At 40.8% G+C, this 273,786-nt stretch overlaps 2 protein-coding genes across 5 annotated transcripts; one reads left to right on the top strand and one right to left on the bottom strand.

Moving 5' to 3' along the window:
• Positions 1 to 30,837: 30,837 nt before the first annotated feature.
• On the top strand, positions 30,838 to 102,499 carry AP4E1 (adaptor related protein complex 4 subunit epsilon 1). 4 transcript variants are annotated; one of them, XM_082616888.1, is made up of 21 exons: positions 30,838 to 32,131; positions 33,900 to 33,971; positions 36,971 to 37,094; positions 40,788 to 40,861; positions 43,277 to 43,398; positions 46,000 to 46,159; positions 47,720 to 47,886; positions 49,510 to 49,583; positions 56,192 to 56,314; positions 56,417 to 56,526; positions 60,057 to 60,185; positions 61,228 to 61,351; positions 61,459 to 61,577; positions 67,745 to 68,047; positions 70,212 to 70,326; positions 79,819 to 79,942; positions 84,055 to 84,313; positions 94,556 to 95,113; positions 96,240 to 96,430; positions 98,187 to 98,344; positions 99,375 to 102,499. In XM_082616888.1, the coding sequence occupies exons 1-21, from the start codon at positions 31,982 to 31,984 to the stop codon at positions 99,533 to 99,535; spliced, it is 3,417 nt and encodes a 1,138-aa protein (XP_082473014.1). In that variant the 5' UTR covers positions 30,838 to 31,981; the 3' UTR covers positions 99,536 to 102,499. The 4 variants fall into 4 exon arrangements, with proteins under 4 accessions (XP_082473014.1, XP_082473012.1, XP_082473013.1 ...); XM_082616885.1 differs by lacking the exons at positions 60,057 to 60,185; positions 61,228 to 61,351; positions 61,459 to 61,577 and having other exon boundaries at positions 30,841 to 32,131; XM_082616886.1 differs by lacking the exons at positions 40,788 to 40,861; positions 60,057 to 60,185; positions 61,228 to 61,351; positions 61,459 to 61,577 and having other exon boundaries at positions 30,840 to 32,131; positions 36,971 to 37,090.
• Positions 102,500 to 132,387: 29,888 nt separating this feature from the next.
• Positions 132,388 to 172,921, bottom strand: TNFAIP8L3 (TNF alpha induced protein 8 like 3). Its single transcript, XM_082618291.1, has 2 exons — positions 172,671 to 172,921; positions 132,388 to 133,898 (listed from the first exon to the last, which is right to left on the bottom strand). Exons 1-2 carry the CDS (start codon positions 172,720 to 172,722, stop codon positions 133,336 to 133,338), a joined length of 615 nt encoding a protein of 204 aa, XP_082474417.1. The 5' UTR covers positions 172,723 to 172,921; the 3' UTR covers positions 132,388 to 133,335.
• Positions 172,922 to 273,786: the final 100,865 nt, after the last annotated feature.

Below are 273,786 nucleotides of genomic sequence, written 5' to 3'. Positions count from 1 at the left end.
AACAATATTCCAATGTGTGTGTGTGTGTGTGTGTGTGTATCACAACTTCTTTATTCATTCATCTGTTGATGGACACAGGTTGTTTCTATGTCTTGGCTATTGTGAATAATAACGCAATAAACATGGTAGTGCAGGTATCATTTGAGATAGTGACATTGTCTTTTGCAGAGCAGATGTTTTTAATTTTAATGAAACCTAGCTTATCAATTGTTTCTTTCCTGAATCATGCCTGTGGTATTGTATCTAAAAGGTCATTGCCATAGTGCTCCAGCTATTCATCCCTCCTGCCATGCATCTCTTTTTATATGTATTTTTCTACTTAAGGTTCTTACAACTTGCAGGTAGATCTTACACTCATGAATGGCACAGGTCTGGGTTTCTGATTTCTTTTGATTCATGGCATAGGCTCATAGCAGGATTCCTTGATACTTCCACTGAAGTCCACAGTACTTTAAATTTACTTCATGGGCAGCCCTTTTTGGCTCCTGGCATTATGTAGGGACTTAAGTTTCAGCTCCTTTTCTTGTATTAATATTATGACCTTATTTTAAAAGTTTGTATTTATTTATTTTAAAATAATTTTTATTTAAAAATTGTGGTAAAAATACACAAAATTTTACTATATTAACCATTTTTTTAACATTTAAAATTTATTTATATTTTTGGCTGTGTTGGGTCTTCATTGCTGCGTGCGGGTTTTCTCTAGTGCGGCGAGCGGGGGCTACTCTTTGTTGTGTGCGTGGGTTTCTCATTGCGGTGGCTTCTCTTGTTGTGGAGCATGGGCTCTAGGTGCGCGGGCTTCAGTAGCTGTGGCATGTGGTCTCAGCAGTTGTGGCTCGCAGGCTCTAGAGCACAGGCTCAGTAGTTGTGGCACACAGGCTCGGCTGCTCTGCGGCAGGTGGGATCTTCCTGGACTAGGGCTCGAACCCATGTCCCCTGCATTGGCAGGCGGATTCTTAACCACTGCACCACCAGGGAAGACCTGCCTTAACCATTTTTAAGTGTACAGTTCAGTGGCATTAACTATGTTCACATTGTTGTGCTACCACCACCACCATCCATCTCTAAAACTTTTATCTTCCCAAAGTGAAATTCCATCCCATTAAACAATAACTCCCCATTTTCCTCTCCCCTAAGCCCCTGGAAGTGACCATTTTACTTTCTGTCTCCATGAATTTGACTATTTTAAGTACCTCAAATAAGGGATCATACTGTATTATGTTCTGGTGACTGGCTTATTTCACTTAGCATAATGTCCTCAAGGTTCGTCCATGTTGCAGCATATGTCAGAATTTCCTTTCTTTTCAAGGCTGAATTACATTCTATGTATGTATATATCACATTTTGTTTGTCCATTCATCCCTCAATGGACACTTGGGTTGCTTCCACCTTTTGGCTATTGTGAATAATGCTGCTATGAGCATTGGTTTACAATTAGCTCCCTGATCTCTATGACTTAAGACTTACTGTGCTTTCCTCATAGACGAATTTAAACTCTATCTCTCAGCCCCAAAGGCATATTTCCAACTTCAAAACCCCTCTAAGTGATGTAGCTTCTGTTCCCACTTGTCAGGGCCACTGGGTTCAGTTGTATGGATTATATCCTACACAAGAGTACCTGGGCAAGGTGGTGCATCGGGGTGAAATCAAGCTTGAACTCCACTCACCAAGTCCTGCAGCCATGAGGGTGAAACTACTCAGAGGGTGGTCCATTATCTGATTTATGAAAAGACACCTAAAGGGTTAGCTGCCTTGGCTCTCACTTGCCTCTTCTTATGGCTTTTAGTTTCTGCATCAGTTTTAGCATCCAGAGATTTCCCTCTCTTGCTTTTGAACTTATTTATGTATTGCATTTAATTTTTTGTGTTGTTATGTGTGTTTTATTTCTATACTTTTGGAATGGGAGGAAAGGTCTTTTCATTGACTGGAAGTTATGACCTTTACTGTTATTTTGAAATAATGCATTTCTTCTGTATACTCCTTATTCTTCCAAATTTAAATGGGGAGAGGATTACAATAAAAGAAACATGAACAGTTAAATTCTAACCTATTAAGAGCTAAAAGATAAAGTGTCAAGTAATGAAGTGTGGATGTAATGCTAGGAACATATTTGTGCTAAGGGGAGATACTGAAAATAAAACCTAGCTGCCTATTTCAAATATCAAGGGAAGTATGATGGGCTGTATTTAGGGCATATTATTGGTAATTGATACGTACACAAAATATTTGTTATTCTTTAATTTTCCCATACAAACAAAAGGATAAACCCCTCTTATCCCCATAACATAGAAGTTCACTGTATACTAGTTATTCTGAATTTGAGTGTTTATAAGTGTAAGATTGGCTCTCCTATGTTTGCTTTCCCATCTCAAGAAACCAAACATTCCTGATTTATACAAAGTAACTGTCCCTGCCTTCCCTTGTTATAACACCTAGCAGGTAGCAATGGAAGATGTTCTCTGTTCAGTCTCACTGGCTCTATTCACAGTGGAAGTTGAAGGGTTTGCACTCTAGGCAATAATTCTCCCTCTGTGCTTTCCTTTACACAATGACCTGGAAAAATGAAGACTTGAATGTTGCTTAACTTGTTTGAATGGGATGTGAATGTAGAAGCCACAGCTTTAGGATTCTGAACCTGCAAGTGAGGTCAGACCTCGGAAGTCATCAAATCCTAGTTTTGAAGCCAATGGAAGTAGCCTAGAATTTTTTGTGTGTTTTCTCTTCTTGTTGGCCACAGAGCATAAGCAGATAACTTATGGCTGTGAAAGCTCTCTAGAGACCTGGTGGCAGAGGTATATACCTGAATCATATGAGAAAAAAAGTCTAGTCTCCCCAGCCAACAAAAGATGGCCTCACTTTTCAATGGCGCCTTATTCAACCTTTAGATAAGGCACCTACATTCAATTTTGCTTAAGGTGGGTAATTTCAGAGCAGCCAAAGCAGGAGTGAAGTTAACTTGATGAATCTTAAAAAAACACTCTATGAGAAACCCATATTCGTGCTCACAGTGGGGTAACAGAAGTTCGATTTGCCTGAGATGGATGTAATCAGAAAGAGAAGGACTAATCAAGAAAGAAGAATGGGGGACTTCCCTGGTGGTGCAATGGTTAAGAATCTGCCTGCCAATGCAGGGGACATGGGTTCGATCCCTGGTCCAGGAAGATCCCACATGCTGCGGAGCAACTAAGCCCATGCACCACAAGTACTGAGCCTGCGTGCCACAATTACTGAAGCCCGAGCGCCTAGAGCCCATGTTCTGCAACAAGAGAATCCACTGCCATGAGAAGCCTGTGCACCACAACGAAGAGTAGCCCCCGCTTGCCACAACTAGATAAAGCCCGCACGCAGCAAAGAAGACCCAACGCAGCAAAAAAGAAAAAAAAAAAAAGAAGAATGGGATGAGTCATGGGATACTTTTGGAATGTGAAACAGAAATAGTTTACCTCTGTAGTTTTTTGTTCCCTGGGGAGTTTGAAGATGCAGAATATAATTCTCCCAACCTCAGCTCACTAACCTGTTGCTACCCCTCATGTTAGTTTCTGAAATAGTCTTGGTGGGGATAGGAGACCAGGGCATAATATGGTCTGCTACTGTCTTTGCCCAGGCTCAGAGAAAGACATCTTATATATATGTCAGAAGAGATGGAGTATTGGGTGGTGATATTTCCATAGGAACCTAGGTCTGCAAATGGACTTGTGTAGCTCCCTTAAATTACAGGTAGACTAGGTATTAGCAGTTTGCCTGCTCAAGAAATTCCACTAGAAAGAGTCTAGTCCCTAATAGGATTGCTGATCCATCTAGGCCGCTATACTTCTGTGAATCCCAGCCCACACCTTAGTCGTGATTCCTCCTCCAATTCCTTCATTCTTCCAACTCCCACACCTGGTGTCCATCAAAAACCTGTCTTCCTGCTTCCAAGTGATTGCAGAGTGCCACTTGATTCTTTAGAGGAGGGAAGCAGGCAGATGGGAATGTGTGTTGCTCCAAGTTCAGCTCCCACATTCTCTCTACCATGTGGATAGAGTGTAAAAGCATGAGTCCTAACCAAATTTAAAAAAAAATTTTATTGGAGTATAGTTGATTTACAATGTTGTGTTAGTTTCAGGTGTACAGCAGTGATTCAGTTATACATATATTCATTTTTTTATATTATTTTTTATATAGGTTATCTAAGAATATTGAGTAGAGTTCCCTATACAGTAGGTCCTTGTTGTTATCTATCCTATATACAGTAGTGTGTGTATGTTCATCCCAAGCTCCTGATTTATCCCCGCCCCCCCCCCACCATATTTCCTCTTTGGTAACCATAAGTTGTTTTTTTTTTTGAATTTTACTTATTTTTTTAAATACAGCAGGTTCTTATTAGTTATCTATTTTATACATATTAGTGTATATATGTCAATCCCAATCACCAAATTCATCTCACCACCCCCTCGCCCCACTTTCCCCACCTTGGTGTCCATACATTTGTTCTCTACATCTGTGTCTCTATTTCTGCCTTGCAAACTGGTTCATCTGTACCATCTCTCTAGATTCCACATATATGCATTAATATACAATATTTGTTTTTCTCTTTCTGACTTACTTCACTCTGTAAGACAGTCTCTAGGTCCATCCACGTCTCTACAAATGACCCAGTTTCATTATGGCTGAGTAGTATTCCATTGTATATACGTACCACATCTTCTTTATCCATTCATCTGTCGATGGGCCTTTAGGTTGCTTCCATGACCTGGCTATTGTAAATAGTGCTGCAATGAACATTGGGGTGCATGTGTCTTTTTGATTTATGGTTTTCTCTGGGTATATGCCCAGTAGTGGGATTGCTGGGTCATATGGTAATATAAGTTTGTTTTCGATATCTGTAACTGTTTCTGTTTTGTGAATAATTTCATTTGTATCATTTTTAAAAATCAGATTCCACATATGAGTGATATCCTATGATATTTGGCTTTCTCTGCCTGACTTACTTCACTTAGTATGATAATCTCCAGGCCCATCCATGTTGCTGCAAATGACATTATTTCATTCTTTTTTATGGCTGAGTAATATTCCATTGTATATATGTACCACATCACCTTTATCCATTCCTCTGTCGATGGACATTTAGGTTGCTTCTATGTCTTGGCTATTGTAAACAGTGCTACAATGAACACTGGGGTGTATGTATCTTTTCAAACCATGTTTTTCTCCAGATATATGCCCAGGAGTGGGATTGCTGGATCATATGGTAGCTCTATTTTTATTTTTTTAAGGAATCTCCATACTGTTCTCCATAGCGGCTGTACCAATTTACATTCCCACCAACAGTGTAGGAGGGTTCCCTTTTCTCCACACCCTCTCTAGCCTTTATTGTTTGTAGGCGTTTTGATGATGGCCATTCTGACTGATGTGACGTGATATCTCATTGTAGCTTTGATGTGCTTTTTGACCATTTGTATGTCTTCTTTGGAAGAATGTCTATTGAGATCTTCGGCCCATTTTTTGACTGGGTTGTTTTTTGGTTTTGTTTTTGTTTTTGACATAGAGCTGCATGAGCTGTTTGCATATTTTGGAGATTAATCCCTTGTTGGTTGCTTCGTCTGCAAATATATTTTCCTATTCTGTGGGTTGTCTTTTCATTTTGTTTATGGTTTCCTTTGCTGTGCAGAAGTCAACCACATTTTAAGCAAATATGTTTTCTATATTCCACTGTATGCTTTTACTTGCAATACAAAATATGATAGCGATTTATATTACCTTTCAGTAATTGGTAGGAATCACATACTCTTACTACACTATTCTCAGCAATTTATACTCTATCATAACTTCAGTTTATCACAGTACCTACCTGCTGTGCTACCTGATACTCTCCTCTCTGAAAAGAATTTCCTTCTCTTGTGCTGACTTTGCTCTTTTCTGTATAAACTCCCTTTTATAGAGTTTCACAGTTTGTTGGAATAATGGTGTCCTTCTCCCTTCCTTTCCAAGGTGGGTTCAGGGGCTTGGGGGGATGTTGAGTTCTATGCTCCTCCATTTCTAGTGGATTCTTTCCTGCTTCCTTTACTCTTCTTCTCTCCTCTGCTACTCTCATCACCAGTGTCTCCAGTCTGCTTTTTCCTCTCTTTCCTCCTTTGCCAGTCTTATAGTGCCCTCTAAGAAATGTGATTAGCAGGAAGAAGGTTTCTGTACACTGGTTTCAATTTCTTCTTTGACTGAATTTTTAGCTTTTGTGTAGTCTCTGAGATTTCTGGTACAGCAACATTCATGGAGGACAGCTGGACACTAGGGAAAGGAGAGGGGAAGGCAGGCAAAGAAAGAGAGGAGGGAAGGAGAGGGGCCCTGTGAGGACCCCAAATAAGCTAACATGGAGCATTTGGGAGTAAACCCTAAAAAGAGGCACACTTTTGCAATATTTTTCCAGTTACAAAGTACTTTTTACATTTGTTACCTGATTTATCTGGGGCATAGGTATGCTTCACATTTTGCAGATGATGAAATGGGGCTATAAATTAAGAATAATATAAACTATGATGCAGCTTGTAATAGGAGAGTTGGGGTTTGAGGCTTCTGACTTCAGCTCTGTTTCTCTGTCTACCATTCCATAGTTCTAGGAAAGGTAAGGGGGGTGAACTCAGGGAGAATTCAAGTCACTTTACAAAAGGCTATGCTCTTCACAAATTCAAAAAAACAAAAAGTCAAGACCTAAACCCTAGATTACCATGATTAGTTTTTCTTGTAATAACAAGATAATTCAAAAATTAGGTTTGTTATAGCAACAAGGAGTGAATTACCTTCCAAATTGGAAATATCCCTTAATAGTCAATAGAAGAATGAGTAAAAGTGTGGAAGAGTAAATCTGCTTAAAGATAAATATAAGATCAACTGTAAAAGATTCCTGAGGCATTGACAGAGCATGAGACCTAATTTCCAAGTGGGCAGAAAGCTCTCTTTCTGAAACGGCTTTACTTCAGTCCTATGTAGATGTAGAAAGATGGACATGGAGACCATTCAGGGTCCCTTCCAGCAAGGCAGGGATGATGGACATATTCGTGGGCCTTTTTCACTTTTCATGATTTCAGAATCTTACAAGATTCTATTATTCTCCATCCTTTCTGTGCCTTTGTGAACTACTTGTTCTACCTTAAAGCACCTCTGGAATATCCAGGGTAAACATTCTGAGCAAGGAACTTATTGAGTGTAAGGTCTCTAGAAAACAGAGTGCTGTGTCATTGCCTTTGGAAAGCAATCATTTTAAGATAGTTTTCAGGTAGGTGAAAGACCAGTGCAACAAACTGATAAAAGCTCTCTGTCATCTGATCTTCTGCAGCCATTCTGATGAGAAGTGTGTTCCTGTTAGGAATCTGAGCAGAAGCTCTGGCCAGGAGGCCTCTATTTTGCTAGAATCCTACCCCAATTTAAGGGTCAGATTGCAGCTCTCCCAAAAAACTGCTCTGTGCTAGGCTGCATTACTTAGAAAATTCCAATAAAGCACCAGAATGTCTGAGATAAAAGAGCTCTTTGTAAATTAAGGAGAAAAATAAAGGACATCAGCATAATCCTATCTCTAAGCTAAATCTGGATAATGTTAAAGTACTTCCAAATAACACCATTTAACTCCTTCTTTGCCAGAAATACAAGAATCTGCACTGGGAAAAATGTCTCTCAGCAAAGCAACACCTCTTGAACTTACTATTTAAACTATGGAAAGGAGAAGGAAAAAGTGGGAAAGGGTAAAGTGGGAAGATGTCAAGGAAATGTCCCACTCTTAAAACACCTAAAAAAAGGAAAAAGATTTTAATGCCAAGATTTGCTTAAAGAATTTCCTCAAGCCCACTAGGGACCTAGAATCCATTGACCCTGACCTCTTTCATCCCCCCTCCTCCCATTGTGTCCTTACTTCCCTCCTTATCCAACTTCCATTGACAGCCCTTTCATACACCCCCAATTTCTTTGCCCCTCTCTCCTTTCACAGCACTTGTCTGGCAAACTCTCAACTCTAATTAATACCAGCTCTGCCTACTTCACACTTAAAAGTGTTGGGAAGACACACACAACCATGCTAACTGGACTCAATTTAAATTTGTGGTCATGGACATCACGTGGCCCCCCCTCCATTCTGCATGCCTATTCCATCACATCTCCCACTCTCTTAGACGTCTAGTTCACACCTGCCCCCTTTTACTCTGCTGGTCACCTTGCTTACTATTTCCTTATATGCAAAATTAGAGGAAACTTCCATGTAATCCCATTATCCTAATTCCTCCACAACTCATATCTGTTAAACCTTTGGAAGATGGTGCTCAGCATCAAATTCATGCTCTTAGTTGTCATTTACTTAAAGGCAGTTACTGGAGGTTAAAATAATCAGAGAGCATCAAGATAGCACTGTCCTGGGTACACTCTCTGGCAGCAGTGTCCCTTTGCCTTGTACTGCTTTGTCTCTTCTGTTTGAAGTTTCAATAAATGAATGCAAGCCTATGTAAAATACGGACCAAGCATATACCCCTTGCCTACATTTCTGCTGAACTGCAGGTCACATGTCTCCCTGGGCCAGCCCTGGGAGGACCTAGGAGTATAGACTACTTTTGTAGTGAACCCTGTCCAATTGCCACACAGAGCCCTGCCTAAAGTTTTCAGGTGCATGTCGCAGGGGTAGGGTGGGACCATTCAGGCCAGCACCTGTATAGTACTGCCCTGCTTTCTGTCACATCCCCTGATGTATGCCAGATGAAGAGACCATGGTAGGACTTGGAAAACAATCTTGGGCATTTTCAAAATAGCTACTATTTGTCGAGTATCTGTTACGTGCCAGGAGCCTTACACATATTAGCTCACTTAATTCACACAACCACATTCCAAGGTAAGTTTCATTGCCCTCACTTTCTCGATGTAAACACCCTGCCATCTCCAGGGCCTCAGTTTCAGATTTCTGGATAGCACCTTCTCCTACAAGAATACACGTTTCCCCAGGCACAAGCAACAGGGCTGCTCTGACACATTTGGATTCATATGAAAATAAAAGCAGCACTGTCTCCACCTCAAAAGTGACAAAGCAGGCAGAGAGACAGCATAGGTTTGGAAGCTAAAAGCAATTGTGTTACCAATGAGAATACCTAGCCAGGTTCTCCACTGAGAGCACTGGTGTTTAGGTTTCCTCAAAGTGTTTTCCACCACCCAGGGAGTTACGAGTTTTATATTTTGTAAAGGGCTTAGTTGGGTCATTTCACCAGGACAAAGGGTGACAACAATGAGTAGTCAAGTTTTTACCTCTTTCTAAACTGAAAAACTCTCTAGCTTTGAAGCAATAGCTTTTCTAGATTCTTTCAATCGACTGTCAACCCTCCCTCACTTAAAAAAATCTTATAAGTTCTGGGCATCCTGCTGAAACAACCCCACTTAAAAGATTAGAAAACTGAGATCTAGAGAGGCTTAATATCCTGCTCAAGATCAGGCAAGATGTGCCCAAATTTTAGATATAAATTCCATGTGTTTTCCATTGTAGAACACTGTAAAATTAAATACTATAAACTCACAAAGAACTTGAGAGATACTCCTTAATAAGGTCCCAAGGTTGAACATGCCCCTATGTATTTTTTTCTGTGGAAGAGAAACTAGCCCCAATCTCTACATGACTATAACTGGAAAAATAAATATTGATCCCATTTCTTCCTGTAATTCTAAATTCTAGATCATAGGAATTTAAAGTTGTAAGCAAATTTTAGACATTAAAATCTATCATAAATTTTAAGTATAAGGGAAAACCCAGAATAGCCTTATTTAAAACAAAAAAAGCACCTTTAGATAAAATGCTTTTTCACATACACATTATTGATAAATGAACCTATTGAGACAAAAATAATATTAGAATAAGCTATCTCTGAGGCCACAATACAGGACTAGTCCTTTTTATGTTAATGGTAAAATTACAGGCTTAAAATATGTATGTTAGGGGCTTCCCTGGTGGTGCAGTGGTTGAGAGTCTGCCTGCCGATCCAGGGGACGTGGGTTCGTGCCCCAGTCTGGGAAGATCCCACATGCTGTGGAGCGGCTGGGCCCATGAGCCATGGCCGCCGAGCCTGTGCGTCCGGAGCCTGGGCTCCGCAACGGGAGAGGCCACAACAGTGAGAGGCCCACGTATGGCAAAAAAAAAAAAAATTATATATATATGTATATATATATATATATATATATATATATATATATATATATATATATATATATTTTAGGATGAAGGTGAAAAAAGTTATTTTACGAAGACCATCAAAGTACAATAAAAGTTTTGGCTTTCATACAAGGTTTGAATTTGTTTTGTAGATTCTTCTTTGTAATTAGATTTAGGGTTTAGATTATCTCACATGACTCTCTTATAAAAACAGAGGTTTTAGCCAAGCACTGACATGTAAAATAAAAACAAAAAATGTTTTCCTTCAAGGACTATCCTAGCTATAGTTTTAGTTGTAAGTTCAGTAATGCATCTACACATACATGGTAATTAAATCTAGCTTCTAACAAACTTAAAGTTAAATTTTAATGACCTTTTATGGCTGGGCAGTAAATTATATGTAAATGAGTCATGGATATAGACCTTAGTTTATAGAAAATGTCAAAAAACAGTACTGATTGATACACTACAAAGACAAGAGGCTGTGGAGATCTGTGTTCTAAATCTAACTCTGCCACCATAGGTATTTCATCAAATCATTTAGCTTCTCTGGGCCTCAGTTTACTCATTGGTAAAACATGAGGGTTACATTTGGTTAATTGTAACTAATGTGTGTATAGTGCTTAAGTCTCCAAAGCTCTTTTCTGTGCATGGTCTATCTTAATTCTTTTAACTCTATGAAGTAAGAAGGACAGATACTGTTACCCTCATCATACAGATGAAGAAGCTGAGGCTCATAAAGGCTAAAATGTAAGACCAAAGTCATGCAGTTTGTAAATGGTAGAGCTAGGATTCAGATGCAGCCCTTCAGACACAATTCTGTATAGGAAGACACCATGCCTACCACCTCTAAATGTCCGATATAATAAAGTCATGTTTAGTCATCACTCAAACATAACCAGACTTTTAAAGTACCTTAAACACCATTCAGCAAGCACAACATATTCTCTAGCTTGCAGGACTGAATGCTTTTATGATCCACTGTAGGAGGATCCAATTAGGTGCTAAGTTAATAGCCAACTTTATAGCCAAGTTAATAGAAAAGCCATATTACACAGGCTCCTTCTTGTCAGACCAGCCACTTTTAAGACTTTGTGCTGATTTATGTCCCCTGATATTTACTGGAATCTCTAGGTTACTGTAAAATAAAAATGCTCCCTATTTCTCTGTTACTAAAATGTGTTAAGTCACAGTTGTAGCCAGAACACTTGTAAGTAAACAATGTAGAGTATTCAACCAGTTTAAGAAATAATGCTAGTTATGTCTCCAAGCTCTTTCCTCAGATGTTTGACCCCAGGCATTTGGTAAATCCTAATAAGCCATTTCAGCTTGGTTTCCTCTTCAGGTCAAGCCAAATAGTACACGTGCATGGCATGCTTTTGTATTTTTCAAAGGGCTTTCACGTTCACTATTTTGTTCTAGCCTGATATAACACTACTGTGTAGGTTGAAGCTGTTCTCTGTGGTCTCCCAAACAGCTATTTATTTAGTTTCTGATTTTCTGTCTGCTTTTAACCCACTGGGACATTGCAAATGTTAAAGAATGAATAGAACAGGAGGGTCACAGAACTTTTATGAAGATAATAGAATGAAGAACAGGAGGGTGCGCTAAGTCCACCTTAAGTTAGCAGTGTTGGAAACTAAGGAAGCAACAATAATAAAATAGAGCAACAAATGTTTCAAAAGTTATGAATCAATCTAAAAAATATAACCTAGGTTCAGTCATCAAATTTGTAATTCGAAAGGATAAGAGAAAGTTGTAGGAATTGGCAAAAATACCTTTGTAGCAGAAATGTCCATAGCACTTATTCAGAAGGAGGCCAAAATAAATTAATGCTAATTTTTTGAAAGATAAAATAAGAAATAACTCAACACAGCTTTACCAAAACCCATGAATGTTCAAAGTAAGAGAAGAGAATGGAGAGTGAAGTTAACAGTTAGATGTCATGGTTTAATCAATAGTCCTTTTTATAATAAAGTTTTAAAGATTATTTGAAAGTGTTTTTCTTTTTATAAAGAAGAAAACATGCTGGTATGTACTTAGGAAAGAATATCTGGAGGCATAGACATCCCTTTATTAGAAGCAATTGGCAAGAAGAGAATATTTATTTATATGGATCTTGATCTGATCTGACACAGAAGTTTCCAAATGTTCTCGAAATATATATGAGTGTGTTCTCTTTCATAAGACAGTAAGCTCAGTCTCCTTTAAAAATACCAGCTGGAGAGCTACTGATCTGCCTGTAAACTTACTGTCCCTTGAGACATTTTAAGTCAGTATGTTTCAATCATGGGCCTATCAAAATTTGGCTTCATGCCTATCATAAATTGGTTGAGGGAGAAGGAAGAGAGGAGAGAATAAGAACCAGAAGTCACAAAATGGAGGATAAAATATTGTTGTTGTATTTCAACTTATCCAGGAACAGAGTGGGCAGCATTCTAAGTCTATTGCCAGTGATAGCATATTTCAGAATGCTCAGGGCCTTCTAACCATTTTATATATGCAAATTCTCCTAGAAAAATGCTAATTTGGTTGACTGCCACTTTGGGACCATCCTGGCTCTGGGGCTGGAGTTGTTTTCATCTGTTCCCTCTGGGTGCAGTTAAATGGCTACCTATTGACTGAGTTGGGAATTGCAGCTTCCCTACAGCCCTGGAAGCTTTTCAATTGAGCCACTGAATGAGAGAAATTAGCTTGGCAAACCTCTCCCTAACAGAGACCTCCTTAATGACCCACGTTGCAAGTCTTTTTCTTTGTCCAGAAGAATTTCTCACAGAGCCTTCAAGTCTCACATTTCCTAACAGGGTTACCAAAGGGATAAGCTGAAATTATTGATATATAAACTGAAACACATAAAAGTAGTTTAAAAAATTACTGTTGTTTTGTTTGTCAAACCCTTGGAATAGGTCACCAAAGAGTCTTGTGAAATGCAAGTCTGTCATAAAATCAGGAATGTCAAGCTAGGCAAGATTTAAGAAATCAATAGTCTGAACCCTTTATTTCAAGAATGAGGAAACTGAGGCTCAGAGAGGTAAAGAGGAGGAACTTCACGGGGCTGTTATACTTTCATTCATTTATTACCAGATATTGTTCACCGAATTTCTACTTGGAGCTAGGTGCTGGGGAAGCAAAGATGCATAAGGTCCAAAGAGCACTCTGTCTAGATGGGAGCCAGACTTGAAAGCAAGAAAAAAGAGTGTGGGAGTGCAGTGGTGGAGCTGTGCAAAGGACCTGCTCATGCCAGATCCACTGGGGACACTGGGTCCCATATAAGTCAACACACTTTAAAAAGCACACAGAATAAAAAAAACCAAACATGGTATATCTGTACAATGGAATATTATTTTGCTTTAAAAAGGAAGGAAATTCTGACACATGCTATAACATGGATGAATCTTGAGGACATTATACTAAGTGAAATAAGCCAATCATAAAAGAACAAATACTATATGATTCCACCTACATGAGGTACCTAAAGAAGGCATATTCTAAGAGACAGAAAGTAGAATCGTGGTTGCCAGGGGCTGGAGGAGGGGCAGGTGGGGAGTTATTGTTTAATAAACACAGAGTTTCAGTTTGGGGAGATGAAAAAGTTCTGGAGACAGATGGTGGTGACAGTTGCACAATCTTGTGAATATACTTAATACCACTGAACTGTACACTTAATTGTTTCAATGGTAAATTTTATATTATACATATTTTACCACACTTTTTTAAGAAGTACACATAAAGGAATGAGAATGAACCAACTATAGCTCCACACAATATGACATGAAACTCTCACAATGTTGAGCAAACGAAGGCAAGCACAAAAGGATGCAGACTGTGTGCTTCCCTCTATATAATCCATGTATTAAAAGTCAGGGTGTGGGTCACCTCTGGGGGAGGCAGAGATGAGAGAGCATGGGCTTCTAGGGTTCTGGTAATACTTCTGTTGCTTGATCAAGGAGTGACTCTGTAAAAATTGCACTGTGTACATATAATCTGTGCACTTTTCTGTACATATATTAAGCTTCAGGTTTTTGTTGTTGATTTATGGGACATAGACGAACTGAAGAGGAATCAGTAGGAGAGTGAAGGGATTTTAAACTTTCATAGGAGGAAAGGTTGAATATTTTCAGGATGGTCAAAGTAGTCTGTAGTATTCAAATACCTGAAAGAGTGGCATGTAGAAGAGGAAGACGACTTTGCTATACCCAGAGGGGTAGAACTTGGAGGTGAAGGTGGGTGGGAGGTAGAGGAAGACAAATTCAGCTCATTATAAAGTATGCTTCAGGGACTTCCCTGGTGGCACAGTGGATAAGACTCTACGCTCCCAATGCAGGGGGCCTGGGTTCGATCCCTGATCAGGGAACTAGGTCCCACATGCATGCTGCAACTAAGAGTTCGCATGCCACAACTAAGGAGCCAGCAAGCCACAACTAAGGAGGCTGCAAGCCACAACTAAGACCTGGTGCAACCAAATAAATAAATAAAATATTTTTAAAAAATCAAGTATCCTTCTGTTATAGGGTTAGAATGGGATCTCTTAGAAGATCATACAGTCAAGTGGAATGAGCACTGACTTCCAGGCCAACTGCAATGGGTACGAGCCCTGGCTTTGCCACTTGGACTAATTAAGTCACCCTATCAAGTCTCAGTTTCATATTTGTAAAATGGGGCTAGTGCTAACTACCTTGCTGGGCTATTTTCAGGATTAGTGACAATATATACAAATGCCTAACTCAGGCCTTGGCCCATAGGAGGTGCTCAATAAATAATAGAAGTTATTTTCAGTAGAACATTAAATAGAAGGTGGATAAAACCTCTGTAAGGTATTAGACTATGTTTTCAAGCACTGATCCCTTTCAATCCCAAGAATCTATGATTCTTTGCATCTTTCCCAAGATCACACAGCTACTGATTGGCAGGGCCTTATGTCCCTGAGATCAGTTCACTCTGGTAGCTGCCTCAGGCAAGGGGGTTACCAAGCAATCCCTTACCCAGTGGTAATTATATAACCATCATCTGCATTAGGTCCTGAGGGATAGGGCCCTGTTCCTTTAAATTCTGAGTGTGCTCTGGAAAAGTTCAAAGAGGGGAAAACCTGGGAAGGTTGTTCAAGTGGTGGGCTGTGAACAGACAGGTTACAGCTTGAGGATACAATGGATCTCTGGGGCAGGGGAGGGGGGAAAAGGGAGAAGGGAAGGAGAGATGGAGGGGAATTGTTTTTAAAAAGTGAATTAAAGACAAAATTTGAAGACAAGCTTAGCCTGACTCGCCATTTTTTTAGGGTCCAGTTATTACTGGCCAAATTTATAAAGCATAAATAAGAGATGTTACTTTGAAAACCAGTTTCTTCATTTGTAGGAAAAGCAATAGGTTCATTCCACAAAGGCAAGAAAAACCTGTGTTAGTTTAGCACTTTGGGCTAAGTTTTCCCAAAGCCTCTTTCTTATCCTGATTCCAGGCTTACTAACCTTTACATTTCTAAAGGAAATGACTTGATGGAGTGGGGCTTCTCAGTTTTACTCAAGGCTACCTTCCTGACCTCTGTTGAATATTTCTGCCTTGGATTTATGCCCTGGAAACAAGGTGACTCCTTGTGACAAGAGACCTGAGGAAACAAACACCTAGAAACAGTTTCCCTTTGTCTTAGGCATTATACATTCTAGTCAGACTGACCCTTTGAACTTGTTTATTCTCTATTGGTGCTCAAATGTTATGTCTTGGTCTATACGACTTTCATATTGGATGAAAAATAAATGGTATGAATTTAGCTTGCTATAGCTTTGGCCCAGGCCAAAGGAAAGAAATACCATCAGCTTCCTTTTGCAAGTAGCAACTTATTTTAGCATTTTCCCTCTTCAGACTAGAGCCCTTGGTAGAAACCAACATTACAGCCCAAGCCTACACAAAACCCTCAGATTTTAGTCATATGTCTCACAAGGATATTACATCATTTCTTAGTTTACCAAACAAACATTTCCTGAAACACAGAGATCCACTGCAAGCTTCTGCCTAAAGGATTTTGGGGTGATCTGTAACTAGATCTCCTTACTTGGCTATCCCATCGCAGGTTTTTTCTTTCAGCTTGGTCAGAGGGCCTGTCCTTTTCACAGGCAGAGGACAAAGCAGTTAGCTGTCTTATTTTTTGGATCCCAAAAAGCCCCTTGTTGACATTGTTAGGGTCCTGCAGGAAACCATGGCATACTCAAAATGAGTAATTTGAGGAGAGTATATAGTAAAAGGACTATTTACAAAGGTAAACAGAGTTTGGGGGAAAACAACAAAGGACTGGACAGTATCGCAGGGTTAGTAGCTGTGAGAGAGAAAAAAAGAGTTGTTAGTTACAGCAGTGGTTGTCAAACTGTGTACGAATTACTTGTAGGGCTTGTTAAACATAGATTACTGGGCCTCCCCCTGGAGTTTCTGCCTCAGTACGTTTGGCATAGGACTGGAGTATTTGTATTTTTCACAAATTCGCAGGTGATGGCAATGCTGCTGGTCTGGGGAGAAAACTGTGTGGAGAAGGCAGTTTGATTCTAGCTGTGCCCTCCATAGAGAGATGCAGTCAACCTGAGGATAACCAGCAGGGAGGAGACCAGGGGAGTCTAATCCAAGCAGCTGAATAGCCCCCTCTCCAGTCTCTTCTGTTGCTCCTCATTGATGAAACTCAACCAGCAGCCAAAAGACAAGGGAACCCATTGATGCAATTCAGAAAGTTCAGCCTCTAGGATACAGATGAAAATGGAGAGTGGATCTGGAAGATCAAATGGAAAATACCAGCACTTCCACCCCAAAATATCTTCAAGTACCTTGTCCTCACTATTTTTTTCATGCTGCCTTATATTTCTAACATGCTTTCCAGGGTACATGAACATTCACATACACGACATAATGTATTTCTGAAAGTAACCCTACAGGGTAGGTGGGAATGATATTTATGCTCATTTCAAATGTGGATACTGAGGCTCAAAATAGTAAAGGCTGCACATTTTTTTTTTTTTTTTTTTTTTTTTCTTTTTGCGGTATGCGGGCCTCTCACTGCTGTGGCCTCTCCCGTTGCGGAGCACAGGCTCCGGACGCGCAGGCCCAGCGGCCATGGCTCACGGGCCCAGCCGCTCCGCGGCATATGGGATCCTCCCAGACCGGGGCACGAACCCGTATCCCCTGCATCGGCAGGCGGACTCTCAACCACTGCGCCACCAGGGAGGCCCCAAGGCTGCACATTTGATAAGAGCTGGGACTTCAACACAAGTTTTCTGGGTCCCAGTTCATGACTCTTGCCACCACTTCACACCTCAGACATGAGGGGATCGCAGTGACGTCAGTCTCCCCTCTTCTGGCTCCTCAGAAGCTGTCTCTGCCTCCTCACTGTCCCATGTGCAAGTCCTTCATGCTGCATCCTCTTCTGGAAGAGGTGGCTCCCTTCCTGACTGAGAAGCTCAGCTCTTGCTCAAGGGCATATGGTGAATTTAGTCTCCTGCTAAAGTCATTTCTTTGGGTTATTCGCTGGTTTTTAAACTCTTCAGTGGCAGGGCTCCTTAAAGTCTTAATATGGGGGCTTTGAAGGGCCAATAAACTGCAGCTCTTAGCCCCTCTGCGTTCAGAACCTTATGAAAAACAGACATGGAGATAGAAGCATTAGCTTTGATAGGGTAAGGTCACAGTGCAAGAGCCCCACAGGTCAGGGCTTACAACCAGACTTCCTGACACTTGCCCCCTAGACCTTCTGGGGAGGCAGGGATGGATGCATGTGTGCGGGGGCTCAGGGCTGGAGGCACCTGTCTGGCGGGCAGGCTAGTCCCAGGAGAAGACGAAGAAGGGGCCGAGTGTGCTCAGTTCCTTCCCCAGTGGCCCAGTCAGCTGAGTCCCTGCTGCCCTGGGGAGAACTGAGAGGGAACTATCAGGAAGGCAAAAGTCTTTCACAATTTTGAAGAAGTGGAGATTCTATTTTATGGACCTGGGAGAGGGAGAGAATGACCTCCCTCCACAATAATGCCCTTTGAGGAATATCTTGCTCTTAGCAGTAGGAACAATTGATGTAATTAATTCTCTCATATGATCTAGGTACTGTATTTTTAAAGATTTGACTCTCATTAGTTTATTAGTATAGCCTCAGGCCTCTTTAGGTGATTAATACCACTTCAGGTGATAGTATATTATCACCTCTTTGGAATGCTACTTTTGTTTCCTTCACCTTGATTCATTTCTGATCTCTTGATCATTTTTTACAGTGCTTTGGATTAGAGCCTCCTTGAAGATTGAAGACGTTCCCATGGTTTCCTTCTGAGAAGATCCTGCTTATTGAATCTAGAGTCTATCTCTTTTTCTTGTCCAGGATCTGGTAGACTATTGGGAAAAGTTCTTACAAGGGTTTTCTGGGAACTCAATTTTTAAAACAAGTATCTGTGGGAAAATACTCTCCAAGTACGAAGGGGCTCTGTTTTTGCCTCTACTTATTTCTCAAGCTCCTTGGGGAAAAGAAAGTACTACAGGTCAAATCTTTTTACAAGTAAGCTCCATTGGACTGTCCAAATACATGGTATGGATTAGAATTTTGTTTCATTGACTGTGGCTTGAATTAGGTTAGGCATAAGCTGTGCTGTGGAGGACTCTTGGTTAAATAAAGATTTTCATTGCAAATTTATTTGTTTTAGAGGAATTTACCTGGTAAACACAGATCTCTTCCAGCTAATGTTTTCACCAGGCTGATTCAGACTGGGGAACAGGAGTGGGAAAACACTGTGGACACAGTCTGCTGGCTAGCAGTCAAGGCAGAGGAAAGAAAACATAGGCAAAGGTCTGTGTGAAATATGAATCTGAGTCACAGAGGGAGAGGAAGAAAATAGTATGTGTCATTCTGAAAAAGCTCCTCTAAGGGCAGTTTCTTTTGGCCATAACGGTTGCCTCTCTCCTGGAGAGTCACAGGGCCTCAGCTGGCTCTTCCTGCCCCATTTTCAGACTTAAAAGGAAGCCACCTTCAGGCAAATTCCCCCTTCCTCCCAAGAAAGAAAATAAAAGGAAATTGAGTGTACTGGTCTCTGAAGAACCTGGGTGGGGTTTTGAATGAACCCAAGAGAGTGCCCTCCCTCAGCTGAGAATGTCTGCAGTCACAACTGGGACTTGCTCTTCTGGTGCCCCCTTGGGCATGAGGGTGTTCTTTAAAGTTGCCTAAATCCCGACTATTGCAGTCACCAGAACTCTACCCATCATGTCTCCTTTTCTAGGCCTTGCCTCTCAGTGTGGAGCGTTTCCTGACTAACTTTTGGCCGTTCCCAAGGCTGCTCTCTTGAACTTTTTCTCTGGCCACTCCCTATAGGCCCTCCTCAATATATTCATTTTTCTAACAAATTCTTTCTTTTCATTTGACATGCATCTCTGGTCACTAAGTCCCAGAAAGATCCTGCAGCAAACTGTGAATCAATAATAAATGAGCATTTCTAAAATTCATTTAAATATTTTACACTTTTATTGGGATATAACTTACATACCATAAAATTCACCCATTATTCACTTATAATAGTGTACAGTCAATGATTTTTAGTAAATTTATAGTGCTGTGCAACCACTGTTACAACCTAGATTTAGAACATTTCCAAAACCCCATAAAGCTCCCTCATGAGTATTTGCAGTCAATTTCACCTCCAGTTTCAGGCAACTGCTGATCTGATTTCTGTCTCTACAGATTTGCCTTTTCTGATCATATCATATAAATGGAATCATACAATATATAGTGTTTTGTAACTGGCTTCTTTTACTGAGCACAATATATTAGAGACTTATCCATACAGCATGTGCTTCATTTCTTCTTTCTTTTTAAAATATTATTTATTTATTTTAAAATATTTGTTTATTTATTTATGCATTTATGGCTGCGCCAGGTCTTAGTTGTGGCACAAGGGATCTTCGTTGCAGCATGTGGACTTCTTAGTTGTGGTATGCGGGCTTCTTTAGTTGCAGCATGCGAACTCTTGTTTCGGCATGTATGCAGGATCTAATTCCCTGACCAGGGATTGAACCTGGGCCCCCAGCATTGGGAGCGCGGAGTCTTACCCACTGGACCACCAGGGAAGTCCCTTCATTTCTTTTCATGGATGAAAAATGGTCCATTGTATAGATATATTACATTTTGTTTATCATCAGTTTATGGACATTTGGGTTGCTTCCAGATTTTGGCTATTATGAATAATGCCGCTATGAACATTTATGTACAAGTCTTTGTGTGAACATATATTTTCATTTCTCTTGGGTAGATACCTAGTAGTAGAATTTCTGGGCAATTTGTTTAGGTTATTAAAAAAAAACTATCAATCTGTTTTACAATGTGGCTCTTCCATTTTACTTTCCTACCAACAAATACATGAAGATTTTCCCACATCTTGTCTACCACTTGGTATTGTCTGTCCTTTTGATTATAGCTCTAGTGGGTATGTAATGCTATTGTATTGTGGTTTTAATTTGCATTTATCTAATGACTAATAGTGTTGAGCATCTTTTTTTTTTTTTTTTTTTGCGGTACGCGGGCCTCTCACTGCTGTGGCCTCTCCCGTTGTGGAGCACAGGCTCCGGACGCACAGGCTCAGCAGCCATGGCTCACGGGCCCAGCCACTCCACGGCATGTGGGATCTTCCCAGACTGGGGCACAAACCCGTGTCCCCTGCATCAGTAGGCGGACTCTCAACCACTGCGCCACCAGGGAAGCCCTTGAGCATCTTTTTTTAAGTGCCTTTTACCCATTCATATATCCTCTTTGATGAAATGTGCATTCTAATATTTCCCCTATTTTTAAATTGGATTGTTAGTCTTCTTATTACTTCTTATTACTAAGTTATAAGAGTTCTTTGTATATTTTAGATAAAAGTCCTTTATCAGATATACAATTTGTAATACTTTCTCTCAGCCTGTATCTTGTTTTTTCAACTTATTAATATTATCTTTTGAAGCACACAAGTTTTCATTTTGGTAAGGTCCAATTTATCAAATTTTTCTTTTGTGAATTGTGCTTTTGATGTCATATTTAGGAACTCTGGGACTTCCCTGGTGGTGCAGTGGTTAAGAATCTGCCTGCCAATGCAGGGGCCATGGGTTCGAGCCCTGGTCCGGGAAGATCCCACATGCCACAGAGCAACTAAGCCCGTACGCCACAACTACTGAGCCTGCGCTCTGGAGCCTGCAAGCCACAATTACTGGGCCCGCGCCCCTAGAGCCCGCGCTCTGCAACAAGAGAAGCCACTGCAATGAGAAGCCTGCGCACCGCAACAAAGAGTAGCCCCCACTTGCCCCAACTGGAGAAAGGCCGTGCGCAGCAACGAAGACCCAACACAGCCAAAAATAAATAAATTAACAAACAAACAAACAAACAAAAACTCTGCCTAGCCTAAGTTCATGAAGCTTTTATCTTATGTTTTCTTCTAGAACTTTTATAGTTTTACTTTTACATTTAGGTGTAAGATCCATTTTGAATTAATTTTTTTGTGTATAGTGTGAGATAAAGGTCTAAGTTAACGTTTTTTTTGCATATGGATATCAACTTGTCCCAGCATAATTTGCTGAAAAGATTGTCCCTTCTCTATTGAACTGTTTTGGCAACTTCATTGAAAAATCAATTGATGGGGACTTCCCTGGTGCAGCAGTGGTTAAGAAGCCGCCTGCCAATGCAGCGGACACAGCTTCGATCCCTGGTCTGGGAAGATACTACATGCCGTGGAGCAACTAAGCCCGTGTGCCACAACTACTGAGCCTGTGCTCTAGAGCCTGCGAGCCACAACTACTGAGCCAGTGTGCCAGAACTACTGAAGCCCGTGCACCTAGAGCCCGTGCTCTGCAACAAGAGAAGCCACTGCAATGAGAAGCCTGCGCAACACAATGAAAAGTAGCCCCCACTCGCTGCAACTACTGAAAGCCTGAGCAGCAACAAAGACCAATGCAGCCAAAAATAAATAAAGAAAGAAAATCAATTGACCACAAATGTAAGAATTTATTCCTGACTCTCAATACTGTTCCATTAATATATATGTCTATCTTTATGCCAATACCACACTGTCTTGATTGCTGTAGGTTTACAGTAAGTTTTGAAACTGGATATTGTAAGTCATCCAGCTTTGCTCTTCTTTTTCAAAATTGTTTTGGATATTCTATATAAAATTTAGGATCAGCTTGTCTGCTTGTGCCAGAAAGGCTGCTAAGGTTTTGCATACAGTCTATAGATCAATTTGGGGAGAATTGCAATTGTAACAATATTGATTCTTTCCAATCCATGAACATGGAATATCTATCCATTCATTTATATTTCCTACCTATCAACAGAAAGAAAAACTGACAAAATTGAAAAGAGAAATACAGTGCTACAATAATAGATGGAGACTCCAATATCCACTTTCAATAGTACATAAAAAAACAGACAGAAGATTTATAATGAAATATAGGCCTTGAACAACCCTATATACCAATTAGAACTAATAGATATATATAGAACACTGTACCCAACAACAGCAGAATACAAATTCTTCTCAAGTGCAGATGGACTAGTCTCTAGGATAGAGTATATGTTAGGTTACAACACAAATCTTAATACATTTTAAAAGACTGAAATCATAAATATATGCAAGGTATCTTTTCTAACCACAATGGAATGAAAGTATAAATCAAAAACAGAAGGAAAACTGGAAATGTATGGAAATTAAACAACATACTCTTAACCAATAGGTCAAAGAAGAAAATACAAGGAAATTAAAAAATACCTTGAGATGAATGGAAACAAAAACACAACATACAAAACTTATGGGATGCAGAAAAATAGTGCTAAAAGGGAAACTGTAAACATATACATTAAAAAAGAAAAAGAATTTCAAATCAATAACATAACTGTACACATTAAGTGACTAAAAAAGAAGAAATATCTAAACCCAAAGCTAACGGAAGGAAACAATAAAGATTTGAGCAGAGATAAATGCAATGGAGAACAGATAAACAACAGAAAAATCAATGAAACCAAATTTAGTCTTTCAAATGATCAACAAAACTGACAAATAACTAAAATCAGAAATGAAAGAGGGGACATTACAACTGATACCACAGAAATGAAAAGGCTTATAAGAGAATACTATGAACTGTTGTGAGCCGACAATTTGGATAACCCAGAAGAAATGAATAAATTCCTAGCAACACACAACCTACAAAGACTGAATCATGAAGAAACAGAAAATCTGAACACTCATAATTAGTAAGGAGATTGAATCAGTAATCAAAAACCTCCCAACAAAGAAAAGCCCAGGACCAGATGGTTTCATTGGTAAATCTACTAAACACTTAAAGAAGAATGAATACCAGTCCTCTTCAAATTCCTCCCTGATACCTAAGTCAGAGAAAAAAAAAGAAGAAAAAAAGAAAAAAGAAGAAAAAAAAAGTATATATCAATATCCCTTATGAATACTGATGTAAACACCTTCAACAAAATACTAGCTAACAGAGTTCAATAGCACATTAAAAAGACTATACACCATGACCAAGAGGGATTTCTTTTTGGAATGTAAGAATGATTCAACATACAAAAATCAGTCAATGTACTATACCACATTAACAGAATGAGGAAGTAGCTCATTCAGATTCAATATAATTATGCATATGGCTGGATTCATGTCTTCCATTTTGCTATTTGTTCTCTATGTACCACATGTTTTTTTTTCTGTTCCTCTTTTATTGTCTTTTGTTACGTTTAATAAATATTTTTGTGTCCCATTTTAATTCCTGTGTTAATTTTTTACTATATTTTTGGTGTTATATCAATGTACCATGAATATCTTTCCATGACGATAGATACAGATTCTGTTCTAGAACTGAGAATAATAAAAACATGCTCTCTATCCCTGAGGGTTCAGTTCTAATAGGGGAGAGAGACATAAAAATAGATCATTTCAATTCAATTTTAGTAGAGGTTGCATAAGGTACAAACATGGGGCAGGGAAGGCTTCATAGAGGAAGTGATGCCTGAGTTCTGTTTTAAAGGATAAATAGCAATTTTCCAGTTAAGTAAAGAGTAGAAGGATATTCCAAACAGTCAGCATGTGCAAAAACATGAGGAGTTAAAAGTGCGGCATGTTCATGGAACTATCGACAGCTCAATATCCCTAAAACAACAACAAAAAATGCTAACCTAAGCCTTGCAGGAAAAGAGGCTAGAGAGGTGGGCAATGGGAAAGTTATCGAGGTTTAGATCCCCCGATAAGGAGTTTGCAATTTATCCATCAGACTAGTTTGAACTGAGAATAATATGATCAGATTCTGAAATAGAACGCTCTCTCTGAAGGATTAGCTGAAAAGAGAAGAAATTGGTGGTGGTGGGTGACTAATTAGAAGACTTTTATAATAATCCAGGACAAAGATGAGATAGTAAAGCAAGATGGCAGGGGAAGTGGAGCAATGGGGATGTTTTAAGTATGTTTTCAGGGGGTAAATGGAGGCAATTTAGCTTGAGTGGGAAATCAGAATTATTGGTGAGAGCTGACAAGGGCTTTGCAGGGAAAACACTGCCAAATGTTAAATGCAAAGAGCAAGGGGATGAAGAAAGCTAAATGGAGTTTAGAAGTTGAGGGGGTTGGGAATGGGATGGATGACTTAGGGCCTAGGTGAGAGTCTGGCCAAGGATAGAGGGTAAGAACTGGGGCCGTGGGTATGTGTGTGTCCTGTAATTCCTCTGTCAGGTGGTTCCCATGCACACTCCTGGGACAGCATGGAAACCTTTGAGTAAGAGAGCATGAACAACTGTTGTCTGTCTTCAACAGTCCCATCAACTGAGGGCAAGAATTTTTGGAAAAATGTTAGATGAAGGAATGATTCCCTAGAGATAAACTCTGAAAATAAGTGGGTTGAATTCTCTGTGGGCACAGGGGTGGAATCTAAGGCTTTCAAAGTGAAAGCTAATGTTTATGTATAAAATATTTCTGAAGAAATAGATCATAGCAGTTGTTTCTACTGAAGGGAAGTGGATGGCTGGGGAATGGGAAGGGAGGAAGACTTTTCTGAGGATAACTTTTTGTACATTTTGAATTTTGAATAAACTGAATTTAATATCTATTAAAAATAAAAGTTTGAAAAAAGGAAGCTGAGGAAATGTACTGGAGAAAAATACTTATCACCCCTTCACACATCTGTATGTACTTTCAGGTGAGACACCCCTGCTTAGACAGCCCTGTTTGTTCCTGTAGGGGAATAAACTAGTTTGCCCCCTACTGTCCTAGGACCACTGCACTTTCTTAAAATGTACTGAGTCACTTCTCTGCCCTATTTTCAGCTCAGTGAGAGCCACCTTCCTCCCTGACTGGAAGAAGAGACAGAAGAAATCCAGTTCTTGAGGGTTTAATTTAATAGGTTCAATCCCTGTGACAGTATGTCATTCTGAGTGAAATTACCTGGGACAGAGGTAGAGACAGGAAAAGGAGAAAGAAGAGCCCATATTTACAGAAAAAATACGCAATCTAAATTTACAAGCTTAAAAAAGAACATCCATATCCCCTACATTTTGGGGTAGGACTTGGAGCCAGAGTCTCAGAACAGGAAGCCACAGACAACCTCTTTACTGTCAATACCATGAAAGTACAGGTGAAATGTTCCAGGCTCAGAATCTAGATTTAGGGCTGTAATTTCAGTTCTACTCCTAAGGACCTTGATCAAGTGGCTTCCAAAATCTAAGTATCAGTATTCTTTTCTACAAAATTAGCTGATTGGATGTATAGATGAACTCCAAATATTCTTTCAGTTTCCACATCTTATAATTCTAAATCTTAGCAGGGCCTGCCATATATAGTTCTGTAGCTTCTCCTAATAGCCATTTCACTTCTGGGCTTTCAACATTTGTTTCTTAGCTCTACTTTCAATTTTTAGTTTCGGGAGGTGAAAGCTAGAGGAGGAAGAGTAGGAATTGGTGGGTATTCAATCTTTGTGCCTGGGCCACAGGGTAGGAAGCTCTGGTTGTCGTTTCAGCAATTATTCCTTCATAACCTGGTCAACTGGAGATAATTTTGTCTTTTTTTCCCCCACAATTTCTTTTTCTGAGAACTCTTTTGTCTTCTTCCCTTGCAACCATCACCCTACCCCTAAACTCTTGCTGTTCACTGGCCTATACTCATATATTGATTGTTGTGACTGAATTATATATATAATGATTATTTCAACAAATAATTGAGCACCTACTATGTACTAGATAAGCAGTTTTCAAACATTTTGGTATCAGGACCCTTCTATATGCTTAAAAATTATTGAGGGCCGCCCCCAAAGCTTTTGTTTACATGGATTATATCTATAGATATTTACTGAATTAAAGTAAAACTGAGAAAAACCTAAGCTACTGATTTTAAAATAGCAACAGTAAACCTATTACATGTTAACAACATAAAAAAATAAAACACAACTGTATATTCAAAATGAAAAAAGTGAGAGAAGTAGCACTGTTTTACAAATCTGCAAATCTCTTTATGTTAGGCTTAATATAAGATAGCTGGAATCTTGCATGCTTGGTTCTGCATTTAATCTATCACTTTGGGGTTTGCAGTAGTTTCCTGGGGCTGCTGTAACAAATTACCTTGGTGGCTCAAAACAACAGAAATGTAATCCCTTATAGTTTTGGAGGCCAGAAGTTCAACATCGGTCTCACTGAGCAGAAATCAAGGTGTGCTCAGGGAAGCACTCCCTCTGGAAGCTCGAGAGGAAAATTTATTCCTGCCTCTTCCAGCTTCTGGTGGCTGCTGGCATTATTTGTGACTACTTGTTCCAATCTCTGCCTCTGTCTTTACATCAATTTCTCCTCTTTTGTGTGTGGTGGCTAATCTCCCTCTACCTCTCTTTTTATCTTTTTCTATAAATTTATTTATTTATTTATTTTTGGGCTGCGTTGGGTCTTTGTTGCTGCACGCAGGCTTTCTCTAGTTGCGGTGAGTGGGGGATACTCTTTGTTGTGGTGCAGGGGCTTCTCATTGTGCTGGCTTCTCTTGTTATGGAGCACGGACTCTAGGTGCACAGGCTTCAGTAGTTGTGGCACGTGGGCTCAGTAGTTGCGGCTTGCGGGCTCTAGAGCTCAGGTTCAGCAGTTGTGGTGCATGGGCTTAGTTGCTCCGCGGCATGTGGGATCTTCCCGGGCCAGGGCTTGAACCCGTGTCCCTTGTGTTGGCAAGCAGACTCTCAACCACTGCGCCACCAGGGAAGCCCTGCCTCTTTCTTATAACAACATTTATCATGGCACTTAGGGCCCACTGGGATAATCCAGGATAACTTCTTTATTGCAAGATCCTTAATTTAATCACATCTGTGCAAGTTTTACTATATAAGAAAACATTCACAAAGTCCAAAGATTAGGATATGACCATATCCTTGGGAGACAGTATCAGCCTGCCACAGGTTGGTATGTTGTTTAAGTTTATGAAGAAAACCTGGTCTCACACAGATATGTAGTTCAGGAAAAAAGAGTATTTTAATAGCCTTTTCAAATAATTGTGGATATTCTTCATTGATACCATACCAAAACTCAACAAGCAGTAGTTTCTTAAAGGTTTGTTGCAATTTTAAAATATATCAGTGAACTTTTTGTATAGGGTTACATTAAAATCATTGGTCTATATTCATTTTAAATAGATCTTCAGTCCATGCATAATTTTATAACATCATGCATTGATCATTTGGGAAATATTGTTTCATTGAGTTATACAGATCTTCTGAATACTGACACTTTTAATTATACACTATCAAAAAATAACATTCATTAATATCACCACTGATCTTGTCAGAACAGTTCTTACATATTAAGATTACCAGACTCCTGGTAGCAGATACACATTTTTCAAAATTCCAATTTACTCTTGAAAGTTTGAATTTTATTAGTGGTAATGAATACTGTCAGTTATTTTTCTTGAGGCGACAGACTCACTGCTCATTTGCAAGAAAGCCATTGTTTGTTAATCATTATTTCAATTAAAATTGTATTCCATGAAGAAAAGTGGCTGGTTCAGCTTTCAAGTCAAACTGCACCAGTGCTTTTCCTTGAGAAACCTTGGTCATGTGTCAGAACTGCTTTAAGTGTACTCCCCATTTTGTCACACACAGTATTTAAAAGAAATGTACTCAAGGGTTGATATTTAATAAAATTAAAAATTCTTACTGCTTCATTAAAGATATTCTTTTGTGAAACTGGCTTTTTTTTTTTTTTTTAATGTGAGTGTCAGTGGTGAAGAGTACAGTTGGGAGCCTCTGCCTTGATTTGTGCCAAGGTGCCAGCAGTTTTGCCCAGTATTGCTTTTATACAATTAGTGCAAATATCAGCACAGTTGTTCCAGAATAAACTATGAGATTAAAAAAATTGTACAATGTTTTATTTCAGCATCACTTTAGTTTATTGCCAGGCATTTATATAGATCTTCAAGTATTAGCTGGTGCTGCCACCTGACAGATACAAGCAAAGCAACAAGACTAGCTACATCTATAATTATATAATTTTTGTCCATCTTAAAGACAGTATAATTCTGCAGATAGGATATTCACTCAGTCTTTATGTTTGCAACGGAATTTCTAATTTGGTGAGTTACTGCATCTTTGGAAAACAGCACTGCCATGATTTCTTTGACTGATTTTTCATCTAGCAGACATTCACTCAGTAATGTACAGGCTTTATTAGTCTTTCAGCTATCATATGTCCTTCTCCAGCCAGTGCAATACAATAATTTAACCTGTAAAATGCTTCAGTTGGTTTTTCATTTCTACTTTGAAAAGTGGTAAAAAAAAAAAAGCTTTGGCTTTTAAAGAGGTTATAATTTTTATTATTTATTTATTATTTTTTTTAGGTTATCATTTTTTAAATATTCAATTCCCTTTTCTTTAAACTCTGAATGATTGGTCTCAAAATGATGCCTCAACCTACCTGGCACCATAATAGTGCTTGAAAATATTCTGTTGAATAAGACAAAAATAAGGTAAATCATTAACATCTCTAACGTCAAGGAAAAGAAATAAGCTTTTGTCACATTTTCCTTTCTTATTTACAGTTTCACCCAGATTATTCCCTTTACCTGAGTCAGAATCCTCTGATATTGATGTCGATATCATATTTTTCAGCATCTTTAGATATGGGAGATTGAGAAAGCAGGTCTTCTAATCTCCCTCTTGTGAATCAATGAAAGAATCTAAAATTTAAAAAAATTATAAACAAAATTTTATTTTAGAATAAAAGATTAAATTCTAAAAAATAACAGTTTTAGATAAAGTTGAAATATTTAGAAAAGTTTTCAATAAATTAAAAATATTCTTGCAAAACAAGTAAACAAAATGAACTTTTTTCTTGTGTTTCTACATAGGCACAAGGAGAATTTAGGGATTTCAAAATACCATTTATTAGATGATTAAATGAGGAGAGATAAGTATAAATGAATGTAGACAAAATTCTTTCTTAGGGAGAAATGGAAACTTTTATTCGAGCCAACTGAGGATTACAACCTGGGAGACAGTCTCTCAGAGAGCTCTGAGAACTGTTCTGAAGAGGTAGGGGGGAGGCCAGTAGTATATGTGACTTTGGTGTAGGGGTATGTGCAATCAAGCATTCATTCACCTTGGTAGAAGGTTACTGCTATTTGCGAGGAATAGATATATTAGTTAATGGTTTTAGTGCTTTTCTAAGTGTAAGAAGATGCTGGGTTCATAAAATTTTCTCCTAAAAATATCTAACTATCTGAGGGCCAGTTCTGTCAGTTTTCCAGAGCACAAAGTGCCTCATGCTGAATTCTTTTCAGGGTATATTGTAGGTCAGCAATTACAGTGGCTAATGACTTGATTTTTGTGTAACTGAATGATAGGTAACATTCTTTATTTTACAATCCCTTCCCTTTTGGTCTTACTTTTGACTAAGGTTTAGGAGTCATTTCATGACCATTTGTCCCATGGTGCTAGGAATGCTCATTCCCAGGTCAGGCAAGGATTTCATTGATATGCCCCTCACTGTGCTATTACTGGACTAGACCCTGTTAACAGTAATCAAAAGCTTCTGTAGTGCCTGTCTTACTAGTCTGTTATGGTCCAGGAAACGGTTCCCTCTTGTTGCTTCTTCCCATATTTGGAGTTACACTGTTAAGGTCATTGATCTTATAGGACTATATATTTGACCAATAGTTTCAAATCACCTAATCATTAATTTTATCTGAGGCTCAGCCACACATTTGGTGATGCAAAAAAACAATAATCTTATAAAATACGTGGAATACAAGTAATGTTCTAAGTAAATATTTAAGCTAAGAACTTACACTAGGTGTGGCCCAGTATCTCCCCAGGCTATATGACCAGCCTGTTGTGTACCACCCGCTATCTTTAAGGGAAATGATATACTGGCATTGTACATAAAGTTCACCAAGGTTGTCTGCACATACAAGGTGAGTGGTGGAGCATCGTGACCCCTTAGAGGATTGAGAAAGGAATGTTATCTTCTAAGAGTTACATGGCTGGTGCCAGAAGAAGAAAAACTGATCTTTACGGCTGAGCAGATACTTCTGCCATGGGGGAAGTCTGGTTAATGCATGATGCAGATGCACAATGAACACTAGAGGGGAGACAGGAGGCCCAAATGGGCGGAGAAAAATTTTATGTCTAAATTTCTCATCTTGCCTTAAAATATGAATTTTTATTTCATCATGAAGATAGCTTGTAAGAACACACTAGAAGTACTGAGGACAAACTGAGTTAATCTCTGAAAACGCACTTATACCCTAAACCTTAGATGGATCTATGAAATACAAGAGTAGTACTCAAGCACACACTTCATCAGTCAGTTGAGAGGTTCTAAGTCCTCTATCCTCTTGAAAACTTCTCTATACGCTCTGGAGAGGATGAGAGTGAAAACAACAACTAACATTTAAGTAATATTATGAATATAATTTTGACCTTCTGGATCCTTTGTTAGGGTCTCCTTCAGAACTCACCAGACTACATTCTCAAAAGTACTACACTAGATTCTGTTCTAGATGGAAGCTGAGGTGACAGCAATGAATAAGACAGGGAGATACATATTTATGTAGTGGCAACTACCATCAGTTCTACAATGGAAAAGAACAGAGCGTTGTGAGAGGATAGGACTGCGACCTGCTGGGCAGGAGCAGGGGATCTGGGGGGCGCGGGGGTGGCCAACCGACCACTTCCCCTTCCTGGCTGCCTCCCCAAACCCCAGGAGAAGGGGGGCGGAGGGGAAGGGACAGTGGCCAAGAGTCCCCCGTACGCGGCGGGCGCTGAACCCAGAAGGATGAATCCACAGGACAGCCGCGCCGTCATTCAACACCACCAGGGTCCCCGGCACCGCCAGGGCCAGGGCCGTGCGTGGCGCCGGGGCCCAGCATCGATTCCGCCCCTCCGAGTGCGGCCGAGGGAGGTGGGCGGATTGCCGGTGGTCCCCCAGTCAGTGAGAGGCCGCCGAGAGAGGGCCAGGAATGGCCACCTCCCCCGTGCGGTCTCGGGCAGCGCGTAGGCGGCCAAAGGGAAAGGGAGACTTTTGCGGCCGAAGTATAAGAGGGACGGACGGCAGCGGCTACCTCAGGAGGACCCAGAGAAGCTCGGAACGCAGGGGTTGCCATCGAAACCGGGACCCTCCCGCCCTTCTGCTCCTCCACAGGAGGACCACGTCCACGCAGGCTTGGCGCGCGGTCTTTCGCTTGCGGACTCTCGCGCCCTCCCGCGGCGTCTCTCTAGAACGACACTGTGCTTGTCCGCGCAGAACGCGAATAAAGATTTCTTTTTCAGACAAACAGGAAGTGCCTACGGAGGCCGGGGAGGCGGCGGGGCAGGGCCTGGGCATGAGGCCGGGCGGCGACCGGAGCGCGGGTGGCGGCGGCGGCGATGAGCGACATTGTGGAGAAGACGCTGACGGCGCTGCCGGGACTATTCTTGCAGAACCAGTCGGCTAGCGGGCCCGCGGCCGCCAAGGCGTCCTTCTCCTCCCGACTGGGCGGCCTGGTCCGCGGCATCACCGCGCTCACCTCCAAGCACGTAGGTGTTCTCCGGACCGGGAGGTCAGGGGCGCCTCGGGGAGGCCCCCTCGCTGGGAGGCTCCGGTCCGGCGGCGAGCCTCCGGGGCTGGCCGTGAGGCGTGTGTGTCTGTCGGTCCTGGCGTCTCTCCGGAAGCGTCACTTTGCTGCCCGGACTGACAGCTGGGAGGCCGGGTTTCCACGGTTGGCCCTGACAGACTCATTATTATCTGGGACAGATATCTTTAATATTTGAGCCTCCGTGTGTTTCTTGAACGTTGACATAACAGAGTACCAATACATATTTCATAGGTTGTTTCGAGAGTTAGGTGAGACATCGAGCGTGTGAAACTACCAGGTGCCATGGAAATGTCAGCATTATTCTTCTAAAAAGTTTCTTTCGCACTCGCGTTCTTTCTGGCTCCCGGTTCTTTCAACTGCTAGATGTCCTACACTAGAACAGACCCTGCCATTTGAACCTGTTGTTCAGTATGTTTGGGGAGCTTGAGGTTCTTAGGTTAGACCTACGGGTTGGGCAAAGAAAAAGCATAATTCTCCGCAAATGCAGTATTTGCTGAGTAAGTCTCTGCCTCAGACGGGCTTTGAAAACGAGCAGTTATAATGGAAGTTTTTAAGTTCCCACAGACTTTTCAAAGCTTCAGGGGTTTTGTATCTTAAAAAAAGATCATGTGGTAGGTCAAAATCTGTTCAAAAGATATTTGTGGAAGAGACTATGTGTTAGACTCTAAAGAAACAGTGTAAAACACATTTCCTTTTCCCAAGGAATTGGTCCTTCATCTTAGGCTTAAGACAGCTGTAAGCAGTATACAGTGAAATATGTGTCAGGAGAGAAGAAAAGACAAAGAGAGAAGGTTTTTCTTCAAAGTGCTCCGAGGGTTTAAAAAACTTCTTTTTAAACTGAAATAAGATGATGTTGTACTGGGGAGGATCTGCTTCACATTCAAAAATCACAAAAAACAATTATTTGTAGACTTGATATTGCTTGTCTTAAAATTTTGTCCTTTGCTAGTTTTTATGAGGTGGCTGAATGAAATAAAATACTTTTGGTTTTAAACTGCAGTTTGAAACTGTACATAAGGTATCTAAATGTAGCAGTACTTCACTAGCATTGTTAGTTCTTGGTTAGTCACCTAATGGGCACCTGCTAATTCAATGTGTAATTTAAAGATAGCATGATATTCGTCAAAATTGGGGCCAATTTTCAAGTGCTTAAGGAGGTGAAATACAATACAGACAGTAGAAGTAACCATATCAGTGTATTTATTCTGTGTGTGAGAGAGAGAGATGGGAAGTGAGGGAAAGGATGCAAACAATAAGGAAAAAAGGATAGGGAAGAAGAATATAGTTTAAGGGAAAAAGAACAGTTTCTGTTTCTGCCTTCTTACCCTGTTTCTGTAGTCCATGAAGAAGGAGAAGGTGTGAGAACCTTATTCTGGGTCACTACATAAAGAATTGCTTTTCTACTTTCTCTCCACTGTTAATTTTTTTAAAAAAACATTTTCTGCTAACCCATCCTTAAGGGGACAGTAACTGAGTGAAGAAAAGAGGAATGGTGCGTTAGCATGAAAATACTTATTCTTTCCAGGAATGATTCTGAGGGTTGGAGAAATGCCTGTAGGCAATCTTAGGTGCAAAATTTTTGTAACTCTCCTTTAAAATAATGTTTCTTTTTTATTGAAAATATTATAAGTTATATTTTTCCCTTTAAAAATACTGTTACAGTTTAAAAAGATGGTTATTCATGCATTCAAGTATTTTCATTTTTTCAGGAGGAAGAGAAATTAATCCAGCAGGAACTGAATAATCTGAAAGCAACTGTTTCTGCTCCTGCTACAACTCTGGTAAGTTTGCATAGTCAGTGCCAGCACATTTTGAATTTGAAATCTGGTCCACTGTGGACTCAATAGGGGCATTAATTGATCAGTTGCTAAAATCTAATTTATCACAGTCGTGATCAGTTATGGATGGTAACAAGTCAGACATTAACTTTAGCCTTTTATTGTTGACTGGCTACACCAGAGCAAGACTTGCTTGACTGTTGTCAGTTCAGTGCCAACATGATGATAGTTACATAAATGTGGGACTCCTGGGACCCCAAGGCTGATCTTATTGTTTTAATGTTGTGCACTGGGAGAAGGTTAGGACACATCATTTAAAATAATATTTTCAGGGAACTTCACAGGTGGCTCAGTGGTTGGGAGTCCACCTGCTAATGCAGGGGACATGGGTTCCATCCCTGGTCCGGGAGGATCCCACATGCCATGGAGCAGCTAGGACCATGTGCCACAACTACTGAGCCTATGCTCTAGAGCCCGTGAGCCACAACTACTGAACCCGTGCGCCTCAGCTACTGAGGCCCGCATGCCTTAGAGCCTGCACACTGCAACTACTGAGCCCATGTGCTCTAGGGCCCACGTGTTGCAACTACTGAGCCCGCGTGCTGCAGCTACTAAAGCCTGCGCACCTAGAGCCTGTGGTCTGCAACAAGAGAAGCCACTGCAATGAGAAGCCTGCACACTGCAACAAAGAGTAGCCCCCGCTCACTGCAACTAGAGAAAGCCCGCGCACAGCAACAAAGACCCAACGCAGCCAAAAAAAAAAAAAAAAAGTAAAAAATAAAATAGTATTTTCAGACCTGAATTGGTCTATTGTAAATCTCTCATTTTACTGTTATATCTTGGAATATAGGTTGGCTGACAAGGTAGAAAAGTGATTTTCTTGCTGTAAAACTGAGTATATTGCACAATAGCTAAATCAGGATCTAGTTTTTTAAAAACTTGGTTCCATATAATTTGATTTTCAAACAGCATTCATTCAGCAACTATTTAAGCTGTGACCACCATATGCAGACCACTGTGGGACTGTGGGACTGTCCCTGCATAGTTAGATTAAGGCCTACTTTTTTTTTCTTTCAATTTTTATGTGGTTTCAGATAATGAGATTTTTCCAAGCAACGTTTTTTCAGCAGATATTTTGTGAGTGCCTTCTTTGTGTAAGTTGCTGTGGAATACACTTCTAATAAAAATATTGCGGTGATCATTTTGCATGAATACATGATTATGTATGTGAATAACACTTGTAAAGACTGAGAGGATATATATATTTCCTTTTATGGTCATAATAATATGTGGACAAATGAAACTCAAAACATAGTTAATGTGATCTATGTGTGTATGTGTATATGTATGTGTATGTATAGATATATATATGTTTTTATGTGTATGTATAAGATCATTGTGTGTTATGATACTTAATAGAAATGTTACAGAGAAATGGCTTCTCTCGTTTCATTTAGTTTGATTTCCATTTTCTATAATTGGCACCAGTAAATACAGGTTTCATGTTACCAGGCATAAACCTGGTGTTGACAGAATTTAGATAAGTAGGTAGAAGTTAGGGAGCCAGAGTTCGAAGGAAGATTTTATAATATTTATGGCCATCCAACTCTGGGCATACTTTACAGAATAGTCTGTCCCTGAGGTGGTCATGTAGAAGTTGGATTATAATTTGTTAAAGAAATTTTCTAGAGTGAATTCCTACATTGGGAAAAGCATTTTCTACTTCTCCAAAAATAAGAGAATAATAATGTATGCAGTAGAATTTTACTTAAACAAAGTCCATAATGACTTTTGAAAAACTATGAGATAAAATGTTACAAAATCAGGTTTGATACATAATGGCTTAAATGAACACTTTCACTCCTCATTGATGTAGAAGCCTTTGAAGAGGCTTCCAGTATACTTTAAGCTTGTTTTCTCAGTGTTTAATAGTTTTAATTAATGTGCTGATGGATTAACTTTTATTAAACACAAGTGACCTAAATTAAATCATTAAACATTATTCCCTTAAGATTTTCCTATGGTTTATTTTTAAACTCTTCATATTTACATGTACGTGTGTGTGTGTGTGTGTATATATATATATATATATATATATATATATAATCTATTCTCTGTATATAATATATATGAAATATTAAATGTTATTCTTTAAAACATTTTATTTTACTGTTTCTTAAGCATTTTTTGATTCAGTAATCCTGTAATATATTAACCCTAATTAATTTTTAGATATTAAAATAGTCTGAGCTTTTCTTATTTTGAAACACATTTATATTTTAAATTTTTGATTAAAATTTGCTATAAATATTGATGCAGATATTCTCATACTAAGAAAACAGACTTGTAGAATCTCTTAAAACAAGTTATCAGCTCGTGTTGTTAATATTGAAAGATCCAGTTAAGTTAAATATTGGAATGATTATACCATTAATGAAATCTTAATAGTTGTGAGAATTGTTGAAAAAGTAATGCTTATAAAACAAACTATCGCCTATTATAATATATAGCGCAGTAATTCTGAAGAGACTCCAGGTGCAATTTAGTCTTTAAATGTGAAAAATATTTTCATTACAGAAATTATTACCAACTTGTGGGAGCTCTATGTATGCTTTCATTTGACAAAGTATATTAAAATGATGTGCTGCATTCTAGAAGCCACGTTAGAGTACCATGAGTGAAATTTTGTCTGAGGACCATGTGTCTCACATTATAACCAAATTTTATGCAAGGGACACCTAGAATTAGAAATAGCTACATTTGATTTATTTTGTATTGTTGCCAGTAGCAAAATATTGAGATAATTTTACTAAAATTTGTACTGTTGGTAGTGAAATTTGGGAGAAACTCTTTATAAAGTCTGACTTTGGGTGATTAATTTATATATGTTATTTCTTCAGTGCCAGGATTAAAGAATTCTCTTATTAAATGATTACAACATAGTAAAAAAAAGTCAAAGCATTCTATTTATTTATACTGTTACTGGATATTTTGTTTTTCAGAAAATGATGAAGGAATGTATGGTGAGACTTATATATTGTGAAATGCTTGGATATGATGCTTCCTTTGGTTACATACATGCAATCAAGTTGGCACAACAAGGAAACCTTTTAGAAAAAAGAGTAGGTATGTATGTGTTTAAGACTTTTGCACTTAATGTTGTCCTTAAAGTTCTGGCTGTTATATAAAGTGAATGATGGCAGGTGTGTAGTATGTTTTTAGAATACTGCCTTGTGATTTCCAAAGCTTTAAAAGATAACACTTCAAAAACTCACAGCCTAAAATGGAATCAATTTTCCTGACTCATAGCATTTTGGAGTTATAGAAAAGATGAAAAATTGCCTGTTCTTGTGATGGTAGTTAGATGACTTTGTCAAAACTCATTGAACTATATACTTAAAAGGGTGAATTTTCTTACATGTAAATTATACCTCAGTAAAGCTGATTTTAAAAAGGCTGTCTAACCTCATCAGTTTAATGATAAGGGATGATTTTTTTTATAGACAAAAACTGAAATTGACTTGAAAAATTTTCGGTATCCTGCTCCTAGTTTCACAATTGTTAACTATGAGGATTTGAGGTATCTTTTAAAAAATTTTGTTTCTATAATCAACCTTTAAGTCTATTAGGAAAACAAGGACTTATATCTTGTATTCATATATGTACAGCTTTATATCAGAAACTTAAGAAGGAAGCACTTTGGAATAATATAGGAGTAGAACATGTTCTTATTCAAAGAAGTTGATAGTGTCATGTTGTCAGGGACCAACATTCTTCTCAAGTTATATTGACCTGTGCTGTCAGATGATGGGTACGGCATGGGAGATGTCTTGGTAAAGACTCTGAGACTATATGAACACAGTGTTCCACTTGTTGAATCTCACTCCACCGAAAATACTCTTTTGTGTTCTAGATTTGTTACATTCTTCCCTCCAAGTAGAGTGTCCTCTGGCATCCTGTCTCTCCCTTTCTGTATTCCAAACCAAGTTTTAACTCTTCTGTGATCTCTTAGGTGGCTCCTACCATCTGTTTTCTTACGGTGTTTGTCTTTTCATGTCGTTTCCAAACTAATTCTGAGATCCCTAACAACAGGAAATTTAGAAAACAATAGATAGTGTATACTTTGTACATCTGTTGCTATATTTTGCTTTTTAGACTTTCATGTAATTTTTCCATTTTCAATTACAATTTATGTTTATTTTTATTATTTTATTGGTTTTTTTGGCCATGCCACACGGCTTGCGGGATCTTAGTTCCCCGACCAGGGATTGAACCCAGGCCATGGCAGTGAAAGCACTGAGTCCTAACCACTGGATGGCCAGGGAATTCCCTAAATTTTATTTTTAAAATATGTAAAAATTACATATGTAATTTGTAATTTATACATGGTCCAAAAGTTAAGACCTGATAAAAAGTTATAGTCAGAGAAATTTCATTTTTATCTCTAACCCCTCTACCAGCTTTGACCCTTACCCCATGGGTAACTATTTTCATTAGTTTCTGATTAATCTTTCCATTGTTTCATTTTGAAAAAACAAGCAAATTCATGGGTACACACTCAAATACTCTCTCTTACACAGAAGATAGCATGCTACAGAGATTACTCTGCACCTTGTTTTGACATCTTTATACTTTTATACAATTGCATAGTTTTCAGTGGGCAGATGGATGTACTGTAGTATTTTCAACTAGGTCCCTATTGGTGGATATATGGGTAATTTTTGTTTTTTGCTCTAATAAATAATGTTGCAGTGAAGGACCTTGTATGTGGGTTATTTCATGGTTATAGTGACTAAGGAAACCTCACAGTCATTTTTATTGAGATTCATGATCTTCCTTAGGAAAGTATTTTATTGACACCTAGAAAGATGTGTCTGTGGGTATCAGATATTCTTTATGTGTGCTGAGTGGAAGTTTTTTTTAAGATAGCATTTAAGTTTTTTATGCCTTTACTCCAGTACCATTGCCTCATCTACTCTCCTGAGATTTCTAAGGCTAGCTTTGGTGCTTTCTCTGATGGATAATGCATTCTTATTTTTCACATGAATACTGTTGAGTAAATAAATCTCAGTACCCACTAAGTCAGGAATTATGTTAGGTGCTTTATCTTGTGAGATGTTATTTCGTTTGACAGAGGAGAAAACTGAAGCTCAGAAAGGTCAAGTCAATTTCCCAAGGTCATAGAGCTACTAAATGGTGAAGCCAGAATATAAACCCAAGTTTCTATGAGTCAAAGCCTGTATTCCTATCCTGTACCTCACTCTTAGTCATATCAGATGTATTCTATAATCATAGTTGTTATTCTTTGTTTTCCTGAAACCTTTTAAATTTTTGAATCACAGAATATCTTTTTCCCTGTTTCCTGATTATCAAAACAGTTTCCTTGTTTTCCCTGATTGTCAAAACAGGATATTCTTTTTAACAGATAGAATTAAGATTTCATAAGATTCTGAGGTGGTCTTTGGATTAGTTTGTTGATCTTCTTATATCTTGATATTGGTGACTTGAAAGGGGGTGATATCTTAGCTGAACAGATGTAATCTGATAAGACCTAATTTCTGCTTTAAATGCTGTCTAGGGTTTTTCTCTTTCCTGGTCCTGGTTTGTTCTTTTTTGTCTCTCCTGATTGTGGGAGTGATAGCTCTGCTCCTCTGACCTTCAGTGAAGATGTTGCAGTGGGTCATGCTGCTACTCATTGGTTATGAGAACAGGAAATTTTTAACAGTTTTCCCATCTTCCCCAACAGACACAGTATGGATGCTGGGTAGTAATAGGGATAGTTAACACTAGAATTCCTAATAAAAAGGCTGGAAGAATTGAGAAGAATGAAAAACAATGGGGATGGGAGTCAGGGTATAAGGTCTCAAAGTAGACTGTGTGAGAGACAGAATAGCATAGGGGTTAAAAACATGAACTAACTCCTACTGGCTGGGTTGTGGTCTTGGCTCCACCATGTAGTAGCTGTAGACCTTGGGCAGTTATCCTTTTGGGGCCTCATTATTATATTGGGGATAATAATAATATCTACCTCATAGAGTTGTTGTGAGGATTAAATGAGGTGAGGCTTGTAATGTAGTTAACCCACAGTAACTGTCTAACAAATGTTATCGATATTAAGGGTGACAGAAAAATGACATGGAGCATCTAGATTCCATGCACATGGTATTTGTCAGAGTATTAATGTACTTCCTCAATTTTAAGTTATATTTTTTAATGTTTTGATATTATTAAAATAAAAGTACTTAAGTAAATGAGTATGTTTAATGTGGTAGACATTGTTTCTTTCCTCAACAACTTCTATTCATTCAATAGTTTATCATCAAATTGAGAAAATAAGGTATTGTTTATGGCTAATAGATGATTTACATCATATGGATTGGTATCAGGTAGCTCATTCAGTAATACAAATAGCTAGTAACTCACTATTTATTAACTGTAGTAGCTATTAGTTTTTGAATAATTATATTTGGCTACAAGACAGAAAATGTTTTGATTGATTGTGTAGAGATTTGCACAGAAGATAGAAGGCATATATTCCTAATGTCATTTACAGGACTTTAAGTTGGTGCACATAGCCTCTTTTCCATTTCAGTTATATCCTGTGAAATACCTAATTGTGAGAGTTCAGGATGAAGAACACCTGAAATCTTCCTTACTGAATTTTTTGAACCTTGTTATTTTACTATTTGTTTTTATATTTACCTGTAACTGGTATCTTTGACACTTAAATTTTGGAATATATTATTGCTTTGTTTAACTTCTTGGGAAATGTTAATTTTTGGCAGGTAATTATGAGACTTTTCCTCTCACATTTTATAGGTTATTTGGCTGTTTCTTTATTTCTACATGAAAGTCATGAACTGTTGCTTCTCCTTGTGAATACAGTTGTAAAGGTATTGTATTGTATGCTGGTTAATATGAAGTCTTAAATTATTCCTTCAGGCATCTGACATTTCTCATCAATCATATTAAATTAAGTATTTTTCAAAGAAGGTAGGCTTATAGAATGGGCTTAGAAAGATCTTTTATATCAGTTTCTGCATCTGTAAAATGAGGATAATAATAGAACTTAACCAAGTTGTTAGGGTTAAATGAAACACTGTAGAGAATAATAGTTGCTACTGCTGCTGTTATTATTGTTTCATTTAAAAAAGCAGAGTTAACGAAAATATACTCAAAATGGTCTAAAGACCTACATGTAAGACCTGAAACCATAAAACTCCTAGAAGAGAACATAGGTGGAACACTCTTTGACATAAATTGTAGCAATATTTTCTTGGATCAGTCTCCTAAGGCAGAAGAAATAAAAGCAAAAATAAACAAATGGGACCTAATTAAGCTTAGAAGCTTTTGCACAGCAAAGGAAATAATTGACAAAACGAAAAGACAACCTATGAAATGGGAGAAAATATTTGCAAATCATGGGACCGACAAGGGGTTAATATTCAAAATATACAAACAGCTCATGCAACTCAATATCAAAAAAAAACAAACAACTGTATGAAAAAATGGGCAGAAGACCTGAATAGACATTTTTCCAAAGAAGACATGTCGATAGCTAACAGGCAAAGAAGACATGTCGATAGCTAACAGAAAAGATGCTCAACATCACTAATTTGAGAAATGCAAATCAAAACCACAATGAGGTATCACCTCATTGAGAATGGCTATCACAAAAAAGTCTGTGAACAGCAAATGTTAGTGAGGATGTGGAGAAAAGGGAACCCTTGTACACAGTTGGTGGGAATGTAAATTGGTCAGCTACTGTGGAAAACAATATGGAGGTTCTTTAAAAAACTAAAAATAGAACTACCATATGATCCAGCAATTTCACTCCTGGGTATATATCTGGAAAAAATGAAGACACTAATTAAAAAAGATACATAACCCCAGTGTTCATAACAGCACTATTTACAGTAGCTGTAAAGACATGGAAGCAACCCAGGTGCCCATCAGCAGACAATTGGATTAAGAAAATGTGGTATATATACACAATGGAATATTATTCAGCCACAAAAAAGAATGAAATACTGCCATTTGCAGCAATGTGGATGGACCTAGAGAATACTATTGAAGTTAAATATTAGTAAATAAGACAGAGAAGGACAAGTACTATATGATATCACTTATATATAGAATCTAAAGAATAATACAAATGAATGTATATGCAAAACAGAAACAAACTCACAGACATAGAAAAGAAACTTGTGGTTACCAAAGGGGAGAGAGGGAGGGACAAATTAAGAGTATGGGATTAATAGATAACAAACTACTATATTTAAAATAGATAAACAACAAGGACAGCATAGGGAATTATACCCATTTATCCTATAATAACCTATAGTAGAGTATAATCTGCAAAAATACTAAATCACTTTGCTGTACACCTGAAACTAATACAATATTACAAATAACTATATTTCTGTAAAAGAATACATTAAAAAAAAGCAGAGGTGGAATTATAACTCAGATCTCCAGACTCTTAGATGCATCTTCCATGCTGTTGTCTTTTTCTCTAGGATCTGTTTTAAAGGGATGTGATATAAACTGAATAATTGAAGTCTTTTAAATTCTGAAAGTCAGTTTAAAGAAGAACAGAGTTTAATTGGGTAACTGAAATGTACAGATAATAAAAACACAATTTAATCCATACACAGTATTGTTTCCTGTTAAACGTTTAAACAAAATTGGTAATGAAGTATAATTGAATTGTTGAGCTTTTTCATGTTTATCTTGTTTCAGTCTTTTGATATGGGGGAGAGTGTGTGTGTGGGTGTGTGGTATCGATACTTTCTGAATTGTTAAGTTATATACTCTTAAGTTTACTAGTAGCTTAAACTTTTGCAAACTTTCAAAAACGTAGTTTTGGGTTCTATTAGAACGGTTTGTAAACTTTGTGCTTATGTAAGTATATATGAATGCATGCATTTTATCGTATATATTCAAGAATTGTTTCCTTTTAAACTTCCACTCATATTGTTCATTAACAAGAAGAATTCATAAAATTATTCTGTTACTAGTTTAGAAACGTTTTAAAGGCTGTAATAAGGAAGACTACTTTGGTCATTGTCAGGACAGAAATACAGTTTCCTTTAGATCAGTTGCCTTTTGGCTATCTTTATCTATTGACTCTATTAAGGCAAATGAAACAGGGATATTCCTATAAAATATGAGGTAAGCCTAAATGTACAAATTAATTTAAAAAGTTAGTAGAAAACTATTAAGTGTGTAGGACCATTGCAATGTTGAGCTCAATGTCCCTAGATTCAGAATTTGCACTGAATGTTTTCTTTGCTTAATAATGTTAGGACTTGCAGAGCACTAACCTAGTAGAAGTATGTATGGCACTTACTATCGTCAGCCAGATTTTCCCTCGAGAAATGATTCCAGCTGTTCTTCCATTAATAGAAGATAAACTTCAACATTCTAAGTAAGTAAATTCTTTTTGGATAGGTGTCTACACTATGTATTTCAAAAGGAAAATTTATACTCAGAAGTTTATTCTAACTTTAACTTAATGCTACCAGGGTAGAGGATATTCTTTGACTGCCAGGTATAATGCAAAAATCCCTGATATTTGTCCTTTATTGTCCTTTATTTTTATGTGGGTTTAGAAAAATGTTAGGCAACTTTCTAAAGTTAAACTGAGAGTCAGTGAGGCTTAGCATCAGGAATCCTTGGCTTTCTTCCCACTTCTTCTGCTAACCATCAGGGGTCCTGTTTTTCTCTTGGCTATACGGGGTTGGTTGAAGATCCTTCTCACAGAGTTCTTTTGAGGATACAGTGAAGTAATGGAAAACATATGGAAATGGTTCAAGTGCTGTGAACACAGACCTTCAATGTATTGGGGATGCTTTATATCAAAACTGCAGCTTTCAAATTCTGTTTTATAGAAGAATATATGCAAATGAACCTTAACTTGTAGTATTTTGCTAATCTTGTATGATTCCTTAACTCTCTCCATCTCAACTTGATTACTTTTTCACCACATTTGGAATTATTTTGTTTTTGACCAAGCTCCTTAACTTCATAATCTAAATTAGAGTTAGGGAAGAGTTTACAGTCACTTGCCATTTTTCCTTTGTGATTGCAGTATTTTAGTTATATATACATTTTTGATAAAGATTTCTTTTGTTACTCATAATATTTCATATGCTTAAGTCAGTATTTTTAGTGTTCTAAGATTTTAAAATGTTGTTTTATGGTTTGTGTTCTTTAAATCTTGGACCATGAATATTTCAGCTAAAAATGATAGCTTTTTCTAAGAATTATGGAATAACTTCAGAGATTTTTCAGACTTGTAATGTTTTGTTTATATCAAATCTGTGTTTAGAACAAATGATGGGTATGGAAAATTAATTACTGGAAATAAAATATTAGCCTTTCTTAGATAATTAGAGGTTGATATGATCATAGAGCATGTTTTTATGAAATTTTTCCATACCACCACTGTTTTGTGGTACCCATACTTATCCTTTGCATGAAATCTTTCAAAGAATTGAATTTTTTCCTTGTTGCTTCCTATTTACCCTTTCAATTTTTTCCTTATTGCTTCCCATCTACTGTCATTTCAAGTCCTGGCCTTTCCTGTCTTCTACGAGTTAGAGTTTAGACTTTCTGAAACTCTGCTTTTGCAATTATGGCCATACCTAACTCCATGCTATGGAGTAAAGACCTAAAGACAGAGCTGTGGGACAGAGCTACAGATAAGCCAGTAGATATCACAACGAAGCTATGAGACAGGGCTTGGACTCGACTTTTGAATCCCTGGTTATATTTCAGCACACCAAACTCACAGCCCGAATCCAGGTTTTTTGATATCTTGTGTTATTGCCACCACTTTGGGCCAGACCTAGGGCTTCCTGAGCCTGTTCAGAGTTTGTATACTTTTTCCTCACGTCATTTACTTACTCTCTCCCGGAACTCATATTGGTTAATGCCCAATAGCAATACATTGGGATATAGTTTACAGTTACTGTAGTATTAATACTAATGGCAAATCTTTTGTTAATCTGCTTTTCTTTTTATGTGAAAAGAATTTTCCAGCATGACATAGTTTACCTAGGAAGATAGTAGGTTGCTTGTTAATGCAGAGGCTGGGTGACCATGTGTTAGGAACCTTATAAAAAGTATTCTTGAGTGGAACACAGAGGATTGCATTGAATAATCTCTATTTTGAGATTCTGTGATTTTAGGTAACAGAAATACATATTAAGGAACCCTGAAAATAAATACTTCTGTACTGCTGTTGTGGGCACTGCCAGCATAGTCTGCAAATGTGAACTTTGTGGAAATAGGTATAAGAGACAAAAACAAAGAATATAATTCCTTGGAAACTACATTATGTTCATAGGATAGCAACTCTTTATTTTTGCTTCTTGTGTGCTAGACATTATCTGTTACAAATGAAGTGCAAGACTTGTGTATACTTTCCTCTTCATTGTATTGAGGTTTTTGAAACATGAGCTGGGCAAGGAGAGGAGTAGCATCTTTTAATGTAAGTCCCCCTTATACTCCCCTGCCCCCCCCCCAAGTATTTGGAGTATGTTTGCCCAGGATATAAAAAAAGAAATATGAAAAGCTAGAATGTTAAGGAGACTTTTAATATTGATGAAGAGACTGTTTAATGTTATTGGCAGAAATTACCTCTCACTCATTTAAACTTACTGTTGATTCTTTTCCCAATTTCTAGAGATATGGCTTTCAAAAATGGAATTAGGGAATTAAGGAATTTATCTTTCCTGGTTCGTTTTGGTTTCAAAAGTAATATATACTTGTTACCAAAAAATTTTATAACTAGAGAAATATATAACATGGACAGTTAAAGTCTCTTGAGGTCTTACCTCCTAGAGATAACCACTTTTTATAGTTTGGTAGATTAGAATAAAAAATTAATAATAAATGTGTAATTCTTTCTTTTTAGCTTCAGGTAACAGCTGATATTTTACAATCATCTGGTCCATGATCTTTTCAAACTAATAAATGCCTGATAATTCAGATGGTTTATTTAGATTTTAACTTTTATCTTTAGGGAGATTATACGAAGAAAAGCTGTCCTAGCATTATATAAATTCTATCTCATCGCTCCTAATCAAGTACAGCATATCCATATTAAGTTTCGGAAAGCACTTTGTGACAGAGATGTTGGGGTCATGGCTGCTTCCTTGCACATATACCTTAGGATGATTAAGGTAAGTTGGCATTTTGAGCAGGTACTGAGTAGCTACCATTAGAAAAATTGTAATTATGTAATTAAAAGAAAACTCATATTTTTCAGTAAAATGCTTGTCACATTTAAATTTGTATTATTGACACTTTAATAGTAATTTTTGCATGTTGATCACATGAGTTGTAGACAAATTATAGATTTAGTCTTTTTTTATGCCTAAAATTTTTTCATGTTACGAAAGAAGCATGGAAAAATGGTAGCTCTGGAAAGTGGTTGAAATTTGCAGATTTGCGGTTTTTCAAGCAGTGTCTCCCTTTTATACAACTTCATGGGATACATATAATGGTTTATAGAAATGAGGAGAGCTGGTGGAGAACGTGCAAGGCATAGTCTACAGTGTTGACTCCATACGTTGATACTGCGTTGGAGGAGGAAGGGGGTGAATAGTATGGTAATTTATTTTTCTAAATGATGATACGGGGTTATACTAATTCAACCCCAGTGTATTGCCTGAAACCCTTTGTGTCTGAAAGTATATATTTGTGAGAGATTGCATCATACCTCATAATGAAATGGGATATGCTGTTGAAATCAATTTAAAATTACAGAAACTGAAGGTTTTCTTTACTTTTATGCATTGTGTGCTCCAAAATAGTGTGGTATAAATAGATAACTGATATTAAATCTTATTTTTCCTCTAACATTTATTAAACTCTGAAAGAGCTATTATTTCCCTTCCAAAAATTTGTCCTTGATACATAGTAAAAATTACAATGAAAAGTCTAACATTCATTTTGAGGAATGTGTATTTAATTTCCCCAGTTCAGGCATATGGTTACTAGACCTATAGTGGTGATCAATTGGTAATATACATAAATGCTGAATCACTGTGTTGTACACCTGAAACTAATATAGTATTGTATGTTAACTACACTTCAGTTAAAAAAAATAAGATGAAAAAAAAATTTCCCCAATCCAAGAGATTAGTCAGATAGATAATCAAGGCATACTCATTCAGAATCACAAATGTTTAAATACTATAGAGTTAATTAATTTTTGGTAAGCAAGCTTACTGATTTTGGGGGTTTTAAATGTTTGAGTAATTTTGGCTGTGCTCTTCCACCTGGAACATATTTAGTTCAATCACATGAGAAGTCTTTTGAAAACAAAATTCAGAGATTGGAAACAGACCTTGGTTTTCGTCAAAAGTAGAGGTGTTACTGCTTTTTTCAGTATGCCAGTTCTTTTCAATTTTTGCTTTAATTGCTGATACTAGCTTTTAAAGGTTCTAAGATGTAATTATAGAACTTTGGAAATGTGATTAAACTGTATAGGAAGTAGGAAGTGGTGGAAGCTTTTTGGGGCATGATTCAGCTCTGGATCTGGTAGCCAGAGGAGTTTCATGGTGGAAGAAATTACACAGTTAGAGGACTGTTTCCTTAAATATGAACATGAAACTTCTTAAGTGAGCATGTATTAAGTTAGATTCTCTATGGCATTTCAACCAGGTCTATTTTATTTTTAAGACATTATTATTAACAGAAAGTTTTTTGTTTTGTTTTACTTTGTTTTTTGGATGTAGGAGAATTCATCTGCGTATAAAGACTTGACTGGGAGTTTTGTAACAATTTTGAAGCAAGTGGTTGGAGGAAAACTCCCCGTAGATTTCAATTACCACAGTGTACCAGCACCATGGTTACAAATTCAGCTGTTGAGAATACTAGGACTTCTAGGAAAAGATGATCAAAGGTAAACTATTCTAGGTAAATTTGATAGGCTTTAGTCATCTAGAGGTTTCATGATAAACCAGCTTCTCCCAATGCTTAATTGACTTAATAGTGATAAATAAGCCACTATAAGAAGTGTAAAAATTCAGGTTGCTGGGATAATCCTGGCTCTCTGCTTATCTCAGTCCTACTCACAGTGCAAGATACTTTTGAAGCTCCATATGTTCCGTGAAACTTTCTTAACCATTCTAGTTTGGGGCTTGGGAAACTTTTTTATAAAGGGCCAGATAAATATTTCAGGCTTTGTGGGCTATATGTTGTCTATTGCAACCGTTTAATTCTGCTGTTGTATACAGCTCAAAAGCAGCCATAGATAATATGTAAATGAATGAGCACAGCTATGTTCCAAAAAAACTCTTTAAGGACATTAAAACTTGAATTTCATATAATCTTTTTGTGTCATGAAATATTATTCTTTTGATTTTTTTTCAACCACTTAAAAATGTAAAAACCATTCTTAGCCTGTAGCCAATAAAAAAACAGGCATCTGGACAGATTAGACATGCAGACTATAGTTTGCTTACCCTGTTGCTCTAATTGGAACAATTCATTTGTTTGAATTACTCTTTTAGGCAGTCATTTTATTAAACTTTTTATGGGTGCCTTTCCAGTTACATATATTTTTGTAACTTTTAATTTTGTTGTAGTTTTTCAAGCTTACAGAAAAATTCCAAGAATAGTACAGGGAGCGCTCTCTACCTCTGTTCATCAATTATTTGTATTTGCTTTATCATTCTTTCTCTCTCTGTGTGTGCATGTGTGCACACCTGTTATTTTTATTTAATATTTTTTTTAAACTGTTCAAGAGCAACTAGATTTAGTCCCCTTGAGAGCAAGGACCATGGCTTGAGCCCCTGATGTGTTTCTGTCTTGAGAAAATATTATTAATCAGGTTCTGACTTTAGAGATGTGGTTTTGTTTTATACAGTAGGGTACATTTATATGCTAATCCTTTTTTAAAAATTTTATTTATTTTTGGCTGCATTGGGTCTTCGTTGCTGTGTGTGGGCTTTTCTCTAGCTGCCACGAGTGGGGGCTACTCTTCGTTGTGGTGCACGGGCTCCTCGTTGCAGTGGCTTCTCTTGTGGAGCACGGGCTCAGTAGTTGTGGCGCACGGGCTTAGTTGCTCTGCAGCATGTGGGATCTTCCCGGATCAGCGTTCGAACCGTGTCCCCAGCATTGGCAGGCGGATTCTTAACCATTGCGCCACCAGGGAACTCCTATATGCTAATTCTTTAGTCTCACTTTACTAAGGGATTGTCCTCTAGGCTATTATTGATATAGGCTATAAAAGATAGCATGTTCAACCAAACAAAAACTTTATTTGTAAAGTAGGTACAGATTGAGGAAAGAGTTGATTGACTTATCTCTTCATTGACTAGTCAGCTTTGATAAAGCAGGAAGTTAAACTCATGAAAAAGAACAAATGGAATCTTTAAGAAGTGAAATTCCCAATTCATAAAATGAATTTCTTTCACTTCTTTTCTGTAGATCCTCAGTTTTAAAGAGAGAGAAGTTTGAAAAACTATGTTTTATTGGGTTATAATACTATAATTCTGCTGCAAATAAAATATCTTTTAAACAGGACAAGTGAATTAATGTATGATGTTCTCGATGAATCCTTACGAAGAGCTGAGTTAAATCACAATGTCACATATGGTAGGTAACATATGTAAATGCTGCTCTAATGACTAATAATGTTTTCAGTATTATAGCTAAATCTGTGTTAGAATATTATAAATTCCAATAGAATTTTAAATGTTAATTTTTAAGGTGGTTTGGGGATTATTATTTTTCACTGGAAGCATTGAATAACTAATAGAAATAATTTGAAATTACGCCATTGTTTAAATGTTGACCTAAATTGACTATTATAATTGTCTCTCTTTTTAAGTCTTTATTTTTAAAGAGAAATTGTCTCTGTATTGAAAATGTCCATCAAGCATCTAATTGACTGTGAAGATAACCTAGTAGGTCCATTCCATACTTAAGAGTTCTTAAATGAAAGAATCAGTCAACTAGTCACCAAATATTTCTTAAGTTTTTGTTATTTATCGGACCCTGTGAAAGATGCTTGGAATACAGTCGTGAATAAAATAATATTATCATTGAGCTTACAGCCTAGATAGATAGATGGAAAGGTACTAGAAATGTTACAGAAATGAATTTACAAGGTACTCTGGAGAAAACAGCAGCTAGTCTTAGATTAGAGGGAGAACAAGGAAGCCTTTTCTGAAAAAGTAATATTTAAGAAGATAACTGACGGTTGAGTACGACATAGATAAGCATATATAGATGTGGAATAATGTACTTTTTAATGAAGAGACAATAGGTATTTATGTTAAATACAATTTTACAAAGTAATTTAGTGATAAGAGACAAGAGTGAAATGGGGGAGGAGGGAGAAGAACTGAGAAAAGTAACCAAAAAACCTTCCAGTCTTAATAGCCAGAGGGAAGAACTCTTAGTTCTTTATTGATCAGCCTGAAAAAGCTCGTTGAAGAAATTGGGATATTTGGAGGTATTTAAAGGATAGAAGTAAAACAGTTTGAATCTCACCTGGTATGGAGAAGGGCAGTAGAAGAGGTATTGAGAGGTATAACTCAAATGAGAAGTCATTTCTTTTTTTTTTTTTTTTTTTTTTTTTCTTTTTGCGGTATGCGGGCCTCTCACTGTTGTGGCCTCTCCCGTTGCGGAGCACAGGCTCCGGATGCGCAGGCCCAGCGGCCATGGCTCACGGGCCCAGCCGCTCCGCGGCATATGGGATCCCCCCAGACCGGGGCACGAACCCGTATCCCGAGAAGTCATTTCTTAATCTGGTAAAATACCGTGAAGTAGGGGATGGAGAGCGTTACTGGTTCTTTCAGACAATGGTAAACTGTGGATCTTTAAGAACAATGGTTGTAGAAGTGCGGAGTAGACTAGAGGGCAGAAATTGAACTAGTTTAATAAAAGTGCTTGACAAAAATGCAGTAGGAATGAAAAGAAAGGATTGCATGCATAAGACTAGTATGGAAAAAATAATGCATGTGGTAGTGAATTGGGATAGTAAATTTTGAAGGATAGATTTATGTTTTGCGTGTATAAATGGTAATTAAGGTAATAAGTGTGGTGTATTCATTTGTTCAGCCAGTATTTATTGAATGCCTACAAAACAAAAATTTAATTTGTAAACTAGGTACAGATTGAGGAAAGAGTTGATTGACTTAATGTATTCCTCCATGCTAAGTGTGGGAGCTTAAGGGAAGAATAAGGTAGACACAGGCCCTGCCCTTATAAGTGTATAGTATAATGAATAGTTGACAACATCTAGGATCCTGCTATGTAATGAGAAGAATAAGGTGCCAGAGATAAGGATGATCATTATTGAGGCAGGTGGTTTGGCTAGGAGCTGTCAGTGTATCCAGAGTAGTGTCAGAATCTTTGGAGGCAGCTAAAGTAAATTAAAAAGTTTTGCTTGAGATATAATCATGCTCTAGGATAAGGGTTTGAAAGGCTCTCAAGGAATTCTGTTTAAAATCAATTGTCTGCTTTTTTTCCTTGCAGAAAGTTGTTTTTTTCTTTCAGTAACTGACATTTCAGCTTTAATTTTTAAATTTTTTTGAATAGGTAATATATGCACATCGTTCAAAATTCAAAAGGTACAAAAGAGTATACAGTGAACATTAAGTGTCCCTTTGACCCTTACGACCCACCACCCAGTTCCCGCTCCTGGAGATAACCACTGTTACTACTTTCGATTTAGAGGATACTGTACACCTGAGGAAATATTTTTTAATGTTCTCCATTAGGACATCCTTCTTTTATTAAGATTGCTGGGACCAATGCCAGAAAGTTATTTCTTTGTAGTCCGTCAGTCCAGTGTTTCACCTTGCCAGAGAAACTTATAGTTTCTGTTGTTTCCCTTTTTTCCTTTATTTATCTTCTGTTTGTTCTACATTTCCCCCCGTATTTGTACTGATACAGTTTATAGCTTACAGTGAGTTTATCAATGGTAGAGTGTTCTCTAGTAAACCTAATATAAATATCTTATTACTTAAAAATGTGAATTTTAAATTATAAACTTCATAAGGGCAGGGACTGTGTCTGTCTTATTGGCCAGCATATCCCAGTATCTGGCACTGGATTAATCAGTGAGTAATATGTTTTAATTGAATTAAAAGAAGAGAAAGTTATTTTACTTTTATCAGTTATCTTACTGGGTTTCAGTCTTAATATTTTTTAAACTGTATTCTTATGAAAGTTTCATTATTATAACTTACCTTAGTGTCAAATCAAGAAATAAATCACATCAGAGGCATTTACTGAGTATCTGCTATGTGCCAGACATTGCATAAAGTGATGTAGAGGATATGAAGAAGTATTAAATATAATCTTTGCCTTCAAAGAATTTACAGTATAATGGAGAAGATAACTTATTTATGAAAGCATAATATCAGTATAAGGCAGAATGCAAAGGGGAGATAAAGTCAATAAATATTACAGGAATCCAGAGGCGATAAAGATCACTCTGGGCTTCAGGGCACATAAAGATTTATTGATGTAATAGGACCTTGAAAGATAGGATTAAGATAGCCAGAAGGGAGGTTAAAAGTGGTTCTAAGGCAGAGGGAACATGAGAGAAGGTGCAGAAATGGGTGTGTTTAAAACAGTTTCAGAGAACAGTGACTTGCCAGCCTGTTTGGACAGTTGATAGTGGAAGCAGTGGGAAGCCCATACTGTGGAGGTCCTCCCATGGCAGCCAAAGGAACTTTATACTGTGTACATCTGGAGGTATGGAATAGTTTTGGGCAGGGTACTGATAAGATGAGAAAGACATTTTTAATAAAATATTTGGTAAATTGGGAGAATTCCATAAAATGGAGTATAAGGGATAGAACCATCAAAAGTAGATAGAAGTACTTTTCCCACTAAGTACACCTAAAAACTCTGGACATTATATGTAAAATAAACATATAAGACTCTGAAAGGTGGATAAATGAAGGTAGACTGGTTAGGGACCTTTGCATTCAATGAAAAACACCAAGGTGAGTACCCTGGGCTTTCTTTTTGCCTCATATACCCCAGACTGGGTACTGAAGAGCCAGCAGTCTGAAAATGCCAACAGGTGCAGACAAAAATGCCCTGAAAAAAGCCTGCTCTCTAGCCAAAGGACTAAGGGAAAAAGGGCAAACTAGCAAGACAGAAAACTTTTAGACAATAGCTCTTCTATTACAGTCAAGCATCACACAGAAAAAACTGTGGACCACCCACAGCGGCAGAGGCTGAATGGAGAGTCAAGATTTCCACCCTCACCAGATACAATGAGGTGCCCCAACCCTCCCATGGGGCTAGTGGTGAAGACCAAGAGGGGCAGCTGCAGTTCCATCCCTGCCACATGTTAAGGGGTACCCTCCCTGGCATTGCCAGTGGAGATGATGTGGGAAGCCTGGATTTCACATTATCCAGGAGTAGGGAATAATGAGGTAGCCCTCCCATCTTTCCTGAAGTGGCATTAGAAGAAGCCTAGTGACGAGTTAGGGCTTTTAAACTGGTCACGTATACCAGGGCCACCCCCTTAATCTCAATGCAGGTCGTATAGGGAGCAGTAACGGGGTACCCCTCCCTCTTCCAGGCAGGGTACTTCCATCCCCCATCCAGAAGGAACCAGCATCCCCTGCCTCTCTAAGTGTTAAAGGAGGCAGAGCGGAGAATCTGGACTGCCACCCTCATTGCATGGTACCCGCATCTCCCTGCCAGAGTGGTGACAGTAGTTATTTAAAATGAAAGTAAAGTCTGAAGGATACAGTGTCAGTAGAACTTATTCAAATTTTGTGCATAATCCTACCCAAAATATCTATGATAAAATCACAGCGTCACAAATGTTAGAATGTTACTAATTTTTAATTTGTTAATTTTTTACTTGATGGTATTTTGATTAGGACCTGGCTTCCTCTGGAAGAGTAAACAAAGCTCCACGATGCATTTTACCTTTAGAAATCCTTAGAGGCTCTACAGCAAGTCCCCTACATACAAACAAGTTCCGTTCCCAGAGCACGTTTGTAAGTCCAATTTGTTCGTAAGTCCGACAAAGTTAACCTAGGTACTCAACCAACACAGTTGGCTATATAGTACTGTACTGTTAATAGGTTTATAACACTTTCACACAAATAATACATAAAAAACAAACACAAAAATAAATAAAGCATTTTTAATCTTACAGTACAGTACCTTGAAAAGTACAGTAGTACAGTACAACCGCTGGCATACAGGGACACATTCATATCTTTGAAAGTTTGCAACTTGAAGGTTCATATGTAGGGGACTTACTGTATTCTTTTAACCACTGCAGTGAGGAGACAGCAGAGTAATTGCTTTTTCATTTATGGACTTAGACTTTTGTAGAGTTGGAGAATAAAGGCTATTAGCCTCTACATTATTTAAAAATAATTTAAAAAACCTATTAAGTTCATTTCAGCTCCTTTATGCCTAGGTTGACTAATAAGTGCAATTTTTGAACTATTAATTTTACCTAAACTAGCTTTTCAGAAATCTTATGAGCATCTAAATATAAAAGTTTAGGTTTTAGATAGGTAATGAGAAGCTTTTGTTGTCAGTAAAACATCTTGATAGGAGAGCTCTAAATGGTAGAAATCCATAAAGGAAAATATGTCAGTTATGATAGAAAATGGAACATCATCATTTTTAATCTTACTTAGGACTAGCACATTTGTTCAGGGTTTGGCAAACTTTTTCTGAAAAGGGGGCTAGATAATAAATATTTTAGGTTTGGTGTCGGTCATAATAGGTTTTTGTCATATATTCTCCTTTGTTTATTTTAAGCCTTTAAAAATGTAATTGTATACCTAAAAGTAATAATTTTATATGTCAGTTATATCTCAAAAAATGTAAAAATCATTCTTAGTTCACAGCTTACAAAGATAGGCTGAGGGCTGTGTTTAATTATGTGTTGCCTATTCCTGCCTTAGTTGATTAGTTAAGTTAGTTGACTAAGGCTCTCTCTGTTTATTTCGTGAAGTCATAAAATCAGCTTTTCTCATAGCACAGAGTAAAGACTTTTTACAGCATAACATCTGGATATATAAAGTATCTTTTTAGGTTCAATTGACTTACTTTATAGGTTTTCCTTTAATTAAAGTCAGTTCCCTTCTTAAAGAGTTGTTTATTTCTTAAAAATCTTTCCTTCTGATTTCTTTTCTTTCTCCTTCTTTAGAAAGTATTTATTTATGTAAAGCTTTTTACCAGAAATTTATATGTGTATCAATTGATAGACAGCTTAGCAGTGTAAAACATAGTTAGTTGAATATTCAGGATCTATCTTATATCCTGTACACAAATGTTTGATTGTTATGTTTTAAGCTTTTGGAAAAAGAGCAGGAGTGATTCTATCAAAGACACAATATGCTTCAACTATATAGTAGAACTGTTTTTAAGTCTGCTGATTCTGTCTCACTTCTCATTCTGTGATTCCACAGGACATGCAGGACTTAGTGGTACCTAAATGATTCTTCTTTACCATGGCGAAGCTCCAGCTCTTTGACTTTTGCTCTTTAAGAGAGTTTGAAAAAAATTTTAGTATCTACTTTGATCATCTATTATAGTTATCAGATCTTTGATGAGACTAGAAAATCAAGTTTGAACACTATTAAGATGTTCAGTAGATTTTGTGTATCCTTGGAGGTTAATTGTTAAAAAGTGGTATGAAGATTTTTGAGTAGCGGCCCTATTTTGAAATAAATGCTAGAGCATCCTGAAATGATTATGTTGACATAAACCACAGTGAAATAAGCTACATATACAGTTTCTGTGTAAAAGTGGTAGAAACTGCCTAAGAATAAATTATTTCGAAGCATTTAAGGAGTGTTGGAAGTATCTATTTATATAGGAACAATGAGTGTATTACTTATTTGTCCGTTAGAATGTGATTTCCTTGAAGGCAGGGGTTTTTGTCACCGCTGTATCCATACTAGTAGAACTATGTCTGGCTCATAGGAAGTTTCAGAAAATACTTGTTGCATGACTGAATATATCATTCTTATCTATTAATATATATCATTCTCTTTAAATTGTACTGTGGTAACGTAATCCTAACAACTGTATAAAGCCTGAAAACAGTAAAGTTCTTATCTTTGAAAAATTTCCATAAGTAAGATTTTTGACTAAAACTGACCTTCCAATTAGTTTGTTTTATTAGGAGTTCTACACAGATATATTGTTTTATTATGCCTTAATATGATCCCTGACATTATAATATTTTATTTCTGTAGCTATTCTGTTTGAATGTGTACATACAGTCTATTCTATTTATCCTAAATCGGAATTACTTGAGAAGGCTGCCAAGTGCATTGGAAAATTTGTTTTGTCACCTAAAATAAATCTCAAATATTTAGGTAAGATGATTGGTTCTTTGGATGGAAATTACCAAGATAGTTTTTGAAATTTGCTGGGTATTTGTTTTATGTCACTTTCTATAATGTAATCTTTGCTTCTAGGATTGAAGGCTCTTACCTATGTTATCCAACAGGATCCCACTCTGGCTCTTCAACACCAGATGACAATAATTGAATGCTTAGACCATCCTGATCCCATTATTAAAAGAGAGGTAAACTGGTATTTTGAGTAATGTATATGAAGTGTTACAATTTTTAAACTTTTTGTTGGTATTATGGAGAGAGATTAAAATGGTGGGCAGTTTGTATGTGCACAGTGTGTATTTTAACTTTTGAGTGCATTTTATTCTTTCTATTGAAGTTTAAGGAACTTTTCTAAAAAGCAGTTGTGTCAGTAATTACAAGAATGGTTTTATTTATTTATTTATTTTTTGAAAACATCTTTATTGGAGTATAATTGCTTTACAATGGTGTGTTAGTTTCTGCTTTATAACCAAATGAATCAGCTATACATATAGATATATCCCCATTTCTCCTCCATCTTGCCTCTCCCTCCCACCCTCCCTATCCCACTCCTCTAGGTGGTCACAAAGCACTGAGCTGGTCTCCCTGTGCTATGCAGCTGCTTCCCACTAGCTATCTATTTCACATTTGGTAGTGTATATAAGTCCATGCCACTCTATCACTTCGTCCCAGCTTACCCTTCCCCCTCCCTCTGTCCTCAAGTCCATCCTCTATGTCTGCGACAAGAATGGTTTTAAATTATGAGTTGGGCTTCCCTGGTGACGCAGTGGTTAAGAATCCTCCTGCCAATGCAGGGGAGCCCTGGTCCGGGAAGATCCCACATGCTGCAGAGCAACTAAACCCGTGCGTCACAACTACTGAGCCTGTGCTCTAGAGCCCACAAGCCACAACTACTGAGCCCACGTGCTGCATCTACTGAAGCCCATGCACCTAGAGCCCATGCTCCACAACAGAAGAAGCCACCACAATGAGAAGCCTGCGCACCGCAACAGAGTGGCCCCTGCTCGCTGCAAGTAGAGAAAGCCCGCACGCAGCAACGAAGACCCAACACAGCCAAAAATAAAAATAAATAAATAAGTTTTAAAAATAAATAAAATAGAAAATGAAACAAAAGCTGTCAAGACAAGAACACTCTTAAAAAATAATAATAAAAAAAATAAATTAAGAGTTGGAGGAGTTAGGTCCAGTTACCTGTATAGGATTCATTAATATCTTTTTGGTCCAAGAATTGTATCAATCGGAGACCTGAATTCTATTCCCAGGTCGTCTTATTAGTACAGTTTTAAGAAGTAATTTATGATGATTAATTTTTTCCATTATTAACATCTATAAACTAGGCTAATGCAGTCCCTATTGAATATGTAGGAATGTTGAAAGAGTTAATAAAGATATCCCTAAAATGTTTTGAACTTTTTGGAAGGAAAGTTGTATAATTTACTTAATTTTTTTCAACTTTTTCCTTTTATAAAATTGCTTCAGTATCTACTTGGGTGTCCATGTAGATATATCTGTTAATTCTCACGTAGAGAATCACTCTATACCTTCATTTAAAATGGTATATGGGGGCTTCCCTGGTGGCACAGTGGTTGAGGGTCCGCCTGCTGATGCAGGGGACACGGGTTCGTGCCCCGGTCCGGGAAGATCCCACATGTCGCGGAGTGGCTGGGCCCATGAGCCATGGCTGCTGAGCCTGCGCGTCTGGAGCACAGGCCCACGTACTGCAAAAAAAAAAAAAAAAAAAAAAAAAAAAAAGGTATATGGGACCTAGGTAAGAAGAGCAGATAGTTTTATTTCTGATTTTAAAAATAATAAAGATAAAAAGAATCTACTAAACATCTAAATTACTTAAAAGCAGTGCATTAAAAGTAGTTTATTGAGAGAACACTGTATTACATTAAACAACTATAATTTTTAAAATATAAGATTATGAATTTTGAATTTTAGAACTATTTTTGAAATAATATTTTCAAGAAATTTGCCATCTGCATATATATACATGTGTATTTTTTGCATTCATATTTTTAATCTTCTGAAAATTGTTACCTGCCTTGAATGAATCCAGGAAGTTTACAGATGTGGTAATTTCTATGTGTGGACATTGTAGAAAAATGAGAAGATGCCAAGGGACAGTAACAAATAATTATATTGCTCTTCCACTTTGAATAGACATAGAGCATGCATTTTCTTTGTGTGGTTAAGTACTAAATTGAACACGGTTGACTTAGATACAGTTTTCTTATTGCTGTATTTATTTATTGGGATCTCATTTAAAAATGAGGGTCAAAGGGAAACTAGACAACTTTTAAAATTATGAAGTCTGATCTGTAGTGAGAAGAGTAGCTTGAATTTTTGGGGAAGGGTACTGAGTATCAGTGGTGTCCCAAGAAGGCACTGCAGTACTGTCTCCTCGATGCCACTGTCACTTCTAACCTCCATCAGTAACTATATGGCAAGAACTTTGGTCCTGGGGTATGGAGTGACCTGTTGCTTGGGGCTGGGATTCCCTTTTACCTGATTTTATTACTTTTCTTTCATAGCAGGGAAAAAGAAGACAAGAAGGAGTTAACAGAAAAGACCTCTAGCCATGCAGTTCATAATACCAGTCCCCATTCAGTCCTGGAAATGCTAAATTTCATGGTCTTAGAGTAGGAAGTAAATTTGGTGTAGATTATCTTAAAATACGTGACATATAGAGTCTACAGGAAGCATGTCTGAAGCAGCTTCATAGGTTGAAAGCTATAAATACATGGGGAACCTATGTATTTATAGATTTTGAATGGTGTTAAGGATTAACTGGAACAGTTAAAAAAAATTCAAAATCTGTTGTCCTTTGTACTTGAAGTCCTGGGTATAAGGACTGAAAAATTAGAAAGAACCCTAAAGTAGATGAACAAGTTTGATGAGAAGGATATGTGGAAATTCTCCTGCAGCTAATATTGTTGCTCCTGAAATGCCAGTAAATGATGCTTTCTCATTATTGCCGTTTGTCTCATACTGATTTCTGGGAACTATGATATTTTTAAAACCCTGATGTAGGGCCTCAGAAAGCCAGCCAAATGGGAGCTTACTCTGGTACTGGTCTTCCTTCGTCTTACTTCAGGCAGCAAGAGGTGTATGCCTCATCACTGAGAAAGCTGTAAAATGGTTCTTCCTTGATACCGGAGATTCTGAACGTAGGCCTTACTGGGGTTTGAAGTGCTTGCACTACCTTATCCATCCATTAGAGACCATTTGCCCTTAGCTGACAAATCCATTCAAGTGTGGTTTTCTGTTGTTCGGGTAGTGTGGAAAAAGCATTTTGCAAGACTGGGTTTTTATATGTGTATGCATGTATACACACACACGCGCACATGCATAGCACACAGGCATAAGTAATGTAGGTTTAAGAAGCTGTTACATTTTTAGAAAATAGATTATTAACCTTTTAACTTTTTAATCTTTACATGGCCTGTCATGTAGAGATGTCAGATGATTATTATCTATATCAATAGAAAGCTTTTAGACTTTGGAATTGATTATAATTCTTTTTTTTTTTTGACAGTAGTCTTACCTGTCTTAAGTTCTGTTCAGTTAAAATGTGCATTTCTTGAGCACCTATTAACTGCCCAGTAGAGCTACATAAAAGTGGAAGAATCAACTGTTATACACCTATATGTTACAGTATTTATTTGTTATGCATAGTTTTATAATACTATTTTTATTTTTCTTTCTTAAATAGACTCTGGAACTTCTTTACAGAATTACTAATGCACAGAATATAACAGTGATTGTCCAGAAAATGCTTGAATATTTACATCAGAGCAAAGAAGAATATATTATTGTCAATTTGGTTGGCAAAATAGCTGAGCTGGCTGAGAAATATCCTTTGTTTGGACCATGAGTCATAAAATACCTTTAGTTACACAGTGACTTTAAAATAATTGGTCTAGACATGGTCACTTGCAGGTTGAGTTCAGAGGCCCAGCAGAAACTTCCATTCCTGATATTCAATCCTCTCTTATTGTCAAAAGCAAGAATTTGTGTAGACTTCGTAGGGGATGACTTTTTTCCTGGTTCTTTTTATTCCATTGGTCAGTATTATCAGCAGGAGCATATAGGAATCTCTGTCTGATTCCTCTTAGAGTCCCTCCTTGTCGTTGACTTTACTTTCTACTCAGTTTCTTTCCTGAGTAAAAGTTCTTGTTGTTTTCAGTGGATTGTTGAGGGGATCAGGATGCTAAAATTTATCCTTTACACTACGGTTTATACTGGAAATTGTCACAGTAAAGTAGTTGGCAACTCCATTCACATGTTACTTTTCTTCACATTTGTTTTTTAAAAGTCAAAGGAACTTTGCAGGTCACGAGGTTACTCATCATTCTTTTTAAGATGTCTGTTGTTTAAATCTAAGATTGAATGAATGAATAGTGCTGATCAAAGTATCTTGGAAATTGCTTAAGTATAGTTTTGTCCTAACCAGTGCTATAGCTCTGGCCAGCAGAATGATAGAATTTTAGAACTGAAGAGGAACAGATTAGAAAAGAGGGTCAACAACTTGTTCAGATAGACATGTCACAACATTTAGCTTATGAAGTGCATATCATTTTCCATTATGTTTTTGTCCATAGTTAGCTGGAACATTTCTTTCAATTATTGCACAGTTATTTATTGGACACCTGTTATGTGCAATATATGGTGCTAGATAAAGCAACATGAACTGGTTTATTAAGTTTATTCAGTAAGCTTTTACTGAGCACCTATTTTACATAAAACTTGAGTATAGAACAATTTATTGGCAGAAGTTAAAGGTATAAATGCCAAACTAGGATGAATTGAGGGTTATTTTTTTAAGATTTATACAGAAAGGATAATTTTAATAAGTGGCATTTGGAAGTGTACTTGTTCTTAACACTGTGGACACATATGCTCCTGATAATGCATGGTTTATTCAGACAATGAATGCTGTATTTTCAGTGGGAGGAGATGTTATGCATCCTGATATTCCCAATAACTTTCTGAGACTGCTAGCAGAAGGTTAGTAAACTATTGCATTCTGCAAAGATTTTAAAATTAAATGTTTTTATTACAGAGGCCTTAGAGAATTTAGTAGAAATTAAAATGGTATATTAATTTCTTTGTAGGTTTTGATGATGAAACAGAAAATCAACAACTAAGGCTCTATGCAGTTCAGTCTTATTTCACTTTACTAGATGCGGAAAATGTGTTCTACCCACAGAGATTTCTTCAAGTTATGAGTTGGGTGAGCAAAGTACATTGAATCATAAATGTTTATAATATTATTTTTTATAAAGTCAAATACTAATAATATATTTCTTCAGAAATAATTCAGTTCTACTCAGTTAACTCCTTCAGCTGTCAATTTTCTTTCCCAGTGGCTACCTTCTATCACTTAACTATTTCCTTATCTATTCATTCTCTCTGCCATCTCACTTGACTAGTCTTTTAAATATGGGTATTTATTTAGATGCCTGTCTGTGTCTACAATGCATTTGTTGTGTTTTCTATGTGAATCTATTTTTGAATATGTGAATACTCATATATCTGTGCTGTGTTAGCTTTCTATTGCTGCATAATAATGTTACCACAAACTTAAAGCAACATACATTTGTTATCTCACGGTTTCTGTGGGTTAGGAGTCCAGGCATGGGTTCTCTGCTTAAGGTCTTTCAGGGTTGCAATCAATGTGTCACTTGGGGCTGCTGTTTCATCTGAAGCTTGATTAGTAAAGGATCTCTTTCCAAGCTCACATGTGGTTGTTGGCAGAAATCAGTTTTTTGCAGGTGTAAGACTGAGGGTTTGAGGTTCAGACTGTTGAGTGTTACCTGCCCTTAGCTCCAAGAGCTGCCCTCAGTTTCTTGCCAGGTGGGCCTCCCAACATGGCTGCTTGCTTCATCAGAGCCAGCAAGGAGATCATCTCTGCAAAACAAGGTCACAGTTTTATGTTATATAAACCTACGTAATCGTATACATCCTGTCACCTTTGTATATTCTTTCTTGTGCATATGAGTGAGCATTTCTTTAGGGGGAGATTTGGAGAAGTGCAGCTCTGGGTCATAGGATATTCACACTTTAATATTTTATGGTTTTGCCAAATGTTAGCATGTTAACCATAATTTTACCCAGACTTTTATTAAAGAATTCTTTTCTAATCTATAGGAAAGTTGAAAAAATGGCATAATAAATACCCCTATACTTTTCACCTAGATTCCCAGTTAATATTTTTAACCACCTTTGCTTTACTGTATCTATTTGGTTCCGTAAGATCCTATGGAAAAACCCGAACGAACTTTTTGGCCAACCCAATACATCTATATCTATAGCTAGGTCTACCTATATACAGTTTGTTTTGTTGAGCCATTTAAAATTGAGTTGCAGACCTCATGACACTTACCCTATAAAAAATTCAGTGTGAATCTTCCAAGAGTGATGTTCTAGATAACCATAAAACCATTATTGCACCTAAGAAATATGACCTTAATTCATTAATATCACCCAATATACAGTCCATATTCAGACTTATCCGGTTGTCCAAAAAATGTCTCTTATGACTATTTTTCTACTCCTCCCAATCCCATATCAGGTTAAGATTCACAAATTGCATTTAGTTATGCCTTTTAGCCTCTTTTATTTTACAGTGATGCTCAGTTTCTTTTTGTTTTCATGACATTGATTTTTTTGGATGAATACTGTTGACTTGCAGAATGTCCAGCATTCTGAAATGGACTATTTCTGATTCAGTTAAACATTTTTAGCAAGAATACTACATTGTCAATATGTATTTCTCACTGCATTGTATCAGGATGCATATAATGTCAGTTCCTCCAATTATTGGTGATAGTAAATTTCTTTGGTTAAGATGGTGACCTTTGTAAAGGTTCTCGCCATTGTAAAGGTGCTGTTTCTCCTTACTAATTTAGAACTAATCTGTGAGGTGATTCTGTGAGACTTTGTGAGCATCTGTTCTTCAACTCTCTTTCATCAATGGTTTTAGCATTGATAATCCTTGCCTAAATTGATTGTTGTATTTGGTGGCCATTTATATTTTCCTCCATGAACATGATATGTTCGTATATTTAGAGTGTTTCTCTTTCTACAGCATACAAATCCTGTACCTGTTTTGTTAGATTTATACTTAGGTACAGATGGTCCCTGATTTAAGATGGTTAAGCTTATGATTTTTCAACTTTATGGTGGTGCAAAGTGATACAGATTCAGGAGAAACTTCAAAATCTTTTTTTTTAATTGAAGTATAGCTGATTACAATATTATATTAGTTTCAGGTGTACAGCATGGTGATTCATTATTTTTGCTGATTATATTCCATTATTGATTATTACAAGATAATGGGTATAATTTCCTGTACTATACAGTATATCCTTGTTGCTTATCTATTTTATACATAGTAGTTTGTCCCTTAATCCCTTACCCCTAACTTGCCCCTTCCCCTCCCCTCTCTCCACTGGTAACCACTAGTTTGTTTTCTTCTTCTTTTCATTTTATTTTATTTTATTTTATTGAAGTATAGTTGATTTACAGCATGTGTTAGTTTCTGGTGTACAGCAAAGTGATTCAATTATACATATATGTACATACTCTTTTTCATGTTCTTTTCCATTATGGTGTAGTACAAGATTTTGAATATAGTTCCCTGTGCTACACAGTAGGACATTGTTGTTTATCCATTTTATATATAGTAGTTTGTATCTGCTAATCCCAAATTCCTAATTTATCCCTCCCCCAACCCCTTTCTCCTTTGGTAACCATAAGTTTGTTTTCTATGTCTGTGAGTCTGTTTCTCTTTTGTAGATAAGTTCATTTGTATCATATTTTAGATTCCACATATAAGTGATATCATATGGTGTTTGTCTTTCTCTTTGACTTCACTTAGTATGACAATTTCTAGGTCCACCCATGTTGCTGCAAATGACATTATTTTATTCTTTTTTATAGGTGAGTAGTATTCTATTGTGTATATATACCACATCTTCTTTATCCATTCAATATGTTGACGGGCATTTTAGGTTGTTTCTTTGTCTTGGCTGTTGTAAATAATGCTGCTATGATCACTAGAGGCATGTATCTTTTCAAATTATAGTTTTCTCCAGGTATATGCTCAGGAGTGAGATTGCTGGATCATATGGCAACTCTACTTTTTATTTTTTTAAGAAACCTCCGTACTGTCTTCCATAGTGGCTACACCAATTTAAATTCCCACCAACCATATAGGAAGGTTCCCTTGTCTCCACACCCTCTCCAGCATTTGTTATTTGTAGACTTTTTGGTCATAGTCATTCTCACAGGTGTGAGGTGGTATCTCATTGTGGTTTTGATTTGCTTTTCTCTAATAATCAGTGATGTTGAGCATCTTTTCATGTGCCTGTTAGCCATCTGTACGTCTTCTTTGGAAAAATGTCTGTTCAGGTCTTCTGCCTGTTTTTTCATTGGGCTGTTTGTTCTTTTGATATTGAGTCGTGTGAGCTGTTTGTATATTTTGGAAATTAAGCCCTTGTTGGTTGCATTATTTACAAATATTTTCTAGCATTATGAGGGTTATCTTTCATTTTGTTGATGGTTTCCTTTACTGTGCAAAAAGCTTTTAAGTTTAATTGCATACCATTTGTTTATTTTTGCCTTAGGAGACAGATCCAAGAAAATATTGCTACGATTTATGTCAAAGAGTGTTCTTTTCTAGGAGTTGTATGTCTCATGTCTTACATTTAGGTTGTTAATCCATTTTGAGTTTATTTTTGTATATGTTGTGAGGAAATGTTCTAATCTCATTGTTTTACATGTAGCTGTCCAGTTTTCCCAGCACCACTTATTGAAGAGACTGTTTTTTCTCTGTCCTATACTCTTGCTTCCTTTTTTTGTAGGTTAGTGGACATTAGTGTATAGGTTTATTTCTGTATTTTTTCTTATACCCTGCAATCTTGCTGAACTCACTTATTAATCTAGAATTGATTTTTGTAGATTTCTTGAGACCATGTTAATAATTTTTGCATGTCTGTGCATGAGGGATAGTGGTCTGTAGTTTTCTTGTTTTTTTCTACTCTGTTTGGTTTTGGTATCAAGGTAATACTGGCTTCATAAAATGCTTGGGAGTGTTCTTTCCTCTTTTGTTTCCTGGAAAGATTGTGTGCAAGGGTGTTGTTTAGTTTTTAAGTGTTCTGAAAATTTCTTGTTATCTTTGCTGTTACTGATTTCTAGTTTTATTCCATTGTTGTCAGAGAAAGTACTCTATAATTTCAGTTCTTTTAAGTTTGTTGAGGTTTATTTTATGGCCTAAGATATGATCTGTCTTATATGTTCTGTGGGTGCTTGAAAAGAGTGGGTATTGTGCTTATTGTTGGGTGGTGTGTTCTATAGATGTGGATTAATTCTTTCAGTGATGGTGTTGAGATGGGGTGTAGATATCTCTAACTATGTGGCCTCCACTGAGCCCAAGTCTCTGCTAGGCTTCCCCTGACACCACTCCAGCAGAGAGGGGGAGGGCTACTTCTTTAAACTTGGGTGGAGGTGAAGTATAGGCTTCCTATGTAGTCTTCACAGACACTGCAAAAGAGTGGGCCTTTCTACAGCTTGGTGGGGATGAAGTTCCTGGTTTTCACTCAGTCTCTCTGTTACCACCCTTGCTGGGGAGTTGGGATGCTTTTTACAACCTGGTAGGGGTTGAAGTCTTGATTCTCCACTCCACCTTTGCTGGTATGGGTGGGGCTACAGTTTTTTCTATTTGGTGCTTGGCTGGAGTAGAAGGATTATTATCTGAAAGTTTTCTGTCTTCCTGGCCCTTTGGCTAGAGGGCAGGCTTTTCTTGAGGCTTTTTTGTCCTTTCCCACTGGCATTTCTAGGTTGCTGGCTCTCAAGTACCCAGTCTGAGGTATATGAGGCAACAGATAACCCACTGTATTGTTCCTTAGGTCCCAAGGTTCTTAGTGATCTGCCTTTTTTTCTCTACCTTTCAGTCTGTGTATATGTGTTTTATGTATAACATCAAGGGTTTTTAGGTGTACTTAGCAGGAAGAATAGGGGAAAAATTCACCTACTCTATCTTCCCAGAAGCTTAAGTCCATTGATTTTTTTTTTAATTAATTAATTTATTTATTTTTGGCTGCATTGGGTCTTCGTTGCTGCTCACGGGCTTTCTCTAGTTGCAGTGAGTGGGGGCTACTCTTTTTTTTTTTAACATCTTTATTGGAGTATAATTGCTTTACAATGATGTGTTAGTTTCTGCTTTATAACAAAGTGAATCAGCTATACATATACATATATCCCCATATCTCCTCCATCTTGCCTCTCCCTCCCACCCTCTCTATCCCACTCCTCTAGGTGGTCACAAAGCACCGAGCTGATCTCCCTGTGCTACACAGCTGCTTCCCACTGGCTGTCTATTTTACATTTGGTAGTGTATATATGTCCATGCCACTCTCTCACTTCATCCCAGCTTACCCTTCCCCCTCCCCGTGTCCTCAAGTCCACTCTCTACATCTGACAGGCTGATTCTTAACCACTGTGCAACTAGGGAAGCTCAAGTCCATTGATTTTTGAACTGGGATTTAGGTTACCTGTTCTTCTAGAACTTCCTTCCATCTTTTACTAAACCAGTCAAAAAGTTATCTTACTATTTAAGGATTGAATTTATGTAGTCCTATTTCTTTTTTTTTCCTCTTCTTGTTACTAGCCATAAATCTTCCCTTGCCTATCACCTCACCTCACTGTTTTTTCTTGCTGGTCCCAGTATTATACATGAATATACTTCATAAATACTACTTAGGAAAGATCTCACACTCCATGAATTATAAGTTTATTAACGATCCTTAGACCGATAGGATTATATATCACCTGAATAAATTAGATGTAGGAAAGAGTATGTGTAAAATAGATCAGTGTTCGTCAGAGTCTCTTCTGTGGATCATCTACATCAGAATCAGCTGATGCTTTTTCAGAATGTGTATTGTAGTTCCCCACCACAGACATACTAAATCAGATTATCTGGGAGGACAGTATAGAAATGTGTATTTCTATGAAACACCTCAGGTGGCTCTTATGCGTACTAGTATGTGAGAACCACTTGTTTAAATGCTTATTGGAAAAAATAGTAACAGAATGTGAAAGTGCTTTTAAAAACCAACATCCAAACCTGGAAGTTCAGAAGAAAGCTAACTTGTAACGGTATGCTACTTTATATATAGTTAACGATAAAGATGTGGAAAACCTTTTTGTACTCACTTCCAATTCTTGGTGTAATTTTGAACCTAAAATATACAATTGTATCTTTAATAATTTCTTCACCATGAGAATATGTTTAGTATAAATTAAATTCACTCTGGCAGTAGGCACTTTGTTTAGATTTCTGAGTATAGTTGTTATATAACTTGATATTTGTATATATACATTTCTTTGTTTTAGGTTTTAGGGGAGTATTCCTACCTCTTAGATAAGGAAACACCAGAGGAAGTTATAACCAAGCTCTACAAGTTACTTAGGAGTGACTCCATTTCTTCAGAAACAAAAGCCTGGATAATTGCTGCTGTGACCAAGTTGACACCTCAAGCACACTCCTCTATTATAGTTGAGCGATTAATCCAGGAATTTACCACATCTTTGGATACTTGTTTGAGACAGCATGCATTTGAATTAAAACATTTGCATGAGAATGTGGAATTTATGAAGGGCTTGCTTCCAGTTGATAAGAGTTGTGAAGACATGGTGGTAAGATATCTGCATTCCATCTTTTACAAAATTGCATTGTCTTTAAACAGAATAATTCTTGCATTTGTGATATATCTGGAATATGCCAAAATGTAATTTCTGTAGCACTTTAGATGAAGGTTGGCATTTTTCTCACATTAGTGTGAGAGAGCATTTGAGAGCTTCTACTCAGTAGTGATCCTAAATAGTTAGGAAGACTAATCTGTTCTGGAGAACTTCAGTGCAGGGGTTTATAGTCTATGACAATCTCTTTTAACATATAATAATTTGAGAACTTAAAAATTTTATCTCCTTTGAACTTCTCTAATAATGTCATTTTATTATTGCTGTCTTTTCTTGGAGAATGTAAGAAAAAAACAGTTCTCCATTTTGTTTTGTCCATCTACTATCTAAATCTTTACTACTTTGGAACCTGATCAACCACCTTTTCTTCTTCCACCTACTTTCAGCCAGTGCTGCTTTTAATCCAAAGCACTTAGTTACTGCTCACCTCTGAGTGCTCTGTCAGATTGGTGTAAATCTGAAAAATTCCAAAAGGAAGTCAGATTTGTTCAGATTTTTATATTAGATGTCATATAGTTGAAGAAGTGGGGAGGATGGGCAGTATTCCCACTAATTATGACTCAGATGTTCATGGCTTTTATTCATTTTGAACCTTTGTTCGTTAATTTTTTTCATTAGCTCCTCATGGGCAGAGGCCTTGGTTTAACATTTGGTAGGCATTCCAGAGACTATGAATAAATATGCTATACATAGTATTAAACTAGTTAGTTACTCTACTTCCCTTTCTTCCAACAAAAGATGATGATGATGACATGGCTTCATCTCTTAAGAATCTTATCGAGGGACTTCCCTGGTGGTCCAGTGGTTAAGACTTTGCCTTCTAATGCAGGGGGTGTGGGTTCAATCCCTGGTTGGGGAGCTAAGATCCCACATGTCTTGTGGCCAAAAAACTGTAACATGAAACAGAAGCAATATTGTAACAAATTCAATAAAGACTTTAGAAGTGGTCCACATGGAAAAAAAAACTCAAAAAAAATCTTATCAAAACTAAACTTTGCCAAATGCACAGTGTGACATGCCACTTAAATTTTTTGAGAATTACCTGCTGTTCTATATCTGAGCTGTTTGTGTACACTTGGCTAAATTAGGAGAGGCAAATCTGTGGTTTCTGAGGTCGTTACTGCTATATTCTCTTGTGTATCTCATTTTTATTTCTCCCCTCACTGTTTCTTTTCTCCTTTTCCCCTTACTCTTTCTTCATCTCTTTATTTCTTTTCATTTAAGCATTCTCTTGTACCTTTCTATTCTTGTACTTTATTGAAATTAAGTAATTTTCCACAGGTTTGTAACAAAGCATTTTTAGGTAGAATGGAATAGGATAGTTAAATCAAAGGCACTGTGGGAGGCTGGATAATGGGCCTCCCCAAGATATTCACATCTTAATCCCTGGAACCTGTGCATAAGTTACTTTATATGGTAAAAGGGACTTTGTAGGTTTGATTAAATTAAGGATTTTGTAATGGGAAGATGATCTTGGATTATCTGAGTAGGCATGATATAATCACAAGGGTCCTTATAAAAGTGAGGCAAGAGGTCAGAGAAGAGAAGGCCAAGTAACAATAGAAGCAAAGATTGGAGTGATATAGCCACAAGCCGAGGAATGCTGGCAGCCTCTAGGAGCTGGAAGAGACAAGAAACCTATTCTCTGCTGGAGCCTCCAGAAGGAACTAGCCTTTGATGGGGGCTTTGTTTTTAGCCCCCAGCAAGAGGAAACTAATGTAGACACTATAGCTCATAGTGTATGTGTCTTCTCCTCTGGTAGGTTACAAGTCTTATGAGGCAGGACTTGTGTCTTACTTTGTCTCAGTTATAGCATCTAACATGATGCCTTAACATGTTGGATGCTCAAAAATGTATTTGCAGTGCAGTGAAATGAATAATAAGTGCACATGACTTATATTGTTATATTCTTAGCTGAGTGTTTTGATTATAGATGTTTCAGAAAGATAGAGAGTTGAGTAGCAATTTTAGAGTTGAAGTTCTGTTTTTTACTTAAAAATTATTTTTAGGAAATATGGGCTGAAATCACTTCTGTGAATGTGCAGTCTACTGTTTAGAGTAAGTTTTTTTAATTCCTAATTTTTGCTTTACTTTAATATAGGTAGATGCTTCCTTATCTTTTCTGGATGGTTTTGTGGCTGAAGAACTAAGTCAGGGGGCAGCACCTTACAAACCTCACCACCAACGGCAGGAGGAAAAGCTTTCTCAGGAAAAAGGTAATTTTTCATGGGTTTATAATAAGCTAGATTGTAGGGACATCACTTTTTAATGCAATTGATATTATAGTCATGTAAGTAAATAACTGAGGAGATTCATTATCTCTTGTTAAGACTGCTTGTGACTTGTTCACCCTGACCTTGTTTGGGGTAAACAGGAAAAAAAAGTTAGCCTAGAGGTGTTCCCAAAGTCATAGGTTTCATGTACTTAAGTACCTAAGATATGGCAGCCATCCTGGAATTTTAAAAGAACTTGAAGGTAGAATTACCATGTTGGTCACTGTGCTAAAGGGCTGACATATCAGCGTGAGCATATCTGCAGAAGAGTTTCAGAAGAAAACTCTGGTTACTATGAACTAGTGAGTTTCATTTTATTCTGAACAATCTTGTATAGCTTAAGTGTGTTAAAATGCTTCCTCCAGCGAAATATCTGATCAGTGAATTTAGGAACAGCCTAGAAAGAAAAGAATAACTTTACATTTAAAAAATGTAGGCTGTCAGGGAAAGACTTCTGTCATTATTTTAGTAAAGAGGAGATCACTGAGATATTTGATGGTGGATGGGATATACATACATATATATATATATATATATATGAATAAAGGGAGACCATTGAATATTATCTGTATAGGAATTCAGAATGTTAATACTGAAAAGTTCAATGCTGAAAGGTCTTTTTTTTTTCTCCTATTCATTATTTAATGATTTTGTAGAGTACTTATTATTTTTTAGGTTCTGTGCTAGGCATATGAGTACAACTAAATGGTTGATCCTACAATGAAACCAAAAAGTATAAACACTAATAATAGGCTTGATGTTATTTTTTTTGCAGAAATATTTGCTCTTTTAAAGTTTTTGACATTATTTAGCACAATGATACCTAAAGCCCTAGAAAATACAATTTTCTTTCAAAGGGTAATCAGTTTCCTTCCCATTTAACTCCTCATATATTGATAGAATATGTGGGGGGAAATAAAGTTTTGAATTACAGTTGCCCAACCTCTGACTATAGCGCATATAGAGGCCTTATGACATCCAAGGCATGGAGTGAAAATCTGGAGTTCCAGAGTGGGAGACATGGTCCAGTTGTCATATTTCCTTATTTTCAAATGTCTGGGAGCCATCAGTTGCTCTTTTTTTTTTTTTTTGGCTGTGCTGTGTAGCATGTGGGATCTTAGTTCCCTGACCAGGGATCAAACCCATGCCCCCTGCAGTGAAAGCACAGAGCCCTAACCATTGGACCACCAGGGAATTCCCCATCAGTTGCTCTTATTACTGCAATTCAAGGCTAGGGTAGGCAAGAGGGGATAGGACAAGGAGCCTAACTTCTGGCACTGCCTTTCTTCTTTCTTAAAATAAGTTAAGTGGCTGATGCAAATATAACAGACCTGGAACTCCCCAAGCTAGTATATTCATTTGCCAAGTACATTTTTGATCATGGAATCATCATCATAAATGGGGTTAAACTGTCAAATTAGGCTCTTCCCCTCTCCTCCCAAACCTATTTTTCAAAAGTTCTCTAAAGCAAAATTGAAATTTCATGAGCCTAAACTGTCTTTTATATCATGGAAAAGGAAATCAGTTACGAGACAGGACATAGCAAGTGCTTATGCTATGTACTTGAAGAATAAGTTATAAAGTCATGTATCTTATAATTGTGGTTATTACAGAAAGTGAAGAGTCGGGGAAAAATAGGTATTTTCTGCCTAAAAAGTTGTTAATTCTGGAATCCTTCAATTGGCAATCGGTTCTGATACTGATCTTGTTTGAGATTTTTAAAAACCATTTGCAGAGTAGTAGTCAAATGTCACTTTTATGAAGGATACAGTACTTAGCTCTCTTGGGTAGAAAAATGCCAAGTTCATAACAATAAACTTCAGGAAAATATTGTAAGATAATGAGAATTAGCAAACATAGGTGGGATAGTGGGGAACAAACTTTTATTACCAGTTCCTACACAAGAAAAGCATTGAGGAATCAGTGTGGATTATTCTGTTAAAATGGTATTTGAATATGTTGTAGCCCCAATGTTAGATAAAACCACAGATAATAAGGGGAAGTAGCAGGATAATCTCCTGTCTACAGAACTATGGATTTTTGAAAACCACATCAAGTTTAGACTGTTAGTCTCTCAAAAAATAAAATTAATAACAGCCGGGGATGGTCAGAGAGGTATAGCCAAATGATCAAGGTATAAAAGAACTGCAGAAAACTTCAAGATGGAGGAGGAGTAAGACATGGAGATCACCTTCCTCCCCACAACTACATCAGAAATACATCTACACGTGGAACAACTCCTACAGAACACCTACTGAATGCTGGCAGAAGTCCTCAGACTTCCCAAAAGATATATATACTTTTTTCCTTTTTCTCTTTTTGTGAGTATGTATGTGTATGCTTCTTTGTGTGATTTTGTCTGTATAGCTTTGCTTTTACCATTTGTCCTAGGGTTCTGTCCTTTTCTTTTTTTTTTTTTTTTTTTTTGGTATAGTTTTTAGTGCTTGTTATCATTGGTGTATTTGTTTTTTTGGCTTGGTTGCTCTCTTCTTTCTTTCTGTCTTTTTTATTTTTAATTTTTAAAAAAAAATTTAATAATTTTTTTTAGTTTTTATTTTAATAACTTTATTTTATTTTAATATTGTTATTTGTTTCTTTCTTTCTCTTTTTCTCCCTTTTCTTCTGAGCCGTGTGGCTCATAGGGTCTTGATGCTCCAGCCGGGTATCAGGCCTATGCCTCTGAGGTAGGAGAGCCGAGTTCAGGACATTGGTCCACCAGAGACCTCCTGGCTCCATGTAATATCAAACTGTGAAAACTCTCCCAGAGATCTCCATCTCAATGCTAAGACCCAGTTCCACTCAATGACCAGCAAGCTACAGTGCTGGACACCCTATGCCAAACAACTAGCAAGACATGAACACAACCCCACCCATTAGCAGAGAGGCTGCCTAAAATCATAATAAGGTCACACACATCCCAAAACACACCACTGAACCCGGTCCTGCCCACCAGAAAGCCAACATCCAGCCTCATCCACCACAACACAGGCACCAGTCCCCTCCAACAGGAAGCCTACACAACCCACTGAACCAACCTTAGCCACTGGGGGCAGCCATCAATAACAATGGGAACTATGAACCTGCAGCCTGTTAAAAGGAGACCCCAAACACAGTAAGATAAGCAAAATGAGAAGAAAGAAACACATAGCAGATGAAGGAGCAAGGTAAAAACCCACCAGACCAAACAAATGAAGAGGAAATAGGCAGTCTACCTGAAAAGAATTCAGAGTAATGATAGTAAAGATGATCCAAAATCTTGGAAATAGAATGGAGAAAATGAAAGAAATGTTTAACAAGGACGTAGAAGAACTAAATTACAAACAAGCAATGATGAACAACACAATAAATGAAATTTAAAATTCCCTAGAAGGGATCAATAGCAGAATAACTGAGGCAGAATAATGGAGAAGTGACCTGGAAGATAAAATAATGGAAATAACTACCACAGAGCAGAATAAAGAAAAGAGAATGAAAAGAAATGAGGACAGTCTCAGAGACCTCTGGGACAACGTAAAACACACCAACATTCGAATTATAGGGGTCCCAGAAGAAGAAGAGAAAAAGAAAGGGACTGAGAAAATATTTGAAGAGATTATAGTTGAAAACTTCCCTAATATGGGAGAGGAAATAGTCAGTCAAGCCCAAGAAGCGCAGAGAGTCCCATACAGGATAAATCCAAGAACAAACACGCCAAGACTCATATTTCAAGCTATCAAAAATTAAATACAAAGAAAGACTATTAAAAGCATCAAGGGAGGGCTTCCCTGGTGGCGCAGTGGTTGAGAGTCCGCCTGCCGATGCAGGGGACACGGGTTCGTGCCCCGTCTGGGAGGATCCCACATGCCACGGAGCGGCTGGGCCTGTGAGCCATGGCGGCTGAGCGGGCGTGTCCGGAGCCTGTGCTCCACAGCAGGAGAGGCCACAACAGTGAGAGGCCCGCATACCACCAAAAAAAAAAAAAAAAAGCGTCAAGGGAAAAACAACAAATAACATACAATGGAATCACCATAAGGTTGACAACTGATCTTTCAGCAGAAACTCTGCAAGCCAGAAGGGAGTGGCAGGACATATTTAAAGCGATGAAAGGGAAAAAGCTACAACCAAGATTACTGGACCAGCAAGGATCTCATTCAGATTTGACAGAGAAATTAAAACCTTTACAGACAAGCAGAAGCTAAGAGAATTCAGCACCAACAAACCAGCTTTACAACAAATGCTAAAGGAACTTCTGTAGGCAGGAAACACAAGAGAAGGAAAAGACCTACAAAAACAAACGCAAAACAATTAAGAAAATGGTAATAGGAACATACATATAGATAACTACCTTAAATGTAAATGGATTAAATGCTCCAACCAAAAGACATAGACTGGCTGAATGGATACAGAAACAAGACCCGTATATATGCTGTCTACAAGAGACCCACTTCAGACCTAGGGGCACATACAGACTGAAAGTGAGGGGATGGAAAAAAGATATTTTATGCAAATGGAAACCAAAAGAAAGCTTTAGTAGCAATTCTCATATCAGACAAAATAGACTCTAAAATAAAGACTATTATAAGAGACAGAGAAGGACACTACATAATGATCAAGGGATCAACCCAAGAAGGCGATATAACAATTGTAAATATTTATGCACCCAACATAGGAGCACCTCAATACATAGGCAAATGCTAAGAGCCATAAAAGGGGAAATTGACAGTAACACAATCATAGTAGGGAACTTTAACACCCCACTTTCACCAATGGATAGATCATCCAAAATGAAAATAAATAAGGAAACACAAGCTTTAAATGATACATTAAGCAAGATGGACTTAATTGATATTTATAAGACATTCCATCCAAAAACAACAGAATATACTTTCTTCTCAAATGCTCATGGAACATTCTCCAGGATAGATCATATCTTGGGTCACAGTTCAAGCCTTGGTAAATTTAAGAAAATTGAAATCATATCAAGTATCTTTTCCGACCACAACACTATGAGACGATACCAATTACAGGAGAAAAAATCTGTAAAAAATACAAATATGTGGAGGCTAAACAATACACTACTAAATAACGAAGTGATCACTGAAGAAATCAAAGAGGAAATCACAAAATACCTAGAAACAAATGACAATGAAAACATGAACACCCAAAACCTATGGGAGGCAGCAAAAGCAGTTTTAAGAGGGAAGTTTATAGAATGCAATCTTACCTCAAGAAACAAGAAACGTCTCAAATAAACAATCTAGCCTTACACCTAAAGCAATTAGAGAAAGAAGAACAAACAAAACCCCTAAGTTAGCAGAAGGGAAGAAATCATAAAGATCAGATCAGAAATAAATGAAAAAGAAATGAAGGAAACAATAGGAAAGATCAATAAAACTAAAAGCTGGTTTTTTGAGAAGATAAACAAAATTGATAAAGCATTAGCCAGACTCATCAAGAAAAAAAGGGAGAAGACTCAAATCAATAGAATCAGAAATGAAAAAGGAGAAGTAACAACTGACACTGCAGAAATACAAAGGATCATGAGAGATTACTACAAGCAACTCTATGCCAATAAAATGGACAACCTGGAAGAAATGGACAAATTCTTAGAAAAGCACAAACTTCCGAGACTGAACCAGGGAGAAATAGAAAATATGAACAGACTAATCACAAGCACTGAAATTGAGACTGTGATTAAAAATCTTCCAACAAGCAAAAGCCCAGGACCAGATGGCTTCACAGGCGAAATCTATCAGAACATTTAGAGAAGAGCCAACACCTATCCTTCTCAGACTCTTCCAAAATATAGCAGAGGAAGGAACACTCCCAAACTCATTCTACAAGGCCACCATCACCCTGATACCAAAACCAGACAAAGATGTCACAAAGAAAGAAAACTACAGGCCAATATCACTGATGAACATAGATGCAAAAATCCTCAACAAAATACTAGCAAACAGAATCCAACAGCACATTAAAAGGATCATACAGCATGATCAAGTGGGGTTTATCCCAGGAATGCAAGGATTCTTCAGTATATGCAAATCAACCAATGTGATAAAACATATTAACAAATTGAAGAATAAAAACCATATGATTATCTCAATAGATGCAGAAAAAGCTTTCGACAAATTTCAACACCGATTTATGATAGAAACCCTCCAGAAAGTAGGCCTAGAGGGAACTTACCTCCACATAATAAAGGCCATATATGACAAACCCACAGCCAACATCATCCTCAGTGGTGAAAAACTGAAACCATTTCCACTAAGGTCAGGAGCAAGATAAGGTTGCCCACTCTTACCACTATTATTCAACATAGTTTTGGAAGTTTTAGCCACAGCAATCAGAGAAGAAAAGGAAATAAAAGGAATCCAAATCGGAAAAGAAGAAGTAAAGCTGTCACTGTTTGCAGATGTCACTGTTTGCAGATCCTCTATACATAGAGGATCCTAAAGATGCTGCCAGAAAACTACTAGAGCTAATCAATGAATTTGGTAAAGTAGCAGGATACAAAATTAATGCACAGAAATCTCTTGCATTCCTATACACTAATGATGAAAAATCTGAAAGTGAAATTAAGGAAACATTCCCATTGTTCCCATTGCAACAAAAAGAATAAAATAACTAGGAATGAACCTACCTAAGGAGACAAAAGACCTGTGTTCAGAAAACTATAAGACACTCATGAAAGAAATTAAAGATGGTACCAACAGATGGAGAGATATACCATGTTCTTGGATTGGAAGAATCAACATTGTGAAAATGACTATACTACCCAAAGCAATCTGCAGATTCAGTGCAATCCCTATCAGATTACCACTGGCATTTTTTACAGAACTAACACAAAAAATTTCACAATTTGTATGGATACACAAAAGACCCCAAATAGCCAAAGCAATCTTTAGAAAGAAAAACAGAGCTGGAGGAATCAGGGTCCTGGACTTCAGACTATACTACAGAGCTACAGTAATCAAGACAGTATGGTACTGGCACAAAAACAGAAATATAGATCGGTGGAACAGGAGAGAAAGCCCAGAGATAAACCCACGCACCTATGGTGACCTTATTTTTGATAAAGGAGGCAAGAATATACAATGGAGAAAAGACAACCTCTTCAGTAAGTGGTCTGGGAAAACAGGACAGCTACATGTAAAAAAATGAAATTAGAACATTCCCTAACACCGTACACAGAAATAAACTCAAAGTGGATTAAAGACCTAAATGTAAGGCCAGACACTGTAAAACTCTTAGAGGAAAACATAGGCAGAACACTCTATGACATAAATCACAGGCAAGATCCTTTTTGACCCACCTCCTAGAGAAATAGAAATAAAAACAAAAATAAACAAATGGGACCTAATGAAACTTAAAACCTTTTGCACAGCAAAGGAAACCATGAGCAAGATGAAAAGACAACCCTCAGAATGGGAGAAAATATTTGCAAATGAAGCAACTGACAAAGGATTAACCTCAAAAAGATACAAGCAGCTCATGCAGCTCAGTATCAAAAAAACAAACAACCCAATCCAAAAATGGACAGAAGACCTAAACTGACATTTCTCCAAAGAAGATATACAGATTGCCAACAAACACGTGAAAGAATTCTCAACATTCAGTGCAGAGGCTGGATGACTTACTGTCACAGATGCTATTTAAAAGAGGCCAATATGGGATAGAAGGTTAAACCAGATGATTGGAAAGCTTAAAATGAGAGGATATTCTTTCTGAAAAGGACCTTGGATTTAGACAGGTGGTTTCCAAACATGATTCAGAACCAGAATCACATAGAGAGTTTTAAAAAAATGATACAGATTTTTGAGACCTACTCCTATACCTTCCGTAAGTATATCTCTGAAAGCCTGGTTGTGTGTATAAAAAGACACGCGAGAGATTCTGTGAAGTCAGCTTGTTCCTGGTTATCAAATCAGCACTTGGAAACTACTGACCTAGTCTGAACCCTTCACCTGTTTATTAATTAGCCTGTTATTTTTTTATAGTGAACAGTCGTTCCTCTTTTATATCATTCATTTAGCTAACAAGCTAATTTATTTAGTTCTCTTTGGATTAGGTGCTGTTTCCTTTGAGGGAGACAGTGTAATATAAAGGTTGAGAGTGCAGTTCTGGAACCAGAGTATCTGATTTCTCATTTGCCTCTTTCATTTCTTGTCTTTGTACTCTTTGGTGACTTTTTGGCAAGCTCTTTGCCACAGATTCCTCATTTATAAAATGAGGATAATAATTACAGAAGTTCACATTTTATTTTCTAAGATACTTTTTATGATTTAAGAAGGTCCTTTGTATTATAATCCAGACAGTCCAAAGAGATAATGTGCCAGTTAGGATTAAGTTTAACTAAATAGCATATTAGAAAACAGAGAAAGCAGGGCTTTATACAAGGCGGAGGGTTATTGCTCTTTTCCATTAAAGAAATCCGGAAATAGGCAGCCTAGTATTGATGATGGTTTTTTATGAACATAAAAGAGGAAGGGAGGGCCTCCCTGGTGGCGCAGTGGTTGAGAGTCCGCCTGCCGATGCAGGGGATACGGGTTCGTGCCCCGGTCTGGGAGGATCCCATATGCCGCGGAGCGGCTGGGCCCGTGAGCCATGGCCGCTGGGCCTGCGCATCCGGAGCCTGTGCTCCGCAGCGGGGGAGGCCACAACAGTGAGAGGCCCGCATACCGCAAAAAAAAAAAAAAAAAGAGGAAGGGAGAGAGGAAGTTTTTTCTTCCAGGAGGATTCCTCCCAGAAGTTGTACACAAAATGTGTATATAATTTCATTGGTCAGAATTCAGTCACATGGCACAGGAGTCTGGCAATGTCATCTCTTTTCTGGGTGGCCATGTACCTAGCTAAGAATTGAAGGTTCTGTAGCTTAGAAAGAAGAGGAAAGTGGATATTGGTATCTGCTCTACCACAATAACAATATGAATTTTATGGCTCTGATTGAATTCATTTGGGTATACAGACGCAAAGGAATCTGAACCTGGGTAAACCTTGTTCTTTGTCAGTAAGGGGGATTTCACATTAAGGGCTCCATCAGTCCAGTTGGTACAGGAATGTGCCTAAGAGCATTTTGTTAAACAGAAACATGGTCAGCTCTTCATTCATAGTTCATTAAACATTTTTGCATTAGAGCAGCAACTTTTCAGTAGACCTGGCTTATCAGTTGTCTTTCCTAATTGAATTCTTTTTTAGCTTTTAAGGGTGGTAAAAAGAAAAATGAAAGACTGTCTTTGATTAACTAATTGTATGAAGACTGTAGTAGAGATTTTAATAAATCATAGCTGCTTTATTATTATTGCTATAAATATTTGATTAGATCATTTCCAAAGTCCCTTCCAGTTTAAAAATTGTCACTGGATTCTAGTCTTCAATTATTTTATTTTTGGCTTTTTTTTCGTAATTTTTGCTTTGTTTTAAATATGAACCTCTGTTGTTGTTTTAAAATTCTAGTTCTCAGTTTTGAACCATATGGACTCTCCTTTTCTTCATCTGGCTTCTCTGGACGACAGTCTCCTGCTGGCATTTCTCTTGGTTCAGATATATCTGGGAATAGTACAGAGACCGGGCTAAAAGAGTAAGTTCCTTTCTTATTAAAATTGAGAACACGGGAGTGTTTAAATGTCTTTACATGTTGAAGGATTCCTGAAAGCTAAATTCTGCATGGGTTGTTGTTTCAGCTGTTTCTATTTATTGCTCTCAAGGTATTGATAGTGTATAGCCTGTCCTTGTACTTTAAGAGAGCTTGCTTACTTCCAAGACAGCATAGAATGTATACAAGCTTTACACATAGTAATGATGTGTGTGTTATTACTACATATCATGCATACACACACACACATATTTTTAAAGAAATGTATCAGAACTCATATACCCAGGTGAGGTGACTGTTCATATCATTCTGCATTCCTCATAATCTGCTTCTTATAACCATCTCATTGGAAGATTGATGAATATATAGATGAACATAAAGATGATGGACTTCACTTGAGAAAGCTGTGTACTTTGCTCAGAATACTTTCAGAGCTTCTTTCCAGCCACCTTGAAAATTGGTGATACATTTGTCTAAATGTCTTAACATGGAGTCAAATCTTCATCCTTTTTAGGTAAATTTTGATTTTGGAAATATGAATAAATTACTAGAAATATGATTAAGTTAATAAAATGAGATAATGTTTGTAAAGTGCCTCATACAACCCAGTACGTAATAAATGATCGATAAATGGTAGCTACTAAAATTAATAATTGTCATTGCTATCATTATTGTTATTATCCAAAAGCTGAATTTACTACATAAAATTAGTAGTCAAGCTGGATAACTTTGGTCAGTATACCAATGTGACATAAAGTAATGAAAATGGCTTTCTTGTTTGTGAAGGAGCTTCTTCTAAGAGTTCAAAAATGTTTTGAGAAATGACAACATTGTTAGAATAAATGATAAAATCTCAAAGATGGCAACTTTGAAAGATGACATTTGAACAGACGCAGTAACCTTATTTTATGTTTGTCTTTGCATTTGTCAGTCTTCCAGTGATATGGTTATAAGAAGTATTTATCAGAAGAATGACACATAGATTATGAGCAATGTAGAATGATATGCTGACTGAAATGGCATAAGTTCAAAATCTCTTTCTTAGCGTTTTTTTCCTGCTCTGTTGACACCCTTTTCTTTCCCAGACATTTAATTTCAGTATTATAAGCATGGGGAGCAGATAGGGTTTATGAGCATGTGATGGTGGTGGTGATAGCAATTAAGTGCCTCAAACGGGGAATAGGGGGGCAAGGGAAGGAGACAGAAACCCTCCAAACCCAGGGAGGAAACGTAGTCCCTTTTGCCTGCACAACAGATGATGGCATCTGCTTTTTTAGTATTGAACTAGGATCTGGGGGACTTGACAGGGCCTTGTAAATCCTGTATGTATACATGTACTACCCTCAGAGAAATGACATTTGGCAAAGCTGCTCAGGAATTATACATATGCTGTATTATCATGAAATGCAACATGAGGGATGAATTTAAAATTTCTTTCCAAAGAGGACCTCAGCTCACACATTATTTCAGATTAGGAACCTAAGTGGTAATTGGCAAGGTGAATCAGCTTTAGAGAGGAGATGATCATTCTTCTGCAGTCCCTGGCAAGCTGAGAATAGAGTGGGGCAAGCCCAATTTAGCATTTCTTACCTTAAGCCTTATTACGGAGCAGCACCCTACCGCAAATGGGGATTTTTAGATTTCAAAGTACATTCCTAATCTTTTGAAGGTTGCTTGGCCATAATCTACATCTGTGTTTGAATGGTCTGATTAAAAACAACACAAAGGGGCTTCCCTGGTGGTGCTGTGGTTGAGAGTCTGCCTGCCAATGCAGGGGACGCGGGTTCGTGCCCCGGTCCAGGAAGATCCCACATGCCGTGAAGCGGCTGGGCCCGTGAGCCATGGCCGCTGAGCCTGCGCGTCCGGAGCCTGTGCTCCGCAATGGGAGAGGCCACAGCAGTGAGAGGCCCGCATACCACAAAAAAATAAAAATAAATAAAAATAAAAAAAACAACACAAAGGTATACCATATAAAACCATGAATTATATTATTATTGTTGTCAAAATCCAGGCAAAGATGACTTTATGTTTAAAATTTTTTTATGATATGTTTCATATCATAAAGAGGCATATTTTGTGTATGAAATGGTTTTATGCTGCTCTCTTATTTATCTACCTCCTTTTTAGACTTTCTGTATGTAATGCATGACAGTGAAAATTTATGTTGATAATAGGCATGTATGCAGGCTCCTTTTTCTTCCCTTTCTCATTTTTGCCTGTTACTGTGGGTTGAATTCTCTGGGAAGTGCATTCCAAGATGGAATTTAGCATGCAGAATATTAAGGAGTGCCCTTGGCATCAACAACTGTGGAAGGAAAGGAAAAGAAGAGGGTTTGGGCAGAGGAAGAGGTGAAGAAGCAATGCAGTGCCAACAACAGTGTCTGCTGACCCCATAGGACGCTCTGAAGCTAGAATGGCCCATCTGAGCTGTCCTGAGTTAGGCTAAAATGGGTGGCCAGGACTCTGTACTTCTGTTCATCAGTTATTGGATATGGGCTGCCCTGGAAAAGGGCATGATCTGCAATTGAGGTGCCTCTCTGCAACTGAGGCAAATCCCTAAGGGTGCTGTGCTCCTAACAGCTGCGCCAATAAAGTCCTTCATTGAAGGGGGATCTGGATGGAACATCCCAAGGTCTACCACACCTATCTTTTTTTAGTTAAACTAATATTTAAATCATTTGGGGAGTTGCTCTTTTTTATCCCCCCCCCCTAATAATTAAAGGATATGTTTTGGTAAACAGGGTTACAAAAAGCACAGTAATCCTGCTGTGGGCATTCATGAATCCTTTTGAGTTGTTGCTGTTGAGCACCCTAGAAATGCTGGGGTCATTTTAGGGGTTCCCCTGGTGACTTTTTTGTCCGCTCACACAAGATCAACCGGTTTTCTTCTAAGAGGTTTGATAGATAACTAACAGTTTTGTTTTTTTTTAACTTTTTAGAAAACTCTTTGGTACCTGAAAGAAAGGGACAAATGAAGATATTTGTAAAGGAACATTCATCAGTAAAATTCATTGAGTAGGAATGGACTAATTCCCTATAGGGCATTCTTTATTAACATTAGACTTTCTTTCAGCCAGTTGGTACTTAATAGCATTAGTTCTTCACTCAGTATGAAGTATAATGATCTGTTTTTGTTTCTGGCATACTACAGAAAATCAAACTGACCATGATTCCAACAAATTAAAATGGAATAATAGTTATTACAGATATTTCTGAATCCTTCTTTTAGATTCATTTCATGATCTGCCTATCGTGTAGTACAAATTTTAAAAATTCAGTTTTGGATCATGAGAGGGATACTTAAATGAGCCAGTGCCAAGGACACATGGTTCTTATATGAAAACAATAGAGGCAGTCTTTGGCTGTTTCAGCCTGCACTTATGATTCACAGCTGTAGCTTTTGGGACAACAGTAGGTGAGTCCTAATTCTAATCACAACTTTATTCTTTTTCATCTCAGGTATAAAAAAACTTCTAACCTTCATGCTTTTTCCAAAAATACTACTGTTTTCTTCTACAGATCAAACCTCATTCATTTTTATAAATGTACATTTATAATAGTTGAAAGTGTAGCTTGTGCTCACATTAAGAAAACCTTGTGGATTAAAGGTAAATTTACACATAGGAGTAGATTTGAATGATTTTTTTTTTTGCTCTCAACAGGATTTTATGTAGTGAATTTATGTAGTGTTAATTCCTTCACTGAGTGATTATAGGTATGAAACTTACATCATTTCTGATCTTTAACCCATCAGAATTAAAGGTATTTTTGAAAAGTCAATAGGTGAAAGGAACTGATTTACAGTAGTTCTATTTTTGGACATCTTATTCAAGGAATTAAATGAAAATTAAATAATCTGAAATTTTTAACTAAGTCTAGAGTTCTGTTGCCTTAAATCTTTTGGCTGGAGAGTTAGAGGAGGTTGGCTATAACTAAAATAAAATCTAAAGATCTAGGTTTTATTTCTGGCACGTAGAATATAATATGAAAGCTATTTCTAAAAGGTCATGACAATGATGTGTTTTTAAAAACGCCTCAAGAAGGTAACTGTTTAGCAATTATTTAAATTGACTTGATTTCATTATCAATCTCCTTAGGACAAATAGCTTGAAGCTGGAAGGTATAAAGAAATTGTGGGGGAAAGAGGGCTATCTTCCCAAGAAGGAAAGCAAAACTGGTGATGAAACAGAAGCTCTGCCTGTCCCTCAAGAGAATATAATAATGGAGAATGTAGATCAAATTATAACAAAAAACGATCAATCTCAAGCCCTTACCCAACCTAAAGAAGAGAAAGAAAAGCAGCTGCTGGCATCATCATTATTTGTTGGACTAGGATCAGAAAGTACAATCAATTTGGTAAGTAGTCAGTTATATTCCTTTGAGAATCTGTATTCCCTGTTTTGAACAAAAAAACTGGCTCTACAAAAGCTCATGACTGTTATCTATACACATGGTAGGAATGGCTTCCCCAGCTCCAGAGCCACCAGTGACATACCTTTTATATTCCTGAAAGAGAAATCTAATTGGCTCAGCTTCAGTCAGGTATTCTCTTTAGTCCAGTCAGTTGGGGCAAGAGTCCGGGTCCAAATTAAGTTAAAAATAGGACCATGTGTATTCTCACCCCCATTGGTGGAGAGGACAGGTCTCAGTGGAAAGGGGACTTGATGGAAATATTACCAATAGTAATAGTTCAACAATATTGATATGTCTATGGAAAAAATACTTCTTAAAATGGTATTTTTAATAGTGAAAAAGAGGAATCAATTTTGATATCCTAACAGGAGAATTGGTAGATAAATTATATTAGCTCTGAATATTACTTCGTCATTAAAAATGATAAATACTGCATTGTAAAATTAATACTTATATATTAAGCAAAAAAAGCAGAATATGAAGTTTTACTTATACCTTGCTTAAAACTGTTAAGATAAAAGTATATTGAGGTTGAAAGGAATAATACAAAAATGAAAATTATATTCAGACGTTATGATTATTTTCAAAACTTTTTATGCCGATATATTATTCTCTTAGTAAAAAAATGAAAAAATGGAGTGAAGGACAAGTGCTATTTTTGAGTATCTGAGAATTCCACATGTAATTTTCTGTTTGGTGGGCAGATGATCCCACCTAGTGCAAAACTGTGATTAGAGCTATATTTTCTTCAGTTTTACATCATCACAGTTCTTTCATCCTCCATTTCCCTTGGTTGAATTTCCCTTCATCTCTATCAACACTAGGCCAGTCTCTAGGCTACACTCTTTGCCTGTCATCTCTTTCTTTTCCAGACCCCACTTTTTTCAGACTTGATATTCCTTTCTAAGAAAAAGCAAATTTAGCCTAAAAGTATTAATAAGTATCTTAATGCTGTTTCAGTCAGCATTTGTAGTTCAGCAGCAGAGTGACTGATTTTGGGTCTTTGAGCTGTTCCAGCAGGCTGTGCTGAGGGTACCAGAGAATGACCTGGCACTGATAGGGCAAGTTCTCAGTGGTCAGAGTGCATCAAGTTCAGAGTGCATCCAGGCTTATGGAGCCCTGATTTGTGAACCTCATTGCTGATGTTGAAGGATTCCTGCCTTCTCAACGAAGTGCATAGCTTTCAGTTAGAGTCTTTCTCTGGAGAACATTCAGGGTGATAAATTAATTACCAGACTTTTTTGTGGTGGGCTTGAAATCAGAAATGTAATTAGGATGTTTTTCTATTTAAGTTAGGTTAAATCCTTTTTGGGTTACCCCTTAACATTTTTCTTTTCCCCTCAGCTATCACTAAAATAGTTGAAAAAAAAAAGAAAAGAGATATTTCCCTGTTTTATGGGGCCATGAATTCTGTGAGGAGCTATAACTCAGATGGCACCTTGCAGAAAGGAGGGGAAGCAAATAATTACATAAAATTAGCATGTATTCTCTTACCCCTCATCCCCAACTTTTCCTCTCTCACTCGGGCAAAGCAGGCAGGATTGGCACTGGATATGCTTCATCTGTATCATAAGTCCTTCTGCATGGCTGCTTTTCTCTAGCAATCCTATTCTCTTCTGATTTTTCTAGTGTTTAAGGTTCTCAGTTACATAGATCTAGGCTGTATTGAGTATTTCATTTTAACGAGCTTTTAGGTCTGTGGTCCATTCTGAGTTAATTTTTTTACATAGTTCACTGTAGGGGTTAAGGTGTTTTTTTTTTTTTCTTCCCATCTTTGCCTTTTATTTCACCTTCATTTAAAAAAGTATTTTCTGGGCTTCCCTGGTGGTGCAGTGGTTGAGAGTCTGCCTGTCGATGTAGGGGACGTGGGTTCGTGCCCCAGTCCGGGAGGATCCCACATGCCGTGGAGCGGCTGGGCCCGTGAGCCATGGCCGCTGAGCCTGCACGTCTGGAGCCTGTGCTCCGCAATGGGAGAGGCCACAAAAGCGAGAGGCCCGCGTACAGCAAAAAAAAAAAAAAAAGTATTTTCTCTGGGTTGTGAACCTGAGGTTGACTGTTTCTTTTTTTTTTTTTTACATCTTTATTGGAGTATAATTGCTTTACAATGGTGTGTTAGTTTCTGCTTTATAACAAAGTGAATCAGTTATACATAAACCTATGTTCCCATATCTCTTCCCTCTTGTGTCTCAGTCCCTCCCACCCTCCCTATCCCACCCCTCTAGGTGGTCACAAAACACCAAGCTGATCTCCCTGTGCTGTGCGGCTGCTTCCCACTAGCTATCTATTTTACATTTGGTAGTGTATATATGACCATGCCACTCTCTCACTTTATCACAGCTTACCCTTCCCCCTCCCCATATCCTCAAGTCCATTCTCTAGTAGGTCTGTGTCTGTATTCCCGTCTTACCCCTAGGTTCTTCATGACATTTTTTTTTCTTAGATTCCATATATATGTGTTAGCATATAGTATTTATCTTTCTCTTTCTGACTTCACTCTGTATGACAGACTCTAGGTCCATCCACCTCACTACAAATAACGCAATTTTGTTTCCTTTTATGGCTGAGTAATATTCCATTGTATATATGTGCCACATCTTCTTTATCCATTCATCTGTTGATGGACACTTAGGTTGCTTCCATCTCCTGGCTATTGTAAATAGAGCTGCAATGAACATTTTGGTACATGACTCTTTTTGAATTATGGTTTTCTCAGGGTGTATGCCCAGTAGTGGGATTGCTGAGTCATATGGTAGTTCTATTTGTAGTTTTATTTATTTTTTTTACATCTTTATTGGCGTATAATTGCTTTACAATGGTGTGCTAGTTTCTGCTTTATAACAAAGTGAATCAGTTGTACATATACATACGTTCCCATCTCTCTTCCCTCTTGTGTCTCCCTCCCTGCCACCCTCCCTATCCCACCCCTCTGGGTGGTCACAAAGCACCGGGCTGATCTCCCTGTGCTATGCTGCTGCTTCCCACTAGCTATCTATTTTACATTTGGTAGTGTATATATGTCCATGCCACTCTCGCTTTGTCACAGCTTACCCTTCCCCCTCCCCATATCCTCAAGTCCATCCTCTAATAGGTCTGTGTCTTTATTCCTGTCTTATCCCTAGTTTCTTCATGACATTTTTTTTCTTAAATTCCATATATATGTGTTAGCATATGGTATTTGTCTTTCTCTTTCTGACTTACTTCACTCTGTATGACAGACTCTAGGTCTATCCACCTCATTACAAATAGCTCAGTTTCGTTTCTTTTTATGGCTGAGTAATATTCCATTGTATATATGTGCCACATCTTCTTTATCCATTCATCTGATGATGGACACTTAGGTTGCTTCCATCTCCTGGCTATTGTAAATAGAGCTGCAATGAACATTTTGGTACATGACTCTTTTTGAATTATGGTTTTCTTAGGGTATATGCCCAGTAGTGGGATTGCTGGGTCATATGGTAGTTCTATTTTTAGTTTTTTAAGGAACCTCCATACTGTTCTCCATAGTGGCTGTACCAATTCACATTCCCACCAGCAGTGCAAGAGTGTTCCCTTTTTTCCACACCCTCTCCAGCATTTATTGTTTCTAGATTTTTTGATGATGGCCATTCTGACCGGTGTGAGATGATACCTCATTGTAGTTTTGATTTGCATTTCTCTAATGATTAATGATGTTGAGCATTGTTTCATGTGTTTGTTGGCAATCTGTATATCTTCTTTGGAGAAATGTCTATTTAGGTCTTCTGCCCATTTTTGGATTGGCTTTTTTGGTGTTTTGATGTTGAGCTGCATGAGCTCCTTGTAAATTTTGGAGATTGATCCTTTGTCAGTTGCTTCATTTGCAAATATTTTCTGCCATTCTGAGGTTTGTCTTTTGGTCTTGTTTATGGTTTCCTTTGCTGTGCAAAACCTTTTAAGTTTCATTAGGTCCCATTTGTTTATTTTTGTTTTTATTTTCATTTCTCTAGGAGGTGGGTCAAAAAGGATCTTGCTGTGATTTATGTCATAGAGCGTTCTGCCTATGTTTTCCTCTAAGAGTTTGATAGTTTCTGGCCTTACATTTAGGTCTTTAATCCATTTTGAGCTTATTTTTGTGTATGGTGTTAGGGAGTGTTCTAATCTCATACTTTTACATGTACCTATCCAGTTTTCCCAGCACCACTTATTAAAGAGGCTGTCCTTTCTCCACTGTACCTTCCTGCTTCCTTTATCAAAAATAAGGTGACCATATGTGTGTGGGTTTATCTCTGGGCTTTCTATCCTGTTCCTTTGATCTGTATTTCTGTTTTTGTGCCAGTACTATACAGTCTTGATTACTGTAGCTTGGTAGTATAGTCTGAAGTCAGGAAGCCTGATTCCTCCAGCTCTGTTTTTCTTTCTAAAGATTGCTTTGGCTATTTGGGGTCTTTTGTGTATCCATACAAACTGTGAAATTTTTTGTTCTAGTTCTGTGAAAAATGCCAGTGATAGTTTGACAGGGATGGCATTGAATCTGTAGATTGCTTTGGGTAGTAGAGTCATTTTCACAATGTTAATTCTTCCAATCCAAGAACATGGTATATCTCTCCATCTATTTGTATCATCTTTAATTTCTTTCATCAGTGTCTTATAATTTTCTGCATACAGGTCTTTTGTCTCCTTAGGTAGGTTGATTCCTAGATATTTTATTCTTTTTGTTGCAATGGTAAATGGGAGTGTTTTCTTAATTTCACTTTCAGATTTTTCATCATTAGTGTATAGGAATGCCAGAGATTTCTGTGCATTAATTTTGTATCCTGCTACTTTACCAAATTCTTTGATTAGCTCTAGTAGTTTTCTGGTAGCATCTTTAGGATTCTCTATGTATAGTATCATGTCATCTGCAAACAGTGACAGCTTTACTTCTTCTTTTCCGATTTGGATTCCTTTTATTTCCTTTTCTGATTGCTGTAGCTAAAACTTCCAACTCTATGTTGAATAAGAGTGGTGAGAGTGGGCAACCTTGTCTTGTTCCTGATCTTAGTGGAAATGATTTTAGTTTCTCACCATTGAGGACAATGTTGGCGGTGGGTTTGTCATATATGGCCTTTAATATGTTGAGGAAAGTTCCCTCTATGCCTAGTTTCTGCAGGGTTTTTATCATAAATCGGTGTTGAATTTTGTCGAAAGCTTTCTCTGCATCTATTGAGATGATCATATGGTTTTTCTCCTTCAGTTTGTTAATATGGTGTATCACGTTGATTGATTTGCGTATATTGAAGAATCCTTGCATTCCTGGAATAAACCCCACTTGATCATGCTGTATGATCCTTTTAATATGCTGTTGGATTCTGTTTGCTATTATTTTGTTGAGGATTTTTGCATCTATGTTCATCAGTGATATTGGCCTGTAGTTTTCTTTCTTTGTGACATCTTTGTCTGGTTTTGGTATCCGGGTGATGGTGACCTCGTAGAATGAGTTTGGGAGTGTTCCTCCCTCTGCTATATTTTGGAAGAGTTTGAGAAGGATAGGTGTTAGCTCTTCTGTAAATATTTGATAGAATTAGCCTGTGAAGCCATCTGGTCCTGGGCTTTTGTTTGTTGGAAGATTTTTAATCAGTTTCAATTTCAGTGCTTGTGACTGGTCTGTTCATATTTTCTGTTTCTTCCTGATTCAGTCTTGGCAGGTTGTGCATTTCTAAGAACTTGTCCATTTTTTCCAGGTTGTCCATTTTATTGGCATAGAGTTGCTTGTAGTAATCTCTCGTGATCTTGTGTATTTCTGCAGTGTCAGTTGTTACTTCTCCTTTTTCATTTCTAATTCTATTGATTTGAGTCTTCTCCCTTTTTTTCGTGATAAGTCTGGCTAATGGTTTATCAATTTTGTTTATCTTCTCAAAGAACCAGCTTTTAGTTTTATTGATCTTTGCTATCGTTTCCTTCATTTCTTTTTCATTTATTTCTGATCTGATCTTTATGATTTCTTTCCTTCTGCTAACTTTGGGGTTTTTTTGTTCTTCTTTCTCTAATTGCTTTAGGTGCAAGTTTACGTTGTTTATTCGAGACGTTTCCTTTTTTTTAAGGTAGGATTGTATTGCTATAAACTTCCCTCTTAGAACTGCTTTTGCTGCATCCCATAGGTTTTGGGTCGTTGTGTCTCCATTGTCATTTGTTTCTAGGTATTTTTTTATTTCCTCTTTGATTTCTTCAGTGATCACTTCATTATTAAGTAGTGTATTGTTTAGCCTCCATGTGTTTGTAGTTTTTACAGATCTTTTCCTGTAATTGATATCTAGTCTCATAGCATTGTGGTCGGAAAAGGTGCTTGATACAATTTCAATTTTCTTAAATTTACCAAGGCTTGATTTGTGACCCAGGATATGATCTATCCTGGAGAATGTTCCATGAACACTTGAGAAAAATATGCATTCTGTTGATTTTGGATGGAATGTCCTATAAATATCAATTAAGTCCATCTTGTTTAATGTCTCATTTAAAGCTTGTGTTTCCTTATTTATTTTCATTTTGGATGATCTGTCCATTGGTGAAAGTGGGGTGTTAAAGTCCCCTTCTATGAATATGTTACTGTCGATTTCCCCTTTTATGGATGTTGGTATTTGCCTTATGTATTGAGGTGCTCCTATGTTGGGTGCATAAATATTTACAATTGTTATATCTTCTTCTTGGATCGATCCCTTGATCATTATGTAATGTCCTTCTTTGTCTCTTGTAATAGTCTTTATTTTAAAGTCTATTTTGTCTGATATGAGAATTGCTACTCCAGCTTTCTTTTGATTTCCATTTGCATGGAATATCTTTTTCCATCCCCTCGCTTTCAGTCTGTATGTGTCCCTAGGTCTGAAGTGGGTCTCTTGTAGACAGCATATATATGGGTCTTGTTTTTTGTATCCATTCAGCCAGTCTGTGTCTTTTGGTGGGAGCATTTAATCCATTTCCATTTAAGGTAATTATCGATATGTATGTTCCTATTCCCATTTTCTTAATTGTTTTGGGTTTTTTATTGTAGGTCTTTTCTTTCTCTTGTGTTTCTTGCCTACAGAAGTTCCTTTAGCATTTGTTGTAAAGCTCGTTTGGTGGTGCTGAACTCTCTCAGCTTTTGCTTGTCTGTAAAGGTTTTAATTTCTCCATCAAATCTGAATGAGGTCTTTGCTGGGTGGAGTAATCTTGGTTGTAGGCTTTTCTCCTTCATCACTTTAAATATGTCCCGCCAGTCCCTTCTGGCTTGCAGAGTTTCTGCTGAAAGATCCGCTGTTAATCTTATGGAGATTCCCTTGTGTGTTATTTGTTGTTTTTCCCTTGCTGCTTTTAATATGTTTTCTTTGTATTTAATTTTTGATAGTTTGATTAATATGTGTCTTGGCGTATTTCTCATTGGATTTATCCTGTATGGGACTCTCTATGCTTCCTGGACTTGACTATTTCCTTTCCCATATTAGGGAAGTTTTCAACTATAATCTTTTCAAATATTGTCTCAGTCCCTCTCTTTTTCTCTTCTTCTTCTGGAACCCCTGTAATTCGAATGTTGGTGAGTTTAATGTTGTCCCAGAGGTCTCTGAGACTGTCCTCATTTCTTTTCATTCTTTTTTCTTTATTCTGCTCTGCACTAGTTATTTCCACTATTTTATCTTCCAAGTCACTTATCCATTCTTCTGCCTCAGTTATTCCGCTATTGATCCCTTCTAGAGTATTTTTAATTTCATTTATTGTGTTGTTCATCATTGCTTGTTTCCTCTAGTTTTTCTAGGTCCTTGTTAAATGTTTCTTGCATTTTCTCTCTTCTATTTCCAAGATTTTGGGTCATCTTTACTATCATTATTCTGAATTCTTTTTCTGGTAGACTGCCTATTTCCTCTTTATTTGTTAGTTCTGGTGGGTTTTTACCTTGTTCCTTCATCTGCTGTGTGTTTTTCTGTCTTCTCATTTTGCTTATCTTACTGTGTTTGGAGTCTCCTTTTTGCAGGCTGCAGGTTTGTTGTTCCCGTTGTTTTTGGTGTCTGTCCCCAGTGGCTAAAGTTGGTTCAGTGGGTTGTGTAGGCTTCCTGGTGCAGAGGACTAGGACCTGTGTTCTGGTGGATGAGGCTGGATCTTGTCTTTCTGGTGGGCAGGTCCCCGTCTGGTGGTGTGTTTTAGGGTGTCTGTGGCCTTATTATGATTTTAGGCAGCCTCACTGCTAATGGGTGGGGTTGTGTTCCTGTCTTGCTAGTTGTTTGGCATAGGGTGTCCAGCACTGTAGCTTGCTGGTCGTTGAGTGAAGCTGGGTGTTGGTGTTGAGATGGAGATCTCTGGGAAATTTTCGCTGTTTGCTATTACGTGGAGCTGGGAGGTGTCTCGTGGACCAGTGTCGTGAAGTTGGCTCTCGCACCTCAGAGGCACAGCACTGACTCCTGGCTGCAGCATCAAGAGCCTTTCATCCACATGGCCAGCCCGCTGTCCCCATGACTGTTACGGCTTCGGCTGCCGGGGCCCCTCAAGAGCCGGCAGCCTCAGTGAGGCCGCCCTCCCCTCAGGCTCCGGGGCAGTTCCATGTCGGCGGAGGGAAGAGACCCCGAGCCAGGAGTTTCAGCTCTGCGGAAACCGACTGTTTCTTTTCTTTAAGTAATTTAACAAAGATGTCTCTCTGGTGTCTTCTGGCTTGTGTAACTTCTAACTAACAGCAGATTAGACAGTGCAGAAGAAAAGATCAGGGACTTCCCTGGTGGTCCAGTGATTAAAACTCCACACTCCCAATGCAGGGGGCCCAGGTTTGATCCCTGGTTAGGGAACTAGATCCTACATCCTACAACTAAAGATCCTGCATGCTGCAACTAAAAGATCCCACATGCTGCAAAGAAGATCCCGTGTGCCACAGCTAACATGCAGCACATCCAAATAAATAAATAAATAAATAAATATTTTTAAAAGTAAAGATCATACACTTGAAGACAAAGTAATAGAAACTATCCAAAATGAAACACAGAGAGAACGAAAAGACAAAACAGAAAACAACCCAGAGCATCAGTGACCTGAGGAACAATATTGAACAGTCTAATGTACATCTAATTCGAGTCCCATGGCTACTGGAAATGGAAGTCCTCCTCTCCCTCAAACCCTCAACTTTTAAAATTAATTAATTAATTAATTAATTTTGGCTGCAGTGGGTCTTCTCTAGTTGTGGCGTTCGGGCTCTCTAGTTGCATTATACAGGCTTTAGAGCACGTGGGCTCAGTAGTTGTGGCACATGGGCTTAGTTGCGGTATGTGGGATCTTACTTCCCCAATCAGGGATCAAACCTGGAGCGCGGAGTCTTAACCACTGGACCTCCAGGGAAGTCCCCCAACTTGTTTTCATTTTTGTGTTAATATAATGTTAGTTCTTGTTTGATGGCTTCTGAATTGAAAGGTAAGAGACAAACTTAGCTGCTGAGACTTGGAACAGAGCTAGAATTCTGGTTAACTAGAATCATGTGAAGGATGGCCACTCAGTGTTAAAGACCCCAGGAGGATGAACTTAAAGTAGACCCAGTCTACTGCACTGATTCTACATAGAACTTTGTGAGGCAAGGGGGCACTTGAGCCATCACTCTTCTTAGATGGATTCGCAGACATTTCCTTGGGAGGCTTAGCTCAAGAATGGCAAGTTTGCTGTTCCCATCTCCTGAGTCTGTACCAAACATCACTAGTTACTTTTAGAATTCTTTCTTGCTATGTGTTCCAGTCACCCACACTAGCTGTTTCTTGAGGTGAAGTCAGTTTTTCTTCCCTGCTTATCGACTCACAGGTCATGAAAACAGGATTATTATAGATTACTGAACCAAAGTTTGACCCATCCCTGTATTTGAGGGTATCTTAGCTTCTACAGCACAACTCTGGAAACTCAAAAAATGGCTAGCTTTCTCACTGTTTTTAATTTGTGCAGTTCTGTACTCTAGTTTTCTTAAGTCTAACAAGTTTTTAGAATTGTTCATTATTGACTTTTTGACCTTATTTCTGTTTCTTATTTTATGTGTTTTTAGTGAGAAATAGATATAGCTTACTAGTTCAAAGTTATGTAGCTGTCAGAATTTTAGGACTTAACATTTTATTCATCTCTGAATTTTTGTTAATCTATGCTTTATAGGTAGAACCTTAGCAAGTTAGTACATTGCTCATTTGAAATTATAAAAAAAATTTAAAACTCATGACTTAGTAGAATGGTTTCTTTTTCTATTATTATGTTTTATCTTTGCAGCTAGGAAAAGCAGATACCCTTTCTCACAAGTTCAGAAGGAAATCAAAAGTCAAGGAAACCAAAAGTGGGCAAACAACCACTGCTCAAAATATGACTCGTTCTTCCTTTAGTTCTTCATCAAATGTGACTTATGAAGAAGACTATTACTTGGATCATTTGCAGGATAGAGGAGACAAAGAAGTAAAGAAATTTTCTCTTAATTCAGAACTTTTAGATTCTGAGTCACTCACAGAACTGCCCTTGGTTGAGAAAATCTCAAATTGCAGGCTGTCTACACCCTCTTTGTTTGCTGATAACAACATGGAAGTTTTTCACCCTCCTCAGTCCACTGCAGCCTCAGTTGCCAATGAAACCTCTTTAGCTGCTTCTTTGTTGGAAGAAACTACTGAACACGTGCATTCAGATCTTATGGAGGTCTGTAATAATGAAACCATATCAGTGTCTTCTTACAAAATTTGGAAAGATGAGTGTTTGTTGATAGTCTGGTCAATTTTTAATAAGAGTGCTTCAGAACTGAAAAGTGCTAACTTAGAAATTGCTCCTGCAGAAAATTTCAAGGTAAGACAATGAATTACTTAATGTTTCTTAGTGTAAGAAACATTACTTAGTGTTTCTGCTGTTGACTCATCTGATAGCTTGTAAATTTCTCCCACATCCTTCTTTCCTCTTTAGCAAAAACAGTGAAAGGTGTGACAGATTGTTTTATTATTTTAAGTAGGAAAAATTTATTCAAAAGAGACAAGGAAGCATACTAAAGATGTATTGGGGAAGACTGAGAAAACTGACCCAATTTCTTCCATGAGCTAGAATGTATTGAATGGGATTCTACCTGGGCCTGACCTGGGCAGAAGTTCCTGACTGTAGATGTGCATTAGAATCACCTGTGGAACTTAAAAACACAAAACAAAACCCAATTCAGTTGTCTGAGCTTTAGTACCAGAGCTTGAGTAAGGGTGGAGAATGAGAGGGAAAGATTTTTTTTTTTTTTGCACTCTCCTAGCTTTAAAAATTTGGTGCTAGGGACTTCCCTGGTGGACAAATGGTAAAGAATCCACCTTCCAATGTAGGGACACAGGTTTGATCCCTGGTCCGGGAACTAAGATCCCACATGCCCCAGGGCAACTAAGCCTGCGCACCACAACTACTGAGCTCATGTGCCTCAACAAGAGCCCGCGTGCAGCCAACTATAGAGCCCGCACGCCCTGGAGCCTATGCGCCACAGCTAGAGAGAAGCCCGTGCACCACAGCGAAGAGCCTGCATGCCGCAATGAAAGATCCCGCATACCTCAACAATCCCACATACCTCAATGAAGATCCTGCATGCTGCAGCTAAGACCTGATGCAGCCAAAAAAAATAAATTAATTAAAAAAAAACTGGTACTAGCTAGTATTGAGAGCCACATGACTAGAGTTTAATCTGTTTTTTGTTGTTGTTAAACCATACAGACATTTTCATTGTAATACCATTTGTTACATAATTCTGACCTATGTATTATTATTTCTTAATTATCTGTGCTAGTGAATTTTTCTCAAGTGAAGTTGTCAGTTATCTTCATGGTGTGGCTTGTTATTAACATCTCACAATTGTATGCTTTTGTAGCACTTCAATTAAATAGAAAATAGTTATTCATATGATAGCCTGTATTGAACCCTTCTTCAATACTTACATTACTTTTATTTACAGATCACTGAGCAACCTGGATGCTGCTTGCCTGTAATAGAAGCAGAAAGCACCAAAAACTTTGAATACAGTGTGCAGATGGAAAAACCTTTTACAGAAGGGAATCTTTCTGGTTTTATAAATTATCAAGTGATGGATACTCATTCTGTTCAGCTCGAATTTTCAGTAAACTTATCACTATTAGATTTCATTAGGTAAATATTTTTTAGAATATTAATTCAAGTTATTCCTTCATTCAGCAAATATTTATTAGGCCTCTTCTCTGGACAGAGCACTGTACTAGGTGCTAGAGAGTGTAACAACTCAAAACTACACATACCCCTATGTTTAGGGAGTGTTCAGTCTAGGGAGGAGACATCGAACAATCACATAAATGCATGTATAATTGTGAATTGTGCTATGAACAGGAAGTAAATGGTATGATGGGCCATTATAATGTGGGTCCTGATGTAGGTTTGAGTTGGCTAGTGATCTTGGAGAACTTCTGAGGGAAAGTAATATTAAAGTAATGTTTAAACTGAAATAATTTCAAAGATTCTGCCTGACTTTTTAAAAAGCTTTTAAAGTTTCTTTCATTTGTGTTTCATTTATTTGATTAATTCTTTCATAAAGTTTGTTCATTAAGTTTTAGATCTGCAAGAAAATGGCTTAACAAAGTTACTAAACTTTTATTAGACATACAGTATTTAGTATTTTACTAGCATTGTGCAGTTACCCAAATAATTGAAAACAACCTTTTAACCCTTCTCTTGTTTAGTATTATGAATATATTATACTGTATTCAAACATTTTTAAAAATGAAGCCTGCCTGAACCAAGAATGCAGAATACCAATGAATATCTGTAAAAAAATTTTTTTAACCTTCACACATCTACCTGTGTTAGACTACTATAATTTTTGCCCATTCTTTAAAGCCTTTTAGTAAGAACATGTTTATCAATCTGTCAGAGTATTTATTTATACCTGTGGTGCTGAAAAGATAGAATCTAGCCTTCAAAAAACTTACATTCTGTGACTACGAAGGTATGTCCCATGGTGAGCATTAGTAACCTGAAGAAGCACAACATATATGACACAGACGGTTCTTCTGTGCTTATTAATAAAATCCTCTGTATCTTAAAAAAATATTTTTCCTAATTCTAAATTCAATACATAGTTATAAAGATTTAAATGCTATAGAAAAATATAAGTAGAATATAAAAATTTCCTATAATTCCTCCCAGAGATACCCCATTGTAAACTATTTGATCTTCAGTCACCTGAACCATTTAAAAAATACATTTATTAAAATCCTTTCTCTTGGTCCAGTTTGCTTAAGGTGCTAAGTCTTTTTTTTTTTTTTTTTTTTTTTTCTTTTTGCGGTATGCGGGCCTCTCACTGTTGCGGCCTTCCCCGTTGCGGAGCACAGGCTCCGGACGCGCAGGCCCAGCGGCCACGGCTCACGGGCCCAGCCGCTCCGCGGCATATGGGATCCTCCCAGACCGGGGCACGAACCCGTATCCCCTGCATCGGCAGGCGGACTCTCAACCACTGCGCCACCAGGGAGGCCCCAGTGCTAAGTCTTTGTATTCTTATTCTTGTACATGACTTTGATAGAGTATCTCATCCCCAAATCTAAAGTATACATGAAAGAAAAGTTTTATATTTGAATGATTCATGAAATTACTTGGTGAAATTTTACTGTAATGACTAATACTCAGAAAAAGAGAGAACTGGGTGATTTATTGAAAAGACATTTGTTCTTTAATAACATTTGCTTTCAGCATTTTCTTCAGGTTGGAGGATAATGGTAAGTATCCTAATCATATTTGGTTTAAAAAACATAGATTTTGTGGGATTTAGATTTACAATGATTTTTTTTATTCCCACGAGTCATTTGAAATGTACTTATCTGTTTAGAATCATTTCATTCTTAATGGACATAAATCTAATTTTAAAAATTATTTTCAGGCCATTAAAAATCTCGACTGAAGACTTTGGTAAACTCTGGTTATCCTTCGCAAATGATGTGAAACAAAATGTGAAGATGTCAGAATCACAAGCTGCTCTGCCTTCTACCTTAAAGACCCTGCAACAGGAACTAAGACTTCATGTTGTTGACATTATAGGTTTGTAGAGTTCTAAAAAGGCAATCTTGTGTTTATAGGGGCTTTCTTACAATCAGAAAACAAATCAACTCTTATAAGTGTCAGATTTCTTAGAGCTGTATTTCATGTTATGAGTATCTTTCAGATAAGTGTGTTGTTCAGACTTTATTAAAGAATTTTTTTGTGTGGTAAAATATACATAACAAAATTTACCATTTTAACCATTTTTAAATGTACAGATTAGTGGCATTAAATACATTCATGTTGTGCAGCCATTGCCACCATCATCTCCAGAACTTTTTCCTCTTTCCTAACTAAAACTGTACCCATTAAACACTAACTCCCCATTGCCCCTCCCTCTCCAGCCCTTCGCAACCACCATTCTATGTTCTGTCCCTATGAATTTGACTACTCTAGTTACCTCATCTAAGTAGAATCATACAATATTTGTCCTTTTGTGACTGGCTTATTTCACTTATCATAATGTCTTCAAGGTTCATCTATATTATGTGTCAAAATTTCCTTCCTTTTTAAGCCTGAATATTGTTCCATTTTACGAATGTACCACATTTGTTTATCCATTAATCTTTTGACGGACACTGGGGTTGCTTCCACCTTTTGGCTATTGTGAATAACACTGCTTTGAACATGGGTGTACAAATAAATCTGTTTGAGTCCCTGCTTTCGGTTCTTTTGGTTATATACCCAGAAGTAGAATTGCTGAGTCATATGGTAATTCTATATTTAATTTTTGGAGAAACTGTCATGTTGTTTTCCACAGGAACTGCACCATTTACATTCAGCAATGCACGGGGGTTGCAGTTACTTCACATCCTCACCAACACTTATTTACTTATTTATTTATTTTGATAATCGCCATCTCAATGGGTATGAACTAGTATCTCACTTTAGTTTTGATTTGCATTTCCTTAATGATCAGTGATGTTGAATATCTTTTCATGTGCTTATTGGCCATTTGTATATCTTCTTTGTAGAAATGTCTGTTGAAGTCTTTTTGTATTAAAGAATTTCTCACTTTGTTTTGCTGTAGGCAATGAAGGGCTGTTGGCCTGTCAGCTGCTCCCATCCATCCCCTGCTTGCTGCATTTCCGAGTTCATGGTGACATGTTAGCCCTGTGGTTCAGATCCTCCTGCTCTACTCTTCCTGATTATTTACTATATCAGTGTCAAAAGGTGATGGAAGGATCCTAGCAGAAGTTCTGCTTATATTTTACTCCATCAAAATAAATGGTTTACATAGATAAACTTATTTACCAAAGTAAAAAGGACTCATGGTACTTCTAATGAAAATGGGGATTATTATAAGTGTGGTTTTATGTGTTTTCTTTATGATTCCTGATCAAGAAAGATCCCCAAGAAACTGTACCCCTAACCTTTTACTCAGGATTGTACAGTATGTTTGGGTCCTAAAACAGTGACCTAAGCTAATGTTATAAACTGCTAATGATTTATATATCACTTAGTGTAGAGGGACTGAAAATATTTATTTTGTTATAAATAATTTTATAGCAGATTTACTCTAGTGCTAGCTGATTTATAGTAAAGCCAACTCTCAGTTCTCTGCATTAATGGAGGGGAGACATGGACTTAATAATCCCAAATCGAATTCAAATTTGGCTTTGGAATGCAATGTATGCTTTTTGGTAGGCAAGTCATTACTTTCAATAATGTTTTGCTTAGATGAGTATTGATCTAAGTTGGCACAGCACACACTAATAGTTCAGGAGATCCATGAGCGTGTTGGATATTGGGGGGATCCAATCTGTGGTACAGTTTTTATTATAGGTAACTTGTTACACATAACTGCAGACAGTTAGGCTATAAAATTTGTTTTCCACTTGCGTTTATTTTTAAAATTCAAAGTGACTCACTGTATTCTTGTTTCACAAACTCAGAGCCATTTACAAAATATTGTATAGAAACAAAACCTGAAAGAGCATACAGTACTAAAGTAAACAGGTATAAAAGGACTTTTTAGTTATGGCAAATATCGTAGTTTCCACTTGGGTTTTTTTTTTTGGCAAATTAAAATTTGTGATTAGAGTATAAACGGCAAAACCATCTTTCCTGGGCTTTGAATCCACTAGTATTCAATGGATACAACCAGAAGAGTGACTGTCTAAGTATACCATACAGGTTCTTCAGTAAAATATATGATTTTTATGTTACAGTTGTGCCTATATATATGGGCTTTGTCAGAAAAGAGGTTAAGCCTAATATGAATGATAGACCAGAATCTTGAGATTATACATTAATGTTAAAGACTGAAATAGTATTTTATAAAGCCTTGTGGTGCTGTGGGAAATATTTATTATTTCACTTTTTCTGATACTTCACCATGGAAACTATTCAGGTAATATAGTTTTAAGTCATTGCAGTTAATACTCTGGTTAATTGGTACTGTTTATCACCCAGGTGTGGAATTGTGGTTTTAGGTTATCTCATTATTAATCATAGCTGATAAAGATGCTGAGGAGATTCCCCAAAGCTGATAGAGTTCATTAGTCATTTGTGTTTAGCATATCTCTCCCTAAAAACAAAAGCAGCATTAAAAAATTAATTTATAAGTTACTCATTAAAAAAAAATAACACCTTGTTAATTTCATGCTTTTAAAAAACATACAGTGAAACCTTGCTGCAAGAGCAATGAGAATTGGCTAGAATTTCCTGAGTAGGTTTCTTCTTTTGAATAGAAGATCAGATTCATCCTCAAGCTCCCAGCAGTGTCATGATGAAGGGAATGTGAATGATGGGGGAGTGGTGGACACTGGTGGCTAGACTCATCAGCTTTCTCTTTATTCCTGCGTCTGTCAGCAGCACCCTCCCACCCTACCTGGTTCTGCTGATACTCTGACAAAGAGATAGGAAGTGCCCTCTCACTTTGCAAAGGAATGTAGAGTGTGGCAAAAGAGGTGCTTCTGTTTTTTGTGTCCCTGCTTCCATGTGTTTGCGTGGTAACCAAGGTTGGGTGTGGAGCAGTGGATGTAAGGTGCCCAGCAAGCAGATGGACAGCTAGCTGGGACAGATTACAGTGAGCTACTGTGCTGCTTTGTTACAGGGTGTTCATGGGTGACAGTAGCAGTTGTCATGAGAGACATGCTTGGCCTACAGCTCTGTCTAATGGTGGGAAATGTGTAATGGTAGGTTAGGGCTGGGAGCATGATTTGGGGTCTGCCAAGGGGAACATGGTGTCACTTTTGTTCTTTCTAAACCCACTACATAGAAAGTAAGGTAACAGTTTCTACTGAAATGTTTAGTAGAATGTTTACATTTTTATATTTTTATGGTTTTTAAAACAAACAGTAATAGGAAAGAGTAGATTTTAGTGAACTTTAGAGCAGTATATATTCTACCTAAACTAATTAATCTTTTAAGTTCTAGATCAGGCATCACCAACCTTTTTTGCATTGTAGGAGATGTGACTATGAAGTAGGAAGAACAATTTTTGTGGGCAGATCGTCTCTTTACCTTCTAGTCATAATTTAGTCAAGTAAAGGGGCATCATCTGGAGTGAGAGCTATTGTAGGGGAGACTCAGCTGTGTGAGTTCTGTGCTGGGCATCTTTGCTGAGAATGCAGGTGGCAACAAGTGTGAATCTGGGGAGAATGAAGGGAAGACCAGAAAGCCTTAAGAGCAGGTGGAGCAAGAAGGATCAGGCTCCCACCAGAATAGTCCCTGTGGAGTCAGGCAGATTAGTCTCGGGAATGTGGGCCCCCGAATAAGGATCCTTCTGAAAAAACTGCAGATGGAAGCCGAGCGGTTACCAAGGGCTAATGTGCCAAGCATGCCAAGCACCACAGATGCTCTGCAGAGGAGCATTATTCAAGACAATATTCTGTCGTCTACCAAAACAATTGTGGTGAAAATGCAGTATTTTATTTGTTCCTTTATTTTAGTTCATGTCATGAATATTTAAAAATATCGAACTTTTTTTTTTTAATGGATAAATGTGGTCTTTGTCTCGTGATTTTGAGTCACTAAAAGTGCACTGAACCTATTCACATGTCTTTTAAGGTGTTTGTTTTCAAAATTTAGGAGGGAAAAATGCAAGTGAATAACAACTTCCCCAGACATTAATTAATTACCTTATTTTGGAGTTGAATTCTGTAATTTGAAAAAAATCATTTAAACATGTAATAAATACTAAGTGATCTATATTGTTCTTTGGTCTATATATATGCTTTATCATCTAAATAGCTGAATAAAAGTAATACTATTCAGTAATTAGATAGGCATTAGCTAAAAAGAGCAGAAGCAATTGGAATGGGATGAAAAGAGTAATATACTCATTACAGCCCCAAAGAACGTCATCTAATTGGTTAAAAGTAAAGATAACTGCTCTTTCTGTATGATGTTCAGAGAAAACTTTATGGGCTTCCGACAGGTTAGAGCATGGATCGATCCTCAGGTGCCTGTCCCTATCCCCTGCTTTCATCCTGGCCTGACCAGAGCATTCAAAGCAGAGTGTTTTGTTTCTGTATTCCTCTCCTCAAGATGCAAGAAACACGGTAAGTCAGGTGGTGACTTAGTGTCCAAAGACTCTGAGTCTCCTGGCCATCTCTATATTGTGTATCCTAAAACACAAAGCTAGATCAGAAATGGTATTTAAATCTCACTGATGCCTCTTGTTGGCTATACTGTGTAGCAGAAAAAATGTTCTGAGACTTGAAACCCCATCTTTGGGCCACAGAAGGTAAGGAGGTTTAAATGCCTCACACCTACTGCAGTAACTAAAAAGAAGGGTGGCCTGCAGCCAAATGGACTGGGGTTAATGATTATATGAATGTTACTCGTTATGTGTGTGCATAATGAGAGACATGAGCTTTTTATGGTTAGGAAACAGGTGTGTATTTTTATGTCCCTTTTGCCTGGTACCTGACAGTCACTCAGTTTATTGAATGAATGCCAAAAGAGACCTGTTCCCTCAAAATAAGTAATCTGAGACCATGTAATATCAAGGGATTTTAGTGATCCTGTGGCTCTCCCAGAAATAAAAGTGATCTGATCTGGTTTATAGATATAAGTCAGCAGAAAAGCGTTCTAGTGAAAATAGCTCGTGCCAGTTTGAACCAGGTAGGAGAGAGGAAATATGACCACTTGATGAGAACCTTACCAGTTTAAGGCTAAGTCCCATGAGAATTTGCCGTGTCATTTAAGAGATCTCTGCAAATGCAGTGTGATTACAGCTAGAAATTATGACTTGGAGAATGGGGACTTTGATGTCCACGAAGTCTTACTGGTCTAGAAGAACTTGTTCTAGGACAGGAAGCAGTAGACATTTGGTCAGTGAAGTTAAAGATAGGGAGCTACTGAATATGATAAGGCAGATTTACCAGCTAAATTAGTATCACTTATTTCTTTATCAAAGTAAGAACTGATAATGGGAGAGACAACTATATTGACATTAATAAGGTCAATAGTGTCAGGAGGAGTTGGGAAAGAACTGGCCCTCTGGGATAAAGCACAGGAAAAGGAGTTATTTAAAAGGAAATGTGTTTCATTTGCATCACATGGGAAACTTTATGGATCCAGGATAGAAGGATACCCACAAAAATGAGTCCCAGAAAACTGAAAACTTAAAGATTGTGGCCTGGATGCAGAGCAGATGGGCCTACGAGTGGGGAGAGTCAAACATGTTTACCTATAATGCTGAAAAAATAGTGGGTCCTCGTAAGCGGTTGCAGCTAGTTTATGGGCTTTTTTTCCAAGAGAGAGAATCAATTTCCTTTACTTATTTTAAACTATTTTCCTAAGTGGATGCATATTTCCTTTCTTAAAACATTAAGTTGCCAATGTGACTAAATGGCTGACTTCAGGAAGTTTTTTTGCTGATGGGGTCTGACAGGACTTATGCCAACTTGTTAAGAGACTAGAGCCTAGAGATTATTTGTGCTTCAGTGAGAGAAAAGTAATTAGAAATTTGTTTGCACATTTTCTCCACCCTTTATATTATGTGACAAATAGAAACAGAGGCGAGGCTTATATATTCTTAGGGAGAGGCATTTGGTCTGATCTGCTACCACATAATTTAATAAAGGTAAGGGCAATATCAGTGACTAGAACAAACTGGTCCTCATTGATGATGGATATCAAGATGTAAGAATTTAGTTTTTTCATCTTAGTTGATGGTTGATGGGGTTAAATAGAAGAGTTTTTGTGAGCTATGGGAAAGATGAAATGATTTGAACCCAAATATTGGACCAGTCCAGTCTTCACCTACAGAAGTGATAGGAGTGTCTTTTGTTACTCATAAGGAGCCTTTTTGAGCACACCTGAGTTAATGCTAATGAGGTGACTTTGGAGTGGGGCCCACACACAGCCTCAGAAAGGGGCTGGTCATCAGAGAGACCAAGTGATTAGACAGTTAAAACTTTCAGCCCTACCCACTGACCTCAAGGAAGGGGAAGGTTTGGGGGCTGGAGGTTAAGCTCTAAAAAAAACTATTGAACAAAGGGATTTGATGAGCTTCTGTGTTGGTGAATGCATCACATCCTGGGAGGGGACACACCCCAGTTCCAATGAGGACAGAAATTCCTGTGCTTGGGACCCTTCTGTTTCTCAGTCTATGTACCTCTTCATCTGGCTGTTCATCTGAATCCTTTATATTAATATCCTTTATAATAACCTGATAAACGTAAGTAAGTGTTTCTCTGAATTCTGTGAGCCACTCTAGCAAATTAATTGAACCGCAGAAAGGTTTTGGGACCTTCCAGTTTATAGTCATTGGGTCATTAGCATAGATGACAACCTGGACTTGTGATTGGTGTCTGAAGTGGGGCAGTCCTGCGAAACAGCCTTTAATTTCTAAGATCTGGTGCCATCTCCAGGTAGATAGTGTCAGAATTGAGTTAATTTGTAGGACAGCCAGTGTGTGTCCACTTAGAATTGGAATTGCTTGGTGGTGTGGGGAAAAAAATGCATCAATTGACCAAAAAAAAAAAGTACATATTTAGGTTGTGCAGTGTGATTTTTTCAAGTTGTCCAACATGATGATTTAATATATATTGTGAAATGATTACCACAATCAAGTTAATTAACACATCCATCACTTCACATAGTTACTTTTGTGTGTGTGTAGTGAGAACACTTAAGGTCTTAGCAAATTTCAAATATACAACATGAATACTACTAAGTATAATCACCATGCTATCCACTAGACTGGGGACCTTTTTAAAATCCCATACCCTAGACCATAATCAGATTCTCTGAGGTGTCAGACACAGGCTCCAGTTATTTTTTAACTCCACAGGTAATTACAACATGCAGCCAAGTTTGAGAACCTCAGTTTTAGATGCTATCTCACCCCATGCTTCCTCAGTGGGATTTTTTTTTTTGGTTGTGTTTTCCCCACACTCCTTCCTGCAATGGGGATTGATTAAAAGTAATTAGCTATTGAGTGGGAGGTAAGTAATGGCATTATTTGGAAAGATTGGGTAGGTACAGAGGAGGAATCTTGTGTGAATATATAAAAAGCTGTAGGTCCTATGGCAGTATCAGCTTAGTGTTTGACTTTAGCAAGCTTAGGTTTGCTCTTAAAATGATAGCATGGTAGGATTTGAGAGATGAGGGTCTCTCAAGTCCGAGTGGGAAAGTACGGTAGAAATCATTAGGTAACTTGCAAATTGAAGTTGGGTCGTCACATTTTAATTCTTGGCTTCACTAATTACTAATTTGTGCCTTTGGGCAAATTACTTAAACACTCTGTGCCCCAGTTCTCATCTGTATAATGGGGATAATAATAATACCTACCGTATAGGGTTACTGTGAAATGAGGTAATGCACATAGTGGTTCATGTGATCATAATCTTACCAGTTTCTTATATCAGCTTATTAACATCATTATGGAAAAAAAAGAAAAAAGAGGGGACAGTAACGATGAAGGAAAGAGAGGGTCCAGATAAAAGTGAGGAAATTTAGCAGAGTAAGAAAACATCAGAAAGCAAGTTGCCATATTTTTTAACATTATAGAAAAAACAGAAAAAAAGAAAGCTTTGTGAAGTTAGAAAAGCTATTTTCAAGTATGTCTCTAAATATTTAGGAAAATAATTTTATAAAAATATAAGCAACAGAAAAATACTATGGTCAACTCCCATATAAACTTATTAGAGAGAGGGAGAGAGATATTAAGACGTGCGATAATATCCCTACAGAAAATAAAAGCACACTAGTATAACATGCTCACAAAATAGATCAAAACTGTTAACCTACTGTTTCAGAACAAGCTAGATGAAATTTTAAAAATGATTTAAGATGTGAAAGAACAGCATATATTAGTACTATATAAACTCGGAAATGTGACAGAAATTAGGGAAGAAATAAAAATTAAAAATTTCAGAACTGTAAACTAAACTAGAAGAAACACAAATGTGAATAAACACAAAAAATAATGCCTTAAAGGAAATAGAGGATGAAAATGAGGATTTAAAAAAAATATTTTATTTATTTGTTTTTGGCTGCATTGGGTCTTCATTGCGTGCGGGCTTTCTCTAGTTGTGGTGAGCGGGGGCTACTCTTCTTTGCAGTGCATGGGCTTCTCATTGCGGTGGCCTCTCTTGTTGTGGCGCATGGGCCCTAGGTATGCAGGCTTCAGTAGTTGTAGCATGTAGACTCAGTAGTTGTGGCTCACAGGCTCTAGAGCACAGGCTCAACAGTTGTGGTGCACGGGCTTAGTTGCTCCGCAGCATGTGGGATCTTCCCAGATCAGGGCTTGAACCTGTGCAGGTGGATTCTCAACCACTGCACCACCAGGGAAGCCTGAGGATATTTTTAAATTAAGTGAAGTAGAGGTAAATATTCAAGAGAAAGTATCAAATATTGAAGATAGGCAAAGAAAGTCCAACATATGGATTATAGGAGCTCCTGAAGAAGAAATCCAAAGCACAGGACCAAAACAAATCCTAAACAGGGTAACTCAAGGGGACATTCCTGAAAGTACAATTTAAAAAGAAACATTGGGGCCTTCCCTGGTGGCGCAGTGGTTGAGAGTCCGCCTGCCAATGCAGGGGACATGGGTTCGTGCCCTGGTCTGGGAAGATCCCACATGCCATGGAGCGGCTGGGCCCGTGAACCATGGCTGCTGAGCCTGCGCATCCGGAGCCTGTGCTCCGCAATGGGAGAGGCCACAACAGTGAGAGGCCCGCGTACCACAAAAAAAAAAAAAAAAAAAAAAAATTTGTAGCTAGAGGGAGTACACTGTATACCTGAGACTATCAACTGATAAACACCAAGACAAGACATTCTAGTAAGATTACTAAACTCTTTTAAAAATAGAAAAAATAGCAAGAAACTTATGAAGAAGTCAGATTATTATCAGACTGATGCATGCTTATACCAGAAGAAAATAGGATAATATATTTTAGATACTCAAAGGAAGATGTGAACCAACGATTTTACACTCAGTAAAACTGATCTCCAAGTTTAAAGAGACCAAACTGCTATCAACATATAAGTAGACAGGGAGTATTGTTCCTATGAACCCTTCCGGGGGAAGCTACTAGAGAATGAGATTCATAAGGACTGGTTGTGAGCATTGAATGTATGATTATTTGTAGAACTAGGAATAAATGAGAATTAAAAGGGAGAAGGTATAATATATAATGGCTGTATGCACTAACAATGCAGATACAGTACAACTGAAAGAAAGGAGGGAAATATAAAAAGCATATGCACAATCAAAAAATTTTTTGTAATTGTAACAGTATTGGTAGTATTATCTGAGACTCTGTGTAATGTGGGATAAAACAAATGAGTAATTATGGGGTATTTCAATTTTACAGTAGTCTGTATCCTTGAGACCAGTATTCTCAGAGTGGAGGAAAGTAAATACAGATATAATATAGAAGATGGTGAATAAATTCTGTAGTTCTCGTTTTGTGTTGAGGGCGCGCACACACACACACACACACACACACACACACACACGCCCTTACTGTCCAGATTATGGTCCTGAAGTATAACGCTATTTCCCACTAAAAGAAACTAAGGCTTCTCAAAGAAATGATTGATTCCAGATCTGGGACAGAAAGTATGTGAGATGAGCCTGAAATATCTTTTATACCAGGTAACAAAGAATCTTATCAAAGACCAGTAAAGTCATAACATAGAACATAGTAGCTAACTTGAAGAGGCTCCCACTGGCCAAAAATGAGATAATTTTAGCTTCAATGTAGGTATGCATTGAAATCCAAATATGCTTAAATCCTTGAGTTCATAATGCTTACTGTTGGAGGATTGTAGGGAATAAATTCATTGTGTTGAAAACTAGCAAATGAAGAGATTAAACCATTGGATAACCAAATGGTAGATAAAGAGAAGCATCTCTTAATAAACTATTCCTGTTAATAAATGAAAAACAAATGATAGAATATATTTTGCAATCTTCGGTGAATTAATGGATCTAGGTATTGAACACTAAAGACTTAATACCACAGAGAAAGGCAACTAGATGTTTTGTGCCTCCCAATGAAAGAATACAAATCACCTATAATCTTAACCAAAGTGGTAGAATAATATGAGTTTGTTAAGTCTCTGGATAAAGTTGCCAGCTTGCAACTCACAATACAGAGGAGACAGGAATAAGTTAAACTGCATCACAGGTTTGCAGTCAGCAAAATTCAGACTGTGGAAAACCCTAGAGACCTTCAACAGATAAGGAAAAGAAAGAGATGGAATGGAATCTTTGGATTAAAAGAGACATATCAAGTTTCTTAAAAATGGGCAAGACTAAACTATAGTGTCTAGGGATGCATAGTTGGTTATTAAAACTAAAAGAAATGCAAGGAATTGATTGTAATAAATGTTGGGTGATGTTACTTTGGGGCAGGGAGGAGATTGTGGTTGGAATTGGGCCCACTAAGTGGCTTTTTGGGTGGTTGGCAAAGTATTATTTCTTGACCTGGGTGGTATTACAACAGTTTCCCCCTTATTAATCATTTATTAAGTTAAAAGCAAAAATAAACAAATGGGACCTAATCAGACTTATAAGCTTTTGCATAGCAAAGGAAACCATAAAAAAAATGAAAAGACAACCTATGAACTCAGAGAAAGTATTTTCAAATGATGCAACCAACAAGGGCTTAATTTCCAAAATACAAGAACAGCTCATACAATTCAGTAACAAAAAAAACCAAACAACCCAATTGAAAAAATGGGCAGAAGATCTAAATAGGCATTTCTCCGAAGAAGACATACAAATGGCTAATAGACACATGAAAAGATGTTCATATCACTAATTTTAGAGAAATGCAAATCAAAACTACAATGAGGTATCACCTCACACCAGTCAGAATGGCTGTCATTAAAAAGTCTACAATAACAAATGCTGGAGAGGGTGTGGAGAAAAGGGAACCCTCTTACACTGTTGGTGGGAATGTAAGTTGGTGCAGCCACTATGGAAAACAGTACTGGAAGTTCCTCAAGAAACTAAAAATAGGGGCTTCCCTGGTGGCGCAGTGGTTGAGAGTCCGCCTGCCGATGGAGGCAACGCGGGTTTGTGCCCCGGTCCGGGAGGATCCCACATGCCGCGGAGTGGCTGGGCCCGTGAGCCTTGGCCGCTGAGCCTGTGCGTCTGGAGCCTGTGCTCCACAACGGGAGAGGCCGCAACAGTGAGAGGCCCGCGTACTGAAAAAAAAAAAAAAAAAAAAAAAAGCTAAACTAAAAATAGAGTTGCCATACGATCTAGCAATCCCACTCCTGGGCATATACCCAGACAAAACTATAATTTGAAAAGATGCATGCACCCCTGTGTTCATAGCAGCACTGTTCACGATAGCCAAGACATGGAAACAACCTAAATGTCCATCGACAGATGAATGGATAAAGAAGATGTGGTATATATGTACAATGGGATACTACTCAGCTATGAAAAACAATGAAGTAATGCCATTTGCAGCAACATGGATAGACCTAGAGATTATCATACTAAATGAAGTAAGTCAGAAAGAAAGACAAATACCATATGATATCACTTATATGTGGTATCTAAACTATGACACAAATGAACTTATCTATGAAACAGAAACAGACCTACAGACACAGAGAACAGACTTGTGGTTGCCAAGGGGAAGGGGTGGTTGGGAAGGGAAGGGTTGGCAGTTTGGGATTAGCAGATGCACACTGTTACATGTAGGATGGATAAACAACAAGGTCCTATTGTATAGCACAGGGAACTATATCCAATATCCTGTGATAAACCATGATGGAAAAGATATATATATATATATACAAAAATGATTCAGTTTGCTGTACAGGAGAAATTAACACAACATTGTAAATCAACTACAATAAAATTTGAAAAAATTATTAAGTTATCCATTTTTATAGTGTGGTTTTCTGTATCTATGTTTTATTTTACTGTTTAAAAAGGGGTTTCCAAAAAAAGATTGTAGGTCATTAAGATGCCCCTAGTAATGAAGTTTGAGCCACTTTCTATAATGATCAGTTTTTTCATATCATATTTTTGCTTATTATTAATCTATGCTCTGTCTTTCTTGGAGAATATGGGAGCAGCAAGGCTACCACTACCAGTGGAGAAGGAAACACACCAGTTGCTCAGCTTTAATTTCTCCTTTTCCAGAGACTTTTCAAATTGAACCATCCATGATGTGACGGTTCTTTGTTCAGCATATTTCATTCCCCTTCTCCTTTCTCCTTCCATTCTTGTTGGTATGGCCAATGGAATGTTAGTGAATGTAATACAAGCAGAGGTCTTTAGTGCATATGTGGTTTGGCTGGGCTCTTGTATGATGGTGATTTGCTATGAAGAGAGTTTGTGCCCATAGCTGATGCTCCTTCAGTGGCATGCCCTACTCTTTGCTCATTAGGTGGCTGGATAAAGAGAATCTGGTGAAAGTCTCCAGAAAGGAGACAATGGAGCCACTGGCTAAAAGAAGCTTGAGTCCCTGAATGAGGCAGAGTTCTTTTCCCAATCAACCTCCTTGGACTGTAACCCGAATTTACAATAAGTCTTGGGTTGTGTTAAGCCACTATGACTTTTGGGTTTGTTGCAACACCTAGTATTACCCTGACTAATGCAACTGCATAGACTTAAGTTGTCCAATATGTTAGCCACTAGCCACATGTGGTAACTGTGCCCTTGAAATGTGACTAGTCAGGACTGAGATGTATTTTCAGTATAAAATAAGCATTGGATTTTAAAGACTTAGTACAAAAATGTAAAATATTAAAATTTTATATTAACAATATTGAAATTATAATATTCAAATATATTAGACTGAATAAAATATATTACTAAAATTTTACCTATTTTTATTTTTAATGTGGCTACTAGAAAATTTAAATTTAAATATGTGACTACATTATATTTCTATGGAAGAGTGTTATCTTGGAACTAACATTCAACCAAGATCTCAATTTATAGACCTATAAAAATCAAATCTAGAAAAAACAATCAGTGATTATTCCTTCCTTGCTGCTAATCCTAACATTAAATCCATTATCCTTAAACTTTAATGGCAATTCCAAGAGAATTATGTCTTCTTAAAAGGAAGAATTTCAGGGACTTGCCTGGCAGTCCAGTGGTTAAGACTCCATGCTTCCAATGCAGGGGCGTGGGATCAATCCCTGGTCAGGGAACTAAGATCCCACATGCTGTGTGGCATGGCCAAAACATAAGTAGTAGTAGTAGTAATAATAATAATAATAATAATAATGAAGAATTTCCCTCAACTTCTGGAAGAATTTGATATCTATTTGTTCTTGTCTTTGTCTCCTTCCTATGTCTAACTTACCTTTGTCTAAACTGCTATTAATGTGTTTTTCAATTCAGACATAATATTTTTCATCCCTAGAGGTTCCATTTGGGTCCTTTTTATATCTTCTTGTTCTTTCTTCATCATGCTCAGGTTTTCTCCTAGTTTCTTAAACATATGGAGTGTAATTTTATTTATTTATTTTTATTTTTTATTTATTTTTTTTAAAGATTATTTTATTTTATTTGTGGCTGCGTTGGGTCTTAGTTGCAGCACACAGGATCTTCACTGAGGCACGTGGAATCTTTTGTAGTGGCATGCGGGCTTCTCTCTAGTTGTGGCATGTGGGTTTTCTCTTCTGTAGTTGTGGCGTGCAGGCTCCAGGGTGCGTGGGCTCTGTAGTTGTGGCGCGTGGGTTCCAGAGCACGTGGGCTCTCTAGTTGAGGCACGTGAGTTCAGTAGTTGTGGCGTGCGGGCTTAGTTGCCCCGTGGCATGTGGGATCTTAGTTCCCTGATCAGGGATCGAACCTGCATCTCCTGCATTGGAAAGCGGATTCTTTACCACTAGACAACCAGGGAAGTACCTGGAGTGTATTTTTGATAGCCGTTGTAATGTCTTTTTTGAATAATTCCGGCATCTCTTGTCATTTCTGTGTCTGTTTCAGGGTCCAGAGTGCTAACCATTATACGTGGGGACTGTGTCTGTTTCTATTGATTGTATTTTCTCCTGTTATTGGTCATATTTTCCTGCCTTTTTGCATGCCTAGTTTTTTTTTTTTTTTTACATGCCAGACATTGTGAATTTTAGCTTGTTGGGTGCTAGATTTTACTATATTCTTTTACATGGTGTTTGGGTTTGTTCTGGTGCTTGATTAAGGTACTTGGAATCGGATTGATCTTTTCAAGACCTGCCTCTAAGGTTTATTAGGCTTGGTCCAGAACAATCTTTAGTCTAGGGTTAGTTTATCCCCACTAAGGCAACACCTTTCTGAGGATTCTTCCTCTGTGTCATGAGGGCACTTTGGCTGGTGTAACATAAACTATTTCTATCCCCAAATATAGCCATCCTGGCCTCCCTGAACTCTTAGAACTTTTCCTCCCTATCCTGTGCCCTGGAAACTGCTTCCAGGTAGTAAGGTGGGACAATCACAGGGCTTGCCTTGCTTTTGTTCCCCTTCTTTCAGGGAAATTAGAGTCTTTTGCTGGTTGTTTCTCAAAGTCTAAATAAATCACGATTTCATATAATTTCTCCAGCTTCCTAGTTATTTAAGGCAAGAGGGTAAATTCAGTCCTTGTTACTCTTGGCCGAAAGAGGTAGTGCCCTAACCAGGTTTTGATTTCATAAAGGACACATTCCTACCCTATTCTAGGGATTCCTGAGGCACTTGATCAAATTCAGTATAAAATTTGGAAAGGAGAGGCATGTGTCACTCTTTGTAGATACAGAACCCTCCTCTGTATGTTTTAGGTTTGGCCAGGTTATTAAAGATAATGAACCTATAATTAGGGAGTGCAGTTAGCATCAAAAGGGAGAGCCCCTTATTGTGGCAGCTAAGTGTTGATTAAGAAAACAGAGTGGAGTAGAAGAGGACTTCTTAAATCTTCCCATCAGAGTGAAGCCTCTGAAGACTTGCATCAACAGACATTGCCAGGCAGGCCAGAAGGGCACAAGCAGAGGCCTTTGCTGGAACAACTCCAGGCTAAAAACTCCAGTATCAGCAGTGGTATTTGGGAATGTTCTTTGTGGGAGAATACTGTGGTATTTTGGGGAGTGAGGGAGCAAGGGAGAGGTTTGTTTCTCAAAGTTTCCTTCCAAGGACATGAAACTTATAAATGTTGAAAGTGTTGTCAGCTCCTGGGCTGTCCAACAGAGTATACCTTCCCAACCTCTCCCTCAAGTTTCAAGGGCAGAAGTCAGAAAAGTAGGATATTCATGAAGAGTTGTCCCTGTAGTGTCATAGATCTTACCAGTATTGGCATTTCTGTTAGTTTTTTTTTTTCTTTTTTGAAGTAAATTGTTTCTCAACTAAAATATTTCTTGGTTTAAGAAGTACTATTACTTGTCTGAGTTTCTCTTATGAAGTTGGCTACCACAGTCATTGCAGGTTTGTCTTTTGTGCATAGAAGATAAGGAATGGCATGTGCCATCACTTCCTCTTCTGAGGTCGGGGTGGACATCGCAATCTATCACATCCCTCCTGCCCCTGGATTCAGGACTCAACTTCAGAATCCTTTCTGCCATAGCACTTCAGGCATCCACTACTAGTTAGTCTGAGTTGCCACTCAGAATGAAACTTATTTGTCCTCTCTGTTTTAAAGAGTACAAAGCTGGTTTAAAATATCAGCCTCCGGGACTTCCCTGGTGGTCCAGTGCCTAAGACTCCATGCTTCCACTGCATGGGTTCAGTCCCTGGTTCAGGGAACTAAGATCCTGCATGCTGCGTGGCACAGCTAAAATAAAATAAAATTAAAATGTCAACTTCCCTTACATTAGGGGGTTCCCAACTTGTATTCTGCAAGCTCCTCTATATAATTTATCTACTATCTATAATGACTTTCTACCCCTAATTAAATCCAAAAGGGTTCCAACGAAAAGTAATTTGTCATCAAAACAACCAGAAAGCATTTATTGAGTGCCACTGGGTCAGAGGTTTGTTCCAAACACTATCATGGGCTTAATCTCCCTAAAGCCCTGAAGACAGATATTATTTTCCTATTTTATTGTTGAGGAAACTGAGGCTCAGAGAGTTTAAGTGACTTGCCTAAGGTCACACAGATATCTAGCAGTAGAGTTAGGACTTAGATTGGGATTTTGTGATCGTCCTTGAATACCATCTGCCTATTTTCTTATTTCCTTTTTTTCTTTGACACCTCTTGGCTTTGGTGAGGAGCAGCTGGCCCTTTGGGTGTTCTGCCAATAAGAAGGTGCCATAACTTCTGTGAGCATATGGACAAGCCTGTCACTGGGAGGGTTTTTCTTTTTCTACTGGAGAGAGACACATTTTGCTTTTTCTTGGTTACTTCCAGATTTGGAGCCATTCTGAATGATAAAAGTCCAGCTAGTCTAAAGAAAATTGAGAAATTACAGTAATTTATTTTTACCTTAGATTAATTTGGCAGGAAATTATATAATGCTGTGATTATTTTATTTAATTGCAACAGTTAATTGTGAAGCCAGAGGAAAACTATGTTTAACAAATTAATCATTGGTAATTGATTATTCACTGGTATTTTTTTGGTTTTATTTTTTATTAGAAGAATAATCACCACCAAAAATGAGTGATAAGCAGATTAATCCAGCATACATCCACAGATACACACACACACAGGTACATATATAATTATTTAATGAAATAAAGAATTATTTCAGCCACATCAACTTGAGATCCTCTTAATATTAAGTTTCTTGGCCATTGTGTCCTGACTGCTCTCAAGAGGGCATGGTATAGAACTATCAGACCACCCAGGGCCTCAGGACCAGAGGTCAGGGGATGCGTATCTTTCTCTGGGGCAGGGCAGTCTGTCTGAGGCTGGATGTGAGGCTTTACTGCAGGTCCAGGGAGGTGCCGTTGCCAGTCCAAAAGCCCAGAGAGGAGAGGGAGCAAGTGCCAGTTGTCACACCAGGCTTCTCATGCTTCTTCCCAGACCTCATACTAGAGAACAGAGGGGGACACGACCTCTGGAGGATTGGGGCTGCAGGAATAGAGCAAGTGGGAGTAATCCTCCCTCCTCTTCCTCCTCCCCTTATTTCTTCCCTTTCATCATTCGAGCACCTTTTATAGGTCAGTTGCCTGCTAGTTCCTGGGGAATGAGACCGGGTTCTTGCCCTTAGGGAGTTCTCGGTTTGGGGGAACTATCCAGTGGCAGAGAGCAGTGCTGGTAGGGACACAGGTAACTGCAAGAGCCCCACAGTGTGTTCAGAGGGGACCTTCTCCTCTGTAAGGGTGTGCAGTGTCCTGGTTCCTCAGGGTACAGAGGAGCTATTACCTGTTACTCTGGATTATTTCTTTCTAAGTAGGGTGATCATATAATCTGTGGTGGAAACTAAGACACTTAAAAGTGAATGATGGCTTAAATATAATTTGAATTATATAATTTTTGAAATATTCATTGATGAATAAATTGCTTTTGTTATATTGGTGGATTAATAAAATAAAAAACTATTTTCAACAAATTTGGGGGGAAAAAAAACACAAATCCATGTACATCAAAGCAAAAGTTTATGTCTTTACACTGATTATCTGATCATTAAAAAAAATAACATAAGCAGAATTATTTTTCTTGGAACATACTCATATTTCCTAGCCATTTCTGTCCCAAGACATGTCACTGGTGTTTTTTTGAAGAATGCATTGAAAGATATGTTATTAACTTTTTTCTCAAAGTTGCCTGTAATCTTCTTCAAAGTTGCATTTTACAGTTAATAAGTTTGAAATTGTTGATAATATTCTCTGAAGACTATATATGTTTGTTAAATTTTAGCATTTTTTGTTGAGATGTAATTCATATAACATAATATCCATCATTTTAAAGTGTACAGTGTACAGTGTTTTTTAGTATATTAACTATGTTGAACAGTCATCACCACTATCTAATTTGCACAAACCCCCAAAGAAACCCCGTGCCAATTAGCAGTTAGTACCAATTTTGCCATCTCCCCACCCTTTGACAGCCACTAATGTTATTTCGTACCTATGGATTTGCCTATCCTGGACATTTTATAAAAATGGAATCATTCCATATGTGGTCTTTTGTGTCTGTCTACTTTCACGTAGCATAAGGTTCATCCGTGTTGTAGCATTTAGCAATACTTATTGTTAATATTCTGTTGTATGGATATACCACATTTAGTTTATCCACTCCAGTTGATGTACATTTGGATTGTTTCTACATTTTGGCTATCATGAATAATGCTACTGTGAAGATTTGTGTATAAATTTTTACATGAATATATGTTTGCAGTTCTCCTAGGTATACACCTAGGAGTATAATTGCTGGGTCATATGGTAACTCTATACTGAACGTTTTGAGGAACTGCCACATGGTTTCCCACAGTGGCTGCACCATTTTACATCCCCACCAACAATGCATGAGGATTCAGATTTCTCCACATCCTCATCAGCACTTGTTATTGTCTGTTATTTTTGTTATATCTAGTGTGTGAAGTGGGTAAAGTGATATATCATTGTGGTTTTGATTTGCATTTCCCTAATTCTAATGATGTTCAGCATCTTTTCATGTGCTCAACATCACGTCTTTTCTGGAGAAATGTCTGTTAACCTTTTGCCAGTTTTGAAACTGGGTTATTTGTTGTTTTATTGTTTAGTTATGAGTCCTTTATATATTATGGATGCAAGACCCTTATCAGATGATTTGCAAATACTATCCGCGTTCTGTGGGTTGTCTTTTCACTTTCTTAATAGTGTCTTTTGAAAGCACAAAAGTTTTTAATTTTGATGAATCCAGTTTATCTATTTTTTTGTTCGATTGCTTGTGCATTTGGTGTCATATCTAAGAAATCATTGCCTAATCTAAGGTCATGCAGATTTTTCACCTATATTTCCTTCTAAGAGTTTTATAGTTTTACCTCTTAATAATACTTTATTAAAAGGTGAAAATTCCAGGACATATGCTAAAAAGATGTGATACCAGGACAAGCATATATTGAGGTTGTCCTTGGCAAACTAAGGATATACTTATATATACTTATATATACGAACTACCTCTGTTGGACTGGGGGAGAGAGGCAGCTGGGGCAAGGGTTGATCAAATTCATTTCTCTCCTTTATGTTTATTCAAAGACCTGAAAGGACTCAACATTTCTTTGATGCCAAATGGGATCTAGACTGAGTTCCATGGGGGTACAGTGGCTTTCTTTAATCTTTTATGTAATCTATAAAGAGGTCTTTTCTCCCAGGCTGGGAATCCTGAAAAAGGGGGTTAAATGGAAATGGGAGCGAGAACATGCCTAAAATCTACTTCAAATTTTTATTCAAAAATGGATACCCTTGGGCTTCCCTGGTGGCACAGTGGTTGAAAGTCCGCCTGCCAATGCAGGGGACACGGGTTCGTGCCCTGGTCCGAGCAGATCCCACATGCCGTGGAGCGGCTAGGCCTGTGAGCCATGGCCGCTGAGCCTGCGCGTCCGGAGCGTGTGCTCCACGATGGGAGGGGCCGCAACAGTGAGAGGCCCGCGTACTGCAAAAAAAAAAAAAAAAAAAAAAAAAGGATACCCTAGCTCTTGAGAGTTAGTAACATTGCCTCTTTTCATGGTCCCTTCAGCCCTAGGGATTGGTGGCAGCTTGGGTTCATGTCATTGCCAATCTTTGGGGTGCATTAATGTACCCTGTTAGGCTTCTCAGCCTTCATCAACTTGATAATCAATTCCCTGTACCAAATTCTCTCATTTGAAATGTCTGGAGTGCTTTCTGTTTTCTTGACTGAACTTTGATTGATTCAGAGCTCCTCTCTATTTTCTTTTTGTCATAATCTTTAGGTGCTTAATGTTGCCCACTTCATTCCATTATGGGAATCTACTTAGGGTTACTGTGCTATGCCTTCCTGGGTTTTCTGTATTTTATGTACCCTGTCCTCTATCTTCTATCAAAACTTGCCACATCAATATTCCATTACATTGTTTTCCAAGAAAACAGCTAGCTATTTGACCTACAGCTGTGCCAAGGTGTTAGACATGATAATGGAATGTATCCTTCTCAGGAATATTTAAACTTTGCACAGAAATGTATGGCAATATGATGCTTTACTCAAAAGAAAGAGTCCCAATGTTAGAATTTTAGGCTTTTCCCTAGGAACTAAAATTTCTCCAAGTGTGTGGTGCTTACATTAAGTCGGTCCTTTCTGCTGAGAGACTATCGTTTTCTCAAACGGACCAGAATTTGAGAAGCCAGAAGTGAAACAAGATGGGCTCAGAGAGACCATAGATTGAAAACAGCAGGAAATTTTCTGTTATTTGTTTTCCTGAAGTGGGCCTCCAAGCAAGGTCTGCTGATCAACAGAATAGCTAAGTCCTGTTCTCTAGGGGTAAAATTGTAGCATGGAGGAGGAATTTGGGTTAATGGCTCAGGAGAGGGCAGGGATGGTGAGATGGAGAAATGACAGGGCAGGCAATTGTGTTTGAGCTCCAAAGCAATCAGGTTCTAGTTCTTGTAGGGAACAAGGATAGAAACAGAGGAAGCAGAGAGGAAGCAGAAGCAAATGTGCAGCTTTGTGAATCCTCGACTGCCTCAAGACAGCCTGAGATAGGACTTGCTACAACCTGAGAACAACAGAAACCACTGTTTACCTGGGCAGGTGACAATGACCACACCCCTTTATATGAAGCCTTGGCTGCCTCCCTCCAGGGTCAGCCTGCCCTTAAACCGTCATCCAGAAATTCCCCAGGGAAAGGAGTAATGTCAAATAAAGTGACCTACAGTGAGGGATTCTTCCAAAACCCGAAAAGCCATTACCCAAAACAGGCATCCAACATAGTCATTTATGACTTGCCATAAATACCAGCACTAGCAATATTATCTTCATATGAGGAGTTGACCTCATAGTGCTTTAGCAAGTTACATTATAAATATCTACGAATATGTTATTTCATCTGCTTCATAATTTGTCTGCTCCAACAGGGTTCTGGCCAATTTTAGAAGTTTCCATGTAAATATTTGAATATAGTGGTAACAAGATAATGAAAACAGAACAAAATGAGGTCAAATATCACATTTCATCCACAAACATTATGATAGAATGAAATTGTTTAATGGGTGACTAAAGTAAATTGTGGGGGGGGAAGGGGGGGGAATGATGTGTATTGTGTATAGCCACCAGGCTAAAAGAGAGAAAGGATGCCTAAATAGGAAATGTGAGGAGCAGACATCTTTAGAACCTCTTTTTCCCCCCCTCTGGTTAATGGTGTTCATCTTTAGAAATGATTTGGTGGTGACCTAACAGACTAGACTCAGCACATATATGTACATATAAATTTAAACTGGCACTTTAACAGTAACAAAAAATGTTACTTTATAACAGTCAGTGCCCTGTGACACATCTGGAAGTGTGCCATTAAAGGAAATTAATTCTGAAATGGAGTTGGTTCCCATCTATTGTCACTAAAAGTCATTTAAGTGGAAATGAACAGTTTGGGGTTGACTCTGTGAAGGTGTTAATTAAGGGAGCAAATAAAGAAATGGGTTAACAATGATTGCTCATGCCAATTTTCTGAAAAAATATGCCTGGGGTCTGATCTGTGATTCTCTCTTCTCTCTTTGAGTTTGGAATCCTCTCCTGCTCCCAGTTACTTTTCCAGCTATTTGAGATTTTCTGGGGAACCTTATGATGGCTTTGGGTTCCCAGGTATGCTACAGGTTTGGAGCTGGCAGATTTCAGGTTGAGGAGGTTCAAGTTCAATACCCAGGAGACACATTGGAGGGTTCAGCTGCTGTTTGAATGTCCATGTTGTATAGGTAAATTGGTGACAGGGTAGATTAAAAAACCACTGCTTAGTGGTTTGCTGGCAACTGATTTCCTCCAGACTTCCTCTCAAAGGCTCAAAGTGAACTCAGTAATATTATTTCTAGGAAGAAGTGGAAGTAAAGGTGGTACGAGTATTGATTTGAGACGAGGAGAGATGCCTAGGTCTGGAAAACTTGATTCTTCCTCCTCCTGAGACTTCTGTTTATAAGGGCAGGAGATGTGGCTTTAGAGAGTAGGTATCTGCCATATAATCTGCTTTGGAAGTAAGCGGCAACAAAGGGGGAATGAAAAAAAATCTAATTTACCATTTAGTCTAAAAGAAAGCTATACCTTATATCTCACCAATTCTTTAAGTTTATTTTTATTTTTTATTTTTTGTAATGTGGTAGTTCCAGGACCACTTTGGATAGTGAATACCAGTGACCAACACCTTTTAAGTGCCTCCTGCTTGAGTGTTTGTTCTCTCTTGTCCTGGTTTCAGTGGAAACTCAGCAACCTCTGGGCCCTCTTACAAAGCATAATTGGGGGCTTACAAAGAAAGAAGATGGAGTTAAGAGCATTCACAAGTAAATTCACCCAACAACTGCTATAAGGGGTGTAGGTAAGCACACACCAGATATTCAGGAAGGTTTGAAGGCTGAAGTGAGATGCAGTGAGCTTATTATAGAACCTGGTGGAGCTCAAGGAACCATTTCTGAGATAAACATCCTTATTCAAATGCCACAGACACACTGTTTCCCTCAACAGAGAGACTTGAGGCCCAGCAGTTTTTATGCTAGAGCAGAAGATTTGGGTCAGAATCAAAGTTTTAAAGACTTTTTATTGAAGAAGTTAAAAGATTCATTGGCCAGCAGCCAAGCGTAGTCTGATTTGTTTGCATTTCCTCTGGGAACTCGCAGGCAAGCAAGGAATTGGCCAGCCATGACTGTGAGGGTTACTCACTCCCCTGTGGGACTTTTCTCCCTGGGCATTTACAGGGTGGGGGAGGAGAGCTGGGGGAACTCTTTCCTCACAAAGGCCTAGTTCAGCAGCCCAGTCAAGCTGCAGTTCTCTTCAGGGTAAAGAAGCCTGCAGTCTCCCCTCCCGTCAACCCAGTGTTTATTAGTTCACAAGTGAGACCAACATCACTCAGAGGGTGAGAGGCAGTGAGGGGAGAGATGGGAGGTGACATGTCACCACTTCTTTCTATCAGACATGGTCGGAGGACCTGCTCCAGGCTCAGAGGCATCAAGCATGCATGCTCATGGGCTGGTTTTCCTTGTTCAACTTCTTGTAGATGTTAAGTTTTTCCAAGAATCTTTCAAACAACCCTACGGTCTGTAGTTAACTCAGAGAGCTTGGGGGAAACTTATTGACAGACTTTAACTTTAAAAAAATGAAAAAAGGCTTCCCTGGTGGCGCAGTGGTTGAGAGTCCGCCTGCCGATGCAGGGAACACGGGTTCGTGCCCCGGTCCGGGAAGATCCCACGTGCCGCGGAGCGGCTGGGCCCGTGAGCCATGGCCGCTGAGCCTGCGCGTCCAGAGCCTGTGCTCCGCAACAGGAGAGGCCACAGCAGTGAGAGGCCCGCGTACCGCGCAAAAAAAGAATAAAAAAAAAGAAAAACCAAACCCCAAACTTGGTATGGTTTTGTGATTTAGAAAAGAAGGTGCTGGTATATCCACACGTGTGTACACACACACACACACACACACACACATACACAGAGCATGAAGATCCCTCTCTTTTTCTCAGGAATTTGATCACATTGGTAGAAAATTAGGCAAAAATGTAGCAGGATATATGACTGCAAGAAGATGAGGAGCAGGAGTTGAGAGATTTAAAGAGGTGGGTCCCTGGTTCTCTGGGACCAATAAATCCTGACATGTGGCTGTGATGCCACTTGCTGAGGAATTCATGACCTCTTCAATAGTCTGAACACCCAGGTAGAGGGTGGAACAGGAAAACTGGAGGTCCTGCATGTATAGATGTGCTAGGGCACGGGGTGAACAGACAGGGGACCCAAGGGTGAATGTGCCAAGGAGGATTCTGGGAAGGTGGTGGAGTAAGAAGCAACAGGAAATGTGTTTCCCCACCTAGAATAACAATTGCACTGGCAGAATTTGTCTTACATAACTATTTTGGAACTCTGGAGTTTATTGAATAAGGCTTGTCACTTGCAGGGGAAGACTTGGAAGTTTAATTTTGGTCAATTTCAGCTCTTAGCATAGTAGTAGCTACCCATTCCCTATCCCCAGCCACGTGGCAGGCAGCTGTGTGCATGTCCCTGTAGCATCTTACACACAGCTTGCAGGAACCAAGGTGGGCAAAAAGGACCCTGTCTTCCAAATATCGGGGATCTGTGCTCTGATCACTGATTGCTCCTTCTGATCACAGAGGTGTAGGTGATCATTGTCGTACCTCCCACCATTGCTGTAAGTCCCTCATCTTCCAGCTGATGTGACTCCTAGGGGATTTAGAGAACTGGCACCTTCCCCTCTTCATATTTCTCTTTTTTCTTTTTGGGAGCCAGGTATCAAAGACAAGGACATTCAAAATCACCTTCATATATGGGGAAAATTAGAAAGTCACTATGCATGCCCAGGGAAAAGTGCAAGCTCAGAAAGGACCTGAGAAGACCTTAGGTTTATACCTCAGGCTTGGCACAGAGACAGCCTATGACAATAAAACAACAACAACAGAAACAACAAAATCTAGCAAACTCTGGGAAAGGGGAGAACCTGATTTCCAAAGTTAACACATTATTAGATTCAGATGTCCAGTTTTCAACAAAAAATCATCATCCAAGAATCCTATATCTGGCTAAACTGTCCTTCAGAAGTGAGGGAGAAATTAAGACGTTCCCAGAAAAACAAAAGCTAAGGGAGTTTGTTACCACTAGACCCACCCTGGAAGAAATGCTCAAGGGAGTCCTGCAGGGTGAAATTAAAAGACACTAGGCAGGGCTTCCCTGGTGGCACAGTGGTTAAGAATATGCCTGCCAATGCAGGGGACACGGGTTCGAGCCCTGGACTGGGAAGATCCCACATGCCGCGGAGCAACTAAGCCCGTGCGCCACAACTACTGAGCCTGTGCTCTAGAGCCTGCCAGCCACAATTACTGAAGCCCATGTGCCTAGAGCCCATGTTCCGCAACAAGAGAAGCCACCACAATGAGAAGCCCACGCACCGCAATGAAGAGTAGCCCCCGCTCACTGCAACTAAAGAAAGCCTACACACAGCAACGAAGACCCAAGGCAGCCAAAAAAAAAAACAAAAAAAAACACTAGGCAGTAACTTGAAGCTGTATGAAGAAGATCTCAATAGCAGTAAATACATGGGCAATTTAAAAAGCTAATATTAATGTAACAATAATTTGTAACTCTGCTTTTTGTTTTCTACATGATTTAAGGACTAGCACATTTAAAAGAATTATTTGTTTATGTTTTGAGGGACACAATGCATAAAGATGTCATTTTGTGATAGCAACAACTGAAAGGGGTGGGGTCAGAGCTGTAAAGGAGCAGAGTTTTTGTATGTTATTGAAGTTAAACTGGTATAAATTCAAGTTAGAGTTTTATAACTTTAGGATGCCAAATGTAATCCCCAGGGTAACCACAAAGAAAATAGTTATACACAAAAGGAAATGAGAAAGAATTTTAACATTTCACTACAAAATATCAACTAAACACAAAAGAAGAAAGAAATGCAGGAAATGAGGGACAAAAAGCTATAAGGCATATAGAAAACAAATAGCAAAAGGACAGAAGTAAGTCCCTCCTTATCAGTAACTACTTTAAATGTAAATAGATTAAATTCTCCAATCAAAAGACAGAGATTGGCAGAATGGATAAAAACATATGATCCAACTATATGCTGTTTACAAAAGACTTCAGATCCAAAGACACAAATATGTTGAAAGTGAAAGGATGGAAAAAGATACTTCATGCAAATAGAAACCAAAACAGAGCAGGAGTGGCTATACTAATATCAGACAAAATAGATTTTAAATCCAAAAATGTTACAAGAGACAAAGAAGGACATTGTATGTTGATAAAAGCTTCAATACAGCAAGAAGATATGACAATTATAAACATTTATGCACTTAATAGCAGACCATCAAAAGCCATGAAGCAAAACCTGATAGAATCAAAGAGAGAAATAGATGGTTCTACAATACTAGTTGGAGACTTCAGTACCCACTCTTCCTTACACTTAGCTGAATCCGCCTCCATTCCCCCCATGCAGAGGCTGATGAGGCTTGTCTTCAACACAGAGGATGCTTGAAGCTCAACCTGGTTCAGCATAATGAGTCTTAGTCATGGGTGTCATCAGGATTTTGTTTGCTCTGAATCTACAATCATAGGGCAATCCCAATATTGAGAAATTATTGTTTATGATATTTGGTGTGGGAGGGGCGAGCCACTTTTATATTGCTAGTAAGGTGAGGTGGGGTTGGGAGGTGATAGCTAAAGGGTACCAGGTTTCTTTTTGAGGTGATGAAAATGTTGTAAAATTGACTGTGGTTATGGTTGCACAAAACTGTGAATATACCCAAAGCCACTGAATTCTACACTTTAAATAGGTGAATTGTATGTTACATGAATTATATTTCAATAAAGCTATTTTTAAAAAGGTGAGTTCACAGACTTAGAGAACAAACTTATGGTTACCGGTGGGGAAGGGTGGGAGGGAGGGATAGATTGGGAATTTGGGATTGACATTTACACACTGCTATATTTAAAATAAAATGCCTAAAAATAAAAAAATAAAAAGGTGAGTTCGCAACACCAAGGTGCATGGAGTATACTGTGTAAAGATATGTATTAAAGACAAACAATGTGGGGGAAGGTTTTGAGAATTCCATAAAATGTCCCATTTATTGGAGGAATGGCTTTATTAATATATTTTAAAATAATTCTGATAGTTTCCCATGATATTTGACTCAAATCGGTAGTGACTTATTCATGACTTTGCATATTACCCTGTTATCTCTACAGAGATACATTACTGGAGTTGGACACGTTTCAGCTTAAAATGTATGTCTCAGTAAAGAGCAGTCCTAACATTGAATAGCAGTGGACCCCTGCTAAGCTGGTGACTGGCTGACTACCTGGGCCCACGTTGTGCAGTTCACTGGTCTTTGTGGGTTTTACCTTGCATTTTCTGGCTTAAAGCTTTTCCCTTCTGAAATCATGAATTTAGATCTACAGTCAAAAATCTTTTTTTTTAATTGAAGTATAGTTGATTTACAGTATTGTGTTAGTTTCAGGTGTACAGCATAGTGATTCAGTTTTGTTTGTTTTCCAGATTATATTCCATTATAGGTTATTACAAGATATTGAATATAATTCCCTGTGGTATACAGTAAGTCCTTGTTGCTTATCTATTTTATGTATAGTAGTTTGTATCTGTTAAACCCATACCCCTAATTTGTCCCTCCCGCCCTCCCTCTCCCCTTTGGTAACCATAAATTTGTTTTCTATGTCTGTGAGTCTGTTTCTGTTTTGCATATACATTCATTTGTATTATTTTTAATTTTTAAAATTTGTATTTATTTATTTGTATTTTTGGCTGCATTGGGTCTTCGTTGCTGCGTGCGGGCTTTCTTTAGTTGCAGAGAGTGGGGACTACTCTTCCTTGTGGTGTTGTGCGGGCTCCTCATTGTGGTGACTTCTCTTGTTGCGGAGCACGGGCTCTAGGCGTGCAGGCTTCAGTAGTTGTGGCTTGCGGGCTCTAGAGCACTGACTCAGTAGTTGTGGTGCATGGGCTTAGTTGCTCCGCGGCATGTGGGATCTTCCCGGACCAGGGCTCAAACCCATGTCCCCTGCATTGGCAGGCGGATCCTTAACCACTGTGCCACCAGGGAAGCCCTGTATTATTTTTTAGCTTCCACATATGAGTGGTATCATATAGTATTTGTCTTTCTCTTTCTGACTTATTTCACTAAGCATAATATTCTCTAGGTCCATTAACCCCTAGTTGGCCTCATCATTTGCAAATATTTTCTCCTATTCTGTAGGTTGTCTTTTCATTTTGTTGAAGGTTTCCTTTGCTGTGCAAAAGCTTGTAAGTTTAATTATGTCCCACTTGTTTATTTTTGCTTTTATTTCTTTTGCCTTGGGAGACTGATCTAAGAAAATATTGCTACAATTTATGTCAAAGAACGTTTTGCCTATGTTCTCTTCTAGGAGTTTTATGGTGTCATGTCTTATATTTAGGTCTTTAAACCATTTTGAGTTTATTTTTGTATAGAGCTTGAGGGAGTGTTCTAATTTCATTGATTTAGACGTAGCTGTCCAGCTTTCCCAACACCACTTGTTGAAGAGACTGTCTTTTCTCCATTGTATATTCTTCTCTCCTTTGTCATAGATTAATTGACCGTAGGTATGTGGGTTTATTTCTGGGTTCTCTATTTTATTCCATTGAACTCTATGTCTGTTTTTGTGCCAGTACCACACTGTTTTGATTACTGTAGCTTTGTAGTATAGTCTGATGTCTAGAAGGGGTAGGCCTCCAGCTTTGTTCTTTTTCCTCAGGATTGCTTTGGCAATTCTGGGCCTTTGTGGTTCTATATAAATTTCAGGATTATTTATTCTAGTTCTGTGAAAAATGTTATGGGTATTTTGATAGGGATTGCATTAACTCTGTAGCTTGCTTTTGGTAGTATGGCCATTTAAACAATATTAATTCTTCCAATCCAAGAGCATGGAATATCTTTCCATTTCTTTGAATTGTCTTCAATTTTCTTTTTTTTTAAATTAATTAATTTTTTTTATTTCTTGGTTTTCTTTTTTTTACAAATTTATTTATTTTATTTATTTATTTTTGGCTGTGTTGGGTCTTCATTGCTGCGCGCAGACTTTCTCTAGTTGTGGCGAGTGGGGACTACTCTTCGTTGCGGTGTGTGGGCTTTTCATTGCAGTGGCTTCTCTTGTTGTGGAGCATGGGCTCTAGGCATGTGGCCTTCAGTAGTTGCAGCACACAGGCTCTAGAGCACAGGCTCAGTAGTTGTGGCTCACTGGCTTAGTTGCTCCGTGGCATGTGGGATCTTCCTGGACCAGGGATGGAACCCATGTCCCCTGAATTGGCAGGCGGATTCTCAACCACCGTGCCACCAGGGAAGACCCTCTTTCTTTTTCAAATTTTTATTGGAGTATAGTTGATTTACAATATTGTCTTGAATTTTCTTTATCAGTGTTTTATAGTTTTCAGCATATAGGTCTTTTGCCTCCTTGGTTGGGTTTATTCCTAGGTTTTTTGCTTGTCTGTTTTTGTTTTCATTTTTACTTTCTATGCTCAAAGATCTTGAAGGGAATCATTGAGGTGTCATTTCTCAGTCCATTTGGAAGTATTGCTTCATTTAAATAGTGAACAGCTTCACTTCTAAGAAACATACAGTATAGAAATGCGCAGAGCTTCTTCCCTCTTATGATACTCGGAATGTGAAATTTTGGAACTGGAAGGATTCTTAGAGACCTTGTGCAACTCTCTGTTTTTACAGCTGAGGAAGCTGAGGCCCAGAGAAGTGAAGTATTGATATAAGGAAATCACCAGGTATTGGGCAAGCTGAGACTAAACCTCCTGACTCATGGCTTGTTTCATATTCTATACCTTCTGGTGCCTATGAAAGCTGAAAAGAAAATAAAACCCAAAATACTCATCTCCCTGGTCTCCCCAAACCCAAACTCAACAACCTGTTTCTAAAATCAAGTTGTAACAGTTTCTGAATCACAGAGCAGGGGTAGCCCCATCCTATCACTGAGGAAGTATGACCCTCTCAGCAGGGAAGCTGCTGCTCTGACAGGTGGAAGGACCCCAATTACCCACCAGGGACCAGCCCACAAGCTCTTCCTTCACAAGTGACAGAGGCTGGAAGAGTGCTCTCTCCCTCCATAAAGTAGGCTAATTGCTGCTTCCTTGCTAGCCTCCACACTCGCTCTGTGCCAAGCTCTGGCTCCCACCCAGCTCCTCCTTAAGGTGGAGCCAAACCCCAGACTCCCTTGTCCCAGGAGCTGGTCCAGAAAGGACTTAGAGTCAGCAAGAGGAGCTCTATACCACAGCCTGGGGGACCCTGGCTGCCCAAGCTCCAGCTTCCTGGGTGAGTGGCCAGACCTCTCCTCTGTAGAGACCTGCCCCAGCTCAGCATAGAAAGGACAAGGTAGGGAAAGGACAGGTTAGTAGTGTCACTGAGGAATATATAAATATACCACTATACCAATATAATGAGAATATACTAGTGCTGGAGGTAAGGTGTGAAAGAGAGCTTGCTCTGGCTGACCACTCCTTCTTCTGACACTGGGAGGAATTCTGAGTGTCACGTGCCTTAAGTTCAGACAAGAAATAAGCTCCTGGGATCCTGGGACCACACAACTGACGCCTGGGCCTCTGCACTCCAACAGGTGCTGCTGGATTGGGAGAGTATGAGCAGGTGCAGGTGACTTTTCTTCACAGGGAGGTTTTGCAAGGTTTCTCCACTCTTCCCTTCCTTGGGAGGAGCAGTGCCTGGTGTGTCCAGCGATGGCCTCTCTTGTGCTTTGAGATTTATTATCAGAATTGCCAGGATGGGTTGGTCAATTCTTTGATTACTTATGGTAGCTTTTTCTGGCCAGTTTTCAAAGGGAAGGCAGGACATGTGGGATCCCACCTCTTTCTGTAGAAGGCCTATGTGTACCCCAGACACAGGTTCACCCCTCAACTTTGAGCCCCCCAAAATGAGTCACCGTCAAGGGCAGGGTGACACTCATTCATTCCCTGCAAGCCTATACCTTCATATGTTGTAGCAACATTTCTCAAAATGAAGAACTCATGGATGCCCAAGCTATGCCTGCAGACCCCTAGGGGATGCCCAGGCCTAGTTAGAGAAATGCATTAAGTTAAATTCTTTTCTTTCACTTGATCAATTAGCATGAACAACACTGTAAACACAAAGAGAAACTCGGACCCTGAAGACAGATGGCACCACGTGACTATAGGTAGTCATCCCTATGTGACTCAGAAGGTACTGAGGCTGATTTTGATTTTTTTTAATTATTTATTTATTTGGTTGCGCTGGGTCTTAGTTGCGGCACGTGGGATCCTCTTTGCTGAATGCAGGATCTTTGTTGCAGTGTGTGGGATCTTTAGTAGCGGCATGCAGGGTCTAGTTCCCTGACCAGGGATCAAACCCGGGCCCCCTGCACTGGGAGTGCAGAGTCTTAACTGCTGGACTACCAGGGAAGTCCCTGATTTTGATTTATTTTTTTTTAAGTTGTCAGAATGAAACAAAAATTTAAAAACTCCTTTTAGAACTCATGGACTTTAACCCACTCCAGCTCCCCCCTGCTCCCCCAGAACTTTCAGGGATTTCCAGATGCCATTTTGAGGAACAGGATTGTAGAAGAGTCTTTCCCCTATCAAGCAAGGCCTCCCTCTAAGGAAGGAGCAAGAGGTGGCCTGGTTTGAGCTGTGGCCCTATAGCAGGATCACACTAAACAAAGGAAACCCACTGACCACACAGTTCTGAGTTGGGAGGGCCTTGGAAACCCGTTCTTCAAAGGCCATCTGATTCATGACTCTATTGTCAACATCCCATTCCATTCCTGGACAGTTCCTGCTAATGCAATGTTTTTGCAGCCAGAGTTGGCTGATCTAGAATTTTCACTGATTGGTTTTGCTCTTGACATCTGGGACCATGTTGAATTTTTTTAAAAAGCCCCCAAAATATTGGGGCAGAGGGTGCATAGGCCTGATTTGAGCTCCTTTCTTTTTTTATATAAATGGATACAAGAAGTTCATTGGAGCAGCCAATGAATGTACTGATTTGCTTCTGAAAAATGTACAGATGGGTGAGATGGGAGTTTGGAGGAGAAGTACAGATGGTGAAGTCTTTTCATTTGGATTTGTCACTGAGCAGAGACCTGGAGTTGCTGAGGGTGTCGAGACTCACAAATGCAAACACAGGGAAGAAGAGTGATAACAGACACATGGCAGGCACAGCCAGCAGGGAATGTGTTTCTGTAGGGTTCAGACACACAAAGAAGGACACAACCAGGGGTGGGGTAGAAACTTCAGCACAAGTCCCTGGTGTCCTCCCCTGGGGACAGAGCTGAGTGCTCAGGGATGGTGGAAGACTCAGTGATGTTTCCAGATGAAACCGCTCCTGCCGCCCCCACAACCCTTAAAGAATGGGTCCTGTCTCTGCCCTTGGGTTGCTGAGCCAGGCTTTGCTCTCTGAAGTTTGCGTGGGGCTTGAGCAAGTGAGTGTTTCAGTACTGTTGCTTCTTTTGAAATCAGTTTTCTTTAAGGTGCCACCTACATGTAGATATTGTAACTTTGCTTTTCTGGGTTCTCACTATCGAAAATTTAGTACAGAATTCTAAGCACAAACGTACGTCTACAGAGTCTTATTTTTATAAGCATCTGCTGGCCTCTGTCACATTGTTTTCAACCAAAACAGCTTTTTAGGGCCGCTAAGTGACGTGGTTAGAGTCTTCAGGATAAACCAATAATGAGATTCCTTAGCCACTAGATTGTTATGTAAAATATTTGAAATTTGTAAGCTTTTCTGTTGGCCCATGAAACTCAATCATCACATGAATTTACATGCCAGCGGTATATTTGAAAGGCATACACGGGATAGGTGTTGACTTTTTAGAGGCGTGGTGGGTTACTTGTGCCTGGGTAACCCAGGTTCCCTTGGCTACTGTTGATAAGATGGAGACACAGCTGGCTGGCCTCGTGGTAGAGCACCCTTTGGCTGCCTCAGTGAGGAAGCCTAAGGTGGTAGAACGTTTTGGTCCACACCATCATTGCACCCCATTCCTTCAGCGGCTTGAGGCTCAGAACCTCCCACTGTGCTGTGACCTGTGGAGAGGGGAGAACCCACAATCTTCTTTGGCTGGGGATCCTGCCTTCTTCCCTGCTGTGTCTCAGATGGACAGGAGACAGTTCCACCCATTCCTTTGGCAGGGCTGAGTTCTGTGGGTAGGTCCACCTACTTAGTGAAAAAAGAACCTGCTTCTAGAACCATGCCTCATACTAGAAAGCGGTCCTTCATCAGACAAGTACACCACCACAGGCATTGAGGAGGACTCTGTATGTGAAAATTCGGCTACGGCTGGGCTGCTTGCTGCCTGGTGGCAGGTGGGCAGGGAGGAGCCTGTCACCCATAGCTTCCACGGGCACTGCCTAAATGACCAGTGACCTCCCCAGCCCAGATGTGCACAGGGCATCACTGTTCTGTCCTCGGGACTGTGAGAAGGGGCTGGGCCACGTTTGTCAAACATGGAGACAGGGGCAGACTTAACTATTCCCTATTCCCCACTGGACATCCTTCCTGTGAAGTAATTTTGAATACTGGTGGCTGAAGAACTTAACAGGATACTTTATACTGACGTTGACATGGGAGCCAGTTGGGGCTGAATGGCCACAGCAGGTTCAGTGGCCATCTTTTCACACCCTCACACAAACCATCTCTGCTAGAGAGAGGCCATGGGGTGGGATGAACCATGGGGCTGAGCTAATATAGTATTTTTGCATTATCATCAGATACAGGAGAAGCATAACAGGACAGGAGGTGATGATGGAAGGGCAAATCTCTTAAGGTGGTGTCCTCCAGGCAACATTATAAGGCATTAAATATTTTGTGTGAAAGCGAGGCTTTGAGACATTCAGAGAAGGCGGTCACAGTGTCCATGAACTAGCTCCCCACTAACCAGGGGCACAGGCTCCACCCTATACGTGCTCCCCCAGGGGCTACTTTCCCTGAGGGACTAAGTGCAAAGCTCTTACTCTTCATTGTCTTCTTCCTTTCAATCCCATTATTCCTAACACTGTATCTAACTCCAAGGAATTTGATTTTTGAATCACAACTCCAAAACCTCTTATTTGAAGGGTAATTTCAATTTATTAACAAACCAGCGAAAACAGCACAGAATGACTGTGAAAGACCAAGAAAGATGGATAGGGCTTCGTTCTGCCCAACTCTCCTGCGTGTGCCAGCATAAACCTTCCCTGTGCCTCCCAGATGGTGCCCCTCAGATGGGGAGAGGCCAGCCCTTCAGGGGCAGGGGGAGCACAGTTCTTCTCTGCTTCTGCATGATGGGTGGGAAACTCTCTCTCCACTCCCCCCCCGCAGAAAGTTTCCCTCTGCAGGACCATAAACCTGCACATCTAAGACCTAAAAAACACAGCTCTTGAAAAATATTTTTCCAATTTGCAGCTATACTTTTTCACACCTTTGGATTCATTTTTATTTTGTTTGAAACAGCACATCTAGAGACAAATTGCTAACCCAGCCCATTAGAAACTATTGTTCTTTTCTCTGCTGCTTAATAGTCTAGATCCAGGTTGATCCCTGCCACATGCCAAAGAGAAACTAGTAAGACCTTTTGTTAGAGTTTTTAAAAGCATGAACATAATCTCACTTGATCCTCACAGCAGCCCTGGGAGGTAGGCAGGTGGGCATGATGGTTCCAGGATCCAGAGGACAAAATTGTAACTGATGGAGCTGGGAACCAAACCCATGTCCTCTGACCCCTGGTCCAGGGCTCCTTCCATTCCACAAGATGAACTGGGCCCACCTAGATGAGCAGGGCAGCTTTTCTGCTTAGAATAGATGAGACGTCCTTTGGGCTTGCAAACAAAGGAGATTTTAAGTACAGACCTCAGCAGAGAGCTTAGGTGACAAACACACCCGAGCTCAATCTAGCATCAACATCGGAGGGATGAACAGGACAGAACGTGGGCATCTTTGACAAGGGTTTCTTCTTGTTTTCCTGATTCTCACCTGGAACACGCTGGGTGCTGTAACATGAACGCAGCCAAGTCCAGGAGGAGGGAAGGCATTCAGAGGACTTTCTCATCTAGCAATTTATTGATTCCTTCACACATCCTCTTGAGGTTGGGCCTACAGTCTCCATCCAGGCTATAAAGGGTGGAGAGGAACTCCATATCAGCAAAGTGGTTGAAGACATGGTTGATGCGCCCGTGGGTCCTGGGTGTCAGGTGCCTCTGTACCAGTTCATGCACCAGGTCCTTGCACTCATGTAGGAGCTTGGAGAGCACATTTCTATCGAAGGTGTATTCTACCTCATAGAAGCTGACGATTGTCATGGCCGTCTGGTTCAGTTTCTTCCTGAGCTTCTCCACGATAACAACCTCCTCCTGGCTGAACTGGTTGTTCCGGTAGAGGATCCCAATTTTGATCGCCACCTTGATTAAGTCTTTCATGATCTTGTGGGCTTCCTTCTTGTTGTGTGTGTGCTCTTTGGTGACTTTGTAGAGCTCATCAAAGATCTCGCTGCTGGTGTCATCAATCAGCATGTTGGCCACAGTTTTACTGGCTATTTTGCTCAGAATCTTCTTCTGGGCCTGAAGGGCAAGGTTCTTTGAACTAAAAACATCAGGACCTATGGTAAGAAAAGAAATAAAAGTTATAGAAATACTGGAACTGTTTATTATGTTTCTACAAGTGAAACATACTAACTTGAACTTATGTTCTTACAGCAAAAATTCATGCCTTCATACCCCACGACTCTTTTATGAAACCCCACCCCAGCCTGGTTGCTCCACTGTGCTCGCCACATGACATGCTTGTTTACCGTCTTGAACCTTTTAAATTGTGCTCTTTCCTCTCTAGACGTGGTCTCCTCATGTCCGGGCCAAATCTCACGCTTTTGACTTACTTCATGCAAAAAGCCTCCTTAACTCTATTTGCTCATGAAGAACTCCCTACAATGATTATTGCACAGGAAACTATTCAGTTTTGCAAATTTACAGGAGGAAATTATTGCTTAATGATAAGAATGTAGCACCAATGCCAACCCCATTCTTAGGACAGACCTGGGTGGTTGATCATGGTAGTATTTTTTGACTGAGTCTCAGAATTCATATTTCATTGAGTCTAAGATATATTTTTTTTCCTGTTTGATATCTTGGAAATTGGGATGTGTCTCATAGTCACTGTTCCCAGGTGGTAGTTGTGCTGTGGTTGCATTACCTGTGTGTGCATCAGTTTACACAACAGGAGACAGATTTGGAATAAAAGCCATGAGTAGTCTTGTAAGAAATGTTGCTCACCAGTGTTCTCGATGGCACACAGAACCACATTTTGTGGGTAACACAGACATCAACAGTTCCAAGCAAAGATGCTTCAGCTGAGTACAGAAGTACCCTGAATGTGAGGAAGCTTAGAAAAACCAAAGCCACTTTATTTCCCCGTTACTTTCCACTTTATGAACGAATGAGAACAATATATGTTAAAAGAAATAACACTATGTACACGTAAGTCTAAAAGGGATCTTTCAATAAGTATAAAATAAAAATTCTAAGCAATAAGAAAGCAATCATTTGCAGTTTAATTGGCAGCATTTTCTTCTTTCTTAAGAGCATAAAAGGCATCTTATAATCAATGGTGTCTTAGATTGGATCGAATACTCCATGAAGTCACCAGTTAGCTGGAACTGATATTTGACAGTCAGCAGTACGTGTGTGCATCGTTCTTATCTTCCCAAGGACATTCAAGTCGCTGGAGGACAAAGACAACATCTCCTAGCTCAGTTCTGGGTGCAGGGATGGAATGGTGTTTGTTAAGTTAAATGCCAGAGTAACACTGCAGAAGAATAAATTTTCCTTTGAGAACTGATGGCTCTAGGATCCCTAGAGTTTTTGTCCAGTGCTCTGTGGCAACATGGAAGTGACAGGCAGCATGGACAGACAGGTGGCCACACATACTAGCTTTTGCAGTCCTGTCTGGCCCCTCCCCAATTCATATCCCACCCCCTCTGCCCACCGCAGACCCATCCCCTCAGTGGAATGCCATTAATCCCTGGTGCTTAGGTCTTGCAGACATGGACTCAGTAAACACTTAAACACAATTCAGACATACGACCCAACACTTCCTCCACCCGCATATCCCCTCATGGACTGACTCCCTCCCTCCCAGCCCAGCCTTGCTCCCTCAGCCCTGGGTCTTTCCAGGACAGCTACTTCTGCTCACGGACCTCTCCCAGCTGTAAGCTGCAGGGTCATGGCCTGGAGTGGGGTCACTAAAGTAGGATCAGAAGAACTAAAGCAGCAGGCACCACGGGTCTCCCACAGCCCCAGGAAGCTCTCTCCTAAAAGTCTGAGACCATAGACTCTTTAAGCAACTTTGGAGCAAGTGACCCTGATACAGCCAGGATTTTCCCTTCAGCTTCAGTGTGAAGGGAATAAACAGTAATTCTTGACTTTTCCTTACGGTGAGATTTATGCCCTTCCAGAGTTTGAGACAAATAATATTTCTGCCTGGTCTGATCATCTACCGTGGTCAGCCAGACCTTTGTGTAAATAACCTTTGTTCCAAAAACATCAAATTCCTCCTCCCCAAACAAATATTTACCAGCATTAAGGATGTTTAAAAGATTGTGCTGTATGCTTTGAAATCAGTTCCACAGGAGAAACTTAAAGACTTTGAGCTTTGGCCCTGTCACCAAAATAAGTGTATGCCTCCTTAGGTGATTATTTTGATGGGAATCTACATGGATCTGTTCTGGAATATCAAAAAATGAGTCATTTCTTTGTAGACACAACTCCTAAAAACTGCTTGAGAGGAAGGTATTTGAAGAGGTTCTCTGGAAATGCAGCACACATGCATTTACACAGAAGCAACAGATCAACTGTGTGTCCACTGGAATGTAAGCTCTGTGGGAGCAGGGATTTGTGTCCAAGCCCCACTGGACATCCCAAGCCCAGTGCATTGCTGGTCCATGGCAGCTGTTGTTGAATGAGGAAGCACTGGCTCTGTGCCAGGCACTTCATGGCTTTAACCCTAAGAGCTGGGTGAAGCTGGTGTTTTAAACCAAGGCTTCCCTGCTAGCCGGATTCCAAACCCTGCTCTTTTTACCACCAGCATTCCCAAAAGTTTTCTCCAGAACAGTGGTCATCACACCTTTTGCTCTTACAGCCCCATAAGAATTTTGAAAAGCTAGTACCTCCTTGCATATTTTTTAACTTGACAGAAAGTATTTTTCACCTTATGGTTAAATAGTTAGAATTTCTAAGTAGATTAAATGTCTAGATATTGTAAGTATTGATACTTTAAAATCAATGTGTTAAATTATTCTTTTAAAAGTGTCCAGTGTACATACCACATACCACAGTGATACAACATCCATTATTGTCCCTTTTAAAATGACAGGAGCAAGCTCTCCTTTAAAAATTAGAGCTGCTGGGACTTCCCTGGTGGCGCAGTGGTTGAGAGTCCGCCTGCCCATGCAGGGGACACGGGTTCGTGCCCCCGTCTGGGAGGATCCCACATGCTGTGGAGCGGCTGGGCCCGTGAGCCATGGCCGCTGAGCCCGTGCGTCCGGAGCCTGTGCTCCACAACGGGAGAGGCCACAACAGTGAGAGGCCCGTGTACCGCAAAAAAAAAAAAAAAAAAAAAAAAAAAAAAATAGAGCTGCTGCCATAAACAAGACAAAAAGACAACCTTCAGAATGGGAGAAAATATTTGCAAAAGGAGCAACTGACAAAGGATTAATCTCCAAAATATGCAAGCAGCTCATGCAGCTCAATGTCAAAAAAAAAAAAAACCCAATCCAAAAATGGGCAGAAGACCTAAATAGACATTTCTCCAAAGAAGATATACAGACTGCCAACAAACACATGAAAGGATGCTCAACATCACTAATCATTAGAGAAATGCAAATCAAAACTACAATGAGGTATTACCTCACACCGGTCAGAATGGCCATCATTGAAAAATCTACAAACAATAAATGCTGGAGAGGGTGTGGAGAAAAGGAACACTCTTGCACTGTTGGTGGGAATGTAAATTGTTACAGCCACTATGGAGAACAGTATGGAGGTTCCTTAAAAAACTAAAAATAGAACTACCATATGACCCAGCAATCCCACTATTGGGCATATACCCTGAAAAAACCATAATTCAAAAAGAGTCATGTACCACAATGTTCACTGCAGCTCTATTTACAATAGCCAGGACATGGAAGCAACCCAAGTGTCCATCGAAAGATGAATGGATAAAGAAGATGTGGCACATATATACAATGGAATATTACTCAGCCATAAAAGGAAACAAAATTGAGTTATTTGTAGTGAGGTGGATGGACCTAGAGACTCATACAGAGTGAAGTAAGTCAGAAAAACAAATACCGTATGCTAACACATATATATATGGCATCTAAAAAAAAAAGGTTCTGAAGAACCTAGGGGCAGGACAGGAATAAAGACGCAGACGTAGAGAATGGACTTGAGGACATGGAGATGGGTAAGGGTAAGCTGGGACGAAGTGAGAGAGTGGTATGGACATATATACACTACCAAATGTAAATAGACAGCTAGTGGGAAGCAGCCGCATAGCACAGGGAGATCAGCTCGGTGCTTTGTGTCCATCTAGAAGGGTGGGATAGGGAGGGTGGGAGGGGGATGCAAGAGGGAGGGAGGGGATATGGGGATATATGCAGATGTATAGCTGATTCACTTTGTTATAAAGCAGAAACTAACACACCATTGTAAAGCAATTATACTCCAATAAAGATGTTAAAAAAAATTAGAGTTGCTACATTATTCTTTTTTCTCCTTGAAATTGTATCTCTATTCTATGACATCCAGAAACTTTAACTTAATATCTGTTTTTATGCTTGAAAATGTTTTATTTGATCAATCCGTCATAATTCTCTATAACCAAAGGATCCATACATATTGAAATTTAAATTAAAAGACGATTCCAGTGATCAAAATCTCCAATCCTTAAAAAAATGCCTTCTGGAGTGAGTTATTCTAATTATTTTGGGTACAAGTATTAAACTTTTGATAAATACTAAACATAAAAAATAAAGTTTTATTAGAAATGTACCTCCAAATGAGATGGGTAGGGGCAGGTTATGGTGCTTTGATTAAGAGAGGCATCACCAACACCAAAGCTTCACATCATCCCTTTGTTTGACCAGGTTTTCCAACCCAGGAAAATGTATTTGTCCCAATAAGATTCCTTATGGGCGGGAACCCGATGACTGAAACATTGGAAAGAAGGAAGGTTCACCACCCTTTGACCTCAGATTGTTGCTCTGACAGATGAATTTAGAAAAGAGTATTGCGGCTTCCTTGGTGGCGCAGTGGTTAAGAATCCGCCTGCCAACACGGGACACAGCTTCAAGTCCTGGTCTGGGAAGATCCCACATGCCACGGAGCAGCTAAGCCCGTGTGCCACAACTACTGAAGCCTGCGCGCCTAGAGCGTGTGCCCCACAACGAGAAGCCACCGCAATGAGAAGCCCTCACACTGCAACGAAGAGTAGCCCCTGCTCGCCGCAACTAGAGAAAGCCCACACGCAGCAACGAAGACCCAATGCAGCCAAAATAAATTTATATAAGAAGAGAGTACTGAAGTGAGAAAAAGGAATTGGATTTATAAGTCAATTCCCCCAAAACTCTCCTTATCTGCTCATCGCATGGAAAGTCTCTGGTCTCTCTATGGTGCACACACCAGTTTGAGTCCTGCTCTTCTGTAAGAGTAGCAGCATTCCATGAGATGTTAAGTGGTGTTCTTTGCGGGGATGGGGTGGGGGAGGGGAGTAAAGAGGTTTTTTTTTTTAAAGGTTATACTCCATTTATAATTATAAAATATTGGCTATATTCCCCATGTTGTACAATATATCCTTGTAGCTTATTCTTTGCATAATAGTTTGTACCTCTGAATTCTCTACCCCTATCTTGCCCCTCCCCTCTTCCCTCTCCCCACTGGTAACCATTAGTCTGTTTTCTGTATCTGTGAGTCTGCTTCTTTTTTGTTATATTCACTAGTTTGTTGTTATATGTTTTAGATTCCACATATGAGTGATATCATACCGTATTTGCCTTTCCCTGACCGACTCATTTCACTTCTCATAGTACTCTCTGAATAAAGTTTCTTGATCAAATAAGCTTGGAAAACACTGGGTTAAGCAACATTAAACAGAATCTTGTAAGACTTTAAAAATATTTCTTTAATTGATTAGGGTGTTTTATCAACTGTCAGAGAGGCGTGGGTATGGTAGGCAGAATCATGGCCCCCAAAGATGTCCACATCCTAGTCCTGGAACCTGTGCGTGTGTTATCTTATCTGGTAAAAGAGACTTTGCAGACATGACTAAGTTAAGGATTTGGGGATGGAGAAATCACCCTGGATTAGCCAGTGAGTCTGATGCAATCACAGGAGTCTTTATCAGTGAAAGAGGGAGAGAGAGTCAGAAAAGGAGATGTGGTGATGGAGGAGAGGATCGAAGGGATGTAAAATGGCTGGCTTCAAAGATGGAGGAGGGAACCACCAGCCAAGGAACATAGGCAGCCTCTAGAAGCTGAAAAAGGCAAGGGAACAGATTACCCCCTAGAGCCTCCAGAAAAAATGCAGCCCTGCTGACACAATGATTTTCAGACCTGTATAACTCATTTAGGATTTCTGATCTCCAAAGCTGTGAGATGATAAATTTATGTTGTTTTAAATCACTGAGTTTGTTACAGTAGTAGCTCTAGGAAACTAGTTCAGGTGAGTAGAGTGTGGTAAAGCATTTCCCAATTTTATCTGGTCAGGAAACTCTGGTTTATTCGTTGTTGTTTTTTTGTTTTTTGGCGCACTGCAAGGCGTGCGGGATCTTAGTTCCCTGACCAGGGATTGAACCTGTGCCCCCTGCAGTGGAAGCACAGAATCTTAACCACTGGACCATCAGGGAAGTCCCAGAAAACTGTGTTATTTATTTAATTTTTTTTTTGGTTTTTTTGCGGTACACGGGCCTCTCACTGTTGTGGCCTCTCCCGTTGTGGAGCACAGGCTCCAGACGCACAGGCTCAGCAGCCATGGCTCATGGGCCCAGCCGCTCCGCGGCATGTGGGATCTTCCCGGACCGGGGCACGAACCTGTGTCCCCTGCATTGGCAGGTGGACTCTCAACCACTGTGCCACCAGGGAAGCCCCCAAAACTGTGTTTTTTGAGTAGAGTTACCAACTGCCCTGATTTGCCAGGATTGAGAGGTTTCCTGCATGGTGGACTTTCAGGGCTAAAATCGGAAAAGTCCAGGCAACTTGGGACAAGTTGGTCACCCTATTCCTGAGCCACTAGTGATGCATATTATCATTGACCTAAAAAATGAAGAACAGGGAAGTAACAAAGGAAAAATTCCAGAGGGAGGAAGATGATACATACCTAATATTGAAGATCCTATCATCTCAGCAGGGTAAGCTGTATATTCTTGTTGCCACACTTACCACCCTTCTCTACTTTTTAATTCTAGAGTCAATCTTAACCATTTTTTTTTGTTTGTTTGTTTGTTTTGTCTCTTTTGGGCCAAGATTTCTTTTGTCCCTTGGTTGCTCTGCAATTATTGAGCATTTACTACTTGTTCAACTCTGTAAGGAGTGCTATGGGGGACATCCTCCCCCCTCCCCCCAATATTTAATTGGGTCCTACTCTGAATATGGTCCTGCAGGGAGGTGAGATATAGACAAATGAAACAAAATACTTAAACATGTGAAACAGCCCAAATTGCCATGAGTGAGAACAGCTGGGGGAAGCTCTATGGGCTCTGAAGGTAGACTTGATGTGGATAGGTGGGGATGGCTACAATGTCAGGAAGTGGTTTCTAAAGTTATCCAAACAGGCCAGCAATTTCCCCCAAATCACAAAGGCCTTGGGTGGTTTCCCTCATATGTTCTCAGCTATTTCTCTTGTAAAAGAACATGTTATTTACCTACAAAGGGACTTGAGGTACAAGCTTCTATGGTGGGGGCTCAGGAGGGTCACAGGTATCAAATCTCTGAAGCCTAACAATCAAGAGGCTAGAGCAGAGGAATTACAGATCATCAAATTATAAGGGAAGCTTTAACAAAAAACAACAAGCAAGTAGATTCCCACACTTACTCCAGACTGTCAGTATCAAAATCTTTAGGAGTAAGGCCAGTAATCACAAGCTCTCTAACATTCAGCATGATTCTGACATGCTGAAGGTAGGGCCCACTGATCACGGCATGCCCCAATGTGTATCTTACAGAATACTAGTCCCATCAGATGTTCCAGGGGAGAAGGTTTTGTGGTGAGCTAAATGAGTTTGTAGATGACTACACATTGTGGCTGGCTTTTCATGGTGTGCCATACCAGGTAGCTTATTAAAGGCTCTGAGAAGTCCTGTAGTAAAGATACCTGTGTAGTTTTGTTATTTATTTGATGAAATAACATCAAGACACCAATCTGGTCAACTCTGACAACTCCCAGGGGGAGGGCTGGAGAGCCAGTACTGTTTCCAACACACACGCACGATTTAAGGGAGAGTGTGTGCACTGAGGGAGAGCTGGGTGGGGCAGACATTTTGTAGATGGAAATCTTGGGCTTGTTTCCTTCCATCCATCCTTCTGTCTCCACCTTTTGCAGAGGGACCATGTTGGTGACCCATCAGGGAGAAACACTACGGGCTGAGAGGAAGAGTGTGAGCTTTGGAAGCCAAAGTCAGGAGTGCAATTGGGATACCTGGGGAAACAGGCCTAACTGGCATGCACATGTTTGTTTGTGGGAAACGCCGAGAAGATCTAGGACAGGTTGTGGCAAAAACTATTCTCTTTTTCTTGCGTACAAGCCTTAAGAAGGCTCTTTTAGCCAGCGATGATTCTCTTAACCGTTTTTGAACAAAAGTTCCCATTTCCCAGCCATGAAAAAGTAAGGGATTGTTTACAGTAGCTTAGAATCCTGAGAATGGAAATAAAAACATGATTATGCAGCTATTATTATGCAGCTCACCTAACTAGCACAAAGAGAGGAGTCTGAGGAAGCTGCAAAGTTCATCCTTGTAGGGAAAAACAGGGGCTTCCTTAAACCAAGTCTGATGGAGGAGCTCAGATGAAAGGATTATGGAGTCAGTGCTCTGAGAATAAGCACCCTTGGAACATTACAAGGAAAGAAAAAGTACCAGAACTATGTTGGGAAAATGGCGTGACAATGGGAGTGAACTAGTTTGAAGAGAGAAAACAAAAGATAATTTACGTGGGCCCTTCACTGCATGGAAAAATGCTGGGGCTAGTCTGAGCTGATGCTTCTATAAATGATGTTCAGCTGTAGCACAAGTGATGTTTCCACGTTTCTAGAAAACACTAAGCTGTCCCGGATGGTGAAATGCCAAGCTGATGGTGATAAACAGCAGGAAGATCTTACCAAGCCAAGGGTGCGTGGGCAGAAAAGAGGCAGATGAACTTCAGCATGGTAAGGGCAAAGTAATACATTCTGGGGAAAATAAATGATGGTTATGAAAGATGATAGGCTCTCAGCTGTCAGTTACAGCCCAGAGAGGAGCTCTGAGCATCAAGCCAGGATGGATTGTGGCAGAGAGGGGCTAGGGGACAGACTCAGCTCTTCTCTCCTTACTCTCAGGACTTGGTAACTTCTCTACTTCTGGTTAAGGAGTGTGCGGAAAACTTGCATATGAGGATGGACAGCTGTTTCAAAATTATAAAGTTATCTGTAGTAGCACTCACACAATATCACTTCACTTCTGTAAACAGCTTAGGATAATGGCAAGGAAGAGAGTTAGCTAAAAATGTTAAGTAGAAGTTAGGGGTGGAGACGGTACCCTGAGAAAAACCATCTGTGGTGTTTAATAAGCACCATCTGTCAAAGTCAAAGGTCCAGAGTACAAGGAAGGTGGGAGGGGAGTCTCCAGGGCATGGGGAGGGGAAGACCTTGGCAGAGGGTGATTTGTGGTAGTCCAAGTTTCTGGCACTCAGTCACTTACATTTAACTGTTGGAAATAAAGTTCAAGCAAGCTTCCTTGAGACGGAGCAGCCTTACAAACTATTTTGAATGTGAACTTTCACAATGAGCACCTATCCTTCTGCTCACCTGCACATGCACCCAGAAAAGCTGATTGGGCCAGTCATGTCCCTTAAGCTCCATCCTTCACAGCCAATAAGGGGCCAGGAGCTGGGGGAGATTAACACCCTCCCCCCTCCCTTCCTGCTTCCTTGTCGGTTCTCTGGATGAATGATAAGGAAGGGGTTGGCTCTGGGGGTGAGGTGGTCTGCAGGGTGGGATATCCATGACAAGGATACAACACCTTCTAGAGAAGACATTGCCTCTGCTTAAGTTCTAGGTCCCTATGTAGCTATGGGAACAAAACTATTAAGGAACCTTAAGTCGTTTTTTGAAATACAAACCTAACACTGTTACAGTTTCCAGAAAGACTAATTGAGGTGTTGCATCTCAAGTGGAGTCAAACTGGAGAACATTTTCCTTCCCTTGTATATATAAGACTGTGGTTTGTATACTGCCGGAGTATTAAAGAAAAAAGACGGCACCGGAGGAGGTACAATGAAGTGAAATGGTCAAGGGATGGTAGGATCTTTGAGTTAGAGACAAGCAAAATCTTGATCCTTCCCTCCCCCCACAGAAAATGATCAAAGCTTGGCAGCTCATGAAAAATGCCTTTTAGGTCTAATCCCTTTCATACTTGAATGAGATGGCATTTTCTAGGCTTAAGAAAGGTATTTTGGGATAATTTAAAAGGCATCACAGTAAAACTCAGATGACCTAGGAGGGATAGGAAATAGACTTTTCTGACTGGGGGTTAATCCAGCACACCCTTGAGGCCTTCTTAGGTTTGGTCTCTTCCCCACCCTCCGAGAGAGCCTTGAGGACATGTCCCCTGGGCTCACCCCTGATGCTGAGAAGACCTGAGGTCCCCAGATTTCCACTGCCTGCAATAAGAAGCAAGCAGCTTGTGGGTCCTGTGAGTGGGTCACCGTGACTTGAAGGGCAGCAGCTTCCGCCAGGCACCCTGAGGGCGTGTGCAAAATGAAAACATTAGAACCTTTATTTCTGTTTCCTTGTTTTCTAATGAGATGGGTTACGCTTTACTAATATTTAACATTCAGGCTAACCTTGGGACCCACTGGTGTGTGGCATTCTAAGGAAAGAGGGGAAGATCCCCCTGTTTCCCGGGGGTGGGGGAGTATTTTAGTGTGTCTCTCTCATTTGTTTGTTGCCTTTCAGCAGTTTTGATTTTTTTTTTGGCATGTTTGCGTGTGCTTGGTTAAATAGACTCACTGATTATATTATTTAGTTCTAACTAAACTAACCCTTATGAAATGGACCAATGATTTCAAAAGATTCCTGCAAGAAACAAAACTGAGGCCTGAAGACAATACACTAATCATGCCAACACAAGTGAATGGCAAGAAAATGGCAGAGCTGACGATTATCCTCCTCATCATAAGAGCTTTTCTGCAGCCAAATTATAAGGTAAAAGCAATGATCTAGTCAGATCAAACAAGAAATGGGCTATAAAAATTTCAAAAATTATAATAAGATGATTTGAAATATGGATTTTACACACTTTTACTTGCCTCGAGATATTCCCCAAGGCAGTAGGAAGCCACAGCAATTAGCAAGACAGACATACTGTGATTTTGATCTTAGCTTGTCCTGTGGGTGATGGGGAGAGGCAATAAGGAACAGACTATGTGACTTTGGGGGAGAGGGATGCGTCAGAGGTGATGCTGAGTGCTTCTACTAGCTTGGGAGATGTGGGGTGGGGAACATTAGGCAGCACCAACTGAAACAGGCATCTGGGAGCGTGTGTGGGGAAGATGACTTCAGTCCTGAGCACGCTGAGTTCGAGGGGTTGCGGGGGGGCATCTAGGTAGAGATGGTCACATGAGCCTGTACAGTAGGCACCTCCAACTCAACATGTTCTACCCTGAGCTCCCCATTTCCCCATTTAAACCATGTCCCTATCCATCAAGCAATTGATGGTGAAAAGACCTAGTTTCCCTAAATAATTAGCCAATTAAAGACGCAGACGTAGAGGATGGACTTGAGGACACGGGGAGGGGGAAGGGTAAGCTGGGACGAAGTGAGAGAGTGGCATGGACATATATACACTACCAAATGTAAAATAGATAGCTAGTGGGAGGCAGCCGCATAGCACAGGGAGATCAGCTTGGTGATTTGTGACCACCTAGAGGGATGGGATAGGGAGGGTGGGAGGGAGACGCAAGAGGGAGGGGATATGGGGATATATGTATACATACAGCTGATTCACTTTGTTATACAGCAGAAACTAACACACCATTGTAAAGCAATTATACTCCAATAAAGATGTTAAAAAAAAAGATCCCGAGGGATAAACAGGTTATTCCTTTAAAATGCAAATTCCTACTTCAGTGGTTAAAATGTACTCTCTGTTCAAAGCTTGCTGGGGATCAAGTTAGTCAGAACCACACGGTAGCCCTCCTAGGGCTTCTCTCTCCCCTTCGTGGCCCACCACCAAATCGCCCCTCCTTCCCCACCAAGAAAATGGATTATTTTAAAATGAGGGTAGGAAGTGAGAGGCCGGCTTGGGTACAGTAGGATTGGCGTGGAGGGTGGAAGGAGGAAGGACTGAATTGCTAGAGACAGCCAAATGCAGGGGAGGGGGTATTGCATTAGCCAGTCTTCACCACTTTGCATTCCCCTTCATGTGGCCAGTCGTCCTGCCTCTAGCTCAGGCTTGGGTGCCCCTGAAATCTTGCCTTTGGGTCAGGCCTGGGAACAGGCACAGAGTTTTGCTTTGCCCTGGGTGGCTGCTCAGTCCTAGAGATTCATTCATCCAGCAGTCAGGAGTGAGGATTTGAGTGTTTTGGGGGGACCAGATATGATGAAATTTCCTAGCTAATACTGGATGTTTTAGGGTGCTGAGAAAGGACATACAAAAGCAATAGTAGACAAAACAGGGTGTTTCTTATAGGAAAGCAGATTCAGATCATTGTGACACCTTACAGTGAGTAATTACACTTTAAAACCAGCATTTGATGACCTTCAAGATGAAGACTCTTTTTTTTCATTTCAAAAAAATTTCCTGGGCCTTGAAATAACATCGTTTCAGGTGAAGTGAAGAAATGTTGGCAGGGTCAGCTGTAAGACCTTCCAGCTCATTATCTCATTTTGTCGTAGATGCCCCCAATCCACCCATCCATTCGCACTGAGGGATTCATAGTTCAATTAATAATCATGTCAGAGATGTTAACTACTGAGCACAGATTATGTACCTGAGGTAGTATATACTATGTATTTGATCCTCACAAGAGGTCTGCAAAAGAAAGACTGTAATAAGTCCCATTTTATAGATAAGGAAACTGAGGAACAGCAGATTTAAGTAATTCATTCAAAGCTACCAGGCTAGTAAGAGAGCTGCAGTTGAGCCAAATCAAATCTAGACAAAGCCTGCAATCTTTCCCTTCCTGCATCTGCTTTTAGAAGATTTTCCCTGGCTCCCTAATGACTGTGATTTCTCACTTATTTGAGACATTAATTATGCCTCAATTAAAATTCCTATCTAGCAACAAGATTTACATTTCATCATTTTTTTCTTAAATACAAAAAAAGCCAGTCTTATGATGTGATAGAACAATACTACCTATTCATCAAAACTTGAAGGTAGATGTAGCTTTCATCTTTAGAGGGCATTCTATATATTTGAACAGAGTTGCATAGTGGTTTTGTTTTTCATATTGATTTTACAGCTAGCTCTGAAAAGTGAATGAGTGATAATTTTACTTACCAGAGCTAACTGAAGCAGATACTTGTGAAGTCACTGTGTGGGGGGGCGGGGGGCAGGGTGAATCATCTCCAACTCAACAGGTTAATTTTGGAGATCTGAGAGATATTTTTGTCTCACTGCAGTAGAAGAGCAATCATCACTAAAAACAACATCTACTTACGTGATTTCTTTAAACAAAGCTTATTCATCCCCTCCCCCACTCTCTTTTGCATCTAAAAAAAACTAGTTTCTCTCTGAATAGTAGGTCATACTCAGGCATAATAAAATAAAAATAGAGTCTATGTATACAGTGCATTATGCACAGTAACTCATTGTATCCTTGCAACAACTTAACATGCATGTACTAATATCACTACCACCATCATCATCATCATCATCATCATCATCATCATCATCATCATCATCAATTTACATCCAAGGAAACCACGCAAAGGGAGATTAAGCAGCTTGTTTAAAACGACCATTTAGGAAGCGGCAGAGCTCGATTCAGACCCAGGCAGGCTGCCCCAGAGTCCCGTGCTTCAACCTGCCACACTAAACTGCCATTCCTGAGGTGATAAACATCAATTAGTTTAAATGTTTTTTTGAATTATTGCCCATTTTAAGATGGAGATTGAGCTGTTTTTTTCCTCAGAAGAATTAATGTTTTAAAAAAAACAGGAAGCATTTCAAATATACAGACAAAACAGAAGATAATATAACAAACTCTACTTGTATGGCCACCACCCAGATGGAACAAATCTTAATATTCTGCCCTCAAAGACAGAGGCGGGGGTGAAGCCCTCTTTGTTTTCAACTCCCTTTCTTTTGTTTTCAACTCCCTTTCTTTCCCTTCTATCTCCTCAGATCTAATTGCACTTCAGAAGTCGAGGTGTCTTTTTGTCTCATCCATGTTTTTATACGTTTGCCTCATGAGTATGCATGCATCAGCATTATATTGTTCAGAGTGTTTGTAAACTTCAGATAAAGGTGTCACATTGCACAGATCCTTCTGCATCTCTTCATTCAACATCTTTCTTGCAAGATTTATCTAATTAGTCATTTCATTGCTTATATGAATATATTCTTTATCCATGTTTCCTATTGATGGACATTTACATTATTTCCACTTTCTGCAAGCAAATAAGTCCACAGTCGTGTCTTCCTTGTGCACACACACAATAGCCTCCCAGGTTCCATACCTAGAACACAACTTCCGAGTCCTGTAGCACAGCTGCCAATTGCTTCCAGCGAGATTGCACTAATTTTCACTCCCAGCAGCAGTGTGTGAGTTCCTGTGGATCTTCTTCCTCATCAACACTTCAGATAGTCCACCTTTAAAATTTTTGCCAATTTGCTAAGTACAAAATGGTATCTTGTTTCAATATGCCTTTTCCTGATTGTTACTGAGATTCAATATATTTTTGTGTATACTGAGCAGTCAGGTCTTTCTCATCTGTGAATTGCTTATTCACGTAGTCATTTCCCCCTAATTGGATTGTATGTCTTTTTCTTGTTAATTTGTAGGAGTTTTTATGTATTATGGATTCTAATTCTTTGCTGATCACATGACTTGCAAAAATCTCCTCCCAGTCTGTAGCATTACCTTTTAACTTTATTTATCGTGTTTTTAACTGTATAGAAATTAAAATTTTTACTCTAGTTAAATTTAACTAATTTATCAGTCTTTCCCTTTATGGTTAGTGGTTTTTATATTTTGTGTTAAAAGAATCCTTTCCTGCCATGAGTTGATAAATGAGTCTTATATATTTTCCAAAAGTTTTAAGGTTTTGCTTTTCACATTTAGGTCTTTAATCATCTGGAAATTATTTGGGGATGTTGTAGGAGGTACATTTTTCTCCTCATAATTTATTCAATGTATTGAATAGTTCATCCTTCTGCTACTGATCTGTTAGGCCACCTTTTTCTTAACAAGTTCCCTTATTGCATGGGTCTGAGTTTTTTACTCTATTCTATTGATCAATTTGTCTAGTTCAGTACCAACACCACACTGTCTTAATTACTGTAACTCATAATAAGTCTTGATTGACCATAGGGAAGTCCCCCCATTTTATTCTTCTTAGAAATTGTTTTGATTATTCTTGCCTTTACTCTTTCAACTGAATTTTTGTGTCATTTGACCAAATGCCATGAACACCTTGTATTAATCTGAGGTAAGCTGGTATCTTTATGATAGTAAGCTTCCTATCCATTAACATGATATAGCTCTCCATTTAGTCAGAACATCTTCTCTGTTCTTCAGTAATGTTTTATAGTCATCCCCATAAAGCTCTTGCATATCTTTCATTATTGTTACTTCTAGGTACCGAATAGTTTTGGTTGCTACTCTAAGTGTAATTTTTTTCTCTTATAGTTTCTAAATGTTTATTAATGATGTATGGGAACCCAACTGATTCCTGTATATTTATCTCCAATTGAAAAATTTTGCTGAGTTCTGTTATTAGTCCTAACTTGCTTGGGTTTTTTAATGTGGACAACTACACTGCCTGCACAAAATGATTGTTTCCTTCTACCTCCCATTTCTTTTTCTTGCCTTATTGCACTGGTGGGAAACTCTAGTACAATGCTGAATAGTAAGGGTGCTATTTGGGATCCCTGTCTTGTTCTTGACTTAAACAGGGTTGCTTCTAAAATTTCCCCACCACGTATAATGTCTGCTGTAGATTTTTGATGGATACTACTTATTAAGTTAAGGAATCTTCCTTATGTTCCTAGTTTGCTAAGGCTTTTGTTTGTTTTAAGGTAAAAATGTGTATCTAATTTTATCAAAGACTTTCTTTGTACCTACTGAGATGATTATATGATTTATCTCTCTTAATATGTGAATTTAACCAGTTATTAAGAGACTTTTCATTTAAATCATCATTGCATTCCCAGGATAAGCCCTACTTGATCATGTATTTAATATACTGAAGAATTCTATTAGTAAATATCATATTCAGCATTTTGCAACTATGCTCAAAGGTGAGATTGGTCTATAACTTTCTCCTAGTACAGTCCTTGTCTGATTTTTATGTCAGAGTAAACTAGCTTCATAAAATGGATTAGGTTGCTTTTTCTTTTTCTATTCTCTGAGACTGTATGTGTTAGACAAAGATTAACGGCTTTATGATAGTAAAATGCGTCCACAAAGCCACTTGTGACACCAAGTAGCCACTCTTTAGAGCTTAAAATCTAAAATCTTTTTTTTTTTTTTTTTTTTTTTTGCGGTACGCGGGCCTCTCACTGTTGTGGCCTCTCCCCTTGCGGAGCACGGGCTCCGGATGCGCAGGCTCAGTGGCCATGGCTCACGGGCCCAGCCGCTCTGCGGCATGTGGGATCTTCCCAGACCGGGGCACGAACCCGTGTCCCCTGCATCGGCAGGCGGACTCTCAACCACTGTGCCACCAGGGAAGCCCAAAATCTAAAATCTTAATCTAAAATCTTTAGATTTTTATTTCTTTCCCTAGAGTATCTACAAAGTAGGTAGTCACTTTGAATGGTATATCACTCTCAGGAATAGATAACTCCTGAGAATTATCTCAGGAATTGAGATAATTCTGAGAATCTATGCCAGTAGATGCATATCTAGTAGATATGCATCTACTGGCAAAATTAAAAAAAAATAAATTTATTTATTTTTGGCTGCGTTGGGTCTTCGTTGCTGTGCGCGGCCTTTCTCTAGTTGTGGCGAGCAGGGGCTACTCTTCCTTGCGGTGCACGGGCTTCTCATTGTGGTGGCTTCTCTTGTTGTGGAGCACAGGCTCTAGGCGCACAGGTTTCAGTAGTTGTGGCACGTAGGCTCAGTAGTTGTGGCTCGCAGGCTCTAGGGCACAGGCTCAGTAGTTGTGGTGCACAGGCTTAGTTGCTCCACGGCATGTGGGATCTTCCCAGACCAGGGCTCAAACCCATGTCCCCTGCATTGGCAGGCAGATTCTTAACCACTGCACCACCAGGGAAGCCCTACTGGCATAATTTTTAATTATTTAATTTTAATTTTAATTTTAATTATTTTAAGAGGGGAAACTGAGGAGCTATTTCTCAAAATATTTTCTTTCTTTAGTAAGTTTATTATAAAAAATGATACATGAGCACTGAGAACAGTCAGAAAAGACAGATAAGCTAAAGGAAAAAAAATGAATATCCCATGATCCCACCATGCACCATGGTTAGCATGTATATATCCTTCCAAACACTCTCCCAGGCATATGCACTTTAATATTCACAAACATGGGATCAATGAACACTACTTTCTAATCTGCATTTTCAGTCAACACTCTGTGGATATCCTTCTCTGTCAATAAATGGATTATATCATCATCTTGATGATATAATTTCCTCTCCCAATTCTCCCATTTCCTCTCCTAATCCTCTCCCGATAGACTTTAATTTGTTCCCAGTTTTTGCTATAAAGGGTCTGGGGACAGTAACAAATAACCCAGCACCAGCCTGCATGTAGGGGGAAAGGGTGTCCAAAGGTGTCTCTTGGCATATGGCAGTATTCCCTCCTAATGCTGAGAGGGAGCCCCACAGACAGACCCCTTGGTTCCACCTAACCCCATCCCAGCCCTCCCACCAGAGGCCTGCTTGTCCATGTCAGTCAGAAGTCATACTGAAATCAGAAGCCAAAGGGCGGCTCACCCCTTCACAAGGATGGCTGTGCCCTAGCCAAACTCGCCAAAGATAGTCAGACAGATGAGAGCCAGATAGTACCAGCAGGGCCTCTCATGCCCACAGGTGAATCCAGTGGACCCGTGCCTAGGTAGAAGGGGCACAGCCACAGCTTGTCTGTTCCAGCTGAAGGCCTCCTCCCACTGTGAGCCCATGGCCATCCCTCACATCCTTCTTCCCGGGCACAGTGGCCCTCGCACCCGACTCCAGCGCAGTCCTTTCCCCATGCTGCTGCACTGTGACTGGTGCTGAGTTCTCACAGGACCAATGCTTGGGGGACTTGTGAACCCTCACAACTAGGACAGTGTCCACCCAGTAGAAGTAGTCCAATAAATGTCTGTTAAATGAATGACTGAATGAATGATTTTCTCAGGCCTTGAGGCCCAGTCTATCTGTTCAGGATACATACTGGAATGAGGTGTGTATTCACAAAATGTAGACTGAACCGAACACACTAAAAAAAAAAAAAAATGTACTGAACTCAGCATGAGGTCCGTCCCTTGCCTTCCACACAGAGCTGACTGTCTGTGCCCCACAAGCAGCAGCATCACCTGGGGGCCGAGATGTATCACCCCACCCCACCCTCAGTGCTCAGTTCCATCAGGAACACTCTCTCCATGGCAGCAGCATCCATCCCTCCCCATTCACGTCCCTTCATGCTTACAAGCTATTTTAAAACTCAGGGGCTGTTGGGGATCAGAATAGCACAGGCCATGTCTGTCTCTCTGGGTGATCCTCTCTCTCTGTTGGCAGATCTCAAACTGTTCACTATGGCAGGTGCTCAAAAACTCAGGCTTAGGCCACCAGACTGCTAACAAGGATGCCAGCAGGATGCCGAATTCAGAGCTGTGGGAGGATGCCAACTTGGTAATACGTGAAATTAGTAAATAGACTGATGCAATAAAAATGTCAGTCTTTGGAATTCTCCAATTTTTGGATAGATATAAAGCCTAAAATGTTTTTTAAAAAAGCAGGCAATAAAATGGAACAAACTCTAATCTATATTTGCAAAAAATAAACAAAATATAGCCTGAGACAGTGGGTGTTTAAGCCTAAAGATCTGAGGCTCTTGGAAGGTGCTGTAATTAGATTAATACAGTAATATGTTAACCCTCAGTTTAGCTTAAAAAAAAGATAAATGGTTAGCTGTACTAGGGAGGTTGAAACACATGAGGGAGAGGAAACCAGAAGGTACTTCTGGATGGGAGATGATTTGGCAGCCAGCAGTATGCCTTGCTCAATGTTCTACTTAATTTCTTTTTAGTGAAGTAAGAATTTTGTACAGTGACATTCTTGGATTTCAGTCAGTACGAGAGTGAAACAACAGGAAAGGGGCATATGTAATGTATCACTTATAACAACCCTTACCTGTATTCTATAGTAACTGTTTTTTGTTGTTCTTGTTGTTCATGCATCTGAGATCTGAGACGTGAGTAAGACATAGTTTGGATATCCACTGGTGCCATGGTTGTATCTGGCCCAGTTTGCAAATGGGAGGTGGGGTGGCGGATAGCTTGCTCTCCTGCAAGGTACCCTGAGGTTGGGCTCCTTAGTTCTGCTGGGAGCCTTCCTCTGATGGAACCACTCTGAATAGGGGAGTAGCTGTGGAAACTTGCCTCTCTGGAAGTTGCCCATAAATGTGTCTTTCTCTGAGGCTTCCTTTCTAAATTAAACTTTCCTCATACTTGTCTCAAAGGCAGTAAAAGCTTCCAAATAAAATTCTTTATACTTCATGGTAATATAAGACAATACCACCAGAAGTTTCACCGTTTCAAATCAAGTCACTGGGTGCAGTCACTCTAAGATGCTGATAATGGCTGTCCTGGGGAATCAGGATGCCAGGGCTGTGGCCATGGAGTCCATCCCCAAGTATGGGGAAAACCCCCAATACAGGGAAAACTGAAGAGCCAACCCCTGGTCCTGACTCTCACCACTGAGCCTACAGCAGGGGGTGAAGGAGCCCACCACCCAGGCCCGCCCCTGCTGCCCCCAGGGCGCTCACTGTGTGCGCTGGGCCCAAGTCTTCACCTTCCTGGTATCTTCGTCTATTATATTAGGGAGTTGGACTAGATGATTCCGCTAATTTGTTTTATATTCTCAGTTTAATAATCTCTTCTGAATCAGAAACTGAGTTTTTAAGTCCATAAAAAAAAAAAACACACACACACACTGGGTACTGATAAGATGAGAGCCCATGTCAGTGGGAGGGATTCTCAGCTTTCCTTCTCTCACACTGATTTCCCTCCAGCCACCAAGCTCCCTCCCAGCTCTGCAAATGCCAGTGCTTCAGCAATGGAATGCTTCCTGCTTTTCCCTCCTTCTGAAAGCCTGGGGCATTGACCTTGGAGCCTCTAGCTTTCCTTTTCTTTGGCTTTCCTCCAAAATGCATCCCCCCACCCCCTGGCTTCCTGTGGCCCTTGACTCCTCTGTCAGACGTCAGCCTGTGCTTGCCACAGAGCAGCGGTCAGCAGGCTCTCCCCAAGGCTTCTCCCTGTGCTGACCTCAGCACCCACAGACCAAGCTGCAGATGGCCAGCCCCAGCAGGCTGCCCTGTGCTGATGCAGCTCCATACAGGAGTTGTATTCAAAACCCTAGGACCAGTTCTTCTCATCAGGCTTCACATCCCTGTTATCCCACTTCTCTGCCCCCAAGAGAAAGTGGCTCATCCTTTTCCTGGTCTCACCCATTGCTTGGTGCATGTTCTCTCCAGACCCAAGCACCCCTTGCTGTCCTCTTTCCCACCCCTCCCCTGAGCCCTCCATCTATCCAGAACAAACTCTTTACTTGGGGCCTGTTCAAGGACCTCCCACCTGGTGTCACCTGTTTGTTCACTGCAAGTTCCAGGAGAGGGGGACCTGGACTGCTGTGTCCACCATGGTGTCCCTGGCACATAGAAGGAGCTCAATAATATTTAGATTTAAACCTCAAAACCCAACACTGACTGGTCAGCCCAGGAAGTGATATCATGGGGAAAAGAATGGGGATTGAGGAGAGGAGAGCCTGGGGGCCCAGGAAGAGGCCTGAGGAGGGACGGCCACAGTAGGACAGAGGAACTGTGGTCTTGTCCTTCCCTGGCTTTCACCCCAAACTCAATGGCAATGGCTCTCACAAGGTCACTGAGTGCCTTCTAATTGTCCATGAGGAGTGTTTGGAAACATGGGAAGACATTTTTGTTGTCACAGCACGTGAGTGGAGGGTTCTATAGGCATTAGTGGGCGGGGCCAGATATGCTAACTATCCTGTAATTTCTGGGACAGGGAATGCCAGCAGCACCCCGAGACACACACCTGGGTCCTTGGCTCACCTGACCTTTAGTGGCACTCGAACCTCCCTTGTTCTCTGCTTTCCTGATCTCCCTTCTTGGTCCTTCTCAGCCTTTGCCAGGACTCCTTTTCCTCTGTCCATGCCTTAAGTCTAGGTGTTCTGAGTTTACTCAGGCCCCTCTTCTCTCTTGCCACGCACTGTCCCTGAGTGTGAGATGTCACCTCTTGCCCACCCCCACAGGTTACTGCTTGCCAGACCTCTCCACCTAGATTCCCACAGACCTCTCACCCTCCACATGCTCAAAACTTCCCTCATCCCCTTTCTCCCACTCCCCCTGCACCCTCCTCCTTGTATTATATGTGGCCCTGCCACCTGCCCAGTGTCCGGACAAGAACCTGGGGGCCATCCTTGCCTTCTTTCTCTCTCACCTCCCACATCTAACGGGGCATCAGACTGTCAATTCAGCCTCCTTCACATCTTCAATTGTATCCACCTTTCTGTCTCACTGAAACACCTTAGTACTGACCCTCATCATTTCTCACCTGAATGATTGTCCATCTCCTCACTTACCTCTCTACCGCAGCTTCCATTCTAATTTCCATACTGGGATGAGAATTGGCTTTGATGATGCTACTCCACCAGTGAGAACACTGCCTGGCTTCCCATGGCCTTGAAGACAAAGTTCAGACTCTTGAGCATGGCATGCTGGTTGCTGAGCTGATAATCTATCTTCTGTTCACCTCTCCAGCTTCATCTTCTACAAACTCTGAGCTCCTGACTTCAGGCCACACACAGGTGTCACCTGTCCTGCTCTGTTATGCCTGGGTCCCCTCTGCACCTGTGCATATTCTGTTCCCCTGTGCTTGGACATCGGCTCCCCCCTCACCCTCCAGGGCTCCCTTGAAGGACTTCTGACCACTGAGGGACTTTTCTCTGCAACCACCTTTCCCTCTGGTATATTCTTATCACCATGGAGAGCAATCATCCATTGGCTGGATGAGTGACTTTATATCTCACCAGTCTGTGAACTCCTTGAGGGCAGGAATCATGATTTATTCATTGCTGCAACTTTAGCCAGGGATTGAAACATAGAGACTGTTTGTTGCATGAACGAATGGCTAACAGTCTTGACATTTTATTGAAATGCACTCACACTCATGTCAGGAACAATAATGATAACTAGAGCTGGCGGGGCCTCGGGATACTAATGCCTACTTCCTCCATACAGGGGACTGAGGTCGCCCCACTGTGCCCCTTCCCCACCTGGGCATGGTCGCCCTGGGCTGACCAGTCACTTTTCTTTTTCATTTTATTTAAAAAAATCTATTTTGAAAGTAATATTACATTATTTAAAAAGGTACATTATTTAAAAAGTCAAACCATTCTATAAGGCTTATAACAAAATGCAGCATCCTCTGGCCCACTTCTGATGCTGGCTCTTTGGAGGCAAAACACTTTAAATTATTAGCTGTTGCAACTAATAATTACCTCTACATATTTAAATTACATGCTTATACTGTTAGTTCTTGATTTTATTTGCTTTTAACTTCCTATTAAGGAAGGTGAGAATTTAGCTCTCTTCTCCATTCATTTCTCCTTCCACCTTCCGATTTGATTCTATTTCAATATTTGGTTAAATTAAACTTCAGTGATTACATTACTGGGATTGAGATGCCATTCATAGCTGAGTCATGTATGTTCTATAGCTTGCATGACTGCATTTCCTTTCTTATTCATCTTGTTTTCCCAGGTGTTAAACACTGCCTTGTTTTTCTTTTGATTAGTTTTCTATCTAATTCACTCTCAAAGTTCTTAGCAGAGTATAAGGTTCTTCTCAAAAGGTTCAAACATGTCAACTAATCTACCACTTCAGTTTTCTTTCTTGGAGACTCTTCTGGGAGCGCTCTGTGCTCTGGCGCAAATCTGGGTGCATTTCCCTCTAAGCCTGCTCCAGGCTCTCAGCCCGGTTCTCCCTTCCTCCTTCATCCCTTCTCTCCTGTGTCCATCTCCTGCTTCTTAGGTCTCATGGCTTCCTCTTTCTTAACTTGCTCTCCATTTCAGTGGAACACTTTGTCCAGCACAGGCATCAGCAAACTACCTTAAAGGGCTAGAGAATAGAGGGCCCAAAGTATCAAAAGGTACCTATAAAACCATTTATAATGTAACCATTAAAAAAAGTAAAAATGCTTTTAGCTTGTTGGACATACAAAAGCAGGGAACAGGCTTGACTGGGCCTGGGAGCCTCAGTTGGCTGACTCCTGACCTGGCAGCTCCCTGAGGAAGGCGGGTACACGGTAAGGTAATTTTTTTGAGATCTAACTTATCATACAATGACTTTAGTCCAGAGGTCCCTAATCCCCTGGTACCAGTCCATGGTCTGTTAGGAACCAGGCCGCACACCAGGAGGTGAGCAGCAGGTGAGTGAGCAAAGCTTCATCTGTATTTACAGACGCTCCCCATCGCTTGCATTATTGCCTGAGCTCCGCCTCCTGTCAGATCAGCAGTGGCATTAGATTCTCATAGGAACGTGAACCCTACTGTGAACTATGCGTGTGAAGGATCTAGGTTGCATGCTCCTTATGAGAATCTAATGCCTGATGATCTGAGGTGGAGCTGAGGCAGTGATGCTAGGGCTGGGGAGCGGCTGCAAATACAGATTTTCATTAGCAGAGAGGTTTGACTGCACTGAGACCATAATAAATCAATTGCTTGCAGACTCACAGCAAAACCCTATCAGTGAGCTAGTGGGAAGCAGCTGCATGGCACAGGGAGATCAGCTCATTGCTCTGCGACCACCTAGAGGGGTGGGATAGGGAGGGTGGGAGGGAGATGCAATGGGGAGGGGATATGGGGATGTACGTATGCATATAGCTGATTCATTTTGTTATACAGCAGAAACTAACACAATATTGTAAAGCAATTATACTCCAATAAAGATGTTTAAAAAAACGCAAAACCCTATCAGTGAGTGGCAAGTGAAAACAAGCTCAGGGCTCCCACTGATTCTGCATTATGGTGAGTTGTATAATTATTTTACTATATATTACAAGGTAATAATAAGAATAGAAATAAAGTGTGCAATAAGTGTAATGCGCTTGAATCATCCCGAAACCATCCTCCCCCCGACCCCCACCAGGTCCGTGGAAAAATTGTCTTCCACGAAACCGGTCCCTGGTGCCAAAATGCTGGGGACTGCTGCTGTAGTCTAGCCGCACACTTGACTGATGGTTTGACTGGGTTCAGAACTCTACATCACCAGTCATTCGCTTTGAGAATTCAAAGACACTGCACCACTGTTGTTTGGCCCTCGGCGTTGCTATTTGGAAAACTAGTGCGTTAAGGGCCTGGTTTTTCTCTCTGGAAGCTTTAAAGATCTTCACTTCATGACAAGTCTCCACTCACAGCCATACTTCTCCATCTCCAAGTTTCCACTGCCTTAGTCCCTCTAGCAACCAGGAGGGCTCGTGTGATGGGTGGGGGGACCAAGGCAGAGGAAATGGAGAGGAGCACCTGGGTGCGAGGGGCTGCAGGGAAGGGAGGCACCAAGGATGAGGCAGAGATCTGGGGCCAGGGAGACGGGCTGGAAGGGAGGTCAGGAGAAGGACTTGCTCCTGGGGTGGAGGTCAGAGGTCAGAGGGCCCCTGCTGGAAGCCAGCTTTTCTCAAAGTTTTGGACTCTTTAATATTAAAAGGGGCTACTCTCCGGGTGGAGAGGCCCAAGAAGGCTGGGGCAGCTGTGACTGGCAGACCTGCTGCAGGCCAAGTGACCCTCAAGAGCATGGGCCTGGCCTACAGCCCCTTGCCCCTCTGGCTTCCCTGCCACATGACCCAACCCCCTGACCAGCTGCACTTAGTCCTTGCCTGGCCTGCATCCTGCCTGTATGACAGTCTCAGCCCCTAATGATCACCAACCTTCACCCCTTTTCAGACTTGGCTCAGACCTCAGCCACTCTCTTTGGGTTACAACAATATGGCAGAGCTATATTTATGTGGAGAGGTTTGTTTTTATTTTTTTAACAAAAATGAAACAAAGAAAACCAAGGATGGTTGGAACCAGACTTCTTCATACATCAGCATAGCCCATCACTGACTTCCCTCCTGGGGTGAAGGGAAAGCTGGGTGACAACTCTCTAGAGATAATGCCTGGGTGCTTACTACACCTGCTGGTCTTAGGATGTACCATCCATCATTCTCAACATAAACATCTGCTTTCTGTAAGAATTTACTCCTATCTCAGTTATTCTGCCTCTCATATCCTCTTATCTCTCCCTTAAAAATCACAGTGGTTGGGCTTCCCTGGTGGCGCAGTGGTTGAGAGTCCGCCTGCCGATGCAGGGAACACGGGTTCGTGTCCCGGTCCGGAAGATCCCACATGCCGCGGAGCAGCTGGGCCCGTGAGCCATGGCCACTGAGCCTACGCGTCTGGAGCCTGTGCTCCGCAACGGGAGAGGCCACAACAGTGAGAGGCCCGCGTACCGGAAAAAAAAAAAAAAAAATTCACAGTGTTCATATTCACCCACTTGCCATTAATAAGACAATATGGCTGCTTAATAAGGAAACTCATACTGCTTTCCACTTGAAGATTAAGAAAGTGATTTTTTTTTTAATGGAAGGAAGAGCTTTTCTGGAAGGGTTGAAAATGCATAGTTAATATAATGTTTTTAAATCTGAAAAGGGGTAAAATAATTATATTTTATAATATAAATCAAGAAAGTAAAGATAGACAAAATCCTGGCTGATGGGGAATATCAATCATTAAGGGTGCTTGGGGCTAATTTAAAACTAGGTTAGAAACTCTGATAAATGTGAGACTAAAGTGTAAGCACTTCTGTTTTCTACAAGCTTCCTGACTGGGCTACCCCTGTTTGATGGACTAGAGTAAAATAAGGTGGAGACAGGGAGGCAGTGAAGAATACTGGGACCATGATATCTCTTATCTTCAGCTCCGAGATGCACAAGAAATCCTCAATACATTTTCTTTTTTTAAAATTGAAGTATAGTTAATTTACCATGTTGTGTTAGTTTCAGGTGTACAGCAAAGTGATTCAGTTACAGATATTCTTTTTCAGATTATTTTCCATTATAGGTTATTACAAGACCTCAATACATTTCTGTCTAATTCCTTCAGAAATAGATACATATAATATTATCATATAGCTTTTCCTTTTTTTAAGGAATTTTATTTATTTATTTATGGCTGCATCAGGTCTTAGCTGTGGCACGCAGGATCTTCATTGAGGCCTGCGGGATCTTTCGCTGCGATGTGCCGGCTCTTCGTTACGGTGTGCGGGTTCTTCGTTACGGTGTGCGGGCTTCTCTCTGGTTGTGGCGTGCGGGTTTTTTCTTTTCTCTAGTTGTAGCACATGGGCTCTGTAGTTGTGGCGCATGGGCTCTAGAGCGCATGGGCTCTGTAGTTTGCAGCATGCGGGCTCTCTAGTTGAGGGGTGTGAGCTCAGTAGTTGTGGCATGTGGGCTTAGTTGCCCCGCGGCATGTGGGATCTTAGTTCCCTGACCAGGGATTGAAACCCCATCCCCTGCATTGGAAGGTGATTCTTTACCACTGGACCACTAGGGAAGTCCCTCATATAACTTTTCAATAATGAGTTTTTTTGGAAAGACCAAACTTGGGGGTGGCAGACCAATACCTACTAAAAGCAAATAATCCTGTTATAACAGAATTTTAAATGCCCCCCTCTTTTTTTTTAATTGTAAAAGTAATAAAGACACAAAATCAATGTGTAGATGAACAAGTGGAAAGTGAAAGTCATTCATGTTTGGGATGGGGGTCATGGAGGGAGTGAGCATCAGGGATGCCAGCTACACACACTGCTGGTCAGTGAGCAACAGTAAGGCCACAGTCTAGAGCCAAAATGGCGGAGTCAGCAAGCTCACCCAGCAGGTCTGTTTGGCCGGTGAGGCTCTGGTGCCCTTGGCCTCAAACCTATGAGCTCATTATCCACCTTGACTATTTACACTTCCTCTACCTGGTGTGAGGGCCCAGGCCAGGTGGGCTCAGAGGGGAGGGTGTGATGAGGTGGAGAGAGAGAGAGTGCAGAGCCGAAGCCAGGGCAACGGGTGAGTAGGAAGAGGGCTGAAGAGAGAAGCCTGGAATCACACCTCCACCAGTGGGTGGGCAGGAAGGACCCACTGAGGCCTGGCCTGATGCGGAAGTGGATCACAGAGGACGGAGGGAAGAATGAGCTTCAAGAAAGAAAATAGAGGGACTTGGGACAAACGTGCAAGCAAGTCAGAAGGATGACCAGTGGATAAGTCCACTGAATCTCATTCGGTGGTTGTTTTTAAAATAATAACCTGCTGGGGCTTCCCTGGTGGTGCAGTGGTTGAGAGTCTGCCTGCCGATGCAGGGGACGCGGGTTCGTGCCCCGGTCTGGGAAGATCCCACATGCCGCGGAGTGGCTGGGCCCGTGAGCCACGGCCGCTGGGCCTACGCGTCCGGAGCCCGTGCTCCGCAATGGGAGAGGCCACAACAGTGAGAGGCCCGAGTACCAAAAAATAAATAAATAAATAATAACCTGCTGAAAGTTATAAATACTCATTGAGAAAAAATCTGGAAGGAAAGCACAAAGAAGGAAATTAAAATTGCCTATAAACTCATCATATAGAATGGTTAATTCTGTTCCAGCATTAAAAAAAAAAAGCATGTATGTGAATGTGAGGGAGAGATTTTCCTCCCCTTCTCTCTATAAAAAAGGGGTGTCTGATCTACGAAACAAAAACAGACTCACAGACATAGAGAACAGACGTGTGGTTGCCGGGGGAGAGGGGAGAGGGATGGATTGGGAGTTTGGGATTAGCAGATATAAACTATTATATATAGGATGGATAAACAACAAGGTCCTACTGTATAGCACACAGAACTATGTTCAATATCCTGTGATAAACCATAATGAAAAAGGATGAAAAAGAATATATATATGTTTAACTGAGTCACTTAGCTGTACAGCAGAAATTAAACACAGCATTGTAAATCAATTATACTTCAATAAAATCTTTAAAAAAGGGGTGTATGTATATATAGGTATGTGGGTATATATGTATGAATAAATAAATATACATGTGTATATATATATATATATATATATATATATTTTTTTTTTTTTTTTTTTTTTTTTTTGGCGGTACGCGGGCCTCTCACTGTTGTGGCCTCTCCCATTGCAGAGCATAGGCTCCGGACGCGCAGGCTCAGCGGCCATGGCTCACGGGCCCAGCCGCTCCACGGCATGTGGGATCTTCCCAGACCGGGGCACGAACCCGTGTCCCCTGCATCGGCAGGCGGACTCTCAACCATTGCGCCACCAGGGAAGCTCTATATATATTTTATCAAGCTTTCTTCATACATTATAATGCAAACACCTATAACATATGTTTTTCAAATTAATTTTTCTTAACAGCTGAGTAATATTCCTCTGTGTGGAAATGTCATTATGTATTTAGTAATTCAATAACTATTTAAATGAATATTTACCTATATGTTTAGGTTGGATATTTAGATTTGTTTCTGCTCCCCCTTTGGGGGGAGCAGCTTTAAATAATGAAAATCTACCACTTACTTTGTGATTTGGGGTAATCTCTGTGAATCTGTTTCTTTATCTGTAAACTGTAAATAATACCTGCTTTCTCCATGTCCTGGTTTTGCTATGAAATCATGTGTGTAGGATATTTCATTGTTCTTATGACTTCACAATTTAACTTTGAATGACTTGGCAGCTGGTGAGGCCACCAGAGGAGTTGAGAGAAAGTGACGGAAAGTTAACAGTCTGGGTGTAGCTGTGCTGAGTTGATGTGTCTCTTGGACAGTGAGAAGATGATGTCCAGACGACTTTGAAAGGTAGGATTCTTGCTCTGGAGAGAGGAATGGGTTAGACCACAGCTTTGGGAATCTTTAGCTTCACGCTGGAAAAACTGGTGGTCTTTTCCAAATGAAAGTGTATTGTCAGAAAAGAACAAGGCCAAGAGCTCAGCCTTAGGAGACACAGGTAGGAGAAAGATATTAATGAGGGATGCAGAAGGAGCAACTGAGGAGGGGTTCAGGGAAACCAGGATTATACAAAGTCAGAGAAATCAAAAGGAAAAAAAAAAGTCAAGAAAATTCAGGTTTAATTCCCATCAGATACTGCTCTGGGCTCGCTAAAAGTTGACTCTGTATTAACTTAGCTCTGCCTGCTTCATGTGACTGAGATTGAATCACTGAATTAAACATTAAGGGTAAGAGAGGCTAACGCAGATGAACAAATTTCCCTCTTTCCTTACAAAATAAAAAATCAATTTAAACAAAGATTAAAAACATAATTGGAGAACTAGAGGCCAATAAATCTATTCCTGAAGCTGGAAGCTATTAAAGTAAACTAACCTTTGCAATTGTCACTGTGCATCTGTAAAACCTACCAAATTCCTCTCGGGTATTAAAAAAATGTAAGAATCTTCTGAGGGCTCCGTGTAGGGCTCTCCTGACCTGGAAAGTGGGCTGGGTACATGGGAAGGGCCTGGTGTGGGCCTGTAGTGTCTGACCTCTAGGCAGCTGTGCTGGGAGGGAGAAAGCTCAGGAGAGGAAAACGGGGGAGGGGTGTCAAGAACACAGTGGAAGGTGTCAGAAGGAAACATAGCAGGGGTCCTTTAGATATCCCAATACCCAGAATAACTCTGATCCTTTTAAAAAATTATATATGTTTTGGGGGAACGATAGAGGAGCCAGAGTGTGGCCTCGAATTCTGGTTCTGATGCTGCCTGGCAGTGTAGCCAATGTTCTTAGTGTCCCCAAGTAAATATTTCAGAAGGGGGACTCTTGTTTTCTTACAAAACCCCTTCTTCCCCAAATAAAGGTCTCTTGCATCTTTTCAGGATTGCTTTTGGACTACATTCTTCTGGAAAAGCACATCTATTCTTAGGGCTCAATCTGATTTTCCTCTTTGTACTGTTTTCACATATTCTACCATGAGCTTGCATGCCTTTGGTGGAAAATAAATGTTACTAAAAAACAATACGTTAGAGACACCACTAAAAACTCAAATCCCAGTTATCCAGCTCAGAATCTCAAGTTCTCTTCATTGCACTACAGTCTCATCTTCGAGTTTTCTCTTGCCCTTGAATCCAACTGGTCACCCTGTCCTAGGGATTCTGTATCTGGAATGATTCTAAATGCTGGAGTGGAAAAAGTACCTTAGGACCCAACCTAAGTACACTCTGATAGAGGGAACGTTTGTTTGTCTTTGCACCTCTCTTGACTCTGCTTCTCAACCCTTCTCTCCTCTTGGGGTTTGCCACATTCACTACGCACCAGGTTCCCAGGACCCTAGACATGCACGTGGCTGCAGGGTCCTCCCAGGACCTTCTCTCTCTGACAGCTGCTTTGTGCTGCTCCCCTGATCTTCCCTCCCAAACCACCCCTCACCAGCCCCTGTTCTGGAGCCTGTGACAGCCCATCCTTGCCCATGTGTTATTGGGCCACTGAAGGTAATGTCTGCAGTTTAAAGCAGGGCTTTCTGGAGATATAATGTGCTAACCTACCAGAAGGAGCCTAATGAAGGAACTTAATGGTCTGAAGGGCCCTGTGGGAGCTGGTGGGGGATGTAAAGGAGCCTGGTGGCATCCATCGATCTAACTACATAGTCTACCTGGTAAAGAGCACTGTTTTTGGAGTTAGTTAGACTGGCTTCATATCCACTGAGAAGCTGCACATCCCTGAGCAAATTACTTAATCTCTCTGTGCCTCAGTTTCCTGGTCTATAAAATGGGGTTATTTATAGTACCTAGCCCAGAAGGCCTATATAAGGCTTAAATACCATATAAACAGTTAACCCAGTCTGAAATACATTGTATGTGCTTAATTAATATAAAATTAAATAAAAATTCAAAACATCATTATTATTTTACATTCAGTACTAGCCCTCTGGGGCTGGACTCTGGCTGGCAAAGACTATCCTCACAATTTCTCATCTTGTTTGATATATGCACAACTTCTTAAACCTAGTTTCCCTACCCTGTAACCTGAACCCCAGCCTTCTCTCCCTGACTTTCCTAACGTTACTCCAAGGAACCAGACTCAAACGTGGTAGGAAAGCTGCTGCAGAGGCCGGCAGACAGCCCCCACCACTTCCCTCCCATATTATTCACTGAAAATCTGTTTACCTTCCCAGGCCCCAAATCAGGGATGCAGGACATGTGTGCTCACCAGAACAACCTTTTACAGAATTTCCTCCTGCACACGAAACTGGATGCCTCTACCATACAGATATCAACTGGGAGTCTCCATGAAGCTACGCATCACCAAAATGCTTCCTTTCGGGGCTAGAAAAGTTTCCCGGAAAGCATATTTTACTTTCCAGAAGACAACCTAGAAGCTAGTAGCTGCTGCTGTGGTTTTTCAACTGTTTAAACCAGTACTTGGACACCACCAAAGTGTCTCCTTTTTTTTCCTGGAGAACTGAATTACAAAATACTGGTTTCTATTAGGGTGTGTCTAGCACTTTCTGTGCTGCCAGGCTTCCATGTTTATAGTCTGCACACTAGATTTTCCATGAACAGGCTCAAATTTATTCCCAGGCAATGATGTTTAGGAAACCCAATATGAACGTGAAGATTGTTCTAAAGCAGTTTCAGAATTTGTGTTATGCAGTTGCCTAAAACGAGCATGTCTGATGTATAAAAAATAATATATTTTGGGGCATGTCTTAATATATGTTGGGGAAAAGGTACTCACTCTCATATGTTTTCTTGGATTGAGGTATCACAGGAAACTTATTTTTTAAATTCTTCTTCTCTATCCTTTATTTCTATACTTGTACAGAATACAGCCCAAACACCCACCTACACATGCATTTTACAGAAAGAGTTGGAAGCCAAGTGACTGAAAAACAAAACAAAATTATGTATATAGTGTCTTTAAAGAGATTTACATGTGAATTCAAATGGGAGCCAATGGTAACTCTGGAGGACAATGAACCAGTTAGAGAAAAGTGCTAATGGGAAGTGTGACTATGATTTGGTTTTGATGAGAAATAAAAAAGCAGGCGCCGTGTTTTTAGAGAAAAATAAAGTAGGAAGTAGAGCTTTACATTTACACACACATTCTGTCTCCAGCTCCCAGAAACTTACATGCTGGCCACAATCACCACAACATCCAGTGTTACGTTTTGAGCAGGTCCGCCCTCTCCTCCCTTTAGCCCTCTAAGGGGGCCCCACTGCTCCAGGCCATGCTTCTCACAGGCTCCTGTCCTTGCCACCTCCTCTGTTTCCCCTGACTTGCTCTTCTCCCCCATCTAAATCCTTCACTCCTTCCAGGCTATCCTCAAGGCCCATCTCCTCCATGAAGCCTCCCCACCAGAACCCCAAGTCACGATGCCCCATGCTCCAAAGCCGACACTGTTTATTGCTGATGCTGCCCAGTCTTGCAGATTCCTTTTGGGTGGGTGTTTTCTCTCCCTATGGCTGCAAGCCTCTTGAGGGTGGGGCCACACCTAATTCCATTTCGGTGTAACTGAAATACCATAGCACCTCCACACACTGAACACAAAACAGAGGATCAGCCAACATCTATTGGATCTGTGAGGTCTAAAATGGCTAATTCCATCTGGCTATCTAAATTGCCCTAATGAGGTCTAGATAATGTTTATAGCTCAACAACTATCCCCTGAACTCTGCCCGTATGCAGGGCTGCCATCCATCATGAAACATCCCTGAGGAACTCTGGAGGCCATCTGTGGTGAATGCACGATGTACGATGGACGTAGGGCCCAGGTTCCCTTCCGGAATGAAGGACTAAGCACTTCACAAGCTGCTGGTAGTGATGCCTGCAGACAGCCCTCAGCTGAAGGGAACAGCTTCGCCCAAGGTGCAGGGATGGCATGAATCTAATGACTAATCATTATGTCAGGGGATATAAAGGCCTGGCCCCTCACCCCAATTCAGTTCTTTTTTCTTTTTTTTTTTAACATTTATTTATTTGGCTGCACTGGGTCTTAGTTTCAGCACATGGGGTCTTTAGTTGCAGCATGTGGGATCTAGTTCCCTGACCAGGGATCGAACCTGGGCCCCCTGCATTGGGAGTGTGGAGTGTTAACCACTGGACCACCAGGGAAGTCCCCCAACTCAGTTCTGAAGGGTTTTCCAGCTCCAGAGCTCGAGGCTATTGTTGGGTCTGCATTGCAGCTCAGCTTCTCACTCTGCCCAGTCTGGCATCCCTCCCCTCTCCTTCTCTTTCCCAGGTATTGATCCCAAGAGCATCCCCAAATAAGCACACTGCATGCTAACCTCCATCTCAGAGTCTGCTTCCTGGGGAACCAACCTACAACATCATCTATACATCCATCCATCTATCTAGCCAGCCAGCCAGCCAGCAAACTACCACTGTGTTTAGGGCACGCAGGTGGTGTTTGTGGGTGCTGATAGAGGTGAAAAAGATCCAGTCTTTACCCTTAGGGAGCGAAGGCCAGTACAAGAGATGAGACATGTACAGGAATAACTGTGAAGCACACAGTGGAAAGTGGATGGTGTCAAGAGAGAACATATAAACAGAGATACAGCCAGGGTATAATCCCAGGGCAAGGGGGTGAGAGTCTTCAGGCACTGGCTTAAGATGTGACCATCGGTATATGCTTCCTAACTCTCTATCTGGTCCCAAGCCCTGGAGACAGGATGGACTGTGTCCTTATCTCTCTTTGCACTTCCCATACTTCCCAACACAGAGTCCCAGACAGTGCAAGAAATCTTAAAACACTGAAGCAGAACACTGAAGGACCGCGTTGGCAGTTCTACTTTATAGGACAGGTTTCTGGCTGCCTGTCTGGCCTTTTAGTGCAGAGTTCTCAGGAGGCTCCTTAAGATGCTCATTCATTTATTATGTCCATAAAACCTTGGGAACATGAAAGCACAAGACAAGGCCCTGACCCTCAAAGCAGCCCACTATGTGGATGAGGCAGAGGCCCCTGAAAATGTCCACAAATAAGAACAAGACCTGGGACTATGACTAATAGCCAAGTGGTACATCATCCCCAGGGACCAGGTGGTCCCTGCCCTTGGTCAGCCAGTCCATCAATCGTCAAAGGTCACTCTGTCAGTTGACAAAGGTTACTGAATAGCCTCCACGAATAACCCAACAATGAGAATCAACAAACTCCAGAACCTCATGATCCTCCAAAACCAATGCCCCAGCATAATTTACTGTCTACAGGGGAAAAGCACCTTTAAGAAAATTTAAGTCATCACTATTAAGTGTCTGATGGAAAGAAAAGAAGCACTGGCAGGGTGGGGAAGCCAGTCTCCTGCATTTCCCTGCCTTAGCCCAACTCAACATGCCAGTCCCCTTCCACTCTCCCTCTCCTTTTACTGCTTTTGTACAATCTGTCACCAACTTCTGTTGTTTGTTTCTCTGAAATGGCATTTGCATCCTTCCTCTTCTGCCTCGCTTAGTGCTACCACCCCCTCCGATTGTGTGGCCACGAGGCCCCAAGCCTAGGCCATCCCTGCACTTCATGTCTGTCTGATGTGGCTTCTGAAAACCCAGATCTCAGTCGGTCATGTCTCTGCTCTACTATCAGCGCAACGGGGGCTCCTTTGGCACCATCAGGTACTAGTTATTAAGACCCCCTGTTGTCAGTGGCTCTCCCTACACTCACCTAACTTTACTTCCCAATACTCCTTAGTATATGTCCTGCACTCCAGTCACCTCCCTGTTTATCTGTGCCTTTGCTCAATGGTGTCTGACTTCTGAAACACCTTGTCTCCTCTTGACCAACTATTGAATCCTACCCACTCCTTGCCACTTTGTGGCAAGCTTAGGACCGAGGTGATGGGAAAGACAGGAAGGACAAAGTCAGGGGCCTGCTGTTTTCCTATTTCTTTTATTATTTTGAAGTTTCCCTACCACATCCTGATTCCATCACACAGAAATGCTTTTCTGTAGCACCTACCCAGCCACAGGGATGCTCCATCAGCTTGACTGCCCCAGACCACCTAGCTCTGGGTGGAAGGAGCTTGTCATCTTGAGCTGGGTAGACTATCTCTGTCTCACAAGTCAGAAAGGGAAAAAGCTGACACTGCTAATGTTTACTCGCTTGTTATTTCCTAGGAAAGACTCAAATCATTGCCGAGTTAATACACCAAGCTCTAGGATTTCTGAGAGATGGATGGTGGGTTTGTCAAAGGAGAGACTGCCAAATTGGGTCTCTGGAAAGAATCCAGTGTTCCATAAACCCTGTCTCTTTCCTTACCATAGAAAGAACCATAAAATGACAGAAAGGCAGAGGAGAGCTGCAGGCAGCAGAATGACTTAGAAGCACCATCCTGTGCTTCCTGAAAAACAGAAAATGCAGATGAAGACAAATCTCATCCACACACACCCCCTTTACTTCCTATGCAGGGTACTGCTTGATGAGAGAGCTGCACAGCAGATACTGGGGAGCTCTTTGGAAAAGTCTCCTGAAAGGGGTACAGTAAAGAGTAGGTGGTGCTCAGAGATTTCCTCACTGTCAATTTTTGACTGGGAAGGCTACGAGATGGGCAAAAATGGAGAGGAGAATGGTGAGTACCTCCTGTTCCTCCTGTTACCTTGAAGGGAAAAGGTGCACCAGTGTGTGGGGGGCAATTAACCCCTCTCCTTCTATTGGAAGTGGCATGAAAGTGGCTAATCTCCAGGTTATCAGGTGGACTGGGTAAGGCCACCTTCTCTACTTTGTGCAAGTTCTCTAGAGCTGAAAGAAAAGGATGGTGAAAGCAGTAGTTTTGAATGTTCCCATCTTTATGACTTCAGCTGGAAGATGATGTGGATGAGAAGACGTACCTTAAAAATAACTTCCCCCAAACAAACAAACACATCTGCACACACACACACACACACACACACACACACACACACACATGAGAGAGAGGTGGGGGGAATGAGAGAGTGAAAAGGATAAAATTCAAAACAAATCTCCTTAGGCAGTTACATTAGTGTGATAATAATGACAATAATACTAATTGTTTTACACATGCCTAGTGATTTACATTTTACAAAGCTCTGGGGTACATTATTTAGCAGTATTCTTAGAACATAATCCAATCAGGTGATAAAAATAGCAGCTGCCATTTACTGAATGATTACCAGGAGGAACACTTTTCATGTGTTATTTAATCCTCACACCCCCCGCCCCACCTTGTACTATTGTTATCCCCATTTTACAGAAGGGGAAACTGAGGTTTAGAGATGTTAAGTAACTTGCCCGTCAGGTAGAGATTGAGACCTGGGTCTTTCTGATTCCAGAGTCCAGGCTCAGGACCTTAATAAGGTCTGTCTTATGGCAGGGCTTTTTCATAAGTTCAGGAAGGGGAGGGCACTGAGGAGGAAGCAGCCCTTCATCTTATCTCCCTGTGAGGTAGGTACACACAGACACACACATTAATACTCTGAGAGATCCCACTTCCTCTGCTGTGCTTCTCAGTTACAAACCCATCCAGCTTGCACAGATACAGGTCCACAGATGAATGTCATGTTATTACAGGGACAATGGTCAACTCCTATGGATAATTTAACCAGTATCTGAAGCTGCAACAGGAGTTTCCATTTGATAGTATGCAGCCATAGCAAGACGATGAATTAGCAACTAGTTTTGAAGCTTTGTCACGAAGAATATTTTAAGACTGAAAATAATGAGGGAGACTGAATGCCATTTAGCAGAATGGCTTGTGACATTCAAATAAATGTTCAACCTGAGATTCAAGCACACAGAGGAAGAAGAAATGACTGTAGAAAACAGTAAGGCGCAAACAAATGGTGACAGCTCAGAGAGCTGGCTGCCCTCTTCTTCTTCAGACCCATCTGACCTCAGGAGTCACAACTGCTGTTAGTTGTGCAGAGGTCTTCTGACACAAACACACATGAACACCCTGGGATACTCCTTGCTGGGCAGGCTGTGGGGAGAAGCAACTGGACCCTTAAGAACTCCTTCCCTCCCCTTTCATCCAAGTACCAACTCTTCTGTCTCCTGCCATCCCCCCTTCCCCTCCCCCTCCCCTCCTCTTCAAAGCCTCCTTATCCTCCTCCCCTTCTCCATCAACCGGCATAAAAGATCTGAGGGTGAGAGCAGGGAGAGCATGTTAGTTCCTCGGATTTTGAGAGAGTAAAGTGTCAGTGTCAATGTACTCACTCCCCCTCCTTTTGAGCTCTAGAGATATACTTAGATAGACACAAAACACCCACTGGAACTTTTAAATGATGTGAAGAGATCCACAAGCCACCTGTGAAACAAAGTCTTGGTGCTTCACAGTCACAGGAACATACAGGTTCGAGAAGGGCTCATGTTTATTACTTATGTCCACACATCCCTACAACAAGCAGGTGGCCCTTGCACACACACAGGCATCTGGACGATGCCATCTTTCTTTTCCTCCATTCTCATCTCTTCCCACCCAGCTGTAGATGTTGACCACAGCTGCCCTGTGAGAGGCTGAGGGGTATGATGCAGTAAAAAGGGAGTCACTCCGCCCTTGGCTACTCCCTGGCTCTGATTCGTGGGTAAGCCACTTAGCCTTTCTGAACCTTTGTAAAATGGAGATAACAACCACCTGGCTAGGTGCTGTGAGGATAAAGGAGAATAATATACGTAGGGCCCTTGGTACAGCTCCTGGCGCTGTCCTGCCTGGTTCCTGAGCCTGCCTTCCTACACCCACGCCTGGGCTGATAGTGCCTCCGGTCACCCGGTCCCCACCCTCAGGACACTGGTCTGACACTGGGAAGATTGGGAACTAGTCCGGGCCCTCAGGTCTGTACCAGGAGGGTCCCAGCTGTCAGGTCACAGGTGTGCTGGCCAGGGCTAGCCTGCAGGGCCACGCGGGCACAGGGAGCCACGGTCACGTGGGAGGGCCATAGGTCTCCCGCCCGTGGACCTGCAGGCAGAGGGCAGAGCGGGCTGGTGGAGGGGGGCAGAGCCCGAGGATAAGTCGACCCAAGGCTGTGGGTGGCTTCCTCCTGTTGCTCAGTATTAGGGAGAGGCGGGGGAGGACATTCATTATTTCCTAAGTAAGCATCCACCCGTCGCTTCGATAACTATCGATTGTGAAAAGCTGGCGGCGCCCCTTAAAGGCGAAGCCGGGACCCCGCGCGCCGCCGCCGCGTCTGTCTTCCCGGACCCTTCGTGGGGACCTCCTCCGCGCATGCAGGGCAGCGATGGGCCAACGCTTCTGCATCGGCTCATCTAGCAGCTTCGGGAACTGCAACCACGAGCTGTGGTTTGACTCCTGCCCGCCCACCCCCGGGGGCCTTTCCTTTCCAGAGCGTCGTGTCACGCCCTCGGAGCGGGTCACCTGTTCCGCAGCGTCCCTGGCGCCCGGGGTTCGAGGACCCGGCCGGCGCTCGGAAAGTTATTTCCAAAAGCAGATAGGCAGCAACCCTCGCTGCAGCAAACTACAGGACACGGATTACTCGAACCCTGCCCCACCCCCACCCGCCCGGCGACCGGAGCCCGCTGCCGGAGTCCCGCAGCGCCGAGAGCCACCCGCAAATGCACCTACTCTCCCTCCAGCGCCCGAGTGCAATGGGGAGAAAGCCTCAAAGCAAACTCACAGCGCAGAGCCATCCCAGTCCCGGCCCGGAAGGGATCGGGCTGCTGGGGATTGGCCTCCCGCGTGGCCGCTCCGCCCGAGAAATACTCGCGATTTCCCGCCCCGGCCTCCCCTCCTCTCTGCCCCAGCCTTCCCGGCTGGGCTGCTGCGACTCCTCGTACCTGCGGCGGTCCCGGGCTCGCCCTCGCTCTGCTCGCCGGAATCCGAATCCATGCTGCCGGCCGAGCGTCCACAGCCTCCCGCCCGTCCGCGGAGCGCACGGGACCGGCCGGCGTCCGGACTCGGGCTGCCGCGTCGCACTCCGGCCGGGCAATGCGCGGCGGCCGCGGCCAGGGGGCCGCTCGGCAGAGGCTAGCGCCGCCCGCGCCCCGTTCCCCGCTCCCCGAGCCCGCCGGCCGGTGCCTGCTTGCCGCGCGGGGCGGAGGGTGGGGCGCGCCGGGAGAGCGCGGGGAGGAGGGCGGGGAGGCGCGAGTGGGGAGGAGCAGGAGCGTCCGGCGTCCCGCGGGCTCCAGCCTCGGGTTAAATACCCGGGGGGCGGTGCCGCTCCTCCACCCGCGCCCCCATCGGGCGCCCGGAGCCCTGAACTTGTGGAGCCGGGCGAGGTCGTGTGAGTCGGCGAGGCTGAGCCCCTTCCCTTGGAGGTGGCCAAGTTTGGAGAAGTCTTAGGTGAAAAAGCGCCTCTACGCAAGTAGGAGAAGGGGAGGTTCAGAGTGGGCGTGCTGGGGCTGCCCGTGTTCGAGTCTAACTCCACAGTTCGGAGACCTTGGCCGAGTGACTTAACTTCTCTGTACCTGTTTCCTCACCTGGAAAATGGGGACAATCAGAGTTCCCTTTTGTCCGGGAGGTTGTGAGGGGAGTATATAAATTATGCGTGTGAGGGGCCGAGAGCAGGGCCTGGAACTTAGCGAGGAAGTAAACGACGCGCGGAGGCAACGCTGACGCTGCTGGTTCTTCTCCCGGTGCGGGCGGGGGCGAGCAGGTTGGGCAAGCAGCTGTGGAGCGGGTTTCAGGACGGGGAGCCCTCGCGGGCGCCCCAGGCAGGACCGCCCTGCTGCCAGTCAAGGAGCCAGGCCACTTCCAGGCCCCGACGCAGAGGCAAGAACGGATCTTAAAACCTTTACTTTGTCTTTAACACAGAGTGCTAAGCTTCCTCAATATCCCCTCCTTCCACTTTCTAAAAAAAAAAGAGAGAGAGAGAGAGAGAAGCGGCTGTATATTTATTTAGTAATTAAGAGACTAAACTAGGGGGGAAATGCACGGAGCAGTAAGGCCTGAGGGGATCCTTTGTTGTTAATTCGTGATTATCCACGCAGTCTTATTTTCTCCCTGAATTTTCAGCTCCAACACTTACATAACTTTAGACCGGCTTCTCAACATACAAATTGTGGGCAGAGAATACAAACACACTTTACTGACCTGCGCAAATGAAATTGGGAAGAGAAAAGTCTACCAAAAAGCACCGTTTATTGTTTCCTGTGTGCACCCATTTAATCTCTACAACGACCTAGTGAGGAATTTAGGTCGAATGATTTGAAAATGCTTTTTTGGAGGTAAAAAATGGTTGAAAGTTGGCAGTTTCGTAGAATTTAACCTATATTGTTATCTCCATTTTGAGATGTGGAAGCTGAGTCTCAGAGTAGATAACTTTCCTGTGGTCTCAGGTCCAGTATGTGGGTGAGTTGGGCCTTGAAATCTGGTCTGATGTGCGGACCTGCTACTGACCGCTAGGGTATAGTGTCGCAAGTGTGTTTGGCCTCTTGGCTACCTGAAGTCTACCTCCTTTGGTGAAGGTATGGGCTTCTCAGAGTGCACATACAGCTCTCCTTTGTGTTCTCAGAAAACGTTTTTTGGATGGCCAAACTCATGAACTTTAGCTGGTAAAAGTTGGATGGATTGGAAGGGTCAGAAGAACCCCACGCTAGAAGTGTGATCTTGGGCAAATGGCTTGACCTCCCTCAGTTTCCTCAGGTGATGGCATCTCCTTCATAGGGTGGTTGTAAGGAAGTGAATGAAATAATGAGTGTGGAATCTAGTACCCAATGTCTGGCACACACTTGATGTTTGATAAATGGAAAGAATGTTCTTAGATCTAATGGGTCCCATTTAGAAAAACAAAATATTTTAAAATCACATTTTTAAGTGAAAAGAAAATAGTAGCAGCAACATTTGGATAAAAGTTGACACTCAAAAAACAAATAGCTGGGATCATTTAAAAAGTTTGGCATCATAGCTTTGTAGTCTTGAGGAAAAACAACGATGATAGCGTCAGAGAACAGAGTGTATTGGATTGAAAAGTCATCCAGCTTCCTCTAAGAAGTTGTTGCCTAGGTTCAACAACAGGAAATGTGAAACTTTCACTTTTCGCTTAGACCTCCTTTCCTGGCACTTGATGGAAGCATTTTTGTTTTTGTTTGTTTGTGTGTTTGTTTTAATGGACAGGTGGTCTGGGTTGAAGACAGAAATACCACTGAGACCTCTGTGTATCTCAGAGAAAACAGGGAAGCTCACTACTGGAACTTGATCAACAGTAAACAAAGTACTGGGAGTGCAGTTCACGATACAGATATGTCCATCAGTCATCAGATCTTTACTGAGTACGAAGTACACTTTAGACCAGAGATAAAATTCTGTGGGCAGAGGGAGGGGGAGGGCTAGTCACAGTGCTCCTGAAAAGTCTATGGGGTGAGTCTAATAAACAACACCTATTCATTTATCTGTCCCTGTGTTCAGTCATAGAATATTTCTGCAAAAGGAGGCAGACGTAGAATGAAAAATTGAATGTGGAATTAAACAATGGAGAAGAGGGATCCAAACTAAATAAGATCTCCATTCCAATTTCCTATGATATTCAATCTGTTGTCATGGGATAGCAAGACAAAGGGAAATGACTGCTGGCACGCATGTGTGTTTAATGAAGAACATTAGTGGAACATACCTTATCTGTCCTCCCAGTGTGGAAAAATCTGTGTAAGAGAAGGAAGTCCTTAAAATAGTATCCCACGGCCGTCACCCCCACGAAAACAGTGAAATCTGAGGTGGTGAATCTCCTTTACAAACCAATCCTAGTATATTTCTTTAACAGAAAGAAAGAAAGAAAGAAAGAAAGAGAAAGCTCTTAGAAAAGAGGAAAGGACTTCTCTAATTCCTCTGTGTATTTTTAGAAGAATGGCATCGCTTTGCAGACTTGAATCTAGAGTCTGAGGGTTATAAACTGCTTTCCTCAATGTTTCCACTACATCTTTTCAGCCTGGCTACTCTTCAGACACAAAAATTTCTCTTACTGGTCATTTCTTAGCTTCAGCTAATGAAATCAGTGGCTTTTTAAGGAAATTGTCTGTCTGGTGGGAAAAGCATATTTATTTGTAAGGCGTCAAGAAACAGATCATAAAATAGATCCATTTCTGCTAACACAATAATACTCCTTTGATCCAAGCCAGTGCTATGACTCATCTGCCTGTCTTCTCTTGTGGGATGGAAAGGGAGCTGTCTGCAACCTTCGGCAGACAGCTGGGAGAAGGGAGGGAGGGAGGTTCCTCTCACAAACCAGGGCTGTGGTTCTACTTCGAAAACCCACAGGGTTCTGGAACTGCTGTTTTTCTGGGCTGAAGTGGCCCTTGGTACTTTGGAATGAGATCTTGGCCAGGATAGCCCATTTTTAATAATTTGTCTCAAGGTGAATATTGGCACCAAGGAAACTTCTGCCCAGAGCCAAGGTGACCTCCATGGGGCTCTAGGCAAGCTGGACAGGGGGGTCTGAGCTGGCTTCGTGTCCATCTGGCAGAGCAAGGTGCTGGGAGACAGCCTTGAAAGAGGGGGCTTTTCCTATTTTTTTTCTCCTGGCTAGCAAAAATAAGTTTTATTGCCCCCCCCACCTTATTTCAAAAGCAATGCACATCACTGTAGAAAAAAATGGAAAGAAACAAGACAGAAGATTATAGCTAACAAAATAATTGCTATATGTATGCTGAGACATTAAGGTTATCACGATTTTTTTTTTTTTTTTTTTTCGGTACACGGGCCTCTCACTGTTGTGGCCTCTCTCATTGCAGAGCACAGGCTCTGGACGCGCAGGCTCAGCGGCCGTGGCTCACGGGCCTAGCTGCTCCAGAGCATGTGGGATCTTTCCGGACTGGGGCACGAACCCGTGTCCCCTGCATCAGTAGGCAGACTCTTAACCACTGCACCACCAAGGAAGCCCAGGTTATCAAGAATTTTAACGAGTGTGATCCCTCTCAGCAGAGGGTGGGTTAGTTGAATTCATGCTTGAATTTATCAAGCATTGCTTGAGCCCAGAGGGCGTTCCTATAGGTTGAAGAGAGAAATGGAAAACATCCTTCTGCATTTTTTTGTGGGCAGTATGTCCTCTGCAAGGCCTATCCACATCCAGACACCTGGGGGAGGTAGGGGTGGGAGAGGCTGTCAATTTGGGCATCAGGCTGTTCTCCCAAGCTTTTAGCTTCTGCCCTCATGGGCTGCCTACAGGACAGCTTCCTGAGCAGTGAATGCAGTGATAGTGACTGTAAAGCACTGATTCAGAGGGAGAGGGAAATTGAGAAAGAAGGAAGAGGAAGAGAAAGAGGGAGAAAGAGGAAAACTCTATGGGCCCAATCCCTGTTGTGCTTTGGCTCAGCTTCCTATGGGGTTGTTTGTAAGCCTTTCAAATTGTCTTACAAACAGGACGAGGATCATAGGTTCAGCACCGCTGGGCGTCTCCCCAGTTGCCGCATATGGTGTCTTGGGTCCCCTGTGGCATTCTCTCTGGGGCTGCAGGACGTGACTATGCTGTATTGGAGCTGTTCTTACAACCATCCACAGGGCTTGTATGTGGGCACCCTAAGTGAATGTTTTAGCTGTGCTCTATGTCTTCCCATCTTCCTGGATCCTTACACAGCTCTGTGGCGTGGAAACTGTCAATTTATTCCTACTGGGGAGAAGAGGGACTCAAGACCCATGAGGCTCAAGCAGCAACTAGAGTCCTGACAGTTTAGGAAGATAAGAGAGTACTCAAAGGCTGGATAGGGGCAATATTGCTCCAGTTTTCAAAAGTAAGAAAGGAGTGGATTTCAGGAATAACAGATTGGTGGCCTTTTTGCCACTCTCTAGCAAAAGTCTGGAACAAACAGGTTTCTAGACGTTTAAAGAAGAAAGCGGTGATCACCAGCAGCCAACATGGGTTCATTATCATGTCCCATTAAAATGACCGTGTTAACTTTCTTTAAACAGGCTCATTAGTTGTATAAATCAAGATAATTTTATTCAACTTCGAGGCAGCAAGTATTAGTTAAGCTTCCTCTGTGCTTCAGGTGCAAAGTGAAGGGAACTGACTGCCACAGATATTACATGTTGTGATTTAAGTAAATAATTTGATGAAGCCTTATGTAGAGAATGGACTTGAGGTCACAGGGAGGGGGAAGGGTAAGCTGGGACAAAGTGAAAGAGTAGCATTGACATATATACACTACCAAATGTAAGATAGATGGCTAATGGGAAGCAGCTGCATAGCACAGGGAGATCAGCTCAGTGCTTTGTGACCACCTAGAGGGATGGGATAGGGAGGGTGGGAGGGAGCCGCAAGAGGGAGGGGATATGGGGGTATATGTAATGTATAGCTGATTCACTTTGTTATACAGCAGAAACTAACACAACACTGTAAAGCAGTTATACTCCAATAAAGATGTTAAAAAAAGAATTTGATGAAGTCTTAACATAATTCCCTTGCTGTTAGGTAGATCTAGAACTCGTTGAACAACCCTACCCAGTGAGACTTGATTCATGGTTTTGAGTTAACTTGGAGGGAGGTCTCCAGTGGAGTGACACAGAGCTCTGTCTTGGCTCTGGTCTATTCTGTTTTTTGTTTTTTTTTTTTACTTTTTTTTAATCAGTGCTTTAGAGGATGAATTTGGTTGTGCTTATCAAATGTGTAGCTGCCCTGCTAGGACAGGTCAGGGAAGACTTGGAATCACATGGAAAAGGTATATGGGTCTTGACTGTCCGTGAATTCCATGAGTCCACAGTGGGATAACAGCTGCATTGCTCCAAGAAGGGCAGGAATAGTCCTCTGTATTTGAGCTGGTATTATGGACACCAGGGGTCTTGTGAACATCTGGTGCCACATTTTAAGGAGACATACCAGGGAGCTCCCAGAGGAGGGGAACCAGAACAGTGAAGGAGGTTTGGAAAATATTCTGTATGAGGAGGTTTGAGTGTCAGGCTTGGGAAAGAAAGGAAACAAGACATGACCAGATGGATGTCCTCAAATGTGTGAAGACCTAGACTCAAGGCTGATACAGAACTGATAGATAGATGTTATAAGAAAGCAGAATTTGGATCTAGGGCCAGTCTTGGCCTGCTGGTCCTCAGATCCATCCGTGCCCTTTCTCTGCTCTGTATGGAGGAAGGGCTGACCCTTGCAGGCTGCGTTTGCCATCCTGTAAGCTAGGTGCCAGCTGGATCCAGCCAATGTGAGGCACTGGCAGAAGATTGGAGGCCAGGGCAAGGGAGAGCCAGGATATTCTCTTCAACCCTCTATCCCTCAGTTCTGTGATAGTGGCTGCATCTCCTCCGTGGCTCCAACTCCTTCCAGATGGACCCACTGTAGTTCCAGCTTCCATCAGGTGACCATGGCTTCTGGGTTCCAGTAACAGCACCTCCTCCCTTGTGTCCCTCCAGCCCAGGGTGGCAGTGGCTTCCTGCTGTTGCTAATATCTAGGTTGCATTACTGTCCTCTGGGTTCTCAGCTTTTCTGTCACCTCATTAGTTGGTTCCCTGTGTTACTCTTTTGAAAATTATGTATTTTCAGAGGTAGGATTAGAACTCAAGGCTCCTGACCCGAGATCAGCACTCTTTTCATTTCACGTTGGCTCTCTCCTCCTGCATATATCTTTATTAACTATCCACTCATGGATTATATTAATCACTCTTTTGATCTATAGGAGGGAAAATTGAGTCTCCTAAATCCTTTTTAAAAAAATTCTCTTATGATTATGTGACAACCTAGTTGAATAATGCTTACTCGCTAGTTATTTTACAGAACAAATACTGCTCGCCAAGTGTTACTGGAACCTTTTTTTCCTCCCTTCAAAGCATTTTTTACTTAGAAAAGCTAAATACATGCTCCAATCTGGAATATTCCATTTATGTAAGTCTCTGATTTCATAATGTCTATGTTGAATCAAGAGCTGTAGAAAAGGGAAGGAATGCTAGAGGTCACTAATCCCATCACTTTAGATATAAAGAAACAGGTTCAGAAAGATGGAGTGGCTTGCCCAACATTAGGGGCAGAAGTGGGGCTAGAACCCAGGTCTCAGGCCTGAGTTCAGGATACTCTTCATACTGCCATGCTCCCATAAGGGAGCTCCAGTGATCCTTTATGGGAGCATGGCAGTATGAGTTTACTGTTTACTCTCCTTCACTACATCCAGTTTTCCATCTGCTTCTGCCTTCGGTTCCCAAAGCTCTTCCCCAATGCCGATCTTTCCCCTCTTTTCAACTCCTGCTTACCAGGAGTTTTAGTAGCCCATCTCCACTTGGAATGGAATTATCAAAAGCAGGACTTGACCAACCCCTCTTTTAAATTTCTTTATCTCATCAACAACTTCCTTCAGTTCCCTACCTTTCCCTCCTTTCTCCTCCCCTCCCCTTCTTTTCTGGATTTTCAGACTTTCCATTCTTCTCTCTTCTCAAGCCAACATTTTCTTTCCCACCAAGTCTTCTCTTGGCATTGTCCTTTAATTGATCCCTCTCTTTTGTGTTCAAAGCCAATCTGCCCGGGCTTCCCTGGTGGCGCAGTGGTTGAGAGTCCACCTGCCGATGCAGGGGACACGGGTTCGTGCCCTGGTCTGGGAAGATCCCACATGCCGCCGAGTGGCTGGGCCCATGAGCCATGGCTGCTGAGCCTGCGCGTCCGGAGCCTGTGCTCCGCAACGGGAGAGGCCACAGCAGTGCGAGGCCCGCGTACCGCAAAAAAAAAAAAAAAAAAAAAAAAAAAAAAAAGCCTATCTGCCCAATTGAAGCCATCAACACTTCTAAGGGAGGAATCTTTCAAACACTGGATCTGATTCCCGGTTGCCATAAACCTTTGATTATTCTCTGAGGAAAGCCATAAATTAATGTCATCTCTTGGCAGGACTCCTGGGACTATCCAGATTACTTCCCTGGCCTCTTGATTGTGGATGTGATCATCTTAACACCTCAAACACTATGGCATAGATGGGAAATCCTCCCATAGCCAAGAATATAACATTTATTTTAGGTCAAACCATTAACACGTACCATCCCATGGGAATTTCCAGTGTTTCAACAACTTTCTCTTTTGGCTGTCAGTATCAATCTTAGCTGGTTTTTAAATCTTTCCAAATTTGTGTTATCTAGACATTCATGAGTGGTTAGATTTATTGAAGCTCTTTCAGGATAACATCATTACAATATAATATTTGAGTCACAATGACCTTGTTCAAATGAACTAATCCTACCCCTAGACAGACACATTGACACCATATTTCCAGTTGGCTTAATTATATTCTTCTATCCTTCCAAATTTTGTGTTACTTTCTTCCAATGTGGATTTTGTCAAGTCACATACTTAAGAATCCAGGAACTCAGTTCACCCTTCACATTCCTGTAGCTCACACTTTCATTTCTCTTGATGAAGTTGTTAAGTCCAAGGATCAAGTATTGGATTTCTGTCCCAGAAAACAAGTGTGGGGGACACCCACCTCCTTCCTTAGTCCAGGTGATAGTGCTGCAAGAGTTAGCAGGAATGGGGAGTGGCCCAGAGGAAAGAGGGCAGCCTTGGACACCAGGATCTGAACTGCATCATGTTCTCCTCTCCTAGATAGAGTGGAGGGTGGGTCACAGCAATGCTAACTCTCAGTTCCAAATAATCACATCTTTCCAAAATCTCCGTAGTTACCCAAGGTGCCAACAGCCTCCCAGTTCCCCAGACTTGTAATCTTCATATTAGTTCTGTGATTTTTTGGGGTCTTACTTCCACTGTGGCGTTCACTGTTCTATCAAATTCTAATGCTATTTCTTATACAAGTGTCTTGATTTTACCCTTTCCTTTCCAAATCCACAGTCTCCCTCCTCCCAGCTCTTCACCCGTATCTTGATTGCTGCAGCAACACTTCTCCAGCGTTGCCCAAATCTCCCTACACCCAAGCCAGAGCTCAGGCTCCCTCAACCATCACTCTTTTTCACTTGAGAGCTTGTGTCTTTACCATCCTTCTCTGTTCCCTATGCACAGGAGAGCCTTGACTGTGTATCAAAACAATGATGGGTTTATCCCAGTCCATCCCATTTCAGTCTCTCCCTGCTTCCTGCCTTAATTTCTCTGGCTCTCTGTTTGCTGCAGCTCCATCCCTGATGTGTGGGCTCCTCCCACTGCCTTCCCCTAGCACAAGGCCTGTCTCCTTCCTGCCAGCCTGGATGCTGTGCTGTGATAGTTGTAGGTTTTGACTCTCTGGCTTGGCCTCAGGCCCTTGTCCCCAGAATTATCCTCTAGGGAACTTGGGGCCAGTATGCCCTGGTGTTCCTGGAACCCACATCTTCTTCTTGGCTTTGCTTCTGGACCACTAAGTGTTGGGTAATTTCTGGCATGTTGGAGTGAAGACACCTGGATTTTTGTCCTGGCTGTTCATGAACTCAATGTGTGAGTTTAAATAAGTCAGGGCTGTGTGCCCCAGCCCTCTTCAGATGCCAGTTCTGAGGACTTTCAGCTTGTCATCTTGCATACCTTGAACATATCCCACACTTCCCTGCTAATGCCTGAGTCTGTCCTGACCAATTCCCTTTCCCCCCACAAGATGAGGAGGGGGATGAGTCTTGTTTGTAACCTGGCATTCAGCATACCCTGGGTCCCTGCTTATTCACTGACCCACAGTTTCTCCCTTGGATCTGTCCCACAGACTGTGTAAACCAATGTGCTTTGGTCTTGCCTCAGTTTCCCCATTTGCACTCACGTGTTCTTCTTGGGGTGGTGGCCCCACCTTCGACACCGACTCTGAGGTCTGGCCATTTCCTATTACTTGAGGTAGCATAAGCAAGGCAGTTTTCATCTCTAGAGAGTTTGCCCAGTACAAGCTACTCTTTGTAGACTCTTACTTTGCTTCAAAAATTAATTTGATTGGATATTTTTGAATGGCCAATTTTTTTTTTTTGGATTATCAGTTGTCTTACAGCACCTTTTAAGAATATAACCAAGAACCAGGAGAAGTCAGAAAGTAAAAACCCTTGAGCTATCAGAAAAGTAAAAGCTATCTTTTAGTCAGAGAAGAGTCCCTTAGACTCTCACTCATAGTCTAGCTTTTCAAATTCTGTCAGGTGTGAGGACAAGAGGGAGGGGTGGAGCAGCCGCTCCAGGCAGCACTGGAGCCAGAGTGGAGGAGCTTCTGTCCTCCCCCACATCCCCGGGGTGTTCACCTTCCCCTATGTCCTGGTGGCTTCCCGCTGCAAACACCTGCAGGCTTCTGGGAGCGCTGGGGAACTAATGGCAGCAGCCTTCAAAGAATGGTGGACAGAATTTAGGAATAAAATCTAGGTTTCCACCCCTTGTGTGGGACAGCTCTACACAGTCTTGTAGAGGCCCCAGCTGCCCACAAGGGTAAGTAAGTTCCACCTGTAATCTATGCACCTGTATGGGCTGCTTTCCCTTTCCTGTCACTCTCCCAGCCCCCTGCTGGAGCTTCCTGGAATTACCACTCTAACAAAAAACTTGTTAAATCCTTAAATCCTTATCTCAGGGTCCATGTCTCAGGAAGCTATCCTAAATCACATGTCAAGCAAAAAGGCCGAGACATGAAGGAAAGAGAAAATAGAAGAACGGTGAAAAGGCAGAGACAAGAACTAAAGTATCGGGGCCCTGAGCTCATCTAGCAGGGACCATTGGGATGAGGGTATGTGACATAATTATTGCCACACTGAGGGCTATAGTGGTGATCTGGGGATAGTGTATTCTCTCCTAGAGGCCTGGGAAATAAGTACAACATTTTAGAAAGGTTTCTGCCTGAAGGAGTAAAAATAGGTTGGGATGCTAAAAGGAATAATTCATTGGCTCTCTAGAAGCTTGAGTTTCTTGGATGCCCCTTTCCCTGATGGCTAGGATTTAACTGGGTTTTCAGTTGAGCTAAAATTATTGCTTTCAAGCTTCAAAGCTCCTGGTTCCCACAGTTTGATTCTTTGAGATTTGTATTCTTCATGTTTTTCATAGTATTCATTTTTATCCCTTTTCATCTCCTGTTTGTATAATGGAGTTCTCTTTTTAAAGTCTGCCTTCCCACAGAAGCCCCTTTCCCTCCTTGGTCATTCCAACGGCCCTTCTTGTGCATCATTATCTCATTCTTGTGATATGGGGATCATCTCTGTGTTCAGTATTCCAAGGGCCAGTGTACTGAGATTTGTACTTCTGTTTTGTTTCCAATCCAAATTGATTATTTTTTTGCAGTTTTCATCCAGATGTTTGATATCATGTAAACACAGCTTGAAAGTGTTCCTGAACTGCTTACAGATGTACACCAGTGAAATCCTTTCCAAATTATATATAATGATGCTCTATTTATATCTGTGTCATAGTCTCTGGCTTGAGTTTTAGCTATAAGACTAAATTGGAAAGAAAGTGAAAAATTCACATGTGTGGGTGATTTGTCTACTTGATTAAAGATTTCGGATATTTGGAAATATTCAGGAATTGACATCATTTTCCACTGAATGCTGGCATATCTGTAGCCATGGTGCTCTGAACTGAATGTTTGTGCCCCCATTCGTATGTTGAAGCCCTAAGCCCCACTGTGATGGTATTTGGAGATGAGTTCTTTGGGAGGTGATTAGGGTTAGATGAGGTCATAAAAGTGGGGCCCTTATAATGGGATGAGCGTCCTTATAGGAAGAGATATCAGAGGGCTTTCTCTCTCTCTCTCCCCACCACCTCTTTCTCTCCCTGTGCTCACATAAAGAAGGGGTCATGTGAACACATAGTGAGAAGGTGGCCATCTGCAACCCAAGAAGAGAACTCTCACCAGAACCTGACCATGCTGGCACTTTGATCCTAGACTTCTGGCCTCCAGACCTGTGAGTAAATAGAATTTCTTTTGTTTAAGCACCCAGTCTATGGTATTTTGTTATGGGGCCTGAGCAGAATAATACACATGGGGACCCAGATCTGTTGATCCCTTTAGTGTATGGTCACTGTGCCTCTCAAACCTGCTCTATACAATTTAGACCAAGCCGAGACCTCCTTGCTTGGTGTTTGGCATCAAAAAGACACCCTCTAAGCCCTTAATCCTAGATCTACTTAATTCTTCTCAAAGGCTTGGTTGCAGATACAGTATTTATGGGTGATTGCATAAAGGATATTATAGCATATTGTATTTTTTAAAGATGGCAGCAACAATATCTCCCATCCACATACTTTTCTGCAATGTGACCTTGACAGGTCTCCTACCAAGAAGTGGGGTCTTTGTCCTCTCCCCAAAATCTGGGTGGGCTTGTGACTTGTTTGTAACCAACTGAATGCAGTGAAAGGGACTTTGTATCCTTCTGAGGTAGGCAAGAAGTATGCAAAGTATATAGCTTCTGTCTGGCTCTCTGGGACACTCAGAGCCCTTCAGAGCCCTGAACTGGCATGTAAGAATTCCAACTACGTTGAGGACTCCATGCAAGGAATCGTGGACCATGTGAAGAGGCCATGTGTGAGCCCTCCTGTTCCAGCCAACAGCCAAATCAACCACCAGACATGTAAGTGAAGATGCCTCCATCTGCCAGCTTTTGAGTTGCCACTAGATGAGTCGCCAACATTGTGGAGCAGAAACAAGCTATCTGTGTTGTAGCCTGCCCAAATTTCTGGCCCACAAAATTGTAAGCAAAATAATTTTTTTTTTTTTTTTTTTTTTTTTTTTTTGCGGTACGCAGGCCTCTCACTGTTGTGGCCTCTCCCGCTGCTGAGCACAGGCTCCAGATGCGCAGGCTCAGCGGCCATGGCTCACGGGCCTAGCTGCTCTGCGGCATGTGGGATCTTCCCAGACTGGGGCACAAACCCGTGTTCCCTGCATCGGCAGGCAGATTCTCAACCACTGAGCCACCAGGGAAGCCCAAAATAAAATATTTTTAAGTCATCTTAAAAACTTAAGTCATAATTTTGTTATGCATCTACAGTAACTGAAAGGGATATGCATTTCATTTGATTCCTGTGAGTAAAATCCCATCTGTGGATCAAGCCAGACCAACAGAAACCCACCTTGTTTGGATCATTGAGTAGCCCTCAGGTGTGGTGCCCTGGTTTGTACCATCAGGCAGGATCAGAGGCAGTCGTTCTGTAGAGATTCTGTTGAGGATGGGACAGAGTTCACTTAGAGCTTAGTGCAGGAAAAATTGTGTTTCCTGGAAGCAATTGGTATCTTGCAAACACTATGCATCTTATTATTGCTCAGCTTTCCCTCTTTGCTTTGGCTTCTAGGAAGCTCAGGATTAACTCTGTGACCAACCTGTAACAACTAATCTTATCTCTTTGTATCCTGCTGTATCTATTTTTGTTAGTCCCTCAAAATACTTTTGGAGTAAGGTGGGGTATAAATGGATTAACGTGGGAATGAATGTCCCTCAAATCACTCTAGTATTTGAGAGTGTTATTAGATTGAGCTAGTTCTAACATATAGCTTTATTATAACTTTATTAAAAACCAAACGTATCTTACATATCAAACATATCTAAAACAAAAATATAAGAAGCTAAAAGGTGCCATCTGGTCCAGAAGTTAAAAGAAATAATAATCCACTATAGAGTAATATAACATCATTTAGTAAGCTAAACAATGAGGCATTTCAACAGGGAAAGTATATTTATTGAGCATCCACTAGCTCCCAGGCATTTTCTAGATCCTTTATTTACGTAAGTGCATTTAATCATGTTTAATCCTGATAGCGCCATGGACATAAGGTTATCTTATGTTGCAAATGAAAAAACTGAGGCTCAGAGAGGTTAATAAGCTTGTCCCAGTCACACAGCTAAGTGAGAGAGCTACGGTTCAGACTCCATGACCTTTCCAGTTATGGTGGGATTGATGACAGCTTTGATGTGCACATAAATTAGAATACTTCTCCTGGCAAAAATCAAACACTGTTCAAGTGCAGATGAATCTGTTTCATGGGGATGGGGCTTTGTTGCAACTTGTCATGGTGGAGGAGGGATCCAGGGCCCTGGGGTGCAGCAGGCAGGGAAGGCTGAGCCGTTGCAGGAGAGGAAGCAGTGACATGACCCCAAGGGACAGCCTTTTACACAGTCCCCACTTTCTGAGCCCACACTTTCAGAATGGGTGTTTTGTTTTCTTTTTCCCCTTCCATGTTATCACCACCACACCCCACCCTCCACAGGATAATATCATTACTTCTTCAAGGAGGCTCCCTGGAAAACCTCTCAGATGTTGGCCACACCTGTGGGTGAGGTTTCTGTCACATGCACCAGTGTGAGAGCCTGCATGTTTCTGGGCACTGTCACACAGAGAGGCGTTTGCCATTTCTCCTCACATATGGATGGACCCTGAAGAAATGTGTTCTTGGTACCGAAATAATTCCTCTCAATGGATTCAGCCACGAGATCAGGCAAGTGTCGTGACCATGGGCTTCTGGGTGGGGCCTGGACCTTCTTGCATTTTGCGTCAAGAATTGTTCAGTAATGATACCCTGCTTGCTGCGTCCTTTGCCAGCCAGTGATTTTAACCACCAGAGAAAAGAAAGCCCGACCTGTGGGCAAGAACTCCATCCAAGCCCTAGCCACATGCTGTCATTTATCTGGGTAATGCCATGGAAACTATGACTTAAATTCTCTCATCTCTTTAATGGCGTGTCTGCATAAATGACCCTTTGGTTGCTATTGGAGTTAGCCTATAAGGCATGAGGTGACATGCAATTTGGGGCAACCTTCTCCCCTGTTGGCCATGGTGCCTGAAGTCCCACCATCAGGGATTCAGGCCACTGAATCAAGAGGAAGCTTTCAGTGTACAAGAGCCTCCCAATAAAAACGTCCCTGGATGGATACTTGAAGCAGGTATAGGGAAGCCCCAAGCTAAGCTGCTGCCTTCCTTATGCTTAGCCCCTCCTCCCTGTTCCCAAGGCAACAGTAATTGGTACATACGACATTCATTAGGCCATATGTACTCAATCCTGGTCAGTTCTGGAGCCAATTCAGTATGTTAGTGACCTTTACCTACCAGCAGATGGGGTTTGGCAGTTCACCCACTCATGCATTCATTCATCCAGTTTTTATTGAGCAGCTACATGCTCAGGTGTTAGACATTTGGCTGGACTCTGGGGATACCGGAGTGAGCACCGGTCCCTGCCATCATGGGGCATTCATTATGGTATAGGAGGTAGACAAGGTCACCAATAAATGTGTCATGTGTTGGATGGCAGTGAGCACTGTGAAGAAAATAAGGGGCCAGAGAGTGATAGGAATGGGGAAAGATGTGTGTGATATTTCACATGGGCAGACAGCAAAGTTCTCTTGGATGAAGTGACAATTGGACAGAAGCTGTATACAGTGAACCAGCTAGTGAGCTAGCGACATGGGGAAGGGCATCCCAGGCAGAGAGGCACAGGGTGTGCTGGAGGACCATCAGGGAGCCCGGGGGCCGGGGGAGGCATGGGGAGGTGGTCAGTGAGGAGGACAGAGAGGGAGGTGGGCAGGAGCATTTACTCCTCATTCCTTGTCCGAGTGCCTAGAAGGCTTGGGGTAAACCCTGGTAGCATCACTCACCAAGCTGCAGCCTCTGTCCCAGAGAGCCAGGGAGCTTCAACCAGAGTTCCAGTTTACCTGGAGGAGGCCTTAGAAACTGCCTGCCAATTCCCCTGGGAATTCAAGTCCCCAGTTGAACTGGGGAACTGTAACCCCACCCCTCCCCTCTGCATTGGCAAGTACCATCCCTCTGCAGGCTCCTGTACCCTACCCCCACCATGGTCCCTACAACCTTCACTTGGCCACCCCCCATTCCCCCACCCCTGAAACCAGGGTGGGAGCAGGTCACCTTGCAGGTTGGTTCTTCGTAACCCCAGCCCTGCCTCGTATAGGCTTCTGGGCCACCCACTGTGTTCCTAGCCAGTCCTCCCACCCCATTTCTGAGGCTGGCCTGTTTGCACAGAATCACTGCTGGGGAAAAGAGCTATGAGAGGGCTTGCGGACAAACACCTTCCACATTGTGATTTTGTCCAAGGCTCACCCTGGGTAAGCCTCTCCTACTGTTGGGAAATTCACTGAGTGCTTGGTGTGTGCTAGGCACTGTGCTTTACCTGTGTCAAGATTTCCCAGAGAGATAGGTATTACTAAATTTTATCCCCATTTTACAGATGCGAAAATGGAGGCTCAGAAAAGCTAAATCATTTGCTGACGGTCACACAGCTGGTAAGTGGTGAAGTTTTGGTTGAAACCCAAATCAACCATAAAAACAATAAGAGCTGAATGTATTCAGAAAGACGTTTTGAATTGAGAATTGTAGCAGGGACAGCTCTGCCGCTCCAAGCATGGAGGAGCTGATCCATATATCTTGCCTGCACTGTTTGCCCACCAAGAATGAGGATCCTGGAAACTCTCCTGCCATTCCTCACCAGTGATGGCTCTGCTATGCCAGTATCCAAAATGATGCTGCCCCTCTGGCCTGGAGTTCCCTGATTGCAAAGAGAAAAATGTCTGCATTTGTAGTACTTCCCCTGATGCATAAATGTTCTTTTTCCTGGCCCTAATGCCTGGCCTCTTACATCAAACATTCGCCTTCTGGGTACCAAGGACTGGGAACACAAAGCTAGTTATGGCTCAGTCCCTGCTGTCACGGGCACCCCAAAGAGAGGACCTTTTGAGATGGCTGCCTCCTGTCCCTGTTTTCCTGAGGAAAAGCCCACGCTGCTGCCTTTCCCCACAATTCCATTCAGATCTGTATGTTTTTATTGAGCACCTATTACCTGTGAGGTTTGGTCTTGTGCCTGCTTAGTGAGAAATGAGACCCTCTCAATCTTAAGTAATCAATAAGCTAGATTGAGGGTGGGGGGAGAAGCAGGGTACATGGAAGACAGTTACCCAAAAAACTCTACTAGTAGGCAGAACAGAGCCTTCTTCTTGCTTAGCTGTATGCTTAAACACAAGACAAAATAAAAATTAAAGACAATGTTATTTCAACAAAATGAGCCTGAAATGAAAATGTACATGATATGAAATTTTTTTCATAGAACATTCAAACTGCAAATTATTTTTCAGTAAACTGTTTTTTTTTTTTTTTTGGAAAACTTCCATATTTACCTCACATTGTTTTTTTTGTTTTTTTGTTTGTTTGTTTGTTTGTTTTTGCTGTACGCGGGCCTCTCACCGCTGTGGCCTCTCCGGCTGCAGAGCACAGGCTCCGGATGCTCAGGCTCAGTGGCCATGGCTCACAGGCCCAGCCGTTCTGCGGCATGTGGGATCTTCCCGGACCGGGGCACGAACCCGTGTCCCCTGCATCAGCAGGCGGACTCTCAACCACTGGGCCACCAGGGAAGCCCCCTCACATTGTTTTTTGAGAGATTTTCAGGAGATTCTGAAGCTTCCGTGCAATTGTTTAAGTCTGTTTTCATTCAGTCTCCAGATGTAAAAATCATAGGGAAAGTCGACCCCCTATTTCTAGGAGTAATGGCAAAAACATAGAATTGTACACTATTTCCCTTGGCTCATTTAGAGACGTCTCAGTATAATTTGTTTTCTGTTGCTGTTTCATTAGGATCTCCCCACTTCCACAGGGATTGCTGGTGAGGCTCCTGACCAGCTGGAGAGGGTCTGGTCATCCTCAGGGCTGCTTCGGGGAGATAATTTCTTCAGGTGGCACCTTGGGGCACAAGGGAGGAGTAAGCTGCTGTCAGGGAGTGTGATTTGGAAGGTGCCAGAATCCTCCCTGCCACCAAGTGTGGCCCCAATAACCTGCCGCATTACCCAAAATTCCACTAATAAGGGTTTATTCCTTCTGGTGATATTTGCAAACTTATTTTGAGGGGATGATGGTAATACACTGCAGCTCTTTCTGCAAATGAACCCTTGTACCAAAGGCTTGGATGTACAGAACTCAGATGTGAATTAGGGAGCTCCTCTTTGCATTCTAGACATCACTAGGCATCCTCCCTCACCATCATCCTACCTATTTCCACAGCTTGATGAAACCCTGGGTGTGACAGTCTTGTGGTCCCCTCAGCTTCTGGCTCCTGCATCCTGTTTTCTCTCACATCTACCCTGATGTGGCAATCAGCCACACTCTAGTTTCCGTGGGACACCTATCATGGCAAGCATTTTGTGAGGTTTTACAGACGTCCTTGAAGATTTTGAGGAGATCAAAGGAGAGTTCAGTCTTCTGTCAGGCTCACCTCTTTGTCCTCTGTCTTCTCTCACACCCTGATTCTTCTGGGGCTCCGAAATCTTCTCCTGGTACTTAAAACTACACACTGGTGGCCCTAGCTGGACGTGGCCCCAGTGAATCCTCCCCATACCCCACTGAACATGTTCCTTCTTCTGCCTCCTGTCTTCCTGCTGTTCAAGCAGGAGATCAGAGTCATCCTTGCTTCTCCTCCCTCTCTGTTTCCCATATCCAAATACCAAGTTCTGTCTACCCTAAATATCCCCATTTCTCCAGACTGGATAGATGCGGGGGTGGGGGGCTTTGGGAATAATCTGCTGGTGGAAGGGGGTGGGACTGGGGGCTTGTTTCCTAGCTACAGGTGCAGAGCCAGCACCGTGTTTTAACTTGGAGTATCTGTTTACTTGGGGTGACTTCTGGAGGTGAGCTGATGAGATGATGGGCAATGGCTAAAGTCTTCCACCCCTTCCGCCACCACAGTTACTTCTCCCAAGCACCACCCTACCGTCCCCACTGTAAGACACAGGACAGCTGCACGGCTTCCCGCCCGGACTCCCGGCCCCTGTGCTCCTTCTGGTCCATTCTCCGCACAGTCTTCAAGACTGGCTTCCTGGAAGTTGAAGTCAATCCAGTTGTTCCTCTGCTTAGTGGTCCTCACTGCCCTTCAGTTAAAGACCCAAATCCTTTATGCGACCTGGAGGGCCCACCCCAGTCTGGGCCCACCTCTCCAGCACTGCTCTCACCTCTCCCAAGTCCTTGCTCTTCATTCTAGCCTCACACACCCGTTTTCAGTGCACTGCGTGCACTCATGGTATGCGCATAGGCTACTCCATCTGCCTGTAACACTCTCCATCCCCATCACCTGGTGAAGCCCTCTGTGTCTCAGCTTAACCTACCAGTTAGACATCACTACCTCTGGGATGAGTCCCTCAAGTCATAGGCTACCTTATAGGGTGCCAGCCTAGGGATATTTTTTGGCTGCAGATAATAATAATATAGTCACCTAGATTGAGGGCTTCCCTTGCTGACAGAATGTGGCAGTCCTGCTGTCCTGAAAAGCCAACCTGCTCAAGGTTGTACCCCCAGTATCTGGTACAAGCTTGCCACATAGTAGGTGCCCAGTAAATATGTGCTGAATGAATGAATGAATGAACAGAGTGCCAAAGGGATGTTTCCATATGAAAATAGATCTCATGATGTTTCTACAGGAACAGAGACAACAGGCAGAGGTGGGAGGCTGTGCATGGGCATTAACCTGAGGTTGCTGTGAGACATTGTTGGAGGATTAGAAATAATGTGTGTAAAGCACAGAACACAGCACCTGGGACTCAGTAAACTTTCACTGAAGGACAATTTCCATCCCCTTTTGTTCCCTTGTATCCATTCCTGCAAACCCCAACCTCCAACAACAGATTGAATTAGAGGCAACAAGCAGAGTTCAGAGAAGCAGGTTTCTGTGCCTGGGAAGGAGAACTTTCTAACAGAGAATTCTGGAAATGGAATGGGATCCTGGTGACACCCCCTCCTCGTAATCATATGATGTTGAAACAGAGGCATCATATACCAGATATGTGGGTAGGGGGTGGGCCAGATACCTTTTAGGTTTCCCTCCCTCCCCAAGAAGCTTTGATTCTATTATGTCATTACAAAAATTCTTTTGTTGCCTTGATTTAAAATAGGTATGGAGATGCTGCAAATTCAAATATAAGAGAAATCTCAGGAAAATTATGTTACTAGGAAACCAAAAAGGTTTGGCATTCTTTCAAGAGAATTTCTATTCTGCCACCATATATTGTTCCTGAGGTCTTGCCAAGCCAAATTCTTTCTCTGTGGCTAGTCTTCTTTGGGCTGGACTCTCTCCCACAATGAGCCTTGGCCACTGAGCACCAAAAGCCACTTGTTGGCTACTGCCTTTCCTGCTTTTACGTATTAAACTCTGCAGAAAGCAGAGTTTTCAAGCATACTTCTTATGCCAAGCATGAATGTGGATTTATTTTGGGCTCTGTTAATAAAAGATACAAGATGTCTAGGTCAGGGTTTCTCAAACTTGGCACTATGATATTTTAGGCCAGATAGTTCTTTGTTGCGGGGGACTACCCTGTGCATTATACAATGTTTTAGCAGCATCCTTGTCTTCTACCAACTAGATTCCAGTAGTACCTCCCTAGCTGTGACAGCCCCAAATTTCTCCAGATATTGTCAAATGTCCCCTGGGGGAGCAAAATCACCAGTGGTTGAGAACCACTGGTCTTAATAAAGACTGGAAGTAAGTCAGTCATCTAGATGTTTTGTTGATCTAGGTAACACATTGAACCTGAAATCCAGTTTTTCTGACCTCAAAACCTGGGCTTAGGAGGCAGGACCTCAGTGTGATTAAGATCCAGGATCCATTAGCCAAAAGACCTGGATTCAAATCCTGACCCTCTTACCTCCAAGTTATTAACCTCTTTAAGCTTTAGTTTCTTCATCTGTGACATGAGGCAATGATAGTAAAATATTTACCCTGCTGGGTCCTCAAGAGGATTGGATGAGGTAATGTTTGCAAAGTGCTTATCACCTTATCTGACACTTATTAAGGCTGCAATCCATGTAGCCTATTATTGTGACAAAACTCCCCAGGCTGAAAAAGATTTTCTATTCTTTGGCAGATATCTTAAAAACCTGTATGCATTCCGCATTAGGCAGCAAAGGCTAAGTGCAATAACAAATAACCCTGAAGTTTAAGTGGCTAAACACAATAAAAACTTATTTCTCACCCACCCAATAGTCCATCACTGACGTTTCTTGTAGGGCTGCTCTCCTGGGCAGCTCCAAGCAGACTCTGGGACGTAGGTTCCTTCTATCTTGTGACCCCTCTTACAAGGATCCTTCCTGAGCGTGAATATTCTGTGAAAAAACAAAACAAAACCAAAAGACTTCTGGGGTCAAATAAATTTGAGAAATAATGCACTTATAACTTCTGTCTTAGAGATTCAAAGTTTTCATTAGCATATGAAGAACTGTGATGAGTTCTACAGTGAAGAAACCTGTTGAACTTTGTTTAACCCAATGTTTCTCAATAAGTCAAACTTATTTGGGTATTGCCCTCCCCCCTTTTTATTTTGCTCTATCAGCTATTAACAACCCATGGAACAAGTGTTCTGTGGAATGGCCTGTGGGAAATCTGAATTTTGGTTTTGAGCAGAGAAATGACATTGCCAGGCTGTGTTTCAGGAAGGAATACCGGTCTGAGCTTGAGGGATGGTTTGTAAAGGTGAGTGACTCAGGGAAGAGGGTTTTGTCACAATCCAGGCAATGACAAGGACCTAAACCAGAGCAGTGGCAGTGGGGTGGGAGAAGAGGGACTAGAGATTTGACAGGTGTCTTAGTCTGATGGAGCTGCCATAACAAAATAACACGGACTGGGTGGCTTAAACAACAGACATTTATTTTTCACAATTTGGGAGGCTGGGAAGTCCAAGATCAATATTCTGGCAGGTTTGGTTCTGGGGGACTCTCTTTCTGGCTTGCAGATGGCTGCCTTGTGGGTGTGTCCTCACATGGTGGAAAGAGAGCTCTGGTGTCTCTTCCTCTTCCTATAAGGACACTAATCCCATCAGAGGGACCCCACCCTCATGACCTTATCTAAACCTAATCACCTCCCGAAGGTCCACCTTCTAATACCATCACAGTGGGGGTTAGGGCTTCAGTGTACGGATTTTGGGGGGAACAAACATTTAGTTCATAACAAGACATTTCAGCAGTAGAATTACTTGGACTTAGCAGGTAATTGACGATGGATATGAAAATATCAGCACTATCTATCCCACGTGACAGAAAAGACTAGATGCTAAGAGCTGAAACAGAGAACTCAGAGCTTTGGAGGAAAGATGATGAGTCTCTGATGTAGGTAAGATCACCCAGGAGAAGAGTGTCAAAAAGCAGAGCAGAAGGTTCAGGGCAGAGTCTTGGGGAAATACCCATCTAGGAGGGTTTGGAAATGAGCAGTCAAAGAGGAGGGAGAAGGGCTGGGGCTGCAGCTTGTCCTAGAAGCCATGGAAAAGGGTGTTTCAAGAAGGCCAATGCAGGTATTAAAAGCTGCAGAGGAGTCTTCTAGGAAAGGAAAAGAAAAGCCACCATTGGATTTGATCTGCATTTAAGAGCACAATGTTTTAGAGGGGGGAAGTGGAAGCTGACTTCAAGACTTAAAGAGGCAATACAGCTAGCAAGGGTAGACACCTCTCTGGGGAGTTTGGCTGGATGGGAGGGAGTAGGGGAAGGGTTTTAGGGGAGATTTCTGAACCTCTGTGTTGGGAAGGAAGCCAGGAATAAGGGGGAGACAAGGTACCAGAGAAAAGGGGCCTGGGAGAGGGGAAAGGAAGCCCCTTCCTCTGAGAGGAGGGCATCAGGCAAGGCAGGAAAATGGAGGGGGTTCCCTTTCTTTTTAGGGCTGTAGACTGTGAGGGCTTCTGTTAGGAGACAGAAAAGGAAGAAGGGATGTGTAAGAGAGGTGCTTCTGAGGAGACGCCACCAAGCTCCCAGGACTTGTTTTACATCAGATTTTTTTTCCAAAATGGAAGCATCTTTATTGCTTGTATTAATCATGAGTAATAATACTTATAAAATTCTAATTATTCAAAAATATAGACAGATGACAGTGGAAATCGAAATTTGCCTATGATCTCACATCCCAGAAATAACCAGGTATGGATCTTTCCAGATTCCTTTCTCTCTAACTCTGTTTCTCTCTCTTTCTCTCCATCTCCATTTCTCTCTCTTGCGGTTTTGTTACAAAAATGGGATTATGCCTACTGCTTTGTACCCTGCTTTAAAAAGCCAATTCTGGGCATCTTTTCATGTCTATTCATGTGATTCCTACCTTTTCATCATCTTAATGGCTGCATAGCATTCCATTTTGTGGATATATCATAAAGACTTCTGTTCCTTAAATTACATGATTTAAAAAGTTTTAAAGGCCACCTGGGGTTACATGGATTCAGGATGAGACACCCAGAAAAATTTCTGAAGACAGAAAGAAAACAGCCACAGGCTCTGGTGTCATCTTGGAAAACAACTCCATTGTCTACAATTGTTCCTACTATGGTTCCTTTAGGAGCTGTTTGTTCTCATTTTTATAGTTAAACATAGTTTTGGCATAATCATTCTCAGAAAAATCACTCCTTATAGTATGTTATATTTTATTTTTAAATGAAAACATACTGCCTCCTCATACGAGACATTTGGTAGAACTCAGTATTACTTATGTGGCATTCCTATCGAAAGGGCATAATCTGAATTTAATGATGACAAAACATCAGACAAACCCAACTGAGGACATTCTACAAAATAACTAGCTACTCTTGCAACTTTTCTGTGAGTCTGAAATGATGTCTAAAAAAAATAAAACAAAATAAATTTGAATGAAATTATAAATGTAATTCTCTCATTTTTATTACCGCCAAAAGACCTAGATATGCAGCTTGAAATGTTTACTTGGAAGTGGTTGACTCATGACTCATTAACCTTCAGAAAAATCACAAAAATTTAGCTTTCTTTGTCAGTGTTGCTGATCACTTACTATCTTTCATGCCCAGTTCCGGTGACACACAATCAGCTCACCACTCTCCTATGCTTACTCTCCTCTCATTGAATATGTCCATCCATCCATTGACTTCCCAAACATAAAAAAGCTGTGTGTATCCAATCTATCTGTAACATTTCAGGGTCAGATCAATAATTATAGACATTTTTCTAAAACTCCATATTCATCATCACTACAGTGATGGTGTAAAATATATGTAGACTTGAATATTCCCTTCTCTCCTCTTGATTTGGAGAATGCTGCCTTTACACCTCAACTTTGTTCCTTGTATTACATCCTCACTCTTTCCCTCCCCACTCCCATGCTTAAGAGAGTTTCCATTTGTCAGAAGTGTTCCAAGACTTTTGCAATATAGAAAGACTGGAGCAGAGAGGTTGGAGGGAAAGGGGAAGAACTTAGCTAGAAAGTTGAACTCTGGAGTAGTATGTATGGAGGAAGAGAGGGAAAAAAAAAGTATTCAAGAAATGTTCCTGGGAGTTATGAATGGGAGAGGTGGAAGGAAAAGACTGGAATTCTTTTTGTTGTTAACTGTTGGGACTGTGCTTTTTTTTTTTTTCCCTGTACGCGGGCCTCTCACTGTTGTGGCCTCTCCCATTGCGGAGCACAGGCTCCGGACGCGCAGGCTCAGCGACCATGGCTCACGGGCCCAGCCGCTCCGTGGCATGTGGGATCTTCCCGGACTGGGGCACGAACCCGTGTCCCCTGCATCAGCAGGCGGACTCTCAACCACTGCGCCACCAGGGAAGCCCAGGACTGTGCTTTTTTATTGTAACTCCATATAGGGATTGGACATATGGATCTGGGATTTATAAGGGTTATGCTATTCCTAACCTTTCATTAGCTCCCTATTGCCTATAAGATAACTTCTAAACTCTTTAATCTTGTCATTCGAGCCCTGTACTCCATCCCCGGTCTGGCCCTTTGCAATCTTACATCCCTTGTAGGAACCCTCCTCTCCAACTAAACTGACTGACTCACTGATCCCCAACTATGCCGTGTGTTGTGCACACTCCGTGCCTTTTCTCACCATTCCCCATTTGGAGTCTGACTTACAAGTCTCTCATTTTGAAAACTGGCTCCCCTGGAAACCCTAGGCTAAGAGGGTATCTCACACCTCTGTATGCCCACAGCACTTCTTGGCTCATCTTGCTCTGTAGTTCTCATTCTACCATCTCTCTTGTTAGTTACCTTTTCCTGTGTGTGACTGGCCTCCCACGGCAGAAGTGCCTCCCCCACAGTGTCTACCTCAGTGGCTGACACTAGTAGGTTACAAACCTTTCTGTGATCTTTGTGGCTGCCCCATTCGATTCAACTACTTCCCACAGCCTGACTTTTGTAGCCAGAGGCTCTCTGAGCTCTCTTTCTCCCTGTCCAGAGAACTGGATGTTACTTACTGCAGCCCCTTCCATCCTTTGACTTACTTAAAAAATGTTTAACAGATATTTGAAAGCACTTTCTACCCCCTCTTCCACATGGCTATGCCTCTGGCTAGGACTTTGATCATTTTATACTTGCAGGTTTCACCTTTAAGAAGGTTATCATCTTCTCTCCCCAAATATTGGGTGTGCTGACCCCAGGCAATGGGAACTCAAACACCTGATCTGTCCTACAAGGCAAAGTCTGCTTGAGATCTACCTCCAGTAATGGCATCTTCAGTCCTTTTTTTATAGCAATGTTTCTTTATTAAGACATTTAAGATATATTAAATAATCCATATGCTTAAAGATCATATTTTATAGCAACTTTTAAAGAAATCAATATGCCAGAATATTGTTTTATTATAAATTCTTCTTTAACATGCAGGAGTCAAAAGCTATTCCTGGCTGTTTTGTTCTCTCGGCCACTTAACTTTAAGATCTTTCTGGCTACTTATTTTTCTACACCAGCGACTTCAAGTGTTTACGTATCTTCCTCTGGCTTCCATGTTGGTCAAAGGAGAGATCTTACTCTGTCTTCCCACGTCATCCCTCCCGTTACTCCCCACCCACCTCCTCTTTACAATATTAAGCTAAAGATAGCTTTGTATGGTGTGTGCCTGTGCTGAAAGCGTTACTGACCCCCTCGAGTCAGTCCCCAACAAGGGTCCCTCTGCCCCCTGTCACTCGTGCCAATCTAACGAGACCGCTGTCGACTCAGAAGCAAGGGAAAGCTTTATTCTTTCATCAAATAATGGAACTCTCGGGGCTTCCCTGGTGGCGCAGTGGTTGAGAGTCCGCCTGCCGATGCAGGGGACCGGGTTCGTGCCCCAGTCCGGGAGGATCCCACATGCCGCGGAGCGGCTGGGCCCGTGAGCCATGGCCGCTGAGCCTGCGCGTCCGGAGCCTGTGCTCCGCAACGGGAGAGGCCACGACAGTGAGAGGCCTGCGTACCAAGAAAAAAAAAAAAAAAAAGGAACTCTCGCCCTAGAGCACACGCTCTCCCAAAGAGCCCTCGGCAACGGCCAACAGCAGGGCTGCTTTGTAGGTTTCTTGTCAGCGGGGAGGGGGCGGAGTTCTTCCCGGTAGGGCACAGCTGTGCTGCTCAAAGATGCTCCAGCTTGAACTGCAGGCTCAGCGTCTCCGCACACAGCACGCTGCCGCCGCCATCTTGAATTGAAGTGTCGTGCGCAGAGCTTCTGCGCACGGCCCGCCGAGCTGAGGTGCCAGGTGCAGCTTCTCTACACACGGCTCACTGCTGCCGCCATTTTGAATTACAGAGTTGTCTGCAGCGTTTAAGCTGAGGTGCTGGCGCAGTCGTTTCGCACTAGGAACTCTCGTCTGAAGTGCCCGGTGCAGTACCTCCGCATACGAGCGAGTGAAACTAAGCACAAAGGACGAAAAAAGGTTAGACTTTATTCTATTTTTCTTTCCTGGGAATTGTTAATGGGCTTTGCCAGTGACAAATGCATAACAGGGCCTCTCAACTAGGATCTTTCCAATCCTGGGACACTTTCTCAGTTTGAATTTAGTTCCCTCCCTCCCTAACTTTTTGTGAAGAAGCGCTCCAATTCAGACAGATCTCTTACTTACTGCTCTGTGACTGAAAGTCTCTGAGTCTCCTTTTCTTCATCTGTAGGATGGGGGAGTACCACCATATATATATATATATAATCAAACTGCCCTAACATTTTGGCATATAGGAGGAGTTTAAGAGATGTGAAGCCCTTTCCACCCTCTTTCTACCTGAACAGTACCTTAGAACAGGGACCCTCAAACTAATTAATATAAGAAACACCTGGGGTCCTTGGAAAAAAAACAGATTCCAGTGCCCCATCCCTAGAGTGTCTGACTCACTAGGTCTGGATGGGGCCAAGGAATCTGCCTTTTCAATAACCAGTGATTCTAACACAGGTGGTTGACAGACTACCCTCTGAGAGATCCTGCTTTAGAATCATAAGATTATATGAAGGTAGAGCTGGAAGGGCCTCTTGATTACCTCATTAAACACTCACTCCCCATTTGGGTGATAGAGACACTGAGTTTAGGTGACTCACCCGAGGTCATGTAGGGAGGCAGTGGCTGAGCTAAAGCGGGAACTTATGTTCCCAGACTCACAGTGTGAGTGGCTATGCCAGGCGGCCACCTCCTCTTTATTAGGAAACAGAGCCTTTCCTGGCTCGAGTTGAGGTTGCCCTGAGCAACTCCTTGGCAATGAATTAAGGGCTCAGACTTCTTAGTCAAAAGGTCTTCTAGAAATTGTTTTCTGTAAGGAATACTCTTGTATAGCAGCTTATACATCCTTTCCATTGCCTTGTTGAGAGCATCTTCAGCTTAGGAAAAATTTATTCAGTTATTTCTTTGATTATAGTGGGTATCTTGCCCTTTTAAATTTTGTTCTGGCATCCTTTATTTTAAAATTAATTAATTATTTAAAATTTTTTTGGCTGTGTTGGGTCTTTGTTGCTGTGCACGGGCTTTCTCTAGTTGCAGTGAGTGGGGGCTACTCTTCGTTGTGGTGCGCGGGCTTCTCATTGTCGTGGCTTCTCTTGTTGCGGAGCACGGGCTCTAGGCGCACAGGCTTCAGTAGTTGTGGCTCACAGGCTCTAGAGTGCAGGCTCAGTAGTTGTGGCGCACGGGCTCAGTTGCTCCGCGGCATGTGGGATCTTCTCGGACCAGGGCTCGAACCTGTGTCCCTTGCATTGGCAGGCAGATTCTTAACCACTGCGCCACCAGGGAAGCTCCTGGCATACTTTTTAATTGAAGGCTACAGTGCCTTTTAATGAGAAACATTTCTTTTGCTCATTTTAACCCTTTCATTGTAAGACAAAATGCAAACAGAAAAAAACACACAAAACAAATTATAGATCAGTGGATTGTTATAAGGCGAACATCCTTCTAACCGCCACCCAGGTGAAGGCATAGAGTTCTGCCAGCTACCTCAGAAGCCCTTCCATGAACTCTGCCCCAATGACAAACTCCTCCATCCCTCCAAAAGTAACTACGATCATAACTTTTATGGTAATCACTTTCTTGTATATCTTCACAGTTTGATTACCCCCATTGTGCATCTCTAGACAACAAAGTTTAATTTTGCTCTTTAACAACACTGATCTGTCTCTTAAATCTCTTAAACTGCACGTTCCTGTCCATCCCTTTCTTCTTCTTACAGTTTATCTTTTGAAGAACCTGATCTGTTTGACCTATAGAGTTTCTCACAGTTTTGGTTTTGCTGATTACCAGAGGTTTGATCAAACTCATAACTGATCGTTTTAACTGGATTGTTAGTGTTATGTGTTCTTTTATCAGGAGGCATGTAATGTCTGCTTTTCAGTCTTTTTCTCTTATATTAGCAGTCGTTGATGCTCAATGCTTTTATCCATTAATTTGTTGCAGGATGCAAGATGGTGATATTCTATAATTTCATTTTCATTTATTTATTGGAATAATTTTATAAGAGGCCATTCCTCATCTACTACTCTTCAGTTGGCCACATTTTCACCTGGGTGAAAGATACACTTCCCTGCGTTCCTTGCAGCTAGGTATGACCATATGACTATGTTCTGGCCAATGAGCTATAAATGGAAGTGTCCTGTGTCTAGGAAGTCTCTCTTTTTTTAAATTTTTAAAATTTTATTGGAGTTTAGTTGATTTACAATGTTGTGTTAGTTTCAGGTGTACAGCAAAGTGATTCAGTTATACATATATTCATTCTTTTTCAGATTCTTTTCCCATATAGGTTATTACAGAAAATTGAGTAGAGTTCCCTGTGCTCTACAGTAGGTCCTTGTTGGTTACCTATCTTATATATAGTAGTGTGTGTATATTAACCCCAGGCTCCTAATTTATCCCTCCCTGCAACATTCCTTCTTTGGTAACCATAAGTTTGTTTTTGAAATCTGTGAATCTGTTTCTGTTTTGTATATAAGTTCATTTGTATCATTTTTTAAAATTAGATTACAAATATGAGTGATATTCTATGCTATTTGGCTTTCTCTGACTTACTTCACTTAGTGTGATAATCTCTAGCTTCATCCATGTTGCTACAAATGGCATTGTTTCGTTCTTTTTTTTTTTTTAGCCTAAAATGAAAGTTTATTGTCTTGGGTAGTATTAATTTCAAAGGTAAGTAGTTATTACAAAATTGGTTCAGTGGCCCAATGATTTTAAAACCCTGACTTACCTTCTCAGTGATTCTTTTGAGTTTTACGATCACATGAATAACTATAGTAATTCCTCTAACAATTGCAATCCAAAGCAGGAACAAGGGGAAAGGTGCAAGTCTGAAGTTCTTTGTGCCCATCTCTTTCTTTTTATTAAGGAGGAAAGTCTTTCTCAGAAAATTCCCCTCAGGTCTCATTAGTCCTAACAGGTTATTTGCCCACGTTTAGAAACCAGGGGAGAAATGGATTGTCTAAGGGCTGACATACCCTGAAAATAGTGCCACTCATATCCCAAAAAATTGGGTTCTGAAAAAAAAAAAAAAGGTACGTAACCAGATGTGATTGTCACTTATATTCATTATAGTCTTTTATTTTTATATATGCTTCTCCCTCCTGCCGTTGATGATTCTGTCCTTAAAAATAAATGATATATGAATATGTATAGATGTGGTTTTATGAATAAGAGATATTGAAGCTATTTTGTCACTACAAAAAATCTGAAAATGCTGATTATTATCTAAACTTTTTGCCAAATAATGCAGACTCCTTTCTTAGTTTTAGGCAAGTTTATTAGGGTTGAATTAATAATAACTTCTGTAATCTGTTTTCATCTGTAACACTCTTGTCCTCTTTCTATTGTTAAAAACAAGACAATAGGCCTCAAATGGAGTCACTTATGTTAAGCCTCATGTCACAAAACTGAGAGGAGACTTAATTACAGTGTCTGCTCTCCCAAAAATGGAATCTTAAACCAGTCAGTCAGGAATCATCTAATCAGCACTAGTTAGGTAATCTGCCATCCCCTAAAGGAAAGTGACCTTGCCGTAACCATTCTGCTTTTTGCCTAGTGTTAACTCCCTTGTTCCCATTCCTTTCTGCATATTAAGTATTTTGCATTTTGTACAGCTCCTCAGAGCTCTCTATCTGCTAGATTGGATGCTGTTCAATTTATGAATCATTGAATAAAGCTATTAAGATCTTTAAAATATGCTCACTTGAATTTTTTTTAACATTATCCTTCTCTCCCTAGTATTCTGCATCCTTCTAATACTTTTATTTTAGTCTCCTTTCCAATTTTTTTGGTCTTTTGTCATTTTTCAATTTTGCCTACTTCTTTCTTTCCCCTTTCCAGACTTTCACTTTCTCTTTCCTTTTTTTATTTGTTTATAATCAGTAGAAATCTACCCAAGCATATGGAAGACTGAAAGATAAAGGAGTATATCGTAACAGTAGAAGTTTGACTAACATTTATCCCCCTATTATACCCAATTAAATAAGATTTGAATGATATCAAATCTTGTGATTCAGCTGAATTTTCAGAACACCTTCTCAGTATCTCTTGTAACACTTATAATTCTACCATGTGTCATGAAAATATAGCAAGTAGCATATAGTGAATTTTGGGTTATTACAAGTAATTTGTACATATTTTCTTGTCCGTTGGCTACAGTGACCACATGAGAAGCTATTCAAGTAAGATCTTATGGCTTGTTCAGTGATTCAGTGTATACGTGGCAGATCTCAGGTCATCCAGTTGGTTGATAGAAAAATAAGAAATATTTAAAATCAGTTTTTCTGATTCCTAGTCAGAGAATTCTCCAAAATTTGCATATAAGAGCATCAACTTCCTTCTCTCTGCACTTGTTAAATTCACCAAAATCCAGGTTCTAGTTCTCATTCTTCGATATCTTTCCCTTGGACTCTGGCTTTGAGAGGGACTCTAAGTAGATAGTAATTCAGGAAAGAGAGCAATACAGGGAAGCCCTTCAGTCTTTCCACTTCCCCCGTAGATGTCACACAGCTCACCCACCAACTCTTCATTCAGGAAACCTGCTGGTCTTGGAGAGTCTCCTAAAGAGGCGGAGGGCAGCTTCGGCTCATGCTGGGGCAGAAATATTTAGGCGCTTGTTCTACCGCGACAAGCAGGTGCCAGTGGGCGCCACTGTGGGGGTTCCTCCCTCTTGTTCGTTTGTGCCAGGCCTCTTTTGTTCTTTTTTATGGCTGAGTAATATTCCATTATATATATGTGTCACATCTTCTTTATCCATCCCTCTGTCAGTGGACATTTAGGTTGCTTCCATGTCTTGGCTATTGTAAATAGTGCTGCAATGAACTATGGGGTGCATGTATCTTTTTGAATTATGTTTTTTTCCCAGATATATGCCCAGGAGTGGGATTGCTGGAACATATGGTAGTTCTGTTTTTAGTTTTTTAAGGAACCTCCATACTGTTCTCCACAGTGGTTGTACCAATTTACATTTCCACCAACAGTGTAGAAGGGTTCCCTTTTCTCCACACCCTCTCTAGCATTTATTGTTTGTAGACCTTTTGATGATGGCCATTCTGACTGGTGTGGGGTGATACCTCATTGTAGTTTTAATTTGCATTTCTCTGATAATTAGCGACGTTGAACATCTTTTCATGTGTTTTTTGGCCATCTATATGTCTTCTTTGGAGAAATGTCTGTTTAGATCTTCTGCCCATTTTTTGATTGGGTTAGTTTTTTTGACATAGAGCTGCATGAGCTGTTTGTAAATTTTGGAAATTAATCCCCTGTCAGTTGCATCATTTGCAAATTTTCTCCCATTGTGAGGGTTGTCTTTTTGTTTTGTTGATGGTTTCCTTTGCTGTGCAAAAGCTTTTAAGTTTAATTAGATCCCACTTGTTTATTTTTGTTTTTATTTTCATTACTCTAAGAGGTGGATCAAAAAAGATATTGCTGCGATTTATTTCAAAGAGTGTTCTGCCTATGTTTTTCTCTAAGAGTTTTATAGTGTCCAGCCTTGCATTTAGGTCTTTGATCCATTTTGAGTTTATTTTTGTGTATGGTGTTAAAGAATGTTTAGAAAGTCTTTTTAAAGAGAGAGGAGGACATTGTTTTGGGTTATCTTCCTTCCGAGAAAGGCAAATATATGGGGGACTTAGGGAAGATAAGGGCTAGTTAGTAAACTTTGTTTTGTAGACTCCTCTGGTGGTTCTCTGGACCAATAAGGGTCTAGAGTTGTCTCTGATGATTAACTTCTGTCCTTCCTGTTAGAGAGGGGAGGAAGGGACACCTTTACAGATTTATATCCTGCTTTTAGGCAAATAGAGGGAGGACAGAAAGCTTTTCTTTTACTTGCTCCTTCTCAGTTGCCTCCAGCTCATAAATCCTTATGTTCAAGTGCCATATTTGGGGTGACATATTCTGCTACCCTTCACCTTAATGGGTATAAAGTTTTTGTATGAGTTTGCTAGGGCTATGGTAATAAAGAACCTGGGTGATTCACTTAAAACCACAGAAATGGGTGGCTTAAAACAACAGAAATGTATTCTCTCACAGTTCTGGAGGCTAGAAGTTTGAAATCAAGGTGTTGGTGGGGCCATGCTCCCTCTGAAATCTCTAGGGGAGGGTCCTTCTTTGCCTCTTCCTAGCTTCTGGTGGTTGCTGGTAATGCTTGGCATTCCTTGGCTTGTAGCTTCATCACTTCAATCTCTGCCTCCATCATTACACAGCATTATTCCTGAATGTCTGTGTATCTGTGTCTTCTCTTTTTATAAGGACATCAGTCATACTGAAGTTGGCCCACTCTAATCAGTACAACCTCATCTTAACTAATTACATCTACAAAGACCTTATTTCTAAATAACATCATACTCACAGGAACATGGGGTTAGGACTTCTCCCTTTTGGGGGAACACAATTCAGTCCAGAACAGTGCCTGTGCTCCTTCCACGTGGAGAGGGTAAGTGGGGAAGTGGGCAGTTGGGTGTGTGGATTTGTAGTGATGAGGCTGTGGAGAGAGGGGAAGATGGCAAGGAACGAATAGTGCCAATGAAGTGTGAAAATGCTAAGAAAAAGATGTGAAGAAAATGTAAGTGGAGAACTAGAAGGCGCGGGCTGTGGGTGAGGGAGGGCAGCAGGGCCCACAGAGCAGAGTTAAAATTGACTCCGATGCTGCTTGGGATCCTTCAGGCAGATAAGGAGCAATGATGGCAGAAGCATGAAGACTTGAGCACTCTCTGGCAGCCAGGGACTGGCCATGCCATCTTTGGTGTGGCTAGAGTGGAGGGTGTCATGAGGCCTTAGATCTTGAGGGATTTGGGTTTTGCATTAAAATCTTTGCGTGTAACGCTAAGGCAAAGGCGAGCTGCTGAGGGCTTCTAGTGGGATCCATGAGATCAGATTTGTTTTTTTTTTTTTTTTTTTTTTTTTGCGGTACGTGGGTCCCTCACTGCCTGCGGCCTCCCCCGCCGTGGAGCACAGGCTCCGGACGTGCAGGCCCAGCGGCCATGGCCCACGGGCCCAGCCACTCCGCAGCACGTGGGATCCTCCCGGACCGGGGCACGAACCCGCGTTCCCCACATCGGCAGGCGGACTCCCAACCACTGTGCCACCAGGGAAGCCCCAGATTTGATTTTTAAATGTTTGCAAGCCAGCGTTGTAAGTGGACTGAAGAGGTTTTTGTGACGGTTTTGGTGAGCATGGGAAGGCACCAGCTGCACTGGCTGCCCTGCTCTCCCACACATTCAGACTCTGATACCTGACTTCCATACCCACTCTGACCCCTGTGATTTTGCTGACCATCTGGCCTGAGAGGCCATGTAAAAGTTTTGGTTTTGTTTATCCATCCCTCGCGTCTCTGTAGGCCTGTGGGATTTCCACAGCTACAGTGTGGTGTTGGGAGGGGGAAGGGGGGCGGTTTGGACATTAACAAGGTGATGCTCGTGAAAGCACTTTTTAAGCCAGAAAGCATTTTACACGAGTCTGGCGTGGGAGTCAGACAGACCTGGTGCACTTTTTTTTTTTAAACAGCTCTATTGGGATATACTTTATATACCATAAAGTTCACTGATTTGAAGTGTATAGTTCAGTGATTTTTTTGTATACTTACAGAGTTGTGCAAGCATTATCATGATCTAATTTTAGAACATTTTCACCATCCCCAAAAGCAACCTTGTACCCGAGTGCACATCCTGACTCCACTCTTTAATAGCTGTGTAGCTGTGGACAACTTATTTAACCTCTCTGAGCCCCTGTTTCCTCACCTCCTAGGTGGGAATAGTAACATGCAATTTCATGGACCTATTCAAGGGATGAAGGAGATGGCAAATAACATCCTTAGCACACAGTCTGGCACAGGGTAGGCCCTCAATAAATTCGGGTTCCCTTAATTAATGTTGGCAGTTGTTTTTCTGGGATTTAATCTGGACTTACCCTGAGCAGTTATTCATGAATCATTGTCCCAGCATCCATTTTTAAAAGATTGAAGTATAGTTGATTTACAATATTGTGTTAGTTTTAGGTGTACAGCATGGTGATTCAGTTTTCTTTTTTTCAGATTATATTCCATTATCAGTTATTATAAGATTGTTGGGTATAATTCCCTGCAGTATACAGTAAATTGTTTTTGCTTATCTATTTTATGTATAGTAGTTTGTATCTGTTAATCCCATACCCCTAATTCGTCCCTCCCACCCTCCCTCTCCCCTTTGGTAACCATAAATTTGTTTTCTACGTCTGTGAATCTGTTTCTGTTTTGTATATACATTCATTTGCATTATTTTTTAGATTCCAAATATGAGTGATATCATATAGTATTTGTCTTTCTCTGACTTATTTTTACTAAGCGTAATATTCTCTAGGTCCATCCACATTGAAATGGCAATATTTAATTCCTTTTTTATGGCTTAGTAATACTCTATTGTGTGTATGTGTGTGTGTGTGTGTGTGTGTGTGTGTATATATATATATATATATATATATACCACATCTTTTTTTTTAAATTGAAGTATAGTTGATTTGCAGTGTTGTGCTAATTTCTGTTGTAGAGCAAAGTGACTCATTATACACATACATACATTCTTTTTTTATATTCTTTTCCATTATGGTTTATCCCAGGAGATTGGATATAGTTCCCTGTGCTATACAGTAGGACCTTGTTGTTTATCCATTCTAAATGTAATAGTTTGTATCTACTAACCCCATACTCCCAGTCCATCCCTGTCCCTCCTCCACTCCCCCTTGGCAACCACAAGTCTGATCTCTGTGTCTGAGTCTGTTTCTGTTTTGTAGACAGGTTCTTTTGTGCCATATCTTAGATTCCACATATAAGTGATATCATATGGTATTGTGTCTTTCTCTTTCTGACTTTCTTCACTTAGTATGATAATCTCTAGTTGCATCCATGTTGCTGCAAATGGCATTATTTTGTTCTTTTTTATGGCTGAGTAGTATTCCATTATATATATGTACCACATCTTCTTTATGGACATTTAGGTTGTTTCCATGTCTTGACTATTGTGAATAGTGCTGCTATGAACATAGGGGTGCATATATCTTTTTGAATTATAGTTTTGTCCAGGTATATGCCCAGGAGTGGGATTGCTGGATCATATGGTAGTTCTATTTTTAGTTTTCTGAGGAATCTGCATACTGTTTTCCATAGTGGCTGCACCAACTTACATTCCCACCAACAGTGCAGGAGAGGGTTCCCTTTTCTCCACATCCTCTCCAGGATTTGTTATTTGTAGATTTTTTTAAAAAATAAAATTTATTTATTTATTTATTTATTTTTGGCTGCATTGGGTCTTCGTTGCTGCACGTGGGCTTTCTCTAGTTGCCGCGAGCAGGGGCTACTCTTCGTGTGGTGCACAGACTTCTCATTGAGGTGGCTTCTCTTGTTGCGGAGCATGGGTTCTAGGTGCACAGGCTTCAGTAGTTGTGGCAGGTGGGCTCAGTAGTTGTAGCTTGCAGGCTCTAGAGCACAAGCTCAGTAGTTGTGGCACACAGGCTTAGTTGCTCCACGGCATGTGGGATCTTCCTGGACCAGGGCTCGAACATGTGTCCCCTGCACTGGCAGGCAGATTCTTAACCACTGCATCACCAGGGAAGCCCCATTTGTAGACTTTTTAATGATGGCCATTCTGACTGGTGTGAGGTGGTACCTCACTGTAGTTTTGATTTGCATTTCTGTAATGATTAGTGATGTTGAGCATCTTTTCACGTGCCTACTGTTCATTTGTAATGTCTTCTTTAGAGAAATGTCTATTAAGGTCTTCTGCCCATTTTTCAATTGGGTTGTTTTTTTGTTTATGAGCTATATGAGCTGTTGTATATTTTAGAGATTAAGCCCTTGTAGGTTGCATCATTTGCAAATATTTTCCCACATTCCATAGGTTGTCTTTTTTTTTTTTTTTTATGGTTTCCTTTGCTGTGCAAAAGCTTGTAAGTTTGATTAGGTCCCATTTGTTTATTTATTTATTTTTATTTCTATTGCCTTGGAAGACTGACCTGAGAAAATACTGGTACAATTTATGTCAGAGAATGTTTTGACTCTTTTCTCTTCTAGGAGTTTTATTACACCACATCTTCTTAATCCAGTTTTCTGAGCACTTGGGTTGTTTCCATGTCTTGGCTATTATTATAAATAATGCTATGAACACTGGGATGCATGTGTCTTTTCAAATTATTTTTTCCATATATATACCCAGGAGTAGAATTGCTGGATCATGTGGTAGTCCTATTTTTGTTTTTTAAGGAACCTCCATACTGTTTTCTGTAGTGGCTGTACCAATTTACATTCCCACCAGCAGTGTATCATGGTTTCCTTTTCTCCACACTCTCTCCAGGATTTGTTATTTTTAGACTTTTTGATGATAGTCATTCTGATAGCAATTATTTTTCTTAAGAGCTTGCAGTCCTTATACTTAACCTAACGTTTTAAACATCCCCTGCTCTGCAACACACCAAACCACACACACACACACACACACACACACACACACAAATACAGAAATAGGCTAATACAATACAGACCAAACTAAGCAAGTTTTGAGAGATTCAGAGAATTTCTGGGATATTTTTATGCTTGTAAAGCAATTGCTCTTTAAATATTTATTTATCTATATCTGATGTTTCTAATTTGCATTTCTTTAACTGAAAGGGCTTAGTGCCTGAAGATGTCCAGTGGAACTGTCCACAGGCAAAATTATAGATTAGGCAAGGTTGTATTTAGTGTCTCTCTAAGTTAGAATTAATAATAACAATTTCTTGGGCTGCTCTCATGTGCCAGGTTTTGAATTAAATATATTTATGTGTATTTATCTTTGGCTTGACCCTGAAATTAAGTCAGTATTCATATCACAAAGTAGAAATTATAATCACCCTCCACTTTGTAGAGGAGGAAAAAGGAGGCCCAGAGAAGGTAAGTCACTTACGCAAGGACACACAGGTAGAGGAGTCAGGATATGAAGCTACTGTAGCCTCCTACAGTGATGGGCTAACACATAGCTTCAGGTTAGGATCTCTCCAGATGCCTCCAGGAGTCTACTTTTAGAAGACAGGTAAATTATTCTCAGAGGCATCAATGAGTAATAAGGGGGTCATTACCCCAAGTTACTTCTGTTTTGGTAGGGGCTGCTACTTTAATGGCCTAATGGCAATACCCTCAATCCTGGGAAAGTAACAGAATCACCCAGGGAGCTTTAAAAATATCTAGATTTCCTGGCTCCACTACAGTCTCTGATAGCAGAATTTTTTAGGATGGATTTTAGAATCTGTATTCCTGAAAATCTTCCAAGAGATAATTTTAGATAGAGAATATAGAAACTATAAAATGAAGGAGTACAAGAAAATATAGGCATTTTAAAATTTAAATTTTACTACAAGCAAAGTTGATACACAGTGGTAGTTTGGGGAACAGAATTGTAAAACATATGGCAGGTGGTAGGTGTATTAGTTAGGGCAGACTAACTGCTATACATATCAACCCATTACTCCCTATGGTTTAGCACAATAGAAATGAGTTTCTCACACATATGAAGTCCACAGTAGGTGACCTGTTTGGATTCAGCTCTCTTCCAGGGAGGGCTTCAGGAACCCAGGCTCTTTCCATTTTGTTGCAGCTCCATCGTTAATATGTGGCTTCCGAGGTTGTTGGGGAAGGACAGTTAGGAGGGACACTCACAAGTGGGCAGTTTTATGGGCTGGGTCTGGGAGTGGAACACACACTTCCACCATGATTCAGCAGCTGAAACTAAGTCTATGGATATGTCTAAGCACTAGGGAGGCTGGGGCATGTAATCTGGCTGTTCTTAGGAGGATGAAGAAACAGCTTAGGTGAACTGTTAGCCTGTCTCTATTCCAAAGGATTAATATCTTACAAATTGATAGTCAAAAGGCAACCAGTAACCAACAAGGAACTACTGTATAGCACAGGGAACTCTGCTCAATATTCTGAAATAACCTAAATGGGAAAAGAACTTGAAAAAGAATAGATACGTGTATATGTATAACTGAATCACTTTGCTGTACACCTGAAACTAAAACAACATTGTTAATCAACTATACTCCAGTATAAAATAAAAATTTAAAAAAGGCAACCAATCCAGTTAAAAATGGGCAGAGGATAAGGACAGACTATTCACAGAAACACAAACCCAAATGACTAATGAACATTAAAAAGATGCTCAAGCTCTCTGGTAGACAGAGAAATGAAAAAAAAAAAAAAGTAACAATGGGTTATCACTCTCCACCCATCAGATTGACAGAATTAGAGAATGATAACACCTACTACTGGTGGGAAGCAGGAGAGTGTTGGTAGAGAGGTATATTGCTACATTTTGGAAAGAAATCTGGCATTAGCAGTTAAAATTAAAAACACACGTCATTTCAACCTAGCAATTCCATTCCAGACAATCTCTTTCATAGAATAGAGGCAGTGTGTATGGATAGATATGTCCTAGAATATTTGTTGCATAGTGACAAAAATAGGACATAAAGTTTCCATCAATAGGGGAATAGTTCAATGCATTGTGATTATCAATATCATGGAATACTTTGAAGTTTTAAAAAAGATGACTAAGGTATTCCCATGAGCTATTATTAAACGAGAAAATCAAGACAGAGAAATGTATATGATTTCTTTTTTAAAATTTTTATTTTATTTATTTATTTAATTTATTGTTTGTTTTTGGCTGCATTGTGTCTTCGTTGCTGCACGTGGGCTTTCTCTAGCTGCCGTGAGTGGGCTTCTCATTGCAGTGGCTTCTCTTGTTGTGGAGCATGGGCTTTAGGCATGCGGGCTTCAGTAGTTGTGGCCCACGGGCTCTAGAGTGCAGGCTCAGTAGTTGTGGTGCATGGGCTTAGTTGCTCTGCGGCATTTGGGATTGTCCCAGACCAGGGATCGAACCCGTGTCCCTCGCATTGGCAGGCAGATCTTAACCACTGTGCCACCAGGGAAGTCCCGATTTCTTTTTTTTTTTTAAAGGATAAGTCAAAGGATAATCCAGATCTCCCTTTTAAACCTATCATTATCATCATCGTTATCAGTCTATACCTGTCTGTATGTACGTATGATTGATGAGCATAGAGAAAGGTTGTTAACATTGGTGACCTGGGCCAAAGACTATGGGTGATAGGGGACAGAGGTAGAGTAAAAAAGTAACCTCCCCTCCCCAAACCACATTTAAAGAGTTAGCAATAAAAGTAGCATGTGTGATAAGACCTCATAAAACCTATATATATATATAAGTAAGGTCATTGATGTGTTAGTGATGGTTATCTCAGGGTATAATTGCGGGTGAGTTTTATTTTCTTATATCTTTATGTATTGTTTAACATTTTACAATAAACATTTATTACTGATATAAATGGGGGGGACCAGTGAGCTTTTTCATTATATAAAAAATAAAAAGCTTCCTGAATGATCTGATGATTAACCAGGCTTCATCATCAGGGTTTGATTTAGGAAGCTCAAAAAATGGAATTTCAGGTACCAGAAAGCAGAGTGTTAAGAAAGCACTTCTTAACTTGCTTAAGAAGTGAGGGGGGCCTTGTTGGGACACCAGAAGCCACTCACCATGGATCATTTCTTACTTGTAACATGCTAAGACTGCCTCTGAGGGAAAATGATGATCAGATGAGGCGTGAGGTATCTGGGGAATATGAGGATTGACTCCTGGTAAACATCAGTTTGTGGTTCAGGTGCTGGCTTTTGATATCTGAAGGTTCTAGGTTGGGGGCCGGGCAGCTAGTGGAGAGGTGGATGGCAGGAAAGCTGTGATGCTCAGGGGATGGGGCAAAGGCCTTATTGCCAAGCAGACTGGGCCCTGCCACTCACTAGACATATGAACTTGGACCTGTTACTCCACCTACCTGGGCCTGAGTTTTCTCGTTAGGAAAGTGAGGATAATGATGCCTCCGTGGCAGGTCTGCTGTGAGGAAGGGAGACTCTGTGGGTGCTGGAGGTGGCCCAGCCAATACTGTATGTGTATTAGCTTGTAGGAAAGCTCAAGGCCATGGTCCTGAGAGAGCCCATTGCTTAGCTCAGTGGGTAATGGAGGGGCGAGGAGCATCAGTAAGACTTGAGAAAATGCAGGCCACTGGGAAAGGAAAGAGGCTCAGGCAAACCTGGCCAAGGGCCTCTGCATCTTCTGCCCCTCTTGACTTGCCCTCCAGACTCAGTTTCTTATACTTTCCCTCCTCCATCCCTTTAGTAAATTCTTGTGGATTGGAATTAGGTGACTGTGATGGACTGAATTTTTGTTTCAATTTTTAAATTAAAAAGAAATTTGTTTTGGCCACACTAAGTGGCTTGCAGGATCTTAGTTCCCTGACCAGGGATTGAATGCGGGCCCTTGGCAGTGAAAGCATGGAGTCCTAACCACTGGACAGCCAGAGAATTTCCCCCCTTGACTGAATTTTTGTGTGCCCACCAGATTAATATGTTGAAGCTCCAACCTCCAGTATGACTGTATTTGGAGATGAGGCCTCCAAGGGAGTAATTAAGTTTAAAAGAGGTCATAGGGTGGTGGAGCTTGACCTGATAGGTTTATTGCCTTATAAAAAGAGACCCCAGAGAGCTCTCTGTCTCTCTGTGCTCACACGCCATGGAAGGGCCACGTGAAGACACAGCAAGAAGGTCGCTGCCTGTAAGCCAGGAAGAGAGGCCTCACTAGAAACTGAATCCTGCAGGAACCTTGATCTTGGAGTTTACAGCCACCAGAACTGTTAGAAAATACATTTCTCTTGTTTAAGCCACCCAATCTGTGGTCTTTGTGAGGTTTTAGTTATAAATAATAAGATTCCTTTATTCCATTAACTATTCACAATGTGCTTACTCAAGATTGACATAGAATCCAGGACCCTCAAGATGTTCTAGGCCCAGCAAGGAGATAGATGAGTAAACAGAATGAATGCTCTTCATACTTGGAGCTCTGGGAGCAAAGAGAAGGGTATGGAAACCCAGTAAACATGACCCAGTATTTGCTGACTGGGACCCTGAGTATGTTTTCTTTGCCTCCAGTAGTATTTTAAAAATTGGGAAGTCTCACATAAAAATCTAGACTTCTATCTTCTCTTGAAAACTCAGACTCTGGTCACACTGGACCTGCATTTCCACTGCTGCCACCTTCAGAGACACTGTCCCCCACTGTTCCTACTTCTCCCTATTGTTTACTTGCTCACTCTGATGCCCTCCCTTATGTCACCTGTCATGTGGGATCCCTGACATAAACGTTGCCCTTTTTATGCTCATAAATGTATACAATTAATTGTGGATTTTCCCCTATGTTAGCCAGCAAGCCAGGTTAACTCAAACTAGGTCCAAAGCCAAAATACTGATGCTGTGAGGGTCTCCTGGCACTTTATTGTATTATTGATGCAGGAAATTTCAGAGCTGGGAGGGACTTGGGGATAAGGTAGAATAAGATTGTCACTTCCCAGTGTTGAAAAAGACACCCAGAGATGTGAAGTTGCCCATACCAGGTCACACAGCTAAAGAGTAGGTAGCAGAGCCTGAATGAGAGCCTGACTTTCCTGATGCCTAGTCCAATGCTTTTCCCTTCTGATAAATCATTTTTTTCCCTCTTATTATCTTGGTAGAAAAAGAAAAGTATCAGTTTGTCACACAGAATTGGGAAAGTACTGTCATGTGATGTTTAATCCATATTCAGGCCCTTTTATTCACACTGTCAGAGGAATTATCAAAAGAAAATTATTGGAAAGTGTTAGCCGTGTATTATGGCTTCCAAGCCCATGAGAACAGATGTTCACTGGCAAAGTTGAAATAAAATTGGAAGAAATTAAAACTCATTTTGTTTTCCAGGCCCTGGTGATAAAAATTTTTTTGCTGCAGATGAGTGTTCAAGCTCAGTCTCCTCCCCCTTATTATCAAACAAAAGCAGAACACAACAAAAATAGAAACTAACGCAGAAATCTGCTCTGGTTTCTTCTTTTGTGTACCAATGTTTTTGTTGGTCAAATCACATTATGGAGCGTCCATTACAATGTCTTATCTTTCTAGGCCCCAAAGTAATGATTAGGATGTGAAGGGATGGCCCATTGTAAAGCAGGATGGCCCATTGTAAAGCAGGATGGCATGAGAGCCCTATCTCTTTGGGTCTCTGTGCCCCAAATTTGCTGAAATCATTCACCAGCAGTGTGACTTTGGGCTGTTGGTGCCCTTATTTTCTTATTGATGAAACTGGGATGATGATTCTTGATCCTCCTTCCAGGGTTATTTTGAGGACTCAGAACACTAAGGCCCTGTGTTTGGCTTGATAATTGTTAGTTGGACAGTTGTGGCAGGTTATCAAGACTCTCTCCTTGACCAAACATTTGTTAGGCTCCTTTGAACCCTCTTTTTGATTAGGCTTTGACCTTGGGCGTCCATGTCTGTTTTTGCTAAGCCTAGTTTTAGTAAGAATCCTAAGTCAGTTTAGACAGAATCCCCCACCTTTGATATCTGATCACCCTCTATGATCAAATTCCTTATCTCCCACCTTTGGTATTTGACTATCCTGGCCTGCCTTCAGCATGAATCCTGTTAAGTCAGTTTAGCAAGAATCCCCCTACCATTTATGTCTCCTCTTAGTAATTTTCCATCCACTGACCCCTCACTCTGTTTGTTGGTTGTGAATCCCCACTTGTCCTTGTTGAATTTGGAGTTGAACTTCACCTGTCTCCCCTACTGCAGTACCCCTATTGCAGTGTGCAGGGTTCTTTATGTTCACTCTCTTATTTAACTTTTGCAAAAAACCTGCAGGTAGGCATTATTTCCTAATTTCACAGATGAGGAACTGGAGTCAGAGTGGTTAAATGACTACCCGAAGTCAGTTGGGGAGTCAGTGCTCGAGAGGTGCTTTGAGGCTGGAGCCTGTGCCCATGCCCCCTGGCACTGTGGGAGGCTTGATGAGTGGCAGGCATGGCTGAAGGATAGGGATGCAGGAGAAAAGATGGGGAATGGATCTCACATTTGAAATACCACAGAGCCACATGCATGGGAGTCTGAGGAGTTGTTGGGGGCCGAGGATTAGACCTTTCTGAGCTGACACATTTGGCTGAAACCTTTGCTAGGCTGGTAAGTGTGATCTGGGAGGTAAGAGGGACTCTGTGTGTGTGTGTGTGTGTGTGTGTGTGTGTGTGTGAGAGAGAGAGAGAGAGAGAGAGAGAGAGAGAGAGAGAGAGAGAGAAAGCATGAGAGAGAGAGATTGGATAAATTTTCTGTACTATCTCCTGTGTTCCAGCCCAGAGGTTACTCACTACCTCTTCCTCAAAGAGGATTCTTGACCCCTGGGCTGGCATCCATGGACTCTATGGTCTATTGGCATTCATCCCACTCTCGTCTGTGAGAGGGTGTGCTTTGGCCAGGGGGGTCTTCAGCCTTAGGTCCATAGAGCACCTGAACTGGAGGTTGTCCAGTATAAGCTCTTCAGTTTACATTTGATGAAAATTAGATCCTGAGAGGTTAAATTGATTTCTTTAGATTGATGGAGAAGCAGAGTTGGGTCAAAAACTAGATATCCTGATTTATTAATTCATCTGATAAACAGATATTGATCTTTTACTTTGTGCCAGCACTGTTCTGGGCCCCTGGACACTATCCTTTCAGGAACCTCTTAGAATCCTACCTTCTCCATTTGAGCACAGGATTGAATTTCTTCTTTGCTCTTTTCTTAGCTCGTCATTGGATACCACCTAGGCCTCAGGCCTTGGGGCAGTGGCAGAATCAGACGAGCTCTTAGCTACACGGAGATTATAGTTGTGTGCCCTCCCCTGTCTGTAGGCCCTCAGATGGTTGGCCTCAGACATGCTCTCTCTGCTTGCCCACTGCCATCAGCCCTCACCCCGCTTCCCAGATGTCTGTTTCTCTCTGCCCTTCCACATCCACATTTCTAGCACTTGTCATTCACATCAGCAGCCTTCAGTTTCCTCCTTCTGCCAACTCATTTCTGGGCTGTCTCCAATCTGCCTCTCTCCAAAGGATTAAGTGGCTCGTCCAAGGTTACATGGCTCAAGTCTTTGGACTCAGACTGGATATAAATTCTCTCAGAGGGGAAGGGTCTATTATTTTTTGAAAATCTACCAGAAATGTAACATATCCCATATATAAATTCCTTTCTTTTAGAAATTTGGGCTTTTAAAAATAAACTCAAATGCACGTGTTTTGCTTTCATACTCAGCTCTGCCCTTTCCGCATACTGTTTCTTTCTCGTATCACCACCTTGGCCTTCGAGGCTTTTTTTCTTGCCCATTAAGGAGACCTGAGTTTGAATGCTATCCCACCACTCAGCAGTGCTGTGACTTTGGGCAAATTGCATAACTAGCATTTGTGGGCCTCAGTTTCCCTTTGTGTAAAACTGGAAACTAAATCCTCCTCCGATGGTTGCTGAGACCATATGTGAAAATGCATGGCAAGTGCATGGTAAATGTTCATTTCTTTCCCCTTTGGCTGTCCCCAAAGGATTTCTTCTCATAGAGGGAGGCATGCATCTTCTTTTTTCTGTTTTAGAATGTTGTCATTCACCCTTTATGCTGGGAGTGGGGGTTGTCACTGAGAAGCCAGGTTTGGCTCACATTTGTCTGATTGGGAAATAGTGTTGAGGGACTCCACAGGGACTGGAGGGCACTGGGAAGGAGCTGGTGACCTCCCCCTGCCTGTGTGGACTGGCTGCGGATCTCTCCGGGAGCCTCTGCCCCCACCCTGCAGGAGAGGTTGTTTGTGACCCCTCTCTGTCCATTCCAAGCCTCACGGAAGCCAAATAGGAAGTGAGTACTGTCACATGGGCGACACTCAGAACCACCAGCCAGGGGTCAGGGCTCAGCTCTGCACCTGATGTGTGTGCGTGTGTGCACATGTGTGGGTCTACCTGTGTATGTGTGCTTGTGTGTGTGTGTCTTCTCACAGCTCCACAGGAACCTGCTAGGTGGAGGACAGGGAAGAAATGGAGGAAGGATTTATTCTAGGTCTGGGAAGCCAGGAGACCTCTGTCCCTGCTTCCTCACCCAGCCATGAGGGATTAGCCGAATAACCTCTTCTAGTTTGATTCTGTGATGCCCATGGGACCTGCTCTCAGCTGGCTGCCAGTCACTTTACCTGAACATGGGACTGTGGGTCAGCTCTGTGGCCTCGAGGGTGGCCTGGCCCCAGAACTGAGGAGGTAAGCTGACAGTGATCTGTGCAGGCCCCTGTCTCTGAGCACAGAGTCACAGGTGCACTGGGAGGCAGGAGTTAGGGTAGAGAGCTACTGAGGGGTAGCTGAGTGAGGTGCACCAGATATCACAGCTGCTGGCAGGGAAGCCCAGAGCTGGCCCAGCAGGCCTCCAGGGAGGACTGGTGGGCGCTCACTGCCTGTCTCAGCTAGGCCATCTGGGCTCAGCTACACCCTCTCCCTACACCAGTCCGTATAGCCATCACTCAAAGCACCAGCCCTCCTTCCCATTTTCCCACAGGAACATGTCTTCTGCTCTTTTTGTCCATTTGTGAAAATACAAGTACAGTGCTGCCTGAGCATGACATGTGAGTCCTCTCAGTGCCTCAGTACAACCCCTGGGACCAAGAGGCTCTGCTACAATACCAGTCATACAAGGTTGTGGGTAATAGTGGCTTTGCCTGCTGTAACCAAATTTATGTGCCCCGTATCCATATGTCTACTTTGTCACCATCTCCAAAAATTTCTTAACCCAGTAATGTATGATGCAGGAGCACTGGTGCTGAGATTGGTGTTGGGGGAAGGCCACTCTTGGCTTTTACTGTGGAGCAATAAGACCTGTACCATTCTAGGCTCCAGGATTGGCTATGGTCCAGGTTCTGATTTCAGGAAGATGCTGGACTTTAGACTCATCCATGGGATAGTCCCCATGGATATTCCTGAAAATACTCTCCCCAACACTTTAGAGCTTAATTCTCTTACTTATGAATCCATTTGATTCCTCTTTGTAACACTAGTGTCTAGCAGAGTACCTGTCATGTTGTAGGAGCTTAATAAAAGTATGTTGAGCAAATGAGGTTTGGATGCCTGTTAAAGGTTATCAATCATGTTTACCCTAGTGTAAAGGAGTATTCAATCTTCCCCAACAAATAAGCACATGGCAAGTCTGGACAGGATAACTGAAGAGACCTCTTGGCCGTTTGGGTATTGGTCTACACCAGGCCTTACTTACTCCTCCAATCAAGGGATGCTAGGTTTATATGACTTGCTTTCAGCCACCTTCAGGAGCCCAAATAACGTAGCCACAAGTGGCCCAGCTCTGAGAGTTCAGGGCAGAATGATGTCCCCAAGCTGTTGGTCTGCCAGTCTCCCTGGCTTCTGTCTGAGGAGTCTGTACGTAGACCAGACATCACTTTCTGGGTGGCTGCTGCTGCCCCTCCTGTGAGCAGCCTTGGAAATGCAGTGGCTGCTGTCATTAGACTGGGAGAGCCTCATGGGAATCTGGAAGGTATATCCTCTAGTTGGGAAAAATGGTCATTGGGGAACATAAATGTCTCCTGCAGAACCGCAGGAGGCAGAGGGAGGAAGGAGAGTAAATAGGAGATTGTCTCACTTTGCCCAGGGAATCAATCAATCTCTCTCTCTCTCTCTCTCTCTCTCTCTCTCTCTCTCTCTCAAAGAGAATGGAGCAAAAGCTGACAATCCCATTAGCCTCCAAAGACATGAGGAAAATTTGTTGTGGCCTGCACTGCTCGGCGTGAAGTGGAAAGCTGGCAAATGAGGCGCTCAGACTCAGAGACTGTCAGACCTTGAAGGGATCCTGGAGAGCATGTGTTCTGGTCTCCTCATTTTAGAAGTGTGTTGCTCAGTTTCTAAACAGTTAGGGATTTTCTTGTTATCTTTCTGTTATTGATTCTACTTAATTCTACTGTTGTCAGAGACCATTCTTTGTGGGATTTCAATCCTTTGAATTGTGTTGAGACTTGCTTTATGGCCCTGAGAGTGATCAGTTTTGGTATATGTAAAATTTTGGTACACTTGGAGAAAAGTGTGTATCCTACAGTTGTTGGGTACAACATTCTTTATGAATTAATAAGATCAAGTCTGTATATTGTGGTGTTCAAATCTTGGATATTTTTGTCATTTTTTTTCCCCCTGCTTGTTCTATCAGTTACTGAGAGGCATATTAAATCTTCCGTTATGACTTTTGGAGTGCCTATTTCTCTTTAATTCTGTCAAGTTTTGCTTCATATTTTTGAAGTCGTGCTATGAGGTACAATTGAATTTAGAATTGCTATTGCTTCCTGGTGGACTGAGTTTTTTAATTATGAGTTGTTCCTCTTTATCTTTAGTAATGCTTCTTGCCTCAGAGTCTGCTTTGTCTGGTATTAGTCAGCTCCACTGTTTTCCTCAGGTTTATGCTTATATGGTATATCTTCTTCCTTCAGTTCACCTTCCTGTATTCTAATATTTAAAGTGTGTTTTTTATAAGCAGTGTAGTTGAGTTTTGTGATAATTTCTGTCTTTTGATCGATATATTAGGACCATTTACATTTGATGTAGTTATTGATACATTGAGTTAAGTTTTATCATCTTTTCTTTTTTTTTTTTTTTTTTTTTTTTTTGCCGTACGCGGGCCTCTCACTGTTGTGGCCTCTCCCGTTGCGGAGCACAGGCTCCGGACGCACAGGCTCAGCGGCCATGGCTCACGGGCCCAGCCGCTCCGCGGCATGTGGGACCTTCCTGGACTGGGGCACAAACCCGTGTCCCCTGCATTGGCAGGCGGACTGTCAACCACTGCGCCACCAGGGAAGCCCTCTTATTTTCTTTTGTCTCACCTGTTCTGTATTCCTTTTTAAATTTTTTTCCTTGCCTTCTTTTGTATAAATCAAGTATTTTATTCATTTTTGTCATTTTTATTGAAATTTTAAAATGTTTATTGAAATGAAATTCATATAACATAAAATTTAACAATTTTAAAGTGGACAACACAGTGGCATGTAATACATTCACAGTGTTGCACAACTACCACCTCTATCTAGTTCCAAAATATTCTCATCACCCCGAAAGGAAACCCTGCATCCATTAAGCAGTTGCTCCCCATTTCCCCCTCCCCTCCTTGTCCCTGGTAACCACAAATGTACATTCTGTCTCTATGGATTATGGATAAATGAAATATATTTATCGTTGAATTTCCTCTTCTACTAGCTTGTTATTATAGTTCTTTTACTCTTCTTTTAGTGGTTACCTCAGAGATCATAACACACATCCATGACTTAGTAGATTTTATTTTAAATTAGAACTTTTATAGCTTCCAGGACAAGGGAAATGTTTTTGTCTCCTCAACCCTGTGCAGCTGCTGAGAGCTAAGGTTAGATTCCCAAACTCTTAGGCTCTTTTTTCTGCTGGAGTTTTTATTCACTCATCCTGAACTCCTGATGAATCAGAAAGAACATTGTGAGGCAAAGTGCTAGCAGATTGTTGAACTCACTTCATTCGGTTCCCTTCTCTCTGAGATCCTGTCTCTTCAAGTACTGGCTGCCAAGGTTTCTCTCCAATACTATGAAACATTTTTTGCCTTTTATATCTTGTCTAGCTTTTTGAGATGTTCTCAGTGGGAGGGTTGGTCTGCCACAAGCTACTCTGCCATTATCAGAGTCAGAAATCTGGCTTTTTCATTTTGTAGCAAGGAAACAGAAGTCTGGAGGAAGTAAATGGTTGTCTAGTTTCGTACTGCTAATTAAGACAGAGCTGGAATTAGAACTCGGGTCTCCTCATACCCATTCCAGTGTTTCTACCACAACATGCTGGGCAACAACGTGATCTGAGTCAATCAAACACTCACCCAAGTCATCATTCATTCATTCAACAAATATTTTTCAGGAGCTAGATCTGTTCCAAGCACTGACTGCTTTCAAGATTTTTCTCTTTGTCTTTATTTTTACCAGTTTAAAAAATATGGCATGGTAGGTATGGTTTTCTTTGTATTTACTCTGCTTGTATAGATGTACGTAGTTCATACATCTTCTTAAATCTGTGGCTTGGGGTTTTTCATCAGTTTTGGAAAATTCTCAGCCATTATGTCTTCGGATATTCCTTCTGCCTCATGCTTTTCTTCCTCTTGTTTGGAGACTCCAATTACATGTGTGTAATACCGTCAAGAATTATACAACTTTGGCGGGGGGTTGTAGGCGAGTATATTATTTAAGAAATAGGTTTACTTGCCTATTTCAGAGACGTGGAATAACAGTGGCTTAAATAAAATGGTTTACTTCTCTTTTACTTGATAGGCTGGAGGTAGGCATCCCAGGTTTGGTGTTGTGGCTGTGCTTCATCAGGTGTTGCCCTTATCTGCCTGAACCAAGACGGCTTACAGTCCATCTCTGCTCCAGTCAGAAGGATGGAGGGAGTGGGAAAGAAGACCATAATCCCTCCTTTCAAAGTTTCTCCCTGGAAGTTGTCTGCCTCACTTTCTTTCACATCCCATTGTGTAGAATTTTGTCATGTGGCCACAACTAACTGCAAGGGAGGATGCAAAATGCAGTCTTTATTCTGGGAGGTCACTTGTTGGGCTAAAACTTAGGGAATCTATTGCTATGAGAGAAGAGGAGATACTAAATATTTGAAGACAATTCTCAGCCTCTTCCACAACAAGTAATCATGATACAAGGCAACAGGTGCCAAACTGAGACCTCAGAGGAAGAAGCCAGAAAGATATCACAAAAGAGGTAACATTTGACTGGGCATTGAAGGGTGAATAGGAGTTTACGGAGTGAAAAATGATCAGAGGACACTCCAGACAGGGACACTGGCATAAGCACTGACTCCTGAGAGCAGAATCCACATATTTTCATCTTTCTAACCCTAGTGCCTGGCACATAATAGAATACTATGATGTTATCAAATAGAATGAATTATGAGGGCAGAGAGGGAGGTTTTTCCTCTGGGGACTGGAGTCCTAGTGGAATTGGAAAGGCAGTACTAAGTGTCATAATAAGTGTCATATTGTGGGAGTGGGACAGGATTTGTGCCATTATTGAAATATTGAGATTTAAGGTGAAAATGAGCATACCAAGTTGAAATTGCTTGGCAGGCAGCTCAGAGTCAGTGAGAATTGGTGATGTGGGTTTGAGAGTTGTCCTTGGGAGAGTGATAATTGAGGTTGTTTGAAGGCTGCTTTCTTCTAAGGAGAAAATATATTGACAGTAAAAAGGCAAGGACCCAATTTTTATAGTGGAGGAAAAGAACAACTAAGCAGAAAGGACTGCTGTGCGGGGCAGGCTGTCCTTGGAGAGCTTATGGAGGCCTCTTTCCTCTCCAGAGGGCTTGCTGCCACTTCCAGCTTTGTTCACTCCCCTGGACCTGGCCCCACCTTCCTTCCTGTGACTTCTTCCCTTGATCCTTGACAATTTTCAATTAATGATTAATTCAATTTCATGTTGATTAAACTTTCATTAGGTAGTTCCATTTCATTCATGAAAGGATTTGAGGCAGCATTCAAGCTTAATTTTTATTATACAAATAATCCATATTCACTGTTAAAAATATTAGAAAATATAGTTATTTAAACAAACAAACAAAAGAACATTAAAATCACCCATAATCCCTGTGCCTAGATTGACCTTTTGCTACATATGTATCCAGATTTTGTGCTCTCTCCCTCCCTAATAATATTTATATCAACAACAGCTAATATTTATGAGCCCTTACTATGTGCCAGTCACTGTTATGTTTGATATATGTATTACATTATTTAAACCTCATAGCTATCTATGACATAAGTATTATTACTGGGTCGGCCAAAAAGTTCCTTCGGTTTTTTTTGTGTGTGTGTGTGGTACGCGGGCCTCTCACTGTTGTGGCCTCTCCCATTGCGGAGCACAGGCTCCGGACGCGCAGGCTCAGTGGCCATGGCTCACGGGCCTAGCCGCTCCGCAGCATGTGGGATCTTCCCGAACCGGGGCACGAACCCGTATCCCCTGCATCGGCAGGCGGACTCTCAACCACTGCGCCACCAGGGAAGCCCCTTTCGGTTTTAAAGTAAAAATAAAAGACACATTTTTCATTTTCACCAAGAACTTTGTTGAACAACGTATTCACCACTTTGTTCCACTACCTTCTGCCATTTTTCAGGCAACTTCATGATTCCATCTTCCCAAAACTTTTTATCTTTTTGAGTAAAGAACTGTTCCAGGTGCCTTTTACAGTCTTCCAGGGAATTGAAATTTTTTCCATTAAGAGAATTTTGTAAAGACCAAAATAAATAGAAATCTGAAGGTGCACTGTCTGCTGAATACGGCGGATGAATCAGAACTTCCTAGACAAGCTGAAACAGTTTTTGCCCGGTCATCAAAGAAACATGCGGTCTTGCATAATCCTGACGGAAGATTATGCATTTTCTGTTGACTAATTCTGGTTGCTTTTCATCGAATGCTGCTTTCAGTTGGTCTTATTGGGAGCAGTGCTTGTTGGAATTAATCGTTTGGTTTTCTGGAAGGAGCTCATAATAGAGGACTCCCTTCCAGTCCCACAATATACACAACATCACCTTCTTTGGATGAAGCCTGGGCTTTGGTGTGGTTGGTGGTGGTTCATTTCGCTTGCCCCATGATCTCTTCCATCCCACATTATTGTACAGTATCCACTTTTCATCACCTGTCACAATTTGTTTTAGAAATGGAACGTTTTTGTTATGTTTCAGTAGAGAATCACATGCAGAAATTTGGTTAAGAAGGTTTTTTTCACTTAGCTTACGTGGAACCCAAACATCAAAACGATTAACATAACCAAGCTGGTGCAAATGATTTTCAACGCTTGATTTGGATATTTTGAGTATGTCAGCTATATTCCGCGTGGTATAACGTTGATTGTTCTCAGTTAATGTCTCCATTTGATCACTATCAACTTCAGTTGATCTACCTGACTATGGAGCATTGTCCAGCAAGAAATCTCCAGCACAAAACTTCGCAAACCACTTTGACACGTTTGATCAGTCACAGCACCTTCTCCATACACTGCATAAATCTTTTTTTGTGTTTCAATTGCGTTTTTACCTTTCTTGAAATAATAAAGGGTAATATGCTGAAAACGTTGCTTTTTTCTTCCATCTGCAATATGAAAATGGCTACACAAAAATTCAGCAATTTTTTTATAAATTAATTTAAAAATTTTTGGCTGCGTTGGGTTTTCATTGCTGCGTGCAGCCTTTCTCTAGTTGTGGCGAGCGGGGGCTACTCTTCATTGCGGTGCGTGGGCTTCTCATTGCAGTGGCTTCTCTTGTTGCGGAACACGGGCTCTAGGCACGCGGGCTTCAGTAGTTGTGGCGGGCGGGCTTCCGTAGTTGTGGCTTGCGGGCTCTAGAGCGCAGGCTCAGTAGTTATGGTGCACTGGCTTAGTTGCTCCGCGGCATGTGGGATCTTCCCGGACCAGGGCTCTTACCCGTGACCCTTGCATTGGCAGGTGGATTCTTAACCACTGCGCTACCAGGGAAGCCCTAAAATTCACCAATTTTGATAAGTTTTTTAAAAAATTGTTTATTTATTTGTTTATTTATGGCTGTGTTGGGTCTTTGTTTCTGAGCGAGGGCTTTCCTCTAGTTGCGGCAAGTGGGGGCCACTCCTCATTGCGGTGCGTGGGCCTCTCACTATCGCGGCCTCTCTTGTTGCGGAGCACAGGCTCCAGACGCACAGGCTCATTAATTGTGGCTCACGGGCCTAGTTGCTCCACGGCATGTGGGATCTTCCCAGACCAGGGCTCGAACCCTTGTCCCCTGCATTGGCAGGCAGACTCTCAACCACTGTGCCACCAGGGAAGCCCGATAAGTTTTTTTTTTAAAATTCACGCTGATGTGACAGGTGTCAAAATACAATCTAACAAAATTGTTTTGAATGAAGTTAAAGACAACTAAGCACTACTAGATCCATCTTATGGAAAAAACCGAACAAACTTCTTTGGCCAACCCCATATCTCAGTTTTACAGATGAGGAAACTAAGACTCAGAAAAGGTTTGAAACTTACCTAGAGTCACTGAATTAGTGTGTTATTCTAACCTGTATGTATGTATTGGGTTGTTTTTTAACTTTTGATTTTGAAAAAATTTCAAATTTATACAAAAATAAAGGGAATAGAATAGTGAAGTCCTGTGCAGCCAACAGCAGCTTCAACAACCACCAATTCACCGTCAGTCTTGTTTTATCCATCCTCCTAGCCAGCCCCAACCCTGATTATTCTAAAGCAAATCCTAGACATCATACCACTCCATCCACAATACATGTCTCCATAGATGAGGACCCTTTATAAATGTAACCACAGCGCTGTTAGTACCACCCATCCAAGTGAACAATGGCCTAACATCATCTACTTTCTACTGGTGTTCAAATTTCCCCAATTGTTTTGTAAATATTTCCTCACAGTTTGTTTGGATCAGGAACACACACACACTCCTCTATGGTGTTGGGGCTGGAATTCACACCCACATTGGTCTGGCCACAAACCCATGCTCTTTCCAAACACCAAACTTGCATTATGAATTGGAGAAATCTGTAGAGTTTATACTATAGTTAACTTGAGTATACGCACACACACACACACACACACACTCCAATTTATAAGTTTTAGATATTGTTTTAGGCAGTAAAACTAAGGTAGTAATTTGCAATTTCTCTTCACTAAAAAACTGATGAAAACCCTTAGCCAAGTATTCTCTCTACAATCTGCCAATTTTCTCTTCTTATATCCTGCAGGTTTTTTGATCTATAAGGAGTTTTCTACTCTATTTTTATCCAACAGTAAGTCGTTCTGAGATTGTTATTTTCTTATTTAAAGATCTTTATCATTGTTTTCATTCATCCATCCATTCATCCAACAAATTAATTAAGCACCTATCATTTGCCAGAGACTGTAATTGACAGATACGGTTCCCACTCCTGTGGACTTATATTCTATGGGGAGAGGGAGAGACTAAAAATAAATGACAAATAATTAAAACAGTTTTAAATTGTGTTAAATACCATGTAAAAGCAGCAAGGAGTGAATGTAGAAAATAATGGTAGAAACTACTTTCAAAGGCATTGTAGAAAATGATTTGCTTTTACTTGCTAAATTTCTTTTTATATGCATCCTCCATCATTGGTATTTAAAAGAAATTAAATCTTTCAGTATGCTTTTTGCTAACTGCTTGCTACTTGCTATTTATTAAAATATTCAATAGCTTTTAAAAAAATTGATTATGCTATAGTCTTGCTCCTACACCTCTCTAATTTGAACACTCCATATTCTGCTGCCAATGTGGTGGTGGTGGGACATTATACTTAATTTCTTTGGTGAAAAGAGTAACTTTCATACTGAGTCTAAACAGAAAACAGATCTCCCAGTAGGCAGAAACACAGTTACCATAATGCTTGTTGAGTCATTCTCTTTGGTTGTTGTTATTCAAGACCTGAAAATGTTTTTAACTGAGTTGGTACATATTTGTTGACAATTTTAAATCATATAAAAGTTTGTACATAAAATAAAGTCCCTGTCAAGCAAGCCCTGCTCCTTCCACTCTCAACCCTCAAGTATACACCTATGGCATTTTGGCATGCCTCCCTCCATCTTTTCCTGCATGTGTAAGGTGAGCTAAAGTAGACTGGAGTGAGTGGTGGTGGGGGGGCGGGGGAGGGGGAGAGAGAGAGAGAGAGAGGGAGGGAGGGAGGGAGAGAGGGAGAGGGAGAGACGGAGGGAGGGAGGGAGGGAGGGAGAGAGAGAGGGAGAGAGGGAGAGAGGGAGGGAGGGAGAGAGAGAGAGGGAGAGAGGGAGGGTGGGAGAGAGGGAGAGAGGGAGAGAGGGAGGGAGGGAGAGAGAGAGAGAGAGGGAGGGAGGGAGAAGGGAGGAGAAGAAGGGAGAAGGGGATGAAAAAGGGAAGTGTGAACAGAGAACTGAAGCCATAGCAGATCTTGCTAGCCCCCTTTCTTGTCTCTAACCTTTAAATGGCTTTTGCTTTCCCCACAGATTCTGCGAGGACAGCTAACTGTGGGGATGAGAGATGTTTGTGTTGCTCAGCCTTCATTTCCTACTGCCTCTAGTGAACCTCCACGCTGTTACCTCCCTAGAAATGCTCCAAATTCCCTTCCCAGCCATAACCCTCATTTCTCAAGTCTTCTCTGGCAGGGAGCTTTGGGCTCTTTTCACAAAAACAAGGCAGATGTGATTCTCCACCTCAGAATTTCTTTATTTAAGCATACGTTCCATTGGAGGTGTGGGAGGTAATTTTAGATAGGACAGCGCCCCAACATAAAATAACTTTGAATTAGAGGGTGAGAAAGTTATTCCCATTTTAATTGTTTCCTCGTTTTTCTAATTGTTTCAAGGAGAAATTTAGCATGGTGGTAATGTTTTCCACGCCTCCCTAACTCATGCTATTCTCTCTGTTTAACAGAGAAAATAAGCCCCAGGCTGTCATCCTTTGTCAGATGACTGTTTAGTTAGAATTTAACAATATGATATTGTTTTCATTGTATGTATTTTCTACAGTTACATTCTATGTATGGCAAATGATTCTGGTAGGGATTTTAGAGTAGAGATATAAAGTTTCCTTTGAAAAAATATTTATTTTTAGAAAAACGGAGTCAATATTTGTACAAGTGGTCCTAGAAAATAACAAAGATCATGCTGGTGTTACCCCATGGATGGGAGTATGGGAAACAGGTAGCCACCTCAATCAGAGTGTACATAGCCCCCCATCAACTCTACTCCTTTTTCCTTCACCCCTTACCTAAGGGCCTGCACTGCCTTTTCTTTGCTCTCCAGAGGCCCCATTCCCTCCTGGATCTAATTCTAAATCTTTCTCTGCTCCCCCAGAGTCAATACTGACCTAATCTTGGAACTCCCTTTTCTAAAGGAATCTATGTTGAGGTGTCAGTGGGTGTTACCTGTTCAATTTAATGATGTCATTTTAATAATAGATCACTTAGCTCAAGAGAAAGTGGAAAGAGCCTGATTGATCTGTGGTCGGATAGTTCTCAGACTAATTCCTTCCTTAACCAAATATTAGCTGTGACGTGTGCAAGTCAGTTAAGCCAAAAGAATTAGTTTAGCATACTGGGGATTTAGGGAAGGGAGGAAGACAGCCTTGTAGGGCCACAGGCAGAGGCTTTAAAAAGCCCTCCCTATTCCTAGCTAGAGCAATTAGGCAAGAAAAAGAAATAAAGTGCATCCAGATTGGAAATGAAGAAGTAAAATGATCTCTGTTCACAGATGACATGAACTATATGTAGAAAATCCTGGATTCCACACATTAAAAAAACTGTTGGAACTAATAAATGAATTCAGCACCAGCACTTCTTCCTGCTCCTTTTATTGACCCCAGCTCTGTGCTTTCCCACGGTAGAGGCTTATTGAACATTTGTGGACTGAGTAGTTGTCTAAATGTGTGATTGATTAGTGCATGAGTGAAACAGCTCAGCAAATGTCCTGGTGGAAGGTGCCCTGGTCTAGGAATCAGTTCTGGGCTCTGCTCACAACACTCCCTGAGCCTCCTTTGCCTAAGGAGCAAGAGAGGGGCTTGGGGAGATAGTTGGAGCTCTCCACCAGCACTGCCACTCTGAGACAGGCCTTCCTGGCACCTCTACCATCATGTCACCAGGTCCAGCTCGCACAGACACCTGTCCAGGAGAAAGTCACCTCAACTGACCAAATGACCAAAGGTCATACATGTTCTCCTGTAGTAGACCTCTGGGGACCCACATGCCATATAGGAGCAGGATGTAATGCAGTGTTGAGGAGAGAGATTAGGGAGGAGATAGAGGTGGTGTACAGATGAGAGTGATTTCCTAAATTCCATTTTGAAGTCAGTTTTCAAAAGCAGAGACTTGGAGAATACCCTTCTCCCCACAAAGAAACACCAGATGGTGAGAGACAGGAAATGTCCATCCAGAATTCTATTTTTCAAAGACAGGATCTGGAAGGTAATTTCCTGGCCTCCTGCTCTTGGGGACTGGAAGCTGAGTGGATGTTCTTCATGGCATCAAGCAGGCTGGGCAGATACGATTTTGACTGGCTGTTTACTTATATCATCACTTTTCTGTTGAGTTTTTTTTTATTTTTAACATCTTTATTGGAGTATAATTGCTTTATAATAGTGTGTTAGTTTCTGCTTTATAACAAAGTGAATCAGCTATACATATACATATATCCCCATATCCCCTCCCTCTTGCATCTCCCTCCCACCCTCTCTATCCCACCCCTCTAGGTGGTCACAAAGCACCGAGCTGATCTCCCTGTGCTATGCAGCTGCTTCCCACTAGCTATCGATTTTACATTTGGTAGTGAATATATGTCAATGCTACTCTCTCATTTTGTCCCAGCTTACCCTTCCCCCTCCTCGTGTCCTCAAGTCCGTTCTCCACATCTGTGTCTTTATTCCTGTCCTGCCCTTATGTTAATCAGAACCATTATTTTTTTTAGATTCCATATATATGTGTTAGCATACGGTATTTGTTTTTCTCTTTCTGATTACTTCACTCTGTATGACAGACTCTAGGTCCATCCACCTCACTACAAATAACTCAATTTCTTTTCTTTTTATGGCTGAGTGATACCTCATTGTATAAATGTGCCACATCTTCTTTATCTGTCGATGGACACTTAGGTTGCTTCCATGTACTGGCTGTTGTAAATAGAGCTGCAATGAACATTGTGGTACATGACTCCTTTTTTTTTTCTTTTATAAATTTATTTATTTATTTATTTATGGCTGCGGTGGGTTTTCATTGCTGCGCACGGGCTTTCTCTAGTTGCAGTGAGCAGGGGCTACTCTTCTTAGCGGTGCACAGGCTTCTCATTGCGGTGGCTTCTCATTGCAGTGGCTTCTCGTTGGGGAGCACAGGTTCTAGGCATGCGGGCTTCAGTAGTTGTGGCACGTGGGTTCTAGAGCACAGGCTCAGTAGTTGTGGTGCATGGGCTTAGTTGTTCCGCGGCATGTGGGATCTTCCTGGACCAGGGCTCAAACCCGTGTCCCCTGCATTGGCAGGTGGATTCTTAACCACTGTGCCAACAGGGAAGTCCCCATGACTCTTTGTGAATTATGGTTTTCTCAGGGTATATGCCCAGCAGTGGGATTGCTGAGTCATAGGGTAGTTATTTTTAGTTTTTGAAGGAACCTCCACACTGTTCTCCATAGTGGCTGTATCAACTTACATTCCCACCAACAGTGCAAGAGGGTTCCTTTTCTCCACACCCTCTCCAGCATTTATTGTTTGTAGATTTTTTGATGATGGCCATTCTGACCAGTGTGAGGTAATACCTCATTGTAGTTTTGATTTGCATTTCTCTAATGATTAGTGATGTTGAGCATCCTTTCATGTGTTTGTTGGCAATCTGTATATCTTTGGAGAAATGTCTATTTAGGTCTTCTGCCCATTTTTGTATTGGGTTGTTTGTTTTTTGGACGTTGAGCTGCATGAGCTGCTTGTATATTTTGGAGATTATTCCTCTGTCAGTTGCTTCGTTTGGAAATATTTTCTCCCATTCTGAGGATTGTCTTTTCATCTTTTTTATGGTTTCCTTTGCTGTGCAAAAGCTTTTAAGTTTCATTAGGTCCCATTTGTTTTTTTTTGTTTTTACTTCCATTTCTCTAGGAGGTGGGTCAAAAAGGATCTTGCTGTGATTTATGTCATAGAGTGTTCTGCCTGTGTTTTCCTCTAAGAGTTTTATAGTGTCTGGCCTTACATTTGGGTGTTTAATCCACTTTGAGTTTATTTTTGTGTATAGTGTTAGGGAGTGTTCTAATTTCATTCTTTTACATGAAGCTGTCCAGATTTCCTAGCACCACTTATTGAAGAGGCTGTCTTTTCTCCACTGTATACTCTTGCCTCCTAAGGTGACCATATGTACGTGGGTTTATCTCTGGGCTTTCTATCCTTTTCCATTGATCTGTATTTCTGTTTTTGTGCCAGTACCAGGCTGTTGTGATTACTGTAGCTTTGTAGTATAGTCTGAAGTCCGGGAGCCTGATTCCTCCAGCTATGGTTTTCTTTCTCAAGGTTGCTTTGGCTACTTGGGGTCTTTTGTGTTTCCATACAAATTGTGAAATTTTCTGTTTTAGTTCTGTGAAAAATGCCATTGGTAGTTTGAAAGGGATTGCATTGAATCTGTAGATTGCTTTGGGTAGTAGAGTCATTTTCACAATGTTGATTCTTCCAATCCAAGAACATGGTATAATTTCTCCACCTGTTTGTATCATCTTTAATTTCTTTCATCAGTGTCTTATAGTTTTCTGCACACAGGTCTTTTGTCTCCTTAGATAGGTTTATTCCTGGGTATTTTATTCATTTTGTTGCAGTGGTAAATGGGAGTGTTTCCTTAATTTCTCTTTCAGATTTTTCATCATTATTGTATAGCAATGCAAGAGATTTCTGTGCATTAATTTTGTATCCTGCTACTCTACCAAATTCATTGATTAGCTCTAGTAGTTTTCTGGTAGCATGTTTAGGATTCTCTATGGATAGTATCATGTCATCTGCAAACAGTGACAGTTTTACTTCTTCTTTTCTGATTTGGATTCCTTTTATTTATTTTTCTTCTCTGATTGCTGAAGCTAAAACTTCCAAAACTATGTTGAATAATAGTGGTGAGACTGGGCAACCTTGTCTTGTTCCTAATCTTAGAGAAAATGGTTTCAGTTTTTCACCATTGAGAACGATGTTGGCTGTGGGTTTGTCATATATGGCCTTTATTATGTTGAGCTAAGTTCCTTCTGTGCCTGCTTTCTGGGGAGTGTTTTATCATAAATGGGTGTTGAATTTTGTCAAAAGCTTTTTCTGCATCTGTTGAGATTATCATGTGGTTTTTCTCTTTCACATTGTTAATATGGTGTATCACATTGATTGATTTGCATATATTGAAGAATCCTTGCATTCCTGGGATAAACCCATCTTGATCGTGGTGTATGATCCTTTTAATGTGCTGTTGGATTCTGTTTGCCAGTATTTAGTTGAGGATTTTTGCATCTATGTTCATCAGTGATATTGGCCTGTAGTTTTCTTTCTTTGTGACATCTTTGTCTGGTTTTGGTATCAGGGTGATGGTGGCCTTGTAGAATGAGTTTGGGAGTGTTCCTCCCTCTGCTATATTTTGGAAGAGTTTGAGAAGGATAGGTGTTAGTTCTTCTGTAAATGTTTGATAGAATTTGCCTGTGAAGCCATCTGGTCCTAAGCTTTTTTTGTTGGTGTTGGAAGACTTTTAATCACAGTTTCAATTTCGGTGCTTGTAATTGGTCTGTTTATATTTTCTATTTCTTCCTGGTTCAGTCTAGGAAGGTTGTGCTTTTCTAAGTATTTGTCCATTTCTTCCAGGTTGTCCATTTTATTGGCATATAGTTGCTTGTAGTAATCCCTCATGATGCTTTGTATTTCTGCAGTGTTACTTGTCCTTTTTCATTTCTAATTCTGTTGATTCGAGTCTTCTCCCTGTTTTTCTTGATGAGTCTGGCTAATGGTTTATCAATTTTGTTTATCTTCTCAAAGAACCAGGTTTTACTCTTATTGATCTTTGCTATCGTTTCCTTCATTTGTTTTTCATGTATTTCTGATCTGATCTTTATGATTTCTTTCCTTCTGCTAACTTTGGGTTTTTTTTGCTCTTCTTTGTCTAATTGCTTTAGGTGTAAGGTTAGGTTGTTTATTTGAGATGTTTCTTGTTTCTTGAGGTAGGATTGTATTGCTATAAACTTCCCTCTTAGAGCTCCTTTTGCTGCATCCCATAGGTTTTGTGTCGTCATGTTTTTATTGTCATTTTTTTTAGGTGTTATTTGACTTCCTCTTTGATTTTTTCAGTGATCCCTTGGTTCCTTAGTAGTGTATTGTTTAGCCTCCATGTGTTTGTATTTTTTACAGTTTTTTTCTTGTAATTGATATCTAGTCTCATAGCATTGTGGTTGGAAAAGATACTTGATATGATATCAATTTTATTAAATTTACCAAGGCTTGATTTGTGACCCAGGATATGGTCTGTCGTGGAGAATGTTCCATGAGCACTTGAGAAGAAAGTGTATTCTGTTGTTTTCGGGTGGAGTGTCCTGTCTTGTTTAATGTGTCATTTAAAGCTTGTGTTGCCTTATTTATTTTCATTTTGGATGATCTGTCCATTGGTGAAAGTGGGGTGTTAAAGTCCCCTACTATTATTGTGTTACTGTCCATTTCCCCTTTTATGTCTCTTAGCATTTGACTTATGTATTGAGGTGCTCCTGTGTTGGGTGCATAAATATTTACAATTGTTATATATTCTTCTTGGATTGACCCCTTGATCATTATGTAGTGTCCTTCTTTGTCTCTAGTAACAGTCGTTACTTTAATGTCTATTTTGTCTGATATGAGAATTGCTACTCCAGCTTTCTTTTGATTTCCATTTGCATGGAATATCTTTTTCCATGCCCTCAGTTTCAGGCTGTCTCTGTCCCTAGGTCTGAAATGGGTCTCTTGTAGACAGCATATGTACAGGTATTGTTTTTGTATCCATTCAGCCAGTCTGTGCCTTTTGGTTGGAGCATTTAATCCATTTACATTTAAGTTAATTATTGATATGTATGTTCCTATTACCATTTTCTTAATTGTTTTGGGTTCGTTTTTGTAGGTCTTTTCCTTCCCTTGTGTTTCCGGTCTAGAGAAGTTCCTTTAACATGTGTTGTAAAGCTGGTTTGGTGGTGCTGAATTCTCTTAACTTTTGCTTATCTGTAAAAGTTTTAATTTCTCCGTCAAATCTGAATGAGATCCTTGCTGGGTAGAGCAGTCTTGGTTGTAGGTTTCTCCCTTTCATCACTTTCAGTATGTCCTGCCACTCCCTTCTGGCTTGCAGAGTTTCTACTGAAAGATCAGCTGTTAACCTTATGGGGATTCCCTTGTATGTTATTTGTTGCTTTTCCCTTGCTGCTTTTAATATTTTTTCTTTGTTTTTAATTTTTGATAGTTTGATTAATATGTGTCTTGGTGTGTTTCTTCTTGGGTTTATCCTGTATGGGACTCTCTGTGCTTCCTGGACTTGATTAACTATTTCCTTTCCCATATTAGGGAAGTTTTCAACTATAATGTCTTCAAATATTTTCTCAATCCCTTTCTTTTTTCTCTCCTTCTTCTGGGACCCCTATAATTCGAGTGTCGGTGCATTTAATGTTGTCCCAGAAGTCTCTGAGACTGTCCTCATTTCTTTTCATTCATTTTTCTTTATTCTGGTCCCTGGCAGTTAGTTCCACCATTTTATCTTCCAGGTCACTTATCTGTTCTTCTTCCTCAGTTATTCTGTTATTGATTCCTTCTAGAGTACTTTTAATTTCAATAATTGTGCTCATCACTATTTGTTTGCTCTTTAGTTCTTCTAGATTCTTGTTAAATGTTTCTTGTATTTTCTCCATTGTGTTTCTGAGATTTGGATCATCTTTACTATCATTACTCTGAATTTTTTTCCAGGTAGGTTGCCTATTTCATCTTCATTTATTTGGTCTTGTAGGTTTTTACCTTTCCCCTTCATGTGTAACATAATTTTTTGTTGTTTCATTTTGTTTTGTTTTTTTTATGGGTGGTGCTGTTTTCCTGTCTTACTGGTTGTTTGGCCTGAGACGTACAGCACTGGAGTTTACAAGCAGTTGGATAGAGCTGGGTCTTGGTGCTGAGATGAGGACCTCTGGGAGGCCTCACTCCAATTGATATTCCCTGGGGTCTGAGGTTCAGTGTTTGTCCAGTGGTTTGGACATGGAGCTCCCACCACAAGAGCTCGGGCCCAACCTCTGGCCTGGGAACCAAGGTCCCGCAAGCTTTGTGGCATGGTAAAAAAAAAAAAAAAAAAAAAAAAAGAAGTAAGAAAGAAAAAAGCACTACAATATCAAAGAATAAAAACAAAATAAAATTAGAAAGTTAAAAATTATATTAGGAAAAATAAAAGTACAATTGAAACAACTGCAACAAGGTAAAATAAAACCATATCTGTTGAGATTTTAAAGTGAAGTCAGAAAGCAGTTACCAGAACAATCATCCAGTCAGCTCCTTTATTCCAAGAGGATTATTTATAGAAATTGTTGCTTTATTATATCAACAGTATCTCCTCAAAGGAGGGCCTTAGTCATGGTTTACTCCAGGGGGAGCTCTCAATTTCTTTAGTTTGCTTTGCTTATGAAAAATCTCTTCCAACCACCCAGTCATTTCTCCTGACATCTGAGGGAAAAGAGGTCTGTTTCTTAGTGAGTTTGGTCTGAGTAGGGGCTACATTGAGTAAGCAGAACTGTTTCTGTGTTCCCTCTGAGTTAAGTCTATAGGCATTTGAAAGTCTAGGCTGAGATATCATAAGAAGCAGTGGACTGTCTGTCCACTGAGAGACCACCAGAAGAGCATTGCCATGGTGAATTGACTATCATCCAGGTTTTGAACTCTGCCTTGTGGGCTTGCACATATGTCTTCCCTGCTCTCAGCACCCATCAGTCCACTCAGGCTGACGGAGTTTGCAAGTGGTGGACTCCAAGCCTGAATGTCAGTGTGATGATTGAAAATAAGAAATTGTAACTACCAGATGGACCACACATTCAGGCACTCTCTGTTTGCAGGTACACAGAAAGGCAGATGAGAATCACAGTGTCTCTTGATGAGCATAAGAAATGGGAAAAAGGATTTAGTTACAGGATGTGGGTTCATTTAATGGCATCAGATTTCAGCAGCCCTACATATCCATCTCCTCAGGAGGAAAGCATCCTTCCAGGTGGAACAGAGCTTGCAAGGCCCTGATGAGACTCCTTCTCCCAGCACAGAGCTTGGGTGAACCTCTATGGGGTTTCCATAGCAGACCAACTTCCTTCAGATCTATATAGTCCTTCTGAAACTATGTTAATATCATCTGGTCTTATTTTAATGGGAACCAGGCTGCCTAGGGTATCTGTTACGGATAAGATTCTCTGGAAAGCAGCCTCTGAGACAGAGATTTGTGTGCCTTGGAGAGTGTTCTTGGGATGAACACCTGTGGTGGAGTGAAGGAAGCAGGATGGGGAAGAGGGAGTTGAACTACCATACAGATGTGACAAAGGTCAGACAATCCCATGGGAGGTCCTGGAGCTAGAGTGGTCCCTTATAGTTGTTCTGTATCAAGGTAAGGGGCCCAGGCTTTGTTCCCTGCATCTATCACTGGATGAGGGTTATATATGGGAAGAAGTCATGACTTTGGGTGAGGCTGCTCTCTTCAAGTAAGAGCAAGTCTTAGAGAAAAGCTCGTCTGAGCCATCAGTTGCCAACACTCCTGCAGCTAGGGCAATAGATACCTCAGTTCTGCAATTTATACCCCTTCAGTCTACACTGTGACTTGTGAATTTGAGCCCTGATCCCAGAGCCTGATTCACAGTGACTGTTGAGCCCCGTACAAGCCCAGCCATAGCAGTGCAACGGCATGTGAGATGAGAGTCAGAAGTGGCTGCATGGGATTTCATTCATTTGAAATATTATTAGTTGTTATGGCCTCAGGCATCCTCAGGGATGATAAATCCACATGATGGAGGGAACATATAGCCGTCACATCCAGTGGTGTGCCTGGAATCTGGGTCATTACCACATTAGCCATACACTTCCTCTTCCACTATGCAGAGGGACTGCTGTCTCTGAGCCCTCCGTTCATTCTTCTTTGTTTTTCCACCTGCAGCTCCCTTTGCCTGGGATGCTCTCTGCTTAGCCTTCCCCCACGTCCAGCTGATAAACTTCTACTCATCTTTCAGGGTCCAGTGTGAACGTCACCTTCTCCTGGAAACCTCCCCAGGCCAGCTCTTTCCATTGCCTAGCAGAATTTCTCATGCCCCCTCTGAGACCCCAGAGCACCCGTTATCCCTGCTTCAGGAGGCTCTCTCCATAATTGTGGGTCTGCTGGTCTTTTTCCTGCTGAGCTGCTTAAGGCCAGGGGCTGGATCTCATCCCATCTGTATCTCTGAGCGCAGAGCCATACAGACTCAGTGCATGAGCTGAATGGATGAAGGAGGGAACTTTGAAAGCTTCGAATCAGGAATGAAGGAGAGCAGTCAGGCTGAAGGGAAGGCATGGTGGATTGAACTAGAAAGAGTTCATGTCAGGAAGCTCAGCAGGGAAGTTTCTCATCCTTCTTGACTTGAGCTGCACAGTTTCACCTGAAAGTTTCTGTAACTAAGCCTTCTTCTGGGTCCATAGGTGGTACTGCCTTCATTTCTCTACCCTGTGCCCAGTGCTGTGGCTGCATATACCAGCAGTAGTGCCCAGTCAAAATGTGCTGAATAAATGAGAGAATCCAGAATTCAGGGATAAAGACCAGGAATGGGATGTGGCGGTAGGAAGAAAGGCTTAATTTAAAGATATTTTGAGGCAGAAGTAGAGACACAGATGTAGAGAGCGAACGTATGGACACCAAGGGGGGAAAGTGGGGGTGTGGTGGTGGTGGTAGTGGTGGGATGCATGGGGAGATTGGGATTGACATACATACACTAATATGTATAAAATAGATGACTAATAAGAACCTGCTGTATAAAAAATAAACTAATTTTTTTTTTTTTTTTTTTGCGGTACGCGGGCCTCTCACCATTGCAACCCCTCCTGCTGCGGAGCACAGGCTCCAGATACGCAGGCTCAGCGGCCATGGCTCATGGGCCTAGCCGCTCCGCAGCATGCGGGATCCTCCCGGACCGGGGCATGAACCCGTGTCCCCTGCATGGGCAGGCAGACTCTCAACCACTGCGCCACCAGGGAAGCCTATAAAAATATTTTGAAAGTGGAAATGGTAGGCTCAGATGACAGGCTATTGTATCTGGAGAACAAGGAGGACATGTGTCACAGGTTTGAAATCCAAAGAATCAAGTAAGTCAGGTTTGGACGTAGAGTATGGTCAGCTCACGTGGTCCATACACTGAATATGAATATTTAAGTCAACAAAGCAATACTTTGGTTCAGAGAAAATGTGAACATAATATTAGAGAGCAAAAAAGGAGTACGGCACATAGATCTGGTGAGAGCTCCTGTTCAATTTGTGATGCTTCGCGTCAGATGTTGCAAGCAGTTTTTCAAGATCTTTTAAATGTGATTTGCTTCTAATAAGAAATGACGCTTAATTATGGGTTGGCTTGCCCAGACTGCTCTGGCCTCTCAGTGGCTGTCACATGGATGTCATTGGTGAGATGTGGTTGAAGGCTCCAAGCACCCATGGTGAGCCTGTTCTACTGTTTCCCATTTAGAAATGTTCACTAGGTGGCAACAGAGACTCACTTGCCTCCCTGGAGAGCACCTGCTTTTTGATAAACTACAAAATTAGCCTTGCATATTCCAGCTCTATAAAAATATTATAGATTCCTGTTGGTAGAAAAACACACAAAACTTCATGTTATAAAACAGGAGGCATTTTACCAAAGATACATATAAAGCGTGGAAAAACTATTCAGAATAAATACACAAACAAATCAAATGACTTTTTCTCTAACCAGGCACTATCCTGCCTGACTTTTCTTGAGGAACTTATCACTCCAGGGGTTCTAGCTGGCTCTTTTTCTGCATTCTGTTTGTCTGCCTCAGCTTCTGTCTTAGATTTTTGTGAAGTTTATTTCTGCCTTTTCTGAGGCTTGAAAGAAATTGCACTATTTGTTTCTTTCTTCGTACATAGATTTTCACATAAAACAGGAACAAAGGCTTGTGGTAGGGGTTACTTGATGAACCATTTGAAGGTAGGCAGAGAAGGCTAACTGCCTGCACAGAAACACTGATTTTGTGGAGCTCGGGCGAGCCATCAAACCGTGCCGATTTCAGCTTTCTCACCTGTAAAATGAGGATTATCACAACATCTCCCACATGGGGTTGTTTTAAGATTGGATAAGAAGAGGACAGGAGACACTCTGAAAATTGCAAATCAGGGTACCAATGTTGTAGATCAATAGATCTCTTTTAAAAAGATGCTGTTCCTCAAAGAGAAACTCTTTACTTAATTTTAAAGAACATGCTAGCTGTGGAGGATTCTTTCACAAAATGTGACAATTGTGGAACAACCTATGCATTCTGAGTGTGGAGGGCAGGCTCTGCCCCTCCTCTGGAGTCTAGAACATGGACCTTGGTTGCTATTCTGTTAGAAGCCAATGAGGTGCCCCAGGTGCAGTCTACTAGGAAAAGGGGCCTAACAGCTGTTTCACTGGGAGGAGGCCGTTGTGAACTTGGTGATTTCCTGGAGCTGGTCATTGCCATAATTAGAGAATGTTAAAAATCGGAGGCTAATTTTCCACTTCTGCTCCGGTGCAAATCCCATCAAACTGGGGTGGTAATGCTCAGTCTGGAGTACAGAGATGGCCTCAGCTGGATTCCACATGGCATGTGCTGAGTGCTGACTGCTGGGGTCACCACTCAGCTGCAGGTACAGGAGCAAGGCTGAGAGCAGGGAGGGACTCAACACTGGTTGGCCTGAGGGCCTGAGTTATGTCGAGCCTGCACAGTATTTTTTGTTTTAGAAAATTTGAGTCCGCATTTAATGACTGGGAACTTTGATATGTTAAATCTGGATTTCTGGCTTCTCTCAAAAAATTAGAAGATATAGCAACATGGGTCCTAATTAACTCACGGAGGCCACTGATTCGTGTTGAGGGGAAGCTGTCCCTTTAGTGAAGCACAAGGTAGGCTGTTTGCCCCAGTCCTCACCTTTCCCTATTTTATTATCCCCAGGACTGCTTCCCTCATTTGTGTCACCTGCCTGACCCCCTTTGGCATACGAGTTTGCTACCTCAAATTAGACTATGAAAAGTTCTGAGAATTATGCATAGTTACATTAAAGAAAACATTTTTTTCTTTTAAGGGCAGTGTGGTTACTGCAAAGCCCACACCCTAAGTGGAAGTGTGGTCATGACCTTTGACAAGCACTGCAAAATCTTCCGTTTTTTGCCCTTCAGTCTCACTTTCGTTCTCACTATTTCTTCACTTATAATAACTGGGGCTAGTGTAGTTAAGATAAGCTGAAGCAGCGTTTTTTAAAAAAGGACTTTATCTATCTGTCTGTCTGTCTATCTATCTATCTATCTATCTATCTGCTTTTTCCAAAGTCAGTGTGTTGAATGTGCTATTTCATTTCATCAAGAGAAAAAAAGAGAATTGCCTGAGGTTCCTTTTGGTATGTAGCCCTAGATCCTAGATTCATTTCCTACCATTGTGGGTTGGTGATTGATATAGAAAGAAAGAAAATCCTCTTCCTCCTTATTAAGTGATATAAGCTTAGAGAACTTACAAACTGTTTTAACTATTTATAAACATTTACCTATATGTAAGCAGCAATCAGTTAGAAGATATGATGGGAGAAAACAATCCATTTGTAATAGTAACAAAACAGATAAAATACCCCCCCAAATAAATTTAATCATATAAATAGATTTGTATCAAAAACACATTTAAAATGCTATATTAAGCCACAACAAAAAAGGAGGGTACAAAAGAAGCATTACACAATGGAAAGTTCTGCTATGTTTGAGCTTTCATATACTTGAGAAGACTCAGTATCAAAATACGTTGTCTCTCTAAATTAATCCAGAAATCATTTACTTTCCTGATTTAAAAAATCACATTTTTAAGCATATAAACTGAATCTAAGGTCACATGAAAACAAGCATATTCTTTTTTTTTTTTTTTTTTTTTTTTACTTTTTCAAGCCCATTTAATACCTTCCAGGCCCCTCAGGTGCATACAGTTGTTTGTTTGTTTGTTTGAATTATTAACATTTTACTTGTTTTTTAAATTGAAGTATAGTTGATTTACAATGTTGTGTTAATTTCTACTGTTAGCAAATTGATTCAGTTTTATATATATATACACATTCCTTTTTAAAAAATATTCTTTTCCATTATAGTTTATCATAGGATATTGAATATATTGAATAGTTCCCTGTGCTGTATAGTAGGACCTTGTTGTTTATCCATCCTATATATAAAAGCTTACATCTGCTAACCCTTCCTCCCACTCTAACCCTCTGCCAACCCCCTCCCCCTTGGCAAACACCTCTATGTCTGTGATTCCATTTCTGTTTCGTAGATAAGTTCATTTGTGTCATATTTTAGATTCCACATATAAGTGATATCATATGGTATTTGTCTTTCTCCTTCTGACTTCACTTAGTTTGATAATCTCTAGTTGCAACCATTTGCTGCAAATGGCATTATTTAATTCTTTTTTATGGCTGAGTAGTATTCCATTATATATATATGTACCACGTCTTCTTTATCCATTCATCTGTTGGTGGACATTTAGGTTGTTTCCATGTCATGGCTATTGTGAATAGTGCTGCTATGAATATAGGGATGCATGTATCTTTTTGAATTATAGTTTTGTCTGGATATATGCCCAGGAGTGGGAATGCTGGATCATATGGTAATTCTATTTTTAGTTTTCTGAGGAACCTCCAAACTGTTTTCCACAGTGACTGCACCAACTTATATTCCCATCAACAGTGTAGGAGGGTTCCATTTTCTCCACATCCTCTCCAGCATTTGTTATTTGTAGACTTTTAAATGATGGCCATTCTGACTGGTGTGAGGTGGTACCTCATTGTAGTTTTGATTTGCATTTCTCTAATAACTAGCGATGTTGAGCATCTTTTCATGTGCCTATTGGTCATCTGTATGTCTTCTTTGGAGAAATGTCTATTTAGGTCTTCTGCCCATTTTTGGATAAGGTTGTTTGTTTGTTTTTTTTTTGTTGTTGAGTTGTATGAGCTGTCTGTATATTTTGGGGATTAATCCCTTGTCGGTAGCATCATTTGCAAATATTTTCTCCCTTTCTATAGGTTGTCTTTTCATTTTGTTTATGGTTTCCTTTGCTGTGCAAAAGCAAACAAGCATATTCTTTTTTTAAAATTTTTATTGGCGTATAGTTGATTTACAATGTTATGTTAGTTTCAGGTGTACAGCAAAGTGAGTCAGTTATACAAATACGTATATCCACTCTTTCTTTCTTTTTTTAAAGATTCTTTTCCCATATAGGCCATTACAGAGTATTGAGTAGAGTTCTCTTTTATTAGTTATCTATTTTATGTATAGAAGTGTGTATATGTCAATCCCAATCTCCCAACTTATCCATACCCCTCCTTATCCCCTGGTAATTATACGTTTGTTTTCTACAACTGTGACTCTACTTCAGTTTTGTATATAAGTTCATTTGTATCCTTTTTTTCAGATTCCATATATAAGTGATATCATATGATATTTGTCTTTCTGTGTCTGACTTACTTCATTCAGTATGACAATTTCTAGGTCCATCCATGTTGCTACAAATGGCATTATTTTGTTCTTTTTTATGTCTGAGTAATATTCCATTGTATATATATATCACATCTTCTTTATCCATTCCTCTGTTGATGAACATTTAGGTTGCTTCCATGTCTTGACTACGGTAAATAGTGCTGCAGTGAACATTGGGGCGCATGTATCTTTTTGAATTATGGTTTTCTCCAGGTATATGCCCAGGAGTGGGAATGCTGAATCGCATGGTAGTTCTATTTTTAGTTTTTTAAGGAACCTCCATACTGTTCTTCATAGTGGCTCTACCAATATACATTCCCACCAGCAGTGTAGGAGTCATATTTTTCTTCACACCTCCTCCAGCATTTATTGTTTGTATATTTTTTGATGATGGCCGTTCTGACCCGTGTGAGGTGATACCTCATTGTAGTTTTGATTTGCACTTCTCTAATGATTAGTGATGTTGAGCATCTTTTCATGTGCTTTTTGGTCATCTGTATGTCTTCTTTGGAGAAATGTCTATTTATATCTTCCACCCATTTTTTTGATTGGGTTATTTGTTTTTTTGATATTGAGCTGCATGAGCTATTTGCATATTATGGAGATTAATCCCTTGTCAGTTGCTTTGTTTGCAAATATTTTCTCCCATTCTGAAGGTTGTCTTTTTGTTTTGTTGATGGTTTCCTTTGCTGTGCAAAAGCTTTTAAGTTTAATTAGATCCCATTTGTTTATTTTTGGTTTTATTTTCATACTTTAAGAGGTGGATCAAAAGATCTTGCTGTGATTTATGTCAAAGAGTGTTCTGCCTATGTTTTCCTCTAAGAGTTTTATAATGTCTGGCCTTACATTTAGGTCTTTAATCCATTTTGAGTTTATTTTTGTGCATGGTGTTAGGGAGTGTTCTAATTTCATTCTTCTACATGTAGCTTTCCAGTTTACCCAGCACCACTTATTGAAGAGGTTGTCTTTTCTCCATTGTATATTCTTGCCTCCTTTGTCATAGATTAGGTGACCATAGATGTGTGGGTTTATCTCTGGGCTTTCCTGTTCCACTGATCTATATTTCTGTTTTTGTGCCAGTACCATACTCTTTTGATTACTGTAGCTTTGTAGTGTAGTCTGAAGTCAGGAAGCCTGATTCTTCCAGTTCTGTTTTTATTTCTCAAGATTGTTTTGGCTATTCGGGGTCTTTTGCGTTTCCATACAAATTGTAAAATTTTTTGTTCTAATTCTGTGAAAAATGCCATTGGTAATTTGATAGGGATTGTAAGGAATCTGTAGATTGCCTTGGGTAGTATAATCATTTTCACAATATTGATTCTTCCAATCCAAGAACATGGTATATCTCTCCATCTGTTTGTGTCATCTTTGATTACTTTAATCGGTATCTTATAGTTTTCTGCATACAGGTCTTTTGCCTCCTTAGGAGGTTTATTCTTAGGTATTTTATTCTTTTTGTTGCAATGGTAAATGGGATTGTTTCCTTAATTTCTCTTTCTGATGTTTTGTTGTTAGTGTATAGGAATGCAAGAGATTTCTCTGTATTAATTTTGTATCCTGCAACTTTACCAGATTCATTGATGAATTCTAGTAGTTTTCTGGTGGCATCTTTAGGATTTTCTATGTATAGTATCATGTCATCTGCAAACAGTGACAGTTTTACTTCTTCTTTTCCAATTTGGATTCCTTTTATTTCTTTTTCTTCTCTGCTTGCCATGGCTAGGACTTCCAAAACTATGTTGAATAAAAGTGGTGAGAGTGGATATCCTTGTCTTGTTCCTGATCTTAGAGGAAATATTTTCAGGTTTTCACCATTGAGAATGATGTTAGCTATGGGTCTGTTATATATGGCCTTTACTATGTTGAGGTATGTTCACTCTATAACCACTTTCTTTTTTCTATGTTCAAGTTTTATTTTTTTTAAAATATCTTTATTGAAGTATAATTTCTTTACAATGTTGTGTTAGTTTCTGCTGTACAATAAAGTGAATCAGCTCTACATATACATATAACCCCACAGCCCCTCCCTCTTGCATCTCCCTCGCAGCCTTCCTATCCTACCCTTCTAGGTCATCACAAAGCATCAAGCTGATCTCCCTGTGCTATGCAGCAGCTTCCCACTAGCCATCCATTTTACATTTGATATGTATATATGTCAGTGCTACTCTCTCACTTCATCCCAGCTTCCCCTTCCCTCCCTGTGACCTCAAGTCTGTTCTCTATGTCTTATGCCCACTTTCTGGAGAGTTTTTATCATAAATCGGTGTTGAGTTTTGTACAAAGCTTTTTCTGCATCTATTGAGATGATCATATGGTTTTTATTCTTCAGTTTGTTAATATGGTGTGTGTATCACATTGACTTATTTGTGTATATTGAAGAATCCTTGCATCCCTGGGTGCAAGAATCCTTGCACCCACTTGATCATGGTGTATGATCCTTATACTGTGTTGTTGGATTCTGTTTGCTAGTATTTGTTGAAGATTTTTGCATCTATCTTTATTAGTGATATTGGCCTGTAATTTTCTTTTTTTGTGGCATCTTTGTCTGGTTTTGGTATCAGGGTGATGGTGGCCTTGTAGAATGAGCTTGGGAGTGTTCCTGCCTCTGCAAGTTTTTGGAAGAGTTTGAGAAGGATTTGTGTTACCTCTTCTCTAAATGTTTGATAGAATTTGCCTGTGAAGCCATCTGGTCCTGGACTTCTGTTTGTTGGAATATTTTATTTTATTTTATTTTATTTTATTTTATTTTATTTATTTATTTATTTATTTTTTCTTTTTGCGGTATGCGGGCCTCTCACTGTTGTGGCCTCTCCCGTTGCGGAGCACAGGCTCCGGATGCGCAGGCCCAGCGGCCATGGCTCACGGGCCCAGCCGCTCCGCGGCATATGGGATCCTCCCAGACCGGGGCACGAGCCCGTATCCCCTGCATCGGCAGGCGGACTCTCAACCACTGCGCCACCAGGGAGGCCCTGGAATATTTTAAATCACAGTTTCAATGTCATTATTTGTGATTGGTATGTTCATATTTTCAGCTTCTTCCTGGTTCAGTCTAGGAAGGTTGTGCCTTTCTAAGAATTTGTCCATTTCTTCCAGATTGTCCAGCATATTCCTTTTTTTTTTTTTTTTTTGCTGTGCCACATGTCTTGTGGGAGCCTAATTCCCTGACCAGGGATCGAACCTGCGTCCCCTGCATTGGAAGTGCAGAGTCTTAACCACTGGACTGTCAGGGAAGTCCCTGTCCAGCATATTCTTAAAGAGAAAAATTTTGGAAAAGAGAAAGAGTAGAAGAGATATTGGTCATATATTATAAATCTATAGTAATTAAAACAACATGGTAAATATGCAAAACTAGATTATTATTACATACTAGAAAGTCAAGCCAAATACATATGGGAATTTAGTATATGATACTAAGTTGGTTAGGGAAAAGGTAAATTATTCATTTAATAGTGTTCAGACAAGTAGACAATTATATGAAAAACATTGGATCTCTAACTCAGTTCCTACACCAAATTAAATTCCAGCTAGATCAAATATACAAATGTGAAAACTGAGATAATAGAAGTAGTATGTGAAAATATGAGAGATTTGACTAGTAATACAAAATCTGGAAGGGTCTTCTAATAAATCACACACACACACAAGTTGGTAAATTCTACTACGAAGAAATAACAAAAAATATTGTGCATAAAAAAAGAATACTCAAACAAAATTAAAAGAAAAAGGAGGAAACACAAAACTGGGAAAATGATTGCAAGCAGTATAACTAACATAGGGTTATCTTCCATAATATCTTTCTTTATTCCATAATTATTTCTTAGTATATAAAAATTCTTGCAAGTAAATATGAGATGGATAAATGATAAAAACAAATTATTATCAAAAAAGGAAATACAAATGATTCAAAACTGAAAAAATGTTCAACTTTAGTGTATAATAGTAGAAATGCAATTAATGGCATGGTAAGATGTCTTTTTTTTTAAGCTATTGGATTAGCAAAGAGTATCAAACTAGAAAAACAAGGGTCTTTTTCAAAGACTTGAAGGCTTGTGAGCCAAACAAATGGATTCTCTGCTTCCAAGAATCACTCTATTTGCATTTTGAACTTCTTGAAGAAATGTAGATGTCTGTGAAGTAAACTAGCATGTTAAAATAGAGTTTGCAACAATAATACAATAATAATTGTTGTAGGCAAAAATCATTAGTAGATGCTAAAATTAGTGGACAACATGCATGACTGAGATGTAGAGTGTTAATACAGTTTCAAAGTATCTCCCTATAAGTTAGTTATTAATTACAAAGCAAGAAGTAGTAATTTACAGTAGTGAATCCAGGCATTCACCATCCTGTAAGGAAGCCCAGTTAGCCACATGTAGAAGATCTGAATCTCCCAGGGACAGACATCAAGTATGTGATGTATGTGCGTAAAGGAGCCTTCAAGTGATCCCAGCTTTTAGACTTCAAGTTTTCCATCTGAGAACTCCAACATCATGGAACAGAGACAAGCCATCCCTGATGCACCTTGTCTAATTCCTAAACCCCAGAATCCATGATCATAATAAATGGTTGATTAATGGTGGTGAGTTTGGGGATAATTTGTTGTGTAGTCCTAGTAACTGGAACAGGTGTTGTCTGCCAAATTTCTCCACCATAAAGTTACCACTTTCCCCTTTGTAAGTAGTAAATAATTTATATTTTGAGATTATATAAATATTCTGTTTCTCACCAAACTTTCACCCTAATCAAACTAGTTTTAGTATCCATTGATGATTTTCTAATTGTATTATTCCTTCTGTATTTATTAGCATTTTTCCATAAAGAAGAACTTTATCTTTTCCCCTACTTATGTATATATGTGTCTACTCATAACAGTGTGATCTCATGGATTCTTATTTTATTCAGTGGAATATAATGCATTATTATCACTAATGCTCAGATTGTCCTAGATTTGGCCAGTAGGATTCCTTTGAGATGATCCTGGGTCATTTTCTCAACTACCTATTGAAAATCTCTTTAGTTTCTCGTACAAGTGATGTTCCAGGCTCATCTTGTGCTTGAAAAGCTTCAGTCCTGGAATATAAGACTTTTGTCTAAGGAGCCCTGGTTCATTTAATGAAGAATGGTATTTAGAAACCAAGACATAAGTGCCAGATATGCTGATTGCTATCGGAGTGGCATTTCTTCTAAGTGCTCTCAGTGGGCAGAGCTAGAAAATATATTTATTTAACTATTTATTTATCTACCTATTAAAAAGCACGAGTTCAGGGACTTCCCTGGTGGTGCAGTGGTTAAAAATCTGCCTGCCAATGCAGGGGACGTGGGTTCAAGCCCTGGTCCGGGAAGATCCCACATGCCACGGAGCAACTAGGCCCATGCGCCGCAACTACTGAGCCTGCACTCTAGAGCCCACGAGCCACAACTACTGAGCCCACATGCCACAGCTACTGAAGCCTGCGTGCCTAGAGCCTGTGCTCCACAACAGGAGAAGCCACCACAATGAGAAGCCCACGCACTGCAATGAAGAGTAGCCCCCACTCACTGCAACTAGAGAAAAGCCTGCGTGCAGCACCGAAGACCCAATATAGCCAAAAATAAATAAATAAATAAATAAATTTTAAAAAAGCACGAGTTCATGCTGATACCTCCAATTGCAATGCATAACCAGAGAACATTCTTTTCTTCCCCTTTTCCATGTTTGTAACTCTTTTCTTTGACATAGTGAGAAACCTGGCCCCCAGTCCCCTTAACATATTTACTCATTTGCTCAAGCCTAGGATACACAGAAAGTAGTTTCAGAATTGCTGACTTATGCCACTGAGAGAAGCAGTCTACTGTCTGGAGTTCAGCATTTGTTTTCAGAAATTTTTTTAGGTCATACTTATATTGAGTGAAATGCACATATCGTTAAAAGTGTGGTTTGATATATTTTGACAAATGAACACACACATACTCCTGTTGAGGCATAGAACATCCCATTACCCCAGAAAGTCCCCTCATGCCCCTCCTTAGTCAGTCCTCCCAGAGTTAATCACTTTTCTGATTTTTTTCACTATGGTTTTGTCTTTTGTAGAACTTCATATAAATAGATTCATACATTGTCTACTTTTTTATGACTGGCTTCTTTCACTCAGCATAATGTCAATGAATTTTGTTTATCGTCTGACAGTAGTCTTTTCCTATTTATTGCTGAGTAATATCCCTCTTATACCACAGTTCATTTATCTGTTTTCCTGGGGGTAGAAATTTGGGTTGTGTTTTATTTTTGACCATTATGAATAATTCTTATACAAGGTATTTTGTGGATATATGTTTTCATTTCTCTTAGGTAAACAAGATCAGAAGTACAGTAGGTACATGTTTAAATGTATAAGAAAATAACTTTCCAAAGTTGTACCATTTTACACTCCCATCAGCAACTTATGGGAGTTTTGGTTGCTTCACATCCTCATCAACATTTGGTATTTTCAGTCCTTTTAATTTTAGCTATTCTAGGAGTTTTTATTTTTATTTTTTCATTGGCAATGACTTTGAGCTTTCTTCCCCAACTTTTAAAGCATGGGCATCCCCAAGGCTTGGGTTTTGGCTCATTCTCCACTCTCTCTCTTCCTTTGGATTTAGTTCAGGAGTGGGAATAGTTGTATGGTTCTTAAGATTTTTGCAATTAAGCTTGAAGAAATGGATCAAAAAGTTCAAGGATGCTCTTTACATTCCTAATTCAGATTTACATAAGCTTTTGTTAATGAGACAAAAACTTTGTAATTACATGTGCATATAATTTACTTGGGTTTGTTCTGTTTTGTAAAGCTGGTTTCAATTATAGATATTTATAAAGAAAATGAGTATCTGGCGTTGTTTACACGCTAACACTTCCAGAGTTTTTATGAAAATTACACAAGTAGAAAGATGAATTCTCATAAAATTTTCTTAACAGCCTTTTTATTTTTAGAAAGTAATGCAAACCATTCAAGGCTAGCATCAACATATTGCCAGACCGATAATTGTACTGAGTGTTCTTATAATACTTTCCTTTGTGCATACTTTCAGTATGGCCACCATGTCCCCATATCATATTATCTGCACTTTATAGATGGAGAAATGGGGGACGCAGAGAGGTGAAGCAACTTGCTTAAGATCTCACAGTTGTTAGCAGATCAGGAGTTAAAACGAAGGAGTCTGTGTCATGGCCCATGCTGATTCCATTAGGTGGTGCCGGGGCCTCCCGCTTCGTCCCTAAAAGCATCTTGTTCCTTTGTTTCAAACAGCACCATGGAACATCTCAGGTGCCAGATCCAGCCAGGGACAGGGAATGTCTAAATTTGGATGAGGGTGTAGGTGGTTGACCCCAGAACTTTCAGGAAGGGGCACATGTTTCTGCTGGCTTCCCCTAGAGTGGAATGGGTTTTCAGCTGAGCATCAATGGGGAGTGGCATTGTGAACTGGGCTCTCTGGCCCTCCTTACAGAAACAGTTGCATGATGAGGGGCTGAAGGATGCCCTGTTGTAGTCCCAGGACTCAGGAATCTCTGTCAGGGTGGCCAGGATCTGGGTTGGAATGTCCAAGTGAGCTGGGCCCACCCTCTGCTCCTGGATGCAGCAACAATAACTTGTTCACCTTCTCATTCCTGCTTCTCTGGTCAGAGAATTCAGTAATTTCAAGGCAGCCTTTGTCCATATTTCTAGACCCTTCACCTGGGTCCACATTCTAGTGTCAACACCATTATTCAACTTTTTCATTCCTTGTGTTTCATTAAGAGGTTTTAGGGGCACAGTAGCTCAGGAAATACCCTCCAGCTGCAACCTGCAAGTTGTTTTCCAAAGGAAAGCCTCAACCTAAACACTGGTATGTCTAATAATATACTTTACCATTGTAGGTGTTTCTCAGACCAGACTACTTTGACTGGAATTATAGCACCAGATATAAAATAATTTGTAAGGACAACATCTAGAAATTATTTCAAAGAGAGGTGGCTATAGGCTGAACCTTATGTCATTTTTAAATTACAGGCTTTCATAAAATGGAAACATTTATAGTGAAATCTAAAGATAGGCTATTTACCATGAAAATATGGTATCATTTGGTGGTACAAATTAGTCTGAACTTGTAGGCATGAAGCCTAAGTTAACTGTGTTAAGATGTATAAGAAATTGTTGTCAAATGAGAATTTGGCTACAAATTGAGGATAAAAATGAAAACACTTAAAAAGAAATCAGTATGGGGACTTCCCTGGTGGTGCAGGGGTTGGGAGTCCACCTGCCGATGCAGGGGACGCCGGTTCATGCTCCAGTCCGGGAGGATCCCACGTGCCGTGGAGCGGCTGGGCCCGTGGGCCATGGCCGCTGGGCCTGCGCGTCCGGAGCCTGTGCTCCGCGACGGGAGAGGCCGCGGCGGTGAGAGGCCCACGTACCAAAAAAAAAAAAAAAAAAAAAAAAATCAGTATGTTAACAATGAAGTCTTACTTTGCACAGTCAAATCTCAGTTGTATGACAGATACGTCCCTGAAAAACATGGTACTTGAAAATATATTGCCAGACACATGAAGTCTATGGAAAATTGGGAAATGGACGTGTGATTTGATGACTTTCTTTCATGTATTACAAGTCTGAATAGTGTCATGGAGCCAACAGCCTTACTAAGTCTTTGGTAAATGAGAAAGAAAGTCTTAGGTAGTGGGTGTTAATGGTCTTAGAGACCACATAGAAATATAGGCCAAGGAATGTGGTTTGAAACTGAGAAGTCTAGAGGGACAGGGTGAGGCAGAGTCTCTGGCCTGGGGGTTTGATGTGGAGAGGGGAAAAAATAGAGCTACTGTGGATGGGGCAGACAGGCCTGGGGGCAGCACCACAGCACAGCATGGGGACCCTGGGTCTTAGCTGCCAGAGAAGGAAGCCAGGAATCAAGAGCTGGGACTGGGAGCAGAGCGGGTGCCCAAGGCCCCTTCCTGTCTACTTCTCATTTACTTCCTCATCTGAAGCTAGTTGTTTAAGTATCACAGGGAAGTTTGCACAGCCTGATGCATTCTCCTTGCAAGGGCTACAACTTACAGAAACTGCTCCATTACATGGAGCCTATTTCTTGCCACAGAGCATGGCTTTGTACAGTGCCAACTATGATTCGAAGGGAAGAGCTTTAAAAGGAACCCTATCACAGTGTTTGTCCTCTCCTGGGAAATGTCTGGATTGGATTCATTTCTGTGACCCCAGAGTGGGTATTGGGGGATGTGTCATCCAAAATGAATGGATCTGACTTGCCTAGCAGGATTATAATGAATCCACGTGGGGTTGTTTGTTTTCCTCTTCTCTCCACCATAACCAGCTGAGGGTTCAGGAGGGTGAGTTTGCCAGACAGTGAGGACCTTGGCAGGCAGAGCCAGTGTCTGTGATGGTGGACAATTCTTGTCCTGATCAATTCAGAACATCTGTACCCCCAGCCATGGTCCTTCCTCCAATCATGGTATCATGGGGCACCAAGATAGGGCCTGTATCTCCTCTGTACCCATCCCCAAGAGATCTAATCTAGAGTGAAGATGAAGTATCTTTCCTGGGGTCAGACTTTAAAGGGCAAAGTCTTGCTAAGGCCAGAGGAGACTGTCTCACTGCAAGTGTATTCTCATCATGGCCATAGCCATGTGGTTTGAAGAAGATATAGCAGATTATGTCGGTAGCCAGAGATCTAATGGGGTTTACAAATGTTAAAAGTCCTTTTCTCTAATTTCTCAGCCAGGACTGATGCCTAGGGGATGTCAAATCCTATTAAAATAAGAAAATAGGTGGTAGAATGGGAATTTTTAACTGCATTTGAATAGCAAATATTAGCAAAGTCCAGGAATTAAACAGCTGAGGGAAGGCCAAGTTTGGAATGAGTCATTATCCTCACCTGGCCTCTAAAGGCACAGGATTGGAGAATGTTAGTGGAGGTGGTAGCAAAGGCTAAGAGGGATTTAAGGAAAATATGAACATGGTTAACCTCCCTCAACTTCCCTCCCTTCCTTCCTTTGGAAAAAGGGATTCAAAGTTGGCAGCAACAGTGTATACACTCCTGTACTATTGAGTACCTTGTCATACACGCATGCTTGTTTTCTATAAATAAAAAATAATGCTGCCACAGTAAGACTCAAAGTAAGTGAGTTGTGCTGAGATGGCCTTATTAAATACCAGCCAACAATGCTGGAAAGTCATTTGGAAACGTGTTTCAAGAGCCTTAAAATATGCATGCCCTTTACTCTGGTTCCAGAGTAAAGGAATTTTAAAGTAAATTTTAAGGAATTTATCATAGGAAATAATCATTGCAGAATTTTTTTAATGGGGAAAATTGAAAGCATCTTCCTAAATATCCAACAACAGGGAAACTTAAAAAATCAAAATTAGATTAGATATCAAAATGTTAACATTGGTAATCTCTGGGTGTGGTACAGGATCACAACCCCTAATAAAAGCCTTTGGTGTCAGGTGCTGTTACGGACAGAATGTTTGTGTCTCCCCACAGTTCATATGTTGAAGCCTATATGGTATTTGGTTGGGGGTCTTTAGGAGGTAATTAGGCTTCTATGAGGTCATGAGGGTGGGGTCCCCATGGGGATTAGTGCCCTTATAAGAAGAGGAAGAGACACGAGAGCTTCCTCTTTCCACCATAAGAGGGCAAAGTGAGAAGGCAGCCACTTACCGGCCAGAAGGAGGGCTCTCACCAAGAACAGAATCTGTGGCTTCCCAGCCTCCAGAACTGTGAGAAAATGTCTGTGGTTTAAGCCACTCAGTTCAGTTCCATTCAGTTCCCATCAGTTCAGGTTAAGTTTTGTCACCACATTTTTGGTTTTCAGAGCTCTTGCATTTCCCACTTCTGTGAGGAAAGCACATGAGGGAAAGCTTCCCTCCAGAGGTGGGGCCTTGGAGCTTCCCCCACTGCTCCTGGCCCAGGGAGTAAGGGGGCTCTGAGTCTCTGCTGCAGGCCCTGACTTTTAGGTTTGGAGGTAGGAGTAGAAATCTTTATTTCACACTTAGAGTTTTCTCTTATGTAGCAGAGAATCCTGGAGGGGAGGATCTGGGCACACATCCTAGATTCCCAATAAACCCCTTAGTTAATACTGTATCAAGGCACATTTTGGATATTTGCCCAATATAATTGGTTAGTCTGTTTCAGATCACTATCTGAAAACACTGGGTCTTTTGTTGCTTCTCTTTTTTTGCATACACGTTGGCACTGGCATCCCTGATACAATCTCTATTTTCTTTATTCATGTTGCCTGGTCACATTGCCTGGACTACTCCCCTGCTGTATATACATGTTGTGTCTAAGTCCAATTTAGGCTCATTTCTGCATTTGTTTTAAATATATAGATCCCCAAACTTCACCGTAACACCCTCTCATTTTAACCTCTTTATTGGTAGAATTATGTCCAGAATAGAGTTTGCTTGCTTTCTGTACGGGAAGGTAACTGTTGAACTTACTCTTTATGGTCGTTACTGCCCAGACTGTATAAAATTAGATGTCTGCTCATAGGAAACTGACAGAAGATGAATGGTTTTTGCCTGGCTGAGATGCAAATGCTTCTGTTTGGTAGAGAAGATAACCTCAAGAGTGATGGTTTTGTTGCTGTGTAGGGCATTAACAAATTTTGCATCTAATTTAGCAATCTTATTCCCCTGTTCCCTTGATCAGTGACTGTATCTCATTTTCTTGGTTCCTTCCTTGAACCAGCTTTTTCATCCTGCCTTTCCTCATTAATGAATTATGGAAATTTTTTTGATGCATGCTCCTTATATATTTATATGAAAATTACATGTTTTAGCATTTTGAAAATTCTACTTTGCCACCCCCAAATGTGACTGAGATTGAATTTCTCACCACGGTGGAGAGTTATTGAACTTAGATTTATTTGAGTTAGAAAAATAAGTGAAATGGAATTCTTGCTCCTAAGTGTGGTGGTGTTTTTCTTGCTTTGTTTTGTTTTTTATAAATTTATTTATTTAATTCATTTATTTTTGGCTGCGTTGGGTCTTCGTTGCTGTGCACGGACTTTCTCTGGTTGTGGCGAGTGGGGGCTACTCTCCATTGCAGTGTGCGGGCTTCTCATTGCAGTGGCTTCTCTTGTTGTGGAGCACGGGCTCTAGGCACACGGGCTTCAGTAGTTGTGGCACGTGGGCTCAGTAGTTGTGGCTCACAGGCTCTAGAGTGCAGGCTCAGTAGTTGTGGTGCATGGACTTAGTTGCTCTGCGGCATGTGGGATCTTCCCAGACCAGGGCTCGAACCCGTGTCCCCTGCTTTGGCAGGTGGATTCTTAACCACTGGGCCACCAGGGAAGCCCCTAAGTGTGGTGTTATAAAGACCAGCTTTAAGAGTAGGAAATCACAATCACAGGCTTAGGGAGCAGCCGCCCCCGTCCCCCCAATATTGCTTGAGGACAATGTTTCTAGCTTAAGAAAATAAAATGGACATTGATCTAAGAGTGCATAGGTAGTGTTCCACTGCGCAGTGCATATTACACATTCACTCACTTATTAAATCATTTTTTTCACCCAGTGCACATTTATTGAGCATCACTATTTGCTTGACATTGTTCTAGAATCTAGATAAGGGCTGGGAATACTGAAGTGATTTAGACAAAGCTCCTGTCCTAAGAAGCGCTCAGAGTGTTGGGGGAGATAGAGATATATGAAGTCACTGATGTAAGACTGTTGATGGGTATACAGAGTGTCATGGGGGCTGTGTACAGTGGGTAACAGCATGGGTATTATGGAAGCATCCAGAGTTGCTCCTAACACACTCCAAATAGTTGCTTAGGTTGAGTCTTAAAGTGTGAGTATGACTTAGCCAGAGATGAAGTTGAGAAAAGACCGTTGTGGGAAGAGAAGCACGGAAAAAGGGAGAAAACAGCATAACATGTATAGAGGTCCTTGTTCCCAGAGCACTGGGTGTGAGGCAGAGAGTGGTGTGTGCTCCATAAATAAGCTTTTTTATGGTTAATTTTTTTATGATGGTTAATTTTATGCATCCACTTGACTGTGTCACGGGATGCCCAGATATCTTTTTAAACATTGTTTTTGGGTGTGTCTGTGAGGGTGTTTCAGGAAGAGATTAGCATTTGAATTTGGTGGACTGGGTAAAGCAGTTTGCCCTCCCCAAAGTGGATGGGCATCATCCAACCTGTTCAAAGCCCTTATAGGACAAAAAGGTGGAAGAAGGTTGAATTTTCTCTTTCTGACTGACTGCTGAGCTAAGATGTCAGTCTTCTGCCCTTGAACTAAGACTTAGAACATCCGTGCTCCTGGTTCTTAGGCCTTTAAACTCAGACTGGAATTTCCTGGGTCTCCAGGTTGCAGATGACAGATCATGGAACTTCTCAGCCTCCATAACTGTGTGAACCAATTCCTTATAATAAATTTCATCCTATTCTGTTTCTCTGGAGAATCCTGACATACAGTTTATGTTCAGAATCTTAATTGATGTTCTCCCTCACCCTATCTTGAACTCATTGTGTTTTTTTTCACTTCCATTTTAAGAACTTTCTTTCCCTGCTCAAATGGCAATTAGAAAAGTTAGTTTCTTCTTTGAAGGAATAGTGTCCCTTGTAGAATCAGAATAGAAGCAGCAGCACATTCCTGGTCTCACTTTCAAAGTTCTTAGCGTAAGAAGAGTTTTCAAGCGTTGTGTGAGCACATTTCCAACCCTTCAGATTGGATATAACTTCTTTCATGGCTCTGGGGAGAACAGCTGGAGTAGAAATGCCAGGAAGAGACCTGAGGAGTTTATCTTTTACAGCTCAGTTTCTCTGTTCCTGGAGTCCTGAGGGAGCCAGTTTTCATGAGCAAGTCTAGTTGTCTACTGAGTCAGGTCAGTGAAGAGGGACCATCAGTGGCAGTTGGCTGAGGGATTCCTCTCTGTTCCCCCAAACTTGTCTCAGCTCTCCACCAATTCACTTGGATACCCCACTTCCCATGGCCCAGAATACTAGTAGCCCCATCATATAATAGGTGGTGGGGCTGTAGATACCCAGGAGTGAGGTGGTATGGAAGTGAGAACTCCTGAACCTGGGCAAGATGGGAGGAGAAAGAACTGGCAGACATTATCCTCAAGTTGAAAGAAGTAGACTTGCTTCTTTAATGACAGCTATCAATCAATCAATGTCTAATACATAGGAGGGTGCTGAGTGTTGCACAAGTGTTCAGGAGGAGGTGGCAAGAGAGAAAGGAAGCTGTGCCTTTGAGGATGGGAGTTTAGCAGGTTGGAGAACATGGATCATCCAAGTATCAGATGTGGTTATGTCAAACTAATGCCTTAGGTTCTGTATCAGTTAGGAATTGAGTATATCTATGTATTAGTTATCTATTGCTGTGTAACAAATTTAGTATCTTAAAACAATAGCAAACATTTGTTATCTCATATTTATGTGGGTCAGAAATTTGGGAGCAGCTTATGTGGTAGTTCTGGCTTGAGATCTCCATGGTGATTGTAGTCAGGATGTCAACTGGGGCTTCAGGCTTCTGAAGACTTGTTGAGGTAGAGAATCTGCTTCTAAGAGTTCATTCACATGGCTGCAATTTGATGCTGGCTGTTGGTGGGGGGTCTCATTTCTTTGCCACATGGACTTCTCCATAGGGCTGTTTGAATGCCCTCAACACATAGCTGTTGACTTCCCAAAGAGTGAATGATCTAGGAGAAAGTAAGGCAGAATCCACCATGTCTTTTAGGACCTAGCCTCAGAGGTCACACACCATCGTTTCCTCAATATCCTGTTGGTTACACAGGTCAGCTCTATCCAGTGTGGGAAAGGACTAGACAAAAACACTAATACCAGGAGGTGAGGATCATTGGGAGCCAACTTGGAAGCTGACTACCACACTGTCATAGTAACAGAGGCCTGAAATAACAAGTGATAGGGTTTTATTTTTCTCCCACATAAAATAAGTCTGTAGGTGGACATCATCATCCCAGACATCTTTTATCTTTCTGTACTCTCATTCTCAGGTTTGCCTCATGGTCCCAAGAGGGTCTCTGAAGCTCCTGTCATCACGTCTGAGTTCCAGTTAGTGAGAAGGAAGGTGGAAATGCCAAAGGGCATTTCCCAGTTGAGTCAGCTGCTCTTTCAAGTAGTTTTCCCAAATGTCTCATTCAGTAACTTATGTCTATATACCATTGGCCAGAGTTTAGTTATGTGGCCATCCTTATCTGCAGGGTAGGCTGGGAAACAGTTTTTTATTTGGGCACATTGCCACCCACCACAAAATCAGTCTAATACTGAGGAAGAAAGTTAGATTGGAAGTGAGGAAAGCTTCCATTCTGCTGTCATACTGCTCCCACCCCTTGCCTAGGGTTTATGACATCATGGGTCCTCTCCTGTTGCCCTCCCTCCCCACCCTTAGGGTCCCTTCTACAGATTTGTAGTCCAGTACACTTATTCAGCTCCTTAAGTTCATTAGGCTGACTTTGGTTTGGTTGTCACTTGGCAGGGAGGTTGGCTTGGAAGCTAAACTGTAGAACCTGGGGTCCAGAAGTTACCTCACTGAATCCTCATGACATCCCCATGATGTGGGTACCATTATCCTCATTCTTAAAAATAAGGAGAGGAACCCACAGCTGCTTGAGCATGAGCCAGGGCTTGAAGCTGGTCCTTTCCTCCTCCAGAACAAGTGCTCTTTCCATGACAGCAAGTCCAAGGACTGGGAAGGTCATTTCAGGTGGGGTCCATGACAGTAACAAGGAGGCAATAACAAGTAGTTTGTAAAGGGTCTGGTTTGCTTGGCTGGAGTGGAGTAAATGTATTAAGTAGATTTTACGATAGTCTGTTTTCTCAGGATATAACAGATTTATCCTGAGCTGTTGCTAAAGATTTTCTCTTGTGCTTTCATTAAGGGAGATCTGCTGGTCAGACCTGATTGTGCCATAGGCTTATAGAAAAAAGCAGAGACTCATGAAATGGACTGAACACTGACCATGATGACACAGTCATGATGATGTGATTGATGGATTTGGGAGGCAGCCTTGTTCTTGTTGGGCAGTGGCTTCTGGGCAAGAGCCAGCACTGCTTTATTTACTAAGATGTGGAATTTGCTGTGTGTGCTGTGTGCATGGGGTGTGGAGGAAAAGGTGTTAGGATGGGAGAGAAATGAAGTTGTATTTCTGAAATAAATGAATGCAAAATTAATGTCTTTTATTTAACTAAAATAAATGAATTATATCTAATTAGAAGTGATTCTAAGCCTCAAGGCATTCACAGTGACCCCTTTCCCGGCACCTCCTGGAGTTCTCTCTAGTAGACCAGGCCCCTCTCTCATTGCTTTCTAGCTCCTGAGGGGTGTATATCAGAATATTCTCTGCTGAAGGATATTTTTCAAATTTTTTTCAGGACCCCCTCCCACCCCACCCCAGTCTGATGCTCTTTGGAGCTCACTGCCATTTGCTGTGTTATGAAAAATTTCCTCAGGTAGGATTGTGACACCAATTCCAATGTGTGGGGATTTTACCCCTTGCACCAAGCAATTCTCTGACACCAGCTGGGTGTCTTTACACTTTAACTCAATTCTGACACTATCTACCTGGAGATAACATCAGATCCCACAGTTTAAGGGCTCAGTTCCACAAGACTGCCCCCACCAGTTTCAGATGCCAGTCATGAGTCCAGGTTGTCACTTGTGATTCTGACTAATAGGCAGTAGATCTGAGGTTCCCATGACCCCACCTAAGGTTTGATTAATTTGCTAGAGAGGCTCACAAAAATCAGAGAAACATTTTACTTATTAGATTACCAGTTTATGATAAAAGGATATAATTCGGGAACAGCCAAATGGAAGAGATGCATCAGGCAATGTATGAGGAAAGGGCACAGAGCTTCCATGCTGTCTGAGCTCGCCACTCTCCCCAAATCTCCATGTGTTCACCAACCTGGAGGCTCTCAGAACCAGGTCCTTTTGGTTTTTGTGGAGGCTTCATTACATAGGCCTGATTGATTAAATAAATCAGTGGCCATTGGCAACTGAACTCAATCTACAGCCCCTCGTCCCTCCCTGAAGGTCAGGGGTGGGACTGAAATTTCTAATCCTCTTATCACATGGCTGATTCTCCAGGCAACTAGCCCCCATCCTTAGGTGCTTTCCAAAAGGCACCTCATAAACATAAACTCAGGTGTGGTTGAAAAGGGTTTGTTATAAATATCATTACACCTTTATCGCTCTTATCACTTAGGAAATTCCACGGGTTTTTGGAACTCTTTGTCACTTTATTATAAATTACAGTGTCACACCAAGGTATTCTGCTATGCACCTCTTCATACATCATCTTTAGCCCCACCAAAATCTCTGTTTATTTTACCCCTTTCCTCAAATAATCCATCCTCCTCATTTCTGGAGTTTTCTCACTAAGGCACTTTTGGCATTTCCCAGCCATGCATCACTATCCTGTGTATCTGAAAGGGTGGAAAGGAAAGTGCTTGATATTACTGAACGAGATTCAGATTAATGCTTTAGAAACATGAGTTATGGAGGTGGACTTGGGACCAGTTCCCAGGGTGCATTGTATCCTCCATCATGGCTGAGCTCAGGGAGGCCCGGCCTGGCGAGGACACTCCTATGAAACAGAGATGGCTTTGCCTGTGGTCTTTAACCTCTTTTTTCCTCAGAGAGCCTCAGCCTCTATAAACTCTCTTTCTCATGACTTTGCAGTTAATGAAGCCTACGTGTGTGGGTTTTGCTCCAGGGCTCACAAAGTTCTGCCTGTTGGAGCCTGCCTTTTCCTCTGGCTCCTGTGTTCTTGTCAGGCCAAATGAGCTTTCCCCCTGGGAAGCCCTCTTGATGGCAGCTGGACCTTCTGGTAACTTTCTACATGTTCTCTGGCTGCCCTAACTATCCACGGTGCCCAATATGCCATTCTTTCCTTCATGTGGTTGGTTTCTTAATGTGAAATCCCAGTTGGGTTCTCTCATAGTCATTATTGCTCTCAGATCCACAGTTACAACCATGTTAACAGCCCTAAAAATGACAATTGTGGAAACAGCTGTTATTAACCCATACTTCCTCACAGTGTTAGAAGCCACAGCCATATTCCCATAGTAGTAATAGGAGTTGCCATTTATAGAGAGCTTATGATGCGTTAGGCACTAACATTTTATGTTCTTTTAATCCTCATGTTAAGTATATGAGGTATGAGCTACTATTTACAGATGGAGAGATGAGGCACAGAGAGGTTAAACAAACTATTGAGTGTCACACAGTTGATAAGTGGCAGGGCAGAGAGTGACTGACTATGTGGCCAATATTCCCCTCCCGCTGCCGGGGCCGTGATGCTACATAATTTCCACTGCTGCTGTCTGTGACCAGATTCCCTCTTCTGGGCAGATGGGGGAATGCCCTAGACACTTTATATCCAGCATGGCTGTGTGTGGGAGCTGTTAGCCCAGTTAAGATCAGGGAATGTTTAGATTCCTCCTCATAGCACCCAGAGCACCATCCTGACTGGAGCACCTTTTCTCATTGACATCTTTCTCCTCCCTGTGTTGGCCACTGGGAGAAAGAAAGGCAGGGAAGAAGCAATGACTAGGGCCTACTTGTGAATGAAAGTTGGTCATTCTGCCACCCTTGGCATATTGCTGAAGTTTTTCAACTCCTCCTGGAAGCAAAATTGTGTTGTATGTGGTGGTGGTGTGGGAAAGAGAGGGAAGGCAGTTTGGTTCTCACGATTTCTTGAAGGGATGGGAGGGGATGTCTGTCTCAGCCTCAGAAGCAGCTACCATCTCTCTTGCTTTCTTATCCATCTGGCTTTGCAGCCAGCCTGTGGCTAAGGATGGTGCTTAGGTATTTGAGAACAAAGCCTGTCAAAATAAGATATGGGCCAACCAGAAGGCATTATTCCAAGAAGAAGTTGCCCGTATATTATAATTCAATATATATGGTAGTCCTAGCAACTGTTCTTCTGTCTTTACTAGAGGGAAGAAGAAGGAAGGTTTGTCAAACTTTCACAAGATATAAATTACAGCATGGAATTTTGTTGACCTGTGTTCAGTTCTCTTTTGAAAATTCTAGGCTGTCAAGAGCAGGCAGCTTTTCCAACACAGCTGCATTATTCACAACAGCAGGACCACAATAACTCCCACTGCCCTGACTATATTGCTTGGGGAATTTTGTGTGTGTGCATGTCTTTTATTCTATTTTTCCATCTGGTGACTTTTGTTTTCTTCTAAATGGTGCTGTTTAAATGCTTTCCACAAATGCATTCTTGAAAATAAACATATTGAATGGATAAGAACAAAAGAAGATTCATTCTCAATGCTGATCATTGCTGAGAGGTTTCTCAGCTGCAGGAAGATGGGGGCTGAGTGGATGAGTCGATCATCAGAGTGAAACACAACCCAAAGGTGCTCCTGGGTTTGGAATCCAGTCAGAGCACATGAATAGTGTCCTGACACCCATTTGTACTGTAGGCCTCACCAACTGGACACTTATGCTCAACTGTGGGCCTTGAAAACTTTGGAGGCTCATCTCCCAGTTGGCAATTCCCAAAAGCCTTGGTTTCATGCCTCTAGCACTTCCCAATACAGAGAAGACTGTAGCTAGATTGTCATTTCATCCCTCAGGGACTTCCCTGTTCACCACCTTTCCTACATTCCCCAACCACTGCCCTATGATCACTGCCTTAATTTGGGCTCCCCCCAAAGCAGATGCTGAGGCAAAGATTTGAGCACAGATAATTGATTTGGGAGGGGTCAAAAACCCCAGTAGGAAAGTGATACAGGGAAGGAAAGCAGTCAACGAAGGGCTCATTAATACCACAGCTATCACAGCAGGCGAACAGAGTTCAGTCCTGGGGGGAGCTCTGGAAAAGAGTGTCAGACACATCCCTCAGAATGCTTCCACCAAGAGTGAGAGAGCTGGGGCATTGATGTACCAAATTCAAGGAGCATGGGTTGAGGGCTACTTCCTGGGTGTGTTAATTCCCAGCAATTCTGGGACTTCCTTGCATGTGAGCTGAGGGCCTTTCCACAGTTCTGGAAAAAAGGCTCAGGGACAGGAGTACAGAGACTGGCAGTTTGAGGTTGGCCGAAAAGAACTGACAGATCTGAGGGATGTGTCTGGGGTGCTGACAGTGTCTGCTCTCATCCCACACATGGCTTAAGGCAAGCAACTCCCTCAGAGTCAGTGATAGAGCCACATCTGAAGGGTATGGGGTAATTTGATGGTGGTAAACAAAAAATGCCATGAAGGGGAGAAAACCCTTCATGGTATTTTTTGTTTACCACCATCAAGTTACCCCACATCAGAACTACTCTCCTTTTCCCCACTGGGTATACCTTCTTGATAATTGCAAAGAATTGATTCCTTGCCTTTCTGGATGAAGGTGTGAAGCCTTATGGTTCGAAGGCTCACAGCAGAAATGGCCACAGGGCCCTGGTCCCCAGCTGCTCTGTGAGAAGCAGCTGTTTGCTGATGGCAGGACCTCAGTTGTCATTGGTGGTGACTTTAGCCCTTGCTTCATCCCCAGGAGTATGTAGCCCACCAGAGAAGTGGCAGATTAAGGGACCAGTATCAGTTACACTGCCTTCAGCAGCAGTAACAGAAAACCCCAGTTCAAACTGGTTCAAACAAACAGAAAACACATTTTATTTCACTGAATAGGGAGTTTGAGGTAGAGTGCTCCAGGCTAAATTCAGTGGTTCCGGTTCTTTACATCCCCCTGCTGTGCCATCTTCAGTGCGCTGATCTTGTTTTGGGGCATCTCCCTTCCTTATAAGTTGGCTGCTGCAGGTCTAGGTCTTATGTACAAACATACACGCCGTTGTAACCTGCCACCAAGACGTGGAAGCCCAAACCATGCCATAGAGACACACCACAGGGAGAGGCCCTGTGGAGATGTTCTGGTCAACACGTAGCCATCAACCAGCACCAATAATGTGAGTAGGGACACCTCCAGATGATTCCAGGCCCCCTTGTTGAGTTTTCCCAGCCAATGCTCTAGACATGGTGGGGCAGAGACAAGCCATCCCCATGTTACCTTGTCTGAGTTATTGACCCACAGAATCCAAGAGCATAATATTGTTTTATGTCACTAAGTTTTGGGGTGGTTTTCAATGCAGTAATAAGAACTGGAACATCGTTCCTGGTGGTGTTTGCGTCAATCATGAGGGAAATCTGAGGGGAATGAGAGGAGCTTGCAGTACTTATTATCTCATGCCCTCCACATCTTAGAGAGGGGCCCAGAATCCACACGGGAGAGGAAAGGCTGGCACAGTGCCCTGGCACTTGGCAAAGGCCAGGAAACTTTCTTTCCAAGGGTGATAGGATCTATTATCTTGGAGACACCAAGAGAGGGCTTTCCAAGAAAGGTTTTTGGGATTGGGCCTCAGTAGAAGATCCTGAAAGGATGGTCTCAAAGGTTTCTGAAGACTCCCAGGTCTCTCTGGCTTTACGCTCAAAATGTATCCAGAATCTGACCACCTCTCACCATGTCCAGTGACCAGTCTGTTCCAGTCATTTCTTATCTGAACTACTACAGTTGGCTCCCTGCTTCTCCTCTGCCCCACTACAGTTCATCATCCATGAAGTGTTTCTTTTCAAATATGTCAGGTCATGTAACTGGTCTGCTCAGAACCTTCCCCATCTCCCTGAGCATAAAAGGCTCTATTTAATCTACACCTCCTATCACTCTCCAGCTTCATCTTTGACATGCTTGTTCTCTGTGCACTCTGGTACAGCCACATGGCCTCCTGTTGTTCCTCAAATATGCAAAGTACCCTCTTACCACAGGGCCTTTGCACTGCTTTTCCCTTCATCTAGAATGTTCTTCCCCCAGATAGCTGCATGGCTTACTACCTCACCTAACTTCAGGTTTTACACAAATGCCCTCTGACTGAAGACTTCTCTGACCACACTAAGTATATTTGCATCACCACCCCCACTCCCCATTCCTAATTCTCCAAATCCTTTTTCTCTTCTTTGATTTACCCTATAAAACTTACGCGTATCTAACATTACTATGTATTTCACTTATGTCTAGTATATCTAATTGCCCCCACTGGAATTTTAGCTATATGAGAATAGTGATTTTTGCCTGTTTTAGTCAGCCTGAAATAGCGCCTGACATAATAGACCCACAATAAATACTTGTTGAATGGATAAATCATCTGACCTCTCCTTAGCATCAGTCCTACATTTTCAACTTCTGGGTGGACAGTACCACCTAGAGGTCCTGCCAGAACCTCAGACCCACCATTCTAGATGCACATCCTCGCAGCCTAGGTCTAGGATCAGGCCCTCCCAGAGTGATCTGTGTACAGTGGGGGTGAGTGTCTTAGCGCAGGTTTAAATACCAGCTTTACTTCACTTTCCAACAGACGGGGCAGGTAACCCTTCCCATCTCATGAGGTTGTCTTGAAGGGAGAAAATGCTAAGCCCTAGGGATTATGTTGGGCAGAAAGCAAATGCCAGCCAGTATTATCCCCATCCTGAGCTACTCTTTCCTCTTAAAAGAATACGTTAATTCACCTTTGTTCATGTGGTTAAGAATTGTAAAATATTTACTTTTGCTTTGATAAAACAAGAACTTGACCTGCTTTTAGACTGGGTTATATTTCACCTAGTGAAGGTTACAGTCCTCTCTTATGTCAAGAGGAAACAACAGTAATAAATAGTGCTCCATTGATCAAAAACCTCAAGAGTCACAAGCATTTCCTCACTGCATCCTCCATCAGGAGCTGCAGGGTCTCCCACTGATGATAACAATAAAATAGCTGCCATTTATCACATGCTAAGGGCAGAGATGGTGCTAAGAGTTCACCATATATCACTTTACTAAATTTTCACATCCTACTCCCCACCAGAAAGTTAGGTACTTTGGTATTATCCACATTTTAAAGAGGAAGAAATGAAACTTGGGGAATTATAACTCATCAAGAGAAATGGTCAGAGAAAGGAATTAAACCCCAGTCTTTCAAGATCTAGTGTTATCTCTGGCTTAGAATTTTTTTTTTTTCCCTTTTTGCAGGCCCCTGGGCCACTAGGCAGACTGAGAGGGTGCCCACAGCCCTGGCTTTGCTAGAATCCCTCCCTACTCATTAATTGCTTTCTGGTTGGCCAGAGTTCCTTCCAAGGTCCAGCCAGCCTTCGCTGTCCTTGCTAATCCTGGGCAGGAAGCAGAGTACAGGCCAAACCTGGGGCTCTGGCCTCATGCCTGCAGCATGAGGGCCACCTGGGCTCCTGCCAGCAGATTTCAGTAGAGCAAAGACTAGACCTTCCTCAGGAAACCCCAGGGCCACAGATCTGAACATGTCTTCTTCTCGTGTGTTAGGGGATTAAAAAAAAAGTAAAATCATTCTCATGCAAACATAAAGTGAACACTTGTCAAAGATTTTATTTAACTCACTAATTGAATGAGGGCACTGGTAAGATGTTGTAACTGTTTCAAAGGAGAAGTCAAAAGACCACAAGTTTGTATGGGGTAAAGGAATGTTGAAGTAACTTTGTGTATGGATTTGAAACTGGCTTTTAAATTATTTTTAGGGGGTTCCAGAATTTATTTGCATGTCTTTAGACAAGAATTCTTTGTATTGCCATCCCTTATTTACAATTCTCAGAGTTGTAAAATAGCTCAAAGGCAATGAAAGTCATGGAGCCCTCACAGAATCAGAGAAGACTCCAGCATCCCATTGAAAGGCTCTCTAGTAATCTCCTTTGCTTATTCCAAAGTCTAACATGTTTCCTCTCACTTGAATGATTTTCTTGGTCATCTTCTCTATTTCCTGGTTTCTGGGACAGAGTATTCCCTCTTTGTCAGGAAGCCTTAGACTGCGGGCTCTGGAACCAGGCAAACCTGGGGTTCAGATCTCAATTCTGCATTTACTAGGCATGTGGCCTCATTGAAATCACTTCTTCCCTGAGTCTACCTCTTTCGGTGGATGTGAGGATTAAAGTGCCTGGTACACAGATATAACAGAACCAAACCCTTACTTGCTACTTATACTGTGTGGGACATGGATCCAAATCTAATGTAGTCAAACCTAACACCATCCCTATTTTAGAGATGTGGAAACTGAGTCACCAGGTGTTAAGGCACTGACCCAGTGTCATGCTGTTGGGCCATGCAGTGGAGCCGGAATTCAAACTCAGGCCATCTGTTTCTGCTGCCATACTTAACCTGCACTCAGGAAATGAAGGTGCCACAGCACTGCTTCATTTCTTTAATCCAACCACGTCTTGACATCAGTGGGTTGGTTGGCTGACTACCCTAAGAAGCCAGCTATGGAGTTGGTGGTCACACTTCACTCCCTGGTCACTCTCTACCCCTGTTTGGCATTGGGGTGGGTGCCATATGGTGCACTGCTGTCTCTGGAACCTGCTGTGTCAAGACCCCTGGATCTGCTTGTTTTCTTGTTTTTACTTTTTATTGAAATTTAATATAAAACTTGCAGAAAAATTCACAGCTCAATGAATTTTCACAGAGTGTATATGCATGTAAGCAGCAGATCAAGAAACAACATGGCTGGCACCCCAGAAACCAGCTGGTGCCCTCTGCCAGTCAGTACCCCAAGGGTGACCACCACCCTAACTGCTAACACCATAGTGCCACCTGCCTTTGATCCTTATGTAAAGGCAACCATATTGTCTGCATTCTTTTGTGTCTACCTTCTTTCATTCAACGTTCTATTTATGAGATTCATCCATGTTGGATGTAGTTATAGTTTGTTTATTCTCATTACTGTATGAAAATACAATTTATTTTCCATTCTGTGATTGACAGACATTTTGGTAGTTTCCAACTTATTGTTCCAGCATATATCTTTTGGCACACAGAGGTACACTTTTTGTGGAGTCTGCTCAGTATTTAAAAGAAAAGTTTTGAGTTGTTTGGCCAAGACACTTTCTTAACAGCTAGATCAGCCTGCTTCTCCATTGCCACAATCAGCAAGTTTTCTTTTTTCCTTTTCTTCCTGATTCAGGTCAAGTGTGCTGGCCTATCTGCAGTCCTCTTTCATGTATGCTGAGCACTGCAGTATTTTAACACATGTGTTGACCAGCTCCTTACATTCATCCTGGTTCACGGAAGTGTGTGAACATCAGGACTGGAGGCTGGCTGACAATTACAGGGGGACCTGAGATGAGATGAGCAACCAGTGACCCCGGGAACTTCTCCCTTCAGGTGCTTGGTTAAGTTTCTCCACTCCAGGGCACAGTGGTTTCTGCTCCCTGCTCTTCTTTATCCCTTGATGGGAAACCTATTGCTAGTTGTCTTCCCCCTCACCCCCCCACCCCTGAAATGGACACAAAGCATTTCTCCCCTAACCTGTGCTTTTTAGGGCTCACCTCCACCACCTCCCCTCCTTTTTCTTCTTGGCCCCCATTGGGGGGTGTCCTGGACAGGGTCTTTATTTTCACCCACATTTCTCTTTCTCCCCCAGAGCACCAATTGTCTTTCTCAGACCTGTTTTGAATACTATTTCTGCTTCGTTCCCCTTCCCCTCAGGCTGTGTTAGTCACTTCCTTACCTGTAAATTTTTTTTTTTTTTTTTTCCTGGCTGTAGCCCTCCTTTCCCCAAAGTGCTCCAGTCTGACCAGTGCTTCCTGTCAGCAAGGTGGTAGCCCATAGCTGTGGACGAGCAGGGCAGGTCAAAGATTTATACAGTGACTTAATAAACTGTAAATATCAGTAAAATATGAGAACCAACCAAAAAAGAAGAACAGAAATCTGCTGGCCATAAGGAACCAAAGAGCAGCCAAGCTGGGACTTCAGATTTGGTGCTGACATAACAAGGACAGCAAAATAAACCAGAGATTATAGAGTTACTATTATTAAGATAATAGATAAAAAATAGATAAAACATGAAAGATAATAATTGTGATATTTATAAAGAACTATCATATTCATTATTCTATCTCCTAAACACCTGGCTCAGGGCCTTATACATAGTAGGTGTTCAATAAATATTTACTTAAGGGGGATATATTAATAAAGTAAAATCACTGTCAACTGCTAGCTAATACATAGTGAATACTTACTATGTGATAAGCAAATGATAATCTGTGCCCCTCAACAACCCCACAGGTGGGCATTGTGGTTCCCTTCACTTTCAGATGAGGAAACCAAGTATGCGAATAACTTCCCAAGGTCATAGCTCCTCTACCTCCCTGGTAATTATTTAAACTCAAGTGCCCTGTCTGGAGCCAGCTGAGTTCAGCACTAAGGAATCTGAAATGATACAGCAAATGAGCATCTGTGAGTATTTTCATTTTCCTAGACAGTAAAACCAATCATACTGGCTTTTTACTGCCAGTCCCTGGCTGGAAACCAAGGCAGGCTGCCCTCCCCTCTGCTGGCAGTGGCCAGACTACACAGCTGATGAACCTCCATGTGTGTCGCCTACTGGCAGATGTGAGGATAGCAGGACTTTCTCCCAGCTTGTTGGAAGAGCATCTTCAAGGAGAGTTAAGTGAGGCCTGGGCCCACTGCTTGGCTCATCTGCCAGTTGAGAGGGTGGTATACTACCCAAACCTCAGACTGGGACCTGTGCTCTGACAAACCAAAATGTCTTAACAAAGACTGTTTAAATTGGTTGCCATCCTGGCAAATCTAGTCTGTGTGGTCACTTGGCATAGGGTGGAGGCAGCGTGGAGCAACTAGACCTGTTTTAAAAGCACTGGAAGAAAAGTCAGGAGACCTGGGTTCTAGTCCCAGGAGGGCCACCTACCAGAACAGCAAATACCCTCTCTGGATCTGTTTCCTCATTTACAAAATGAAGTATTAGACTATGTGACTCTAATGTTCCTTCAGTCCTAACCCTCCACCTGTAAGTCCTTTAAAGACTTCCCCTCATCAGGTCTCCTCTTCAGATCTCAGGTTCTCACTCCAAACCTTGTCCCCAACCCCCGTCCCCCCCCTCTACCATTTACCATCTCTGAGCTGCTGACCTGCATCTCCCTGTGGCGGGACAACTTGTTCTGCACCAGGTGCAACCTATTCCTCCTGATCCGGAACACAGCCTCAGAACCTTTGTATGAAGTCTCCAAGCTCACGGGAACTGAGACTGGGAATCTTATGGTTCAGAAAGTAAACTGGGCTGTACTTCTTGGCATTCAGGCCAGCTTGCCTCCCAGCCCCTGGGAGACCTGACTCAGGATGTAGAAAGAGAGAAGCAGAAACCAAGAGCTTATATGGGGTTTTGTTGGGTACTGAAGATGGAGTCAGATGTAGTAACAAACCTTTGCACAATGTGGTAGTTTACCAAGCATTCTGTCAGTCATATGGCCACAGTGTGGTAGGTGCTAGTTAAGATGTAAAAGACATTAAATTAGTACAAGATATTTTAAGAGAGAGAGGGAAAAACAGACCACATTCACATAACTCTTATTATAGTATATTATTATAATTGTTCTATTTTATTATTATTCTTATCTCTTACTGTGCCTAATTTATAAATTAATCTTTACCACACGTATGTATATATAGGAAAAAAGCATTGCACATACAGGGTTCAGTACTGTCTGAGTTTTCAGGCATCCACTAGGGGTGGTGGATTGTTTCCCCAGGATAAGGGGGGAAGTAGTGTAGTGCACTGTAATTACAACTACATGGTGACAATGTCTCAGGGGGGTTTTAAAGTCATGCAAGGTTGTGGCTTTGTTCACTTAGTCACCTGGGAAACATTTGAAAAGAATTTTTGATGCCCTGACGGGGTTGATTTTTGTCAAAGAGGAAGTTTCCACGCATCCCTTGTGTGTCCTGGACACAGTTGCCTGGCGTTCCCGTCTCTTCCTCCCAGAAGTGATAGACCCTTGGGCTATGTTGAATCACACTCCTACTCAGCTCAGCATTCTGTCTGGCAGAATCACTGAAATCATATGTAGCAAAGACATTTCACACAAATGTGACTGCTCCGTGGTGAGGGATTTGAGGCTGCAGCATAGGATGGAGCAGCACTGGTCCCAGCATCCATAGACGAGCCTAGAGACGGAAACCTTACTCAGCACAGCATTAGGGGCACCTATTTTGTCATCATAAAGCACCAAATTCACAGATACCAGCCAAGTTTTAAAAGAGCAACAACAGTAGAGATATAATCTAGGTGCCACATCCAGCGCCCTGGGAGGAAGTAATCAGCCTGCTAAAGGGTGGAAGATCTGGTAGCTAGTGATCTTGACAGACATTAATAAATGTTTTCATTATATTGTCTAATAACTTGAGATATAGGGAAATAATTCAAATGGAATCTTCTAGAAGAGCATAAACTGACTATAATTTTAGGATCACCCTCAAGCTATGTCAATTCATACAAAAGCAATAAATTCTCTGGAAAATTATGTGGAGCAAATAATTGGAAAAATATATACTTTTTTCAAAGTCTATCCAAGACCTCTGAGGATAACATGGTTCCCAAATAATTTCATTTGCTGTTTTATGCTCAGGCAGTCTCTGTCAGGATGGACAGGGTCAGGGTTGGAATGTCCAAGTGGGCTGAGCCCACCCTCTGCTCCTGGATGCAGGGTCAATAAATTCTTCACCTTCTCATTCCTGATTCTCTGGTCAGTGAATGTCAATTCATTTTAAGGCAGCCTCTGTTCATATTTCTAGGCACTTCTTGGCACTTCCAATGCTAATACCCATATCCAACTTTTTTATTCCTTGTTCTTAATTAAGAGGTTTAGAAGCATAATAGCTCAGGAAACACCCTCTAGCTGCAATATACAAGTTGTTTTCTAAAGGAAAGCCTCAACCTAAACAGTGATATGTCTAATAATATGTCCAGTATAGGTGTTTCTCAGACTGTGTATAACTTTGATTGGAATTATAGCACCATTTAAAAAATAATTTGTAAGGGCAACATCTAGAAAATATTTCAAAGAGATGTGGCTGTAGTCTGAAATTTATGCCATTTAAAAAAATACAGGCTTGAGTGAAGGTTGTTGCCGCGCACGGTGAGGTGTTGCTCCAGGACCTGGCTTTGGACTAGAAGAACCCATGGATGGATGGTATAATTTAACCCTTGCAAACCTTAGAAGTATTTCTGATGCCTTCGTATAACTTGACAAGCTAGACTTGACACTGGGCTGCAAATTCTCAAGTGTGGCTAGAGCAAAAAGTGAAAGAAGAGCAAGAATAGAGCCAGATCACAGTGGGACTTGTCAGCTAAGAAGAAATGAGTAAGAAAGTGGAAGTGAAAACAAAGTAAAAAGAACAGCTGTGGAGAGCAGGCGTCAGATTGCAGGGGCGGTGTTTACAGAGTCCAACACAGAATTGAAAAAGATCTGGACCACCATTTCAGGACCGTCTAAGTGGAGAAGAAGCAGGAACATATCAGAGCCACAGATAGTCAGTTGATCACAAAGGCACTATGCTTTGGGAGTCTGAGAATACCAATTCATTGCCTTCCTGCTCAGCAGAAGGAGAAAGCTTGTGGGATCTTTGCTCCTTGACCAGGGATCGAACCTGGGCCCTTGGCAGTGAAAGCGCGGAGTCCTAACCACTGGACCACCAGGGAATCCCTGTAAATGGCCTCTTTAGGCAATCATCACTGAACAGTATGTTTAAAAACCGAGTTAGTAAGAACACAGACACAGAAGTAATCAAAGCAGAAGGTAGGAGGATATAGTGGAGAGAGGCTGAGTATAGGATCAAGTTCCTGGGTCTGACCCCAGCCAAGTCACTAACTCCCTATGTCCTCTTGGACAATTCACAGCTTCCTGAGCCTGATATTCTCACTTAAAATAAAAGGTAGCCATGAGCTCAAAGGTTCCCTCATTTCTGAAAATACATAGCCCTGCTGTCACGGCCCAGCATCATTAGTTGTGTGACTACCAGACCATATATGCCTCCTCATGTGATGGGTGACGGAATCCTCAGCACTCCCACCCCGATGAACTACTCTTGTCAAATATGTTTAACCTTAAACTTAGGAAGTTTTAGATCTAATCCAGTTTATAGAAAAATGCAGAGATTGAATGGAGCAAACACAGAAACTGAGACTCTCTACAGAACAACTGGCCTAGTTTCTCCAGTAAAGAACATCATTGGGGTGGGGCTGGAGGTGGGGCTGGCAGAGGAGATTATTGTAGATTAAGAGACTTAAGATGCATAAAAACCAAATGCAATGCGAGTGCAAATGTGTAACCCTTATTTGGATTCTGGTTTAAACCAACAAGACAGCTGAGACACCTGGAAACATGTAAATATCAGTTAGTTATTAGATGCTATTTAGGAATTACTGTTACTTTTGTCTGTGGTAGTGCTACTGAGGATAAGTAAGAATATTTTAGAGATAGGTATTAATGATGAGTAATGAAGAGTCATGTTGTCTATAACATACTTCAATATATTGAAGGATTTACTGCCAACTTTTTAGGTTGATAATCAAATCAGTTATGTTTCTTTAAAAAATTCCTTATCTTTTAGAGAAA

This window comes from Mesoplodon mirus (genome assembly GCF_964341445.2).
Source record: "Mesoplodon mirus genome assembly, chromosome: 4".
NCBI lineage: Eukaryota > Metazoa > Chordata > Mammalia > Artiodactyla > Ziphiidae > Mesoplodon > Mesoplodon mirus.
This window is presented reverse-complemented; position numbering and strand designations above follow the sequence as displayed.

Coding starts and splice junctions, on each gene's coding strand:
- AP4E1 (XM_082616888.1), top strand. CDS start 31,982: ATGAGCGACATTGTGGAGAAGACGCTGACGGCGCTGCCGGGACTATTC. Junction 40,862..43,276: donor TTGTGAATACAGTTGTAAAG/GTATTGTATTGT, acceptor TAATAATGTTAG/GACTTGCAGAGCACTAACCT. Junction 43,399..45,999: donor GATAAACTTCAACATTCTAA/GTAAGTAAATTC, acceptor TTTTATCTTTAG/GGAGATTATACGAAGAAAAG.
- TNFAIP8L3 (XM_082618291.1), bottom strand. CDS start 172,722: ATGGATTCGGATTCCGGCGAGCAGAGCGAGGGCGAGCCCGGGACCGCC. Junction 133,899..172,670: donor CGAGCCCGGGACCGCCGCAG/GTACGAGGAGTC, acceptor TTCTTACCATAG/GTCCTGATGTTTTTAGTTCA.